The sequence below is a fragment of the Natator depressus genome, chromosome 3 (assembly GCF_965152275.1).
Source record: "Natator depressus isolate rNatDep1 chromosome 3, rNatDep2.hap1, whole genome shotgun sequence".
NCBI lineage: Eukaryota > Metazoa > Chordata > Testudines > Cheloniidae > Natator > Natator depressus.
The window spans coordinates 117,268,511-117,556,868 of NC_134236.1; the positions used below are offsets into that span (position 1 = coordinate 117,268,511).

At 42.7% G+C, this 288,358-nt stretch overlaps 2 protein-coding genes across 5 annotated transcripts; both read right to left on the minus strand.

Annotated features, from left to right (window-relative positions):
* Window positions 1-596: 596 nt before the first annotated feature.
* On the minus strand, window positions 597-124,343 carry IPCEF1 (interaction protein for cytohesin exchange factors 1). 4 transcript variants are annotated; one of them, XM_074948650.1, is made up of 11 exons: window positions 123,983-124,343; window positions 61,019-61,070; window positions 56,056-56,092; window positions 55,286-55,455; window positions 45,250-45,323; window positions 40,756-40,827; window positions 38,343-38,404; window positions 34,188-34,279; window positions 25,224-25,596; window positions 9,435-9,625; window positions 597-5,698 (listed from the first exon to the last, which is right to left on the minus strand). In XM_074948650.1, exons 2-11 carry the CDS (start codon window positions 61,040-61,042, stop codon window positions 5,534-5,536), a joined length of 1,260 nt encoding a protein of 419 aa, XP_074804751.1. In that variant the 5' UTR covers window positions 61,043-61,070; window positions 123,983-124,343; the 3' UTR covers window positions 597-5,533. The 4 variants fall into 4 exon arrangements, with proteins under 4 accessions (XP_074804751.1, XP_074804750.1, XP_074804753.1 ...); XM_074948649.1 differs by lacking the exon at window positions 123,983-124,343 and adding an exon at window positions 67,655-67,691; XM_074948652.1 differs by lacking the exons at window positions 61,019-61,070; window positions 123,983-124,343 and having other exon boundaries at window positions 55,286-55,500; window positions 56,056-56,324.
* A 19,445-nt stretch (window positions 124,344-143,788) lies between these two features.
* On the minus strand, window positions 143,789-240,066 carry CNKSR3 (CNKSR family member 3). Its single transcript, XM_074948648.1, has 13 exons — window positions 239,871-240,066; window positions 195,086-195,249; window positions 182,008-182,210; window positions 180,548-180,635; window positions 172,173-172,214; window positions 170,147-170,266; window positions 168,377-168,436; window positions 161,361-161,429; window positions 160,413-160,559; window positions 151,468-151,592; window positions 148,808-149,016; window positions 148,251-148,340; window positions 143,789-145,351 (listed from the first exon to the last, which is right to left on the minus strand). Exons 1-13 carry the CDS (start codon window positions 239,920-239,922, stop codon window positions 145,053-145,055), a joined length of 1,668 nt encoding a protein of 555 aa, XP_074804749.1. The 5' UTR covers window positions 239,923-240,066; the 3' UTR covers window positions 143,789-145,052.
* Window positions 240,067-288,358: the final 48,292 nt, after the last annotated feature.

Here is a 288,358-nt window from a genome sequence, read left to right on the forward strand (position 1 = left end):
CTGCACTTATAGGTACAGTAAATTTACTTTTTCAGACAGGAGTTTTTTGCCTGAGATATTAGCTACTTTAAAGTTACCCTGTGCTGAGAATTCTCTGTTCTATTTTAAGTAAAATGATGTGACCCACTCTCTGCTAGTTGCGGAAACGTCAATAGTTCAAAAATTTATTGGCCAGCTAACAGGGCAGTATTCCAAAACTATTTCAGGCTACGTGACCCTGTTACAACCAATTGTACTGCGTTTTCAATCCAAGGACATTGTTACATCGCTATATATTATACAGACATACACACATCTACAAATACACACGTGCGTACGCATGCATTCACACTGAGAGTAAGAGAATATGAATCACTGGGCCAAACTCTGCTCTCATTTGCACAGTGTAAATCTATTTCAACCAGTGGAGTTACTCCAGGTTTGCAAGGGTCTGAGGGCTCATCACTGCTGCTGCTGATCACTCTGGCCCTGGTTCAGAAAAGCTCTGGAGCATGTGGCAGTGGAGGTGTTTAAAGTTAAGCACATAGGAAAGCAAACAGCAGCTTGCAAGACCAAGCCCCAAATGACTGAAATTTGGCCTTCATTTATTTGTTGATTGTTTAGCACTAACAACAGGTTTAAATTTGAGATGGACCCCAGAGATTAATCCCCAAGTTGGTACCTCTGAACATGAGGATACCACAAATGGGTTAAGTAATTATTTGATCTAATGCCAAATACATGGGCAGAGATCCCTCTTCATTTCCACATCTCTTCATTTTCACATCTAATCATGTAGTTCTCATTTCGGGAGGCATCTCATCCAGGCATCAGACAATTGGATTTTCCCACCTTCTAGAGGTTTTGCTGGAAATGATGCAAGATAACAAAAAAACACTCCATTTGCTGTTATTAGAGTTTAGTTTTTCTCATAAATGACACATACTGCCATTGCAATTGATCACTCTTGAGCCACACAAAAAATCTTCCCATACAGTGCAGGGAGACTCCTCCTGTGGAAATGCCTTACATTTCAAGAGATGGATTTTATCAAAAAATAAGTTGGTATACCAAATATACAGTATTATATTCACACCCATGCCCATATATGTAGACATGATACCCAGGCAACAAACTGCATTTATCTTCCACATTTGACTGATTTACCTGACTCTGCCCATTAACTTCTCCAGTCAGCATTAATTCCAAAACTCTGAGTAGATTTAAATCAGCTCCATTACCACACACACATATACGCACTTCAACAATCTGCCAAAAAAATGTTTCCTTTCCCCCCAAATGGTAGGATTCCCCCCTACCCCCCAATGACATTTGTCTGTGGCACAAGGCTGTCATCATTCAGTCTGGACCAATGACAACTTTTCAGTCCACTCTCTGGTGGAATCATTACAGCTAGTAAAAAAAAAAAAAGAAAAAAAATGTTACAGGTGAAAAAATATATACACAGATAAGTCAGCCATGAGACGCTAATTAGTAGATAAATGTCTTTCTTCACTGGAGTCTGTACTGCTATAAAGCCAACAATTTAATTCTCACTCTCAGATGTATGCTAATCATTTACATTATTTGTTTTACTTCCGAATACACACACACGGGTTCTCCATAGGTAAAATCCACTCCTATGCAGAGGGCCCATACAAGGCCTAGCCACAACTTATATCCCACTTAACATTATTTCGAGGGCTTGCATGGGATTGATGTGGTGGATAGGCCTTGCAGCTCACCCTATGTTGGTATTATCCAGCTGATTTAATTTCAAGTTCATCACATGCACTTTGGGAGGTAATTTTGTCTGTCAAGCCAAAAACGTACTGACAATAAAATCTCACATCATCGGTAGACTTTAAGGCTAGAAGGGCTCAGTCTGAATAACTAATTATATGACCAAAGCATGTATCAGAGGGTTGGGGTGGAATGAATTTATTCCATACTGAGTGAACACTGTAACAAAACAGAACTGAAAAAGTTAGGCAAATACAAATACACGCACACACACACATATATATATAAAATGTGCAACAAATTTCTGCATTGTCTTTATATTTTTCCAAGGCTTTGGCCAAGTTACTAGACTGAGGTCCAGCTGTTTGGTGTCACTTTCCCAGTGGAAAGCAGCCCTAAACTCAGCAGATCAAGCCCCTAAAGTGACTCTCCTGGATAGATATATCCTTGAGTGGTGCAGAGCTCCTGTATGACTCCCACACCAACTACTCTGGCTGTCAGTGTAGACGGTGTGGCTAGGGACAAGGTCTACTATTTTGAGCTTCCATAAACCTGGCTGCCATATGGGGCCATTGGCAGCTGATGAAGGTGAAAGGATCTTGGGACTGTGGCCTGGTACAGAGCAGCCCCAGAATCAGGAAGTCCAAAGGGCACTGCACCAGGCACTCTATGCCTACAGGTGAAGATCTGTCCCTTCAAACTTTAGTTTATTTTAAGGCTTTTTTTTAAATGTACTTATTGTCTAAAATCTTGACAATTGATTTTTTTAAGAAACGAGGAAATATTCTAAGTGTGAGTGAAAATATTGGTTTAGCATAATTTGTTTGTTGGGTAGTGGGTGCACACTTTACAAAATGACAGATGATTAGCTTTAAGGAAAGAATTTTTACCAGAATAATAAATGTCGCTAAAAAAAATCTGAATTTTGTTGTTCACTAGGAACAACTGAAAAAAATATGCACAAAGTCTAAAAACATAATGAGGAATTCCTTAATTTCATAAGTCAATATTTTCTTGATTTATCTTAAACAGAATTTTCTTTAAGTTCCTGAAGTATTTTACAGCTTTGGCTGCATAATGTCAGTGTGCAACTGTCAAAAAAAACCAAAAAACCTTCAGTATTGTTGCTTAACACAAGATAATCTATATATCTATACACACACACACACACACACTTAGACATAAAACAAACAAACCTTCATCATGTTACAGTTAAGGTTGCTAAGTGCAATTCAAGAGAATGGTCTGGATGGGAAAGGCTGATGTTAGATCTATTTACATCACTTAGCTTGTGGTTTCCATAGTTTAGGAGGTTTAGTTAAAAGATTTTGTGGTTTTATTTTTAACAGATGTGCCCAGTGATTGTTTCAGTTTCCTTCTCTGCTTCCTATACTAGTTCTTACCACCCAGTTCCAGTCCCCAGCTAGTCCTTGTTCTCTAGCTACAGCTCTCCATAGTCCAACACTAACGCGGACTCAACAACCAGTCCCACTCCCTAGTTCCAGTCCTGAGGCAGTGCTGGTATCCCAAATACAACCCTACTTCCGAGTCACAGCATCCAACCACCTCCTGTTTTTGCCTCCTGTGTCTCTCCATCCCTCAGTCCACTCTTCTCCTCCCGCTAATATCTGCAGAAGGGAAAACCTGCTTCACGGGAACTTATACAGTCCACCTACGCATGGCTCCCTTCAATCAAATTTTAGTAGATTTACCAGCTGCCAAAAGTGCCCAAACATCAGAGCCTCCCTGCTTCCTGGGGCATTCAATTCCCAAGTCCAACCCATCTCTAATGATCCAACATTTCCTGGATGTTCTGGGATACAGCTAAGTGTTTAGATCTTAAAACATTAATTGCTTAGTAATGAAACATTTCCAAGCAATTAAAACTAATTGCTAAGCAAGTGGAGGAGATCCAATCTGTTCCAGTGAAGATGGTTAATTTTTTTTCATAATCAAAATTTTAATAATCTACACTATGCATACACATGGGTCAATATCTGAACATGTATGATTTTTTGATATTTATAGCGTATTCTGCTTTAAAGCTAGATGAGTCCAAAAACTCTTGAGAACATCTTTACACACTGGAGTGCATCTCCTTCACATCAGAGTATTTGGGTGTATATCTTTAAATGCTAGTTCCTGTGCTGGGGATCCATTTAATAAGGAGGAATATTTCTTAAAACTCAGTGATTTTACAAAGTCACATATGCTGAAATGTGCAAATCAAACTATACTGCACATGTATAGACAATTCAACACCCAATTGGGAGTTCAAATGTGTATCCTGTGCTGAGAAACTTAAGGCTGAAAATTATGACCCATTGCAGCAAAACAATGTGTTAATTTTTGATTTGATTAACATACTAGTTAAACTATGCCACCTGGGGTTATGAAATTTTATAGAAAAATATTTTCCTACCCTAGAATATACAGTGAAATTTTCAACCAAATCTCACACTGAGGTCAAAAAGTAGAAGCAAGGTACTCAAAAAAGAGCTTACAATGCAACTCCCAATGTGTCCGTAACTTTGGAATGGTATGAATAATATAAATGTATATTAATTATATTTGGGTATGAAGACTGTGCAGGCATTTCTCTTGAAATCAACAGATAAACAATCTCATCTATAACATGTGGTCCTTTTTACAGTAGAAAATGTACAGTACATAAATATATAAATAAAAATATATACAGTACATGGTCACACATTCACATAAGCCATAACGTGACACATATTAAAAAAAAATATAATCAACTATGTTTTATATGTTTGGATCTGCCCAGCTCCACCACTGCGTGCTGAGTATCATCGGGCAAGTCACTGTCGTTCTGTGCCTCAGTTTCCCCTGTAAAACAGGGATAATAAACTGACTTCCTTTGTAAAGCATTTTGTGTTCTACTGATTAAAAGCACTCATAAGGTCTATTATTATGACTATGAATTCAAGATGAACTTGTACTTTACATATTCACTACTATCAAAAATATGTAAGCAGAAAATTGTCCTTTACTGAGTCCTATATTCCATAAGAAAAGTTGAAACTTGATGAGACAGAGTTTCCGCATTGCAGAACAAATTTATTTGTCACCAACACACATTAAGGGACCCTCTCCAGATGATGTAGGAAAACAGCATCTTGATCTTGTCCGTACACAATTAGGAAATGTTTATGGTGTCCATTGACTGGGTGCCTTGAAAATTATTTAAAATTCAGATTTATGCATAATCATTATCCTTGTTGCCACCGTTTACATAGTAATGCAGTCAAAACAAGTGTAAGTAGAGATAAAAGTTCTTATTTGTAGTTGTCTTGAAGAGACAAGTGGTAGGAGAGAAGATTGTATCCTGTTAGCATTATCATAGCTTTAAAAAAGTTCCTTCCATCAATAGGTTACATGAATAAAATAACCCCGAAGGTCTAGTATCTACAATATGTACATTCCTCTGAGACTTTCAGGTCTGTGTGTGCTCAGTTTACCTCTGATGAAAGATCAGCCATTCCTGAATGTCAATCCATTTCCTCTCTGCTTTGCCTCAGACATGTACCCAGAGGGGACATCTTTTTCTAATTTTGGGGTTCCATTTTATTGGCATGAAATGAATTTGGAGAGAGGAAATAATGCTTTGGAGAATGGGTTGTTTTTCTTTTAAAGGGGAAGAGATAAGCACTTGGAAAAAACAAAACCTGAAACTGTAGTAGCTTATAGCATCAGGAGGTAAAGAGGGACAGGGAGGAATCCTGTCATGTACTGCAGGTTCCACTGTCCTCAGATAGCATTTTCAATTAAAGAAAGGTGGTGGATTCATCTATGGTTCCTTGCTATTCCCTTCCACAACAGCTAGGGCATCGTGCTGCTGATAGATCTCTTGGACCAACATGGTGTTTGTATTCTTCCATTCTCTATACTTCTTTGCCGTCAGCTCAGGATCTTCCAGCAACTGGTTAATCATGGCCAGGTCATGCTCTTTACACTAGTAGGAAATCAAGAGGGTTAATAAATATATATTTTCCCATACGAACTGTACACCGTATTTTCCTTAATAAAAATAGTATGAACCTAAATTGCCCATCTTGGCAATGTGATTCCCTTTTTGAGTATGGGAATTTTAAAACAAGCCCATGGCAAAAGTTTCTTCCAATTGAAGTTACAGTTCTGTTTATACCTGAGTGTTTAAAATATCCCATATTTTTCACAGGATCTTTGCACAAAAGCCCAAGAGAAGAATTACATGAAGAACTGATCACTTTTCATAAAATGCGAAATTTAAAAAAAACTGGTAACAGCAGCAGCAATTACTGCAATTTGGACACAGCTTTTGACCTTCAAGAAAAACACTCCCTTCCCACATTGTAAATACCCCTACTTTCAGTCCTAGACATTTAGATGTAATCCACACTCACATAGGGTGGCTATCTGTCCCACTCTAGTGGCTAGACCATATAGGGAGGTTTACAAGGCTGCTGCTACTTGTAAGTTAATGAACCCCGTTCCTTTAGCTCAGTATGTAGAGCTCACATTTTTAGACCCAGAGATCTCAGCTTCAGTCCTCACAGAGGATGTGAGCAGAGACATCAGTACATGGAGAATAAACACCTTAAGATGGACAGGGATGGTGTCCCTCGCCTCTGTTTGCCAGAAGCTGGGAATGGGCAATAGGGGATGGATCACTTGATGATTATCTGTTCTGTTCATTCCCTCTGGGGCACCTGGCATTGGCCACTGTCAGAAGACAGGATACTGGGCGAGATGGACCTTTGGTCTGACCCAATATGGCCATTCTTATGTTCTCTATTGCAGAGCTCCATTTTCCTTTTCCAGGTCTACAGTATCTTACTATTCTTTTAGTGTGTCCCAGGCATACAGGGCTTCTCCAAGCAGTGATACTGGATTTCAACTATGGAGACATAGACTTCAACAAAATGTTCTTAGTAATTCTAGGATGAGGACAAACGGATCTGAACTTAAATGGTTCTCCACCAACCATCATTTAGCTATGCCAGCTCCAGACAGAAGCCTCTGTTGAGACAAATTAACTGCAAAAGTGCCAATTCTCTCTGGTGTATGCTTGGAGTAGGCCTCTGCTGTTAAACAGCCCCATGAGATGGAATTCTAGTGTTATAATAAGAAGGGATAAGCAAACACCCAATCTGGATAGAAAAAAATAATAAAAACAATGTATGTAGTTTGTCCGTTGCTCGTCTCCCTCCAGTGGATGTGAGGCAGCGGACCCCTCCATTGGCCTATGTCAAGCACCTCTAGTCAGCCTCAGGCAAGGGTCATTACAGAAGAGAGGCAAAAGTAAGACAGAGAAGGTTTCAAGGTCAGAGCTAGGAGGATGAGACAGAGAGTAAGTGGGGAAATAAAGGCAGGTAAGAGGACCTAGAGCTTTCTTGACCCCAAGAATTATGCACAAAAGTGGTCCTGACCCATAGCCTCAACAACTTTCCCAGAAGGCCTAATCTCTGTGATCTGTGATTCTTGAACCAACTGGAATTGGACAGCTTGTTAGAAAGGCAGATTACTCAGGTTCAACCCTATGTCTAGCTGGCAACCTTTGTAACAGGACAGCAAAAGGCACAGGACAGAGAAACAGACAGGTGCTGCTAACATAGAAGCGGGGATTTTTTTTCCCAATGGAGAAATTTTCTGACAGGGTGGATCTATCTTCCATATCTCTGGAAAAAAGACTAATTTCCTCCAATCATTTAGCATGCGAAACACTCTGCAAACAGCTTCCCTCTCTTCCTAGCCATCCGAAATATGTTTTGCTATTGATATACTGTGGCAGCAGCAATGATTCATTGCTAGAGATGTGGAGTAGCAAGTCCAAACTAATAATCCCAGTCAGCCTCGGTATGTTCATAAATCACTCTGCTTTAAGCTGATAAAGGTTTAGTCAAAGCACAGCAAATATGGATCAGATGTAAGACTTCCCGGAGTTCTGCATTTCCAATAGATCATGCAGGGTTAATTATGTCCTGCTTCATATAATATTAAGAAGAAATTACTTTAAAAGCATACTTTTCTACTGATTCACAGTTTGGCATTTTCCTTACTATGAGAATGTGCCTTTCACACTAACTAATGTAAACACCATTGCTTAAAGAATTCTATTTGTCTCTGTATGAAATTCTCTAATGCCATATTTATCTTGTCGACACTCCAACTTCTCGGTTTGAATAAAGCAAAACCCATATTTTCTGCATTAAGAAAAGCATCCAAGAAAATGATCTTTCCATACTCAATTACTGTTAGACCAAAAAAAAAAAAAAAAAGTCTGGTTATAAAAGAGTGCTAACCACAGTCAGATCCATAATTTACTCATTTATTTACCCAGAGGAATGTGAATCCCCTTAGGAAATAAACAAAAACTCTAATAGCACTAAAGTTTTTATCCCCAACTCACCATTATTCTAATCTGAAGATTTAACACTAAAATGTGAGCTACCAATCCACTTGGCACTAAGCGGTTCTGTTCTTTCCTTTACTGGTGACACACATTACACTGGAAAAGCCATGTAACGCTTTTCTGTCTCTCAGTTTCCTCACCTGTAAAACGTGGATACTATTTATCTATCTTACAAGTATGTGGTGGGGCTTAGTTCATTAATGATGAGATCCTCAGACAGCAGATGCTACAGAAGAATGGATTATTATGAGTCTCAGAACAGCTGATTTGGCATTAGTACCAGTGAGAAAGTTCTTTATAAATTTCTCCAAAGTAGACATGACTTAAAGCTAAGTAAAAACAATTGAGGTAACATACTCATTTCTTACTTCTGATAAAAAAAGCAAGAGGATGGGGAAGGCAATTGTTTTAATGTTCATTCATAGAATATCAGGTTTGGAAGGGACCTCAGGAGGTCATCTAGTCCAACTCCCTGCTCAAAGCAGGAACAATCCCCAATTTTTGCCCAGGATCCCTAAATGGCCCCCTAAAGGACTGAACTCACAACCCTGGATTTAGCAGGCCAATGCTCAAATGACTGAGCTATCTCTCCATCTCTCTATTTACAATTTAATTTTATATTAATAAGTTTTCTCTCTCTCTCCTCTAGTAGTACCCAGAAACAGGACTAGAAATTCCATGAGACACAAATGAGGCTCCAAGTGATTCCTATCTATCAGAGTATTGCACAGTCTATCTATCTCTCAGACCCTCCAGGGAATGTGCTGAGAAACCCTCTCATCCTCTACCCATGGTAAGATTCCAACATGAAAGCAGGATGCTTGTGTTATTGAAACTATTTTAGTTCCAGGAGGCCCTTAAAATAGCTTTAGCACATCCTGTGCATTCTGCAGTAATCCCTTAAGGAAAACTTTCTTGGCTAAGGGTCATTTGTTTGTCCACTACCATCCGTGTACTTTTTCTGCTCTCCCTCCTTTGACGCTGTCCCATTCAGTGAACTCACCAAACACCCACTGAGTGTGTGAATTTGACAACTGACTACCATGTGATCTCTTATAAATTCCTCACACCTTCTCCAGTCAGGTTGGAACTACAGCAAGAACTGAACTATTGCTTCTGATTCCACTTTCAAATATAGCCACAAAACACAGAGGCAGGAGAAAGTGAAACATTATTTGAAAGACTTAACTGAACAACATTCACTTTGAGATTGGGTGAAGCTTGGGATTGTTTCTTTTTCAATACAATCTGTTTTTCCTCTTTTCAGGCTGGAACTTTACCCCTTGTGACACCTCACCTTTAATGTGCTATTCAGCATTCGGATTTGGTGGAGTTTCTCATTCATGGAGGGGTTTTTGCTCCGTTTGGCGAAGGACTTTCTGAGCTCTTTTTTGGTTGAAGGTCGACGGTCCCCGATGGGAGACAAACTTGCTTGTTCTAATGACTTGTAAAGTCGCTCCATTTCGTCTTCGGAGCATTTTGCCTGTTCTATAAAGAAAAGAATAATAATAAATAAGATAAGAATGTGACTCTGACAGCAAGTTGCAGTGATGCTGGATTCAATTGATAGGATTTTTACAAAGTTAAAGGGACTATATTTTCAAAATAAAAACAGATGGCAGTAACATACATATGACCAAAAAAAAAAAAAAAGTAAATGCTGGTATTGATACTTCCAGCTGCTGTCTCAACAGTGACATGTCTATTTCTTGAAGTGAAGGGTTATTTTGTGTTCTGAGTGTCTTTATTATTTAACTCTGAACAACTGTTAACAACATGCACTTTGAGCAAAAAGAAGCTTTGATAGAATCTACTCTCATTCAGCTTTTCCCTTCACTCCAAACACCGTTCATCACCTTGAACACTTGTTCCACTGATCTCTCTCTGTTCCTAGAAAACACAGAGCAAATTCTGCTTGGTACAGCAGCATATCTTAAACTAACATTTTGTAGTTTTTAAACACACAACCAAAAATATTTTGATTGAGGGAATAAAAAAAAAAGGGACATTTCAGGAGTCACGTAAGAAGTTTCCAAGACACTGGGACAATGTATGAACAAGTAAGACATATGGTCACGTTACATATAGTTGCCAAATTTCATACACTGTGGCACACAATTCCTCATGGAACTTTCACAATGAATCCTTGTTTAAGACTGTTTCAGTTATTCCTTTCAGTCTGACAGCTTTCTAGTTGCAGCACCATCTCCTCTAGATGGGGACACTTGGGAAAAGGAGAGAACAGCTGGGAATTAAGCAGAAAGATAGGACAAAAGCAGCCTGGGATAAAAGGTAAATTTTTAAAGACACTATTTAATATGAAGGTGCAACAATTAATATGTGCCAGGTTTAGATGAGTGAAGATTAGTAAAAAGTAGGGCTGTCACTTAATCACAGTTAACTTATGCGATTAACTCAAAAAAATTAATCGCTATTAATCACAGTTTTAATCGTACTGTTAAACAATAGAATACCAATTGAAATTTATTAAATATTTTGGATGTTTTTCTACATTTTCAAATGTATTCATTTCAATTACAACACAGAATACAAAGTGTACAGTGCTCACTTCATATTTTTATTACAAATATTTGCACTGTAAAAATGATAAAAGAAACAGTATTTTTCAGTTCACCTCATACAAGTATTGTAGTGCAATCTTTTTATCATGAAAGCACAATTTACAAATTTTGTTACATAACTGAACTCAAAACCAAAGCAATGTAAAACTTTAACGCCTACAAGTCCACTCAGTCCTACTTCTTGTGCAGCCAATCGCTAAGAGAAACAAGTTTGTTTACATTTATGGGAGATAATGCTGCCTCATTCTTATTTACAATGTCACTTGAAAGTGAGAACATAGCTGGCATTGCAAGGTATTTATGTGCCAGATATGCTAAACATTCATATGCACCTTCATGCTTTGGCCACCATTCCAGAGGACATGCTTCCATTCTGATGATGCTTGTTAAAAAAATAGTGTTAATAAAATTTGTGACTGAACTCCTTGGGGGAGAATTGTATGTTTCCTGCTCTGTGTTTTACCCACATTCTGAAATATATTTCATGTTATAGCAGTCTCGGATGATGACCCAGCACGTTGTTCGTTTTAAGAACACTTTCACTGCAGATTTGACAAAATGCAAAGAAGGTACCAATGTGAGATTTCTAAAGATAGCTAAAGCACTTGACCCAAGATTTAAGAATCTGAAGTGCCTTCCAAAATCTGAGAGGGATGGGCTGTGCAGCATGCTTTCAGAAGTCTTAAAAGAGCAATGCTCCAATGCAGAAACTACAGAACCCAAACCACCAAATAAGAAAATCAACCTTCTGTTGGTGTCATCTGACTCAGATGATGAAAATGAACATGTGTTGGTCTGCACTGCTTTGGATCGTTGTAGAGAAGAACCCATCATCAGCATGAATACATGTCCTCTGGAATGCTGGTTCAAGCATGAAGGAACATATTCATGAACATATGTCTATGCGGTGCATAGACAATCCAGGAAGTTTTTGGAAAGCGTAGGGGACAATTTCCTGGCGCAAGTGCTAGGGGAGCCAACTAGGGGGGGCGCTTTTCTTGACCTGCTGCTCACAAACCGGGTAGAATTAGTGGGGGAAGCAAAAGTGGATGGGAATCTGGGAGGCAGTGACCATGAGTTGGTTGAGTTCAGGATCCTGACGCAGGGAAGAAAGGTAAGCAGCAGGATACGGACCCTGGACTTAGCGGATCTTAAACATAAAAAAGAAGCTTACAAGAAGTGGAAGGTTGGACATATGACCAGGGAAGAGTATAAAAATATTGCTCGGGCATGTAGGAAAGATATCAGGAGGGCCAAATCGCACCTGGAGCTGCAGCTAGCAAGAGATGTCAAGAGTAACAAGAAGGGTTTCTTCAGGTATGTTGGCAACAAGAAGAAAGCCAAGGAAAGTGTGGGCCCCTTACTGAATGAGGGAGGCAACCTAGTGACAGAGGATGTGGAAAAAGCTAATGTACTCAATGCTTTTTTTGCCTCTGTTTTCACTAACAAGGTCAGCTCCCAGACTGCTGCGCTGGGCATCACAGAATGGGGAAGAGATGGCCAGCCCTCTGTGGAGATAGAGGTGGTTAGGGACTATTTAGAAAAGCTGGACGTGCACAAGTCCATGGGGCCGGACGAGTTACATCCGAGAGTGCTGAAGGAATTGGCGGCTGTGATTGCAGAGCCCTTGGCCATTATCTTTGAAAACTCGTGGCGAACGGGGGAAGTCCCGGATGACTGGAAAAAGGCTAATGTAGTGCCAATCTTTAAAAAAGGGAAGAAGGAGGATCCTGGGAACTACAGGCCAGTCAGCCTCACCTCAGTCCCTGGAAAAATCATGGAGCAGGTCCTCAAAGAATCAATCCTGAAGCACTTACATGAGAGGAAAGTGATCAGGAACAGTCAGCATGGATTCACCAAGGGAAGGTCATGCCTGACTAATCTAATCGCCTTTTATGATGAGATTACTGGTTCTGTGGATGAAGGGAAAGCAGTGGATGTATTGTTTCTTGACTTTAGCAAAGCTTTTGACACGGTCTCCCACAGTATTCTTGTCAGCAAGTTAAGGAAGTATGGGCTAGATGAATGCACTATAAGGTGGGTAGAAAGCTGGCTAGATTGTCGGGCTCAACGGGTAGTGATCAATGGCTCCATGTCTAGTTGGCAGCCGGTGTCAAGTGGAGTGCCCCAGGGGTCGGTCCTGGGGCCGGTTTTGTTCAATATCTTCATAAATGATCTGGAGGATGGTGTGGATTGCACTCTCAGCAAATTTGCAGATGATACTAAACTGGGAGGAGTGGTAGATACGCTGGAGGGGAGGGATAGGATACAGAAGGACCTAGACAAATTGGAGGATTGGGCCAAAAGAAATCTGATGAGGTTCAATAAGGATAAGTGCAGAGTCCTGCACTTAGGATGGAAGAATCCAATGCACCGCTACAGACTAGGGACCGAATGGCTAGGCAGCAGTTCTGCGGAAAAGGACCTAGGGGTGACAGTGGACGAGAAGCTGGATATGAGTCAACAGTGTGCCCTTGTTGCCAAGAAGGCCAATGGCATTTTGGGATGTATAAGTAGGGGCATAGCGAGCAGATCGAGGGATGTGATCGTTCCCCTCTATTCGACACTGGTGAGGCCTCATCTGGAGTACTGTGTCCAGTTTTGGGCCCCACACTACAAGAAGGATGTGGATAAATTGGAGAGAGTCCAGCGAAGGGCAACAAAAATGATTAGGGGTCTAGAGCACATGACTTATGAGGAGAGGCTGAGGGAGCTGGGATTGTTTAGTCTGCAGAAGAGAAGAATGAGGGGGGATTTGATAGCTGCTTTCAACTACCTGAAAGGGGGTTCCAAAGAGGATGGCTCTAGACTGTTCTCAATGGTAGCAGATGACAGAACGAGGAGTAATGGTCTCAAGTTGCAATGGGGGAGGTTTAGATTGGATATTAGGAAAAACTTTTTCACTAAGAGGGTGGTGAAACACTGGAATGCGTTACCTAGGGAGGTGGTAGAATCTCCTTCCTTAGAGGTTTTTAAGGTCAGGCTTGACAAAGCCCTGGCTGGGATGATTTAGTTGGGGATTGGTCCTGCTTCGAGCAGGGGGTTGGACTAGATGACCTTCTGGGGTCCCTTCCAACCCTGATATTCTATGATTCTATGATATGAATCTTTAGCACATTTGGCACATAAATATCTTGCAATGCTGGCTACAACAGTGCCATGCGAATGCCTGTTCTCACTTTCAGGTGACATTGTAAACAAGAAGTGGGCAACATTATTTCCTTCAAATGTAAACAAATCTGTTTGTTTGAGTGATTGTCTGAACAAGAAGTAGGACTGAGTGGACTTGTAGGCTCTAAAATTTTACATTGTTTTATTTTTGAATGCAGTTTTTTTTGTATATAACTACATTTGTAAGTTCAATTTTCATTATAAAGAGATTGCACTACAGTACTTGTATTAAGTGAATTAAAAAAACAATTTCTTTTATTTTTACAGTGCAAATATTTATGATAAAAAATAAATATAAAGTGAGCACTGTATATTTTGTATTCTGTGTTGTAATTGAAATCAATACATTTGAAATGTGGAAAACATCCAAAAATATTTATATAAATGGTATTCTATTATTGTTTAACAGCACGGTTAATCACCATTAATTTTTAAAGCACTTGACAGCTCTAGTAAAAAGGCATTTTCAATATGGGAATTTTGACTGTAGGACTCATTTTTCTGCTGGTCCGACAAGGGCAGAGATTTTTGGTCATCAGAGATTTTAGCTCATACTACAAGCTACACATTTTAGGCTCATCTAGTCCACATAATCTCTCAGGAAAATGGCCTGAGTTTATTGTTTCTTTCTGTGATTTTGTGTCCTTTAGCTGGCAGGGGTATAACACTCAACTTTATTTCACTGATTTTTTTTTTAAATGGGCACCAACTGACTTTTTTTTTATCAGAATATTTTATAAACTGAAGTAAATTAAAAAGTGAAATTAATCCTTTCCTTTCATCCTACCAAACTGTCTTTTCTTGTCTGAAGTAACAGGTGCCACCCACCTTCCCCCGCCCCCCCTCCCCCCCCCACACACACACTCTGTCTGTCTCTCTCTCTTCTATACAAAAGACCCTTCAGATTATGACTCCCCTAACCTCTCCAAGGAAAGGATTAATTAATACTGCCCACAGTGAGCCCTCTTCTTGGATCTCCACAGTAAATGTCTTAAGGAAAAGGCAAATGGAAGCCACCACTGTGTCACAAGCTACTTTTATAAGCCTATGCCGTACAGGTTCTTGAGTGACTCTTGCAATTAGAGAGCAGCACTAGGGGAGATCAAAGAGTAGGCTAAGAGCCAAGATCCTAAGAATATCTCTGTAAGGTTTTCTTATAGCACCCATGACCATAATGTCTAAAGGCCTCATCCTATATCCACTGAAGTGAATGGGAATCTTTCCATTGACTTCAGTGGGCAGTGGCTCAGGCACAAAATGCTGAAGTAGTATAAAAGATCTTTCCCATGTTCTAGAAAATGTTGCTCTCTTTCCCCCTCCCCACAATGCTTTTTAAAACCCTTTGGCTATAGTGAGAAAACTTTAGTTTTATGGTACATTACATATATTTGTGTTTCCAGTGCTCAAGGCGTATGTGGGTTATCTGGCATTTTTACATTACTCTGCAAATATAAACAGACTGACTGTACCTTGACTGGAACTAAATATAGCTTATGGCTTTGATACAATATTTGAGGGAGGGGGGATATTTAACAAGCTACAGGAAACCGAAAAAATTGCACGTGCTAGGCATAATACACGGCAGTAATATTTCCTGAAAATTGCTGGCTCACACTGTTTACCTTGGAAGAAGCAGCTGCGTTTGGTTCAAAAGTGGATTTCTGCTCATGGCACGGTTGGTTTTGCTGTTAACATCACACACTGGGATCGTAAATTTGACACTCAATTTCAGAGTGAAGGTAACAATTACCAGGTGTATAAGCAGGCTATTAGCCAGGATGGGTTGGGATGCAACACCATGCTCTGAGTGTCCCTAAACCTCTGACTGCTAGAAGCTGGGAATGGGCGACAGGGAATGGATCACTTGATGATTGTCTGTTCTGCTCATTCCCTCTGAAGCACCTAGCACTGGCCACTGTCCGAAGACAGGATATTGGGCTAGATGGACCATTGGTCTGACCCAGTATGGCCATTCTTATGTTCTTACACAAGACTTTCTTTTGGAGCTACTCAATGATGATCACTGATGCACTGCAGGGGCCACTGAGGAGCATGAGACATGCCACCCATGAACACACCTCTTCTGATTTCTGCATACTGACATCTCACAGAGCAAAATTAATATTCTTAATAATAAATAATAATAATAATAATCAGGGTATTTTATGTGGCAACACAGAGTAGTAATTCCTAGGCCAACCAGCCAATTTTCAAACTCTTTTTGATCAACTCCCCTTTCCATCGCCTCCACAAAACAATCCAATTGGAAAGATTCTCAACTTGCTACTAAAACACTCACATAGTCAAAGGCGAAAACCAGCTATCTATCTCAAAGCCTATATGACAATGAGCTGATGTAAATTCACATTTAATTAAATCACTTCATCAATTCGGAGAGGTTAAGGCCAGAAAGGACCATTATATCATCTAGTCTAACCTCCTAAATCTCACAGGCCATTAAATGTCACTCATTTACCACTCCACTGAGCCCAGTAACTTGTGTTCTCATCCTACCTGCCTATTTTCTCAATGTACATCTTATGATACAAGAAGGGAGGATTTCCTTATGGCCAAAAAATCCACACAGCAGCTCCCAAGAAACTCCATATGGTAGCTCCCAAGTGACTAGCACTTCAAAGGACAGACAGAATAGGGTGACCAGATGTCCCAATTTTATAGGGACAATCCCGATATTCAGGGCTTTGTCTTACATACATGCCTATTACCATCCCCCATCCCAATTCTTCACACTTGCTATCTGGTCGCCCTAGACCTGAACTTTGAATTCCACTTGCAAAGCCTTTCAAAACTGCAGAATTAAAGATTTTTTTCCAAAAAAGGTGGGTCAGAGTCAGTAGATTTTACATGGAATGTTAAAATACAAAGCTGTTTTGCTCAGGTGAATAAAAGTAGCAACAGTGTAGAATCTAAATGGAATTTTAGGAAATGGTTTAAAACAGGGTTCTGTTGACCATGGTATGTGGAGCACTGATGGAGTGGTCACATGATGTTCCCTGTTTCCCCAGTTGCTCATCAACCAGGAGCTGTAACCAAGGAGAAGAGTTGCCACCAGAAAAGTTAAAAATAACTAAGTAAATATTTTCCTAATATTTCTCTTTCGTAAACAAATCCTGTAGTTATCAATAGGTAACATGTCTGTCTATAGATCAGAAGATTTCAGATTTGACTCCTGCCTGGCTTGTAGCTCTGACCTCAGCAGCCTGGCTTTTGAGCTCCCCTTCCCCAGAAGCAAAGCCCAATGCTTTGTGGCATTGAAGGTTTCGCTCAATATTTCATATTCAATGCTGTGTGGTTGCAAATGTGAGAGGTGATCCAGATGACTATAAATGGCAAAGGAGTTGTCCACAAGACACTCATTTTTCAGATGTGGTCCATGCCTTTGAAATGCCTCATTTTAATATGTCAATTAGGTGTTTTAACAAGTCCAATAAACAATTTGTGATAATAAAAAATACTTTGCACTTGGACAGTGCTTATCAACTTTGAAGTGTTTCACAAGCCTTTTGTCATGTCAGAAAACAAGACACTAATTGTAGTTTTGTTCCCATAAAAATATTAGGGAAAAAATTAAGGTTGGATGGTTGTGATAAAGTAAACACTGACCCAAACCTTGACCTGGAACTGAACTTTTTCTGAGCTTCAAATCATAGGCGCTGATCAGCTGTTCAGTAGCGGTCAGGAGGTGCTGGGGGGAGTGGAGTGAGGGTGGGACATTGGGGGAAAGGGTGGAGTGAGAGTCGAGCACCCCCAGGGAAATCTGAAAGTTGGTGACTCTGGTTCAAATAATGTGATGTACTCACAAGTACTCAGCTTAGTGCTTCTGGTTCCATCCATGACTGGAAACAGAGTACTGATACAGTATATCACAAGGGTGACTCAGTATTTCTATTCCAAACAGAATCAGGAAGCATAAGAAATCTCACAAGGAAGCGAATTCTCATGAGCTTTGCAAACAGATGTTTTGGGGTCCAGTGAATTCAATAGTTCATATAAAACTTGAGCAACCTTAGGGTGTATTATTGTATCATTGCAATATGTTTACTTTGTGTCAGATAGTGAAAGGATATGCAGAGAGTACACATCACTCAGTCTCACATGTCTGCGTGAAAAAACAATAGGTCGTCTATATTGTGACACCCATGTAAAAGTTTATCCTTTCAGGGCCTTCCCCCAGGGTTGGCTGATCAGCCAAATGGGGTTTGTTCTGATGATGTACAGTAGAACCTCAGAATTATGAACACCTTGGGAATGGAGGGGGGGGGTAAAGGGGACAATTGCCCAGAAGCCCGCAGCAGGGCGAAGGCAGGCTTCCTGCCCTCCCTCGCTCCACACCGCTCCCGGAAGCGGCCGGCATGCTCCTGAGGCCCCTGGGGGAGGGTCTCTACCCACTGCCCCTGCCACAAGCACCGATTCCACAGCTCCCATTGGCTGGGAACTGCGGCCAATGGGAGCTATGGGGGCAGTGCCTGAGGGCAGCGGCACTCTGCGGAGACCCCCTGAGCCCCCCCCAGGAGCTGCTGCCAGAAGGGTGTGCCGATCACTTTCGGGAGCCTCCTAAGGTAAGGGGCGACACTCTGGCCCCCTCCTGAACCCCCACCCTCTGCCCCAGCCTAGAGCCCACACCCCCTCCTGCACCCAAACTCCCTCCCAGAGCCCACATCCCCTCGGACAGGGGCCCCACAAAATCTAATAGCCTCAGGCCCATAAAAGAGTTAATCTGGCCCTGTTTGTGGCTATCACAATGCCCCAACTTCTGACTGTACCAAATATGTTGGTGTCAAGGTTCACAGAAGAGAAAAGAGATCGGAGGGAAAAATCTAAAAACAAAAACAAAAAAAAGAGAGTGAACTCTGCACTTCCATCTTATGGCTCCCTTTCTCTCTCTCTCTCTCATCTCGTCTCCTTTCCCAGTTATGACTGTGGAATTCCACTGTCTGTTTTCTATGGTAATGGAAGAACATAGAACCTGTGGTTAAGAGGAAACCAGGGAGACTTAAAATCTTATTGTTCATTTTTTTTAAAAAAAGTTCTGTTTCAAGATTTTGATGATGTCCCTGGGAAGTTAATTACAGCTCCCTCAAAGCCTCAGACAAAAGAAACTGGGAAATAATTGACTTAAGAGAGCATAGGTTAAACATACTAGTCCCAGTGAATGCAGAGCTGCAAAACTCAATTCTGTAAAAGGGAGAGACAGAAGAATCAGGAAGGACATGTCATTACAAACATTAAATACCAGGCCATTAACCCAACTTGTACTTTGGGTTCAGAACTGAATCAATTTTTAAAGAACTGAGACCTGACTAGGAGCTGCACAGTTAAAAGCTCATTTGCAAGGTTCTGAAAAATGTATAGGTAAATTTTCACTTTAAAACTTTGATCCTTTTCTACATCAATCAGAATTATCATCAAAATAAAGCTCAGGTTAGCCACATCCACTTACAGGACTACCTTCCACATGCAGGGCCAGATTCTCTCCTGAAGCAGAACTGCACCAAGAGAACTCTACAGCCAGAATCTGACCCCTTTATACTGTCAGAGCAGGAAATGGGGGTCAAGGCATACTATTGACTCTGGTCCATGGCATTATTAGCAGAGCTGGGTTAAACCAAGGGAAGAGAATGTCAACTCTGAAAACCAGGAATTGTTCAGATCCAGATCTCATTAACAAATTCCTTCCCACAGAGCCACCCCTGCCAAAGTTCAAGGAGTTTGGAGAACAGGCTCCAGTTTTGCACCATCTCTAATTATAAGCATGTGACAGATCATCAAATGTTACTGTCTAAAATGAAACAACAGAAGAACCATCATGAGAATCATTCGCTGGACGAATTTCTTGCCTTAAGCTTTAGGCCATTAACCTCAGCTGGTCGTAAATCCTCAGGAAGAAGGATGTTATTGCTGTTGTAGAAGAAACCTATATAAATATAAATAAAATGTTCCCATTCTCTTGTAGTAATATTTCAATATCTTCTGCTTCCTTTCTTTCTTTGTTGTTATTATTTGTGGTGGTGGTCATAATCAGGCAATTTGTTCCAACAGTTGCCAAAATAAATAAAAATTATAGGGATTGGCTATTGAGCATAGCTTGCTGCCAGGGAGGAGGTAAGAGAAATTCCTGGATACAGAGCACGTAGTCAGATACTTGTTTATATTCTTAACTGACTGGTGTTTACTTCTCTGTTTCTTTATGCCAGATGGAGTTTTGATTCCTTTGTCTTATGTGCAGCAGGCAACAATCCTGCAATATTAATTTCTATAAAAAGCAGATAATGGAATCAACTTCCTATTTCAGAGTGAGAAACCTGTTACTTCTCTCTACAGAAAATAGTCCCCTCTGTCTTCTCTCTTATCTAGGGTTTTGTATCACACTCATTTCTACAATATATGAACCTTCCTCAAAATACAGGGCAGTGGATTTAATACTACTACTGCTATTTAAAAGTGCTGTGCAAGTCTCAAAGCGTTCAGCATTTCAGTCTGAATAATAACTCGAGTCTGAACATTTAACGGAATCCTTTGCTTCTCGTAAGGACATAGCCATTTTAAAAAGTGAGAATGGGTTTGTTTCATTTCCGCCTTCCTGTGTCCATACAATGTTACTTCTTAAACATGATATTTCCCTATGACCCACTGCATGGTTTTGGGTCTACTGAATTCTGTCTCCGAAGGTGCATCACATAGTAGGGACTCTGCTGGTGTAGCTGGGATTGTATTTCATAAATTTACTGTTGCTTGTTCCTATTCTTATCAGCTCATTATTATACAGTTGGTTTTCTTTGCAGCAGAACATTTTTTTGAAAACTGGGGTTGCTGCGTTTCATTTGGTCTTGCCAGTATATCAGTAAAACAAAATTCCTTGTTTAGTGTTGAACATTCTCCGAGGTTTAAAATAACTGTTTAAATCTATTTTTGTCCCAGTTTTTTTTTCTTCCCATATATAGTCATCAATGGTGCACATAATCCTCATAGCAAATGGCAAAACATCAGGCTAAACTCAGCTGAAGACAAACAAGCTGTGCATATACAACTAACCTGATGTTGGGCTTGGAAAGTCTCATTTTGGGTTATGGAACCCTTTACCCACCAGGCCTCCTCCTTTCCTGCACAGCCCCTTCCTACAAAGTCAGAGATACTCCTCCCTCCCCGTAGGTCAGGATTTTCCCTATGTAGATCCTTTTTCCCCAGTTGTTGATAACCAAAGAATTCATCAGTTCTGGCAACCTTTCACCTAGGTCCTACATGCCACCATGTTAGAAATTCCATTCTGGTACTTCCCTTTGCCAAAGGGCCTCAAAGCAGATTGTGTGACAGGTTATTTCTCTCCCCTCAAGAGTGAAGAGGGAGGCATGTGCATGGAGCTGAATGTGTCAAAGCCAGAGTATTAATCAACTGTGTAATTGTTCTGGTTACAATGGTTCAGGCCATTAGGCAATAGAAATATTGGGCCTTCAAGGAGCTGCAATATAAGCTGGGACCTTGCCCCTTACATCCTATCTCGGAGGCAGAGGGGTATGTAGGGGCATGTCTACACTTACCTCCGGAGCGATTGATCAGGCAGAGGTCGATTTATCACATCTAGCGAAGACGCGATAAATCGACCGGCGAGCGCTCTCCCTTCCACTGGAGCAAGAGGCACAGGCGGAATCGACGGGGGAGCGTCAGCAGTCGACTTACCACAGTGAAGACACCGTGTTAAGTAGATCTAAGTACATTGACTTCAGCTACATTATTCACGTAGCTGAAGTTGAGTAACTTAGATAGATCCCGCCCCCCGAGTGTAGACCAGGCCTAAGAGAGTGCAGGAGTGCAGTACAAGTACAGGGAAGAACCAATACTGGTTGCATTAACAAATCTTCAAGCCATGGTATATTTGTTTCACTGATTAAAACAGTCCTTTTGTTCTGTTGTTGCTTGCTCTGAATAGAGTATTTTTACATCTGGCTTGCCTGGGCTTTGCTAATGTACTTCACAGGGTTCAGACACATCACTATTAGCTAACTGGAGTGGGAATGTCCTGCTTGATGAGCCTCAGAACCAGCATTATATTCTTTCCAATACGCTCATCTCAAGCTGAATCCCTGATTTTCTCAAATCTCACAGCTGAAACACCATGAAATTTATCTGCCACCGAGACTTCACCCCCCCATCTGCTACAATAAAAAGCTTTCACTCTCCACCCTCACCCTCCCCTCCACCCCCACTCCCAACCAAATAAAGGAGAGAAAGACGTGTACAGTATGTAATTGGATTACTCGGTAGTGGGTTATGATGCACACAAGCAAACATGGTTATTCAGTTTCCATAGTGACTATGCTGTTGAAGTTATCTATTTCTGGAGTTCCATCACAGACCTTCAATAGCCAGGGATCAGTTTGCAAGCACTCTGCCTTTTTGACAGCTGCCAGCTAGACAATGGGGGAGGAGGAAACATTACTTTTCTCCAAAATATGTTCAGCCGTTTTAAACCAGTGTACCAATGGGACCTTTATAACTTCACAAGACAATTATACCAAAACGTTCACAGATTTTCTTCATCGTTTTTAATGGTTGGTATTGTGTTATCTTAGTAAGATTTGATTCTGAAAAATTGTATTCCTAGTTTATTATATATTCTTGTGCCTATTCATTATCATGCTAAATCTTAGAGACAAGGTGGGTGAGGTAATTTCTTTTATTGGACCAACTTCTGTTGGTGAAAGAGACAAGCTGGTCCAATAAAAGATATTATCTCACCCACTTTGTCTCTCTAATACCTTGGAACCGACATGGCTACAATTATACTGTATATGCTAAATCTTAGTAATACAAGTAATTGTCAAAACAACTGATTATATCACAGTAGTATATACTAAGCAAAAAAGGTACAGCTACAAAGATTTGAATAGCAACCTCTGAGCGATTGGGGCAGTCCTCTCCCAGAGGCATGGAACCAAGCAAATATTGCACCCCATCACCTACTATTTAAGGAAGTTTACCCCACCTGAGCGAAACTATGGGATCTTGAACATAGAGCTCTTGCCATTAACACTGCCTTTGAACAGTGGTGTCACTACTTGGAAGGGATCCATCATCCAGTCCATGTATTTACTGAGCTCAAGAACCTCGAATACAGCGCAGGGCCAAGGCTATAAACCAACGACAACTCCAGTGGGCCCTATTCTTTTCCCATTTCAACTTTACCTTGACCTACCTCCCTGGAACTAGAAACAGCAAGGCTGACACCTTGTCCCAAAAGATATAGCTTTAACCCACAGGGCCCTAGTCCAGAACCAGCTCACATTCACGTGACCCACTGCCAGGACCTGCTATGCTCATCCGCTCTTCCTCTATCTCTGGAGTTCCACCAGACGAGATGGCCATTACTGACCGAGAAACACATGACACCCAGGAGGGGATCACATTTGTCAGGGACCACATCTATGTTCCCCCTGGACTTTCAAGAGTGGCTGTTCTTCAACTGTGCCAAGACTCCACCCAGAAAGGACACTTGGGGTGACATAAAACAATTAACATCCGGTACTTCTGGTGGCCCTGTATGCACGCCGCAATAGGGACCTTTATTGCTTACTGCCAGACACGTGCCTGCACCATGATCCCATGCCAGAAAGCCTATGGTCTCCTCCGACCTCTGGACACCCCATCTCAGCCCTGGAAGGCCATTTCCTTGGACTTTGTGGTAGAACTATCAGAATTCAGTGGTTTCATGGCCATTCTGACAATGGTGGATTGCTTTTCCAAAATGTCCCACTTCAATTCCTGCTTTGATTTACCCTTTGCAGGGTTAAACCACCCAGCTCTGGCTAAACAATGCAGTCTATCTTCATGGCCTCCTAGATCATGTCACCTCTGACCAGGGGCCCCAGTTCACTGCCTGCTTCTGGCACTAGGCCCTACATCTATTAGGGGTCAATGTACACCTGTCCTCTGTCTACCATCCTCAGTCAAATGGCCAAATGGAAAGAATCAACCAGATCCTAGAACAACACCTATGATGCTACACCAACCATCACCCGGATGACTGGTCTACATGATCACCATATGCTGAGTTCTTGTATAATAATGCAGACCATGCAACCATAGGCCACAGCCCCTTCTTTCTCAACTGTGGGTCCCACCCCTGATTTCACCCACAACTATCAACATCCTCATTCCCTTTCATTGGCCTCGGACCTAGTACAACACATCCATCACACCCAAGAAGAGGAGAAGTAGGACTACAAAAGGCATATAGACCAGCATAAGCAAGAAGGCTCTACCTACTCTGTAGGACAGAAGATATGAATTTCTATAGACAGACAAACAGACCCTCTCAGAAACTAGACCACAGGTTCCTTGGCCCATACCAGATTTGGTGGCAAATCAAACAGGTCATCTTTGAGCTCCAACTCCCTCAGTCCCTTGAGTCCACCTTGTATTCCATGTCTCACGCATAAAACCCTACACTGAGAACGCATTTCCCCATAGACTCCCGTCACCACTCCTACCAGTACAAGTACAAGATCAGGAGGAATACATTGTTCACAAAGTCCTTGATTACAAAGTCAAGCAGTGTAAATTGTGGTACCTGATTGACTGGGAAGGTTACGGCCCAGAGGAGTGCACTTGAGAGCCAGCTGAGAACATTCACATTCCTGCCCTGGTTCAGGTCTTTCATAGGAGCCACTCTGAGAAACTTGGACCCATGTCACCCAGAGGGCACCCCTAGGAGAGGGGATGATGTCATAACCCACAGGCCTTGAACGTTGGCCCACAGGGTTCACAGGAGCAACCACGCTCCAACCCACCCCTTGGCAGCCTGCTGACAACTGTTTACCCAGGACTCATGAAGCCCAGCCCCTGTTTGAGGTTCCACCCTTGAGGTCCTATTGGTGGAGTCCCACTGGCCTAACTTAAGCCAGCAGCAGGAACAGAAAGCTGTCTGAACAACTGAGATCCACCCTGCTCTGGGCTGTGTGCTTCCCACTCCCACTCTTCCAGCTTGACTTTCTGGCATCCCAACTCAGCTTGACTCCTGGCATTGACTTGTGGTTCTGATCTCAGGTTTGTCTCCTGCTTCTGATCTCCCAGTATCCTGACCTGGCCTGACTCTTGACTCCTGTCTCGTGATGGTGGACTCTAGCTCTGACCACTAGATCTGGCTGCTCACTACCCAGCCGTGACAGCAGTTTATATACTCAATGCACTGTACAGACATTCTCTCATCAATCACACTCCACTGGCAAGTTATTCAGAGAAAAATTAAAAAGAAGAGAGGAAAATGCAGATTTCATGTTGTATAGTCCTGCAGAGAGATGCCTCTCCGACATGCTCACCTTTGGATAGTGTCCTCGCTCCTATCATATCTTCTGGCACAGTTAGGCGATCCCTGCTGCTGTCTGATGAAGTTGTGTCTTCACTTAATAAAGAGTTCTGAGATCCATTATTAGATCTGAGAAGCTGGCTTTCTGCCATTTCACTACAGTCTGCCGTTGGATGATCATCAGCATGAATCTGGACACAGAAGGATAAAGGCTGATCAACCTCTTCCGTGTTAACTATGTCAAGCCAAGACTGTCTCTCTGGATGAGCCATTTTGGCTAGCAAGGAAGATGAGGAACCTTGTGACTTCATGGTGCTTTCCAGGGAGGAGAGAGAACAGGATGCTTCACTTGATAGAGGCGAGATCAACAAGGGCTGCTGCTGAGCCTGTTTTCCGGAACAAATTGAGCGGGGGAGGGAAATAGTTATCTTATTATAATGGCCCATGAAATAGGAGATAGCTATATATATATAGTTTTGCTCAAAGTTTCCCACATTTTCAAAGTATGAAAAGAAGTGCATGGTCACAAATCAACAACTTCTCCCCATACACACTTTCACACACCATCGAGTGCACATTCTCTTTTGAAACTGTGAGCATATGGCTTTCAAATATCAGCTAAGGCCTTGTCTATACCAGGGACCCGCTCTGCTTACAGCCATTGGTTGCCAGTCATTAGGAGTGCAGCAATGGTGCAAACTCCAGTGTAGACATGCACATCCACTATTTGCACTAGTGAGACTTACCCCAGTTTCAAACAGGGGAAACCTCCATCAGTGGAATGTTTATGTTTTGGATTTGGTCTTCTTGGTACCTCAAACTTCAATAGATTTTAGTTCTCCCAGCTTTAATGATCTGTGTTCTGGTGACTACAGGTGTCTGTCCTACACGTGTCTCAGACCTTGTCTACACTAGGCAGTTGCACTAGTGCAGCTACACTCATAGCTGGCCACCAATGGCTAAAATCAGATCAAAACCCCATTGTATACTAGGCCTGAGGTACAACAGGCAAGGTCCTTCACAAGATGCTATTTAAGAAAGTAAGAAGTCATGGGTGAAATGCAAAATATTGTTATGACAAAAACTGTCAAAGACAGAAAACAAGGAGCAAGAATAAATGGTCAATTTCCATCATGAGAAAAGGACAACAGCAGGGTGCCTTCAGATTCTGTATTAGGTATGGTGATGTTTAATATATTTATTAATGAACTAAAAAAGGCAAGGGGGGAAAAAGGAGTGAGGTAGCAAAATTTGCAGAGGACAAAGTTATTTAGGTTAGCCACACCCAGAGAAGACAGAGGAATTTCAAAGGCACTTCACTATGATAGGTGAATGGGCAACATGATAGAGGATGAAAGTGAATGTTGATAAATGCAAAGTAATGTACATTGGAAGGAAAAACTTGTACTACTCATACACCTAACAGGGCTTTAATTTTACTTAATCAACTCAGGAAAGGAACGTGAGCATCACCATGGACAGATCAATGAAAACATCTTTCATCAACATGAAGCTACAGTCATCAAATCAAACAATGTTAGAATGTACGAAAAAAGGGATGGAGAAAGCTTACAGAAAATATTATGTAAGTCAGTAGTGTGGTCTCATCTAGGACACTGTATGCCGTACTGGTCACCCCATCTCAAAAAGGATATTGCAGAACTAGCTGGGGTTCAGAGAAGAGCGACCAGAATAATTAGGAACATGAAAAAAGTCTAATATGAAGTGAGATTGTAAAGACTGTGAATAAGAAGGGAGTAATGAATGTAATATATGGAGTAATGAAAGGTATAGAGAAGGTAAATTGGAAGCTTTTTGTTCTCCCTCTCTCTTGACACATGAGCAAAGGGGCAGTTAATGAAAGTAAAAAGATGGCAAATTCAAAACTGATAAAAGGAAATATTTTTCTACAGACAACACAGTTAGACTGTGGCATTGCCACAGAATGTTGGTGGCACTAAGAGATTAGCAAGACTCAAAGAGGGACTGAACATTTATATAGATAACAACAGCATCTTGCATTCAAACAGTTGATGTGAAAAATAAAAAGAATATGGGAAGGGAGGCAAAACCACGTTTCAGGGTTTAAATCAATCTCAAACTATTCAGGATTAGGATGAGACCTTTACGGAAGCATATTATCCCACATCTTCCAACTGTGGAGTTCTTACACCTTTCTCTGAAGCATTTGGTACTGACCACTGTCAGAGACTCCATGGGTCACAGCACTGAGCCAGTATGGCAATTCTTATGTGGGAAGGGGGTGTTCACCCCACACCAGAAAGGATGGGGTTAAACGCAGCCTAGGGAGGCTGCACAGGGAGCAGCCAATCAGAGCCCAGCGGGCTTACATAAAGGGAGATGCAGGGCCTGAGACATGCAGTTGCCACAGGGAGCCTAAGGAGAGAGGACTGTGTTCTTAGTGGACTGCAGGAAGGTAGCACTTTGAGCAGAAAAGCTGCTGTCAGGGACCGGGGGAGCCAGAGGGAGCTCCTGGCTGGCTGTCGGGTCATGCTAGCTGTAGGCCCTGAGAAGAGGTGAAGAAGGTGCTGGGACTGTGGGGAAGTGGCTCAGGGAATTGAAGCAATATTGCCGGAGCAGTTAAGGTGAGGCAGCAGGAATAGGGTCCCTGTCTATAGGGTCCCTGGGCCAGGACCCAGAATAGTGGGTGGGCCTAGATCCTCCCCACTCATCACTGGGGAAGTGGCTGGACTATAGAACTGGGAGATACTTCCCCTCCCAGAAGGGGAAAAACACGGATAGTGATGCAGCCGGAGGGCTAAGTCATATAAAGGATGCTGCAGTTCCTGGACTGCGGTGGGTCTACAAGTGGAGACAAGGCCAGGAGAGGAACTACCAGGAGAGGGTGCGCCCGATGAGGGAGCTAATCTATGCGATGGCGAGCAGGAGGCGCTCCTCTGGGGAGCAAACTATGTCCCACTGTGTTCCTAAAATAGGCGAGATATCTGCAATGATCAGAAGAGAGAACATCAAAACTGGGAGCACGGAAAAATGTTGAAGGTGGGTTGCTAGGGAAACCTCCTGGCTAGGCATGACAAACATAATACATACTCCTATCCTTAGATAAAGGGCCAGTCTATTATACCTATTAACAATACACTAATGATCCATAGATTAACAGCGTATCTAAAAGCCAAATACAACATTTTATATTATGCTGTACCAGCTTTTGCGATTCACGATTTCCTTTTAAAGTTGGTGGGAGGGAAATGAAGCATAGTTTCTTCCTGGGGTGTAATCACTAATCTTTTGCAGCAGACAAGGAGAGTTGATTAAAAAAAAAAATCCTGGCTAGAGCTATGTGAGTAACTGATTTTTCAGTCACTGGCTGGTCTGAAAAATTGAAAAAAAAATCTCAGTTTGGGTGGAATAGAAACTGAAATTTTTCAGAGTTCTCAGTGAATCAAAAAAGGTGAAAAAAATTATTTCATGTCAAACAAAATGTTTTGTTTGGGTATTTTTAATAAAAGAAAATGAAGGACTAGATTCACAAAACTGGAGGTGGGGGGGGCCAGAGGTGATGCATGGGGGGCTACGTGCCCCCTCATTTGCACCTTGGGTTGTACTGAGCATGCTCAGTAACTCTGCTGACACTGCCTGCCCTTCCTCTGTCCCCCCACAATTGGCAGGCACAGGTCGTCCCTGGCAGTGCCCTTATATCCAGTAGCCTGGTAGCTAGGGCACTTCCCAGGGATGGGGGAGATCCAGGTTGAAATCCCCTCTCTGGAGCAGATATTTGAAACTCAGACCTTCCCTCTCCCAGGTGAGCAACTTAACCACTAGGCTATTCTGGAGTGGGTCCCTCCCATCTCTACTGTTCCACTTTGAATAAAATATTCATTGGGCCAGAGAAAGAGAATAGGAATGACACTAGTGGTTCAGAAATACTCATCTGGGAAGATTGATGCCCAGGGTCCAGTGCCAGCTCCTCTTCCCTATAATTTAAGTCAAGGAGAGACACTGGCCAAGTATTTGTACCCCAAAGTAGTACAAGTAAAACATAAAAATGAATGCCAATGTGATGTTAATGTTCTGATTTTAAATGCTCAAAAATCAGGAAAGAAAAAATTGGAATTTACATATGTAAAAGAAAAGCCTTAATGATATGTAAACTTTGCATCTGTGTGAAGGACTTTTTTTCTTTTCATTTTGTATTACAGAGAAAAAGGATGAGGGGGAGATAGAGGAAAAACTCTTCTAGCTCTCTCTCTCTCTCTATTTATTTATTTTAAAGATATCCAGTATTTACCTAACTTACCATAATGGTTGCTTTGGAGCTATTGCAATCTTCCATATACTAGTAAATCTTCATTTTAGAGACATTTTTAAAAGCAGATGTTTGACCAAGGCAATCCTAAGGATCCCACTAGAGATCAATGAGTCTTTAGGGCCTCTTTTAGAGAGAAATTACTGACATGAAACCCCTTAACTGTCCTCTTGGGACCTCTGCAGTCTATTATCTCAAGGTAGCTGCTGTTTGGGAGCAATAAATACACTCACATGCGGGAAAACCTAACACACATGGGCAGCAACAGTTTTTGTCGTACAAATGTCCAAAAGGACTTGTTTTTAATATTTTTTTTTCACAAATACCCAGGGACACTACTCCACATAGTAGACTTATGACCATTCATGTTTTGTTTTTAAACTATCAAACTGATTTTGGGTTAGGGGACTACAAAGAAGCAGCTGAAACTTTACATTGGGAGTACAGCTCAATCCTCACTACCCTAACAGATACCATGAACTGAACTGGCTGCCTATTGGTGTCTGGAGACATACCCTCAGAAGCATAAGTCCCATTTTCAAAAGTGACATAGACACTTAGGGGCCTAAGTGTCATTGAAAGTCAGAAAGATTTAGGCTCCCGAGTGTATCACTTTTGACATGGGTTTGTGTTCCTAAGATAAATGTTACTTCTAACAAAAATTAGAAAGTATGCAACTAGGGTATGGATTCCAACCTTGGGTGTGTCCCAAAGAGCAGATTTTTCATACAAAAGCATCCAAAGTCTGGCAAACTTCAGGGATTTATAGCACAAAAATTCTATATTGAAGACACACGTCAAAACCATCACTTCACATACCTTCCCAAAACCAACTGCTCCATTTCAAACATTACCCCAGTATGAGACATGCTGTTCATTTGTCCAGTGGCTCTGCTGCTCCAACAGCTGCCTCTGGCGATTTATGAAATTTTGGCCAAGGAGGACTTTGGTATGACATTAAATCAGGTCTGCTGGTGTCTGAGTGCGCTCTGCTAGCTGTGACTAGCAGTTGAAGAAAGCTGTGGGTAGGACCGACCAATGCCAATCAGTGCACTGCCTACTGACCAGTTCTAAAAAATGACTCGGTTGCTTAGTGGATAATAGGCTTGTTTCCATCAGAAAGGTGATGTGGGGGTATGAAAGCTAAAGGGGGAAGTGGGTGGAAGAAAGGAAAGAGGAGCTTGATGAGGGGAGAGATCAAGGAAATGTGAGTCCTCACAACGTCCATCTTGCTTGCACCCCTCCCACTCCTCTGCCTTGCTGAAATCCTAAAGCCAGCCTTACTCCTGATGCAGTGGATTTTACATACAACAGAAGAACATATGGGAAGGAGATACCCAGTGATGGCCTTTGCAGTAATGGAGTGGCAAGCTTCTGGCATGCCAGAAAGAGAATATTAAAAATAGTACATGATTAAACCCACTTATGGAGAAATGCAGAGATATTCAATTAAAAACTCAAGATCAACATAAGGGAAGGGCAGCTACAAAGTATTGTAACAACCCATTTGCTTTTATGCTGGCACTCTTAAGACAATCATTCACTGCAGTATAAAATTCAAGATACTTTATTCATTACTAGCCTTTGACCCAGAATAAATCTTTGAGCAGAGTCTTTAAGGTTTTCATTCTCTCTGCTATTTATAGCCTCTCGACCACATTTAACTTTCAGTTAGTGCAGGAAATAAAGAATCTTGAATTTTATATGCCAGTGAACAATACATGTTCCAGGAGTGCCAGGTGGGTTGTTTTACAGTGTTTAACATTAGACAACAGTTTTAGGAGAGGAAGTGCAGATTAATTTATCTGACTGAAACAGAAGGGGAAATAAGTGAGCGTGTGACACATAATCCTAACTTTATAAACGCAAATTTAGCTCTGGTGCAGGGTGCCAGATGGACATTCCTGCAGACAGATTCTCTTTTTATCCACAGAACAGTACTCACAACTACAGTGCAAGCTTCACTGACTAACCCATGTGCCTCAACGTATTCAGGAAGAACCACCTCTATAGGTGAGGGGGTATTTAGTATTTTACTTTTTGCTTAGGAAAAATCAATATGGGAGCCTCTTAGTACCAACCACGCTCATGTTTCTTGTGATGTGGACACCTGTTTACTAGGAACTGGAAATAAGACCAGTTTATTTCACGTCACTGCACTCCTTTTTGATGTTAACAACTTTCATTTATTCCTGGCCTGGGGTGGATTATTTAGATTGCACTAGTGCCCAAAACACGCTAAGCACTTTCCAAACATAAATTAAGACATAATGTAAGACACACACACACACATTCACTTCAGCTGCAAAGGTTGTAGGTCCCTCTCCATCTGAACCCCCTCCTTACACATGAGATAAGTAGATAAAAATGTATAGCTAGACCTACTGTCTAGAATATTCCCTTCTGCCTGGCTTCTGTTATAGATTAAAGTAAATGGCTCCTGGGTGAGGGGAAGGGAACACAAAAACAAAAAATCAGACAAATCAACACCTGCTATGAGTTGCAGTGTCAACGTCCAGCCCGAGCCCAAACGTTGACACTGGCCATTAAACAGCCCCTGAGCCTGAGCCCTGCAAGCCCAAGTCAGCTGGCCTGGGCCAGCCACAAGTTTTCCACTGCAGTGTAGAGATACCTTAAAGAGTCGAAAGAGAAAGAGAAAGGAGGGGGTGGGGCAATGTGCTGCAACATGCAAGGAAGGTGATAAGTAACTCACGGCAGGTGTTGATTTGTCTGATTTTTGTTTTTATGTTCTGGTCCCCTCACCCAGGAGCTGTTTACTTTAATCTATATCAGAATCCAGGCAGAAGGGAACTGGGGAATATTCTAGACAGAAGCTCTATGGGGAAACAGAAAGAAAGAGACAACCAGCCTAGGTTTAGTAATAGCACTTTTTCCCTTTTTCTTATCGTTTCCCTGTTCAATGTTAGAAGAAAGTGATTTTTTATCGTCACATGACATCCTCCTCCCTCCATTCACCTCTCTCACACACACACACACACACACACACACACACTGAATTAAAGTAATAATTAATACATTTATGTTATGGAAAAATGTAAAAATGAATAATTCCAGAACAGACCCCAAATTTTGCCTGACCCCATTAGAAAGAAATAGGTCTCTCAGTCTGCTGAGTTTGTGCTAATTGAAACATGCCTTTCAGTTTACAAGGTCTGTGTTAATTGTAGGAGAACATCCTGAAACAGAAATCTGTTCTAAAGTAATAAAATAACCATTAAGGACAGCTGTTGTTACAACTCTGTTTTCCGAAATTCAGAAATAAAATTTGTTAACCCCCACTCTTGCATTCTTATCTTGATTGTTCTCTTTTCATATGTAACAAGTGGTATGAATGGGCTTATTAAAGTCTGTCATGCCCAATGATTTTAAGATAGTCATGGTAAAAAATAAATAGGCAATAAAATGTAAATGTAATAAAAAATATGTTAAGTAAAATAAAATGTAATTGCGAATGCATGTTTAAACAAACAATAAAAGGTTAAGGTGCCAGCCTTAAAATAAAAAAAACAACTACCCAGGACCGTTTGGCTGAAAAATGCACAGGGTGAAATAGCCTGATAACCCTGAGGGCACACCGGAATCCACCCACAACCACTCCAAGGATAGAGGGGGGCCAAAGAATCGAAAAACAAGATAACAAGTCATCATTGCTGTGCCATCTGCGTGATTGATTTTCACTTCAAATGTGAGAACAGCATGATGAAGAAAACTCCATAGACTTGTATGAGGATGAATCCCTATAAAAACAGATCCTAAAGACTGTGGTCTTTGGGTCTGGTTCTGCAACCAACTTCCAGGGGCATTGGATGCGCATCTGACAAGGCCCTGGCTCCATCCTCGTGTCCAGGCTGCCTGGCCAGTGACTTGGCACAAGCAGCTTCTAGGCTGGTAACTATAACAACAACCTTGCATCCGATGAAGTGAGCTGTAGCTCACGAAAGCTCATGCTCAAATAAATTGGTTAGTCTCTAAGGTGCCACAAGTACTCCTTTTCTTTTTGCGAATACAGACTAACACGGCTGTTACTCTGAAACTTGCAGAACTTGTATTCACAATAAACATGGCATATTGCCTTATCCCCTGAATAAGATCCTGCTGGTTTTTATTTTCTAAGTATCACACACACATACACACACTCACTCACTCACAAACACACACACTCGAGTTCCAACGGTTTTGGGTCCCTCTCTCAACACCAAACCCCCTCATTCCATGCTAATGAGAAGCTTACTCATGAGATAAGTAGATAAAAATCGATATGCTGGGTGACTATGAGCTAGATTCTTTTCAGTATCACAGAAGAGACTCTTTGGGAGGGATTTAAATGAGGGCAGGGTAGTGCCCTCCAACTTTCATTCTAAAATAACAACTTTTGGTTTAGCTCTTCCCGCAGATTAATCATTTCGTCCATGTGTTCAATTCTCAGTGCACTATCATGGAGAAGGATGACATATTAGTGTGAACTGTCACCAGGAAGGAGGGAAGGAAAGGAGGGAGGGAAAGAGTGCAGCAAAATAAGAGCGTCCATATTTCACAGGCAGATTAAATAAATGCTTACAGCCCTTATTGTAAAATATTAGTCAGATGTGCACCTTTTGAAGAGGATGTGATGACATTTGTACCAGCGGTTTAGCAACTGGAAACAAGCTTAATTACTGTAATACATACCAAATGAGGAGGAGGTGGCTGTTCTGTGTAAGGAGGGAGTGGAGTCTCTCCTGCTATTTCTGGATCTTCATGTTCACTCTCACTATAGCATTCTAGGAAAAAAGAGTAAAATGAAACAAAAAATAAATAGACACCCATTTATTCCTTCTAGCTGCTCAGCAGCTGAAGATCATTATATGATTATATTCAATTGTATGATGGAGTTGCCTCCGATTGCAGGGAACTGCACTCAGTGAACCAGGAGGTCCCTTCCAGTCCTATGTATTTTGGTCTGAAGGCCAAAACCCATGGTTTTAATGTCTCCTACAGCAGTGTCTCTTCATTGCTATTTTATGGCAACTTGTTTTGAAATGTATTTTTATTCCAATGTTATCGTTATGGCAGGAGTCATCAGATGGCACTGCCATAGACAATTTTACAAGTTCCTTTTCTTGGCACATGAGCAGTTTTCAGTCTGCAGAAATGCTGTGTTGTTGGTTTTGCAATTTTGGGGAAGCTGTGGCAAGCAGCAGGAAAGTTTGTTCCCTTCCTTAGTCTCTCTATCTCGTGTCAATTCCTGGGGCAGAGTTGCTCCCGGGGAAGGAGGCATTGGTGTTTTGGCCAAGATTCCTGGAAGAGGGTGATTGCCTGCATACTGTTTGTGACCATCTTCATTCTAGGATTGATGTACATAGGGTCAAACAAACAAGTTGCACTAAAAATACACTCAGATTCCACCTCACTATTTTTAACTCCAGTGAGAAAGACCTGAAAGGCCCCAACATCTGCTACTGCTCAGCAGAGGGACAACAATATGAATAAAAAGGAAAATAGTAGGGGAGTTAGTGGAAGTATTCACTGCTGCCACTTGGGAGGGGTTTTTTTAAAACTAGATTAAACAAACAAAGCATTCACAAACATGGTATACGGTCTAATCCAGTTATACTCTTTTCCAGACCAAGAAATTGAGACACAGAGCTTAAAATGGCAAAGAAGGTGACAAAGGAAATCAGCATGCTGTTGGTCCTAACTCCCAGGGCCCTGCTGTAGTCACTGGAAAACACTGCTTCCACTGGATTAAATCCCTCAGCGGCAGCCACCAGCACTGCAGATTCAAACTCGGAGCAAGTGTTTATCTGAGAGACTTCAGTCTGTTTAAATGCTTTCCCGTACCACATACCATGTGCGACAGAGTACACACATACCCTGTACCTGGACATCTGATCTGAACTGAGACATTGTGTGGTCAGCAAGAATCAGTTAAGCAAAGTGTAATGACGACAACATCAGTGGGTGTTGGCAGACTGAGGTACTGACTGTCCCTGTGGTTTCAATTGGAACCAGTATTCTTCACTTCCTCTTCTAAGCTGTTGCACAATATTACTATGCGCTGCTAAACAGCAGTAGCAATACCACCTTACTATCTTTGACATCGCTTACAGGGAGTCTGTGAGGTTTCTATTTTTATGTTCATGAAGCATTTTGTGGTTCTTGGATTTCATGGCACCATACAAGTGTGCAGCATCACCATTTGGTCACAATCAATTATCATATCTTTCAGATAAATTATTGGCTGTACTTTTTTCCCCCTTCTTTTATATATGGAAAACTGTGTGGGTCACTTTTTTGGTTCTAATAATTCACCTGTCAGCAAAAAGCTCTGACGTGAAGATTTTAAGCAAAAGAAAGATGTCACAAAGATGTTGATGAAATGACATCCAGGGGATTTGCCAGGTTTTGTGTAGTTTTGCACATGTTCTCATTTTATTATTGGCAGAACTAGAGGATTATTTTATAACATAGCTACAGTTTTGTTTACTGCAAACTTTGGCCAGCTACATATTTTAAAATCATATTTAGAATAACAGATTGAAATTTTATGCCAGTAGAAACATTTAAGAAATCAAAGGAACTATTGATTTATAAATAAAATATTCTTTCTGCGGTTTTTCTTTTATTCACACACATGACACCAGAAAAGTAAAATCTATATCTGGTTTCTGATATTGGAAACTGATTGAAGGAGGGACTAAATACACAGGAACCATTCCCCTCAGTCTCCCCCCAAAAAAGCAGGAATCCAAGAGTGGGGATCTAAGAGCTCCTTGAATAGTTATGATGTGTGACACTCAGGAAAGACTTACAATACTGGAAACTGTAGCATGTCCTTAGGCTATGTCAGCATTTTCCCAGAATGTGAGGTGTGCACACCTAGCTAATGGCAGGAAGATGGATAAGCCTTTAACAACACACACACACACATCAGGAGTACAGAGCAGGAGATGGGGAGGGGTGCATTTTCCTGAAAACAGCAGTGCGGGGTGTCAACTTTAAAAAGTTTGGGCAATACTTGACGATGTTAAGTTTGTTCTGATGATGAAGTGCTGGTAACTTGGTCACCTGCTGCAGAGGTTAGCTGGGTAGAGTTTCTCAGGACAGGAGCTCTCTCGTCTGCTTACATAGTTCCCATTAAGATCAGTTGACTTTCCTAATTTTAATTGCTTCTTATTTTCCTAACTCTTCTCTTGCTTCAGCTATTTCTCCAAACACAACCAGCATACTGTACTTCCTGGAACTTTCATTTTTAAGCTCCTGTTTGTTTCCATAATACTGAGAGGTTGCCAGTCAAATTATTGTCATCATCTTTCAATCAGCCATTTTGCTGCTTGTCTAAACAGCTCAAGCCAAAGCTGGACCCCTTTCCTCCTCTGGTAAAATTATCAGACTGGGTTCCCTGCTACCTAAGATTCAGTATAGCAACGTGCCCTCCACTTGCCCCAAACCACTCTGCTCTAACACCTGGGTGAGGGGATGAAGAGGCACTAGGGAACGTATCCACAAATGGCAAGTTTCTGGAAAAAGCCAGTGGACCAGTGAATAGAGGTTTCTCTTAAAGAGAAGGAAGGGGAAATGCACTGTATCCCAGTCAAAACAAAGGAGACAGTGAGGCATCCTGATTCTCCAGGCACCTCAAGTTATCATCACCAGTGATTTCTATCAGCACAAACAGCTTGTAATACCACTCCATATGGCACTGAACAAGCTCAGCAAAGTTAACACTAGCACTGTATGAATGAGTCCTATGTATGAGCTATGTCCCCATTCACAAAGGTGGCAGAGGGCCTAAAGCAGGGGGGGTTAACCTTTTTTCTATCATGGGCCCATAGGCACCAACTCCTGGGTGTTCCGGTGCTGGAGCACCCACGGGAAAAAAAATGGTGGGTGCGGAGCCTCCCCCTCCCCCAGCGCCTTTTGCCCGCTGGTGGGACCCACTGATCAGCACCACCCCCTCCTTCCCAGTGCCTACCGCCTTCTGCTGATCAGCTTTTTCATGGCATCAGGAGGCTCTGGGAGGGAGGAGAGGAGCAAAGGCAGAGCGCTTGGGGGAAGGGGCGGAACTGGGCAGGGAAGGGGTGGGAAGAGGTGGAGCGGGGGTGGGAAGAAGCAGGGCAGGAGTGGCGTCTTGGGGGAAGGGGTGGAGTGGGAACAGGGCCTGGGCAGAGCTGGGGGGAGCACCCCCAACAAATCAGAAACTCAATGCCTATGCACGGGCCATTGACCCACATAAAAAAATCAATCACGGGCCACACACATCCCCACAGGGGGGCACGGAGCCTCAGGGCTTCCCACCCGCAGCAGGGAAAGCCAGTGCTCACAGCTCCAGCCCCACAGGGTGGGGCGCTGAGGCTTGGGGCTTCAAGCAAGACTAGCCACGAGCCAGATGAAATCAAGCAACGGCCAGATCTGGCCCGCAGCCTGTAGGTTCCCCACCCCGGCCTAAAGAGAAGATTGTATCACAATTCTCTGATGCTCATAAACACAAATAGAGTGAACCATTTGGGCTGTAAACTCCTTGGGCACAGGGACCTGCTATTTTATATCTCTAAAGCACCATCAACACATATAGTACTGGATTAATGAATAAATAATGGGAACTCTTTTAAATCATAAATTCCACGGTTGTCAGACAGTTAATTGTTGTGCCTTGGTTGATATGGAAATCAGACATTTCAGGGCACAACTGGCTTTTTGGGGCTAGTGAAACATGCACCAGCTGATGAGCCACAAACTGAAAGTTTACAAAGAACAGCGTTGGTATGAAATTAATTGTAGTAAAAATCTCACTGTGTAAAAAGAATGAAATCGTTCCATGCAAAAATTGTGATGTGAACATACCTTCTTCATTCTTTCCATTGGATGCCAGAGGAATTACAGCTAGCCCCAGTTTATTTAGCCACCTATGTTATAAACAAAAAGCAAGCACATTTTAAGGGATATTTGTATTCTACCCTGCAACACCTCTGACAGTCTTCAGATACAGTGATCTTCCTATCTTTTATTATCACCACCAGTATTTTTTTCTTTCATCCTCAGTTTAAACTTCCTGTGGGATTCAGAGCGGGTCTACACTAAAAAGTTAGGTTGAAAAATTTCTTGCCCTCTGCAATGTAGTTAAGCTGACATAAGATCCAGTGTAAACACCACTAGGTTGATGGAAGAATTCTTCTATCAACCTACCCACTGCCTCTTGCAGAGGTGGATTTACTACAGCAATGAAATAACCCCTTCCGCAGTGCTACAGCAGCGCAGCTCAAGGTGAGCCCCCCTGTAGCGCAGACTCTCCTTAAAGGGTGCTGAATACCTGCTACTCCCTTTGATTTCAAAGAAAGTTGAGGAGCATTCAAGCACCTCCCAAGGAGATATGTACTCCTCACATCACAGGTTAAGGAACAGTTTATAAGGCTATTTAGAAATCCCTCTGTTTTTAAACTGCTTCCATACATGGGTATCTGAACCAGTGACTTAATTATTTAAGATACTGTAACAAATTATTTATTCCTCACAGTTACACAATCTTATGCTCTTATCAGACCATGGCATACTTTGTAAGAGTAGGTCCTTTAACTCAGGCTTCCTGACCAAATTTAAAATTATGTAAGTTATGCTCTACGTCCCCTTACACCCCCAGTTTTATATAGCATTCTTCACTTCCTGTTCTAAACAGTTAGGTAGCATTGCTGCATGCTATTAACAGCTGCTGCGTTTCCCACCTTCCCTAGAGGGCTGTGTTTTCTTAGTGCATGAAGTGACACCTGGTTATAGTTTGTGTATCTTTTCAATTTATAAACCGTTTGGATCCTTTGAACTGTAAGGTGCTATAGTATGTAAGATATTACCTGCTCAAAAATTCATTCACCCTCCTCTTCAGACCAATCTCTAGGTCTAGTGGGCCTCTGGAAACTAGTTATACAACAATTAGATGACATAGTGTCTGATCTTGCTCCCATTGAGGTCACTGGGAAATTTGCCAATAACTTCAGTAGGAGTAGCACTGGGTCCACCTCCTCCTGATCACTGTATGAAGTATCAATGTGCATAACAACTAAAGATTACGGATTGTCATTCCTGTAAAAGTGGAGAATGAATTTTGGCTCCAGTTTATTAAGGACCTTAACCTTACTCAATGAAGATTAATAGAAATGAAAGTAAAAAAGAATTCTTAGTATTTCAAACAGAATGGATAGGTCAAAAAAAAAGTCCAGATTTAAAAGATTACCATCATGTAGGAGTGTAAAGTGCACCGTGGTAAATGCATGCGGCTATCTGCTATTTTCTAGCACATGTACTAAATAAATGAAGCAAACTACTTCCTGAATAAACCCATTAGTGGTTTAATGGATGGATGCCTGTAAGAGTTACAAACAAATGTCCTGCTCCTATTAACATTTATGTACATGAGTAACTTTACACACATGAATAGTCCCAACGAGTTCAGTGGGACTACTCACAAGTGTAAACAGTTTCAGGATTGGGACCAAGAAGGCAGATACCACTCACTCTAGTTTTATGCATGTGTGATTTTTATATATAATAATTTCTGAGTGTGGTATTAGTACTGATGTTTTCCATGGAAATGTAAGTTCTCATAAATCAGCAAATCCACAAAAATTAACTCTGACCCTCTGCAGGGGTGTCTCACTCCATCCTCAAGAAAGATTTTCTGCAAACTGCAGTTGTTAAGTAAATTTCATTATGGCTTTAAAAATCAAGGCCAATATTAAATTAGTGTATGCCTTGTTGTACCGTAACTTAGTCTGTAAGGTTGTATAAGAAATTTCAGTTTGTATTATATAATATATATTAAAATTTGTCAGACAATTCATAATTCACAATACACATCATATTTTAAAGGCCTAAATTCAAGGGTCAGAGTTAATCTTTGTGGATTTGCTGATTTATGAGAACTTCAGGAACATTGATTTATTTTTATGAAACATTGGTAGGCTTATTGAAAATTGGCCTTATAATGGGATCCTAACTTAACCTTAACTATGGAGCAAATATTGCCACTCCATAATATCTTAATTAAATTGACATGTTTTTAAATAGCCACCACTAGAGCAGGGTGTTTTATCTTACATTTACCTGGAAGATAACCACTCCATCAGCATGAAAAAACAAAAAGAGCAGTCCAAGAATACTCTTGAATCACAAACTACTACTTGACAACTAAAGAACCAACATGCAAACAAAGCAATGGTTCTAAGATGGTAGGCAAGGATAGATATGTTCAGCTGCTGTAACTTACCTATTCATTTCCTCCACATTCTCTGCAGCAAAATAAAATGTCTTGATCTGTGGGTGACTGACCTTAATAGCACTTCAAGAAAAAACAACAAAAACAATGCGCACACACACACACACACACACACACACACACACACACAGAGAGAGAGAGAGAGGAAGGAAAAGTTAATTTAGGTAGGAAAAAACAATGAAATTGTGAGAGCAAATTATCCAAAGCATAACACCTTTGTACATCCCATTCTATTAATGCAGACCAAGTTATCCATTAAGAAATGTATTTCTTTCCTCAAAATTCTGTGCTATTTTTAGTGGAATTTTATAGGTCTGTCATTTTAGCAAAGATACAAAGAACATTGGGTCAAGATAGATAAGAGGTGTTCTAGTACTGAAAGGACATTTTCAGAAGAAAAAAAAATAGACGTATTTCTAGTCTATTAGCATCATTTTATGTCCTCCTGATTTGTACACCTTTCTGGTGAAGAGACGGGAGTAAAAAAGATTCTTGTGAAAATAAACGTTATAATGATATTAGCTGCCCTCTAACAAACCAACAATGGTACACGCTTGGGAATCAGCGCTAAAGTATAACAAGAAAGATGTGCCGGCTAAAGAAAAAAGTTTCTAATTCTGGATGTTCACATGCCAAGAATCCATCTCAATTCACCTCTGTTCAGTTGCCCCCCCCCCCAAAAGAAAGTCAGCCTGTTTCAGAAAAGCAATACAGTTGCCTTCTAGTGAAGGACTGGAGGGCCAATGGAACTGGAATCTGCCCATGGGACTGAATTGAAAGTTGATTCCATTTGATGGTTGTCTGGTGGCTTATATAAAATGAATTGAACTCAGTCAAATACTGCAGGCAAGTAGCTACATAAAGACCATCATCAACTCTGTCAATAAGTGGCAGCTACAATGAAGAACTGTAGAGCAACGGAGACTGAACTAGCTAGTTGAAACACACTGATAAGTTAAAACAGAAGAAATTTACACTTCTACAGCCAATTTTATCTCTGTTCTGTGGATAACTAGAGGATTTCAGGCAGCCTACGCAGATCATGGGGCACCTTGTCTCAAAATACCTATGATTTTTTCATTTAAGACATCTCACCATTTTTGAAAGGGCACAACTTTATATGCCCTTCTTCCTACATGTTATTAGGTAGCTTTCTAATTATATGCACCAAACTCTAGAAAGAAAAAAGAAAAGGAGTACTTGTGGCACCTTAGAGACTAACCAGTTTATTTGAGCATGAGCTTTCGTGAGCTACAGCTCACTTCATCGGATGCATAGCATATCGTGGAAACTGCAGAAGACATTATATACACACAGAGACCATGAAACAAAACTTCCTCCCACCCCACTGTCCTGCTGCTAACAGCTTATCTAAAGTGATCATCAAGGAGGGCCAGGCTAAGTCATTATGCAAGGTAGCCTATCTCCCCTTGTTTTTTTCCTACAAACCCCCCCCCCCCCCAAGACGTTCTGGTTAAACTTGGATTATTGCTGTGCACATTGTAAGATGAGCTATTGCCAGCAGGAGAGTGAGTTTGTGTGTGTGGTTTTTGGAGGGGGGGGGGGTGTGTGGGGGGGGGTGAGAAAACCTGGATTAGTGCTGGAAATGACCCACCTTGATTATCATGCGCATTATAAAGAGAGGTTTCAAAGAGGGATGGGCTATTACCAGCAGGAGAGTGAGTTTGTATGTGTGTCTGTGGGGGGGGAAGGGTGAGAAAACCTGGATTTGTGCTGGAAATGGCCCTCCTTGATGATCACTTTAGATAAGCTGTTAGCAGCAGGACAGTGGGGTGGGAGGAAGTTTTGTTTCATGGTCTCTGTGTGTATATAATGTCTTCTGCAGTTTCCACGATATGCTATGCATCCGATGAAGTGAGCTGTAGCTCACGAAAGCTCATGCTCAAATAAACTGGTTAGTCTCTAAGGTGCCACAAGTACTCCTTTTCTTTTTTCTTTTTACGAATACAGACTAACACGGCTGTTACTCTGAAACTCTAGAAAGGAGATTATTGTTATCACATAATTTAAATAATAAAGCAAATTATGCTAATTTCTGCATTTTGAAAATAAGATCATAGGAGGTCTCCCATATGTGGTAATTAGTACTGGGAGAAAACTTCAAAAGTTTCTGGTAACATTCATTCCAATTTTTAGATGAATTCATTGACTGTTTGCAGCCTTTTTATGTTGTTTTATTGCAAATATTCTACCAAACCAGTTTCTGTCAGAAATTATCACTGAAACAACCAGTTGGAAATTAATTGGAGAATATCCACAGAAAGCAAACACTGAATTTGCAAATAAGAGTATTCGCAGAGGAATCCTCATTCTAAGAGTTTCACTCATCCAGTCAGGGAATGTAAACACACCCCGTGACTTACAATTGAACATTTCATACTTGAGCCCCTAACTTTAGGCACCTGCACCCCTCATTTGCAAACACTATCTATCAGACTTAGCATTGCAAATGGTCCATTGAAGCCAAAGGCAACAGTCAACACTTGCTGTGTGTTATGTGGCTCAGCAAACAAGGGCTCTGAGAAACCAACAGGGAACTCTGGAGCCACAGACTCTCATACTCAGAACATTTTGCCTCTGTTCCTCAAGAATTCAAGTAACAGGCCTGCCAGCAAGCATGTCTTAAGAAAAATGTGGGGATAGAGCACTGGGAGGAAGGCATTCTCTTAAAAGCCAGGATAAAACCATGTAGTGTTTTATAGATGAAAAACCAAATCCTTGAACTGCATTTAGAAGCATCTGGAAGCAGTGCAGTGCAGTGCAGTGTATGGAGCATGGTGGTTGGGGCCAACCCTAGATAAAATGGTGCCCCAGGCAAGGAGCATCTCCAGCACCCCCACCCCCTTCCATTTGTTAAAATTTTGAATACCTTATTTTTTATTGCATTTGTAGCCCTTTTCATGATTTTGATGCATGACTTGCATACATGACTTATCCCTGTCATATAAGATGATAAATTTTCACGCTAGGATCTGTAAATCTGTATTTATTCATGCCATATGTAAGCAAATAAGAAAAAAATTGTTTCCTCAAATCTTATAGAAATATTTTAATTTTTAAGAATAACTGAAATATACTAATATAAAGAAATTGAACTGTGCACCAACAGGGTGGCCCAGTATTAAATAGTGTTACAGTAGGTGACAGTCTTAGAAGGTTACCCTAGTGCTGGGCTCTCATTTCACTTCACTTTGTTCTTATATCTCACTGACTGACTGCTGATGCCCCTCCCCTTATATAGCATGGCTGACAACATTCTAGGAGGTTCAAGGAAAATGTAGTTCTCGGAAAGTCTGGAAGATCCCACAAGATTCTGCAAAGAACATTCCAGCAGGTTAATGAAAAGTGATTTCACATACGGAATACCTGAAACATTTTACTTCAGACATTCTATTTTCCCTTTTGTTGCTAACAACAAAAACAGCATCCTGAGCCTGGTGTCCCCCAAGCCTGGCACTCTAGGCAGTCACCTAGGTCGCCTGCCCCAACTGTAGTAATATATTAAACAGTTTATGTTGCTAAGTAAGTAAGCTGTCATGTCCTGAACAAGCAGAGATTCTGTGTGATCGTCAAGCATATCCCAAAGAATTCATTGCAGTAATCTAATCTAAGGAATAATCCCTGTTAATACACAGCAGTATTATTTATATCATTATTAACCCTCCCAGTTAAGAAAAGGTAGCTAATCAAGAGTATTCTCATTTGGACACCAGTTGGAAGAAAGCCTTTGGCATAAAGTCATATTTGTTGTTAAATAGAGTATTATGACTCTGCATACCAGAGATTTTATCTTTACACGGGTGCACCAAATTCACTTTCCACAACTCCTAAAACTGCATAAATCCCATGCCAGGGTTCTCCGTGGAAGGCTAGCTGCTCAGTCCAGATAGGGCGGCAATACACAGGAGGCATAGTGAGCAAAAGGCATAGCAGGAAAATAAAACAAAACAAAATAAAGTAATAATAATAATTTTCCAGGCAATGTCAAACACACAAAACTAGCTATTCTTTGCACAAAAGTTAAGCCCAGTCATGGTGAAAGTAAGAAACTCAAAAAGAAAAGGAGTACTAGTGGCACCTTAGAGACTAACCAATTTATTTGAGCATAAGGTTTCGTGAGCTACAGCTCACTTCATCGGATGCATTCAGGTATTTTCCATTGAATGCATCCGACTGGTATTTTGCACTGAATGCATCCAATGAAGTGAGCTGTAGCTCACGAAAGCTTATGCTCAAATAAATTGGTTAGTCTCTAAGGTGCCACTAGTACTCCTTTTCTTTTTGCGAATACAGACTAACACGGCTGCTACTCTGAAACCTGTAAGAAACTCAGAAGTTCTTCAGATAGTCTATTCATGCCATTTCTGACCTCCATCCCTTTTCATTGACCTGCACCAAATTCAAATGTAGCTTTTGGCATGTAAAATCTATTCAGCTAAGCATGGGGCTGAGTGACAAACTTACTACTTTTTCTTGCATTCACTCGCTCGGTCCACAGTGAAGTCTGGCAGGTTGATGAATCCTTCAGCTTTCTCTGCCTGCAACAAAATACGTCACCAGAATTAACCCAGGCTCCAGTGGTGGACACTGCTGACCAAGATTACATTAATTCCCGACAACCTTTTATTCCATGCATATACATTCCTACCGCAAGGAGCGAGATAGGACCCACTTTTATGTGACTGTGTGTAGGGGAATCAGAAACCCTGCATGGGTTGCCCATCTCATTGTGATGGTGGTGCCACTCCACCTCCTGTGCAAGTGGGCAGGGTGTGGGCATAGCTTTTGCTCCACACCCCCAAGAATCAAGCCGCACAGGTGAACTGGCACAGCAGGGGATGGAATCTGCACCTCGTATAGGGTTAGGAAAGATTACTCCCCCTTCTGGAGCAACCATGCACTGACTCATATTCAGGATTTGTCACACAAAGTCACACTCTGGTTCGTAGGGTCAGCTATGGATACAAGCTCCAAAAGCAAAATTTAGCCTCGGGTCTGAACAGGACTAAAATAGAGGAGGCGCTAGGGGAAAGCAGCTCCCTTTGTAACGATCAGTGATCACATGCCGATACTGCTGTACATGAGCAAAGTCATCAGCCAAACCTCATACATGCAGCATGGGAAACTGAACCCTTAACCTTCAGCTCCAAAAAACAGAAGTTTCTTCTCATTTGAGGTGAAGGATAATGTCAATATAGGTCAATAGGAGTGAGAACCATATCCTCTTTTCAGGCGTGGCCATTAGAGACAGTCTCAGAGGGGTAAGCACTTGAGTTGACATTCAGTACAACAGTGCTTCATACACCTTGCTAAAATAAAAGGCCCGATTTCCCAGGCTTTCTTTATTCACCCACAACATAGCCAGTGCAATTTAGACATCTAAATCTCTGATTTGCAGGTATAATTAGTTAATTAAGCATTTGCAGGTGGGATTTTCAGAAGTGCTCATCCTGGACCCGGTTAAATGCCTGGTAAGTGAAACACAGAGGTGCTGAGGAAGGACGGACAAAGCGCACTTCCCCAGATTTGAATTAATAAAGTTGCAGCCTGCTGCTGAAATCCATCCCCATGTCTGTCTTCATTCACCTGTGCATCCTGCTCAATCACTGTAGACCTGAACCCTTCCCCTCCTATGAATGGCGGTGATGCAGACAAATAAGAACCTGCATCTGTATGTGTGGGGGAAATATGGATTTGTTCTTTCAAAAAAAGATTAGAAATATTAATTCCTGAACTATGCATTTCTTGTGCCTCCCCCTCAACCCTACCGCATTATAATTCTGAAAACGTATACTGTGAAAAGCAGCTGAGCTATCTAAAGATATTTCAAAGAGCAGGGATAATTCAGATGGAGCAGAGATGCAGAAGACTGACAGCATCTCAAACTACATTGTTTGTGTGTGAATCTGAAGTGACTATAAAAAAGGAGGATATTAGCCAAGAATAGTCTCACATTTTTATACGTCAAATATTTAAACTAGAGCAACCGAAGACATTGATTGAGAAAGTAAGTGCAAAGGAAGCAATGAGGTTAATCATAGGAGGTGAGGAAATTGCAGTTTGGTAGACTGGCTTCTTCTGCAGTGAGAAATGTTGGTTTGCTACTGTTGTTTTTTGTCTTCTCTGGATTATAATTTTAATTATCTGTCCAGGGTGCTGAGAGAGTGGGTTAGGTTTCTTTTATGTTTCACATGTTGAAATGTAATGAAGTTAAATTAACAGCAAGCAGGAGATCAGAAGTTTGGTTTTTTTTAAAAAGGAAAAATAATGTGTAGGAGAGAATTTTACCAAAATTGTATCATATTTAAAATGGGATAAACAATACCCTGAACAAATGCTTTCAACCTAGCAGCCACAGTAAATGAATGGAAAAAATGGAAAAATATGAAATAATGGAAAAATATGAAAAATGGAAAAATGGAAAAATAAATGAAAGCCAGTAAGAGAAAGAGGAATTCTGGGAAAGTGCCTTCCAAGGTTTGGCTACTGACAGTACTAAGGGAAGAGAACAAGTTATGCAGGGTTAGAGTACCGAAATCTTGGTTACCTCCTGAGCTAAGTACAGTAAACAGACTACGTCTACATTTCTCTTCCCAGTATAAGCTTACAAAAACAAATGCCAACACAGATGAGTGCTCCATGTGGTGCCTAGCATAGCATTGAAACAGCGGTTATTAAATGCACCATTGGACTGGAAAGGTACATCCACAATGCTGGTTTCTCCACTCCATCCACCGCCAATCTAGCTATACAATTTTAGAAATCGAGATTAAGATGATCTTTCTAAAAAGGAACATCCCTCACACCCTCACCCCCAGCCCTAGCCACACACCAACTAACCGAAATTTAAAGCAAGAACGAATAAACTTTGCAACACCAGCAGGCTCTTTGGCAGCACATAATATGTATCTCCATTTATAGAAGAAAGAAGAAGAAGAATGCACACTACCATACTATATGTTTTTATATCTTCCTTGAGGGATCAACAAGATACTACTTGTTGGTAAATTTTGCCATTACTGAAAACGGATGCAAATTCAAGGCATTCAGAGTGTTAATACACTTTTTACCATTTTAAAAGGATGTTCAAAAATTGGAGCAGGTTCAGAGAATAGCTAAAAAATGGATTGAAGGTTGGACAAAATGCCTGACAGTGAGAGATTTAAAAAGCTCAATCTGTTTAGCTTATTAAAAAGACGTTTTAGAGATGATTTGATTACAGTGTATAAGTACCTTCATGGGGATGAAATACCAGGTATTAGACTCTTTAATCTAGCAGAGAAAGGTATAACAAAAACCAATGACTGGAAGTTGAAGCCAGCTAAATACAAATTAGAAATAAGGCACTAATTTTTTTTTAACAGTAAGGGTGATAACCATTGTAACCAGCTCCCAAGGGAAGTGACACTTTTTCTATTGCTTGATATCTTCAAATCCAGATGGATAGCCAAACACTTGTTATGCTTCAGTCAGACAAGTTACTGGGCTCAACATGGGGAGAACTAGGTGAAATTCTATGGCCTGTGGTATACAGGAGTTCAGACAAGATGATCTAATGGACCACCCCCACCGCCCAACCTTAAAAATCTATGAATTTATAAATCCAGGGAATCCTAGCCCTTTCCATTCATCTACAGAGAGTGTATCTCTATAAACAAGTGTAGGATATAGCTGTAAGTCTCATTTGGGGATTTTTCAGACTACAGTTGACCTTTTTGTTCCACTGTGGGCCACTCAGTTTTAAAAGGGAATCTTTCCCCTCAGTCACTTAGGAAGATGGATACTTACAGCCTCAGTACAACAGTGCACTTAAAAAAAGGTGCTTCAGCTAAGCATGGGATTCAGTCCAGCTGAAGCCACATGACTATTCACGTTCTTAACATTAAGTAGGTGCTAAAATACTTTGCTGGAGCGGAACAATGGTGCTTAGCACTTTGCAGGATCAAAGTGTAAGTGCATTTTAGGGTTCCATGTTCATTGTGACTTCATAATTTCCACAACACATTTGATTCATTTGCAAGTTGGACATGCCTTTGTTGTTTTGGGTTGTGTGTTTTTTTATTAATTATTATTCTTATTGCTTTGTTTTGTTTCTGTTTTAAACTGACAACTCTATAAACTAGACCTGGTATCTTCCCTGAAATCCCAAGACATGCAGCAGGTATAACTGGGAACAAAGTTGAGATAGCTGTGTTTGTTCCCCAATATTAGCACATGTAAAAACCAGTCAAATCTTATTGTCACAGAAATCAGCAAATGGGATGGATTCTAAATAAGCACAGGGAGCAGAATAATGTGCCATTTTGACAGTCACTTTTTGGAGTGGAATGGCATTTTAAAAGCTGAAAATTCTGTGAAAGTCATAAGCCATTATCATTTGTCTCAAGAATTATTTTCTAACATGATTTTAAATGTACCATTATTAATTTCATAAGGATATGGTCAAGCTTTTCTATGATCCTGTTGTAATATCTCAAGATGGCCATGAAGGATTCAAATTAAAAGAACCCTGATCTACCTTTACAGCAGGATGTTCAAAAAGAAAGAACAAACTGTTACATTGTGATTTTAAGATGGGTTACCCTACATAGAAAGGAAAACTGCCCAATCGTTTGAAAGTTCACAAATCAAGATACAGTATATCATCATGAATAAACTGGGATGTGCATTTAAAAATATATATATATATTTATCAATGGTATGTTAGAGCCTAGTATTAGAAGCAGCCCTCTTGCTGAAAAGTCAGTGACTATAGCTGGTTTGTGAAAAATTTCAAAATTTTTAAGCTGTCAAATGATTTTAAAAATCATAATTAATTGCGAGATTACAAAAATTGTTGCAATTAATCGCACTGTTAAACAGTAATAGAATACCAATTTAAATGTATAATATTCATTTCAATGGGTTTGAAATAAACCCATTTGTTTTTTAGTTTTAATGTTTTGCGATATTAAAGCAATTTATAAAATATAAATCATTTCCATTTTAGGAAAACAAAAAATATCTATAAAAATCTTGAGAAGTATTTTGATTAAAAATGTCACCAGATTTGTTGCAAAACACAAACTGGTTCATTAATGCCAACTTTTTTGAAAACTTTTTTAAAAAACAGATCAATTTTTGACCAAAAAAACCCTTTTCATTCAAAAGATTTCAACCAACTATATTTGTGATAGACACAAAACACAGGATGGCAGTGAAAGATACTAAGCCACTTTCCCTTTTACTTTAATAGGTTGAATACCCTTGGCTATGGTTTTGGATTCTTATCTTTACTTTTTACGTGTTATTTATGTGATGCTGTATGGAATCTGGGGGACACTTGAGGATATTCTGAATATCAATATTGTCAAATTGTAATGAGTTGTGCCAGATATGCCCTGTAAGGTATCTGAAAAAAATGTTATAATTTGCCAGATATGATGATCTTGTTTATATGTTTGTACCACCTTCGTATTATGGGTTATAGATACGTATGTTTGTCTGTATTTCAAAACTTGTGCTATGTTTCTGGGTGACACCCCCAGAGAGTTTCAGCAGTGCCTAGCCTGCTTGATGGCCCATTAAGGATCATCAGCTATACAACTGACTCATTGAGAGAAGGCAGATACACCTTGTGACTCAGCAAGTCATGCAGGGACATGCCTAAGGACAGAACTCTAAGGTTTCCAAGCCATGTGCTGGGCAGCTTGCGTTTGGGACAAAGGAAGCACAGGCCACATGGCAAAAGACTATAAGAGGCAGCTGCATCTTCTCCATTTTGTCTTCAGTCCTGCTTCTTGTCTTCAATCCTGCTTCTTACCTCTGGAAGGACTTTGCTACAAACTGAAGCTCTGAACAAAGGACTGAATGATCTATCCAAGCTGTGGATGTGTTCCAGAGGGACTTTCAAGCCAGCAAACACACCAATACTGCTAAGAACTTGATATATGGACTTTGAAGTCTTTGTACGTATGTGATTGTTTTACCATTTAACATCTCTCTTCTTGTTTTTTCTTTATAATAAACCTTTAGTTTTAGACACTAACGGATTGGCTGGCAGTGTGGTATTTTGGGTAAGATCCAAACCTATATTGACCTGGTAATGTGGCTGACCCTTTGGGGTCAGAAGAACATTTTGTATATGTGAGCAGAGTTTTTTTAAAATAACTTCTCATTGTACTGGACTTAGGTGCTGGCTGGGAGCCAGAGAACTGGAATGCAATAAAGAGGGCTGTGTAATTTTTTTTCTTCTTCTTCTTGATAATTGGTGTGGGGAATCAGAAGCATAGTTTGTCACTGGTTGGGGAGTTTAACTTCAGTGTTATCCACCAGTCTTGGGAGTATCTGCTCTCCCTTTTGCAACCTGCCCTGACCTTGGCATTTCCAGTGAGGGCTATCCCAGGCACCATGCTTCTGTTCTCTTAAAAGTTAAGAGAACATAAGCAATAGGGGGAAAGGTGAGAAATTGATAGCGCTGGAGATTGAAGTTGTCACTTCATCCACAGAACAGCAGAGCACTGACAGCACAAACTGGTTTCTGTGGCCTCATCAGCATGCTTCAGTTGTGGCTGGGGGGACCATTTGTAGGCATGAGTGAGAAGTTCAACCTCCATGTCTACTCAATGCTCTGCTTCTCCGATAAATCCTAAGATTGCCAGTTGTGGATAATTTTTATAATGTTTATCCAGGCCTGTGAGGAACCAGAATGAAAATGAACTGACCTCATAGTCCAACAAACAGTCAGCAGAAGGCAATGACTTTTCGTCAATGCCAAGGGGTCTGATGAGCACAGTTTAAACACAATTAGTTAGAGCAAAACTTAAGGATAAATGTTGAGTCCATCATCACCTGAACCCCCTTTTATTGTATTCATCAGATGATTTTTCTAAGCTGATTCCTCATGAAACGGTGTTAGAGATCAAGACTTTGAACAATGTGTACAGCTATAGAAGGAAACTTGGAATTTTTGTCTATCCACTGAAAGTCACACAAGTAATCCTACAGATACACAACAAACAGTTGATTAGTCTCCCACTTTCCAATGAAACACAGGTGCACGTGAGACAGATGTGAGATGAAACAGGAGTCTAGCACCAGAATTATTTGTGTTCATTTTTTCCCTTCCATGCAGAAGTAATGCCCCACTCACAAGGTTTCAGTATGAATGCTCCAGACTAGAACTAAAACTGCTTGGGGGAGGCAGAACCTGATGATGTCCTTTCTAAATGTTCCATTTAGAAGCATCCATCCGTACAGAACAGCAACAAAAAGAGGGAACTAAAGACTAGCAGTGACTCTCAAAGATGTCCGGAGTTCAGTCTGGATATGCATTCAGACATTTTGGAGCTTATCAGACTAACTTATTAAGATTGCCCCACTTACTCCCAAATCAATTCTCATTCACACCTTTCAACCCAATCAGATCCTTCTCCGTTTCCTTCTCCCAAGGTACTCCCTGAGTACCTTAACTGCCTCTCCTCATCCTTTTTTATTAAGGTCACAAATCTGACACTGTTCCTGTTGAGATTGCCCAGCTGCTGTCTTCTGATACACTGCTGGTGAGACGTGAATGCATTTGTTCCCCATTCCCTCTTCTGTGGAAGACCCAATATTTGAGCACAATAGCCAGATCAACAAAGTTACAGAGCTTCTGAGGCCTTAGGACAGATTTAATCAAGAGCGTGCAATGCACTGGGGATTGTGGAGAATACCTCACCCTAACCTGAGAAAATAGAAATGTGGATTCAGTTAGAGATTCCACACAAATTCTGATATTTCTCCAGCCTTACTAGAAAAGGGCCATCAACAGCACACTGCTGTTGCTATGCTAACGTCGTCAGTATGTGGTTGACTGTAGCATCTACAGAAAGCGAAAAAACCTCTTGCTTCTTAAAATAAAGAAAGGGATCATACAGAACCACAGATAGCCTAGGTCACTGACTTCATTCATTCATTTGACCTCAGCTTGATTCCGCCCTCACCACTCTTCACCAGTGTGTCAGTGTCGAAGGATCTATGTTTAAAGGCCCTTTTCAACAGTAATCTGAGTTGAGTGTTTAGATGCTAAAGTGGAAAGTTACTCTGCTGCATCCTCCCAGCCTGACATACAGCAGCTGATCCCCACATTGCTGAAACTACAGAATATTCTAATGTTCTTTAAAACATATAGGGCCCAATTCTTAGGTCAGTTGTGCTGGTGTAAGTCAGGATTAACTCTACTAATGGTAATATAATTGCACCAGTATAAAAATTGGTGTCATGCAAGTGAATTGGGTCCATAATATCTTTCAGCAAGTCAATAAGAAACCAGCAGAATCTTATTATATGCTGGTCCACAAACACTGCATCTTTATTCTGCTTCAGGCACTTGCATTTAGGAGCAGGAGTGATTAAGTGACCAAGGCATTAACGAGCATTTCTAAACATCAGCGAAGAGGTGGAAATATTCGCTAAGCTATAAAATACAATGGGCAAAATACAGCCCCAGGAGAATTCCACTGAAATTAATCAAACTGCACCTGGGATGGCTTTGGCCTAATAAAGGGTAAGCGAGAAAGGTTTCCTCTTCCTTTGACACCTTTTCGTTGGTGTGATGCTGCTGAGCACTGTCTAGAGCTACGCTGGGGGGAGGCCTGTTCTTTAAGTTGTCCAAGGTAACAATAGACCAGCTCAGCCTGTTACATAAAATTGTTTATAAAATCAAGGAAAGGTGGAGACAAATGGGCCAGTACAAACTGGACTGCTTACATTAAAACAACATGATGAGGTGATGAGGGGTCTTCCAGGCATAAAGTTGCAGATTGATAGGACATTGAACTGAAAGAGTCTCAAAATGGGAGGAAATGTTTAGGGTTGAAATCACTGAAATGTTTTTTGAATGGTTAACGAAATAAAGTAGCCACCCCTTTTTGGACATGGTCCATCTGGGGGTCACTCAGTGACAGTCAGGGCTGTGGGACATGGACTATAAGGAGACAACTTTATCACCATGGCTTCCATCTCCATCATCTCCTCGGACCCCAGAATCTACCATTGGGCCTTCATCATCCTGATCCTAAGAGAGAGACCTGAACAGAGCAAGCCAGGGAGAGGAAACTGATGATATCGCCACCTCCACCTCGGATGTAAGATTTGCATTTCACTCCCTCATGTCAATTTCCTTCCCACTCTTAGTTTTCCTCTTTCCGATCTCTCTCTTTCCTTTTACTTTTGGTCCAAAAAAATTCTGTTTAGCAGGCCAAGTCTGACATGTCTCAGAGTGGCTGATAAACCTGTGCTATGCCCGTGCCTCTCCAGTATCAAGGCTGAAAGTCAGATTCAACAGCAGAGTCAGGAGCTGCATTTTCTAGCCTTGTTATTCTTCTCTCCTCGTGTGTCTGTCTTCTTTTTATCTTAAAGAAGGAAGGATTGGACTCAACAACAACGGCAGCAACAAGAACTGCTGCAAACCACCTCAATGGTCTTCTCTTTTCCTCTAAAAGAACAGTTAATAGCATCTAAAAAGAGCCCCGGAAAGGGGTTTTTCTCTATAAAAGAACTCTCTCCAGCTAAAGGGATGTTAAAATGAAAACCTTTCTTCATATTTTACGTTTAAATGTTTCAGCAGCTTTCTTTGACAAAAGGTTTTTAAAAATTTTAGCGGTAATTGCTACAATGTAACTAAGCCAGTGAAGATGTGACAAGAAATCCCAGACCACACTTAACTGTTCACTGTTGTAACTGTAAACAAAGCTTTCAGTGACATCTTACCCCTTGTTGGGCCCAGGACATCTCTTTTTCAGCAGGACAGCTATTTGCATTTTTAAAAGTTAATCATTCACTATTCAGCAATTTAAACTCCATGGTTCCAATCCACTGTGCTGTCCTAGTCGCCTAATCCCCTGACCCCTCCCAATTCAGTGCAGGTGTCCACAGAAAAAACACAGTAGGAGCTTTTGTGCCAGATCCATGGGACACATGAGTGAAACAGAGCAGTGGATGTGATGACAACAAGACAACAGATAACACCACAATGAGCTGGCCAAGCTGTAATTCTGACACCAGCTTTACTATCAGGCAACAAAAATATCAAAAGAAGAGTAAAAGACAGGTCAAGCAAGGTTCAAACTGGAGGTGGGAGAAATAAGCAAGTCCCCTTATTAAAATTATGCAATTAGTTCCACTGAGAACATGAGGAGAGTGCTGCCCCTTCCTTGACGGTAAGTGCCTGTAAGCTTCTTCAATTTGCAAGTTCCTTCCAGCATTTAAATGACAGTGGAGCCTGTGAAGAACATGCAGGCTTAAAGGAACAGACTGTCTGACAAATCCATTTCACAAGTGCTTGCAGAAGCAAAAAATGTAGAAAGTTTCTAATATTTGCTCATTTTGCAAGAAATCTCAGGGCTGAGCAAAAACTAAATAAACCCGATCATTTATATATCTCCAGATTATACTTCAGATCTCCCCCAACCCTTTCCTTCCCAGTGCCAGTAGTCCCTGCTTAGTCACTCACACACAGTTAGGAGTTTATTGTACTCACCAATTGGCTGCTGTACCAGTATAATGATGACCCCTTCAGCACAAACCAGAACTTTTTCCATTTGTTACCAATGAAAGGTCCTTTTTCCTTTTTCTTGTAGAGCCACCCCTGGTAATCAGCTCGTCCCAGGTCCTTACACGATATCCTCCGTCGACTCATAACAACAATCTCTGTGCCATTAAAATAAATGGTTCTGCTTGTTTAAATCTACAAAGCTAAATAAATTAAATATATCAGACCATCTACATTTGCTATATTAACAGTCCTTCAAGTGTCTCTTAAAATGCACATCAAAGTCAGATGGTCAGTCAGTTTTATGATGTCTGTTAGACACATTCATTTAAAAGGCATTCTAAATGTACAAAGATAAAATGAGAAGATGTTCTCAGAAAATAAAGTACATGTACTGATTACTCTAAAGATAATTGCACACAAATAAGACATGAATTATTGTAAAATAAAACAAAACTAGATAAAAATGTGTTTCGTCCTTCTTACAGCTGCATTAGAAAACAATAGATCTACTTAAGTCACAGCTAGAGAGGACTAGCTTTCAACTAAATGAAAAGCTGCATGTCTCTCTCTAGAATCTCCAGCTCTGTGTCTATTGACATACCACAAAGGCTTAGTCCAAAAGAACAGCATGCTGTCATTTTTTCAGAATCGATGCAAAAATAAGCAGAGTTTAACCAGCGGTACGCAAACCTCGACCTCCCCCCAACAAGACACACTTTTAAAAAAAAGAAAAGAAGAGGGGAAAGATCCGTTACCTTGACTTTTCTGTTTGGTCTTCTGACGCAAGGGAACCTGCAAGAAATGCAGGAAGGAAAGAAAGGAAATTTCAGATTGTGTTACAACATTTGTAAAGAAAGACTGGGGCAACTGGAGAAGGGGGTGTTTATACGGAGGATGGAATCTAAAAATGCACTTGCAGCTAAAGGGAAGCTACTAGCTGAAGCATAAAATGTGTTAATTAAAACTGATGTATGTGCAGTTGAACAAGAACAAATGTAGCACTATTATACATATGAATCTATCCACTAGTGCTTCCTGTTTCACACCCACAGGAGCCTCTCTCGGATTGCTTTTTAGCTGAATCGTATAATGTTCTCTGAAGCAAAAAAAAGAAAAGTTAAGCCTGCAACATTTCAAGCCTCATTGCCTTTATTAGGGATAATTACTAATATGTAAGGGTGAAAAAAACATGGCAGTTATTTTATCATCACTGATATAGCACATTGTGGGCATTACTGTAAACAAATAATAAAAACAAAAATATCACTGCTTTTCCCCCCTCTTTGTCTTTCTAGTACACATCGCCCCCTACATGAGTAAGATGTTGACAGAATACGTTACAGATAGGAGGATAGTGGAGGATAGTGTCTCAATATTAAAAAAATATGGTCCACATTTGGCGGATTTTCCTCATTATAATGTATAATATATATGCTTAGTTGATTATGTTATCCCATATATATTTATGTATTTTAATTATAGGCACTCATTTTCATATTTTACATATAGTATATTTTATCCAACATTATAATATGGAAAATACATTTGCCTTACTGAAAAATAAAGACATGAAACTAAGGGTTATCAGCTTGAGTTAAAACCTATAGAGGAGCCTGAGGTTGAACTTGAGCTGCCAACTCAAATTAAAAGCTGAGTTGCTGTGTTTTCACTGCTATTTTAACCTGAGTTAGTTCATGTGGGTTAGCTAACCCAAGTTAAGAACACACCATTTTTTGCAGTGTACACATAACCTAAACTGAATGAAGTGGGGTCCAGAGAATAGGGAATTAGGAATCAAAAGTCCTGGGTTCTATTCTTAGCTCTCCCCTGACCTGTTGTGTTACCTCAGACATGGCAACTCACTGCTCTTTGCCTCAGTTTTCCCATCTATAAAATGGGGAAAATAATAGATATTCTTTTTAAAACATTCAGACCTCTCACTGAAAAATGATGCATACAAGCTTAGTATTTTGATATTTGTTTACACACACAATCCAGCTATGCAGAGGTGATATTCATCTGATGAATTGCAGAACTGTGTAACAAAGGACTATAATGTATCTTTGAACACTTAACTTGCCAAGATATTCGTCCTTTAAGTTAGCTTTTCTTTCCCTAAAGATAATATATTTTATGCTCTTTGGGGAGGTTTTCATGGCTCCACGTACCGGTGAACTCATGGTAACTAAGACGCTTGGCTTTAGAGTGGCCAGGGACACACACACACAAATATCAAAATCATGTTTTTTTAAACCTCAAACATTTTCTCAATATTTTGCTCTGTAACATAGGTAACACATACATAACTGTGCACCAGAAAGTTTTTATTGGTGCTTATTTGGGATGACCTACCTAACTCACTTGTGGATGGCTTTGCCAAGAGTGAACGATCCCAGACTCATCATTTTTTATTTATGCTGTGGTCCATTGGATGTTTCTCTCAGGACAATGTTTTCCTTGATCTATTCCCATGGAGCAATGAGCAAATAGACCAGTTACATGGGGGCCACTAATGTTCCCCCACTCCCATATGGGATGACCTTGAAGTCGTCTTTCCAAAGGAAGTTGTCCCTGACTCAGGCCTGAGCCCATAGGAAAATAGTAAGAGCTGCCAGGACTACCTCCTTGGACCCAGTACCTCCTACCTAGCAATTAGGCTGGGATGACGAAAGAGGGAGATGAAATAACACCTCTTATGCAGAAACCAGGTAGTGGGAATGATTCCATGATGCTGTAAATCTCATCGTGTAAATCCAGATTAACGAAATGTCATGATGGTAAGATTGCAACACAGTGACAGGATGTGGCTCTCTGTAACTACTTGATGAAGAAGTAGCTCTCCTGCTAATGCACGACCTTTATCACTGAGCTAAAGCAAAATAGCTTAGACCATAGACTGGTTTGAACGGAAGAGACAGAATCCTCATTGCATGAATCATTTATAACTGAACTGGACGAATCACTGGTAAATACATTGGAGGCAGCAATCCCGGGATCTGGGCATGGATTGCAGTCACCATGAATTAATATACACTTCTGGTACCAGTTTCTATGGTTCTAGTAGCAGTAAGCCATGAACTTTTCTGTTAGATGACAAACATGAAACCTATGACTAGTGTGCTCTGTTTTCACAAGCCCAACAGCCTTTATTACTTGTTAATAAAATCATATAAAAATAAGAACAGGAGCATTTTTTCTCCTTTAAAAAAATATTCCATTTATTCCTAACAGGTCATGGGCACAGTCAAGGGTCCCTGTAGTCCAGGGCTCTTCAGCAGTGGAATTTGTCATGGAATCTCCCCACTCTCACAGAATTGTGCTCCAGAATTTCAGCTCTGATATCCCTCCTGGTCCCAAAGCTAATAAATTTAATATGGGGAAAAAACAGCTGTACTCACTGAACTCGTGTTCATATTTAATATTGTTGAAACCTCCATTTTTTTTAATTTAATCTACCACTACACTTGCAGTCTGCAGTTTGACAAAGAATCCAGAGACTTGCAAAATTTAGGTCCAGCTTGTCACAAAACACACAGGATGTTGGGTTGTACTAGCAAATGGTTCTCCAAAAACCAGATTGAAGTTTCCCATCTGCAAGATATCCAGATATGGCCACCATATATAGGGAATCTTTCAATTCAGGATACTCAGGTGGGTAGCACAAGGAATCAATAAAGAGCCACTTGAGATTTTCCAGTTTGCAAGTTTAATTTCAGATCAAGAGACAAATCCTTTTAACAAGGAAGAGTTTTTCAAGACAATGAGAAGCAGCTGAAAATCACTATAAAAACACACCCAACCATAACCAATAGAACCGATGGTCCAAACCAGTGGTATAGCAGCCATGTCAGAAGAGACTATATGGATTACATAAGGTGCACTCACTGGAACAATATATGACTATTTGGTATGCTTCTTAAAGCCCCAGCTCCTGGAGTCATCCAATTTATGTGAGAATCTCAGCTTTCATTATCCTTCAAAGAGGAAAGATGAAAACATGAATCCCCTAATGGCCCCAAAACAGAAAGGCAAATAAACCGAATTTAATTTTTAAAAATTTCATTATTTTTAAGCCACTCCTGATTTTGTGCAGCCTGACTCCTGATTTTTGCTTGCAGTTGACAATACTGCAATTTTTTTCATTGTAGTTTTACACATCAGGAATGTGGTGGACAGTGGTGGGACTGTGGCCTACTGGAACCTCTGTGCCTAAATGTAGACCGCAAACCTATGGCTTACTATCCAGAGCTCCTTCTGCAGAGTGCAAATACATACATGCCCTAGCTGTAGCTTGATGAAACTGCAGAGCTCAAACTAGGTCACATTCACTTACCTCACTGGCTGACCCAATCAATAGGCAGGAATTATAGAGGTGTGACAGTTTGGGGGATACGTCTGTGTCAGCTGACGAATTCCATTTTGGTTTTGTGAACATCATGTTGTATTTTCAACCTCCCTCTAAAAGGTAGCCTTTGGTGTGGCTTTGAACATTCATTTGGTAGCAGGAACTGACATCTGGAGGACAGATTAGGAGTATGCTCCATAGTGTAGCATAGCTCCATAGTGTAGACTCAGCCTATGCCAATGGAAGGGGTTCTTCTGTTGCTATAGGAACACCACTTCCCTGAACAACGTTAGCCACGTCAACAGAAGCACTCTTCCAGCAATACAGAGGAGTCTACACTGGGGGTACTCTTGGAATAGCTGCGACACTAACGGATGTGGATTTTTCACACCCCTAAGCACGAACCTAAATTTTAAATGTAGACCAGGCTTTAAGGCATCCTGTAAATCTCTTGTGTTTTAATGGTAGAGTGTTAGAGATTAAGGCCAAAAGGGACCACCAGATCATCTAGTCTGACCTTCTGTATAGCACAGGCCATCAACACCACCCAGCAATTGCACACTAACCCAACAACCGAAATGAGGCCAAAGTATTAGGCCGTAGGAGACTAGACTATTGCACTGCAAGTAGAGAATAGGAGAGCCCAATGTGCACCAATGCCCGAAGGACCCATAATGGTAGGGAAATGATTAAGTGAGAAATACCCAGATCATCCTGGCAAGTGACCCGCATGCAGATGCTGCGGAGGAAAGCAAATAATCCCCAAGGTCACTGCCTATCTGACCTGGGGAAAATTCCTTCCCAAGCCCACATATAGCAAAGTGAGAGTATGAGAGTGAATATAGAAGCAAATATATTTGCTAAGCCTGTGTTCCTTGCTTTACTGCCATGCTATCCCTGAAGGGTGTAAGTAGAAAACCAGAGCTCCCACACCAGGTGATCTCTGGGGAAAAATGTGTCTAAGCAACAGGAGGTTTGGGAGGGCTGACACACTGATTCTGGGGTCTAGGCTAACAGATTGTGGGATACCACTGCCCAAGAAGGGTCAGACATGGGATCTGCACCTGAGAGAGTGCCAGAGAGACCCAGAATCAGGAACAGTGATCAGAGTCACTACCAAGACCCAATGGGCTTAAAAGCACATGGGACTCAACTGTTGGATCCAAGCAAAACAGACTGACGCTCCTCCAGAGAGCAGGACTGGACCAGGTTGTGACAATCTCATTGGCTGTCCCAATCAATAATCAAGAACTTATTTAAAGATTGAACATGACCTCAACCTTTTGGAGAGCAAAACTACACACACAAGTAGGGCACTTCCCTCAACCCATCCTGCAACTAATGTCTGTAGCCAAAATTGTAGATATACTTACAAGAGCATTCCCATCAGCAGCCATGTAGGATTCCAAAACCCAAAGGGAAAAGCTGCAACAAAGAAAAAATATATGTTTATTTAAGATCTAAGCCATAAATCTCAGTGAACCGAGAAAATAGTTTTCAAAAATGTTCTAAATTGCCTAAGTTTACAAAAGTTATGTTCTTCAAACTTAAGGCTGCTGTATATGATGTAACTTTACTAGCAGAGAAGTAAAATAATGATCTGGACCGGAGGTCTAGCTTCATCAAGTCTTTTTTCAAGATGCGCAATATAAAAGCTCAAGGATAAAATTTGTTTTAGGCAATGGGTAGAGCTGGTCTAAAAATAATTTTCCCTATAGAAATTTTTGATTAATATGAAGAACTGATTAAAAAAAACCCTAAAATTTTCATCAGAAATGTAGAGTTTTCCGACTAAAGGCTTTGGCCAAAAATGGGAGTAGTGTATCAAAGGAGTTTAGTTTGTTCCTCATGTCCCCATTATCCTCTCTGGGCTAGGATCCCCAGCTGGACTACATCTCCCATAAGCCATCCTGGTGTCCACTTTTGGCGGGGAGAAGCAGTGCAACATTAAGTCCTTGGCCAGGGTGTGTTATAGGAGATATAGTCCAGCAGGGGATCTCTCCCAAAGAGAGAATCTCTCTCCAGGTTTTAGGCCACGAGTCTAGATAATATCAACTGAAGACTCAGTATGATTTTGGAGAGCAATATTCTTTTGGACCCTGAAATATTTGTGTCAGGGAAAAAATCAAAGCAACTTACCAGACAGAAGAAAGCCACAATAACTTTACTAGGACCAGATAACTAACTGGAAAACCAATCCCTCAAAAATAATGGATATCAAAGAGTCTTTCAATAAACCGGAGAGTTTAGAGAATATAGTATTTTGTTTAAATGAGCAGCAGCAGGAATGTAAGGAAATATAGTCACTCTTCAGTGAACTATAATTAGTACTTTTTTTCTGTGCTGTCTAAAACTGTGAATTTAAGAGATATGTCATTCTTAACACGTAATATTTGTTTTATTTTGAAAATAAAAACAGTAAACAGAAAAATACATATATACAGAATCTGGCCTCCAACAGTTTCAAACCAAAAATAAAGAGATGAAAGTACCTAAATCTGAAGAAATAGATTAATAAGGAGAGATGCTATAGAAAAGAATGTCAAGGTTTAGAAGTCATATCCAAGTAAAAACAGGAAGAGAGGAAACATCTTAGTTATACAAGCAAATTAAAGCAGAAGCATCAAATGCTGAACCAGAAAACAAGGGAGTAACTGAACGAACAATTGACAATGGTGATTACTGTGACGTGACAGGTCTTTCCATAATTTTTCATTAATTTTTTTGTAATTATGAGAATTTACACAGATTCAGATCACTCTGAGCCTGTGAGCGAAAGATAAGAGATTTAGGTAACTGTCAAGGAAAAAGTTTCTGTATGGCTAATAGGAATCATAGAATATCAGGGTTGGAAGGGACCTCAGGAGGTCACCTAGTCCAACCCCCTGCTCAAAGCAGGACCAATCCCCAACTAAATCGTCCCAGCCAGGGCTTTGTCAGCTGACCTTAAAAACCTCAAAGGAAGGAGATTCCACAACCTCCCTAGGTAACGCATTCCAGTGCTTCACCACCCTCCTTGTGAAAAAGTTTTTCCTAATATCCAACTGTCACAGGGTCCCCGCAGGCTTTCTCCCTCTTGAGCCTGTGCCCTGTGTTTAAGCTGGTATAATAAAGAATCCTCCATGCCTTCTTTTGCTGGATCACCCAAGTGTCTTTATTTACAGTTTCAGAGGGGTAGCCATGTTAGTCTGGATCTGTAAAAGCGGCAAAGAGTCCTGTGGCACCTTATAAACTAACAGACGTATTGGAGTATGAGCTTTCGTGGGTGAATACCCACTTCGTCGGATGCATGCAGTGGAAATTTCCAGAGGCAGGTATAAATATGCAAGCAAGAATCAGGCTAGGGATAACTAGGTTAGTTCAATCAGGGAGGGTGAGGCCCTCTTTTAGCAGTTGAGGTGTGAACACCAAGGTAGGAGAAACTGCCACACACAGATGGAATACAAGCGGTCAGGAACAGTATCCCTGATGATGCCACAGCACAACTGGTTTCTGAGCTCTGTAACTTTATCCTCACACACAATTATTTCAAATTTGGTGACAATATATACCTCCAGACCAGTGGCACCGCTATGGGCACCCACATGGCCCCACAATATGCCAACATTTTTATGGCTGACCGGGAACAACGCTTCCTCAGCTCTCGTCCACTCACACCCCTTCTCTACCTACGTTACATTGATGACATCTTCATCATCTAGACCCACGGGAAGGAAACCCTGGAAGAATTCCACCACAAATTCAACAGCTTCCACCCCACCATCAACCTCAGCCTGGACCAATCTACACGGGAGGTCCACTTCCTAGACTCCACGGTGCAAATAAGTGATGGTCACGTTAACACCACCCTATACCGAAAACCCACTGACCGCTACGCCTACCTTCATGCCTCCAGCTTCCACCCTGGACACACCACACGATCCATTGTCTACAGCCAAACGCTGAGGTACAACCACATTTGCTCCAACCCCTCAGACAGAGACCAACACCTACAAGATCTGCACCAAGCATTCTCAAAACTACGATACCCACATGAGGAAATAAGGAAACAGATCAACAGAGCCAGACGTGTACCCAGAAGCCTCCTGCTGCAAGACAAGCCCAAGAAAGAAACCAACAGAACTCCACTGGCCATCACATACAGTCCTCAGCTAAAACCTCTCCAACGCATCATCACTGATCTACAACCCATCCTGGACAACAATCCCTCACTGTCACAGGCCAGTCCTCGCCCACAGACAGCCCCCCAACCTGAAGCATATTCTCACCAGCAACTACACACCGCACCATAGTAACTCTAACTCAGGAACCAATCCATGCAACAAACCTCGATGCCAACTCTGCCCACATATCTACACCAGCGACACCATCACAGGACCTAACCAGATCAGCCACACCATCACCGGTTCATTCACCTGCACGTCCACCAATGTGATATATGCCATCATGTGCCAGCAATGCTCCTCTGCTATGTCCATCGGCCAACCTGGACAGTCCCTACGTAAAAGGATAAATGGACACAAATCAGATATTAGGAATGGCAATATACAAAAACCTGTAGGAGAACAGTTCAATCTCGCTGGACACACAATAGCAGATTTAAAGGTAGCCATCCTGCAGCAAAAAAACTTCAGGACCAGACTTCAAAGACAAACTGTTGAGCTTCAGTTCATTTGCAAATTTGACACCATCAGCTGAGGATTAAACAGAGACTGTGACTGGCTAGCCAACTACAAAAGCAGTTTCTCCTCCCTTGGTGTTCACAGCTCAACTGCTAGAAGAGGGCCTCATCCTCCCTGATTGAACTAACCTCGTTATCCCTAGCCTGATTCTTGCTTGCATATTTATACCTGCCTCTGGAAATTTCCACTACATGCATCCGACGAAGTGGGTATTCACCCATGAAAGCTCATGCTCCAATACGTCTGTTAGTCTATAAGGTGCCACAGGACTCTTTGCCCCTTTATTTACAGCGTTAGTGCAGTTCCCAGATCCCCCCAAAGCTAGTGCCCCACAAATACTCCCAGGGTCTCCTGGCTTTTGAGGCTTCCTTCTTTGGTAAGGAGACAGTGATACCACCCTCCTGTCTTCTCCCAGGCTAGCCTCCCCACTGAGGTTTGCCCAGGGCTTTTATAGCTCTCTCTTGCCTTGGCCCAGTTGTCAGCACTTAGCTCAGCATGTTCCTCTGAGCCAGCCCTCATTAGGGCTTGCAGCTGGGCTCCCTGCTAATACCTGAGTCTCTACCCCTGACCTCCTGGCCGGAGTGAAGCCTGCAGCCAGCATTTTGGCAGGGCCTTAAAGGGGTTTACCCCTGCCCTGCCACACAACTCCCCCCTTCAAGGAGCCGCCAGGCTCACCCTGTCCCTGCCCCTCCTCGGGCAGACAAATCCGCCCCTCAGTGGGAGTGCCTGCATCCCCTCCAGGGGCTCCTGTGGGCCCTCCCCGGGACTTCCAGGCCCCCCTCCACATTTACGGGAGGGACAGGACTCCCCGGTATGCCCATTGGCCCGGCAGAGACTGCAGACCTGGTCCGGTGGTGTCTGGTGGCCCGGGTACCCCACCTCTGGGTTCGGGTCCCCGGCCTCCTGGTCCTTGTCTCCCTCGGGCTCCCGAGAGCCACACTCTCGGCATTCTTGCCCAGAGGGTCCTTTGTTGCCACTCCTTAAGGTGCTCGGCTTGTTGTCTAGGAGTTTTCTTTCCCATCTCTCCCCCTTCCCCCAACACTGTGGGGTGGGGGGGCGTTCTTTCACTAGTTGGGGTTTGACCCTCTCCTCACCCCCTTCTGCTCTCTCTATTGGGTACCCCCGGCCCCTTCCTCCAGCTCCCCATCCCAGGATCCACTTACCCGGCATGTCACCTCTTTGAAGTTTGGTCATTAAAGCTGCTCATGTTCCACATATTTATTAAGTGCTCTAAAATCTGTGCGCAGTCAAATGTCAGCATTCTTCTTGTATACAATCACTGTGGGTGAGCTCCTTTCCATATCCTGAATAATACCATTATATTTCATGCACTGCAGTTCTGCTTGTATTTTGTCCACAAGTGCCGGGGATACAGAACATGCAGGCAGTGCAAAGGGCTTGGCATTCCAATCCAGCTGCAGAGAATACACACATCCCATGGACAGAACACCATCACTGTTAAATAAATCATGGTGAACAATACATTGGGTATCCCTTTCTAATCTAGCCGACACAAATGCACCTGAGGTGTCCTGTGCAAGTTCATGCATAGCACAGGTCATATGACAATAATGGGACTATATCCACAACAGCGCCTTTAACAACGTAAAGCTTTGAAGTCAACGCTTTGCATTTGTAGAGCACAGAGTATACAGCTTTACCCAGTGTCTGCAAAGCATACCAATTCCAAGCTTTTATGTCCACTGTAGTCAGAGAAATATCCAGATTATGAACTAACCCAGAGGTGAGTATGTTAAACTTAAGTACCGGTATCCACCATGCACTTCATCAGTGTACCATTAATTTCTACAATACAGGATACCAACCCCAATGCCTTGTCACGTGCGAAAACCAGATTAAAAGGTGACATCAGGGTCCCTGGTAAAGGTAGTCTCATGCAGCTTCATATTTACAGTATGCACTTCAGGCCTACCCTTGTCATAGTGTACCACGGCACACTAACTTAAAGTGTACTTCCTTCCCACGAGCCCAACACTTAGCAGTTCTAGCTGAGTACGCAGGGAAATTGGCTATGTGACCATACTGCCACAATGGTAACAGTGAGGAGCTGGTCCCTTTTGCTGATGAGGTCGTGAAGCTTCTCATGTGGCAAGGCATTGGGGTTGTAGAAATTAATGGTAGCATTAGGTAGCATGACTCCGGGCAACTGAAGTAGAAGGGGGAGCTGATGGTTTAAGAGTAGACACAAAGGTAGTAGCAGCCTGACACACAGAACCCCTTTCAGCCTAGACCATCTCAACTGCCTCATTCTTAGCAACTATATCATCAGGGGTCAGCATTCTAGCATCTTTCACCTGTAACCAGTCGCCCAGGCAGTCATCGGCTACACCGGTGACAAAAATGTCCCTAACTATGACTATCATAACATCCCTACATTCACAGTCCTGGGCCAACCACTGCAAACAATATGCAAACTCATGAATGGTTTCATTGGGCTGCTGACGAGTTTCAAAAAATGTCTTCCTTGAACAGAACAGAATCTCCAGTGCAAAAATGCTCATTGAGGCACTGTCCAGCCACACCAAAGGAGTTGGGCTCTGGAAGTCCATCCTAAATATCTATGTTACCATGTCATAAGCAGTCCTGCAGCAAGGGTAACCTAGCAGCAGCAGAGAGTTGCATGATCTGCACATATATCCTGCCATCAACACTTTACTGTTCTTTCCCATACTAATCTCTCAGCCTCCAATCTTCAAATAAAGTAGCACCAGTCAACAGCAGAAATGATGTGCAGGCAGCATGGGTTGCACAATAGAAGCGCTTGTGTCAAGGTTCCTTCCCGAATCTGAACTCTAGGGTACAGATGTGGGGACCTGCATGAAAGACCCCCTAAGCTTATTCTTACCAGCTTAGTTAAAAGCTGCCATCACCAAAGTGTTACACAAAGAACAGAGGAAGTGCCCACTTGGGAACGTCTCCCCCCAAAAAATATCCCCCCAAGCCCTACATCCCCTTTCCTGGGGAAGGCTTGAAAAAAATCCTCACCAATTTGCATAGGTGAACACAGACCCAAACCCTTGGATCTTAAGAACAATGAAAAAGCAATCAGGTTCTTAAAAGAAGAATTTTAATTGAAGAAAAAGTAAAAGAATCACCTCTGTAAAATCAGGATGGTAAATACCTTACAGGGTAATTAGATTCAAAACATAGAGAATCCCTCTAGGCAAAACCTTAAATTACAAAAAGACACAAAAACAGGAATATACATTCCATTCAGCACAGCTTATTTTATCAGCCATTTAAACAAAACAGAATCTAATGCATATCTAACTAGATTGCTTATTAACCCTTTACAGGAGTTCTGACCTGCATTCCTGCTCTGTCCCCAGCAAAAGCATCACACAGACAGACAGAACCCTTTCTCCCCCCACCCCTCCAGCTTTGAAAGTATCTTGTCTCCTCATTGGTCATTTGGGTCAGATGCCAGTGAGGTTGTCTTAGCTTCTTAACCCTTTACAGGTGAAAGGGTTTTTCCTCTGGCCAGGAGGGATTTAAAGGTGCTTACCCTCCCCTTTATATTTATGACAGCTTGTTACCATAATGTCACAATCAAATGCACCCCAGAACACCCACACCAAAAAAAATAAAATAAAAAGCAGCAGCAGCAAAACACACAGGTAAGTTGTCAATCAAAACATGTAATAACCATGAACCAGGGAAGACAGCAACAGTCTGAACAAAACATAACAGTCTAAAATAGGATTCCCAACCCTCCAGGATTGTCCTGGAGTCTCCAGGAATTAAAGATTAATCTTAATTAAAAGTAATGTCTTGTGATGAAACCTCCAGGAATTCATGCAACCCTAGTCTAAAATGCTGATGGCAAAGTTGGCAACCCTAGTCTAAAATGCCGATATGCAGCAGCAGACCCTGAGTAGCTGCACACAACCAATTTGTCACAGTGGGATTTCTTCAAAGATGAATGTTTTCATTTTCAGAAATCCCTGATATTGAAAAACCATTGAAATTACTGCACATTGGAGTCAGGGGGTAGCTTGCAGAGTTTAGACCAGCACAAATTATTAGTAGTCTTTACTCCTGTTCTTACAAGATCTGCATTAACCAAGTGGCATGTGAGTAACAGATGATGCAATGAGCATGAGAACACAAGCAAGTGACTTATAAGAAATATCTTGCAATCATTTCCACCTGGCTACCACCTCCATTCTGAAAAATAGCGATATCACTGTCAAAGAGCAAAAACACAGAGAGGAAATAAACAGGTACCCAAAGTCCTCATGTCAAAGGGAAGCCCTAATCTGCTAATCACATTTTTCTTGCAGAATTTAAAAGCTACAGTGTCTGAGTTTGTATCTCACAGGTTGTAAAATACAGTGCATGTGCTGATTTCCAGTGCTTTTGGCACAAGTCTGGCTTTTGGCACATCCCTCAGATGACATCCAGAAAGAGGGAATATGCCTTGTAGCTTGTGAACAAACACTTTAGATATGTAACATGACTCTATTTGTATTGTGGTAGCATCCAAAATGAGCATGGCTCCGTTCCTGCTCAGAAAAGTGTACAGTATAAAACAGAAAGAAAAGGAGTACTTGTGGCACCTTAGAGACTAACCAATTTATTTGAGCATAAGCTTTCGTGAGCTACAGCTCACTTCATCGGATGCATACTGTGGAAACAGACTGGCCAAAAGAATTCCATTTTTCACTCAAGCTAGAATCAGGGCTCTGAAACAACCTGAAAGTAGGCAAATGATTTGGAGTTCTCTCATTTTTGTTTTCTTTTCTTACGTTTCTCACTAACTTTAGCCCCACTGTTTTTTTGTTGCTGGAAAGACCATGCTCCAGTAGATAATGAATTGACAGATGACATTAAACTAGCCACAGCTTTATTTAAAAAAAAGACTTCACCATAGATTTCACTTAATCACCATTAACAATTTCATCACAACAAACTATAATGATGCTTGAGGCGTGTCTGCAGTTGACTTGCATCAAGGTCATAGTCTTACATAACAGTCCTTGAGTCATCTCTCATTCTCTGGGGAAGGTCCTTTCAGCCACACGGGGTAAAGCCACATGAGCTTTAACCCCAGGTTGACTCATCTGGACTGAAAACAGATGACTCATCTGGACCCAGGAAGCAACACCTTTTGTGTCGTCCTTTTGGCAACTAGAGATGTTCTCGGTTAGCGTGGACTTCCCTATTCCCAAATTACTATCTCACTTGTATCTCAAGGAGATGGAGGATCATCTGTAGATTTTCTCTGACGTACCTGTATCCAGGAAGGTCAGAAACTAGACTGATCAGTTGTTCCACCAGGCCAGCTTCAGACCCAAACGGTGAACACTTTTTGAATTCCCCATGTACTGTACCCCATGTTGATGCAGCTGCAATCTGCCCTATGTTGGCTGCAATTAAATAACATTTCAAAATGTAAATGCATTAAAGCAGCTGCAAAACTACAGATTCCCCATTTGATTTTTAAAGGACAAGAACTCTACACTGAAGCATCATCAACAATTAATGTTTTTCTAAAGAGTTCCTGCACCCTGGACTAGAATTATATATTCAGGGGTTGACAGGGCCCCCTCTGGATAAATGGCCCTTTACAAGGTGATGATAGGTATAAAATCAAGGCCAGTCCTGGAAGCAAGAAATGCATTTAACAGATTTCTACACAGCTTGGTTAGAGGATTTCATATATTTCCAAATAGGTTGAAGGGGATTCAATCCCCTCACATGGATGTCCCCCAAAAAGAAGATTTCTGACTCCTCTTGAGAGAGGCCCAAGAAAAACTAGGGCAAGGTTCACTGATCCTACTGTAAATGGAAACATAGATATAATCCTGACTGGATCGCAGGCAGTTACTGAGCTGTCAATCCAGCAGGGAGATGTGCAGACAGACTGAATGTGCAAGCACTTCTGAGGAAGTCTGAAGGAAGCAGTTCCAAGAGTAGCTGGCTCCCAGAAGAGAAGGGGAGGACGAAAAAGTAGATTAAAGGGAATAAGGATGCTGGTGCTAAAGCCACTCCTGAAGCACTCAGGACAAAACCAAATTGTTATGGTGACCGACTGTACTGGGGGTATATTTCTACCCTTTATCTGCACTAGCCAGTGTAACCAACTGGTGAGTATGTGGTATAGGATACCTTTTGTGCTGATCTACAGAGGGTCTGAGCTGTTACAGCCCCTAACTGTAGCACTTTGGCTCCAGCTCTAGCAGCTCATGCTGTTAGGTCTGGAGATCCCTGGTTCAATCCCCGGCATATCAACCATGTGAGCAGCCCTCACACTTGCAGGCTTGTAACATGCGGCAAGTTCAGGTGGGTGAGCTGACTGGTAGCCTGGCTCTGAAATTTACTCTGCTACTAGCCCCAAGATAATCCCAAATGGGTTGCCAGAAAAGCAGAGACCTGCTGAGAGACAGGTCTGTGATTCTGAAGGTGCTAAAGCCCTCTTACTGAACCCCTTGTAGTGTCCTCAAACAGTCATACAGCAAAGCTAAGCCAGAGGCTGATGAAATGGGTGAGAACAGCTCCTGAACGCCCATTGCTGGTGGGTGTAGGTGCTCGGGGGAAGCGTTAGTGCTAAGGGAATCCTTCCCACAAGCTGCTCTCCATTCCAAAACACAAAATTCCCTTGGTAGTCCAGAAGATGAAAGAAAGGAGCAGTGAGGCAGCAAAAAGGCCTTGCCTGGAATCCTTCCTGAGATACTGAGGCCCAGGAAAGACTGACAACAAAGGCAATGCAGGGGTCCTAAGCTGTAGTGTTTTTCCTTCCCTCTGTGGAAAAGTAAAAGTAAACTTTTTCCCCCCAGAAACAAATCCCCAGCAAATAACACACATATGGAACAGACAAGAAACATCTACTCCCCCTGTGGAAGCCAACTGCAGAGAGCCCTGTCCATTCAGCAAGCATGTCAGCAGGGGAGATTTCAAATATCACCTTCCAAAAAGAGAAAAAGCAAAACTCTGCCTCCATTCACCAGAAATGGACAAGCATACCCAGAGCAGTCGCTCTAACACAAGGTAAAGAAAAATCTCTCATACTCCAACTCCTGTTGCTCTCATTCATAATAACTGAGTTCTTGGGTAGCTGAGTAGAAAGAGGTCTCAGAGTGAATCCCAACAATAGAGAGCTCCAGATTTATTCTTAGAAGCCACATTCATCTGAGTCTAAATATAGCGAGTGCGTCACTGTTCCCTCTAAGCTGTGCATGTGTGCACGTGCATGCAGATCCTAAACCCCGCGCACAAGGCGAAACACCGTGTGCACAAAAATTTGCACAGAAGAAAATTTTTGAGCACACAGCCTGTCAAAAATTAGAAGGAACATTGGAGTGCGCTTAAAAATTTCTCCCAGTTGTTGAAATAGAAGGTATAGGGAATATTTCTGGAACATGGGAAATAGGAGGTAGAGCTAGAACTAGTAGAATTTTTTAAGGGCACCCACTAAAATAAAATATTTGTTTCCAAAACATTCCCTGAGGTTTTAGCTGCACAACTCACATTAGTCAAGTGAAGGAATCCTGGGAATAAACCACTGACAAACATTTAGAAAATGTAGGGGGTAAGGTTCATTGTAGAGCTGGTCAGAAAAATGCTGACAAAGCATTTTTTCCAGTCAGAATTTGGTTAGAATTTGTGGATTTGTCAAAAATCAAAATCTCTTGTAAAGACAGGTTGGTTTTGATATAGTTCAAATGTAACCCCACCTGTCAGGCAGGTTTCCAGAATAAACCTACCAGGTTTGTTGTCAGCTCACCTGCCCAGCTCCTCAGTAGCCCACCTGAAGAGGAGCTAAAAGCCTGGAAATCCCAGCTCCCAGGCTCACAGCCGCCTGGTGTGCTAGGGTCCCTTGCTCTGGGGCAGTGCACCTACCAGGCTGACAAGGAGCGGAGATTCTGGAGACCCTGGTTCCCAAGCTCCTCGGCTCCCAGCTCCTCTTCAGCCTACCAGGCAGAATTTCATTTTGAAATTATCAGCGTGTTATGATTTTTTTAATGTAAACGTATTTTTAATTTCTGTTTCATGTAGAATTTCAACTGGGGGGGGGGGGTTGTTCCAAATTGGAAGGAAAATGCATTTTAAAATCCTCTGAAATTGATTTTACCAATTCTCCTCCCAGCTCTAGTTCATTGCTATGTCATCCGCATCAAGGTCTTAATAAGGAATTTACCCTATAACTGTATATATGCAAAAAGAAAAGGAGTACTTGTGGCACCTTAGAGACTAACCAATAAATTGGTTCGTCTCTAAGGTGCCACAAGTACTCCTAACACGGCTGCTACTCTGAAACCTGTATATATGCACAGAGCCATCTAGTGGCCAGAAATAATTTAATTTAAGACAGTGAACTCATTAATACTTCAGAAACTAATCAACCCACCAACCCATGTCTAAAATGCCCTCTGATTTCATTAGAATACTTCATGTTCCAAACTGAACATAGAACAATCTAATATCTGAATCTAATATAACTGACTGGCAGGCAATTGTGGCAAGAGCAACCAGTCCTTTTAAGAAGTGATACTAAACATGTCACGACTGTCAGTGGAACAAGATAATAGTAGCATGTTTCAGAGTGGTAGCTGTGTTAGTCTTTATGAGCAAAAATAATTAGGAGTCTTTGTGGCACCTTAGAGACTAACAAATTTATTTGGGCATAAGCTTTCATGGGTTAGAACCCACTTCATCAGATGCATGGAGTGAAAACACAGGAGCAGGTATAAATACATGAAAGGATGGGGGTTGCTTTACCAAGTGTGAGGTCAGTCTAACAAGATAAATCAATTAACAGCAGGATACCAAGGGAGGAAAAAAAACTTTTGAAGTGGTAACAGAGTGGCCCCTTACAGACAGTTTACAAGGTGTGAGCAACAGTAGGGAGAAATTAGTATTAGGGAAATTAAGTTTAGGTTTTGTAATGACCCAACCACTCCCAGTCTCTATTCAAGCCTAATCTGATGGTGTCCAGTTTGCAAATTAATTCCAGTTCTGCAGCTTCATGTTGGAGTCTGTTTTTGAAGTTTTTTGTTCAAGAATTGCCACTTTTAGGTCTGTTATTGAGTGACCAGAGAGATTGAAGTTCTCCTACTGGTTTTTGAATGTTATGATTCCTGATGTCAGATTTGTGTCCATTTATTCTTTTGCATAGAGACTGTCCGGTTTGGCCAATGCACATGGCAGAGGGGCATTGCTGGCACATGATGGTAGATCTCACACTGGTAGATGTGCAGGTGAACGAGCCCTTGATGGTAAAGCTGCTGTAGGATTGCTCAGTCACTAGTACTCAGCCTTTCCCTTTGATGCATACATTTAAGAGTCAAAGAAAACAGAATGTCCCTACAATTTTTGCTCTTTCTGGTTTGTGAGTGGATATTCTCCCTGATCTGGCCACCTTTATAAATTCATTGTATGTATAAAGATCTGGCACTGAGAATCAAAGAGAAATGTCATAGAAAGTGAACAATTATAAAACAAAGCAAAACAAAATCCATAATGCTGGTCAGAAAGGGGAAAGCTGTGGAGAAACAGCTTGGCCACAGCTGTCCTCTTCCATCAAAAGCCTCCATCCTATATTCATGACAGTGAATTTCTTAGAGGGCTAAAAGGATGCTAGACTGTCATGACAGGATGTAATGGTAATGGAAAATACCACCATTCTAGAATGAAATCCATTCAGATAAGGACCATTTTGTGCATGTCCTGTGTATAGAATGGTGAAGGGCACTTCCAGAACAACAGGGTGCTAGGGGAACCAGAGTGCCAGCATCGGAGTTTTTGTTGTAACAGTTGAATTGGCAATGGCTCCAGAACTTAATATCCAAGCCTAAACATCAATACGGTGCAGAGCCAGATTCACCAAATCATGCTGTTTCAGGTATTTATGAATCAGAGCAGGTATTGCTCCACTGAAGGAAAAAATTCTATTTTAAGATATTAAACTCAAAGAGCAACTGTACTGTAGACACTGTTTGCACTGAAAAATATTTTTGCTACTTACTGGACAGTCTCCCCACTAACTGTATTATTGATTTTAGCAACACGTTTCATTTCCTTTTATTCCCCTATTTGATTGACCTTCACTTTTTTGACCATCATTTTAGAAATGAAGGTTTGACTAGAAAGGAAGAGGTTTGTAATTGTACTAAGCACTTATGTAGCACTCTATAGCTCCAAACTGCTATATGAACATTAAGGGTGCAGAGTTGCACCTGTAGGAGGAGGGTTCAGAGAGAGGTGGGTAAGCAGAGGAGTATGAACATACAAGAACAATCAGTATTAATTGCATTCAGTCCCCACAGAATGGGAACCTTTCTCCTTCCTCGGTCTTTTAGGGCTTCCTTGTCTCACTGACTCCTGCCCAAGGAAAACCGGCAATATGATTAGCCTCTATCGCCATGTGATGGGCGAGGATATTAGACTGAACTGGTCTGGGTAAAAGGACTCTGGGAATGACACATGATACTTGTCAAGAAGAGAAAAGAAAAAACTGACCCTGAGCACCCTCACAGTGTCATCTAGGGAGGGGTGCACTGGAAGTTTTCCCACAAGTGTGAGTTCTGCACTTTTAGTATTTATACAGTATTTTGAGTCAATCTAGTACTTTGAAGATTCTGGCACAGATTTTCAGAAGCAACTAATGGCTGAGACATTTTCAGGAAAAGCTGAGCACTTGCCCAATGAAAATCAGGCCTTTCCAAGGTGTCTCAAATGGTGCACCCACAACCACTAGTCGCTTTTGAAGAAAATTTGACCATAGCTTTAGTATTGCTGAAGTTAATATGATGTAGAAAAAAGGGGATTTCCCCCCCTACATTCAGTGTTGCTAACTCACAATTTTATCATGAGTGTCGCGATGGGCATGGATTTTTTGAAAGCCTCAGCTCTTGGGGTCACATAAGTATGTAAGAATCTCAGCTTCCATTTAGAAAAGTCTTCACAGTTGGAGAGAAAAGCTTAAAAAATGTGAATTCCAAAGATTCTGGAAGCAAATAAAAAACCACACAAAGTTGATTGCTTTTTACAATCACGATTTTATTGGGGCCTGACTAATTTTAAAAGCTGGAAGTTGGCAATAGAATCCACAAATGGTGACACACGGACAGGCAAAAGATGGAAGTTGTAATAAGCTGCATGGCGTAGTTCAAGAATTTCCTCTGTACATACCCAGAAAATGTAGCAATAAGTCATAGTCTGACACCATTTGCGCAGAAGGAAAGAGAGAAAATGGTGTTCAATGAAAGGATAATTAGTACTAGTGTGTTTATATTATTAAATCGTTGGGAATTCAAACCCCCAAGTAAAGGAGGCAGGAAGGAGAGAAACATGATGTGCGAGGAGTGAAGCTCCAAGCACTGGGAGCTGCAAGTAGAGAATGTTAGGTGTTTCTCCTGTAACTGAACCACAGATAGTATTCTAGTTAAGCGGCTGTTTCACAATACAAATCTTTTATCTTCAGCTAGCACTCAAATGCTACACACCACAACCAGGGAGAAGTGGCAGAGGTTAACTGTCCTCTTTACCACCTTCAAAGCTTCTAGAAAAGTGTGACAATTTCAGTTTGGACATAGGAATTGTCTGCATGGAAACTGCCTCCTTTGGATCATTAGAGAGACAAGCGGTGAGATAATATATTTTATTGGATCAACTTCTGTTGGTGAAAGAGACAAGCTTTTGAGCTACACAGAGCTCTTCCTCAGGTTCTGGGAAAGGTACAAGATGGGAGACATTAAGCACAAGGAGTTAACACACATGTTGCAAGAGACCATTCAAGTTGAAGTGGGTAGTTAGCACCTCTGCAGTGATAGCACAGAGAGTTAATGAGTTACGGATTGTTGTAATGAGCCATAAATTTAGTGTCTTTACCAAGTCCATGATTTTTAGTGTCTAGCAAAATTATGAATTTAAGCTCCCAAGGTCATCTTTTCAAGGTGTAGTGCAGGTTTCCTTTGAGGACAAGGACTGAGAGGTCAGTTGTGGAGTGATTATTCTGTGAAAAGTATTCACCCCACAGGCGATATGGTATATTTGTCTTATTTTTCTGTGAGAGTTCATTTGGGAGCGTAGGGATTGTTTCATTTCACCTACATGGTTGTTACTGGAGTGCTTAGTGCACTGGATGAAGTATACCATACGTTGTGATGGGAATGTATAGGACCCATGGATCTTGAAAGGGATATGGGGGGGGGGGTGGTTATTGATCATTGTAGCAGTGAAAATGTCTGCAGGTTTTGCATCTGTTGTTCTGACGGGGCTGATGCCGCTTTGAGTTGGTGTGTCTTAATCTGTGGGAAGCTTGCCTTTGATGAGTTTCGTGAGGTTCAGGGGTTGTTTGAAGGCCAGACGAGTGGGGTTTGGGAAAGAGTTATTTCAGGATGTGGTCCCCATCAAGTATGGGTTGTAATTGGTTAAATGATGTTCTATAAGGAGTCCAGTGTGGGGTGGTAGGTGACAACTAGGGGTGTGCAGTCAGCGGTTTTGGTTTTTTCCCCCCCGTACTGAAGTAGGTTCTTTTAGGATATTTGGGTGGCCCATTCCATGAGATGATCTATTTCTCTGGTGGAGTGTCCTGGTTTGGTGAAAGCAGTTTTAAGTGTGTCAAGGTGTCATGATGACCACAAAGAAACTCAGAAGCAAGACAAAAAGAAAAGGAAGCAAGACAGTCACTCGGAAGAGGCACCTCTCTGTAGGGATGGAAATATCTCCAAAGGAATCTTACTGCTGCTCTGCTAAACTTGAGCTAACCAAGCTGTTCCTCTGTCTCTGAGTTAAAGTCCAAGAATTTATGTAAGGCAGCAAATAGCCAGATTCAGATTTTAAATATACAAGAGTAAATCCAGAATAAATTCTTTTAAATCCATGGCTTTATTTGAGTTATATCAGTGGGTATAAGGCAGCAGATTCAGGCCGAAAATTACCAGATGTTTGTGCACTTGTACCCTTCACAGATCTTAGACATGCCCCGTGCCTTTTTTGGTTAGGGTAGTGATGATGGAGAGGAGACAGAAGAGAGGAAAACCTGCTGTGTTTATAGATCACACAAAGAGCCTATGTTTGGAAAAATTCCTATACCTATGGTCAGTCTGGAAAAGGGATGGCATATGTACCAGTTATTTAAAAAAAAAAAAAAAAAAAAAAACACACCAGAGAGGCCTAGGAGCAAGAATAAAACATTAGCAAAGCTCACTGATAATGGCAAGGGTAGCTGTAGATATTTTACTATTGTAATCGGCCAGACTGAACAGACTGGATCTATTGTAGCTATAGTTTCCTGTTTAAGCCTAAAATGCACAGCAATGGATCCCCAATAGAAGATTGTTAATTACCACTCGTAGGGGGGTAGCCCGAGCTCAGACAACTGCTTTTTGAACTTTTTACTGTTGAATAGCTGATAAACACACTCAACCCATAGATTAAGAATTGCCATCATTGCACCTCAAATTGGTATCTGATTGTAACAACGTTGGTCCAAAATAGTGATCAAAACTTGTCTCTTACAAAAAATGGCCTTTTTTCTAAATGAATTTTTTTTAACAAAATTAAAATAGTGGTGGAAAAATTTTCATCATTTTTTCCCATAAAAAAAATTGAAAATTTCTGTGAAAAGCCTGGAAATTTTTCAAAAATTTTAATAAAAAATACTTACTATTTTGTGACCAGATCTGAATTACACTTTTTGCTCTCATGGGCTTTAGAGTGTGGAACTCATTGCCCTCTAAAATCTATCCTATTACATCTCTCGCCACATAAACACAACTTGAGGGCTCCTTTTTTAAAATGGGGAAAAATGTATTTTTGAATGACCACAGGTGACCCTCTATCATCTTCCCTCTCTCCCACACCCCCTTTTTCTCTAAATCGGACGCAATTTGTTTGTATGTGTTTATATTTTAAGAAGATATTTTATTTGAATTTACACTGTTGTACAGCACCTCAAATACTTCACCAATAATTTTGATGCAATTATTATTTTTACAGTTCTGATGGGAAAAGAAAGCATACTTTCAAAATTTTAGAGTGATAAATGCATGGACTACTCTGTTGAATACAAAAAGTACAAAATAAAAACATTGTAACAAACTGTTTAGGGTTTTTGTGTAATTTAAGTCTAACAATATAGCTTGCATATACTGTATTTCAATGGCACGTGGGGGTGGATATGGATCAGCTTTCACATCGCACTCCCTATCAGTACCCGGACCAAGCCAGGGAAGCTAATGATCCAAACAGCAGACCAAATTTGGTGATCGGTCCTGGTCACGTGTCACCTGAGGCGTGTTGTGCATACGCTAAGAAGAATGACACATGGTAAATAGAATTAGGAACAAAGACTGAAGAGATTCATTTAGACACATCACTTCTTGAACATGGCACATATATGTTATCAAAAAGCAGTAAGTGCCTGGAAGGTAGCTAACCCACACTCAGTACATCCAACAGTCATGTACGTTGATTTCAGCTGCAGTAATTTAAATCAGCTAGAGATTTTTTTAAAAGATTAATATCGGTAGTTTAAATACCAGTGATTTAAGTTGCCTTGACTTAAACCAATCCACCTGGCAGGACAGTGCTTTTGGCCTGAACTCTTGCCTAACATATGGAATGGCACTTTTGTCCCTCCCACCTAGTATTAATGGCCTGTCCAAGTACATGCTGCTATCCATCCTGTTTTTGTTGGCTGCTACATGACTCTTCTCACCTTCTGACCAGATATTCTAATCTAGCGCATACGTTTCAAAAGTGTTATCATGCATAAGATAATAAACAAATAGTAATGTCTTACAGAAGTACTGTAATGGCAAGTTACCTGGGCAAGTCACACAGGCTACGTCTACACTGCAATGAAAAAACCCAGGGCTGGCTCGTGCCAGCACACTTGGGCTCGCGGGGTTTGGGCTGTGGGCTGTTTCACTGCAGTGTAAATTTCCAGGTTCAGGCTGGAGCCCGGGCTCTAGGACCCTGCAAGCTGGGAAGGTGCCAGCCCAAGCCAAGAAGTCTACACTGCAGCGAAACAACCCTGCAGCCCAAGCCCTGCAAGCCTGAATCAGCTGGCCCATACCAGCCATGGGTGTCTAATTGCTATGTAGACTTGCTATGTAGGAAACTGAGGCACAGAAAAACTATCTGCAAAATGGAGTTAACAGCTCTCACAGGGACGTTGTGAAGATAAATACATTACAAGTTGTGAAGTGCTTTGTGACCTACTTATGAAAAGCACTATATAGGAGCTAGGTATTATTATTACTATTATTTAATGTTTTGGATGTAGCTCATCTAAGACCAGTCTTTGGCTGGCACTAGTACTCTACCATAACTGAATTAGTGCCTTGTGACCAGTGATGATGCCTTTCTGACACCCGGGTCTGACTGAAGACAGATAAAAGATCTCAGAAAGCTGTGAGTGCACTTGCAGAAAACCAGGTTCCTATTCAATAAGGGCAAAAAGCCAGTCTTCCTGAGATAGGGTTTCTATACCGCATGCTCAAACCTGCTTTTAAATAGTGAAGAAATATTTGGGAAAATTAAAAGGTACATAACAAACACCACAACTGAGGGACAAATTTGTCCTTGCATATGCAAATCTCACAAATCTAAATCATATCTGTTGAAGTAAGTGCTGGCCAAACCAAAAGAATCAATTATTCACCCAGCTCTAGTTAGAGCAGAATGTATGTAGAGGAGTGTGCTACATAAGGTCTTGTTTAGACAGGGAAAAGTCCCAAAACAGCTCATGCGGAATTGCTCTTGCTGAATAGCTATTCACATTAGCTCACTAGCTCCCTACGTGGATACTCTTATTCTACACTAAGGGCTTACCTACACAGGGACAGGCAGGGAAGTTAAGGTGACTCAGCTGTAGGTGTGATGTGAATGTGCATGAGTTAAAGCATGCTACCACCAGCTCTCACTCAGGAGTAAAATTATCTTAATTTGCTGTAACTTAATCCAGCAGCAAACAGAGGCTACGCCTATACTACAGAGCCTATGCCAGCACAGCCCCCTACTGTAATGACAACCCATACCAACACAAGGAGTTTTTCTGACAGTGCAGGAACACCTCCCCAAACAACATTAGCTACGTAAACACATGCACTCTATTGGCATAGCAGCGTTTCCACTGGGGGAGGTTGCTGGCATAGTTACATTGGCTGGGGGGGCAGGGGAGTGTTTTTTTTTCACAGCCCCAACTGACATAGCTATGGTGACATAACTTGTAATTGTGGACCAAGCCTAAGAGTGCCTTTGTGAGCTTTAGCTTAATCCACTTCCGAAGTGGACTAATCTAAACAGCACAAAGGCACTCTTGGGGCATGTCTATATGGTGACACTTAGAAAAAATAAAGTGAATCAAGTAAAGGCGTGAAATCACTGTGCATGAGTTAAAGCACATTTAACACCCCCTGGCTCCTCACATGACCCTGTGGATGCTCTCACTCAGGAGTAAAGTGTAGTCTTATGCTTGGACTACACTTAAAAGTTATATCAGCATAGCTATAGCAATCAAGGGTTGAAAAAACCAAACAGATGCCAACCAGCATAACTATGCTGACAAAAATCCTAGTGTAGATGCAGCTGTGTTGACAGAAAAGCGCTTCCATGGATGTAACTATTGTCATTCAGGGAGGTGGTGTTCCGACAATGACAGAGAAACTGTCAGCATAGGCGGCACCGACACAAGGGGTCTATGACGGCACATGGTCTGTAGTGTAGATGTAGCTTTAGTGCAGCATAAGAGTGCTTACATGAGGAGTTAGTGCAGAATAGCTTTGCACTTTAAATTCACACCTTAACTATTTCTCATTAACTTTCCTGCAACTTACCTGTGTAGACAAGCCCCAAACCGTAACTGATCTATTGAAACCTTATTCCAAAATAGGTGTAACAGCAACAAAGTGGGGAAGTCTGTTTAAGGAACACCAACAGGTTTATTGCCTGACAGATGTTTTTAAGAAGCTATTCAAAAGTATTCCTGCAGATTTCAGAGTAGCAGCCGTGTTAAGTCTATATTCGTAAAAAGAAAAGGAGGACTTGTGGCACCTTAGAGACTAACACATTTATTTGAGCATAAGCTTTCATGAGCTACAGCTCACTTCAAAAGTATTCCTGATACTGTTTGCAAATGCGTGTGTTTGTATTACTTGTTTGTCAGTAAGAACTCACATGGTACTCTCTCTTTGAGGCTGTGAGACAGCTATTATTAACACTTACATTTAGAGTTTTGCATTTCATAGCTCTGAGGTTTAACTCTGTTTAACACTTCTCTGAAAAAATTGTGAAAAGACAGAACTCTGACCTGTGCTCCCTCAAGAGGTAAGCTGCAGTGCAGAAAATGGGGACAGTAAAAAAAGTGAGTGGATTTCCTGCTATCAAGTCAAACACTGGCAGGTACCTTACATGGAAACTGGATCTGACCAGGCCACAAATCCAAAGTGCAACTCCAACGTCCTCATGGTGCAAGCCAGGTACTTAGTTACATAAACCAAAAACCCAACAAAATGAGTAAGATGGAATCTGCTCATAACCTCGATCCTACCTCAACCTTGGCATTGGAAAAAAAGAGATGATAATGATGAGAGTTATACGTAATATTATCTCATCACCCATTGCACATGCAAGCAGCACTGCTAAATCATCATGGAACCACATTCAGCCTGGTTTCACTAGCAATAAGTGATGCAGCAGCCAGGCCTCTTTCTCCAGTTCCACTAATCATATTACATGCACTATCAGAAGTCTGAGTGGCCTTCAAGCCCAGCCCTGTGCACAGCATAATAAAATAATTAAACCTGACAGTGACAAAGGCCTGGACAACTGCAGCAATTTGCATGTCAGAAAAAAAGGGGTGCACCCACCCAGCCAAATCTCAAAGGTACAGTGTTCATGGCTTCTCCTGTATGCTGGAATCCAGTAGCAGTTGAAGATCCAACAGGATCTCCATTCTGCAAACCTGCTCACAAAAGTCTGCATATTCCCCATCCTTTAATCAAGGGAGCAAACCATATCTCCCTCCCTGGATAGTTCCCTCCAGCATATTCCCCATCCTTTAATCAAGGGAGCAAACCATATCTCCCTCCCTGGATAGTTCCCTCCAGCCACTATTACTACCTCTTTCATCCTGATTGAAGCCCAGCCAATTCATTCCCATCCATGGCCCTATTATTTTAGCTGGGCACTGAAACCATAAAAACAGCGACTTTACCAGAAGCCTGTATTGTCTCACTGTCTCCCCTAGCTGCCTCAGAGTACCTTGAACAGGATGGGGAACAGTATAAAACTCAGCAGTGTAACACACAAGCAAGCACACCATGCTGAACTGTAACATCAAAACACTGCACCCATCCTGAAAGACATTTAACACCACCTTAAAATCCTTTGCAGTGTAGTTGTAGCCAAGTTGGTCTCAGAATATTAGAGAAACAAGGTGAGTAAGGGAAACTTCTGTTGGAGAAAGAAACCACCTTCATGCCCTGTAAGCCCTGCTTGCTGGATGCAAGAGAGCTCCATAAAAATCAGAAGTGTGCCACAATTATCAAGGCAATTGGTGAGCAGCTTGTGCATGAAGAACTAACAGTTACTCCACTAACGTGTGCAATTTCACCTCTCTCTCTCTCTCCAGTGAAAAAGTCAGTGCCATATTCATAAAGACCACAGAAGCTGCAAACAGAATGTGCACACCCCACTCCTTCTATTAGGAGTAAGAGATTTGCCATTTCCAAAAGGAAAAGAGAGAGAGAGAGCGAACAAAGTCACAATGAAAACACATTTAAAAGAGGAATGTCCACACATCTCTGAATTCAGAAATATGGAAATAGATTTTCTTGTACTGTAGGACTTCTACCTGATCAAGGTACATGCAGGAATGTGGCTAGAACGCCTATGTAATAATGGCATAGCAGGAATATTTACTACTCCCAGAGTGCACTAAATGTCTCTAGGAAGCTACAGAACTTGAAAGACTAGGAAAAGAACAGAAGTGATAGCACCCAATGGAAGTTACCAAAACATTTCTCACTATAGTAAGAGATGCCTAAAAGAAGCTTGCTCTAAATGCTGAATTGTAAAACACTGGCATAACTGAAAGACTACCAAATCCTGAGAGAGACAAGGTGGGTGAAATCATATCTTTCATTGAATCAATTTCATAAACAAACTAGGGAAATACAGCATAGATGGAGCTACTATAAGGTGGATGCATAACTGGTTGGAAAATCATTCCTAGAGAGCAGTTATCAGTGGTTCACAGCCATGCTGGAAGGGCATAACGAGTGGGGTCCCACAGGGATAGGTTCTGAGTCTGAATATCTTCATCAATGATTTAGATAATTACATAGAGAGTACACTTATAAAGTTTGTTGACGATACCAAGCTGGAAGGGGTTGCAAGTGCTTTGGAGGATAGGATTAAAATTCAAAATCATCTGGACAAACTGGAGAAATGGTCTGAAGTAAATAAGATGAAATTCAATAAGGACAAATGCAAAGTACTCCACTTAGAAAGAAACAATCAGTTGCACAAATACAAAATGGGAACCGACTTCCTAGGAAGGAGTACTGCGGAAAGGGATCTGGGGGTCATACTCGATCACAAGCTAAATATGAGTCAACAGTGTAATGCTGTTGCAAAAAAAGCAAACATCATTCTGGGATGTATTAGCAGGAGTGTTGTAAGCAAGAAAAAGCTGTGGAAAAAGCTAATGTGCTCAATGCTTTTTTTGCCTCTGTCTTCACTAACAAGGACAGCTCCCAGACTGCTGCGCTGGGCATCGCAACATGGGGAGTAGATGGCCAGCCCTCTGTGGAGAAAGAGGTGATTAGGGACTATTTAGAAAAGCTGGACATGCACAAGTCCATGGGGCCGGACGAGTTGCATCCGAGAGTGCTAAAGGAATTGGCGGATGTGATTGCAGAGCCATTGGCCATTATCTTTGAAAACTCGTGGCGAACGGGGGAAGTCCCAGATGACTGGAAAAAGGCTAATGTAGTGCCAATCTTTAAAAAAGGGAAGAAGGAGGATCCTGGGAACTACAGGCCAGTCAGCCTCACCTCAGTCCCCGGAAAAATCATGGAGCAGGTCCTCAAGGAATCAATCCTGAAGCACTTAGAAGAGAGGAAAGTGATCAGGAACAGTCAGCATGGATTCACCAACGGAAGGTCATGCCTGACTAATGGAATCGCCTTCTATGATGAGATTACTGATTCTGTGGATGAAGGGAAAGCAGTGGATGTATTGTTTCTTGACTTTAGCAAAGCTTTTGACACGGTCTCCCACAGTATTCTTGTCAGCAAGTTAAAGAAGTATGGGCTGGATGAATGTACTATAAGGTGGGTAGAAAGTTGGCTAGATTGTCGGGCTCAACGGGTAGTGATCAATGGCTCCATGTCTAGTTGGCAGCCGGTGTCCAGTGGAGTGCCCCAGGGGTCGGTCCTGGGGCTGGTTTTGTTCAATATCTTCATAAATGATCTGGAGGATGGTGTGGATTGCACTCTCAGCAAATTTGCGGATGATACTAAACTGGGAGGAGTGGTAGATACGTTGGAGGGCAGAGATAGGATACAGAGGGACCTAGACAAATTGGAGGATTGGGCCAAAAGAAACCTGATGAGGTTCAATAAGGATAAGTGCAGGGTCCTGCACTTAGGACGGAAGAACCCAATGCACAGCTACAGACTAGGGACCGAATGGCTAGGCAGCAGTTCTGCGGAAAAGGACCTAGGGGTTACAGTGGACGAGAAGCTGGATATGAGTCAGCAGTGTGCCCTTGTTGCCAAGAAGGCCAATGGCATTTTGGGATGTATAAGTAGGGGCATAGCGAGCAGATCGAGGGACGTGATCGTTCCCCTCTATTCGACATTGGTGAGGCCTCATCTGGAGTAACTGTGTCCAGTTTTGGGCCCCACACTATAAGAAGGATGTGGATAAATTGGAGAGAGTCCAGCGAAGGGCAACAAAAATGATTAGGGGTCTGGAACACATGACTTATGAGGAGAGGCTGAGGGAACTGGGATTGTTTAGTCTTCAGAAGAGAAGAATGAGGGGGGATTTGATAGCTGCTTTCAACTACCTGAAAGGTGGTTCCAAAGAGGATGGTTCTAGACTATTCTCAGTGGTAGAAGATGACAGGACAAGGAGTAATGGTCTCAAGTTGCAGTGGGGGAGGTTTAGGTTGGATATTAGGAAAAACTTTTTCACTAGGAGGGTGGTGAAACACTGGAATGCGTTACCTAGGGAGGTGGTGGAATCTCCTTCCTTAGAGGTTTTTAAGGTCAGGCTTGACAAAGCCCTGGCTGGGATGATTTAATTGGGGATTGGTCCTGCTTTGAGCAGGGGGTTGGACTAGATGACCTCCTGAGGTCCCTTCCAACCCTGATATTCTATGATTCTAAGACACGAGAAGTAATTCTTCCACTCTACTCATGCTGATTAGGCCTCAGCTGGAGTATTGTGTCCAGTTCCGGGTGTCATATTTCAGGAAAGAGGTGGACAAATTGGAGGAAGTCCAGAGAAGATCAACAAAAATGATTAAAGGTCTAGAAAACATGACCTATGAGGGAAGATTGAAAAAATGGGGTTTGTTTAGTCTGGAGAAGAGAAGACTGAGAGGGGACATGATAACAGTTTTCAAGTACAGAAAAGATTGTTACAAGGAGGAGGGAGAAAATTGTTCTTCTTAACCTCTGAGGATAGGACAAGAATCAATGGGCTTAAATTGGAGCAAGGGCGGTTTAGGTTGAACGTTAGGAAAAACTTCCTAACTGTCAGGGTGGTTAAGGACTGGAATAAATTGCCTAGGGAGGTTGTGGAAACTCCATCATTGGGGATTTTTAAGAGCAGGTTGGACAAACACCTGTCAGGGTTGGTCTAGATAATACTTAGTCCTGCCTTGAGTGCAGGGGACTGGACTAGATGACCTCTCAAGGTCCCTTTCAGTTCTATGATTCTATGATTCTATCAGAGACAAGTTTTCAAGCTACACAGAGCTCTTCTTCAGGTCTGGGAAAGGTCAACAACAGATATTACCTCACTCACCTCATCTCACTAATATCCTGGGACCAACACAGATGCAACACTGAAAATAACAAATACTCAATAACTGAAGACACTGTATTCAGATTTCTTAGCTGAAATAAAATAATATATTAGCAAGGGCTATATTAGGATTTAAATTCAACCAAGCACAGAGAGACTATCATACTTCCCAAAGGGCACCTCTTGGGAGTCAGAGATGCTTGGAGAGGTTACTTATCTGAACCTTAAATAGGTCTGAGTTCAGTTTAGGGGAATTGGTATTAGGTTTGGATCCAGTGTTTTGTAATCTGGAATAACCTATTCACAGAGAAACCCAGGATTTGAACAATACGAGAGTGACAGTTAAAGCCTTAGCTGAGTGAGAAAGCTGACATAATACATGCCTGTCAATTTGGATACCACCACCCCCCCCCCGCTTCCCCACCGCCACACACATTTTTATGAGCAAAAAAGATGAAAGATTCACATATTCATTTCTTCTTTAAAAAAAAAGATTCACATATTCATTTCTTCTTTTAAAAAAAAATTTACTTACTACAGCAGATTAAATCCCATTGTTTATATAGCACCATAAATCCATATACCTTTATGAGACTGGCACATTTTTCTCTGAGAAACTGAAATTGGTTTAGCAGTTTCTGTTTACTTCACTATCAAATACTCATCTTCACATACATCAACCATATTTCAGTGAAGTAACCAAAACGAGGCTCTCACACTCACTTCTGATGCAGCTGAGAGATAAATCAGTGGGATCTTTTACAAAGTAGAAATACATTCATTTTAAAAAAAATATTTCAGAATAATCCATTTCCTTTGTTTAACCAAAGGAAAAAAGGAAGTAGCACATCTCTTTTAAGCAGACCTTTATAGAACAGAGCAGTTACATGCCAACGTGAACAGTTTCCTTTATAAGTGTAATTACTGATCATTTGAAAGGAAGTGAAAATTCAATACCATAATAGTCATTCAGCAAAGACAAGAAAGCATCCAATTTAGGAGGAAAGGATTAAAAGTTACATACCCACCAGCTAGGAATTCCTGTGACCAGCCACACACTTGCCCTGCCAACTCCTATACATCTCAAAATGGAGAGGAAATTCTTACTCAAATTAGTTGCAATGCTGAAGTTGCCCAAGAGGAAACTGCTGCGTCTCTGAAAAGTCATGACTATGCAAACTAAAGGTGGTAAATTGGTTGACATAGCAACTGCTGAACGCCATGCCAACCAGGATCATGCTAGTTGGGCCTGCAAAATTGGGGTGGCTATTTCATGAACAAGTTCTCTCATGGTATTCCTGCATATCTAGTCCTGTAATCCAAAAGTGTAGAATGAAACAACGGGGCAAAAATTAAATGAAACTTTACAATCGTCTTAGTTTAGATTTGGGGCTTTCAGTCCTAGTGGTTCCATATTACTGTGGTTAGCTTCTTCTTGGGTTTGTTTTACAGCACAGCACATTTATTGTTTTGACTACTGGTGTCATTGACACTATTGATGTCATTTGTAGACCATTCAAAAGACAAATTAAATCTGGGTTTGCTTTGATCTGGCCAGAAAGACCGTATTACAGATTATTGCGCTTATTGGCAATGGAGCAGAGGCCCAGGATTTAATGACCGCAGAAAATGAATGACTCATTTCACACTCTAGTGGCAGTCATTCTAAAGCCTCAACCATACTGGGGAGATTGTACCACTTTAAATATATTGGCATTGTTAAAGCAGTACAGCTACTCACCTCCATGTGGACACTGTTATATTGGCATAAAGGTGCTAGGATAATTAATCCTGTATGGGAAGGGGAATAACTACAGCAGTGTAAGGTACCTTTACACCATTACAATTCATCTGTACTAGGGTTTGTACTGGTATAACAACTTTATCGGTAGAAAGTCACACTCCTAACCAACGTGGATATATGGTATAACTTCCAAGTGCAGACTAGGCCTATGCCAGACCTATGTTAAGACTAGGCTTATGCCAAGGTTGAGACAGGTTAATAAGGCAAAAGTTTACACTGCTGCTACCCATGTCAGATTTTCTTTAAATAGAGGACTTCTGCTATTAGCAAATATCTCCAACAGCCAGAGATGGGACAGTAGACATGGAGGGCTCTGAGTTACTACAGAGAATTCTTTCCCAGGTTTCTGGCTGGTGGATCTTGCCCACATGCTCAGGGTCTAACTGATCACCACATTTGGGGTCAGGAAGGAATTATCCGCCAGGTCAGATTAGCAGAGACATTAGGGTTTTTTCACCTTCCTCTGCAGTGTGGGCATCTTCACTTGCTGGTTTGACCTAGAGCAAATGGTACAACTTGAAGACTTTAAATTAAGATCTGTGGATGTCAATAACTCAGCCAGAGATTATGGGTCTATTATAAGAGTGACTGGGGAGGTTCTGTGGCCTGCGATGCGCAGGAGGTCAGACTAAGTGAGCATGATTGTCCATTCTGGCCTTAAAGTCTACACGCCTGTATGTAAATTAAGCACCAAGGTTACTTTTTTTAAACAGAGTAAAAATATGTTTTATTATTAAATATTTAGTTGTTCTTGTGCCACATCTCCATGATGGATGAAGTCATCTGTGTTTGGAAGTTTGTACCGTTTATAAAGCACCACTGGAATTTTCTGAATGGGAATGTGCTAGTTAAGCATTATTAGGTACTAATATTTTTTAATCAGAAGCAGTTGTACAGTACAGACCCGTTTACATGCGAATCTGCTTAACGTGCAGTAGTGCCATGCCTCCTAGTGCTACCTATTTAACACGCGAGGCTCGTTAACATGTGGTACAGGAACTTGCTATGTAGCGCTACAGATTTGCTCACTAACTCACTGACATAGAAATCGACAGGAAGTGCGGAGCGGAAACGTGTTGTACATCTTTACCGATATTGGTAAAGACGTATCATGCACGCTTAGTCATAGTCACGCTAGAGAGAGAGATAATATATAGTAGTTATATAGTAATATATATACACACACACACGCACACACACACATTATATTAGAAAAGCTAGCTGCAATAGATCGAGTAAATAGCGGAGAAACCCAGGCCAAAGTTTCAAAAGATATGGGGACTGCCGAATCTACTCTCCGAGGCTGGCTAAAAAACGACTCTAAACTGAACGGCTTTGTACAAAATATCGATTCTGCCATGGGGCTGAAGCGAAAACGCGTGCGCTATTCAGCAAAGCCCACACCAGACAAAGCCATGCCCGCAGGGTTTGCTCAGGAAAGGCTGAAAGGAATGCCGCTAAGTGGGCCAAGCCTTCAAGCCCAATCAACAAAATTTGGAAATTTAATGGGGGGATGAATCATTCCAAGCCAGCAAGGGGTTTATAAGTCGTTTTAAAAAGCATCATGGCATAGCGCAGGTATCAATTTCTGGAGAAAGCCAATTAGCCGATGTATCAGCCGAGAACGCGTTTCATCTGCGGCGAATGACAGACTTCATAAGAAAGAAAAAAAAATGCGAGCCAGAAAGAGCAGAAAATAACAGCTTTTTTTCTAAGTGAATCAGAGACACTTTTTTCAGCATGGCCCTTTTAACACGTGGTCGTGATGGGTTCACTCCCGACATCCGCACGTAAACGGGTCTGTACTGTATTTATTAGTCTATTTGCTATATTTTTATTCTATATTGACAAAGGTTCCACTCCCTCCATGACTAGTCAGTTTGAGTCCCCTACCTGACTCCAGGGAGAAATAAAACTGGAAACAGGTGGACATTAAAATCAGAAGCTTTTCAGTTTCTCCAGTCCCTAGCTATCTAAGGTACTAGTGACTTGCCAGAGAGAAAAGTCTATTTACGTCTTCTTTCCACTGTATAATTTGAGGGTACATAGGGAAGACAAGGGTAAGTGTGTGCATATTTGGCTCTGCATTACCATTTTAAATATTTGAAGGGTATTCAGCAGAGTAATCTGTACCAACTGAGCCACAAAAGTATCAATTCAAAAGAGGAACCTGGGTGTCATATTAGACCGCTCAGTGAAGGCCTCTCTGCACAATATGCAGCTGCAATTAATAGTCTGAATAGGATGTTAGGATGCCCAAGAAATGGCATGGGGAATAATACAAGTAATATTACAATGCCCTTACAGAAATTTAAGGTGTGACCTCCTATGGACTACTGTGAGCAGTACTGGTCACCCTGTTTCTAAAAGGATACTGCAGAACTAGAGAGAGTTCAAGAGAAGAGTCACAAGAATGATCCAGAGCCTGGAAAAAACTCTCATATGAAAAGAGATTGAAAAGATTAGGATTTTTTACCTTACAAAGGCGATGAATAAGAGGGGACATGGTAAAATAGCGACTGGTCTAGGGAAGGTAGATTGGGAAATTCTGTTTTCCCTGCCTTGTAACACAAGAACACGGGCTGTTCAATTAAATTAAAAGGTGGCAAAATCAAAACTGAAAAAAGAAATACTGTTTCACACATTGTGTAGCCTGTGGAACTCACTGCCACAGAAGTCATTGAGGCCAAACACATCACATGTTTTAAAGAGACTGGGTATCTAGAGGGATATCAAGAATATCCAGGCTTATGACAAAAAGTGGAAGAAATATTAAACCTTATGCTTCAGGGTTTAAATCAAACTATCAGAGATCAGGGTGAGACCTGACCTAGGAGGCAGTTTATCTGATATTGCCCTTCTGGAAGGTTCTGACACCTTCCTCCAGAGGTGCTGGAACAATGTTTATAGTGTGGGTACTGATGATGGAAACTATGTATTTGGGCTGTTATTACTACTTCAAGCCAGGGGTGCAGAGCACCCCCAGTACCCCTAGTTCTAGCACCACTGTCTTCCTATGAAGCATCTCGTGCTGGCCATAGTCAGAGATAGCATTCTGGACTAGATGGACCTTGGGTCTGCTCCAGTCTGGCAATTCCTATGTTCCTAAAGGTATGAGGGACATAATAAAGAAAGTGGACCCCTAAGGTCTGGCAATCAGGCAGCAGACCAAGTGTTTTTATAGATAGTTCCTTAGAGATTTGCATTGCAGTTTGTGTAAGTAAAGATAACATGTGAAGGGGATTCCTTGCAAACACAGAAGCTAGAATGGAAGATTGAACCCATGGGGTTTACCAGGTGCATGAAGGCACCAGCAACTGTATGCTACACCTAGAGCTCTGGAAGCTGGCATGGAAGCAGAATTATTATACCTGTGAAGCATAACAAATGGTGGATCACTGCGTATGGGACAGCCAGGAAGAAAGTACTTCCCAGTAGAAATATTACATCCCACATGTCTAACAGGCAATAACTCAAATATAAGAAGTTAGCTATAGGCATAGTTTTCCAGACTCAAATGGTTATGCAAAATAAAAGGCCATTTCTGGGCCAGAGGATAGATTCTGTGCACTGAATATGTGTGGTTTTGATTCTGCTGAATGATGCAAACCCCCAGAAGAATCAAAACTATTTTCTCTCAGCAAAAAATAAATCCTACTAACATTACCATGTATTACACATATCTCAAGGGAAAAAAAAATTGACCCCCCACATCCCCCGCACGCGTGCACACACACACTCTATTTAAATGTTTTGTCAGAAAAGCTCAATAAATACGTTTTTAGCACAAAAATCTGGTAATCTCTGTATCTCCCATCAGAAAGGAAAATCAAGCTGTCCATCTATTCTTCCCATCCACTCCTGATTGTCTATCCAATTTAATAACTGGTGGCTATGCATAAAGAAACAAAAAAGCCACTGAAGGCAAATTGCTCAGCACACTTCCCAAATTCTGCACTCCGTGTGATTTCTGCCGAATATTACATACCACAAATGAGAAGATGCAACTGTTTTCAACCAATATGATTCAGATTTGCCACACCCACTTGCTACAGGGAAACAGTCACAGCACATATCTAAGATTTATATTTAAAAACCATACACCATCCTCACCTCACCTCACCCTTCCCTCCCCCCCCGCCCCGCCCCCCCCCCCCCCCACTCCACATACACTATGTTCAGATAACTCTAAAGGATTTTACTTTAACTCATCAAAGCCAGGAAGCTCTGAGTCATGCACAAAGTCGTTGTTTGGGTTCGTTTCTATGTGCATGCATAAGAGCGTGAAGTGGTTTCGCAGCTCATAAAAATCAACTCGTGTCTGAAAACTGTAGCAACGCTTCAATACAAAGAGGCTGGTGGGACTTAAACACATTTGTAGCCTGAATTTTACTTTTCCTTATGTTCTGGGTTCAAGTCAAGCCCTCAGGAGTATTATTTCAAATCAATTGGGAGGGATTTGGCTGTGCAACTCCCATTAAGGCCAGTTCTTGTCTTTGAAAACAATCTCAACAGATTTTGAGGGATTCATTTTCTTTTGGTTAGAACAGGGAATCAGAACTCCTAGGTTCTAGTCCCAACTCTGCCACTGACTCACCATGTGATTTAGGGCAAACAACTGACCGTCTCTGCACCTTAGTTTCTCCATTTGTAAAATGGGTGTAAATAGTAATTACCTACTTCAGAAGAATGTTGGATGGTTTCATTAATACATACTTGTGATGAAGTGTTGGATGCTGCTTAGATTAAATGTTTCATATGCGGGCAATATATTGCAGTTGTTAAAAAGACAACAACAGAACGAGAGGAAGGAGAAAGAGACTCTCACCAGAGTGAACAGAGGGTTGATTAAATGACTTGAAAACAAAGAGCAGCCAGTGAATCTAGCAGAGAACAAAATACTGGGTCAACAGCAGCACTAGCCAGGGCAAGGCGTTGTTAACATTTTGTGAACAGAATCGTAAATCTCAATGCATCTTTTCAAATTACGCATGTAAGCAGAGTCAGGTTGAGCTCCACCCTGACATCTGGTGGTGAGGTGTGGCAAGTTGTGGAAAAGAACTTCAGGGGCTGATCTCATTTGCATAGGCACACCCACCTCAACTAGAATGAGGCCAGAGCTGCCCAAATGGTCACTTTGGCTGCTGTGGGATCCCCAGTGTGTCCATTATTGGGGCAGGAAGAATAAATTGTTATTACCCTGATTATGGGAATCAAGGACAGTGGAACTGTACTTGGCCTTTTGTTATGATGGAGGGACTCCCCATCAACTAAGTACCACTCGTTAGGCAAGGGACATGGATTCCAAAACTCTGTGAATTGAGAGAGGCTTGGGACAGGTATTAATACTTGGTGGCATAGGTGAGGGCCTTACATGCTAATTGCACTTTCTCCTCTCTCCACTGTGGAATATCAGAGCTAACTTTGATTCCATTAGGAGTCTAGTTACAGGCTGCTGAGCTGAATGCACTTTGGGCTAATGGTGCACCAGCACTGAGGCTCCCCTACTACAAGCTGCCATCACAAAAGAGCTAAACTTACTAAGAGCTGAAATCACTGAGTGTTGTGTTAAGTAGTGGGGGAGCCTGAAGATATATGGTGGAGCAGTTCATGGGGCAGCTGGCAGAGCGGAGCCCCATGGAGAGGTGGGGCCATCAGCTTTGGACCACGTAAGGTGCCCCTTAACCACCACCCCCCCATCTCCACCCAGGTTGGGAGGTAAAACTCTGCAAATAAGTTTTTGAACTCTGGGGCTGCCCTGACCAGGGACAGAGACTTTTGGGTTGTTGGACTTTTGGGACTTCGGGTGATTTCGGGTTGCTGGACTCAAGAACCAAAGGGAAAGGACATGCCTCAGTTTGCTTGGGGTGGGTTTTTGCTCATGGGTTGTGTTGTGAATCCTGTTGGTGGTGTTTCCCCAACATAATCCCACATTGTTTCTCTCTGTTATTAAAAGGCTTTTTGCTACACTCAGACTATGTGCTTGCGAGAGGGGAAGTATTGCCTCTTGGAGGCGCCCAGCGGGGGTGGTATACATTTGTCCCAGGTCACTGGGTGGGGGCTCAAGCCAATTTTGCATTGTGTTATTGGAATGGAACCCCTAGATACTGAACCCGGCCCTTGTAGCTGCCAACTCCGACAGGCAGAAGGGTTACACTCATTTCATAAACATACATCGCTGCTTTTTCCCCTCCCACCACCTTTGACTGAGTAGACTCCAGCAGCTCCAGTCACAAGTTAACACAAATACTGTCTATTGTATGTACATAATTGCAATGTGTTTGTGTAATTAGTAGCATGCAGTAGTTTATCTTCATATGAGTACTCATGTAGACAGTTTTCCTTGACATCTGTCAGGAACTCGTCTGGCTCCAGGTGCAGTCACCTACCAACCCAATGAGCTCAGCTGGACCCAATAAACCCCTGCTAAGTGACTGTGTTCCCTGATTAGACAGAAGGGCCAATCGATCACCATTTAAGCCTTGTAGCAACAGTAGGACAGTGGCTACTCCATGCATTCCACAGCCCGCAGCGGTGCCAGACATGCTTCCTGTACTGGCCCTGGCTCCAACCCATGCCTGCTCCCACTCCAGCCCTAGTCCCTTTCTTCCTTAGAACTCCTGGCTCTGACTCCTGGCTTTCCCCTGACCACGCCTCTGGCTCTGCACTTTGATTCTTCTCCAGCTACTCAGCCAGACTCCAGTTCTGACCACAAGGTCACAGTGCTTACACTCCAGTGTGACACCACCTTTGTATAAACCCCCATAACCCTTGATTGATACTGAATGTTCCAGATACAGTAGGTACCTGCTGTGCTTGCTGGTGTTACCAATTCCATACGAATGTTCCACTAAGGCAGGGTGGCCAACCTGAGTCTGAGAAGGAGCCAGAATTTACCAATATACATTGCCAAAGAGCCACACTAATATGTCAGCAGCCCCCATCAGCTCCCCCAACTCCAACCTGCAGCGCCTCCTGCCTGGCGGCAGCTCCACCAATCAGTACCTCCCACTCCCTCCCCCCACCTCCCGCGATCAGTTGTTCAGCGGTGCGCAGGAGTCTCTGGTGGGGAGGGGGAAGAGTGAGGGCATGGCAGAGCAGGGGGTTGAGCACTCCCCAGCACGTTGGAAAGTTGGCATCTACAGAGCTCCAGCCCCAGACTCGGTGCCTATGCAAGGAGTCGCATATTAACCTCTGAAGAGCCACATGCGGCTCCGGAGCCACAGGTTGGCCACCCCTGCACTATGGACAGGTCAATACTAGATACTTCTGCTAATATAGTAATGTTGGTTAAGGGTGCGATTATTTTTAAGGACATTTCTATACGGACAATAGCCCTAGTATAGATGAAGTTATACCATCCAAAAAAAGCATTCTTTTGCTGCTCTAAGCTGTGCCTGCACTCATGAGGATAGTTATACTGGCAAATGCTGCTTAAAGTGCTCTGAAAAAAGGGGGAGCCTATCACAATCTGGGCGCTCAGCTTTGGGAAGGCAATGCTTAAAGTGGCCCCTTCCCTGACGTGGCTCGATTAAATATATTTGCCGGGTTGTGACCCATCCCCCCACGGCACCTCCACTTTAAGCACAGCCAGCAATGTTTTCTAGTGTACTGTAGGCCTAAAAGAATGATGGCAGCACAGCAGGTTCAGCTGAAGGCCTGCTATAAAGGAGTTGAAGAGACTTTAAAGGTAAGGAAGGCTGGGGGAGGGGGGAGCAGGTGGGCAGGAGTGCAAACTTATAGAATCATAGGACTGGAAGGGACCTCGAGAGGCCATCTAATCCAGTCCCCTGCACTCATGGCAGGACTAAGTATTATCTAGACCATCCCTGACAGGTGTTTGCCCAACCTGCTCTTAAAAATACCCAGTGATAGAGATTCCACAACCTTCCGAGGCAATTTATTCTTCATACCAGTAGGGCCTGATCCAACAAGACTTTTGCACATCGAAAAACAATGAAAATCACTCTGCACACAAACTGCTTGGCCGATTAGTCCCACCGACTACAATACAGTTATAGCAACTTATTTTTGACATGGCAGGTTGTAACAGCCCCTTGCAGGACCAGCCAAAGTAACACAGTATGGACGTAATGGCTAGACAGATGGCGAACTGAGACTGTTTATTATAAAAAAATGGGTGCATTGTAGCATATACCTCTCCCTCCCAAAGTACAAGAAAAAAAATGTAAGTGTTCCATTTTCAAAAACTGGAAATGGAAAAAAAAATGCATTTCCTAGTGAACATTTGCATTTAGAAACTTTTCTGCCAAACAAATTGAAAAAATCTTCCAACAAAAATTGTCAAATGAAAACTTTTTGGTCAGAATTTTTTAAAAAACAAATAATTACATATAATTTTTTTCAACCAGCTCTACTTGACTGTGAACTTTCTGGGGTAGGGAGCAGTTTTTTTTTATTTGTAGAACACCTAGCACAATGGGATTCCAGCCCAATGGTAATACAAAGGACAAGAACCACTACATTGATATGGATATGCAATTAAACCATTAACAATTGTTACTCTATATAGGCCTGACCTGGAGTCTATTGACTACAGTGGTCTTTGGTAGAGGCCCCATGTGCAGCAGTCACCTCTCAATGTTAATATGATGTGAATGTTTTAACATGCAAGACCTCATCTTCATTATGGACGATTTTAAATTTACAAAAAGGCCATTTTTATATTAGTAACAAAACAGGAAAGTAACATTGTGTAAGTTTTATGTTTGCATCCCAAGTTCTAAAATAGTGGCTTTAAAATATATATAATGCAAGAAGTATGGGGAATAAGCAGGAAGAACTTGAAATGCTAGTAAATAAACACAACTATGACATAGTTGGTATCACAGAGACTTGGTGGGATAATACACATGACTGGAACATTGGTATAGAAAGGTACAGCTTGCTCAGGAAGGACTGGCAGGGAAAAAAGGAAGGAGGTGTTGCCTTTTATATTAAAAAATGTATACACTTGGACTGAGGTTGAGCTAGAAATAGCAGGCAGACTTGTTTAAAGTCTCTGGGTAAGGATAAAAGGAGTAAAATACAAGGGTGATGACATGGTAGGGGGTCTACTACAGACCATCTAACCAGGAAGAAGAGGTGGATGAGGCTTTTTTAAACAACTAACAAAATCATCCAAAGCACAGGAGTGAAGTTCTGGAACAGCCTTCCAAGGGAAGCAGCGGTGGCAAAAGACATATCTGGCTTCAAGACTAAGCTTGATAAGTTTATGGAAGGGATGATATGATGGGATAGCCTAATTTTGGCAATTAATTGATCTTCAGCTATTCACGGTAGATATGCCCAATGGCTTGTGATGGGATGTTAGATGGGGTGGGATCTGAGTTACTACAGAGAATTCGTTCCTGGGTGTCTGGCTGATGAGTCTTGCCCACATGCTCAGGGTTTAGCTGATCACCATATTTGGGGTCGGGAAGGAATTTTCCCCCAGGGCAGATTGGCAGAGGCCCTGGGGGTTTTTCGCCTTCTTCTGCAGCGTGGGATAGGGTCACTTGCTGGAGGATTCTCTGCACCTTGAAGTCTTTAAAGCACGATTTGAGGACTTCAATAGCTCAGACATAGGTGAGAGGTTTGTTACAGGAGTGGGTGGGTGAGATTCTGTGGCCTGTGTTGTGCAGGAGGTCAGACTAGACGATCATAATGGTCCCCTCTGACCTTAAAGTCTATGATTCTATGACTTGGTGGTGAAGGGGGACATGAACTACTCAGGCATCTATTGGGAAAATAACACAGCAGGACACAAATTATTCAACAAGTTCTTGGAATGTATTGGAGAATTTTTTATTTCAGAAGGTGGAGAAAGCCAGTAGGAGAGAGGCTGTTCTAGAGTTGATTTTGACTAATAGGAAGGAACTGGTTGAGTTTCAAACTGGTTTGAAAGTGGAAGGCAGCTTGAGTGAAAGTGATCATGAAATGGTAAAGTTCATGATTCTAAGGAATGGTAGGTGGGAGAACAGCAAAATAAAGACAATGGATTTCAAGAAAGCAGACTTTAGCAAACTCAGAGAATTGGTAGGTAAGATCCCATGGGAAGCAAGTCTAAGGGGAAAAACAATTGAATACAGTTGGCAGTTTTTCAAAGAGACGTTATTAAAGGCACAAGAGCAAAACTATCCCACTGCGCAGGAAAGATAGGAAGTATGGCTAGAGACCACCCTGGCTTAACCGGGAGATCGTCAATGATCTAAAAATCAAAAAAGAGTCCTAGAAAAAGTGGAAACTAGGTCAAATTGCAATGGTTGAATATAAACAAATAACACAAGTATGTAGGGACAAAATTAGAAAGGCCAAGGCACAAAACGAGCTCAAACTAGCTAGAGACATAAAGGGAAACAGGAAAATATTCTACAAATACATTAGAAGCAAGAAGAATACCAAGGACAGTGTAGGCCCATTACTCAATGTGAGAGGTGGGGAAGAGAAGAGACAATAACAGAAAATGTGGAAATGGTAGAGGTGCTTAATGACTTCTTTGTTTTCACCAAGAAGGTTGGTGGTGATTGGACGTCTAACATAATGAATGCCAGTGAAAATGAGGTAGGAGCAGAGGCTAAAATAGGGAAAGAACAAGCTAAAAATTACTTAGACAAGTTAGATGACCTGATGAAATGCATCATAGAATACTCAAGGAGCTGACTGAGGAGATATCTGAGCCATTTGCGATTATCTTTGAAAAATCATCAAAGACGGGAGAGATTCCAGAAGACTGGAAAAGGGCAAATATAGTGCCCATCTATAAAAAGGGAAATAAGGACAACCCGGGGAATTACAGACCAGTCACTTAACTTCTGTACCCAGAAAGAACAAATACTTAAGCAGTCAATTTGCAAACATCTAGAAAATAAGAAGGTGAAAAGTAATAACACGGATTTGTCAAGAACAAATTGTGTCAAACCAACCTGATAGCTTTCTTTGACAGGGTAACAAGATTTGTGGATGGGGAGGAAGTGGTAGACGTGGTATAGCTTGACTTTAGTAAAGCTTTGGTACTGTCTTGAAAGATCTTCTCATAACAAACTAGGGAAATGCAACCTATATTGAGCTACTATAAGGTGGGTGCAAAACTGGTTGGAAAACCATTCCTAGAGAGTAGTTATCAGTGGTTCAGTGTCATGCTGGAAGGGCATAACAAGTGGGGTCCCACACGGATCAGTCCCAGGTCCGGTTCTGTTCTATATCTTCATCAATGATTTAGATCAGGGGTTCTCAAACTTCATTGCATAGAGACCCCCTTCTGACAACAAAAATTACTATATGACCCCAGGAGGGGGGACCAAGCCTGAACCCGTCCAAGCCCTGCTGCCCGAGTCAAGGGGGCCAAAGCTCAAGGGCTTCAGCCCCTCATGGGGTGCCTGTAACCTGAGACCTTCCACCCCAGCCTGAAGCCCTTGGGCTTCAGCCCCAGGCGGGGGTTCGGGCTTCAACTTTGCCCCTGGGTCCCAGCAAGTCTAAGCCAGCCCTAGCAACCCCATTAAAATGGGATGGCGACCCACTTTGGGGTCCCAATCCACAGTTTGAGAACCACTAATTTAGATAATGGCACAGAGACCACACTTACAAAGTGTGCAGACGATACCAAGCTAGGAGGGGTTGCAAGTGCTTTGGAGGATAGGATTAAAATTCAAAATAAACTGGAGAAATGGTCTGAAGAAAATAGGATGAAATTCAATCAGGACAAATGCAAAGTAATCCACTGAGGAGGGAACAATCAGTTGCACACATACAAAATGGGAAATGACTGCCTAGGAAGGAGTACTGCAGAAAGGGATCTGGGGGTCATAGTGGATCACAAGCTAAATATGAGTCAACAGTGTTATGCTGTTGCAAAAAAAGCAAACATCATTCTGGGATGTATTAGCAGGAGTGTTGTAAGCAAGACACAAGAAGTAATTCTTCCACTCTACTCCATGCTGATTAAGCCTCAACTGGAGTATTGCTGTGTCCAGTTCTGGGTGCCACATTTCAGGAAAGATCTGGACAAATTGGAGAAAGTCCAGAGAGCGCAACAGAAATGATTAAAGGTCTAGAAAACATGACCTTTGCAGGAAGGTTGAAAAAATTGGGTTTGTTTAGTCTGGAAAAGAAAAACTGAGAGGGGGACATGATAACAGTTTTCAAGTACATAAAAGGTTGTTACAAGGAACGGGAGAAGAATTGTTCTTCTTAACTTTTGAGGATAGGACAAGAAGCAATGGGCTTAAATTGCAGCAAGGGAGGTTTAGGTTGGACATTAGGAAAAACTTCCTACCTGTCAGGGTGGTTAAGCACTGGAATAAATTGCCTAAGGAGGTTGTGGAATCTCCACCATTGAAGATTTTTAAGAGCAAGTTAGACACCCGGTCTAAATAATTCTTAGTCCTGCCATGAGTGCAGGGGACTGGACTAGATGACTTCTCAAGGCCCCTTCCAGTCCTATGATTCTATGATATACACGGGGGGGGAGGGCTGCCAAAGCCAAATTAACACCCAAGTTGCAGCCCTTTGTGAAAATGTACAGATCAAAATGCAGTAATGCCCAAAATGAAAGCTTTACAATGGAAATGCTGATAAATTCTTGGTTAGAGCAGGATTAGCAGGTGCCACCCTCCAAAACTGTTCACTTGTCATTTCTCATCAGCACTTTCTGCTGAGACTGCAGACAGCAATGTTTTTCAGTTCCTCTTTTTATACTTTGCTCCTCCACTTTATTGCTCTCTTGAGCTTTGCAAATGCTGTTCTAGCATGCAAAGAATGACACAAGTTCCTTCTCTTTGGGTTATTTTTCTTTTTTCTGTGCTTCCTCCACCCCCAGTTTATTTGCATTCTCCATTATTAAAGATCAGTTCACTAGGCCAAGGAAGGGACTAATTACTCAGATACATCAAGAAATACTCTGCTAATGTTAGACTCGTGGTCTAGTGGTTAGACTCCAGCCTTATTTATTTTTAATGTGCCCCTTACTATAGTATCTAGGCACCAAGAATCAAGACATCTGGGTTCTCTCTATTTTGCCATTGATTCACTTGTTTACATTAGCACTTTTCTCACCATTGATTTACCACTGGTGCAAACTCCACTAGAGGTTGCAACAGCAGGAGTGACAGAGTTGAGAAGGAGCAAACTTTTTCACTCGTGTGCTGCCTACCACTTGTGTGTTAAAACTGGAGACTTCAAAGCAACATTAAAGTATGGTCCAGTATTGTATTATTCCCTCTTTGCATATGAGGAAATTGAAGTGCTAGTGTTAGATGACATCCTGCTTAAAAATAAAAACCTCTGCCATTTCTACACTGGCACTTTCACCATTGCTACTGGTAATGAAGATGCACTCATACTAGACTAATAGCAGAAGCACTGGAAATGCCTAGTATAGTTGTTCTCACTCCATGAACTTGGGCAGGTCACATGATATCTTGGTGCTCAGTTTCCTCATATATAAGATGTGAATAATCCTTAACCATCTTTTATTTAAAAAAAAAAAAATCAGATTCCCATAACTATTATCCAGCCGTAGTGGCTCGCAGAATGGACTTTTGTCTTGAATGACCCCTTGCAAGTCTTCTTCCTTTGGCAAGAGTCCATATAGAAGGGTTTAGTTCTTCTTAAAGCCTTCAAAATTGTATCTTCCAAGATCATTGGCCTATGCACTACATCCTTCAACTTCAGTTCTATGAACCTTCTGTAAAAGCATACCTTCTTCTGCATGTCGGACATGACCCCACCATGGCGGTTATCTTGTTCTCAGCTGGCACAAGATTCCAACTTGTTGGGATCATCCAAATATCTTGTTTGTGACAAAAAAATATCAAACCATCGGATGTTAAGAACACACCATAACTCTTCACATTGAATATTTCTTTTAGTTTCCTCTCTGCTTTCAATGACCATGTCTCTCTGCTCCATATAAGACAGCTATCATATCTGCTGTGTTGAACACTTGTATCTTAGCTGTCACACAGGCATCCCATCACCCAGACAGATGGCTTGGAGGACACTCAAATGCCATTGGCGCAAGACCAATCCAAAGTGCAACTTCTTCGGATGTAAAACCTTCTGCTGTCAACTGAATAGCCACGTGGATAAAAACTATACGCCCATTCAATGTCACTGCCATCTATGTTCAGCATTGACAGGCCATTCATTTCTGTTTTATAGGTGGCATGCATAGCTTTAGTTTAATCACTGTTGACCTTAAGTCCCATAGATTCTGCCGTTTTCCCACCGCTCCTCCAGCATTAGCTGTAATCTCGTCAAATAAGGCAATATCATTTGCATACTCAAGATCATCTCATCAATATGACATCAGAGCAAAGTTAGCTATTGTGTTTTTAATTCATGAACCCCTTAGATTCTAAAGGAGAAATCTGCTTTCCTTTTAGATCCTGGTTTAATTTCAAAAAACATTTTTAGTCATTTTTACTGAAGAGAAGGAATATAAATTAAACCCATGAATGGCAATGTAGGAAAATTGCACTCATTTTTCTCAGTGCACAAGTCTAAAAAAAATCCTGAAAATTGTATTATTTTTATAAAAAGGTCTTTGAAGTTGGCACTGCTGACCCAATTGGTGGAGGTGGCCATCTTGGTTAAAGTGAGCTCATTTGAGAGGCTGACAGCACATGAGAAGAACTGACAAGAAACAAGTTTCCAATAATCAGAATACATTTCACAAACACACAATCTACAGTTTATAAACGGTGACCACTGCTGCTTATATTGTGCACTTTCCTACTGCTGGGCTGAGTAAAAGGGATGCACATTTTCTAGACTGTTCTCAGTGGTAGCAGATGACAGAATGAGGAGTAATGGTCTCAAGTTGCAGTGGGGGAGGTTTAGGTTGGATATTAGGAAAAACTTTTTCACTAGGAGGGTGGTGAAACACTGGAATGCGTTACCTAGGGAGGTGGTGGAATCTCCTTCCTTAGAGGTTTTTAAGGTCAGGCTTGATAAAGCCCTGGCTGGGATGATTTAATTGGGGATTGGTCCTGCTTTGAGCAGGGGGTTGGACTAGATGACCTCCTGAGGTCCCTTCCAACCCTGATATTCTATATTCTATTCTAATGGTGTTAAATTTGCAAATGAATTTTAGTTCTGCTGTTTCTCTTTGAAGTCTATTTCTGAAGTTTTTTTGTTCAAGTATAGCTACTTTCAAATCTGTTAGAGAACGTCCAGGAAGATTGAAGTCTTCTCCTACTGGCTTTTGAATGTTACCATTCCTTATGTCCAATTTGTCCCCATTTATTCTTTTACATAGGGACTGTTCGATTTGGCCAATGTACATGGCAGAGGGGCATTGCTGGCACATGATGGCATATATAACATTAGTACACGTGCAAGTGAATGAGCCTCTGATGGTGTGGCTGATGTGGTTGGGTCCTCTGATGGTGTCGCTAGAGTAGATATGGGGACAGAGTAGGCAACAAGGTTTGCTACAGGGATTGGTTCCTGGGTTAGTGTTTCTGTGGTGTGGTGTGTAGTTGCTGGTGAGTATTTGCTTCAGCTTGGGGGGCTGTCTGTAAGCAAGGACTGGCCTGCCTCCCAAGGTCTGAGAGTGAGGGATCATTTTCCAGGATAGGTTGTAGATCGCTGATGATGTGCTGGAGAGGTTTTAGCTGGGGGCTGTACGCGATGGCCTGTGGTGTTCTGTTATTTTCCTTGTTGGGCCTATCCTGTAGTAGGTGATTTCTGGGTACCCATCTCACTCTGTCAATCTGTTTCCTCACTTCCCCAGGTGGGTATTGTAGTTTTAAGCATGCTTGATAAAGAACTTGTAGGTGTTTGTCTCTATCTGAAGGATTGGAGCATATTCGGTTGTATCTTAGGGGTTGGCTGTAGACAATGGATTGTGTGATGTGTCCTGGATGGAAGCTGGAGGCACGTAGGCAAGTATAGCGGTCAGTAGGTTTCCGGTATAGGGTGTTTATGTGACCATCACTTATTTGCACTGTAGTGTCCAGGAAGTGGATCTCTTGTGTGGACTGGTCCAGGCTGAGGTTGATGGTAGGATGGAAATTGTTGAAATCCAGGTGGAATTCTTCAAGGGCCTCCTTCTAGTGGGTCCATATGATGAAGATGTCATCAATGTAGCGCAAGTAGAGGAGGGGTGCTAGGGGACGAGAGCTGAGGAAGCGTTGTTCTAAGTCAGCCATAAAAATGTTGGCCTACTGTGGGGCCATGCAGGTACCCCTAGCAGTGCCGCTGGCTTGAAGATATAAGTTGTCCCCAAATCTGAAGTGGTTGTGGGTGAGGACAAAGTCACAAAGCTTAGCCACCAGGTGTGCTATGGCCTCATCAGGGATACTGTTCTTGACAGCTTGTAGTCCATCCTCATGTGGAATATTGGTATAAAGAGCTTCTACATCCATGGTGGCCAGGACAGTGTTTTCAGGAAGATCACCAATGCACTGTAGTTTCCTCAGAAAGTCGGTGGTGTCTCAAAGGTAGCTAGGAGTGCTGGTAGCGTAGGGTCTGAGGAGAGAGTCCAAATAGCCAGATAATCCTGCTCTAAGAGTGCCGATGCCTGAGATGATGGGGCGTCCAGGGTTTCCAGGTTTATGGATCTTGGGTAGCAGATAGAATACCCCTGGTCGGGGCTCTGGCGGTATATCCTTACAAGATGCTCCCTCCAGGTGACTCACCTACCCTCAAATCAAGCAGGGGTCAAACCCATTCACCCACTCAACACTCCTAAGAAATTGTTTCTTCAGTGCAATCAAGTGCTGAGCCCCCACCCACTCATGACACAGTGCTCTGGGTGTGGTACTATTTTCAGCAGCTTTCAACTCCTGTTTTCCATGATTAAAACAGTTCCTTGTTTAACTACCCAAAATGGTGAAGCTATTAAGAGAATGAAATAGAGTGTAAAAGGAAATAGATTTTGAGGGTGGTGGAGGAAAGGCAAGAGACAATTAAGGCTCTAACTGGACTGGCATTGTATTGCTCATTCCTGCTTTACTGAATTTGCTTCCATGATGTCCTGCTTCTCTGCTACACACTGCATGTGTTCCATCCCCCGGCTCAACATTTACAGACCCTTCAGGGAGGGATGGAGATCCTGGACATTTAGCCAGAGAGGTAACAACATATTTTGGGAGCTCAGCACAGCACTGGATAGTTTCTAGCTCCAGTCACTCCCTGCTTTCCAAACCCAACCCTCTTAGGTGGGCTCAATTTTTTTTAAATGTCACCATTTCAAGGGCACTGCCTGTCCTGAATGCTGCCTGCTAAAACCTTTTCTAGCCCCAGTTCCTATCCATTTGGGATTAAATAATGTAGCTTCAGCTCCAGAATTTCACAGTCAAAACTAACAAGGCGTTATGATGGAAATTCTCTCTTGCCCCAGTAGATAGCCCCCAGGAGACCCCCTCTCCTTACCAGGTGTTTCACACTAAACCATGGCCACCTGAGTCCCTAGTCTTCAGTTAGAGTTACCTCCCAACTCAGACTGTCCCTGCAATCTTGCTCCTGAATCAGTACTCATCTGAGGCCGACATGACCCAGGGTGTGGAGGAACAGCAAAAGGCCCTTTGCACTCTTTGGCCCCACAGCAGGACCAGGCAATGAAACCGTGAGCAGAGCAGTCATGCAGAAATGCCCTTATATCTCCTGGGTCTTTGAACCAGCCTTAAATAAACTAGAGCAAAAAGCTGACCTGAGGGTCCATAAAATCCACATTTGTGCAGATCCAGTGGCTTCCAGGTCCATGCGACTGGTATGTGGGGCCAGATTTTCAAGAGTGCTCAGCACCCAATATGCACCCAATGCACTTTTGAAAATCTGGCTGCAGCACCTATTCTTCTTATACGAGGGAAAAGCGGCTTCAAGAGGATAGCATTGCAGCTCTGTACCTTGGATTGGGAAAGTCGCTTTGACTTCTTCAGTCTCTGCACAGAACTGCAGCAAGTTGCTCTAGCTTTACACAAGTGAAGTGGATTTCAACTGCTGCACTGGCCTCAATACATGGATCACACCTATAATGCTATTCTCTACATGCAGAAGGCAGTTTGGATTTGTCTGATGATGCATTTGTAAGATGATGCAGACCTAAAGCTCATACTTTTTAGAGGACAGAGTTGTGGTAGATGGTTTCCATGGGCGGGGGAGGTGAGAAAACCTGGATTTGTGCTGGAAATGGCCCAACTTGATTATCATACACATTGTAAGGAGAGTGATCACTTTAGATAAGCTATTACCAGCAGGAGAGTGGGGTGGGAGGAGGTATTTTTTCATGCTTTGTGTGTATATAAAAAGATCTTCTATACTTTCCACAGTATGCATCCGATGAAGTGAGCTGTAGCTCATGAAAGCTTATGCTCAAATAAATTGGTTAGTCTCTAAGGTGCCACAAGTACTCCTTTTCTTTTTGAGAATACAGACTAACACGGCTGTTACTCTGAAACATGTTTTTCTGAGTTAGTTCACACCGTCCTAATGGAAAGGAAACAAGTGTTGAATAAGTAGATCTATATCTGTTCAAGTCTAGTGAAGGTGAGATATGTGGGACTGATTGTAGCATGTAACCTTTCCCCGCACCCTCCCAAAATCTGTTTCTCAGGGCTACCTCATGTCCAGAACAAAAGTTTTGCCTATAACATTTTTCCCACTCAATAAAATTCTGAGCCAAGTTCATCCTAGATATGCCTTATTTATAAGGCTTCCCTAGCCTGAAGGCTTTTTCAATCCTCAGAAAGAGCATCTCAGGGTGAGTAAGAGTCCATACCACCTTGAAAAGAAATTCTATGACATCGCATGTCACTCATAAAGATCGTGAACTGCACTAAGATTCACAACAAAAGCTGATTTTTCACTGGCAGCCCTGGCCTCTCCTTGAGAGCAGCTGGAGTTTGTCTGTCATGGTTTTGCCCAAGAACTTCCACAAGGTGGCAGCACCTCAGACCACAACTCCCGGGTAATTTTTACATTGTGGCATTCATAGGAGTTTTAAAAGTCACTGGCAATGTTGTGCTGGGAAGCGGCTGCACACACCAAACAAACAGAAAAATGGAAACAGTTACATGCCAGCACTGCTATGCAAGACTGCTTGATTAATAGACATTATACAGTCTGTATGCATTGCATGCACACTCTAAGCAGCTATTGCTTATTTTTTAAATATTAAGTATTATATTTAAATCATCAGGCCTTCAACTCCAAATCTTTGGGCTGTCTGCCATAAGCACTGAAGTGGAGTAACTCCCAAGATTTTTCTAGATCCTGACCCCATATAACAAAGGTAAAGCATTCTGCAACCCTATCTCCTCCAGCCATAATGTCTTTAACTATTAACTACTTGCTGGACTGTGAAGGATTTCTAACAGGTACAGAATAAGTTCGGTTTTACTCAGTGTGTTAGGGCTGGAGCAAGCAGTGTTATAAAAAGAAAGTATTTTTGTGATGTGACCCACCTGAACAACCAGAAAGACCGTGGGGACCCACTCTTCTCCGACGAGGCTCAAGCTACAGAGAATTCAAATTTCAATCATGTGCTCCTTTGTACAGATCTCAGTTCAAAATGCCAGAGAATCAGGGCAACAAGTGAGGCTATTAGTCCCTACAGGAGGCTACAAAATAATTTTTTAACATGATGATCCCATCCACTGTAGCTGGCCAAACCATGGTGAAAGCTGGTCAAGCTAGAACAGTGTTGACTTGTGTTATATTTTAGAGCTTATGATCAGCACTATGCAAGATTTTCCAGAGAGTGCAAGTTACAACCGGCTCTAAATTCCCTGAACAATACTCAGATTAAGCACTTAAGAGCCTTACACAGTCCTGCCCTACAACACATATGGGCGCACAACTTTCTCTGAACCCAGCCAAATGACCCTGGGAGAAGAAATGGGCAGCAAAGAGAGACTTTGAAAGAAAGGGCACAAGAAGGTTATTAAGATCCTCGCAAAACTATGTACAGATCTTACTTCAATGCCATTTGAACAATTATAACCCAGTACAAAGCTCCCCTCTATTCGACATTGGTGAGGCCTCATCTGGAGTACTGTGTCCAGTTTTGGGCCCCACACGACAAGAAGGATGTGGAAAAATTGGAAAACGTCCAGCAGAGATCAACAAAAATGATTAGGGGACTGGAACACATGACTTATGAGGAGAGACTGAGGGAACTGGGATTGTTTAGTCTGCGGAAGAGAAGAATGAGGGGGGATTTGATAGCTGCTTTCAACTACCTGAAAGGGGGTTCCAAAGAGGATGGATCTAGACTGTTCTCAGTGGTAGCAGATGACAGAACAAGGAGTAATGGTCTCAAGTTGCAGTGGGGGAGGTTTAGGTTGGATATTAGGAAAAACTTTTTCACTAGGAGGGTGGTGAAACACTGGAATGCATTACCTAGGGAGGTGGTGGAATTTCCTTCCTTAGAAGTTTTTAAGGTCAGGCTTGACAAAGCCCTGGCTGGGATGATTTAGTTGGGTATTGGTCCTGCTTTGAGCAGGGGGTTGGACTAGATGACCTCCTGAGGTCCCTTCCAGCCCTGATATTCTATGATTCCAATTTCTGTGGACCCCTACATTCCACCACTACAGAAGGACAATCTAGGAACTTAAATAGAACTCACACTATATGTATAACAGATATAGCAAACTACAAATCTCAAGCCTCTCTTACACATAACTTTCCAGTAACTTGTGAATATCATCTCTCTCTCTCTCACACACACACACACACACACACACAATTTGGTGGTGTGTGTGTGTCCATTCTCAAAAATGGGAAAAAATACAGGCACTCTATATTATTAAGAAAAATAAAACTGAAAACTAGCAAAAAACAAATGACAAAAGGCCACAAGGCTGTCTGAGATGCGTCTAAAACTACGATTTGTTAAGGACAAACATCTTACACTGACTTAGCTCCAGTAGAACTTCAAACGATTTAGACATTGATCATTGTTGTCTCTGCCAAATAAATAAAGTGGGGGTGGGGAGGGGGAATACAAACACAAGTTATGGAATTGCCCTGACAAAGCAGAACAGTAACTGGAAAATCAAAATCCTTCTAGATAGAGCGAAATCCTACCCTACACCTTTCTCCGTGATATCATATAGATTCTTAGTCTCATGTGTTCTCAATAAACTAGGCTTCTGACCATGCACTGAATGCTCTGCAGGCATAGGGGTCTGTCCAGCCAGAGGTCATTGCAGGACCACAGAATCCTAGAAGATTAGGGTTGGAAGAGTTCTCAGGAGGTCATCTAGTCAAACCCCCTACTCAAAGCAGGACCAACCTCAAATAAATCATTCCAGTCAGGGCTTTGTCAAGCCGGGCCTTAAAAACCTCTAAGGATGGAGATTCCACCACCTCCCTAGGTAACCCGTTCCAGTGCTTCAGCACCCTCCGAGTGAAACAGTGTTTCCTAATGTCCAACCTAGACCTCCCGCACTCCAACTTGAGACCATTGCTTCTTGTTCTGCCATCTGCCACCACTGAGAACAGCCTAGCTCCATCCTCTTTGGAACCCCCCTTCAGGTAGTTGTAGGCTGCTATCAAATCCCACCTCGCTCTTCTTTTCTGTAGAATAAATAAGCCCAGATCCCTCAGCCTGTCCTCATAAGTCATATGCCCCAGACCCCTAACTGTTTTCGTTGCCCTCCACTGGATTCTCTCCAATTTGTTCACATCCTTTCTGTAGCAGGGAGGCCCAAAATTGGATGCAATACTCCAGATGTGGCCTCTCCAGTGCCAAATAGAGGGGAATAATCACTTCCCTCGATCTGCTGGCAATGATCATACTAATGCAGCCCAAAATGCCGTTAGCCTTCTTGGCAACAAGGGCACACTGTTGACTCATATCCAGCTTCTCGTTTACTGTAATCCCCACGTCCTTTTCTGCAGAACTGCCCCTTAGCCAGTCAGTCACCAGCCTGTAGCAGTGCATGGATTCTTCCGTCCTAAGTACAGGACTCTGCACTTGTCCTTGTTGAACCTCATCAGATTTCTTTTGGCCCAATCCTCCAATTTGTCTAGGTCATTCTGGACCCTGTCCCTACCCTCCGGCATATTTACCTCTCCCCCACCTTAGTGTCATCCACAAACTTGCTGAGGGTGCAATCCATCCAGATCATTAATGAAGATATTGAACAAAACCGGCTCCAGGACCGACCCCTGGCTCACTCCACTTGATACCGGCTGCCAACTAGATACTGAGCCATTGATCACTACCCTTTGAGCCCAATGATCTTGCCAGCTTTCTATCCACCTTATAGTCCATTCATCCAATCCATACTTTTTTAACTTGCTGGCAAGAATACTGTGGGAGACCATATCAAAAGCTTTGCTAAAGTCAAGGTATATCACGTCCAGTGCCTTCCCCATAACCACAGAGCCAGTTATCTCATCATAGAAGGCAATCAGGTTGGTCAGGCATGACTTGCCCTTGGTGAATCCATGCTGACTGTTCCTGATCACCTTTCTCTCCTCCAAGTGCTTCAAATTGGATTCCTTGAGGACCTGCTCCATGATTTTTCTGGAGGTGAGGCTGACTCATCTATAGTTCCCCAGATTTTCCTTCTTCCTTTTTTTTTTTTTTTTTTTTTTTTTTTAAAGATGGGCACTACATTTGCCTTTTCCCCATTGTCCAGGCCCTCCCCCAATCGCCACGAGTTTTCAAAGATAATGGCCAACGGCTCTGCAATCATATCCGCCAGCTCCCTCAGCACCCTTAGATGCATTGCATCTGGCCCCATGGACTTTTGCATGTCCAGCTTTTCTAAATAGTCCTTAACCTGTTCTTTCACCACTGAGGGCTGCTCACCTCCTCCCCATCTGATTGCTCAGTGCAGCAATCTGGGAGCTGACCTTGCCTGTGAAGACCGAGGCAAAAAAAAAAAAAAGCATTGAGTACTTCAGCTTCTTCCACATCATCTGTCACTAGGTAGCCAGAGGTCATTGCAGGATCAGGGGCTAGGTGACTGATGGTGCCTACCATCATAGTTTAATGAATAGTCTGCCAACACTAAATTGAGGGACCTTTGAGAGGCAGGAAGGATGGCACAGTTGTTTGAGCACTAATGTAAGACTTAGGAGACCCAGGTTTAATTTCCTGATCTGCTACGGGCTTCTTGTGTGATCTTGAGCAAACACCATGAAGCCTTGTGCTATTCCCATTAAAGTCAATGGCAAAACTCCCATTGACTTCAGTGGTGTAAGAGCAGTAGTGAGAATAAATACATTAAAGACTGTGAGGTACTCAGACACTATGGTTACAGGGACGATATAAATATCTTAAATACTAGATAGATAGCCATTCTGCATGAAGACCCAGCCATCCATAGCAGTGTCCACCATAGAAATTAGACAAATTCAAAGAAATACAAGAGCATATTAAACTGCTCAGCCAAAGTGTGATTAATAAAGGTTAGGCACTGTAAACAATAACTGCAGTTGTACAGAAAGACTTCCAACTAGGTCTGACTACAACAGAATGCAACAGAGCTGACCCCGCTGCTAAAGAAGTCCTTGCCCTCAGCACCAGGGACGTAAACCCTGACGCTGCAATGGGCTCCATGCAGGCCAATTCTGATATCTGCACAGAGCCCTATTGAACACAGGGGCTGCAAGCGTCCACCCGTGAGGATCCAATCGCAGAAGTAGGGCCTAAATACCGAGCAAGCCTCCCTTTGTCTGAAATCAATGAAATAGAACAATTTTCATGGACCCAGCTGAAGACACGATGTTTCCCTCTTCCCAGATACCAAAGGTAACAGGGCAGAGATGCCAACTCTTCCTATTTTCCACCATATTTAATCTAGTATTTTGTCACTTTTCCTCCACAAGCATCTCCCAGGTCAGTTAATCTCAGTACAGTGAAAATTATGGGGGGTTGTTTTAATTCCCTACTTTAAACATTTTCAAATGTTGTCAGATATGATATGGGTATTCACCCCTCCATACAATAGATTTCCCTCTCCATTTTGCTCTTTAAGATGGTCAGGCAGGGGCAGGGAAGGGCTTCAGGGAACGTAAGTTAGAAAAGGAGGCTTTCTTGCCACTAGCTTGTTTGTTTGAAGTACAGAAGTTAGAGAGCAGAACTCCTGAGAAAGCGGGTAGCAGCCTCCTTTCTTCCATTTTTAAAATCCAGCGATGTTCCCCTTTCATTTAATCTTCTCTGCTCAAAGAATCTTTTCTCCAGGGGAGGGAGAAAGAAATACAAAAACCATGAATGATACCAAACCTTCTTTCAAAATGATGTAGTATCTGTCTCCCGAAGCCTGCCACAGAGAAAACACTTTTTCCTTCCTTCCCCTTGCCCTTTAAGGAATTTATTTCGCCTGCTGTCCTCTCTCCAGCATGATCCAGAGTCTAGATCTCTGAAGCATCCAGATGTTCCTGGCAGTTACTATTGTTAGGGCTGCACTAATCCAGCTGAAGCTAATGTAAAGACTCAGGTGTGACAACAACAGGAATGGAGGCAATAACAGCCCCACTGTTCAATAGGCTACAAACAGATGGGCAGACCAAGACAGCTAAGCAACAAAGCACTGTGAGAAGCCATTGGTTGGAATACTTTGAGCTATCATTGGCTGTATACGCCAGGGATCGGCAACCTTTGGCAAGCGGCATGCTAGGGTAAGCCCCCAGGCGGGGCAGGCCGGTTTGTTTACTTGCCGCATCCACATGATCAGCTGATCGCAGCTCCCACGGGCCACGGTTCGCCGCTCCAGGCCAATGGGGGCTATGGAAAGCAGTGTGGGCTGAGGGATGTGCTGGCCGCTGCTTTCCGCAGCCCCCATTGGCCTGGAGCGGCGAACCGTGGCCAGTGGGAGCAGCAAACCGTGGCCAGTGGGAGCTGCGATCAGCCGATCCTGTGGATGCGGCAGGTAAACAAACCGGCCCGGCCCGCCAGGGGGCTTACCCTGGTGGGCCACGTGCCAAAGGTTGCCAATCCCTGGTATACGCACTTTTGATAACCAATAGCTGTCTCAGAGACTTTCCAGGTATTGATAGTAACCACTAGTGTTTGGCTGAACTGGTGCCAGCTAAAATAAGGAACAAGAAGTAAGGCCTCCTAACGTTGTTTCCTAATTCAGCATTAAACATTGATATTTCATTATTATCCAAAACCCACAGATAGGATCAGGGCCCCGTTGTGCTAGTTGCTGCCCAAACACATAGGAAGATGCCATCCTGCCCCAAAGATCTTACAAAGATGAGCTTGCAAGAACAAGTGAGATAGCCATCAACTGATGTCTTTGCAATGGTTAGAAGCAAAGCCTGCCCCCACCTAACTAGCCCACTTTTGGCCTCTGCCAAAATAATAATGAAATTAACAGGAATATTTAGAAATCTGAACGTGTTTGCATATCTATCAGGAATCAAACTCAGAACTGGGGATGCTGTTTATGTTCTTGCATACGCCTTCTGATCAGAGCCAAGAAAACAGTTTAAAAAAACAAAGTGTCCTCGCTCTGAAATGCCACCATTTGTGAACTTTTTTCAGTTGCTCCAATTGGTTTTATTTATGTAGAGACACAAGCATGGAAAATTTCAGAGCTATAATTTGTGGCTTCCTGACTCCAGGATCATTTTGATGGAGTTCTCCTGTGGCCATTCTGCTAGCTAAATATTTACACACATATACTGTGCATAACATTTACTTATGTGTATAGGCAAGAGCTCAGCATATTTCACATAATTTTTCAGGGTCTACATGTGTTTCAGATCATGACAACATGTTGAAAATATGTGCCTACAAAACACATCTTAAACGTATTTATACAAAACATTACGTGCTTGTCCTTGAGGTGTTTTCTATATATAGAAAAACTGAAGATTAGATTTCCTGTTCTCACTCACGATCTTTTCTTATTATTAATCACTTCCTGGCCTTCATTAGGGATCAATCATGCGTTATTTTTATGAGTGTTTTATAAACTCAAAACTTAAGTGAGATAACACACAGAACATCCAAAAACCACCCAACCTGGAAAAAAAAAATCCTGACAAAACAAGTGACATTTGATAATTTTACAGCAATTATGGTGGAACAGTACAGTGACTTGCTTTATAGCCAGTAAGGTCATGTCTGTTAAGAAGCTACTTCTGACAGCTCCTGAATGCACAGCCAAAACAACTGTGATTAAGAACGGTTGCTAAGCTTGGCTGTGGCTGGACTTAAATCATATTTTTTTAAAACCTGTTTATAAAATAGTTTGGCTTTGTCCACACATAGTGAAACAAATGGTGTCCAAACCTGATCCAGTCACAGTTCAGCTCCACAACGTTTTAAAATGTGATTGCTTAGGTTGTGGTTTTTACTGTATGGACAGGGCCATAAATGCGCTGAGATCGCCTCCTCACTGTAAGATCCAAGGGTCTTTGTTCTCAATAATTCTTAGGCCCTACTCCTGCAATAAGTTACACACATGCTGAGTAGTCCCATTGATTTCAAATGGGAATACTCATCCAGCTAAGATCTATCTATGGCCCCATTACCGTAGTCTCTGAGCACCTTAGAATCCTTAATGGTATTTATCCGCACAACACCCCTATGAAGGAGGGCAGTACCAAAATCCCCATTTTACTGATGGGGAACTGAGATACAGAGAGCCAGATCCACAAAAGGACTTCAGTGCACAGCAGAGCCTAGTGCTAGCCCACTGGGGGCCCTAAACAGGAATATTTTTGCTGTCCTCATCCCCCTTCCCCCCCACACACAAGTAAAACAGGCAAGTTCTTATAATAAAAAGCAAACAGAAGGTCCCCTTGAGCTGCTCATGGCCCGAAGCAATTGCTTAGTCTGCTTATAACTAGCTCCAGCTCTGATGAATAAACCCCAGATTTAAGCTCCTAAGTCCCAATGTTAGGCATATCTGTGATCCACATAACCCTTGCTTGGCTGCTGCCTAACCCTGTAGGTGCCTACACTCACTGGGCACCTACATTTCTGCTATAAATGTTCCCTAGGCACTTAACTTTCTGCCTGTTTGCATGCACATGGCTGCCTCACTCGAGACATCTGGATGCCTCTCTTCTGTCTAAACCCTGTTCCAATCTCCTCACTCAGAGAGGGAGAGGGAATGGAACTGGGGTTCTCCCAGTTCCCAGATGAGTGCTCTAACCACTGGGTTAATGGTTATTACAAACAAACATTCACCACCTCCTCCTCCTCCTCCTCCTCCTCCTATGTGTGGTGTTAGACCTCTCAGAAAATGCCTACTGGATCAGGCCCTGCAGGCAAGACACGTGCTCTTCTGGATGAACCATCAGAGACACTCAAGTATTTATTTCACCCTCTAGTGCCTGATGTGTAAAGAGGATAAAAGCCTTTATACTGTGGACAGTTAGCCCAGCTGATAATATTCTATGTTACACACTTTCAGTGAGAATATAGTCATTTCTTGGCAATTTCATGAAAAACAATGTTTCAGCAAATAGCACAGAACAAAAATGACAAAACATGCTGCCCCAAATGGGTGAAAAAGTAACCCCCTTTTGCACAGCTCTGCTTAAATGATAGCATAAAGAAAGGTTTGAGAAGGCGTGTTCAAACAATTATTTATTATTTGTTAACCACCATCAGTACTGCTCACATGATAGCCACCATCTTGGCCAACACTCCAGTCATAGATCTGGGGAACCACCAGAGCTAAAAGTAAAAGCTGCTGCCAATAAAGCTAAAATTCTGTAGCTGGGGTTATAACAAATTCATAGCCCCTACAGATCGGGCACAGATGAGCACTTATAACAATATTCATCAGCGGGTTACACTCTCTATTGTTAAAATATAGAGGCAGACTTGGTCCTTGTCCATAGAAGTGGACATTCTAAATGAGATAGTGAATATAGTTCAGACACCCCATGCCCGACGGCCCCAGATGCTGGTCATCCTAAAAGCAATGCTGATGCCCTTGCCCTAGGCATTTCATTGGGCTGTTGAAGCCCCCTTTATACCTCTGAAACATGTAAAGGAACCATAGCCTGTGCCAGAATCTGGCCCACTGTGTTCCCTCCTCCTGAGAAGATGCCACACCTTCTGCTGGGGTTACTGGACAGTAGAAGTAGATTCTGAAAAGAAGAGGAGCTGCTCCTGGAGGTGAGAGGGTGGGAGGAGCAAGTAGTGGAGAGATACTCACCTGCCAGGGCAGTGCTTGAGCACGTTTTGAAGGCATGCTCCTTTCTGCTGGGTCTCCTAGCACTAATGCCCCCACCTTTGTTCAGTCTCCTACTGTTAACCAAGTGGTAGTGGCAGAGGTTGGAGCTAAAAATGCAGCACCAGGCAACATGAGCTCACCAGCCAGGAAGGACAGAAACATGGGGATTTTCTTTCCAAAATACTTATCATGCTTTTCTGACTCTCATACCAAGTTTCAGGTTTGGGGTAGAAGTTCAGGCCACTTCTTGTTTTATCCAAATAGGTTTGCCCATCCCTACCTGAGACGTGAATTCATTCAAAAATATAGGACCAAATCTCGGTTGATAAAAATGAGCACAGCTCCACGGAACTTCAGTCATTTTCACCAGGAAAAAGTCTCTGTAACATTAGAGTAAATCCAGAATGCCTTACCTTATCCACATGCACAAAGAGGGGGGTTGAGCCAGAGGATAAATGTGTCTATACAACCAAAGGAGGCAAAATAAAGCATATTTTAAGAAGTGCAAGTGGCGCCTTGTAGTCTACAATCTGTCAAGTTAAGCCAACAAAAAGAAAAGGAAAAAAACCACTTTGTAAATAAAGTGATTACAAATTTAGTTTCTAAATTCTGGCATGAGGCCAGCATCTAAGTGTGAAGGACTGAAAGGAAAACCTGCTGTAAATTCTTTCACGTAAAAGGCTGTGTTTAAAAGGCACAGGATACCAGTTTCAGAAAGGTCATGAAGTCACACCAGTATTTCCAAAGCAGAACTCAAAACAAAGGGTAAAGCTGCAGACTTGAGCAAGGTCAGCATTCAACCTGACTCACTTTTAAAGACAGACAGCTGCCACAGAGGAGCAAATCCTTTGCGTAGGAATGCCGAATAGTGATTGATGAGAAAATCTTGCACTGAACCTTGTATATACTATTTGGCAGCCATGACCACAAATTAAAACACTTTCAGAACATTGCATAATCATCAGCATCTGAACAATTATAAAGAATAGTTGTTGCATATTCCAAAACAAAGAAGTCCACCCTCCCTCACACATGTTTAAAATAGTAATTGAAGTATGTCACAAGGTGAGCTGGGGCTGGTTTAACCTGCTTCCTAGGTAATGGGATTGAGTCCAAGGGTCAGCTGACAGTCATGTGACTTAGCTACAGTATATAAGGAGAAGCAGTAGCCTGCAAGGAGGGGATGTAATAAAGGTGAAAAAGTGGAAGCAGGGAATTTAGTTCTCTTCTGAAGGAAGCAAGAGAAATATCTAGGAAGTCTGGTCTATTCTTTGGTCTATTTGACCAGGCTAAAGGCAGTGTTTGAACCTGGGCTATAAAGTATGGTAAAGTGCTAATAAGAGCTAGTGAGCCTGGGGATGAGGGTTGGGAGATCTGCTTTATGGTAAGCTGATAGTTTATATTAATAAACTAGACCCCAATATGGTGAACTAATTCAAAAGCCCCACTTGTAGGCCCTTTGACTGGAAGAGGTAAACGGAGGCATTGGATGGGCCTGACATCAGATCAAGTAAGATACGGCTGCTACAGGTCTCTAAGTGGACATTTGGCTGCACTCAAGCAAGCTTCAGTGTTATCAAGAGCTGGCACCTAACATCAAATAGCAAAGAAGTTTTTTGGTGCATACATTCCTGGACAGTGCGGGGGGTATGGTAGTCTGTTCAAATGCGTATTCAATCACACTTCTGCATCCAATGAAGTGAGCTGTAGCTCACGAAAGCTTATGCTCAAATAAATTGGTTAGTCTCTAAGGTGCCACTAGTACTCCTACACTTCTACTGTAACTACTCACATAATTGTGCCTCTAACCTTGCTGAGCTTGCATGGATCAGTAATTATTACAAAGAATTCATTTGTAAAGTTCTGTTATCTGTTCCCTAGATGGAAGTACCTGATCCTCGTTCCCTAATGAAGTCAATGGGAGCATTGTCATAGACTTCATTGGTCACAGGATGGAGATGTGCTCAAGGAAGGGAGAAAGTGGGGGTACTAGCTCTCTACTCCTTGTCCCAGTTTTACACTGGTGTACCATTCCACCCACCTTCTGGTGTCTTGTATGCTTCTATAAAGTGAATGGAAAATGCTACCATTATGCTTTGACAGCATTTTGCACAAGGTGTATGGGGCCAGATTCTCTTCTTTGGTCTGGCGCTTCTGTGCTGCTTTGGGTCAGAAAGTTTGCAGATTGTCCCAGCTAAGGATTCTACTGGCATAGAACTGACATAGCACCAGCTTCCCTATAGCCCCCAGTGCAGAATACCTGAAGAGCGGCAAGGGTGTGTAGTCACAGCACTATCATGCTCCAATAATCTCCAGCCGGCAGGAGCTGAGAATCACAGTTGCTATTGTACTGTAGAACACCCCAGGGATTGTACTAAACTATGCTGGAGCTTGCATAGATCAGGGAGCCCCAACCAGCTTCTTTGCAGCTCCCTGCCCCCTTCTGAACCTAGCTGACACTGAGAATTTGGGCCTTAATTTTTAAATCCTTTAAAAATGTTGTTTGCATTGCATCTTGGCTTTGTGTGTACTTACAAAGTTTAATACAAGCCCCTGATCACAAGCCGCTGTGACAAAGAACAAATTAATACGTTTAATATGATCTCCTTCCTCCTGTACAAGTCAGTTTTAAATTGCTGTAATGAATCTTCCACTTCTTTGCATGCGTAACCAGTCCTTGGCATGAACATAGCTTTTTCATCATCAAAGCACTTTACAAGCTAATTGCACTTAAAATGCCCTATTTGAAAAGCTAACCAAAAACATATCTTCATTTTGAAAGAAATTGTTCTTATAGGTGAATGTGCATTAACAGAGCCACCTAACTATTGCCTCCCAAATGAAATAGCCCCTTTATCAGCGCATTGCACTAGGCTTACGACCTGCCTAGTGAGTGATGGTGACAGGCCTGAAGAGGCATATGTGTTACTTTGTGGAAAGAGTGTAGGAGTGGAAGACACTGCTGGATGTTGCTCAGTAATTTCACTGGTTTCAGAGTAGCAGCCGTGTTAGTCTGTATCCACAAAAAGAAAAGGAGGACTTGTGACACCTTAGAGACTAACAAATTTATTTGAGCATAAGCTTTCGTGAGCTACAGCTCACTTCATAGGATGCATTTCACTGATTCTCAAAGGAAGGCTGGCCTAGTCTACTAATTAGTAGAGTCCAAATATGATAGATCCTAGGTTCCAGGCATGTCTCAACCCACTCCTGCTGCAAAGAACCTTGAAATACACCTGTTTTGCTAAAGTGGAAAAAATAGTTCCAGGCCTCTGATGCCGGTGGGGTGCTTTTGCCACCGATAAAAGGGTTCTTCCATCTGCTTCTCTTGTATTACTTTTGAGCGAAGGCCTGCTTTGCCAGTGTACTTGGGTTTCTCTGTGCTGCTCCATCTGAACAAAGCGGCCCTAAATTTAGTGACTCTAGTCACCGAGGAATGGATTCATCCTGCATAGAACCACCATAGCAGCACCCCTACAACCCACTCCCCTTTGGGCCACTGGCAGCCAACTAGGACAAGGTAGCCCAAAGATGATTTTTAAAGCCACCTTTGAATGCACACTCATGAGATGAACTGATGGTTCCTCGGCTGCTTGTCAGGATCTTGGGCCACATGTTTTCTCCTGTTGGGACACCAAATGGGATAGTTCTATGCCTTTTGATTATTGAGGGGAAGAGAATCTTAATTCCTTTTAAATGACAGTTTACAATCTGTAAAAACTGAAAAGACATCTAGAGAAATGCAAGGCTAGCATTCTAGCTGCCTTCAAACTCTGTGTTATTTTCCCCCTTTTACAAGAATGAGAATCAAAATGGGGGTGGGCAAAAGAAATGTTCTCTTACCTGATCATTTCTGTATCAAGAATGATCCTTCCTGGTATCTACAGTATATGAAGAGAAGATTTAAAAGGCCAGTGTAATAAATATATGTGGTGAGAGAGATTGGGTGGTTTTTTAGCAAAGCAACATGTTTTGGCACTGTCAATCTTTCTCCACTAAAGGACCCATCTAATCCCAAACCCTCCCCTTTCTGTGCAAAAAACTGAAATAGCTCTTAAGAAAAAATACCATTCAATTTCCTCAGCTACACTTACTTCTGGCACAACTTTTCTGCCCGTAGGAAATGAGGGTTTTAGTTTAACAAGCTGTCAAATTACAAAAATGGGTAGTTTGCAGATGACTGTTGTTTTTCAAAGTAAACCGGTGCTCTGACAATACCTCTCGCAAGATTGCTTTATCCCAATGCATTCTCCTTTATTGCAAATCTAATAAGCTATAGAGAGTTGAAGATTTTTATCGCATCCTTCATCCATGTGGAGCCCAAAGTGCTTTATTAACTTCACTAAAAGCTTGTGCAGATGATAGGCCTACTCATCCTCATCATTTGTGAATAACTCAGTGAGGAGCAGAAAGTCCTCACTTATCAGTTCACACAGGATGTTATTTGTTCCCCCTCCCCAGATCCCCTTCTACGGGTTTTGGTCCTGCAAACCTGTGTGTGGAAATACAGTAAATCTGCTGGAAATGCAGGCGGCTACTCCCGGGGGCTCCCATTCTACTGTCCTGTTTCAACAGGAGACAGTTCAGTGCTGGAATAGGAGTCATCCGGACTGTTTGACCCCTTGTACCATTCGAGTGGCACAACGTGCAGCCATATCTCATTATGTGGAGATTCCCCCAGCCTGGTGCAATGTCTAGTTGATACAGAGCCAGCACAGACAGTGTTTATGTCATCCCTTCCCCCTGCACCTCTTAACACAGGGGGCATGTTGGAGGTGGGGCATAGAATCATAGAATATCAGGGTTGGAAGGGACCTCAGGAGGTCATCTAGTCCAACCCCCTGCTCAAAGCAGGACCAATCCCTAATTAAATCATCCCAGCCAGGGCTTTGTCAAGCCTGACCTTAAAAACTTCTAAGGAAGGAGATTCTACCACCTCCCTAGGTAACGCATTCCAGTGTTTCACCACCCTCCTAGTGAAAAAGTTTTTCCTAATATCCAACCTAAACCTCCCCCACTGCAACTTGAGACCATTACTCCTTGTCCTGTCATCTTCTACCACTGAGAATAGTCTAGAACCATCCTCTTTGGAACCACCTCTCAGGTAGTTGAAAGCAGCTATCAAATCCCCCCTCACTCTTCTCTTCTGCAGACTAAACAGTCCCAGTTCCCTCAGCCTCTCCTCATAAGTCATGTGTTCCAGACCCCTAATCATTTTTGTTGCCCTTCGCTGGACTCTCTCCAATTTATCCACATCCCTCCTGTAGTGTGGGGCCCAAAACTGGACACAGTACTCCAAATGAGGCCTCACCAATGTCGAATAGAGGGGAACGATCACGTCCCTCGATCTGCTCGCTATGCCCCTACTTATACATCCCAAAATGCCATTGGCCTTCTTGGCAACAAGGGCACACTGCTGACTCATATCCAGCTTCTCGTCCACTGTAACCCCTAGGTCCTTTTCCGCAGAACTGCTGCCTAGCCATTCGGTCCCTAGTCTGTAGCTGTGCATTGGGTTCTTCCGTCCTAAGTGCAGGACCCTGCATTTATCCTTATTGAACCTCATCAGGTTTCTTTTGGCCCAAACCTCCAATTTGTCCAGGTCCCTCTGTATCCTATCTCTGCCCTCCAACGTATCTACCACTCCTCCCAGTTTAGTATCATCCGCAAATTTGCTGAGAGTGCAATCCACACCATCCTCTAGATCATTTATGAAGATATTGAACAAAACCGGCCCCAGGACCGACCCCTGGGGCACTCCACTTGACACCGGCTGCCAACTAGACATGGAGCCATTGATCACTACCCGTTGAGCCCGACAATCTAGCCAACTTTCTACCCACCTTATAGTACATTCATCCAGCCCATACTTCTTTAACTTGCTGACAAGAATACTGTGGGAGACCGTGTCAAAAGCTTTGCTAAAGTCAAGAAACAATACATCCACTGCTTTCCCTTCATCCACAGAATCAGTAATCTCATCATAGAAGGCGATTAGATTAGTCAGGCATGACCTTCCGTTGGTGAATCCATGCTGACTGTTCCTGATCACTTTCCTCTCTTCTAAGTGCTTCAGGATTGATTCCTTGAGGACCTGCTCCATGATTTTTCCGGGGACTGAGGTGAGGCTGACTGGCCTGTAGTTCCCAGGATCCTCCTCCTTCCCTTTTTTAAAGATTGGCACTACATTAGCCTTTTTCCAGTCATCTGGGACTTCCCCCGTTCGCCACGAGTTTTCAAAGATAATGGCCAATGGCTCTGCAATCACATCCGCCAATTCCTTTAGCACTCTCGGATGCAACTCGTCCGGCCCCATGGACTTGTGCACGTCCAGCTTTTCTAAATAGTCCCTAACCACCTCTTTCTCCACAGAGGGCTGGCCATCTACTCCCCATGTTGTGATGCCCAGCGCAGCAGTCTGGGAGCTGTCCTTGTTAGTGAAGACAGAGGCAAAAAAAGCATTGAGCACATTAGCTTTTTCCACATCCTCTGTCACTAGGTTGCCTCCCTCATTCAGTAAGGGGCCCACACTTGCATGCTGCACTCCCACACTTTCTGGTTAGTGGATGACACCCCCATACCCTCTTAGGGGCTGCTATCTTCTGGCTGACTTTAGAGCAGTGGTTCTCAAATTTTTTGAATGGGAGACTCCTTTCACACAGCAAGCCTCTGAGTGCGAAACACCCTCCCCCCACACACCTTTATAAATTAAAAATGGGGATTTCAATTTAATTTTAAACTACATTTTAATTTAATTTAATTGAGACTGTCAGCCCCGCACCTGGCAGGGCTGACAGCTCGTGACCCCACCCCCCCGGGGCAATAACCTCGCCACCCCCAGTTTGAGAACCGCTGCTTTAGAGCGACCTCTGTGCTACTCTAAAGTAGCCCAGGCTCAGCACAGAACATGCCCTATGTTCAAGGAGGCACAGCCTGAGTGAAGCTGAGGCTGTAGGCCAAGGAAGGCTACTAGAAGGACACCCTAGTTTAACAAAAACAAGGCTGAGAAATACTTCTTAACTATAAATGAAGGCTTCCCTGGGGTAGCTCGGAACCATACCACACACATCTCCACTCCACTGGATATCTTTTACTTTAGCAGGACCAGAGAACCCCCACTGATTCTAGCTAGTCTGCATTTGAAGCTGGAGCGTGGCACTTTTTCCTTTGACTCTCTGCCCTCTTTTGATTCTCTCCGGGGTGACTAAAGGAGGGGAGGCATCTCCAGCTGCATGCAGAACAAAATAGCAGTCCAATAGAGCGTGCCTTATTCAGACCGCTCCGCTTATGCATTTTTTCCACGCAAACTTTGCAGAAAATGCACAAATGGTACATTGTGCTTTTCTGAATCAAGTCCATAGTTAATAGTCCAAGTAGTACACATCAAAACAATCTCTATTTGAGAAACAGAGGAAGGGCATGTTTAACTATCCGGAGAGTAGCACATTCAGCTCAGTGGCAGACAACAGCTACAGTTCTTGCTGTTCAATGTTTTTAATAACCTTTTCCCTGCGTTACTCCCTCATTGAAGTGTATATGTACGGTAGTGTACTTATTTAATAGAAATCTATTTTAAAGCATGCATAATAAAATAAAAATGTATAAAAAGATCTAGTCGAGGGATCACCAATTTTAAAGCTACCTGACCGTGACATGTGTTGGTTTTAGGGAAAAAAACAAAACAAAACACACCAGGCTGTTTCTCAGAGGACAGTGAAGACTCGTACTTACCAGGCAGCAAGCTGAGAAGCAGCGCTGTTTTGAAAGCTCTCTCTCCCCCTCTCTGTGGCAGCATTTTGAAAGCTTGTGATGCTTGAAGTCAGAAAGTGTTAATATAGTAGCCTATTAGAACAGCATTAAGACTGAAGCTTTCTGGGCAGTGGGGAACTGCTAGCCAATACAAACTTGCATGCAGTAAGCTCTCAGTAAACACAAGGAAGTGCCTCTTTTACTTCTCTAGGTGCAGTGCCTTTTTGTTGAAACCTTCAATTTAATACACTGCACCCTATTCTCCTCTCGCTCGTGCCAGTGTAAATCAGGAGCGACTCCATTGGTGTTGGTGTAAAAGCAGTGTGAAAGAAGAATCAGGCCCAGTGCATTCTGGGAAAGCACTCAGTGCCAGACTAACTGCTCACTCCCAGTATTGTTTTTCAAGACAAACATTCAAAATATAAACTCAGCTGGAGGGCTGAACACTCTGTTTACAGAAATCTAAGTCCTTCTTATAGAAATCATGTCAGTTGGTCAGTGAATAAAGATAAACTATTGCTAAAGCTGTCTAGAGCAGTGGTTCTCAAACTGTGGTCCGCGAGCTCCATTCAGGCGTCCGCGGATAGTTCCCTCAAAGGTGAGTGCCTGGGCGGCTGCACACGAGAGAATGAAGGGCCACCCACCTAATTAGTGGAGCCGCGCAGGCGTGGCTCCACTAATTAGGTGCCTGGACCCTGGAGAAGATGCACATGTAAGGTGAGGTGGTGGCCTTGGTGGAATAGGAGGTAGGTGGGAGGGGGCAGTGGGGTGAGAAGAGGGGGTGGGGGGAATTTGGGATGTGCAGGGCTGCGGTGGCCAGAGAAAGAGGCAACTTTCCCTAGCTCCAGGGCTGCAGCTGCTGGGGAGAGACGGCCCTCCTTCCCAGCCCCAGCTCTGCAGCAGAGGCAAGATCCTAGCCCCTGTTCGGGGGCTGCTGCAATGGGGGAGAGAGGGAGAGACCCCACACCCCTTCCTTCCCAACCCCACCACGGGGCCTGCCGCGGCAGGGGAGAGAGGGCACATCCATCGCATTAGAAAGGTAAGACTACTGATATTAAAATATGAGTTGTGTGTTTTTATTTGTAGAACAAAAAAAACCCATTAATTATTATTAAGGCTTTTTTAATATAGCACTTTTCTCCAAAGCGCTTTACAATATCAAGCTAACAGTACAAACAACATTTGGAAAGATCATTAAGTGGTCCGCTGAGACCCTCAGCAATTTTCAAGTGGTCTGCAAAAAAAAAAAGTTTGAGAACCACTGATCTAGAGGAACACATTGCAGCCCAAGTGCATGGTAGGAATCTGCACCAGTCCTGGCAATCTCCTTAGAGCTGGGGTAGGGGAAGGTGACGCTGTGAATGTATTGTTCATTGTTGCAAATAGTTTAACATCTCTGAGAATGATGAAAATCATGGTACATGCTGGTGCTTTAATTGATAGTGCTGCCACTGGATTGTGGAAAATGTTCATTTGCATTGGTTAAGTGGCTGGGATTTTTGGCCACTGGTGAGCACAGGTCCTATCGTCATTGGGTGGAAGGCACCTGAGGAGCGTGCTGCAGTGGTGCCTCTGTTCCTCAAACAGCCAGTGGCTTTTTCTTCTTTCATAATGATCTTCATTGTCCCAATTCATAGACCTAAACATCTTAAAGCCAGAAGGCATTACGATGATCAGCCACGCTGGCCCACATAACGCAGGCCATAGAATTTCACCCAGCAATTCCTGCATCAAGCCCATATTTTGACACCCTCCCTGTATAGCAGCAGGTGTCTCAGACCAACACCCAACCATTCAAGCAATCCTACGTATGTACAGCAGCCGGGAGCGTACCTCCAAACACAGGTAGACAGACACACACTAGCTCTGCTGGAGCTACCACATTAAACATAGCAATGTGGCCGCAGCTACATGGTTGGCAGCTCTAGCTACCCACTTGAGTTCATACCTTGGGGGGGGGGGGGGATGGGCGGTTGGGTAGCCTTGTACTTGGACAGCTAGACTGAGCCACTGCCTGTACCACCATGGCCCTATCATTTTTAATGGGCTAGCTCCAGCACACGTGCATCTACTTTTGCTGAGAGTCTATGCGTACTAGAACAGTGGTTCTCAACCAGGGATCCGGGGCCCCCCTGGGGGGCCACGAGCAAGTTTCAGGGGGTCTATCAAGCAGGGCCAGCATCAGACTTACTGGGGCCCATGGCAGAAAGCCAAAGCCCCTCTGCATGGGGCTGAAGCCTGAGCCCTGAGCCCCACCACCTGGGGCTGACACTGAAGCCTGAGCAGCTTAGCTTCATGGGGCTCCCTGAGCCCTGGAGCCCTGGGCAACTGCCCTGTTTGCTACCCCCAAAGCCGGCCCTGGCTTTTATATGCAGAAAATCAATTATTGTGGCACAGGTGGGCCGTGGAGGTTTTATTGCATGCTACTGGGGGCCTCAGAAAGAAAAAGATTGAGAACCCCTGTCCTTGAATACACTCCCTTCTAGAACCTGGAACGGAGTGCAGTGTGAAAATAGCCTTAGAGAACTACATACAACTAAAAGTGACCAAAATCCTCTACATTTTTAATTTTCATCAAAATTAAGAAGAGATATTTAACAAAAAATGATTTTTTTTCAATTGGTTATAGAACTGGTTGAAGTTTGAAATTTAACTTTCTAAAGTTAGAAATGTGACTGAAATTTCAGTGTGGGGGGAGAAGAAACTTTTCACACACAAAAATCCTATTTTTTCTTAATTTTTCCCAAAATTAACTTTTTCAATAAAATAATTACATATTTATTTTCCTTCACCAGATGGGGGGGGGGGGCTGTGTGCACATGCACACGCATGTACACTCTTTAAATTATATATTTTAAATGGTGTCCTATGATGGCTTCCTAGGCATGTTTATCAGTACTTGAAGAAACAAAATTTAAGAGAATAACGTGCAACAAATGTTTTATATTGCTTACAAATTTTCCATGCACAGTAGTTGCAATATTGCCAAATTATCTGTGATTCAAATATATTCACAAATTTCTTCAGCAAATTATTCTTGGTCTATAGTTCATCAAAACTGTGACTATTACAATTAAATACATGAGGGATTCTCAAGATGGGATTTTGCAATTCCTGGACAGTTAGAAGGGGGTCACAAAAAAGTGATGGGGTTGTGACAGCCCAGTCTTTTCCATATTGCTAATGGGGAATAGGTACCACCTATCTCCCAATTAACAAGAGAAGTATTGGTGGGAATCCCAGTATGGAAGAATCTGAGAACCACCTCAAGAATTGCAAATGGAGTAACTTTTATGACTAACAAAAGGATCCGTTTTAGGCAGATCACTGACTAGGACCCCAAAGCCCTTTCCCACTCCACAATGACCCCGCTGAAGTAGTTGATGGCCTACAGTTTTGGGTGTTCATTCCCAGCCAGGTTTCAGAAGCAGTCCCGCAAGGCCTTCCAAGTCAGGAGCTAATTAGGTCCACCTGAGCCTATGTTTTGTACATTCTGTTTTATGAGTTTATTTCTTAAAACCACCTGCAAAAGGCTTTTGTCTCCTCTGCAGCTAGAGGCTCCAAGTTGGTGGCTCTGCAATAAGACCCAGCCCAGTGGGTGTAATTTTATGTTCAAACCTGAACTTCTGGCTAATTTTCCTCTTTTGTTGCACCCCTTGTCCTGGTATGTTGCACCTATTGTTCTGAAGTAGACCATCACATAAATTTAACACAAACTGATTCTGGTAGTTTTTCTGCTTACACAATAGCATTTGTCAATGTACCTACCATAAGCAATTTGTGTTCCCTCTAGGACTTCTTGGTAGTGATGGCTGCCATTTTAGTTAGGCTGTGAAACAAAAGTGAATACGCTTGGTGGAGGATGGAAATTCCCAAGGCCTGACCATTCTGTGTATCTCTTCTTTCATGTATGCAAATCTGGAGGTCAGGAGGAGGTATTTCTGAGAATACCACAGGTCAGCAGCGCCTGAAAAGACCAGACAGAGCCTCTTGCCCCCCTAGTGGGATATCACATTTTAAGTTGTGGGGTAAGGGAAGGGTACTGGGCTCAGTGTTCTCAATACATTAGTTTCCCCCAATCACTCTGTTCATCACAGACTGGAGATAATATTGGTTTAAGAGCTTGTGCCCACTCTGGAAGGGTATGCTAGGAAACCAGATTAAAAATTACTTCAGGGAGCCTGATTATACTGCCCCCCGCCCCATCCCCGTTTGGACACTACTTGATAAAAATGATTTTTTAGGATTGTTCAGGTCTAGTCATTCAAACTGTCTTAACCAACTTCTGCCCTTGCTACATGCAGTCAGGGGAGCACTAGCTGAAACAGATCTTAATAGGTTTTCTGCTACTTCTAAGGGTATGTCTTCACTACCTGCCGGATCGGCGGGCAGCGATCAATCCAGTGGGAATCGATTTATCGTGTCTAGTCTAGATGTGATAAATCAATCCCCAAGAGCTCTCCCATCAACTCCTGTACTCCAGCACCACGAGAGGCATAGGCAGAGGTCGATGGGGGAGCAGCAGCAGTCGACTCACCACAGTGGAGACACCTTGTTAAGTCGATCTAAGTACATTGACTTCAGCTACGTTATTCATGTAGCTGAAGTTGTATAACTTAGATTGATTTCCTCCCCCGCCCCCCGCAGTGTAGACCAGGGCTAAGACTCCTAACATTTCCTGCCAGTTGGTGGAGCAGTATTAGCAGTTGATGGGGAAGAGTTGTCCCATCTGGGACATGCCTATTTCACTCCCTCTTCTGGACAAAAACTGTGTGTATCTTCTCTTCCCTGCTACTAGCTCTTCCTCCATAGGGAATAGTCAGCTCAGCAGAAAGAGGGAAGGATAGAAAAGGGAAAGAAAGGAGGAGATCAGGATTATAGCTCCACCTCCTTTCACTAACAGGGTCTGCAATTGGGATTTACAGTTCAGCAACCAGGAAAAAAAAGCAGATTTTCCTTTGGTTCAAGTCGTAGAGACCTGTGTGTTTGAAGATGAAGGGCCAAGCTTCCAGACACAACTGCTGCTCAGGGTGGTCCAAGCAATTCTTAAGCAGAGTCAAAACTGACTGCTTACTAAGTATCAGAGGAATTTTCAGAAAAATCAAAGGCCTGGAAATGAGGATCGCTCCTGGACACACTGTCTTCCAGTCAATGCTATTATTACTGAAAAGAACAGTAAAGCTCTGGCTGACGTTATCTTAGGCAGTAAACCAAACGGCTGGATAAACACTATAAATTAAAATAGCATTTATAGTTAACTGTTTGTGTAATAAATTCCTGGAAAGAGACCACTTGGAATTAATGTAATACAATTCTAGTTTGCAGGAAGTTCTGATCAACATCAGAGTCTCTTGTACTCCACTTCCACTTTAAAAAAGAAAAGAAAAGATGGCTCCTTATGTGAAGCAGTTAATCAAGAACTTTGATGTCAAACTATTATAAATAGTCAATATATTGAGGGGACTGTACTGCTGCAGAAGATTTTGGATTGTGAAAAAGTTCAGCTGTACCTGTGGGCTTGTTTGTTTGTTTAAAAAAAGAAGCTTCATTTGTACACCTATAAACTGAACGTCTCATTCTTACAACGTACCATGAGAGGGAGGAGTAGTATTGGAGTTTTAAGTACCGACCTTGAAGCCAGAAGACCTCATTTCTAATGCATGCTGTGGCAAGCTTTCCTCTGATCAAGGGTGAGTTAATTACACGTACACCACACGAGACACTGATCTAGGAGGCGGGGGGACTTTTGCAGAACTAGGCCAGTAGACAGATCTAAGAGCCGCTAGATGTTGGCAAATTGGGGAAACTGAGACAGAAGAAGATAAATGACCACCCCCCATCTGTAAGAATATAAGATTTCTTACTAGCCACTCGATAACACTCTCAGAGTTACATAATGAGGCTGGTTGATAAGTCTCCATCCCCCCTTACAGTCTAGTCTAATAAGAGATGAGCTATGTCCTCTCTCCTCCAGAAATTAACTTATAAGAGAGCATAGGCTTGTGCTGTATTCAGAGCCATTGCACAGATAATTAGCATCAATTTAAACTCTGGAAGGAACCAGTATACTATAGTTATAATTGCCATAAATACTTGTTTCCCATGATCATCCAATAATTGAACCCAAATACATGTTTTGATAAACAGCTATTAGAATTCACTTTGCCAGGTGTGTATATCCTTGGACAATAGTGTCTCTATGGCACCTCAAAAAATTTTCCAGCTTCTGGACTCCTTTAAAACCTAAGTTTATGCATACTGGTTGGCATGAACCTTTTCAACATGATCATTGGGCCAGCAATATCCAGAAAAGTTTGCTTATGAATAGTGATGGGATGCACCTTCAAATTCTTGATGTTCCTGTGAAAGGTCATAGTGTAGGGATAGACGGCTGAATTTCTATTCAGAGCTATAGAACATACCTCAGTCCAAATAAATAGTCCTCTGCAATAAAAACTTCTTGAAGCTGTAGAGGAATGGTTTGACGCTTATTAGCCATTTAAAAAATAAAAAACCCTTCCTGACCAGTCCCAAAGCCACAGCAGCTCTGTCTTCAGCTGGAAAATAGCCCAGTGGGTTCCACTAGACTCTCCGAGTGTGTTCTAGTTAGACCTTTTCTCAACTACATTTTCCCTTACAGACCAGCCTAGAAGGGTTACCTTACTCACAGGTGAAATGTTATTGCTCATTTACATTAAAAGAGGGATTGGTAACCAACCAATTTACCAGTTCAGACCCAGCCTAAACTCTCAGTGAATTTAAGTGATTGACTTCAATCCAGTTCCCAAGGGTCAGATTTTCTCATTCCAAACCACCACTATTTGGCAAACTTGTGGCCTCATCAGAGGACAAGCACTGAACTACAGTCAGACACTAGAGGGGGGTCCTTCCAGGTCAGGAATGAGAGATGTTTGTTTTGCTGCTGCCTCTTCTGTGAATAAATACAGCCTCAGGCTCCAGAATTAACAACTCACACACACACACACACCTAAGAATAGACAAAGAGATCAGTTTTACTGCATAAACTCCACATGGGAATGAGGTGCTTGCATTCTTTCAAGGGATGATTGAGGTAATCATGCAGGGAGCTGTAAAAAAGTATATTTACATCTGTTCTAGGTCATGCTACAATGTTTCTCTCCCCCACTGGGAATAGAGCTGGAGAATACTCAGGTCTGATTTCTTCTCTAGTAAACATATAATCCTCATTCTTCCCATCAGAGAACTAGCCTTGGCAGCCATCTCATGTCTAGTGCCTAACTAGACTAAAATATACATATCCAGCTTGGCTTGTGGGGTACATTGAGGACTTGGCCACCATCTTCTGGCCCCACCTCCTATGGCCAAGAAAACCTACACCCATATTTACAAACTCCAGGGGCTGCCTCAGGACCTGGAAAGCCCTTCACCCCTGCTCTTGCCATTCAAAACTGTCCTCAGTACACCACAGCTCTGAAGAATGTTAGGTAAGTGATATTGTTAATGGGATTCAATCTTTCAGCTCTAGACTAAGTCCATAGTGACCAAAAAGTAGCCATCACCTTCCAGACTGCTGTTTGGTGCTCTAAAACAAATTAACTGATTTCCACTACTTCTCAGGTGACAGGTGTTCACAATCACCCAATGTTTTGAGTGTGCAAACAAGTCAACTACCCTGTTCTATCTAATCTAACGGTCCCTTATTCCCTCCCTCAAAAAAAGTGAATGTGCTGATGACATGATGGACAAAGTGCAGAGTTCTCATAGTGCAGCTTGCTGCGAGTTTTCTATTTAAAACTGATGCCGCAATGTAGGCAGTTGAGTTCCGTGAGATTACACATAAAAGCAAGCACTCTGCTGCTCTTGTCATATATTTTACAGCTCAAGTCCTGTGCACAGAGCTATATATAACCACTTTGAATGACTGTCCTTGTTTCATATATTTCAACACCACACAAATCAGCCAATTGGGAAAGTAATAACTTTCGAACTTGTGTGGGTTTTCTTTCTAGATTTGGCACGATGTTACTAAAACTGTGGTAGGGAGAATATGGAGATATTTACTCTTCACAGGCTAGAGCAAATCTTGTTCCAAAAAGTGTAAATAATTATTTTTGAGAACTCTTCCTACACTTAATGTTTTTAATGAATTCCCTGGCTTTTTAAAGCACTGTAGCACATTATAAAACTCAAAGGCTATGAGAAGAAAAGAGCACATCCATACAATTGCCCAGCTCTTTTATTAGGTTCTGCACTGGCACAGCAAGTCTGATGCAGGATCAGGGCCAAAAAGAGGAAGGTAAAGTAGAAAGCCTTGTTTATTGTATAGTATCAAATAATCCAGCCAACACTTCACTTCTATATCGGAGTATCTGATGTTGAAGTCATGCTCTGAGGCTGTGTAAGTTGTTAGTTATGGAGAAAGTTAGATAAGTACAAAAAAAATAATCTAGAAACCATGTGCAATGAGGCTGTTTAGAAGGTGCATTTTGATGACTGATAGATCCAGGTGTCGTTACCCTACTCAGATAAAAGGGAGGCAGGAGAACTCAAAGAGGACCTAGGACGTAAGTTGAACAGTTCTTAGGAAGGAATCCTAGAAGCAGCAAAACCCAGAAAATAGGTGAGAGCTGAACTTATTGTTGAATTCTTGGTTAAAACCGAAGCCCAGAATTGGGTTTAAATTGGACTTTCTATGCTGTGGATGTGTGTGTAGGACAGTAGAGGAAGACACCTGCTCACCGCATGCAACAAAAACCCATCACTTTACAACTTGTACTTGAAAAACAAGTCACTTAAATCATATTCCTGCAAAGAGAAGTCCAGTCATTCCTCCAAATGTAAAGCTGTCGAATTTTTACCATCTGCTTCCTGATTTGGCTGAGTTTTAGGTTTCATGTTGTATTCAATGAACACACAAGTCTACACAGAATATTGTTTTAAAGCAAGTTTTGTTTAGTAAGAGAAAGCATCTTGTTAATTTCCTTTAATCTTTGGTTTAAAGAAACCACACATATAAAATTTACCCTGTATGTGTGTCACTGTTGGGCAGCCCATTTCCAAACAGCAGTTGTCCAGAACACTTATAAATTTAGTCATCCCAAATACTAGAAAACCAAAACTGCTTTATAGTTGTCCTGAATATATCGTTACAGACTGTCCTCATTCTACCAGTTAATTTATTTCACTTTAACTCTGAAGACTTCTATTGGCCTGGCTATCCCCCTCCACTGCTTTTGATGTAAACAATCCTGCAACTTCAATGTACAATGCACACACACCACTCACTAATGCTAAAAATTCAGTACACCAACCTTTTTTGCAGAATGCAAAATGATTTCTCTAATGTTGTTCCCTCAGAATGTGTTGTTCCACCTCCCAGAACGATATTCCTGGACAGACGTCAGGATATGCTTCTACAGACACAACGTTCTGAAGATTCAGAGCAGGCTGCACTGCGGGGACAGGAGGACGGTGAAGAAATTTGGCAGCATGTGACCTCCAGAAGAAGAAAGGGGAGCGTCCATGTACCAGCAACGCAGATACAGGTAAGTAACCGTTTTCATGTTCTCTCCACAGGTACTAATGCGGAGAGTGGACTTGATGATACATCTGAGGAAAGGGAACAGAAGGCGACTCCGCCGATTGGAAGGCATGACATGCCCTGTCCTAGGGTTGGGGGTTCCACGACCACCGCTCCCAAGAGAAGGAGGCGGGTGGTGGTGGTCGGGGACTCTCTCCTCAGGGGGACTGAGTCATCTATCTGCCGCCCTGACCAGGAAAACTGAGAAGTCTGCTGCTTGCCAGGAGCTAGGATTCACGATGTGACGGAGAGATTGCCGAGACTCATCAAGCCCTTGGATCGCTACCCCTTCCTGCTTCTCCACGTGGGCACCAATGATACTGCCAAGAATGACCTTGAGTGGATCACTGCAGACTACGTGGTTCTGGAAAGAAGGATAAAGGAGTTTGAGGTGCAAGTGGTCTTCTCATCCATCCTCCCCATGGAAGGAAAAGGCCTGGGTAGAGACCGTCAAATTGTGGAAGTCAACGAATGGCTACGCAGGTGGTGTCAGAGAGAAGGCTTTGGATTCTTTGACCATGGGATGGTGATCCAAGAAGGATGAGTGCTAGGCGGAGACGGGCTCCACCTAACAAAGAGAGGGAAGAGCATCTTCGCAAGCAGGCTGGCTAACCTAACGAGGAGGGCTTTAAACTAGGTTCACCGGGAGAAGGAGACCAAAGCACTGAGGTAAGTGGGATACTGGGAGGAAGCACGAGCAGGAGCGCGCGAGAGGGAGGGCTCCTGCCTCATACTGAGAAAGAGGGGCGATCAGCGAGTTATCTCAAGTGCCTATACACAAATGCAAGAAGCCTGGGAAACAAGCAGGGAGAACTGGAAGTCCTGGCACAGTCAAGGAATTATGATGTGATCAGAATAACAGAGACTTGGTGGGATAACTCACATGACTGGAGTACTGTCATGGATGGATATAAACTGTTCAGGAAGGACAGGCAGGGCAGAAAAAGTGGGGGAGTTGCATTGTATGTAAGGGAGCAGTATGACTGCTCAGAGCTCAAGTATGAGACTGCAGAAAAACCTGAGAGTCTCTGGATTAAGTTTAGAAGTGTGAGCAACAAGGGTGATGTCGTGGTGGGAGTCTGTTATAGCCCACCGGATCAGGGGGATGAGATGAACGAGGCTTTCTTCCGGCAACTCACGGAAGTTACTAGATCGCAGGCCCTGGTTCTCATGGGCGACTTTAATCATCCTGATATCTGCTGGGTGAGCACTACAGCGGTGCACAGACAATCCAGGAAGTTTTTGGAAAGTGTAGGGGACAATTTCCTGGTGCAAGTGCTAGAGGAACCGACTAGGGGCAGAGCTCTTCTTGACCTGCTGCTCACAAACCGGGAAGAATTAGTAGGGGAAGCAAAAGTGGATGGGAACGTGGGAGGCAGTGACCATGAGTTGGTCGAGTTCAGGATCCTGACACAGGGAAGAAAGGAAAGCAGCAGAATACGGACCCTGGACTTCAGAAAAGCAGACTTTGACTCCCTCAGGGAATTGATGGGTAGGATCCCCTGGGGGAATAACATGAGGGGGAAAGGAGTCCAGGAGAGCTGGCTGATTTTAAAGAATCCTTATTGAGGTTACAGGGACAAACCATCCCGATGTGTAGAAAGAATAGTAGGCGACCAGCTTGGCTTAACAGTGAAATCCTTGCTGATCTTAAACACAGAAAAGAAGCTTACAAGAAGTGGAAGACTGGACAAATGACCAGGGAAGAGTATAAAAATATTGCTCGGGGATGCAGGAGTGAAATCAGGAAGGCCAAATCACACCTTGAGTTGCTGCTAGCAAGAGATGTTAAGAGTAACAAGAAGGGTTTCTTCAGGTATGTTAGCAACAAGAAGAAAGTCAAGGAAAGTGTGGGCCCCTTACTGAATGAGGGAGGCAACCTAGTGACAGAGAATGTGGAAAAAGCTGAAGAACTCAATGCTTTTTTTGCCTCTGTCTTCACGAACAAGGTCAGCTCCTAGACTGCTGCACTGGGCAGCACAGCATGGGGAGGAGGTGACCAGCCCTCTGTGGAGAAAGAAGTGGTTCGGGACTATTTAGAAAAGCTGGACGATCACAAGTCCATGGGGCCGGATGCGCTGCATCCGAGAGTGCTAAAGGAGTTGGCGGATGTGATTGCAGAACCATTAGCCATTATCTTTGAAAACTCATGGTGATCCGGGGAAGTCCCGGACGACTGGAAAAAGGCTAATGTAGTCCCCATCTTTAAAAAAGGGAAGGAGGAGGATCCTAGGAACTACAGGCCAGTCAGCCTCACCTCAGTCCCTGGAAAAATCATGGAGCAGGTCCTCAAGGAATCAATTCTGAAGCACTTAGAGGAGAGGAAAATGATCAGGAACAGTCAGCATGGATTCACCATGGGCAAGTCATGCCTGACTAATCTAATTGCCATCTATGACGAGATAACTGGCTCTGTGGATCAGGGGAAAGCAGTGGACATGTTGTTCCTTGACTTTACAAAGCTTTTGACATGGTCTCCCACAGGATTCTTGCCAGCAAGTTAAAGAAGTATGGGCTGGATGAATGGACTATAAGGTGGTTAGAAAGTTGGCTAGATTGTCGGGCTCAACGGGTAGTGATCAATGGCTCCATGTCTAGTTGGCAGCCGGTATCAAGTGGAGTGCCCCAAGGGTCGGTCCTCGGGCCAGTTTTGTTCAATATCTTCATAAATGATCTAGAGGATGGTGTGGATTGCACCCTCAACAAGTTTGCAGATGACACTAAACTGGGAGGAGAGGTAGATATGCTGGAGGGTAGGGATAGGATACAGAGGGACCTAGACAAATTAAAAGGATTGGGCCAAAAGAAATCTGTTCAGGTTCAACAAGGACAAGTGCAGAGTCCTGCACTTAGAATGGAAGAATCCCATGCTCTGCTACAGACTAGGGACCGAATGGCTAGGCAGCAGTTCTGCAGAAAAGGACCTAGGGGTTACAGTGGACGAGAAGCTGGATATGAGTCAACAGTGTGCCCTTGTTGCCAAGAAGGCCAATGGCATTTTGGGATGTATAAATAGGGGCATTGCCAGCAGATCTAGGGACGTGATTGTTCCCCTCTATTCGACATTGGTGAGGCCTCATCTGAAGTACTGTATCCAGTTTCGGGCCCCACATGACAAGAAGGATGTGGAAAAATTGGAAAGCGTCCAGCGGAGGGCAACAAAAATGATTAGGGGACTGGAACACATGACTTATGAGGAGAGGCTGAGGGAACTGGGATTGTTTAGTCTGCGGAAGAGAAGAGTGAGGGGGGATTTGATAGCTGCTTTCAACTACCTGAAAGGGGGTTCCAAAGAGGATGGCTCTAGACTGTTCTCAGTGATAGCAGATGACAGAACAAGGAGTAACGGTCTCAAGTTGCAGTGGGGGAGGTTTAGGTTGGATATTAGGAAAAACTTTTTCACTAGGAGGGTGGTGAAACACTGGAATGCGTTACCTAGGGAGGTGGTAGAATCTCCTTCCTTAGAAGTTTTGAAGGTCAGGCTTGACAAAGCCCTGGCTGGGATGATTTAGTTGGGGATTGGTCCTGCTTTGAGCAGGGGGTTGGACTAGATGACCTCCTGAGGTCCCTTCCAACCCTGATATTCTATGATTCTATATTGCAAACGGATGCAGTGATTCTGCATTGTTGTACCACAGCAGGCTAATAAATACTACCAGCTTCCTGTAAATTTACTATTGCATACACAAAGGTCAACTGTTGCTGTGTTCTTTAGTAAAATTAGTCTAGGTATTGCTCATTAGCATACACACAGCCTACATACCCAATAGTCAAACCCACGGCAGCCAAGTTTGTACTAACAGGCAATCTTGAACTTGTATGTTTCCCACGTTTCGTCCAGATCCCAAAAGCCGCAAAGCACCCACAGTACTTGTTGCCTTCAATGGCGGTTACATGTGCTCAGCACCTCTCAGGAGCAGGCCCTCTGACACAAATGTAGGTCAGGAAATATAGTTAAGCTTGCAGCACGTGTGCATGAAACCCAGGAGAAATAAGAACATTCAGAAGTTTCCCCTTCTGAGTCAGAAACAGCTATTTGAATAAGGTGGGTGGTGTCAGAGATAACAGGAAGCTAAGAGAAAAACATTACTCACACAGACACATGTACACACCAGATGTGAAGCTCCCTTCTACAGCTGAGAACTAAGAAGGGACAGGAATGTTTTGGATAAGTCACATTTTTAATACTTTTCTGTGCTACAAACAATGTTAAAAACAGGTAGAACTTTTAACAAAGGCCGTTATGGTACAGAATAAACACAATCCAGACTCTGCCATAATCTGACCTTCATTGCTGCCAGTTCTTCTCTGATTTTAAATCCTTCTAGCTAAACCAGTAGCTGCACTTGTTCTGTATCGTCTTGCTATCTGCTAAACATCAGCTAATTCTGAAGCTTGGGGTGAAGGTAGAGAGCTGTTCAAGTAAGACTTATCTTAAGTCTATTCTTCTCCCATATACTTCATTTTCTCATTGCCAGCAAAGGAACATCAGATAGGGAAGTGACCACTATCTGCAGATATACCTTGCTTGTGGCAATGACGACACACTATGCTATCTTCAAGTTCCTGCTCTTTTTATTCGGTGCATTTCCCCGTGAGTTGGTTTTTGGATTTCTCATTCATTTAATGCTCATGAAAAGCGAGAGGCTTGATATTGGCTTGAAAAAGGATGTAGGGCTTGATTGTCATGTACACTAAGGCCCCTGGTACACCACTCTACCAGTGTCAATAATACTGGCCACCAGTGTGTACATTTCCCCTTCACAGCTCTGACAAGGCTCCTCCCACCCCCCAATTATAGCCTGAACCACCCCCTCTGCCATTCTAGTCCTCCTTCAGTACAGGGTTCCAGCTGTATGGCCATTTTTTAGGTATAACAAGGTATTAAGGGCTAAATGCTCCCTGCCTTGGTGTGAGGGAGATCACTTATTCATGAATCATGGGACAGGAAACACATGGAATGCTCTGAGAGCCAACTGCAGCCTCTCCACATAGAACGTGGGCTCACGGAACTGAGAGATGACCATGGGGCAACATGCCGTGCTTTCCTAGCAAAGCAGGTGGGAGCCAGAAATTAACAATGTTCCTTGCACAGACTTCTTCCCAGCTGCTTCCCCCCATCCTTCCCCAAGGAAGCAAGAGCACAGCTACCACAGGGAGCAAACACCTGGCCATGCTGCTCAAGAGACGGAAGAGCCTTAATCAGAGCGCGCAAAAAAAAAGGAAAGGCATTCAAAGGTTGAGCCTGGGATTTTCTCTAGATTCTTGGACTGAAAATGTTTTAATAGCTATACCCCTTTCCAGGGTTTTCCTAGCTTCCTCTCTCTCACCCTGCCCACCACCGTGATGGGAAGGTTGTTCCCTCTCCTGTAACCCAACCCAGTCTGAAGCATTGTTCCCCTTGTTCTCCCTATTCATCCTCTTCCCCATGCTGAAGAGGGACAAAATAGCTCTAGGAGAAGACACTTGCACCCTGAACCCAGGGCTCCAGAGGTAAAAAGTCTGTGCAGAACCCCAGCTCCCAGAAACAGTTTAATGATATACACTAATAATTTAAATGTTTTCATTGGATTAGAAACTTTCAGTGGTTGCTTTAATTGTTAATCGTGTTCCTGTGCAGCAAATTAAGATTGGGTCCTCAGGAAGGTAACACACTTGCAAAAGGGTAGGCCAGGTGCACCAAAGAGGGCCATGGTGGCAGACTGCCAGGATCTTGAGTGTTGTCAAATAGACAACACTATCAAATATATAAACATACACAACCATTATATATGGTGATATTTCTAGCTTCTTTGATGGGCTGTGTTCCTTATTAATTGGATTTACCAGCAATGAAAACAAAGAGCCAGGGTAGGCTGTTCACAAGGATGTCAGAGAGTAGCAATAGGTTTAGTGTGTTCTAAGATACAGAAAACCAAAAGCAGGGCTGCACGTTAGGTACCTCTGTGCCGGGCAGTTTATGCCTAGAAACAAACCACTGGGCTGGTAAGATGTTAGTGTCTCTTTCCTTCTCCAACATCCTCTGCCAGCCCTACCTCAAAGGAAAACTTCCCAGATGCTCCCATAGAAAGAAAGACAGTGTCGCCTCCCCATTTGGCAATCCAGTACTTTTTAATTAAAGTCACCTCCTATCAGGCCTGCAAAATGCCAGCTTCACAAAGAAAGCAATATTACAAAAGGAGCTTGCAATCTGCGCTGAAACAAAGCAAGCAAAGCCTGGGGCTAAGAGACTTGTTCCCCCCTGGGAGGGGTGAGCTCAGGCAGCTTGCTCAAACACACATTAAAGCATGGTTGATAAGCACGTGCCTTTTGCAGCATCTGGAGCCAGTCCATCGTGCTCTGCTACCAGTGTATGCCTGTTGGTGCTCGTTAACCTTGGCAGACCCGATATGGGGTGATCTATTATTTCACAGCCATTATGTTTAGGAAGAAGGGATTGCAGACTTGCTCTCAGGAAAGTGGTTTTCTTTGTGGTGGAATTGGCAGAGGCAGCTTCCGCCAACTCAGTTTCTTGCAGAACTGGGGTTTTTTTGATTGCATTCATTCTTTCCCCCCTTGTGCAGCCTTAGTGCTGCTAAAAAGGTACAAGGTGGGTGAAGTAGTATCTTTTATTGGACCAACTTCTGTTGGTGAGAGACAAGCTTTCGAGCTACACAGAGCTCATCCTCAGGTCTGCGAAAGGTATTAAGGGCAGGTCTACCCTTAAAACCCTATATTGGCACAGATGCACCACTATAGTGCTTTAATGAAGATGCTCCTATGCCGACAAGAGAGCTCTTATGTCAGCCTAGTTAATCCACCACCTAGAGAGGGAGCATTTGTGTCGATGAGAGAAGCCCTCCCTTTGACATAGCATTCTCTACACCAGGGGTGAGGTGGGTATAACAGTTGCTCATGGATGTGGATTTTTCACACCCCTCGGGGATGTAGTTATACCGATGTAAGTCTGTGGTGTACACCAGACCTAAAAAAGTGTCTCCGCTAAATACAAGGTTGAACAAATAGTTCAGCATAAGTAGTTAGCATGTTTTAATGGGACCATTCAAGGTGAAGCGGCCCATTAACACCTCTGTGGTCATAGGACAGAAAAAGGGGGGTTAGTGGGTTATAGGTTGTTGTAATATGCCATAAATTCAGTGTCTTTAGTAGGACCATGATATTAGCTGTTAAAAGTATCTGTCTCAGACACAGCTTAGAGCAGGGGTAGTCAAAGGGCCAAACCTGGACCGCCAGACACTTTTGAACAAACCCTCAAATCTTTTTATTGGCTTATTATTACTACTGTTGGTTTTTTAAATTATTTTCTCTGGAGCGTGGACCTTGACTATACCTTGACCAAAAAATAATGGACTACCTCTGGTTTAGATGTTGTTGAGCCTCCTCGCACTACTGTTTTGATTGCATTTCTTGGGTACCATGTACATTATTTCACATTTGAAAATTTGTTGGGGTGGGTTTGGGCAGAGGGGCATGCACTGTGTCTACAATGGCCAACTAAATTATTAGTGATGGGCAAGCCTCCAGGGTGTGGGGACCTATTATGTACTTTGGGCTAGAAATCTTGCGAGATCAGGCTCTCGTAGTATTTTGGTTTCCAATGGAAGCAGCAATACAAAGAGTGACTACTTCTCACAGTAGTTTCCAACCCAGCCAAAAATCAGGAATTGCCAAAGTACAAAAAATATCAACCTGCGCTCCAAAATCACAGTAATTGATGGCAGGACTTTGAAAGAAGCCAGAGATTTCTCCAAGGTGAACTGTAAATCAAAAATAAATTTGCTTGTACCCTTCACTGTTCAATGACATTCAAGATCGTCGCTCCAAGACGTTTCAAATAATCCTCTCAGGCGGTTGGCTGGGGTAGGGTTTTTCACCTTCCTCTGCAGCATAGGTCCTGCTAGGATTGTCTGGATATATCCCACCTAATCTCATCTCTCTGCCATTGCAGAGGCTTCTGCCATTAGTGGCACTTCAGTCACACCTGTCCTCTGCCTCTCCCGAGGACTGATATGCATTGATCTAATGTCACTGGAGTCAACAAAGGGGCATCTGGGTGAAGTTTAGGGTATGTCTACACTGCAATTACACACTCACAGCAAGGTTCGAGCTAAGGGGCTGTTTAATTGCGGTGTCGGCATTTGGCCTCAGGCTGCAGCCCAAGCTCTGGGACTCTTCCACATTGCAAGATCCTAGAGCCCGGCCTCCAGCCCAAGCTTGAACACGCTGCAATTAACAGCCCCTTAGCCTGAAACCATAAGCCTGAGCCCTGGTCTACACTGGGCGGGGGGAAATCTATCTAAGTACATTGACTTCAGCTATGCGATTCACGTAGCTGAAGTTGACGGACTTAGATCGACTAACCATGGTGTCTTCACCGCGGTGAGTCGACTGCTGCCGCTCCCCTGTCGACTCCGCCTGCGCCTCTTGCAGCGGTGGAGTACAGGAGTCAACGGGAGAGCGCTCGGGGATCAATTTATCGCTTCCAGACTAGAAGTGATAAATTGACCCCTGCTGGATCGATCGCTGCCTGCGGATCCAGCGGGTAGTGTAGACATACTCGGAGTCAGCTGGCACAAGCCAACCGCAGGTTTTTAATTGTAGTGTACACATACACACAATGGCCTGTGATAATACAGGTAGTCAGACTAGATGATCTAATGGTCCCTTCTGGCCTTACATTTCATGATGTTTATGAAAAAAATTTAAGAGCAAGGGCCATATTTTAAGGTAGTTAGGTGCTGACATATGTAGATGGGGCTAGTGGGATTTTCAGAAATGCCTAGGCACTAAACTCCCATTGAAGTAAAGGGAGGTCAAAATTGAAATAAATGGGAATTAGGGCACCTAGGCACTTGTGAAAACCTATTAAATGTCTATCTGCATCTGCAGACACCTAAATAGCTTTAAAAATCTGTCCCCTAGAATCAGCGTCACAGCACCTCTCAACTGGGGGGAATGAGCAATGCCACTACAGAGGTGAGAGACATCACTCTTGGGTTCCTCCAACAAAGAGAAAAGTAAGAGCCTTGCAATATCATTTGATTTTATTAAAAAGTCTGAAGCTATGTTTTATATGTAGTAAAGGGCAAGATCAAAAGTTTAGTTTTGCTTTGCAGCCTAACTTTAAAGAAAAGGCAGAGAGGAGGAAGAGGGAATAGCTGGGAGACAGATTTTTAGATTTCTAACATGGTTTGTCGGACAGGTGTGGAAGTGACCAAAGACTTGTTATAATAGTGTTCAAAATATAGGGATGCTAACTGGCCATATCAGATCAGCACAAAAGCTGCAACAGAGTAAACTAAACTTAAGATCCAAACTAGGGTTAAGAACCATTCTCAAGCACAATTTAAAGCCAGTGTAGATTAAGCTGTAATGACTACCGAAGTTTTAAACTACTTTGGCTAAATTAGAGCAAGCTTTTCTCACTATTCTTGTTAGACCGAGTGTGGCTTCCAGAGAATCAGACTGGATGAGCTACCACTACTAGACCCAGGAGGGGTCAAGTGTTCTCGGGAGGCAAAAAGCAGTACATATCTCCGATTCCACTCGTCTGAACACATGTACAACCCTGTCCACAAATGTGTGCTTCTACAAACACCTTTAAGCCTATCAAAGGCAAGCAGAACTTGTATACTATGAATTACACTGAATTTAACAGCAGTTGTTGAATTGGACCACAGTTCAACAGCAGCCAGCCTAGCCTGTGTGCACAGGGCTGGACTATGTTGTAAGTGGCTTCTGACACACAGTGTTCATTGCCTAGATCTATTTATACCAGAGCAGTTTCTGCACTCGGCTCCGCCCCATCCACACAGATGGAACTCAGTTGGCCTTGTCTGCATTACTAATTCTGTCATGCTGGAGGAGAGTAGTGCCGTAGTGCCCTCATTATTATAATGTAGTACAGTCATGTCTATGAAGATGGGGCCAAACTGTGTTATAACCGTGTTATAGAATGGGGTTACAGCTCTAGGGACAAATTCCACCCTCGTACAAATCACCATTGAAGTCAGAGTTGCACTAGCTTACCAGAGAGCTAAATTTAACCACCTGGTCTCTAGAGGGCCATAACAGAGTTCCATAACATTTTCGTAACATCAGCTTGGTCACATCTACATAGGCAAAACCATGCTATGTCATAACATAGTCAGGGCAGTGCCCCAACATGCTAAAATCCACAGTACAGACAAAGACTTTAAAAACTGTTAAACTGTTTTTCTTTTCTTTTCTTTAATGTAGATGGAACACAGGAGACTGTCATTACTGCAAGATCACCCAATGCAGCATTTGGCAGTTGATGGAATGGAGAACATGACAGTATTTGTTTTTTGGCACTGGTTAATAAGTGCACAGTGCTGTAGATAGGAATGTACAAACTACATCTGGTTAAGAATAAAAAAAATATACAGCTATATTTAACACTTAAATTAAACACTTTTTTGCATACTAACAACCTCTTGTACATTCAGTTTTAAACAAAGATTCTTTAATAACCATAATTTTACAAGCTTTTTCCCCCTTCCCAAAAACCAGCTGCTGCTTGAGACTTTTAAAGGTGAAAAACTGGAGCTACATTTAAAAATAGCCAGGTGTCTTACTACTGTAATATATCACAGCATATTTTTCTTTCTGAAAACACAGATCTATCCGTTCAAAAATTGAACCACTGTAGAGGTTCCATAAAACCAGCAGGGTTTGTTTTTATATGGATACTTTGGTTAACAGCAAATCATTCTTAAACAATGAAGGAAAGAAATCATTTCTTTTACCACCTCTAGAGATGCACTTCCTTGGCATGTTGTAGCAATCCGCATCTTTATGGATGAGCACTGCAGCAAGTCAGAGAACACTAGTTTGCCTGTACTGAGATCTCAATAACTGGATTATAAACCAGGTTTAATATATTCCTAACACAGTTCTCTGGTTATCACAGAGAAGAAGCTACCTTTATTCCTTACACAGTTAAAGCTGCAGCAGTACTTGCCACAACCCCACATTATTATACAAAATAGATGTTTCCCCTCTTGCCTTTCTGGTCAGGAGAACAGCTCTGGATTTTCGCTGAGCCCTACGTTTTCGGCAACCCAGTAGGTTGCGCAGCATCAGAGCATTTTAGCAAATGAAGTGCCACTGGACCTCATTGTAATGCAACGATTGCTTCTGCACAGGTCATACGGATTTCAGATCAGACGCGACCTCTGATTCATTGGAGCCTTACTTGTTTCCAGAGGAATGAATTCCCTCAACTTTGGGGCAGGAAAAAGAAACTAGACCTTTATCCCACTTCCATCTCACGTTATCCAATCCTCTCTGTTCCAGTACATTAGAGCCATCAAAAAATCACACACAAAAAAGGGCAGGTGTGTACAACTCTCCAGGAATAGATCAACACACCAGTCACTATGTAATACTGTAGCTGAAAAGCAAGAAGTCTGACTGAGAAACAAAGGCACTTGGTAACAGAAGATGAGAACACATTCCATTAAACGATCAGTGAGTCAACAGTTTAAGTCTTGTGATCCAACTGACTAGTAGTGAGGGCTCTGTGGAGGAAGATTTTGTGGGTGATGTAACAGAGAGTTTTTTAGCTCCTTCCTCCTGGAAAGGGATGGTTGCACTGTTATGAAGATCTGTATTCACAAAGCACCTGCTGCCTCTAATGTAGTCTGCGCCCCTCACTAACTGCCTGTCAGCCACTGGCCTTGCAAAATGCTGCTGCGAGGAGGAACTTTCTTCAATGATTGGGGGTATCCTCTCATTACTGAAGTACCTGCAGAGGACATCTTCACCTGCAGTAAAACAGAAGGTGAAAATCATGTAGTTTTTGCCTCTACAATTCATTATTAAGTAACCATCTTGCTTTTTTATACCTATTGAGAGGATCTCAAGGCATGATACAAATACCAATTAAGGCACAAAGTGTGCTTATGAGGTGAATAATTATTATTTGCATTTTACAGATGGGTAAATTGCGGTCCATAGAGGTTTCAAGTGACTTTCCCATGTTTAGACATGAAGTCAGTGACAGAACCTAAGAGTGCTGGCATCCAACCACCTGCCCTATCTGCGCACACTTAGCCAATAAAAGTGTGGCAAGGTTATTCAATACCCAAAACAAAATAAAATTGATAAGCACGGAACAGTGTTTGAAGGTTAAGTGGAAGACTCAAACACGACAAACCTGCTGTAAAGCAAGATTTCACATGAGTTAAAACCATGACGATGCATGTTCGGTGAATGAAAACAACAAGTTGAACATGCACCTACTCCTGTCTTGCTGTAACCCTCTTAAAGCCACAATATTCTGTCTGGACACTGGAAGTCAAGTATTTTGAAAATATAAATTTAAAGCTCTTTATTTCTGATTGCACATTTATATTGTACTAACAGTTCAGGTACATTTAAAAACCTCCTAAAATCTAAACAAAAAGCAGCCCTGCCACCTGCTGATCATTCTGTTGGATTGGCTAATTAGTCAGTTTTCAGCATTTTGCAAACCTCAAAGGAGCTTCTCTATATTGCAATGACCTTTCTTGGAAATGCACATAGTCTTCTGTAACTGACTTCAAGAACACGCAACAATAGTCATCCTGTCTGCTTTCCTATTCCGCACAGGTTCTTATACAACCCCATCACTATAGTACCTGAACTTCAGAGAAACAATATGAACCAGAAGCTAGTATCCAACACCATCATACTAAGTTTCTCTGCCATTCTGTGCATGCTGCTTTAGGATCCCTCACCTCCTAATTGACCTCCAAATTGCCAAGCAGGTCAAGCGCTCATGCATAATCGCTAATCAGTTTTGCCAGCATGAGTACATGTTAAAAGAAATTTGATTTTCTCCTGGCTTCATTTAAAAAAAAAAAAATTGTTCAAATGGGACCACGTCCCATTAGCAACAAAAAACCTGGGTCCAAAATTTTAGAAGAGTCCTGATGACCCAATTTCATTTTGAATTTCTTACCTTGACGTTTGCTGAAGCTTAAATTGGCACTTCTGGAGGAAGTGCTTCTTGTCTGTCTGACAATGATGCACTGTCTCTCGTGAGATAAGCATTGTCTATAGCATTCCTGGTTTTCTCTCCCTTTCCTTTCACCTGGTCTCCTCTCCCTGCAATCACTTGGCTAAATCGTGCCCCTCATCCCAACCACTTTCTAAGAGCGTCAAGCTTCTAGTGCTGGACACTAGCAGTAGTGATAAATGGCTCCATGTCTAGTTGGCAGCCGGTGTCAAGTGGAGTGCCCCAGGGGTCGGTCCTGGGGCCGGTTTTGTTCAATATCTTCATAAATGATCTGGAGGATGGTGTGGATTGCACTCTCAGCAAATTTGCAGATGATACTAAACTGGGAGGAGTGGTAGATACGCTGGAGGGGAGGGATAGGATACAGAAGGACCTAGACAAATTGGAGGATTGGGCCAAAAGAAATCTGATGAGGTTCAATAAGGATAAGTGCAGGGTCCTGCACTTAGGATGGAAGAATCCAATGCACCGCTACAGACTAGGGACCGAATGGCTAGGCAGCAGTTCTGCGGAAAAGGACCTAGGGGTGACAGTGGACGAGAAGCTGGATATGAGTCAACAGTGTGCCCTTGTTGCCAAGAAGGTCAATGGCATTTTGGGATGTATAAGTAGGGGCATAGCCAGCAGATCGAGGGATGTGATCGTTCCCCTCTATTCGACACTGGTGAGGCCTCATCTGGAGTACTGTGTCCAGTTTTGGGCCCCACACTACAAGAAGGATGTGGATAAATTGGAGAGAGTCCAGCGAAGGGCAACAAAAATGATTAGGGGTCTAGAGCACATGACTTATGAGGAGAGGCTGAGGGAGCTGGGATTGTTTAGTCTGCAGAAGAGAAGAATGAGGGGGGATTTGATAGCTGCTTTCAACTACCTGAAAGGGGGTTCCAAAGAGGATGGCTCTAGACTGTTCTCAATGGTAGCAGATGACAGAACGAGGAGTAATGGTCTCAAGTTGCAATGGGGGAGGTTTAGATTGGATATTAGGAAAATCTTTTTCACTAAGAGGGTGGTGAAACACTGGAATGCGTTACCTAGGGAGGTGGTAGAATCTCCTTCCTTAGAGGTTTTTAAGGTCAGGCTTGACAAAGCCCTGGCTGGGATGATTTAACTGGGAATTGGTCCTGCTTCGAGCAGGGGGTTGGACTAGATGACCTTCTGGGGTCCCTTCCAACCCTGATATTCTATGATTCTATGATTCTAGTTGTAGTGGGGATAATTCCTGGAAAGCTCTGCTTCTAGCTTGCTTCAAAACCAGCCCCTACTTCAGATTGAACAAACATAAAAGCTCTGATCAAGAAACAGCTTAGTCCTCAACATTCACAGGACAGATGTGGGAGGGACGCGAAGGGTTTGTGGGAAATGGAACAGCCGTTAGTAGAAAGCAGAAACAAATACAAGTACAGATCTGCCCTAATCAGTCCAACCCATCTCAGATGCTTAAGTCAACTGCAAGACAGAACAACAAAGGTTTTGGTCTCAGTGCAAACTAAGCCTGAGTTGTCCAACCACTGCCTCGTGTTATTAATACTTAAAGCATAAAACAGTGACATCAGCGCTGAACATCTGATCTGCAAACAGCAATCCTTTATTCCTAAATTTAAGATTTTTTTCTCCCAATTCATCTCCTGATTGAAGGAAGTTTTTGTTTGTTTTAATAGTCTTGCCTTTTCTTCCTTGTGCTCGGGGCCTCAAGAAAGGATCTGCAGCTCCCAGCCAGCTCCCATCTGCAGGCATTGACAGAGGGCGAGGTTTTCCTAAGGGCAACATGGAGAAGGTTATAAGAGGAATGTACTGTTAAGTTTAGGAGAACATTATCTCATCTCCATTTATCTCATCACAGTGTTGTGGGAACAAATTATTTCAAGATAATTTTTGCTTTTAAAACAAGGAAGCATTATGAGGAGATCTGACAGCCACACAAAATGCTTCTCTCCAACTCTACTAAAACTGACCACCAAAAGTTACAACCAATGCACAAACGGTAAACCAAAATCTGATCTCATCCAGCTGGGCTTTGATGCCAGTCATTAAAGTAATGAACAACAGGGTTTAATTTTTAGTGAAATGAATAAGTGGATTCAAACTTAGAATTTTGTTGTTTATGTTTTCCTCAGATTACCTTTAAAATTCAGCGAGCAGTTCTCACACTCTCACAAAAAATCCACACCCACCCAAGCATTTAAATCTTGAATAGCAACAATAAAAAGAGGCATGAACTCACCATAAGACTGTGTTTTTTCTCTCATCTTTGTTGGCAGTATATTTGCTTCCATGGGATATCCAGGCAACTGATCAGAATCAGCAATAGTAAACCTTCGCCTTCGGCTTTCCTGATCGAGGAAAGAATTAGGAGACTCTGCGCCCTTGGAGCCAGGTAATGGCTGCTTAGGTTTATTACCTCCTCCATAAACGAGACACTCCTTCTCATCCCTGAAAGGAGATTTGCCTCAATTAGCAATGTGAAAGGTATTTTATACTGCAGTCATGAGCCCAGAATGATCATTCTAGCTCAAAGGTGGGCAAACTATGGCCCGCGTGCCACATCCGGCCCGAGGGACCATCCTGCCCAGCCCCTGAGCTCCTGGCCGGGGAGGCTAGTCCCCGGCCCCTCCGCCAGTGTCCCCCCTCCCCCGCAGCCTGAGCATGCTGTGCCACGCCGCCAGCACAGCAGTGTGGCTGGCTCAGGCATGGTAAGGGGGCGGGGAGTCCCAGGGCGGCAGTCAGGGGCCAGGGAGCGGCGGGGTTGGATAGGCATAGGAGTCCCAGGGGGCCTCTCAGGGGTGTGGATAGGGGTTGGGGCAGTCAGGGGACAGGGAGAAGGGGGGGTTGGAAAGAGGTTGGGGTCCCGGGGGGCAGTCAGGGGGCAGGGGTCCCAGGAGGGGGCAGTCAGGGGACAAGGAGCGGGGGCTTGGATGGGTCAGGGATTCTGAGGGGGGCAGTCAGGGGGCGGGAAGTGGGAGGGGGCAGATAGGGTGTGGGGGCCAGGCTGTTTGGGGAAGCACAGCCTTCCCTACCTGGCCCTCCGTATAGTTTTGCAACCCCGATGTGGCCCTCGGGGTTGCAAAGTACTTTGGATACTGTGGTTCTCTAGTGAATGTGTTAAAAATTCTTTGAAGGGAAAAGTGCAGGTTAAAATAATGATGTTCTTAATTTTTTTTCAGTTTTGGGTGCATATCCCTATTTGGGAGGTTTGGCATTTCAGTCATTACAAATGATATTAGCCAATGGGAGTATATCACCTTCCCTGCCCACTTACCAAAGTATGATTCTCTTAGAGTTTTTAATTATAAAAAAAAAAAAATACTCCAATTAGATTTTCACATGTTCTAGGGTGGTTTCTGCATGAACTTCCCTTCCTAGAGTGACCATATGTTCATGAAAACCAGAAGCACCTGTTTAATTCTAAAAAAAACACACACACACCACCCCACAACCGTGATCTGACCCACTTTTTACACCCACTATAATATGATTATTTGAAGGAGCTGGCAACCAGCTGAGCCATGAAACGGACAGCAGGCTCTGAGTATATATGCACCTTAGCCCCCCCCCCCTCCTCACTCATATAATTCCAGGCCTATCCAGGCCTCCATGAGGCCCAAGAGACACATGTACAGTCATATCTATGGAAATTCAGAGACAGAGCCACACAGAACTGAAGCGAGTTCTAGCCTACAGAGAGCTCAGCTTTGTCACCACCATATGCAAGAGGCAACTGAGACAGGCTGGGCAAATGCCCATGGTTCTCTTCACACTAAGGGGTGGGAGGAGAGAAATGACAACAGCATACAAAATATAAAAGGAAGTGGGCACCCTCTCTCCTGCTTCCAGCTGCCAAAAGCTTCCCACGTTTACTTCCTTAAGGGAACAAAACCAACATACAACTATCTACTGCCTTTCCCTGCCCTGTCCAGGAGGGATGTCCAAGTTTTATAAACCCCCACCCCCTAACTCCAACTCTATCCCTACACACACTTATTCAAGGTGCACACAGTTGGGCTTAGATTTGCTATTCTGGTCCTAAAAAACCTTAAAAGGGCTTTTTAAAAGCACTGCAGAGCCTCATAGTAAAAACTGTTTAAAAATGCTAGTCAAAGCATATCTAGTCTGACAAATTTTAGCACTGAAGACCAAAGTTTTAAAAACCTGAGTATCTCAGTTAGGTTGCTAAATACATATTTATTTACATTTATGTTTCATATTTATGGACAAGTCACCTGACTTTCAGAAGTGCTCAGCACCCAGCACCTTCTCAGGAGTATTACCATGGGAGGGGAGACTAGGTAGGTCAGATCACCAATGATTTGGGAACAGCCTAAAGCTAGCATGATCTCAACCACCTGATATCTCTCTCTCTCTCCCCTCATGTGACTAAGTCTGAATTTTATTATGGATTGAGATCCTCAAAGACAAAAATACAGCCTGCCAACTGATTCTTTTACTCTGCCTAGAGTACTCCTGAGTTTTAGGGTTCTTTGTGTCTAACAAATTTAAAACCGGTTGTGTTCAATCATAAAATTCTTCCAAGTAGTTATCGAAGCTGATCAGAACAGAACATCGGAAAAAAGTATGTCATGAAAAGGATTAAGTATGGCTATTTTTGCTACTCAGTGGTTTTTCACATGCCAGAATAACACCCATTAAAGTTTTTTGGGCAACTCTGCTCTATGTAGCACACAGTGATTTTCTAAAACTGTACACAACTGTTTTCTCCAACAATAAGAAGTACTTAGTGGCTTATGCATTTACTAAGCCCAGAGAAAATCTGCAAGATCTGCAATTTCCTCAAGATAATTTGCACTGAGTTTTGCAGGCAAGCCAGCATAGAGAAGTCTGATAAAAAGGAACTTTTTGTTCAGTAGTGCATGCTTATCTGCATACCGAGGAGAATATGGAACAGCTGGTGGTGGAGGTATATAGAGGTCCAGGATGGCTGGCTTCTCTTTCTTCATCGAGGTATCCATGGTGCTTTCTGGTGACTGAGTTGTAGTTGGTGGAGGACTGGTCTGAAATTAAAGCAATATAATACCTGTAAGATATTTTTGAAATGATCTTCTCCAGCATCTCCTACCACCCACCAGAAGAAGCCAATCCTATAATCAGAGAGTTACCATATTTTACACTGTGGAACTCACTGTCAAAAGAGACTATTCAATGTGTATATGAGACTATAGAAGTTATTGCTGATGTAGGGACCGTGACGGATGTCTTCAGTATGCTGAAGAAATATAATTTCATTCAACCCATTGGCATGGTTGAACAATTTACTTTATGTCTAAAGGGCATGGATGAGAACAAGATATCAGACAATGTAGGTAACACTGTTAGGGTAGAGGAAGAAAAGCATGGAATATTTTTGCCCCACTATTTGGAAGGTTTGCCCTGCCACCTCTTACTCAGTTTCACAACCTCCTAGTGCAGCAGAGATTATAAGGAGTGTTTTAATCTTTCCTTAGCAAGGAGATTGTGTCCTTTACTTTCGAATGAAGATCTTTCCACAGCTATCCATTATTTTGTCACCTTGTGGGTAGATCACTAGTACTCAGTTTACATAAAGCTACACCTTGAAACCCATTTGGAAGTTGCTCGTGCACCAAGCGCTTGCTCATTTATCAGGTTGTATTTCCCAAAGGGATAAATATAAAAGCTGCACCAGTCGATTTCTCTGAAGTTTCAGATTGATCTAGAAAGCCAACAAATGGTTTGACTTCTGACTACCACAGAGATCACCTCTCCTTCTTTGTGATACCACAGCAAGAAAAGGTTACTTACTGTAACTGAGTTTTTGAGATGTGATGCAGACATCTATTCCATGTAGGCAAGTGCGCACCCAGCATGCTGGAGACAGACACTCTTGCCTAGCAGTACCCATAAAGGGGTGGGACTTGAGCCTCATGACTGTGGCCCCAAGCCTGGCTTTGTGAGGCAGCACCACCCCAACCCCCCTCAGTTCCTTCATACCAAAAGCCCATGAGGAGATGCAGATTGGACAGAGGGAGGGTTGTGGAATACATATCTGCATCATGAAAAAATCAGTTACCATAAGTAACCGTTTCTTCTTCTTCGAGTAGGTGCCAACATGTAATCTACATAGGCAGCTCACAAGCAGTACCCAATCTGGAGGCGGGCTCGAAGTCTACTGAAATAGGGATCGCAGGACTGCCCTTCTGAGGTGTGCATCCGCTCCGGAAGATGTGATAATAGCATAATGGTCTGTAAACATACCTATGAGTGACCACTAGGCTGCCCTACAAGTGTCCAGTCTGGAAAATGGTCACTGAGGAACGCTATCGATGTCACTTGCGCTCTCGTGGAGAGAGCCCGTACCTGCTGAGATGGCATCGGCTTTGCTTCGTCAGACAGTCTTGATACAGGATATTATCAATCTAGAGATGATCTGTGCAGAACTAATTTCCCCTTCATGCGGTGCGCATATGACATAAAATGGTTTAGTCCTGTCTAGATAAAAGGCTAGACATCACCCGATGTCCAGACTATGGAGGCGCTGTTCCTCGGGGGAAGAGTGCAGTTTAGGGAAAAAAACACAGGTAAATACCATCGGCTGATTCAGATGAAAGAGACCACCTTGGATAAAAAAAACTTTGGGTGTGGTCACAGCGTTACCTTGCCCTTCAAGAACTGAGCATAAGGCAACTCTGCTATTAGGGCCTGAGACTCTCACATCCTTCTTGCGAAGCGAAGGCTAACGGGAACACAGTTTTCTGAGACAGGAGGGGAAGTGGGTATGGTGCAAGGGGCTCAAATGGAGAGCCCATAAGAGCCGAATGAACCATGTTTAGGTCCAACAAGGGAATTGGCTCTTGGACCAAAGGACGCAAGTGGAGAAGCCCCTCAGAAATCTCATTACCATGGCATTAGAAGAAAAAAAAAATTCCCTTGAATAGGGGGGATGAAACACTAATATTGCTGCCAAATGCATTCTCAGTGAACTGAGCAGAGGGATGATTTCTGAAGATGTAACGGGTACTCTAAGAAGTCCTGGATGAAAGCCCCTGTTGTTCGAGTTCCATGGGCCAAGGACCACACCAAGAACCTCTTCCATTTCACTAAGTAGGCTGTCCGAGTGCAGGACTTCCTCCTACTTTTGAGTAGATTTGTTGGACAGCCTCCGAACACTGCTCTTCCTCTTCGTTCATCCATGCCACAGCCATTGCATAATATGCAGGAAGCTGATCACAGGATGCAGGGTCTAGCTGTGGTTCTGAGTGACAAGGGTCAGGATGGAGACAGTGTGGAAGTTGAACAACAGAGCAAGGAGATCTGAGAACCAGCACGGTCTCAGCTGTGCTGGAGCAATGAGGATGAACTTGGCCCAATCCACCTTAAGCTTGAGGATGGACCTGAGGAATGACCAGAATAGGTGTAATGGCGTACAGAAGAGTTGACCACCAGCTGCAGTGGAAGATATTTGTGAGACTGCCTCTGCTGAGGACCCGTCAAGAGCAGAATAGTAGACACTTTCTGTTTTCCCTTCTCACAAACAGGTAGATCACGGGGATGCCCCATGTTGCAAAGACGACCTGGAAGACACTCTCCTTCAGAGATCACTCATGACTCAGGGAAAAAAACCCTGCTGAGGTGGTCCACAAGACAACAACTTTGCACCCCCAACAAGTGGACTGCTACCGTAGTGATGTCTTCAATACAAAATTGTCACAAGTTGATCCCTAGAGGAAGAGTAACACGGAATGCACTTCCCCTTGTTTGTTCACATATTACATCGCGATGGTTTCGTCGGTGAGTATGTGAACCACTGAGTTTCTGATGTGGTCCTGGAAGTCACAACATGTATTGTAGATGGCCCAAAATTTCCAACATGTTATGGAGTGAGACTTCCTATCCTGACCACAGACCCTGCACCCTCAATGAGTCCAGATGTCCATCCCTTCCTCCCCAAATCCAGAAGTGAACCACTGACTTGGTTGGCAATGGCCGAGTGAAGGAGACTCCTTAGCACACATGGTGTGGGGACTCCCACCAGCACAAGGAATCTAGGAGTACTGAAAGACAGCGAACCAACCTATCCAGAGTATGCAAAGCAGGGCAGTAAACCATCCTGAGCCACATCTGAAGAGGGCGAAGGCACAGCCTGACAAACTGGACCACTTGCATGCAAGCGGACACATGACCCAACAGGCTCAGACACAAGCGGACTGTCATGGAGGGCTGAGATTTTAGACTGAGTCAGAGCCGTTGAAATGCCTGGAAGTAGTTGGCTGGCAGGAACATCCTCGACCTCATAAAATCTAACTTGATTTCTTGAGTAGAACCAAGGTTGACTTTGTGGTGTTTAAAATGAGTCCCAGACGGTCAAGCAAACACTATGTGGTGTCGATGTGGGCTAGAACCTCCTCTCTGGAGCCACCCATCAGTAACCAGTCATCGAGGTACAGGAAATTGTGGATTCCCTTTCTCCTGAGATATGCTATGATCACCACCATGCATTTGGTGAAGACTCGAGGGGAAGAAGAGACCCCAAACAGGAAAACCATATACAGAAAGTAACATTCTCCTACCACAAAACAGAGAAACCTCCTGTAGCTCCATAGAATTACCACATGAACATAAGCGTCCTGAAGATCCAAAGCAGCGTACCAGTTGTTTTGAGACAGCACAGGAAGGATAGCCAATAGAATGGCCATGTGGAATCTCATGTACTTGATTAATTTGTTGAGGCCGCGAAGGTCAAAAATAGGTCTCTCATCCTGCCCTTCGGTTTCAGCATCAGGAAATACTGGGAGAAAGAGCTGTGGCCCAGTGTTTCTGCAGAACTTCCTCTATTGCTCCTAATGTCAACAGAGAGCTGACCTACTTGATGAGCAGTGTCTTGAGAGGGGTCCCTGAAGAGGGATGGAGGGTTTGGGGATGAAGGTGGGGGTGGAAAGAGAGCAAGGAGAGGAACAGGATTGTAGTCCGATCTGACCGTGTCTAGGACCCTGCTGTCGGAGGTAATTGAGTCCCAAGAGAGGGCAGAGTAATGACTGGGCCATTGCTCTGGACTAAGGAGTCAAAATAGGTGTTTAGCCAGCACCAAGGGAGTGTGTGTGGACTGTCCAAAGCCTGAGACCAACTGCTTCCTCTGCGTCCCACTGTTTCAGAGGAAAAGGCTGCAAAAAGGATTGCTGCAGGCGATAATGTTGTTGCTGCTGCACCCTATAGTGGTGTTTTTGTGCAAACAGCATGTAAACTCCCAAGGACCGCAAGGTAGCCCTGGAAACCTTAAAGGAGTGTAGAGTGTCATTGTCTTATCCAAGAACAAAACAAGACTCGGCTGTCAAAAAGCAAGTCCTCAATGGTCTGCTGGACTTCCAAACCAATCCCAGAGTTCTGCAACCAGGAAGCCCATCTCATAGTTACTGCCGAGGCCATGACCAGGTGTCCATAATGTCAAAGGCAGACTGCAAAGACATTTTGGCCACCAAGCAGCCTTCCACAACAAACGCACGAACTTCCTCATGCAATACATTGGGCAACTGGTCTTTGACTTTAGATATGGCTGTTCAACTGAGGAATCATACTTGGACAGCAAAGCTTGTTGATTAGCAATCCTCATCTGTAGGGTTGAGGAGGTATAGATCTTACTGCCCAAAAGATCCAACCGCTCCGAGTCTCTGCCATTGAGTGTTGTGACAAAGATCCTGCTCTACCTTGGTGGGTCTTGCACTTACTGGCAGATTTGCTCACCTTGGAGCTTCACAGCAGCCCTCAGCTTGGCCGTTTTTCTGAACCCACAGTCCAGGTCAAGTCCTCCTATGTCTGACCAGGAGTTGGGAGGTTTGGGGGGAACCCGGGCCCGCCGTCTACTCTGGGTTCCAGCCCAGGGCCCTGTGGAATGCAGATGTCTAGAGTGCCTCCTGGAACAGCTGTGTGACAGCTACAACTCCCTGGGCTACTTCCCCATAGCCTCCTCCCAACACCTTCTTTATCCTCACCATAGGACCTTCCTCCTGGTGTCTGATAATGCTTGTACACCTCAGTCCTCCAACAGTCTGCGTTCTCACTCTCAGCTCCTAGTGCCTCTTGCTCCCAGCTCCTCACACGCACACCACAAACTGAAGTAAGCTCCTTTTTAAAACCCAGATGCCCTGATTAGCCTGCCTTAATTGAGTCTAGCAGCTTCTTGATTGGCTACAGGTGTTCTAATCAGCCTGTCTTAATAGTCTCCAGAAGGTTCCTGATTGTTCTGGAACTTTCCCTGTTACCTTACCCAGGGAAAAGGGACCTACTTAGCCTGGGGCTAATATATCTGCCTTCTATTACTCTCCTATAGCCATCTGGCCCGACCCTGTCACAGTGTAGACTTAAACCTACCCTGCCTGGCCCAGTTGTTTACTGCCATTATGATCAGGGAATTCAGGGCCAGGCAGAAACAGAACCCCTCAAATCATGGGAACCAAATAGCACTTTTCCATATACTAAGCCACCAGCAGTACCAAGGCTGGTGTACTCCAGAGGTCGCTGGCTCGAGGAGTGCATCATTAATTGGGAGGGCCACTCTCACAGGGACATTGGGCTATAGAATATCTACTAGTTTGTGTGTGTTCTCTTTGAGAAACTCTGCTTGTATGTCAAGGGATTCGGCTACACAGCATAAAAGGTCCCAATGCACATTAAAGTCCTCCAGAACCAAACAGCACAGCATAGTCCAGCAATGAGAATGAGGGTCTTGGCTGAGTGCAAACCAGCTCTTACTCCCAGGAAGGCATACCTGAGAGGGAGGACTTTGGAGATTCTACTGGGAGGAAGACTGCCAATGCCTAGGCTTGCAGCTGATCCGCCGTCACCATTGTTGACCTGGCAGGGGATTTCGGCTTTGAACAGGACAAGGAATGGGATCACTGGGAATGAGGAGCATCCCGCTGAGTCCAAGGAGGTCACTGATATGGATAGGGCATTGGTGGCCAGTAGGAGCACGGACAGGGAAATTCTTCCCAGCCTGGGAACATGCCAACTCTGAGAACCATACTGGTCCACTGGCGGACCTCATCACATGATGCAGAACAAGAAGATGACGACGCTTCCTCAGAATCAGAAAAGCCGCAAGATCTCAGAGACATGGGAGAAGCGATGCTCAAGGAAGCCAACAGGCAGTCCGATTCATCCATCACCCAGAACGAGATGCAATTTGTGCCCCCGATGAAGGCCGAGCATGTTGGTGCTGCAGGCAGTGTTGGTCCCAGTGCAAACACTGGTACCGGAGCACCCAAGCGTGTCAACGTCGAGGGTGATGAGAGCCACTATGGGAACATCTGTAGTGTTGAATGTAGCAGGGCCGAAGATGGTCCCAGTGCCAAGGTCCCCCGTACCGATTCTGATCGGGGTGCTGGAACAATTTGCGTAATGAAAGTGCTGAGAGCCATTGAACCAAACTGCAAACTCTCGAAATAATGGAAACCTTCAAGCCGAGGTGTGTGGCAGCACCCCTCGTTCCAGCACCAGCTCTCTCCCCATCATGGGGAGGGGAAGGTCTGGATGTGGTTCTGACAGACATGAGGATTCAGAGGGGATATAGGTGATGCAGCCCTGGGAGGTCCTGGACCAAAAGGCAGAGTAGGTCCACAGCTGCCTGGTATGCCTACGAAATGGACACTGTGGGTACCAGCACTCCCTCGTCAGTACTGGCCTCAATGGACACCCAGAGGCCAGACACACCAGACCAGATGGTACAGGGTTTCTGCCCTTCCCTCTTGGTACCAGAGAAGGGTCAGAGGCACCAATGCCATCCCACATGACAGAAATGATGCCGGGCCAGACTGCTCTTTTCTGGGGGAGGCAGAAGAGTCGCCCCGCAACCTAGAGCTGTCCCAATTGGTCTTATGAGATCTCTTCGTTGGCACTGATGATGGAGAAAGGCTCCTCCGCCTCTTCGGAGAGGCACTTGCCCTGTAACAAGAGGTGGCAGCGCTTTCCACGCCCAAGAATGATCTTCAGCCCAAGGAGGGCCTCAGTACCGGAACAGGCTACATGGCCTGTTCGTGGAGGTGCTGCTTGATGTGAAAGTCCCACGCCACTTGAGTCCACTTCTTGAATGATCTACAGATTGCACAATGCTCTTTTGCCGAGACAAAGCAAAGCGCTTCATGTAGGGGGCATTGCTGGGGATCACCCCTCCACACAAAGGACAGTGTTCAAACCTCGGTAAGGGCTTCACCAGGGACACAATCAAGCAATTAACACTATCTACTGACTAACTAAAATAAACTAGGCTAAGACTTAATGTGAGGTTTAGAGTCTACAACCACACAGAGCTCTGACTCCAGCCAATGGTAATGAGAAGGAACTGAGCAGGGAGGGGAGGAGGTCAGAGGGGCAGCACCTCATATAGCCAGGGAGGGACCACAGACATGACCACCACCCCTCTACAGGTACTTCTAGGCAAAAGTCTCCAACTCCAGCGTGCTGGGCACAGACACACCTAAATGGAATAAATGTCTGCATCTATACAAGAAGAACTGTGATCAGCTGACGCACGCAAGCTAACAAGCCCTGGTTTAACAAGACAGGCTGCGGGAGGGGCCAGACAGTCTCAGAATCTCCCAAGCTTTGAAGAAAACTTCTCTCCCTGTGGTCTGCCAGACCCTGGATTTGATGTCCTTCAGGGGAAGCTTCAAATTCTTTTTTTTCTCTTGCAGGGGAGAGGGAGTATGAGGAGGAAGACTATCTTCTTATAACCTGTCATCATAGCACTCATGTTCCTGGAATGGAGGGTGTGTCCAAGAGAAAATGGTGTGTGTGGATGCAGGAGGGTTAGTTTTGGACACTGGGGCAGAGTTTTTATATTGGATAGATTTATTAGTATTTTGTATATGCACCCAGATCTTTGGATGGTCACATTTTAAATGACTCTGTACTATAAATAGTGTCCACATTGTAAACCATGTAAAATAATGATGCTCAAAGAGCACAGGTGTAAGATGATAGTCTCATTCATAAGTAGCAAGGAATTCAGATTTACAGCTTTCTGGAGCATGCATGCACATACACACACCCCTCAAGCACTCCAGATTGCCATCTGTACACTTTGCTGAGAAAAAAGTACCCCATAGCTATAGAGATCTTGTGCCAGAACAGAGGCTGGAACAAAGGAAAAAATGGTACCTGTAGTCATAGGTAATTTATTAGATTAGAATGTAATTAATTGTATCTTCCTGTAGCTGTTAAACAAATTGCTTTCTGCTATAACATGCTGTCTTCCAAAACTAGTCTTTGAAGTTATTAGAACCCCTGTTCCTCCCCTACCCGTTACCCCTCCTCTGGCTTTCCCAACGTCCAAATTATGCTTACATACGTCATTTGACCACGTACACAAAACAAACAAGAAGCTCACACCCTTTTCTTTCAGTGCTTGAACTACTTTTCCCTCTCCAGACTAAAACGGAAGCATACATTGGATAACATTGGTTTGGAGAACTTATACGAGATTATCTTTGCTGAATAAACTAATCTCGGTATTTATTGTTTATTTACAAAATTCATCAGTGCAGATTATCAGCCTTTCAGCCTCAAATGGCTTTTTTCTAAAATCAGTGCCTTGAAAACTTGGATTATGAAAGCCAACATTAAATACTCTTATTCTTTTGGAATGTTAGATGAGATTTGGCTAAAGAAAGGACCCCTTCTCATTTTAATTTTGATCCAAAAGGGACAGCCACTGCACAACGTACACCCCCAAAACTCCACAGATATATGGTCACATTGGCTGTTGATGTCAGATATTAAAAGAATAAATTATCTTGGGGGGGATTGCGAAGTAATTCATATCCAATTATTAACGTATGAACACAACTCTTCCAACAGCGTATCACCTGTACAAGCGGTGGTTTCCAGCGTAGGTTCTTCAGTGGGGCCGGAGTAAAATTAAAAGAGCCTGTAGGACGTTTCTTAAGTAGCAGTTTAACTCCAGCAGGATTCTCTCGCAACTTTCCCACAAGGTTTTTTAGTTGCCATCCCACCTTAAAAAGAAGAAAAGGTACCTCTTGCATGCATTCAGAATGAATGGAATATAACTAGGTCAGACTGTTTCTCTCAAACAACACAAACAATAGAAGAAACCCACTGAAGCAGCTGTAAAGGGTACAAAACTTGAAACGCTAATTTTTTTTCTTTTTTAGTAGGTCTCTCAAAAATGTATCACAATTATTTCAAGTGCATGTCCATTTGTGATAGGTCAGGCTCCAGAGTTCAGCATGGGCTTATGCATTTGCTCAACTCTGAACACATGAGTAGTCACACTGAATTACTCCAATATAATTATACCTGATATTTAATACCACTGAGTTCTATGGGTCTGCTCTTGTGTGTGAAGTTAAAAGCAAACGTGACTGTTTATGGGACAGGGAACTAAAATGAGGGGGGAGAGGGAGAATCCCTCAACTCTCCGAGGGGCAAAAAGGTATTTGCCAAAAACATTTCTTTAAAAAATACCAACTTTTTATTAACATAACATACACAAATTCAACATTTCACTTTGAACATAGGCCCTAAGTAAGAAATCATTTTATCCAAAAATATTGCAAGGATTTATTGAAAAACAATGTGTGATAAAAATCAAATCTTTCAAGTATTTCAGTAGAAGAAATTACTTCTACATTAAAGTGAAACCATTTTTACACACATTGCAATAAGGACACACAAACCCCCCCCCCCCCCCCTAAATACAACAAAGCTTGTTACCCAATCATCATCTTGGAGGGAAAAGTCTTGCAGAACAAGCAAGGCTTAGGAAAAGGTTGGTAGGGTTTTTGATTACTTACTACAGTCTGATGATTAACCTGGATCACCTCATCACCAGCATGAATCTTTTGAGATCGATCAGCGGGGGACTACAGAGAAATAAATAAAAGGTATGTGTTTCAATAGGCTTTCCCTTTTTCTAAAAAGAAAAAAAAAAAACCACAGAAAACCAAAAACAACCCTGCTCTTTTATGCCAAAACTCAGATTGTGAAAGTAATATTTAAAGCAGCAGCAGAGCTAATATGTGTATATATAAACTATATTTATACACAGAACTGTCAAGTGTGTATTATGTCCCCAGTACCCACGTGGTTTGAAAACTCATAGCGATCAGGGGAGGTCCCGGAAGACTGGGAAAAGGCTAATGTAGTGCCCATCTTTAAAAAAGGAAACGAGGAGGATCTGGGGAACTACAGACCAGTCAGCCTCACCTTGGAAAAATCATGGAGCAGGTCCTCAAGGAATCAATTCTGAAGCACTTAGAGGAGAGGAAAGTGATCAGGAACAGTCAGCATGGATTCACCAAGGGCAAGTCATGCCTGACTAACCTAATTGCCTTCTATGATGAGATAACTGGCTTTGTGCATGAAGGGAAAGCAGTGGATGTATTATTCCTTGACTTTAGCAAAGCTTTTGATACAGTCTTCCACAGTATTCTTGCTAGCAAGTTAACGAAGTATGGGCTAGATGAATGGACTATAAGGTGGATAGAAAGCTGGCTAGATCAGGGGTCAGCAACCGGCGGCATGCGAGCTGATTTTTAGTGGCACTCTGCTGTCAGCCAGGGTCCTGGCCGCCAGCCCCGCTCAGCCCGCTGCTGGCCTGGATGGACGGAACCCCGGGCCGGCAGCGGGCTGAGTGGTGCCAGTGGCCGGCACCCTGGTTGGCAGGGGCCGGAGGAGGGAACCCCAGACTGGCAGCGGGCTGAATGGCTCAGCACGCTGCCGGTCTGGGGTTCCATCTGCCACCTGTGCTGCCAGTCTGGGGTTCTGTCAGCCAGCCCCGCTCAGCCTGCTGCCGGCCCAGGGTTCCCTCCATCCAAGCTGGCAGCGGGACCCCAGACTGGCAGTGCAGGCAGCAGACAGAACCGCAGACCAGCAGGGAACTGAGCCCTGGCCGGCCGGGGTCCCGTCTGCCGCCGGCCCCGGCCGGCCAGAATCCCGTCTGCCGCCTGGAAGGAATTTTCTGACAAAATGGTTTTTCATTGGAAAATATCAATTAATCAAAATGGAACTCTTTTGCAGGACTTCATCAGTTTTGTCAGAACTGTCACCGGGAACAGTTTCTCAGGTCTAGGATGTAATTCCTGGTCTAAATCAGAACTTCAAGTCCCTGCTCTGCCTGATTCGGACCAGACACTTGAAGTAAATCAGTCTCCCACATCTCAGCATATGGCTGTTTTGTGATCTCAGTCTCTCCTGTTGGATCTGTTCAGCTTTGTATAAATAAATACTCAGCTTCAACAATTTAGCAATTGAGACATTCCCCCTCCCCACCTCCCAGACTCCAGAATAGCCCATGGGTTAGGGCACTCAGCTGGGATGTGGCAGACTGACGTTCAAGTGTCAGGTCCAAATTGGGCAGAGCAGGGACTTGAATTTGTTTGTCCCATGTTCCAAGTGAGTGCCCTAACCAGTGGGCTATTCAAGGAGAAGCACACAGACACGCTCTCTCTTTTTGGGAAAATCCTTGAAAAAAAGATCTCAGTTTGGTCCCAATGTGGATCAGGAACACATCTGAAACCTCTAAATTTTTCACGAGACAGGAAAACACCAAGCTTTAGTTAATATACACCCATCTGTGCCAGTTCCTTATCCTAGCCTCACACCCAGAACACCCCCAAGACACACCAGTCATCTCAGATACTTCAATTTGGATGTTCTAGAGTCTCTGTTAGCTAACAGCAGATCAGATAGTTATCATCAATAGCAACATAAACCTAAGTAAAGAAAAAGTGGCAATTAATAAGTGTTAAGAAAATCCAGGAACAGGAGCTAAAATGAGCATCACAAATTGTTTGGTTCTACAGGGATGGAATAGTCAGCTGCATTGCAAAGAGTTTTTAACTTTGTGCCATTTTAAATTTGGTTTAAAAACAAAATGTCTACACAAACTACACTGAATAAAAGGTTTTAGAAAAGAAAACAGCTTTGAAGTGGATAATAAAAGATTAAACATATCCTATTAAGAAACAATATGGGCACTGTTAGTTATTTATGTTGCTACTTGTTACAACTGAATCTAAACACAATAACGTGGTTTCATTTAGTGTGTTCACTAAAAGCCTTAAGTCTCAAATACTGAAGATATATGACAGAAAAGTAACGAGTACAGCTGGGGCCATTTCATTTTTCCCCTCACTGCTTACTAATCTAAATGAAAGCTGCAAGTTTTAATTTAAGTCCCTAATTTAGTCATTTAATCCAAATGTCTGCATCAAGAAAATAAGAAAATTATATTTAAGTAACAGGACAACATTATGTGTGTGCATGATGTGTACTGAGAGATATAGGTGTTAAAAAACAACAACATTTAAAAATTAATTTCCTCCCAAAACAGACAACATGCTCAGCTAGACATTAACAAGCAGCTGTTAAACATGTAAATATTTACTCTGAGTTATCTAAAGCTGGTGCCATGCACAGGTTACTGCTACAGTTATTTAAAAAATATTCCTGCTACCATAACAACATATCAACTCTGATGAAGCCTTGGCAACACTGGCAGAACAGAGATACACTAACAGACGTGTCCACAGTGCAATTCACACAGGGAGGGCTACTCACCATAGCAAAAGCCTCACTCTCTCCCCACAAACAACAATATGGATAGGAGGACAATATCCCTGAGCTACTGAAGAACTGAAAGCCTGGATGGAAGTTTCTCTATCACCACCACCAGACCTTCAAAACTCAAGTAATATCTTGTAATAGTGGGACACTATAGGAGTAAATTGTGCAATGAGGAAGATGCTGTACATGTGACAGAGGCTCCAGCTACTATGAGTAACCACATTTCTTTGCAAAAAGAAAAGGAGTACTTGTGGCACCTTAAGGTGCCACAAGTACTCCTTTTCTTTTTGCGAATACAGACTAACACGGCTGCTACTCTGACACATTTCTTTGCTATCCTCTTGCTTCTTCATCAAGGAAATGCCTGTTTGGAGGGGTGAATACTGTCCAAACCAAGGCTAACGGCATCTTTTGGGCTGTGATTATGCTTGCAGAAAACATTCTAGGGGGGTCCCACACAGGTCAGTTCTGGGTCTGACACTATTCAATATCTTCATTCATGACTTGGATAATGGAGTGGAGAGCAGACTTACAAAACCTGTGGAAGATATTAAGGGGTTGCAAGCACTTTGGAAAACAGGATTATATTTCAAAACTACCTTGACAAATTAGAGAATTGGTCTGACACTGAATTCAATTAGATGAAATTCAAAAAAAATTGCAAAGTACTATATTTAGGAAGGAAAGAAATCAAATGAACACCTACAAAATGGGGAATAACTGGCTAGGTGCTGTACTGCTGAAAAGGATCCGGAGGTTATAGTGGATCACAAATGGAATGAGTGTCAATAATGAGATGCAGTAGGGAAAAAGAACATCTCAGAATATTAGCCTAACAGGAGCATCACATGTAAGAGTCAGGCGGTAATTATCTCACTCTACTCAGCACTGGAGAGGCCTCAGCTGGAGTACTGTGTCCAGTTCTGGGTGCCACACTTCAGGAAAGATGTGGATAAACGGGAGGGAGTCCAGACAAGAGCAACAAAAATAAGAGATTTAGAAAACCTGACCAGTAAGGAAAGGTTAAAAAACTATGCCTGCTTAGTCTTGAGAAAAGAATACTGACGGGAGACCGGATAACAGTCTCCAATATGTTACGGGCTATTATAAAAAGGATGGGGATCAATTGTTCTCCAAATCCACTGCAGGTAGGACAAGTAATGGGCTTAATCTGCAGCCAGGAAGATTTCATTTTTTTTTTCTAATAGCTAATCTAACTGTAAGGGAAATTAAGCTCTGGAACAGACTTCCAAGGGAGGTTGTGGAATCCCCATCATTGGAGATTTTTAAGAACAGGTTAGACAAAAGAGGTGTCAGGTATGGTCTAGGTTTTTGCTTGGTTCTGCCTCAGTGCAGGGGGCTGGACTTGATGATCTCTCAAAGTCCCTTCCAGCCCTATATTTCTGTGATTCCTGATTCATTAAACAGTGAGCACTGAATTCAGAGTATCCTACAGGATGATCAACAGACTGCTTGAGAGATCTCAGATAGTACATATATAGCCAGTTTCAGCTCACAAGGCAGCTATTCCACTCCTATGGAGAGCATGGAAGAAAGTGGAAAGTTTTGTTTTGGCCAGTGTGTTCTCATGCAACACAGGAAATCACGAACAGGCAGGAAGATCTTGGAAATCCTGTCAACTGACTGAAATTAGACAGTGTATTGCTTTCCTGGAACCATTCAGTGTGGTTGGTGCAGTACTAGAGTTCTGATAACAGCCACCTGGCAAAGGTTTCATTCATATATGTTAAAAGAAATATTTTGAGAGCTAAATAAAATGCAGATACTACTTTTGTCAGAAAGGTAGTTTGTAGCTGAATATAAACTAGATCTTTTGTCATCAGAAAGAAGGGGGAAAAAAAGAGTCTAATTATTGCTAGTAGATCTCTCACTTTCATCTCCTAGTTGATGTTATTTCTCCAAGGAGAATGCAGTTTCCCTGAGAGAACTGATACTTACAGATTCACCTGGGTTCAGAGTTTTGGTTTATGGTTGCAGCAGAGTCTCACTCAGAGCTTTCAGCCTGTGTTTCAACTACCTATACAACTTAATGGTGACCAAAGTTACAATCTTTCACATCTATCAAATGTTGACATTGCTGCACAGTAGACTCAGTCTTTCAGCCTATGGTGAACAAGTTATGCCAAATAACCCAGTAAGATTAAGAGTTGGCAGATATAAAAGATTACAGTTTTCATGATAAATGGTAAGTACAGATTTCCACCCACTCCTCCCTAATCACTATAACTTAGCAAGGGTTCAGAAGGAATCACCAGTCCTTTTTCTAACTAGAAAAGATCACATAAGCTGCACTTCACAGGTTCTTCCTTTCAGCAACCACACCATCCACGTAGATATAGTCCTACTATTATTATCTATTTGGATTATAGTAGCACCTAGGAGCCACAGTCATTGACCAAAACCCAACTGTGTTAGGCACTGTACAAGCACACAATAAATAGGCAGCAGTCTCAGCACACCAGAGGACTAGTATCTAGACGGCAATATCCTAAACCCGAGGGGGGGGGGGAAAGAAAAAAAAAAAACTTTTTGTGATCTTAGCTGCTGTTACTTTGCCACTGAGAAGCACATAGTTTATTCCTGGTCTAAACTACCCTCCCTGATCTCCTTTGGTAAAGAGGAGTTGTCCTAATAAGAGCAAAGTATGGAAGAGCATATTTGCTCAGCAAGCATTTGTTTACACAAGACACCATAAAAACTTTGTAACTGAACAATAATTTCTAGTAATTCCGTAAGGCAAATAGTCTAAAGCCAATGGTATTTTGAACATCGACCTCAACTCCTGTTTTCCGACAGTGGCCAATGCCATGTGCCCCAGAGGGAATGAACAGAACAGGTAATCACCAAGTGATCCATCCCCTGTCGCCCATTCCCAGCTTCTGGCTTTCCTGCTTGAGCGAGTGGAATCTAGGTTCTGCTAGATGAGAGTGATGGGCAAAAGCTACGTGGAGTTCAGTGACTCCAGGAGTTGAAGCAGCAGGGTCACCTGTTATCCAGTACTCCTTTACGAATGCCTCACTGTCTGTCAACCAACAAGAACTGTGGCTTTCCCGTAGCTGGGGGGGGAAGAAGAGTGATGTTCCATTTTGTGCCCTCTTTAAGAAGGCTGATGAACCTGATGTTTGCAGGTATCCTGTGAACCACTTTTCCTGTGGTTTCTGAGTAGCTGTTCCCATAGGCCTTCCTCAAGTTCCAACACAGCCTTGGTAGCAATGTGATTAGGGGGACTTGGAGAGCAACGTCTCTGACAACAGGAGGGTGCTCGCTATGCATAAAATTGTCAAGGACAGTTCGTTCCACAACTAGAGGCCATGTGTTCTGGCCACAGAACACAAACCACATGTCCAGCAAGTAGACTTGCCTCCGTCCGGCAAAACAGAAGGTTTCTTGCTACTTGGAATTGAACAGTAGATGCCTGTCTTGATTCGAAGCCCATTCAAAAAGTTGTTCATCTTAAGTATCATTGTCTTGTAACCCCAGGATTTATGATGGCTCTTGAGGTCTCCAACCCATATTAAAGAGTGGTGGTGATTCAGTAAAACCTGCGTGGTACAGGAGACATTTGGTGGCTTATAGATGTTGGGGATCGCAAACTCACTGACTCTCGTTGTGACGACATATGGTGAAGAGTTCAAGACCATGCAGCAGATTTTCCAGAGCTTGTCTCACAAACGTTGCCAGTTCGTGTTTGGGAGGGGGTTGGCTCCCCACTAAATGTTATTCTGTAATGTTACATGTTTTGATGCTTTTTCATTATACAATAAGTCTCTCTCTTGTTAAGTGCTTTGGCATAACCAACACTATCAACATGGCAACCGAACAGCAGTCCATGGCCTCACAGTCTAAAAAGCAACTCAAGTGATAATCCAGTGAAATGGCCCTTCTTAGGACCATCACCGAAAGAGAAACATAGGATCATACCTAGATGTATGCCACCACAATGTAGAAGGCTGTCTCCTACAAAATGTGACTATTTGACCAAGCTATTATATCAACAGAAGATCGATACCCTTGTGTTATTCTATTAAAACATACATATATGCATAATCTTTATAAATCCAGGATAAACCAATGGTGTATCACACAAAGTTGCTCGCAATAGGATTTTGCGATCCATACATGGCAGAAACAAAAAGCCTCAGGAATCTGCCTAAACATACTTTCATCCAGAATAGTTTAAATTAAAAATACATCTACTTCAAATTGAATTAGACGTACTCACATTTTCTGTAGTTCCAGTAATTACATGCAATCCATCATAAGTTGATTTGATATACATTCCCTAATGTGGGGGGAGGGAAGAGGAGAAGAAATTGAAAATAGGTCAAATTTAAGAAAGGCAGTGCCAAGAATAAAAACTTGCATACTAATTATGTAACAGGTTAAGCAACATCTTACAACAAACTTAAAACTCATTCTGTGTAAAAAACATCAAATATATGAAAATTCATGGACTCACATTTGTAACTAGTGTGATCTAGTATCAAAGTACTAAATGTTCCTCTTTTCCTGAATTCTTGGGCACTCAGTACATATAAGTTAAAGAGATTGGAATTTTATACTTGACCCTTTGCAGATGATCTTTAAAATATTTTTAAATCATGTAACTTAACTTCTTTATAGCCTTGACTATCCTGGAGAATTTTAGATAAGTCATTTAGAGTCCCTTGCATGCCAAGCACCTCCTCACAAGTTTGCTACAAATATTCTACAGACAAGCAAGCTCAAATAATCCCTGTTCTTAATGCTAGCCATCTTGTAACAGTACAGTGTTGGCATAAACCAGGAGCACAGGCAAACCATGCGCTAGCACCACTTTACTATACTACTGGGTGGGGATGTAAGGATAAATGCTAATGAAATAGGTCTGAGCGTGTGGATTCTTAACATACCATCTACAAATGGGCTAACACTCACATTTTAATTACACATAGTAGACTTCTGTATCAATTTCCATATAGATAACATAGGTAGTTTTCCTTCCTGATACGCTGTTTTGAAGATTACTTACCATGCTGTGCTTTTTAGCTATGCAGTGCCATTCAAGTGCAAAGTGCAATTTATGTGCCAGAAATTACTATCCACCACTTAGAAGCGTGAACACAAGATTTTTCTTTCTTGATTTTCTTCTCCATTTGCAAAGATTTATCCTCCCTGCCCTCCTCCTCCTTCGCTGTCCCCCCATTTCTTGCAGAGCACAAGGTATCATGCTGCTATTCAGCGAATACCCTTATTTGATACCCAAACCGCACTGAAGAAGTTGCCATAGTTCTGGAACATGGTTAGTTCATTTGTGTCCCTTCCATTAGCCCTGCAATAATGTAGCTCAAAACACTGTAGGTTCTCCATAACAGCACCCATGTTTTTTAAAAACTGATCAACAAAAGATATTTCTCACTTCTTCATAGTTTTAAGAGTAAGTTAAATAATTTCAGATAAATATTTCAGTTTCCTTTAAGGCATTTAAATGTGAACCACCTCCACTCCACCCAGAAAGGTCCCATCTCCAATTTTTTGTAAACACCATTCAATGGAACATCCAACCCGACCAACCATATTCAGCACATGGTCAAAGGTTTACCACAGACCCCTGCTAAAAACAAACGCCAAATACGCCCCACATCCAACCAAAACTACAGATCAAAAAAAAAATCTCACAAAACAGTATAGATAAAAAAAATCCTTCAGAAAGTCTCTATGTACAGTTGATTTAGGTGACCAGCGAAGGTAAGGGACCACTTTGTTCACCTCCATCGATGAATCCCACCAATAGCCAGGTGTACTCAGCATACTACCACCTCAAAAATGCCTTAAACACAGACAAGGGACTGATCCTGCAGACAGTTTTGCCCATGAGTCTAGTTAGTCCCACGCTGAATCCTTACTGATTTTAATGGGAGTAAACAATGCACGTAGGCGTAATGGCCTGCAGGGCCAGGCACTAACAATGCAGACATAGTAACCACAGAAGCAGACACAGCTGAATTCTTACCAGGCCTTCCCCAGGTTTAATGTTGGTTAAATGAACCTCCTCCAGACATGCACTCTGGCTCATCAACGGATCTGTAGTTGATCTGATCATCTTATCACAAATTCCGTTTAAAATCTTGGACTGAAAATGAACAAAAATTCATTAGGAAAGCCACATTCTAGAATTCCTCCCCACACTAATTTCTCAATAAAGCAGAAGTTATTTAATTATAAAATCTGGCCCACTAAGAAAGCTTGATAGAACTGGTAGCAGAATATGAGACCATTCAGACAATTCTCCTTTATGGCCTTGTCTACCCTAGGCTTCTGGGGTAAAAATCTGCCACTTCTGCTACCACCAGTGACAAGGCATGTTGGGACAAGGTGCCGCTACAGTTGCCTGGAAAAAAAGGCAACAATGACACCACCACACTCTTGCAAAAATTTAGTCTATATTTTTTTGGAATTTTTATTTTTAAATCCCAAACATTTGACTACCTTTAGTGCCAACAGCTGCCAACAGTTATTTAGATCTGCTTTAAGAAGGGTTAGGCAGGATGGTGCTAAAGAAGCCAATGGCAACTGGTGAGTACTCTACACCAAGCTTTTGAGTAGGTAGGCATTTAACAATTAAGTATTTTAGCAGTTATCTCCTTTGTGCCAGTTGCTGGAATCCTTACAAACTTATATTTCCTTGTTACAAAAATATATCCAATCCCAACCCAATACCATTTCTAAGGACACATTCTGACCTTAAACACATGTAACTCGGACTAAGGAAGCCAGTGAAAGTCAGGCTTATGTATCAGAAGGGAGTAATTTGTCTTTTACATTCTAAAAGTTTCAAACAGGCAAAATGACTGTTTAATCAGAGAAAACGTGATGGTCAAAACATCTATTTTCTTCCCACACACTCAAATTTACATTACACACCTCATTGTTTAAATTCATATCAAGACACAAAATACAATGTATTTAACTTAAAGTTGTTTTCAACAGTTAAGAAAAAAAAAAGAGGCCCTAAAATCTTCAGGATAGCATTTATTTGTAATTGGCTGAGAAACTGGAAGGTAGCTCACCTGAGAAAGTAAATATCTCCAAGTGCCCTTGGGACTTCTCACTCAGCGGAGACATATGTAATTAAGGGGCCGCATAAAATGCAGCCTTGTATAAAGATACCTCTATCTAATTTACCGTGGGCACACGGTAAATTATTCTCAAGGTTTTTTATTCTAAACCAGATTTATAGAACTGAAGTAATGTAATTTAAATAAATCGAAACAATGCCCAAGTATGAATACGAGGAACTGCTAAAACAAGGGAATTCCAAACAACAGTACGTATATGGAATGGGGTGTGGAAAAATGAGAAACTGAAAACTCCTATTTGCTTGGTTTCCTTATTTATGGACACAATTATTTTTAGCTATTGTGCTACTGAATGCCTAAGCATCTATCAGCAAACGGAAGGCCTTATCAAAGAACACAGCCTGGCTCATGTCAAAAGCAGGAAGCGATGATTAACTGTTACAAAATATTAAAAGTATTTCATTACATCCCACTGTTGGTCACAAGGTTGCTTCAAAATGATTTTGAAAACTTAGAGCTTTCAGAATGAAGTATAATTAGACATAGATCTTTCTAGTTCCATAGGCAGGACAGTGTCTTTACAGGCACCACAGCAAAGTACATTATCTATTAAATAAAGTGCTATATCCCACGCTGCGGATCATGGACATTTTGCTTTACTTGGTGGAACATCCTTTTACATTCCTTCCCCTCCCCTAAAAACTGAGCCAGACATTGGACTTGAAGAAATACCTATGGAATAAAACCTTAAGGATCATCTACTGTATATAGCAGTGCTGACTTATACATCATTAAAAATTCACCATTATCCCTTCTGAAAGAATAATGAATGATAAAAACAGCCTGCAATGGGGTTTTGCTTACATGGTATATTTCAACTTTGTCAGTCTGAGTAATCAAGAAGTCATTGAAATAAATGGGAATACAAATAACTAGGTCGTAACTGAAATGCATACTTACTACATGTAGAACTTTATCTTCCATTTCAGCCACAGTGCAATCCTAAAAAGAGAAAACAAGCACTAAATTAACAGAACTGTGTAAACAGACTAGGTTGCAAAATACTGAAATACAGCTACCTCTGACCTCAAGCAAAAAGGGTAGTATCTTTGGAGCAGGGATTAATCAGACATCTGCTTCGCCTTCTAGGCATGAAATGTACCATTGAACAACAATTTTCTGACACCTGATCTAAAAGGCAATACAGACCTTCAAAATGTTAAAAGAATACAACCCTTCAGTTACTGCAGAAGAATTTTCCAGGAAAAATGAGTTATGCGCAAATAAAGATGGACTTTGTTAAGGTAAACCATACAAGCTTGTTTTAGATATTACAAATACTGAGCCAGCTATTACTGTATTCATCATTTCAAAATGGATAAAAAAAAACCACGGGTTAAAAATAGCTTCAGAAGTGCTTTTAAAATATGCTATTGATGGCATTCACAAAGGCCAGGGAATGGCACACAAAGCATTATTTACACAGCTCAGGTACAAAAGACTTTGAACTGAAAAGAGTTCATTTAGTAGATTACAGAAGAAACGATTGTTCTCTGAAAAAAACAGCAAAACTGGAACACACCAATACATTCCCAGGTAAAAAGAAGGAGGTGGGGAAGGGAGGGTAAACTACAGGTACGGTTGTAAATATTTAATAATTACTTAAGAAACCCCCACTAAGACTTTTCTCAAAAATAACAAAACGTTAGAAAATACAAAGTTAAGGTTATATTTGGGGGAAAAAACCCAAACATTACAAAGATCACTTTAACAATCTTAACTCTGACCCATATCGCACCAGAGTTCCAAGCTGCACAACTGTCACACCTCATCGTAAAAGATTGAGACATTTTAACGAAGAGATTTCATGAAGAAGGATTTGCTGAAGACTAAGTATTCACAGTCTGCATAAATCTTTAAGTCTACTTACTTTATATAGTTTGCCAAAGAACTTAGCACACAACTTGGGTTTTGTACATAAACGTACATGTTATGGAAGCGTGAGCTCAATATCCTGAGTCCTTAGCATTGAGTTTATTTTTGGCCTGGTTCTTACGGGAGTTAGAGCCACTGCATATGTATCTATACCAAGTCTGACCACACTTTTACATTTGATGCTCCATATGCTTTTGAGACTTGTCCTGAAAATTGCTCCAAAGGCAGTCACTTTTAGCGAACAGACAGTAACCTCACTTTTTCTGGTGACAGTGTAGTCGTATGAGGAAAAAAAGAAGAGTAGCTTGCTTTACTAATGTAAAGAGAGATGTACTTTGCTTTAAGTGCTCCAATAGAAAATAATATATCAACAAGAGTAAGGTACTAGAAGACCTTTTAGATCACTTCTCAATTTTCAGTCACTGAAGTAATGACAACGTTTCCACGTAGGATTGTCTTTTTGTTGTTCTCTGGACAGCCATACAAGGACAGAATAGTGTGGTGACTAAAGCCATGTCTACACTACAAAACTTATGTTGACTCAAGTTATGTTAGCATACAGATGCCACGGTTGGTACATCGCTTGTGCCCATGCATACTTGGCTCCTTGTGTCAGCAGTTTACGTGCTCACCAGGAGCGCTTGTATTGATGCAGAGTGCGGTGCGCCACGGGTAGGTATCTCACTGCGCAACTCGCCACCATCCAGCACACTCTCTTTTGGGAAGTTTTGGCAATGCATGATGGGGCTGAAATGAGTCACGCAGGGGTGACTGGAAGCATGGGGTGAATGTCCCATTTTGCAACTGTCTCCATCCCATGATGTTATCTGTATCCCATAATATTCATGCTTTTTTAAAAAAAAAAAAAAAATCCCACAAACACACACGGCCTCCTCTGTCCACCATTCCCGAAAGAAGCATGGAGCCTGCACTATTATCACAAGCATTGCAAGTACAGCTTGCACGATCCTGAAACATTTCCAGAGCTACAAGAACCACCAAATAAAGTGGGGAAACACGACAATTCCTTAGAGGACAGACTGCTGTGGGACATAGTAAGAATCAATTCAAGGTTGTTAGTAGCATTCAGGGACCACCTGCAGATGGTGGAGTGTTGCTTCTGGGCCCGAGAAACAAGCACTGACTTGTGGAATCGCATCATAATGCAGGTTTGGTATGATGAACAATGGCTGCAGAACTTTCAGATGAGCAAGGCCACATTGCCTACAGACAGCCCCCCAACCTGGAGCAAATACTCACCAGCAACCACATACCACACAACAGAACCACTAACCCAGGAACCTATCCTTGCAACAAAGCCCGTTGCCAACTGTGCCCACATATCTATTCAGGGGACACCATCACAGGGCCTAATCACATCAGCCACACTATCAGAGGCTCGTTCACCTGCACATCTACCAATGTGATATATGCCATCATGTGCCAGCAATGTCCCTCTGCCATGTACATTGGTCAAACTGGACAGTCTCTACGTAAAAGAATAAATGGACCCAAATCAGATGTCAAGAATTATAACATTCGTAAACCAGTCGGAGAACACTTCAATCTCTCTGGTCACGCAATCACAGACATGAAGGTCGCTATCTTACAACAAAAAAACTTCAAATCCAGACTCCAGCGAGAAACTGCTGAATTGGAATTCATTTGCAAATTGGATACTATTAATTTAGGCTTAAATAGAGACTGGGAGTGGCTAAGTCATTATGCAAGGTAGCCTATTTCCCCTTGTTTTTTCCTACCCCCCCCCCCCCAAGACATTCTGGTTAAACTTGCATTTATGCTGGAAATGGCCCACCTTGATTGTCATGCACATTGTGGGGAGAGTGGTCAGTTTGGATGAGCTATTGCCAGCAGGAGAGTGAGTTTGTGTGTGTATGGGGGTGGGGGGATGAGAAAACCTGGATTTGTGCTGGAAATGGCCCACCTTGATTATCATGCACATTGTAGGGAGAGTGGTCACTTTGGATAGGCTATTACCAGCAGGAGAGTGAGTTTGTGTGGGGGGGGGGTGGAGGGTGAGAAAACCTGGATTTGTGCTGGAAATGGCCCAACTTGATGATCACTTTAGATAAGCTATTACCAGCAGGAGAGTGGGGTGGGAGGAGGTATTGTTTCATGGTCTCTGTGTGTATATAATGTCTTCTGCAGTTTCCACAGTATGCATCCGATGAAGTGAGCTGTAGCTCATGAAAGCTCATGCTCAAATAAATTGGTTAGTCTCTAAGGTGCCACAAGTACTCCTTTTCTTTTTGCGAATACAGACTAACACGGCTGTTACTCTGATTCCTGGATCTGTGCAGTGATCTTTATCCAGCCCTCCTGCACAGGGATACCAAAATGAGAGCTGCACAGACAGTGCAGAAGTGAGTGGCAATTGCACTGTGGAAACTTGCAATGCCAGATTGCTACTGGTCAGTCAGCAATCAATTTGGAGTAAGGAAATTCACCATGAGGGCTGTTGTGAGGCAAGTATGCAGGGCCAGTGCGCAGGACTGTGACGACTCTCAGCAACGTGCAGGACATAGCAGATAGATTTGCAGCAGTGCTGCTCCTGAACTGCAGTGCGATAGATGGCTTGCATCTCTCTGTTTTGGCATCAGACCACTTTGCCATTCAGTACACCGAACAGGAAGGGCTACTTTTCTGTGGTTATGCAAGCACAGGTGAATCACCGGGGACGCTTCACTGACATCAGTGTGAGCTCGTCAGGGAAGATGCATGACACTCACATCTTTAAGAACACAGGACTGTTGTGAAAGCTACAAGACTTTCTTTCCTGATCAGCAGTTTACCATTGGAAATGTTGAAATGCCAAAACATGATCCTGGGGGACCCAGCCTACCCTTTGCTCCCCTGGCTCATGAAGGCATATACGTCCACCTTGACAGCACCAAGGAACAATTCAACTACTGGCTCAGCAGATGCAGAATGACAGTTGAATTAACTTTTGGTGGTTTGAAGGGTCGCTGGCATTATTTACTTACAAGATTGGACCTCAGTGAGAAAAACATCTCAATGATTATAGCTGCCTGCTGTGTGCTGCATAATACACGTGAAGCAAAGGGGGGAAGTTTCCATCAGGCTGCAGGGCAGAGGTGGAGGAGCTGTCATCTGAATTTGAACAGTCAGACACAAGGGCTATTAGAAGAGCTCAGTGCAGAGCTATATTGCTCTGGGAGGCTTTGAAAGACCATTTTAACACTGAGCAAGAACAGGGTGTGTTGTTGTAGTGTGTTTTACCTGGCTCTGCAGGAGTCGTGTGGTGATCACTGTACATGTAGGAATACAACATTGTCAATGCACCTATTAATTTTGTTTTTGAATCATCTCATGAGTTATGTGGCACTTAGCAATAATAGGTAACTGGTTGCTTTCAGAACTGCTGATCACTTGGCAGCATATGTTGTGAACTAATAAAGATGAATTGTGTTCCAAAAATCACAATCAGTGCAAAAAAAACCCCACAATTTTAAAACAATACATTAAAAAACTTAAAATTTAATAAACAGAATGTATGAAGGGGAAAGAACACTGATGCCCATTTCAGCTACACATACACCAACCGTGGCTGTCACAGGAATGTTTAGCTATGATTGTCTTTAATGTCCCTTGGGTGGCATGGCAGGGGTAGTGCAGTGGCCCCTGATGCCACACGGAATGTTGGGGGAATGGGAGGGGTATAGGGAGGTCCGGATATTGAGTTCTCAGTGGGCTGCAGAGGGAGGTGAGCCCAGGACTGTTGAACCTGCAGGTCCACCACAGTCTGCAGCCTCTGTGTTTGCTGCCTGAGAAGCCTCATTATGTCTTTGTGCATCTCCCTCTCCTTTTCCCGCTGGAGCTCTCTCTTCTCCACTCTTTCCTTCTCCAGGCTGGCCACAATATTCATCCTCCAGGCCTTGTGCTCGCAGTCTGATGCGGCAGTGGCTTGCAGGATCTCACTGAACATGTCATCCTGAGTCCTCTTCTTTCTCCGCTTTATCTGGCTCAGGCATTCTGCACGTGTGGAAGGCAGTGTGAAGGCCACAATGGCAACAGCTGAAGATAAAAACACTGAGGTACCTTTGTCAGCGTATTCACAACAGAAAGGGAAACTTGCTCCCTTGCAGTTGTAAACACAACATTCTCACTTCTGCTTGGGATAGTTTGTGCACGGCGCTAGTCACAGCACCAGCCATGGTGAGTATGGCCCGCCAGGGGTTGGGGGAAATGGAGCGAATTGCTTGGTTGCATGATTCCAGTCGTGTAGAGCAATGGCACTGAATATTCGCACCATTTTCCACAGGCAGTGGTGATTTTAGCTGATATCTCACTCCTGAGGGTTACAAAGGCAGAGACCCCACAGTTGCTGTGGTGTCCTAAAGCTGCCCGAGCCCATACGCTGCTAGCCTGTGCTGCTATTGCAATGGTGCCTACTGAAGTTATCGCTCAGCATCATAGGAAAGTGCCCTACCACAGAGGACGAAATAAGGCTGCCAACCCTAAAAACCTTCAGGAGGGGATTGCCGAGTACCTCAATGAAAGTTTCATGGAGATCTCTCAGGAGGATTCAAGGGACACCCCTGTATACATAAACAAAACTACTCTGTGTGGCCCCTGCCTAACTCCAGAGAGGAATGAAAAGCAAATAGCAACTCTACGTCTCATGGTTGTACCACTACCTCTTCTAGCATGAGTAAATTAATGAAAAAAGTCAAAAGATGTGTTCTGCCATCCCTGTAATTGAAAATTTATCTAAACACTTACCTGAGGTTCCTTTCCCTGCACTGGGCTTGCCAGTGATCCATTGGTGAGACTGTGGCATCACCAAAAAGAGGTCTGACTTGCTGCGCAACTGGATCCCAGGTTGTCTGACCCAATACTCCTCCCCCTCATCCACCTCCTTGCTGTTCACAGCAGGGGCCTGTGACTTGGTGGGCTCCTCAGAGGTATCCACAGTGCTGTGGGGAGCTGGGGGTCCTCCACCGAGTATGGCTTGCAGCTCTTTGTAAAAGTGGCATATCTGCAGGTCAGCACCAGATCGATTGTTGGCCTCCCTGGTCTTCTGGTACACCTGCTGCAGTTCCTGGACTTTCACACTGCATGGCTGCTGGTCCCCATCGTACCGGTTCTTCTGCATCCCCTGAGCCATCTGCTCATAGACGTCAACATTTCTAGGCTGGTTCAGAGCTGTGCCTGCACAGCCTCTTCTTCCCACAGGCCCAGGAGATCCAGTATCTCCTGTCTACTCCAAGCCAGAGTGCTTCTGGAGCATGTAGCCTGCACGGGCAGCTGCACTCAACAGTGGAGAGCTGCTAGGTGTGCTCATCAAGCTGGACAATCGAGAAAAGGAATTTCAAAAATGCACTGGGCTTTAAAGGGAAGGGGGCTTCCAGTCTCGGTCTCTGTGATGCCTGCAAAGTAGAGTTCATAATGGTGACCTGAGAGGTCAGCGTGGGGCATTGCAGATAGCTGCTGGAGGACACTTAGGCTCAACGTAAGTAATTCAGTGTCTACACTTGCTCTGTGTCACTCAGGGAGGTGGTGTTACTATGTTGGCATAACAGGGTGCTTATGTAAGTGGGAAACCAATTTAAAGTGAAGACACATGCACAACTAGGTTGATGTAAACTGTCTTGTGTCAACCTAACTTTCTAATGTAGACCAGGCCTAACTAAGCCCTTCCTTATTTGGTTTTGTTTTAAGTGTAACTTAAGTTAGAAAGTTTGGAAAAACTTAGTGGTGAGAGGTTTTTTGAGAAAACTACCAGGTGCTCCGAAGGGCTGTCTCTTAAGTAATTGATAGAAATATACAACTTTGACTCCTGTATAAAGTTGCTTGTTTTTTTAATAAGAATTTCCTTTGGGTATTTGAACAACATATAATAACGAATCAGTGAGTCCCTGTGAACCATGCAAGATGTGTAGGAATTAAGTCTTGTCAGTGACTAATCTTGCTTTAACCATGTTACTAAAATTCATGTTCTAAACATGACCCTCAAACTGCAGATTTGATAGGGCAGATGGACCCATGTCTCCATCCCCTCCTCCCCCACCAAACACAACCACAATCCCAATTCCCAATTATTTCAATTTGAGTTGGCCTGCTTAGTACACATGATCCAACACTGATTGCTCCCATGGTTAGAAACAATTCTAAAAGCAGCAGCATCTCATTAATTTCCATACACTGGTTAAAAAGGGAGGCTTGTGAACATGTTGGGGAGCAGATTGCAGGGGGAAGGGGAGGGAAGGAAGCAGAGGTAGATTGAGAAGCCTTGAATGGTCATCTGCAAATGCACTGTTAAAAGTTAGCTAGCTACAGGGTTATGTGCAGAATGCCCCACAGCAAGGATAAGAAGGGCGTGGAGCAATTAAGCAATAAATCCTGTTTGGGTCCCTGTTTCCTGCTTTTAATAGGACACGCCAGCACGAATCATTTGAGGTCACCTGCAAGAGCACGGAGTTACCCCAAAAGGGGAGAAGCAATTAACTCATTTTCTTTCAATATACTGTATATATGGTTTTGAGAAGTTTCTGAAAATGACATAGCTTTTTCCTCACACACGAAGTGCACAAGTTCATGCCACAGATTTCATTCCACCTACAAAAAAACCCCCACAATAAAATCCCCAACACACACCACTTACCTGACCACCTTCTACAAGGGAGTTCCATGCTCCAGCAGGCATCAGTGGGAGCTGCATATCACAGTATGGTACGTACTGAGGCATCGAAGGAGAGTGGGAGCCAGCCACTCTGACCCCAGCTATACCCAAAGCATGAAATGAGTTGGTCTGCTGAAAGTCACTTACATGCCAAATGACCCTCTAGCCATTACGATTTTGGCCAATCACAGCTAATAGTTAATTTTTAATAAAACATTGTGGAAGTCAGCCTGGTGGAAACAGAAATGTGAGGGAAAGGCAGCTCTTCCAGTCACCTGTTGCAGTCCACACCCAGCGGCTACTGCTCTCTTCCAGGGTATAAATTTGAGTTGCTATTGTATTTATTAAAACAAGTTACCAACGTTGATTCTAACTGGAGTTAAAAAAACAGCTTTCAGGTTTTCAAATTCAAAGCAGCTATTCCAGGGCCAAACCCAACTCTTAAAGTTAATGAAAACACTAATGGACTTTAAAATGGGAGACACCTAGCTCAACACTGCTGAAAAGTTTTGAAATTAACTAAACAAAAATCTCAACTGCAGGAGAACAGAGTGACCAAAGTTGGTAGCAGACAGCATGCACCTGCTCATTATCACGTGTATGATACTCCAGCATATGTTTTCCTCATTAACAAGTTGCACATAACTAGCACACAGTTACTTCCCCAGCCACCCACCTTCCTTCCTTTTTGGAGAGGTGAGAAGAAAAGTGGGGAGGAGGGAAAAAGTCAACTGACCTTCTGAACTGTGGTAGTGAGATCCAAGCAGAGCTGAATGATTCTGTTCTTTGTCGCTGAGAAGTCAGCAATCCCTGTAAATGGGGCCCTGTAACAAGACAAAATCCCCTTAGAATGAAAAGCCCTCTCGGCTTCCAACTCTGGCTGTTAATGGGCACAGCACAGATTTACACAGTTGCAGGTCAGATAGCAAACCTGAGACGTGCTGGAACTATCACGTTAACACAGTAAAAATGTAATCTGAATAACCATAGCTGCAGTAAATAGACTAAAGTGCCTTTTAACACAAGTGCACCAATATGGTGAGCAACAAACTACCCTTATAACAAGTGTATTCTTTATCATGAAAAATATCTCAGCCAAGATCAGCCTCTGTAATGGCTTGCTTTCCTCTAAGAGGTAAATCTGAACAGCTGCTAACATTTCAGCACTGTTTACAAAGGACTCAAGTCTAGCTCAGTGATTATACCCTCCCTTAAAGGAGACCGCTTTAGAGAGCTGTTGAGGGGGCACCTCAGCCCCACCTGCTACTTTATGAGGGGCAGGGAGAGAAGGGAAAGAGTTCCAAAACACTGACTGGGCTCAAAGTTGGATAAGTCAGCCATCTTGCTGCTGGGGCTAGCAGACAGGAAAGTTGGTGGGGGCTGGCAGTGACCGGAGGAAAGGACCAAGGGAGAAGAGCAAGCTACTGCCAGGGAACACCACCTGACAGTGACAGGAGGGCCATTCATGGGATAACAGCTCTTCCTCCCCATGATCTCCTTCTGACTTCCCTCCCCACAAGCTGGGTCCCTAGGAAAGCTGGCAACATGCGAGAGAATTTACAATCATCTCTTATCCTGTCCCAGCATCACTGCTTGGACACTATCTGCTCAGCTGCCTATCTGTTTCCGCAGCAGCTGTCACAGAGCAACTCTAGTCCGTGTAAGGAAAAGCAAAGGAGTCTTTCTTGCTGCCTGTGTTTTTCCAGGCCCCTGAAGCACACATTTGGGAAAGGAGCAAATTCAGTCAAAAATTAAAGCCACGTTAACAAATGCCTGTTTTTTAGACAATCATTTTGTGTGAGGGGGTGGAGCAGAAAGTTGCATCTGTATAAGGGGGCGGGGAAAATGGGGAATTTTCTTTAAAGCCCTGTCTGAACTAGGGAAATTTGAGGGAGGGTGGTGGGGGGGAGGAGGAGAGAGAGTTTCCCATCACTGTAAACACTGGTCAAATCCATTGGATTTTAGCAGTATCATCACCCCATGCCCTGCAGCCACCAACAGCCTGGCAATTCAACTTGCTAATTACCGACATCCTAAGATTTAAATAAAGTGGTGGTCTGGGTGGGAACAGAGACATTTACATCCAGACATCACTCTAGAAGCTGCCTTTGGAAGCCGAAAACATTCATTTCACTAACACAAGTGACCATATGGATTTTTTTTTTTTTTTTTTAAATGAGAGTACCAATCTCATACCTGTCCAGCCATGCTAGCAAGGCCTTAGCAGCACCAATGAGCTCCACCACTGAGGTGAGGAATTCATTGGGGGGTTTGTGTGAGGTTTTTCCATCATAATTCGAATTTTTCCTCCGGCTGCTGATGTAATTCTGCAGGTTATTGGAAGAAGCTCGCAATTTGAGAACCAAGTTCTTCATATTGTCTGTTTCAAGGCCATAATTCTGAAAAAAAAGAAAAAAAAAAGATTTTTTTAAAATAGTTTTGTAAGTCAATATAGAGATCCCATCTAAGTCTGTTTTGTGGTGCAATTAGCTATTTGGGATGGAAGATCCAGAGTACTGCTTATAATTACTCTCTCAACAAAAGAGAAATTGTTTGGGAAAAAAAGCAACTTGATTGAACCAGACACCATTGGACAACCTGCTCTGTGAAATGCAGTCTCTGATCTATATTAGGCATTTGAAAGTATGCTATTAATCCCAGTTATCCTCAGTGCTCTTAACTCCTAGACAATGCAGAAAGTCCCCAAATCCTGTTGTGGGTGTGTAGGTAACTGGTTTGGAAAGCAGGTGTAGGTGCTGTCCCAGATGCAAGGACTTGAAAAGCAGTCCATAGATTTCTGAACATTCAGATGCAGCAGGGTTCCACTTCCAGCTGCAGAATGCCACGGAGACAAAAGCTACCTGACTGAAGGCCTGACTTTACTATGTGACAAACCTCATCAATTTCCACTGAAGTCACTGGGAGTTGAGGGAACTCAGAATCTCAGAATATTAGGGCCCAAAATCCCATCACATCACTTGATTCTTAATGGAACACAGCAGCGTTGATTTCACTTTTCTCCCATTAAAGGTAATGGAAGTCTGGCTGCTCCCAGTTCTATGGTGGAAAACCAGAAGCAGCATAGCTATGTTCCACTCACAACAAAAAAGAGGGGGAAGTTTAAATCTGCTGAGGGACAAAAGCTGAACTACCAGGCAACAGATAGGATTAAATATTTACACTAGGGTTTTGACTGTGAAATTATAACACTTCTGAGGTAAGTGTTCCCCTACTAGGAAAGGGCATTTATTTGCAAGTGTATGGACAGCATCAACACTATGCATAGCAGTGAAAATTGCCTTTGAAGTCCCTTCCCCCCCATCCCAAAAGGTAAAACCTATGGAATACTAGATCACTCAGGAGAGTGATAATACAGAGAACCTGTAACATCTAGGTCGCGAGTTCAAATGCACCCAAGTCACTAGTAACAAAAATTAGAATCCAGTTGGCTTATGCAAAATCAGTTTGTCTCAGTCCAAATGTCAGTCACAAAACCCATGCTGTATCTGTTCTGTAGACAACAGAGGTTAAGGCCAACATTTTCAAATGTGATTAATAATTTGGGATGCCTCACTGGAGACATCTTAAAGAAGCTTGATTTTCAGAGGGCAGATAGGTCCCTCAGCACTTTCTGAAAAATAAAGTCCCTTTTTCAGATTGAGCACCGAAAAACAGGGGTACCCAAAATCACTAGTCATATTTGAAAAAGCTTGGCCCTAGTCTTTAGAGTTTAATCTGTACTTGAGATCTTTGTGAAATTCTCCCATCACTGCTATTGCCCAGATGAATTTCCACCATCCCTAGCAATGGCAGAAGCCCTAGCACAGACTAGCTATGCTCGGAGTTGGAGCTACACTAATGCCAGGGCAACAAAGGAATTTACAAAAACCTCTGTTTAGACACAGCCCAAGGGCACCACTCTAGCACAAAGATCACTTAGAAAGAAAAACAAAACAAAAAAAACTACACTGCAACTCAAGAAATTATTACAGAGACATGATGGGCTAGAACACGTGCTAGGAATGGGGAAAGCCTTCTGATGATTTTCAACTGCACTTTGTATCTATACTGATTTGTAAGAGATGAGAGACAACAAACCACTTGTCCCCGTACAAATCTCATGCTGCCGCCGCCTCCTTCCCCTCCCCTCAATCACAGCATTTCTCCCAGAAGCCCCCTTATGGCCTTCAAAAACACCTCTTCCCACTCCATTAAGCTTACATGATCCGTGACCCAGCTTTACTGGCAATATTCCTGATGTAGGATCTCTTATGCAGATTGTTGTGCTCCACTCTACTCAAGTTTCATGTACTCCCTGGCTTTCCCGGTCAAATGTGCATAATGAAGTCTGGGATACCTTGGACTGAAAAAGCTGTAGCACAAGTGACAGGGAACTTTTTATTTATTTATTTTATTTTAAAAGAAAACACCCCCCCCCAAAAAAAAAGCCTATAGAACTCCCCCCAAGAATCCACAAAGCTAAAACATAGTGGCATTTTTCAGCCACCAAATTGCCTTTAAAACTACCTCCCAGTTCTGGCCACAGTCCAGCGGGTATACACTGCAAAAGTCTACTAGAGCCCTTGACGAGTGAGCACATGGTATCTAGAGTACAGCTAGAGAGGTGTTGCTGAGATGAGAGAGGATGTGGTCTAAGAAACAACACCCTTCCAACAGCAGAGGATATCCTTAAGTTTTCCGTCATCCTAGAGCAGGAAAATTTCTGGCTTTAATAATAAAAGTCTGAGCATTACATTCTGTAGCCATATAAAAACTTGCCACCTTTCGATTTAAAGTAAAACAAAAACAAGAGACGATCATTTTGATGAGTTTCTTGCAGCCAAGTTTTTTCATCCTCTTACACGATGCTGCAATATTGTTTGTTTTTGGTGTGCTGCTTCCTTACCACCAGCTCTGAGTGCCAAGCCAGTTCCTGCAGCCACAAGAACGTGAAAATAGCAGCATGCTAGAAGAGTATAAAAGCCTAATTACTCTGGCAAGGGGAGAGGGCAAACAGAATATCCCTTCACTCGGGACTGAAAACATTATAGGCCCTTTTAACCCACAAGGAGAGCAACTTACTCAAACAAGTTATTAGATGGTTAGAACCACTCAATAAAGAGCTGTGATCCTTTCAGATGAGGCAGGGTGAGGGACAACTGCAGAATTCCCAAGGCCTGAGTTTCAAGCACTCAGGCATGCACTCATATGCATAAAAATGAGAACGCAACTGCATGCCTAATTAGTGCAAGCAATTATCACCATTGCACGCGAAGAAGTTACTCACTTTGTGCAGCAACAATGGTTCTTTGAGATGTGCAACCCTACGAGTGCCCCATTGTAGGTGTGTCTGCTTCCCTGCGCTGCTTATCGGAGAACTTTGGTATCAGTGTCTGTTGGGCCTATGCTGCGCCATGAGACTAGTCAGTGCGTGTGGGCTAACTGTCCTCACTTCCTTCTCTACCACAGTTAAAGAAGTACTCCAAAGTAGAGGGGAGGAGGGCGGGTTGTGGAACACTCACAGGGACACACATCTCGAACCACCATCATTACTGAACAAGGTGAGTAATAACTTCTTAGGGACACTCCTCGATGGATGCTCCATTGTAGGTGACTACCAAGCTGCACCCCTTTTGGAGGGTTGGGACTTCGGAGTTGAGTCAGTCACAGATGACAGTACTGTGAAGCCAAAGATGGCATCAGAGGTGGAGTCCCCAGTGACCTGTGAAAGTGTGAGCGGACACCCACATCACCACTCTGCAGATCTCTGCAATAGGGACATCCTTAAAGAAGGTGACAGATGAGGAGATCAATCTTGTGGAATGTGTATGAATAGAGTCTGGAGGGGGTCATGTTACGAATTTGGTAGCACTGTCTGATGCAATTCGAGACCCCCTTAGAGTGTCTTTGGGCTGATATTGCTGAACCCTTTGATCTTTCTGCCATGGAGAGGAATAGTTTAGGGGACTTCCTGAAGCTGTGTGTCCTATTGAGGTAGAATGCAAGGGCTCTCCTAACATCTAAGGTATGCAGTATGGCTTCCCTATTGTCTCGGTGAGGCTTGGAGTAGAAGATGGAAAGGTGGATAGACTGATTCATATGAAATGAGGATGTTATCTTAGGAATGAACTTTGGATGCGACCTGAGTGTAACCTTGCCTGGGAAGAATACCGTGTAAGGACGATGCACCATCAAAGCTGCTATCTCCCCTATTCTTCTAGCCGAGGTGATTGCTATCAGAAAGGCCGTTTTCACCGATAGGTATGTCTGTGAACCGGTAGCCATAGGCTCAAAGGGGGCCCTGGTCAGCCTTTTCAGTACCAGGTCTAGGTTCCATGAGGGGTAGAAAGTCAAAGTTGAGGGAAGAGGTTAGTTATACCCTTAAGGAACCTTTTGGTCATTGGATGCGATAGTACTGAGTATCCCTCTATTGGTCGGAGAAACATTGTGATGGCTGCTAAGTGGACCCTGAGAGAGCTCAGGGATAACCCCAATTTTTAACGGTCAGAGCATATTCCAGAATATGTGGAAGAGCTGCTGACACTGGAAAGATTTGTTAAGACATGCACCAAATCTGAAACCACCTCCGCAGGTAACTGCTTTGCGTGAAGGACTTTCTACTGTGTTACAGAACTTCTTGCACTTCCCTTCAGCATGACCTTTCTAGGTGCTGGAACCATGTAGGAGCCATGCTTTGAGGCAGAGAATCCCCAAGTTGGGATGTATGCTTTGTCCTGTGAGAGGAGGTGCAGAGAGTTCAGAAGGGAGATCAGCAAGCACATCACGAGCTGCATCAGGTAAGGGTACTGGGTCTGTCTTGGCCAAGTAGGAGCAAATCAGGATTATGTGAGCTCCATCCCTCTACCTTTAGCAGGATCTTCAGCAGAAGGGGAAATGGAAAGAAAGCGTAAAGAAGGTCCTTGTCCCAGGGGAGAAGGAGAGGATCTCACAGAGAGTGCTGTCCCATCTCCACCCTGGAGTAGTATCATGGATACTTCTTGTTCTGGTAAGTGGCAAACAGGTCTGTGAACTGTGTTCCCCACTGTGAGAACAACTCGTGAAGAACTGACAGATGCATCTCTAATTTGTGATCATGCAGAAATTTGCCAGTGAGTTTGTCTGCTATCGAGTTCTGCGAGCCCGGGAGGTAAGCTGCGGACAAGGTGACGTGAGAGCTACACCAGTTCCATAGCCTCATCGTGTCCGTGCATAGAGGGGGTGACCTCGCCCCTTCCTGGCAGTTCACGTAGTACATGCAGGCTATGTTGTCCATTAGGATCTTCGTATGTGATCCTGCTCTCAGCGGGAGGAAATGGGTGCAGGCGTTCCTGACAACTCTCAATTCAAGGAGATTGATATGTAAGAATATCTCCACAGGTGACCATTTGCTTTGCATTGCATGGCTGTTTAGATCCGCGCTCCATCCTCTGAGCAATACGTCGGTGATAAGGAGCGACGATGGTGACACCTGTAAGAAGGGAATCCCTTTGCATGCATGCATGGGTTCTTCCACCAGGCCAGGCAGTTTTTGATCCTGGTAGGTAGTGACAGGGTTTGTTCATACTGTCTCTATTCAGCCTGTAAACTGAACTGAACCATAGCTGTAGGCATCGCATGTGGAGTCGGGCATCCGGTATCACAGCTGTGCTCGCACCATATGCCCCGGGAGTTGGAGGCAGAGTCTGGCTGGTATTTGAGGTCTGTACTGAGCTGGATCTATGAGTAACACCAGGGATAGGAACCTGTCTTGAGGTAGGAAGGCTTTGGTGTTGAGCTGAAGGCCCAGACCTGTGAACAAGCATATCATGAAGTCGGTGGCTTGACAAGCCTCCTGGAGCAACTAGGCTCTGAGGAGACAATCATCCAGATAAGTGTAGATCATTATCTCTTGTAAGTGTAGATGAGTGGCTACCACTGAGAGAACTGCAAAAAATACTCTCAGGGCTAATCAAAGTCTGAAGGGGAGGACTCTGTATTAGTAATGGTCATGTTCCAGAATAAATCTGAGAAATCGTCGGTAAGCCAGTAATATTGAAATATGAAAGTAGGCGTCCTGCAAGCTGAAAACCAGTCTCCCTGTTCCAATGATGGATTAATAATTGATAAATTGACCATCTTGAACTTCTGATCCTCAAAAAACTTGTTGAGAGCTCTGATGCCCAGGATAGGTCTCCAACCTCCCTTCCTTTTGTGTATTGGGAAGCAAAAGACAGCAGAACTCCTTGCCTCGTAGATGCTGAGGTACCTGTTCTATAGCTCCTAACTGTAGGAGTTGACCTACCTCCTGACATAGTAGACTCTTATGAAAAGGGTTCCGAAGAGGCAGGGGAAGGGTGTTGTGGGGGTGTAGAAAGGTGAACTGGATGGAGTACCTGGAACTGATAATCTCTAGGACCTATCTGTCCCACATTATTTACTGTGGAACGCTGCCAAACAGTGGTCAAACGGGTGCATGGTCAGAGACAGTAGTAGAGAGTGGTCTTGTGATGCCTCGACCCGCCTGTCAAAAGTGGTGTTTAGGGCAGGTGGTTGGACGAACATTGAAGAGCAGAAGGTTTAAGGCAGCCTAGGAATACAATTTCCTATCAAGGACATCAAGGCACTTCCAGTCTCTGTCATAGGGTGCTCCCCTAGAACAATGTTGTTGTTGTCACAGCATCCACCACGATGGAACTGGGTGGTGGGTAGGAGAAAAAACTGATTCCTTTGTGGGGACATAATATTTCTTGTCTACCCACTTGCACATTGGGGCTATCGATGCCAGGGTTTGGCACACCGTTTTAGCCAGTTCTAAGATCGCCTTATTGATGGGGAGGCTGATTTTTTAAGAGGACAAAAAGTGGAGGATGACAATGAGCTGGTGGTGCGTGTCGGATCTCCTCCAATGGTACATGGAGGGTATCTGCTACTCTTTTCCCCTGCTCCTGAAACAGGAGGAAGTCATCTGCCATGGATGGTGATGCAGGCATGACCACTTCATCCAGCAAAGAGGAAGATATGGCTTTAGGTGTTATCTCCTCCTCCTCCTCCATATCCCCTTCTTGCTCCTCTGTCTCTTGAGGCTCTGAAACCTTCGATGCTGTGGCTGAGGGAGCGTGGCTGGAGGGTTGTAGGTGATGCTTGAAGCTCATGAGGCAGGCTGTCAGTGTGCCACCCAGCAGTCCCAGTATGGCCACTGTGGTGCCATAGGGCCTGATGGACTTGCCCACTGGTGGCTGTACCAAGATGGTGGTGGTGCCATCTGCTGGTACATTCCCAGACCCTACTGATAGTAGGTCCATATGGCACTCGAGAGGAGTACTGCAATACGCCGTCCGGTTCACTATCCAATCCCTCACTTGATAGTGGGGGAGGGCATAGCATGATTGAAAGGACATACCCGTGCCCAGCAATGGCTTGGTGCCATGAACTCAGTATCGAGGGGCAGAGAGTTGGGTGCCTCCATCATGCCTAGATCACCAGCTTGATGGAATTCTACTGGTACCGAGTGTCCCAGTATTGGGCGAGATGGAGACCTTGCCTGTACTGGTCTCTCCAGTGCCAGGTAGGCTATTATCGCTGGCATTACCAATGTCAGCACACATACCAGGAACATTTTAGGGCATTTGCCCTTATTTCTCAGTATCGAAGATTCGGTGTCCATGCCCAGAGAGTCCATGGGCCTACAGCAGTACCAGATACCGATGGTCACTGTGAGGCATGGGTGCTGAATTGTAGTCTCGGTGTTGGCAGTGCCGAGGATACCAAGTGAGATGGCAATCACTTTCAGCTATCCCGGTTCTCGCTGAGGGAACTCCTCTTAGAGGTTTAAAAAAAAGTAGGGAGTCCCTGGACCATTTCTTAGACCCCCTATCCTTCAAAGTCTAAGATTGAGGGGAAGACTCATGCTCATCGGAGAGCTGCTTCCATAAAGATGATTTTTGGAGGTGCTCTCTGTCCTAGTGGGATCTCAGGTGGAGCTGATGGCAGAGGGAACACTTCTGCTGGATGTGGCCCTCGCCGAGGCAGTAGATGCACTGGGATTGCTTGTCCGTGACTGGGATTGCCTTGTTGCAAGTGCGGCACTTCTCGAAGCCCAGAGAGCCAGGCATACCCTTGTGTGGGAAATGTCTTCCCCCTCCCCCTTTCAACAGAGGTTGACAAAAGAACAGAGTCCTTTCTTCTTTTCAGTTTGGTTTGTTGTTTTTTAAAAGGCATGGCCAAATAAAATGGAACAAGGAAAGAAACAAAAGAGGCTTCAAGGGAAGCTAAATTTTAGCAAAATAAGAACATTAACGATCCACAAACATACAGCAACAGCTCCATCTCTAGCTAGGGGTGGAGCTAGCTTGAAAAGCAACTGAGTACGATGACAGTGCATGTGTGAGCCCAACGGACACTGCTACCGAAGTTCTCTGATCAGCAGCGCAGGGACACAGCCATACCTACAGTGCAGCACCCATAGAGACTCAACTCGAAGAACCACCAGCTACTGCACAACTGTTTGAAAGAAAATCACCCTCTCATACAGGTTTTATGGGAAAATGAGTGTTTCCAAATTGGATTTAATTCTGTCCCATGCTATCCGAGTTCCCATTCTGCACCTAATACCATGGTATCTGAACACCTACGTTATTTTGATGCTTGATCTCCCTCCAATTACTTCTTTGATTTAATCAGAACTTCTTTCATGTGAATTAATGTTTTTAATCTTCAAAATGTTTTACAAATATCAGTCAGTCAATCTTCAACACCGCCAGGAGCTGGCTAAATATAATCCACTTCATTTTAGTTTCTCCATCTTTAAGAACAGATTAAGTGACTCAAGCAAAGGAGTTAGAGTCAGGATTAGAATCCAGGAATTGCTGGTTCCCAGTCCCATGCTCCAATCATGCCTCCCCTCCCTATTTATACCAAGTATCAGTCGCTGATGTTTGGCAGGTAGCTGAAGCCCCAAAAATTTAACTTTTTGCTTTAAAAAAAAAAGTTTAATACAACCCGACATTAATGTTTTAACTGTTTATTATTTCAAGAAAAAAGTTGTGTTGCTTATGTATATGGAAACTGTTTTCTAGTTCAATACATCAACAAACTTCATTTTTCATCAACACACACAAAGAAATGGGCCCTTGGGAGCACATTACGTCAAACATTCCTATCTGATTATTCATTAATTTGGGAAGACACATGTAAGGGTACAGTTCAAATAACACACCTCAAAGTGCGTCTACTTCCCCCACTCCACCACCAAACCACATTATAGTTTACAGAGACAATAGTCTGCTAAACACTACACTGATCTGACAACTACTTGAGTTAAGGTAACTGATATAGAAGTAGATGACATTTAAAAAAATATTTTCAACTGGAGACTTCTTAATAAAGTGGGGGGGGGGGGGAGGAGGGAAAGAGGGCAAAAGATCCAAAAAAGTATAAATTCTGAATATACATTGATTCCAATTTCCTTCAGCCTCAAAATGGTAAAGTGAATATAGTGCTGGGGTAAGTTGCGGGCTTGAAACCTCCACAAACTTAAGTTATAAATTTATATACATGGACAGTTACAGCACAAGCACAGCAGCATACACTTAACCTAAAACAAAGATTGCTATCCATCCTGGTATTTTTGGTTCATAGAATATCAGGGTTGGAAGGGACCTCAGGAGGTCATCTAGTCCAACCCCCTGCTCAACGCAGGACCAATCCCCAACTAAATCTTCCCAGCCAGGGCTTTGTCAAGCCTGACCTTCATCTTTAATTTTTCAGGTCAATTCTGCAAGAACTACTTAATGTTGTCACTTTGCATTGGAATCCTCTAAAATGCCATCGTGATACAACTTGATCTGGTGGTCTTGTGAAAAACTGATCAGATCATGCATGTCACATGATGCTGAAGACGACGACACGCCAAATATAGTTACATTGTACTGCACCACACTGAACAACATCACAAGCATTGCTACAGCATGAGGGAGGAGTTTGCCCTATCAGGCAAAACTAACAAAGGCAGATCCACCACACCAAGATCCCTCAACTCTAAGGTAGAGAAAAAAAAACAGCTGCATCTGTCTACCATGGTTGAAGATCTAGTCTGCACTGTAACATATATAGGAGTATTATAAGCTACAGGAGAATTTGGGACCCTAATCCCAAGAGCAAACTAAAGATGAAGCTATTATTTCCCATTAATGCCTGCACTGTTCTTCATTCACTGAACCTATGCCAAAGTCTAGCCATATCCTCGGCAAGATGTTCCACAAGTTTACCACCTTTCCAGGTGATTTTTGCACAATTCTCCTTCATGGTGACATCTTAACTTTTAAATTTGTGCCACCGTTTCTGTGGCTTAACTGGAATTTAAAAAGCAAGTGTATGTCCCTTTAAAATTTCAGTCAACTAAAGTGTCTGCTCCCCACTTTAATGTATGGAAAGCCAGAGATACTCAATTTGATTTTTTTAAAAAGTTCATTTTCTGACAGAACACCCTTTTAATCCAAGGTTTTAAAAAAAAAAAAAAAGTTTTTTCTGCCCCATCTACCTGTTGAGAAGGGTATTTTAGGCAGGCTCAAGAGCAACAAACATACATGCTCAGAGGGGAGCCCCTCGCCCTTTTCCTCAGAGCACACACTTGCCTGTTGTCTCTTCAGTTACAGTACTGCTGCAGGTGTTCTTGATAAACACCCTTCTGAAAAGGCTAGGGGGAGGATATACAATCAAAACACAAAACTGATTTTGCACAATGAACTGTCAAATGAACAACGTAAACAAACAGAAAAAATAGATCTACTCTAATTTTCACGTATACTATCTTAGGGGTGGTTTACTACAGCAACAGACAACATTTACAGATGGAAGTTATTTTCAAGTTGACAGTGTCCTTTTAATATCATCATTAGCTCTCATCCTTCAATGTGGTCCTCCTTTAGATTTTCTTTGATGTCCTTTCCAAAATGACATCTTAGCCTCAGACTCTCCTGTATTCAGTGGCTGGATGGGCCTAGAAAAATCTCAGCGATTGACAATCTGGCGACCATTTAAGGAGAAAGATGCTTCAAAGGCAACTTTCCTTTCTTTCTTTCGGGGTCACAGGAGTTCTTGTGGTATGCAGTGGAACCAGAGGACACTCTTGAAAGAGGTCGAGAAAAAAAACCATGCTAGGCAGGACTGGGGGAAAAGAGCAATCTTTTATAAAGGCTCAGAGTGGGAAAAAAAGCACCAAGATCCTGACAAGGCCATGTTGTGGGGTATAAGCCCAGTTGCATTTACTATGTGCCAAGTCACGTAGGAGTAGATTGTGGGAGGTGGAAGAAGTCTTCATAAAAGTATGCTTCTAACAGTAATTATGGATTGTTTTTTGGCTTTTTAATTCGGGGGTTAGGGGGGAAAAAAGTCACTTCAGCACAAAATACCAGAATGCATTAATGCATAAAACTGTATCTGAAGGACCTTGGGATGGTAAGATGGGGAGGGAAGGAGGAGGAAGAGGAGGAGACCTTCTCCCTCACATGAAAAGTGAAAGCGCTAGCAAAGCCATGAAAAGCTGACTTACATCCAAACATGAAGCAGAAACATTGGAGCACAAAATTAAGGCTGATTTGATACAATAATGCCTTTCCTAAAACTCAAAAAAGAAATTAAGGTGATGACAAAAGACACAGCTAAAACACAGGAACACCTCCCCCCAAAACTCCCTCTACCCAAAAAAAGAACAAGGACATTTTAGTTACAGCATATGAACTCTGTCTAATGCATTAACTTGAACTGTACTACGCAAAAGTATTTCCAGAAATGGGTCTGAGGTCAAAACTTTTGTCTACAAAGGAAATTAGGAGGAAATTGTAGGAGATAAAACAGCTTTAGGTTCTGGCAGTCATCCAGCTTTGTTTTATTCTCATATTATAATAGTAAGGAAAAAATGCCTTAGGGTGGCTGCCACATCCATTATTTCACTCAGGCCAATATACCGTACATTTGTTAATTCACCAGACTCTCTCCCTTGCCTGACACACTATACCCTACCCCCACAGCATGAGTTATGTTTCAGTTCTTCCGTTAAGTGAAGATTAACGTTAAAAAATATTGATATACAAAAATATTTAGGAAAAAAGCCTTTGCTATTGTACAAATGTTTTGGCTGAAGTATTTGAACAAAATATTTATAAATTCTGTTGATGAAACACAGTTGCTTTGTTATAGGATATCCCGTTTGTCGTTGGTTTAATCGAGTACAAATGATCTCTGTACCATCTTTCTGAAACAAGAATAGCACATTTCACATGGAGTAAAAGCTCTGTCCATTTTAAGAAGAATACACTCAGTGCAGCAAACATTACATAATGAATGGAATGTAGGCCAGTAATGGCAAAAGAATTGCTGAGCATTCTTTCCCACCATTCTCAGTGATGTAATTGTATATATTTCTGGCTCTAGCTCATAGCATTACATCAAACACCTACTCAAAGTGTGTCCAAATCATGGCTTTTAAATAAACTGTATCTGTAATACTGTACCACCAATACAGACAGCAATTTATCCATTCATTCCAGAGCAGGTCTACATTTAAAACCCATACATACCATTATACAAAGGGAAGGAGGGAAACAGCTGAAATTTCAGATACAATGATTTTTTTTTTTTAATAGTCCTACCATCAAAATATTCCTTAAATCATTTTTAAAAGGTCTTTTTATAAATTATCTACAAGAGTACAGAGTTCTATAGTTTTGCTAGTTTATGGAGAAGAGATGTGGCTAGCCTAATCCAGTTTGTATCAACAATTATTAACAACTGCCATTTCCACAATGTCATTTTTTATGACCAATGCACTGTACTTGGCAGTTATTTTCTCGGTAATGTGTACAGTGACAGGAACCATGTGATTTTACCTTAGTGCCACTCAAATAACTTCATTCTTCAAATGTAACCCATAATTTAGTACAGGGGTTCTCAAACTGGGAGTTGGGACCCCTTAGCGGGTCGTGAAGTTATTACATGGGGGAGGTCGCGAGCTGTCAGCCTCCACCCCAAACCTCACTTGGCATCCAGCATTTATAATGGTGTTAAATATGTAAAAAAAAAAAAAATTAGTTTATAATGGGGTTCGCACTCAGGCTTGCTGTGTGAAAGGGATTACCAGTAAAAAAGTTTGAGAACCAGGGATTTAGTATGTTAACAGACGGGAAAAATATGCAAACACTTCTGAGATGGCACTGATTTGAATTAAAGAATCTGCTACTGTTTCATTTTCAACACAGTAAGTTTCTTAGACCACCTGTATGTTCACTGAATAACTGACCAGTGCACAGAGAAGATCCACCGCCTCCAGAACCAGTTCCTGGTGTCCAATTCGTGAGATACCCAACTCTTCAAGATCTTGATGTGAAATCTGTAACAGCTGTTCACCATTTATCTTCTCCCGTTCAAATTTGGGGACATACTGCTGCAGGCAATCATCCAAGCCTACCAAGAGCGTGAAAGACAAGCCAATTAGATTTTTTGTTTTATTGTAAACAGCACAAAGAAATGCTGTCACCAATATATGTAGCATTAGATTATCAAGCAAACACCACCTGACATCAGGTTGCATATTGGCAAAAAAGGGAACAGGTGCACCAAACAGTCTGGTCTGCAAAACAGATACATGTCTAACTTGGAACATACTCTCAATTGAGTGCACGCTCCAGGAGTGTGCCCAAGTAGATATACTCCCCTTCATTTCAGATTAGTGGAGGACTGCACTCCTTATTGGGGTATTTTCAACTGGGGAACAAGGCCTGTTGCAACTGGTGTTCCGTCCACCCTGAATCGGTTATTAGAATTGACCCAAGACCCTTACAGAAGAACACAGCAAGTAACAATCTATACTATTTAGCAGCCAAGATAAGCTATGTGCTTTATAGGAAGCAAGAAAAATCAAGGCCCGTCATACTTTGAAAAAAGTTCAGTTTAAAAAACAGAAACACCATGCTGAAAGGAAGGGAAGCAATATAAAGTCAAAGTAATCAAGATGTTTGACATGTCTCAATATTTCCATGATTTATAGGAGACAAATTGCATTTACTATCATTCCCTGAATTATCCATTCCCCATTACAAAAGTTGAAGGCCCAAAGTCAACACGAAATCTAGTTAGCTTTGTTTTTATATTTAAAAAGAAAATATTTAAAAGTAGTTCCAGGTACAACACCTGCTATCTGAGTTCCCCTGTTGATTTTTACAATTATAATTTTCCTAGTTTTACAAAAATAAATAAATTCCATCTCTTGTTGCTACATGCAAGATCTTTAAAAACAGAGGAAACTGACTATGACAAGGAACTAATGAAAATCAACTATACATCGTGGAATCAAATGAAGAAAAAAAATCTCCTCCCTAATGCCTTACAATTATAACAATCTTAAATGCTAGTTGTAAGAATAGAAGGTAAAAAAAATATTCGAACAGAAGTGTTTTTAAAGTTGATGGGGTCCTCTTAATGTCCTTCTCCAATTTGTAGACATAATTAAACAGAATAAAGGAAAACAAATCACCCTGATTCAGTCAGCTTTATATAGATGCATCGGTGTGACTGACAAAATACACGGCTAGACACATGAGAACTACATATTTGAAATATAGCCCATATATATGACAATTGTATAACATATACTGTAACTGTTGACAAGAATGTATCAATATGTTTTCAAGAGTTTAGTGTTAATATTTATTTTTCCTTCTTCATGGAGATTGGCGTGGGGGTTCCACACATCACCAATGGAAACAGTAATAATGAACTAAAAGGAACGAGGAAAGATGAGAGTACGGAGTACACTCATCAACTTGCAACAGGTGACAAAAAACCAAGTGTTCCAGACACATTGGCTTGCCACACCCATATCTGTGAGAAAATGAAAGATGACTTTGCAAATCAAATGCAATGTGTTCATACAACAGCAGCAAAGTGTAAAGTGACTACTGCCGTACAATTTCTAGCCACAGGATCCTTGCAGATTGCAAGCTTGGAACTTGTTTAATGCACTCAACGTGCTCTGATGGCACCCTACCAGAAATGAACAGCAGCAATGGGCACCACTGAGATTAGGCAGTCTGTCCCCTTCCAAGAACTGTGCATGCTTAGTTGTTGTGATATGTCAAACCCTGAGTGGATGTACTCACACACGACTATTGACATACATGTGCTTAAAAAAAAAAAAAAAATCAAGCTGTTTTGTGCTGCCAACACCTGCATTAGTGCCCAGATGCAAGTTGGCTGAGCACAAATTGCCCAGTGCTCTGTCTCCTATTAAAATTGCCGTCTATTTTGGCGAGTTCTTGAGGGTTCTGAAAATTGAGTCCAGTGTTTGCTTTCTCCTGTGTGTGCCAAATTCCCCTTTGGGGTATGCAAACTATTTTCCCAGAAAATCTGGCTTTCATTGTTTAAAATATTCAAATCTAGATTTAAACAAATCTAAACCAAGGCTAATATACAGTACACATATTTGGCATTCCCCATTTTTAATGCTTGTCCTGTAGACCACTGTTTCCCATCACTTCCCATTGGAAGCCCATAGTTTCCATTACAAATTGTACAGACACCTCAAGCAACTAAATTTTACTTGGACTGCTAAAAAATTTTCTTCAAAATTTCTTGGACACAATATTTGTGTTCCTAGTATCTGTCCTGGGTGCTGACCCAGTTTTCTTGACGGATTCTTTGGCTTTATATATATATAAAAATAAATGAACTCTACACAAAGACACCAGACACATTAATGTGCACAACCCCATGAGAAATAGAATTGTGCCTTTCAGTTTCCTTAGGGCTTTTCCTTATTCACATTTTCCTCCTCTTGAATATATATCATCACTCAACATCTATTTCTGAAAATATGTATTTAAAAGAAAGATCCTGTGCTTTTCACAATAACCCTTAAGAACAATACTTTCATGGTCACTACATGAGAATATTTGTAAACTGAAATAATGCTACCAAATTATATGGCTATTAATCCAAAACAGTCAACCCCAAGGCAAAAGGATTGTTCATGGAGGGAAACACGCTTAAGACCAAAGTCATGAAAAGGTAATAATTTTTATGAAAAAAATCAGAAAACGAAGACCTTGAAACCCAAACTCTTTTATAGCAAGTATTCACACTGATTTTTTTTTCTTTTTTGCACTAAGGAACATGTGTGAGATTTTTTATATTTTAATTGAGATTGCAAGCAGATTTATAGTCTATTGTTTAATTTTCCATAGTGTGAATGAAATATTTATGTATGGTATGTAAGCCAAAAGAGCTCATGTTCCCATAATAGGGCAAAAGAAATTTCAGACAAACTCATGTAAAGCTGGTTAACAAAAGAATTTGGAAAACATCTTCAAAAACAGCACTCAAATGCATCATGTGATGGGAATCTTGCTATATCAGCAACATTCCATCTCCTCCAACCATCTGAAATGTTCCAGATTCTATCAGCTTTATATACTTAGTTTGTGCAATGCAGAGATTCTCTTATACACTTCAGGTTTTCTCCATCTGCAGAACCTGGATGCTTCAGAGAACTTGGATTTTTCAGAAAGCTTAGTTCTTCAGATACTTTTTAGATGCAGGGCACTTCAAAAGGAATACAATATTCTATCTCCTGCTTTCCAGTTCAGTTTCAGCAGATTTACACAATGGACAGTAGCATCAAAGCTACACAGAATACACGTGGTTCTAGAAGGAAGGGCAAAACATTACCTGTACGGTATGTGGCAAGGCAACTTTATAAAAAAAAAAGGTAGACTAGCTTATGGCAAATTAATGAATCATTCAGTATCACATCCAGGGCCAGATTCTGATCTCAGTCACACTAAATAGTTAACTCCATTGATTTCAATGAGTTACTCTAAATGTATACCCCTGTAATCTAGAAAAAATGTAGCCCATTTGGAAAAGAAAGCTAGTTTTCTTCAGTGTAACTAGAACTCCTCTTGCGTCTCATAAAATCCAATTCAGAATATGAAGTTGGAAAGAGTCTATATTCAATGTTATAAACCCACTTCAAATATGTCTCTAGAACAGTGGTCCCTAAACTGTGGGGCGCACCACTAAGGGGGGGGCGGGGAAATGGAGAAACATTCAGGGGGCACGCAGTAGGGTCTGGTTCAGCTACCATGGGGGACAAGGGGGCACGTGATGGGGTGTCAGCCTCCATAGGAAGTGGGGCGCATGCAACAGGGCCCAGGTTAGCCCCAGCCCAACTCTGGGCCAGGGCACAACTCCACCCCCAGCTACAGTTCCACTCTACCCACTGCTCCAACAGCTGGCCAGTTCTGTCGTCATCCCCAGTTCAGCCCCCAGCTCTACCTTCAGCCCAAGCTCCTCTGCTGAGCCAGCTGTGCATTAATGGAGAGGGGCAGACAGCTTCCATTATTGGGCAGGGGGGGGAATGAGACAGGAAAAGTGTGGGCACCACTGCTCTAGAACCTCAAGTAGCACTCAGCGAGGTATGGGATATGGAAAAAGGGATTATAATAGATAATGATTATATGTGGTATAGCTTTATAATGTGTACGAAAAACCAAAGAGGCTACACATAAGAGCTAACCTCTTTTCCAGTTATTTTAAAAAAAAAAAAAATCCTAGTCAGGTTCATGTTACTAATATCCTGAAAACCCTCCAAGGAATCCTAAAGTATCTATTTAAAATGTACAAATCTTTCCCCTTACTTTTGGGAGGTGTGGGGATGTGCAACAGATGCTCAGAACAGTCTAGACTCTCTTGTCTACAATAGCCCTTCATCACCACTCAAAACATCCCAGGAGTTACTTGATATTCTGTATCCATGCAAGAAAATTAGGACAATATTTGAGTCTACGGATTCATACTGATACCAGTCATTAGACGATTATAGCTAGTTTCCAGTCTCAATTTGTCATGATTAAGGAGATCATTCTGAATCATAAAAAGAAATCTAGAGAACTATTAAAAGGAAAATATAAAGTTGTGTGACAGCCTTAGTCAACAGTTCACTGTGCACAGGGAATTAAAATTTCCACTATTTAAAAGACCAGACACTCAGCAATGAAATGATAAATTTGATTCTAGGAATATTGGAGGACAAAAAGGTTTATCAACACAACATAAACACATATATATGCAACAGTGATTTGTTTTGCTTAATCTGTATGCTGGGCCGATATCAGACAATTTAATTAGGACATAGCATGGAAACGGACTGAAAACTTAGAAACTTGTACCTAGTTTCCCTTCTGTAAAACAAATTATCTGATATGCTAAAGCTGTTAACATTAATATAGCATCTGGCTGTAAAAGAATAGCTGAACTCTAGTGCTAACTGGAGAAACCAATTAAGCGGACACCTAACACTTTGGATAGCATTTTAGGTCTCATGTTGACTGCCAAAGCCTTATCTGTTTCCTTGTCACTTTCAAGCAAACATTCTGAGGTTGTAAAAATCTGACCTTCATAACTGAGGATATTACGGTCTTACTCTGCTCCATTACTTCAGCATTTACTGCAGCACTGACACCTACCATTGGGAAACTACCCCTGGAGGGGGAAGAATCTCTCTCAATCCAATCCTCTACTGGTTTTAAAGAAGGTCACTCCTTGGCTAAGAGCCTCACTTATCCCATGTTTTGGTGATACCGTAGTGTTGGTTTCTTATATTTGATATTATGTTTTCATTAATCATCATCATTTAGCCCCATTAATTCATTTTAACAACTCCAGGACTGAAAGGAATGGAAGTTGTAGAGGTTATAGGGACCATATGGCATCATTAAGATAGGTGAGGGTGACAGAGTAGGGAAGCAGCAAGTAGGCTTAGGGGCACCATAGCAGGTAGATGGAAAAGGGAACAGGACCTAGAAAAGCTGCAAGCCAGCTCTGTGAAGCTACAGAAGCAGCTCAAACTGAAGTAGCTAAGTGCCATAGGGTTGAAGAGATATATTAGAGGGAGGTACGACAGAGCCAGCTCAGAAGAGAGTCAGCTGGCTCTAACAGAGGCAGGCTGCAGCACAGTGGAAGTGCTATGTTACAGATAGGGCCCTACCAAATTCATGGTTGGATTTTAGTCAATTTCATGGCCATAGGATTTTAAAAAAACATAAATTTCATGGATTCCAACTATTTACATCTGAAATTTCACAGTGTTGTAATTGTAGTGGTCCTGACCCAAAAGGGAGTTGTGGGGGAGGGGTGGGGGTGTCCCTCAAGGTTATTGTGGGGGGGAGGGGGGTGCGATACTGCTACCCTTACTTCTGCCTTGCTGTTGGTGGCAGGGCTGCCTTCAGAGATGAGCAGCTGGAGAGCGGTGGCTGCTGGCCGGAAGCCCAGCTCTGAAGGCGGCGCTGCCAGCAGCAGCAGCACAGAAGAAAGGATGACACGGTATGGTATTGCCACCCCTACCTCTGTGCTGGTGCAGGCAATGCACTGCCTTCAGAGCTGGGCGCCTGGCCACTAACCGCTGCTTTCTGGCCAGTCAGCTCTGAAGTCAGTGAAGAAGTAAGGGTGGCAGTACTGTGAACCCCGCCCCTCCCTTTTGGGTCAGGACTCCCAATTTGAGAAATGCTGGTCTTCCCTGTGAAATCTGTATAGTATAGGGTAAAAGCACAAAAAAGACCAGATTTCATGGTCCATGATGCATTTTTCATGGTCATGAATTTGGTAGGACCCTAGTTATGGAGTGATATCACTGATACCATTAGCCCCATGCAACCCATGGAATGATGCAGCCACAGAGGTCTTCAGCAAACCAAAGAGTTCCTTTGACAGGTTTTTTGTTTTGTTTTTAAAAGGAGCAAGTTAAAATTAATTTCAGTGTTAATTCATGTTCCCTCCCCACCCTACCCGCAAATCACAGTTAGCAATAGGTATTCAGCACCTGCTTCTGGGTATTTCTTAATTGTTATGTTTGATTTTCCATTCATCTTGAATTATCTAAAATATTCTCTCTCACTTTGAGTATCATCAGATTATACCATTTCTTAGAGGGCTTCTTGGATTTGCTAAAAGAAGATACAAGCTTCCAGGAGATCTTTGAAAAAATTTCTAGCACAGGGGTCAGCAACCTTCGGCATGTGGCCGCTCAGGGTAATCCGCTGGCGGGCCGCGACACATTTTGTTTACATTGTCCGTCCGCAGGCACAGCCCCCCCGCAGCTCCCAGTAGCCGCGGTTCGCTGTTCCCGGCTAATGGAGGCTGTGGGAAGCAGCGACCAGCACAGCCCTGCAGCCCGCGCCGCTTCTTGCAGCTCCCATTGGCTGCGAACGGTGAATTGCAGCCACTGGGAGCTGCAACGGGCTATGCCTGTAGAAGGTCAACATAAACAAAATGTCTCACGGCCCGCCAGCGGATTACCCTGATGGGCCGCATGCTGAAGGTTGCCGACCCTTGTTCTAGCATATCAGGCAGAATAAACAAACCTCTTTCAATGTGTGCTTTTGGCCGTACATGTAAATTGCCCCACTGTCAGTCATGGCACAGTCATTATCTCATCCTAAGTATCACATTACAAAAAAGCCAGGAAAAAAAGAATCCATAATAGACTCTCTGCTGCATAAAAATAACTTTTATAAAACTCCTACACCTTACATGGTCAAGTTTACTTATGGGCATATTAGCTCCTCCAAATTTTTGTCAAATCATTTAAGTAGGTCTTGGTGATGCAAACAAAGGTCTGGTGCTGTATGATTAAGTCTGGGTTTACTGGCTGCTGACGTTGCAGAGAACAGCATGACCTGGTGTATGGGTTCTTTCTTCTCTCTCCTTGTTATTCAGAGATGGGATTGGAAGGATTGCCAGTGTTTGCCTGCCAGCTTGGCCACACCTAGGAGAATGCCTCCCTTCTCATTTCCTCAAGCAGATCACAACAGGGATAGGAGAGGTATCCAATCTTCAGCTTTGCTAATGGACACCTACTGTCTCACTAGATCCCAGTGCACACCTTGTGCAACGATCGTTTTCCTTGTATATGATGGATATTGTATTGTACATAAAAATATTTGACCTGAAAATACACCAGACCCTCGCTAGAACTCGGGATTTGGGATCCATGCATGGTACCGCGTTATAGCGGGGACCGCGTTAAAATGAATTGCAATTAAAGTAATTAAATTTGGGATCCATGGCCGCTGCTGCATTATTTGCGACTTTCCGCTGTATAGACGCGTGTTCTAGCGAGGGTCTGGTGTACTATTTTATTAAAGTTTGCCCAGAAATTAAATCCATATAGTTCACATTCACCCATAACTCTATTACAAGTTAAAACCAAAAGCTTTATATTTTTTATATATATATATGTGTGTAACAGGGTGGCCAAATTTACCGACCCTCTGAGCCGCATGTGACAATCTTCAGAAATTCAAGAGCCAGAGCACGCCTGCCGGGGGTCCAGCCCCATTGCAGTTGGAGCCCCGAGACAGCCCCCATCCCCACTGGCAAAAGCCAGAAGCGACGTGGGGGGGGGGGGGGTGAGCAGGGGGTCACATGCCTCCCCCAGATTTTTGTCAGGGTTTGCTGGCCCCCCTTAGTTAAAGGATGCCACCGGGCCCCCTCCTTGCATGGCAGCTCCTGCAGCCGGCAAGCTGGGAGCTGCGGCAGTAGGGAGAGGTACTGCTTTTGCTGCTGCATCTCCCCATGGAGCTAAAGCAGTGGCCCCTCCTTACAGCTGCCAGCTGTTAGCTCTGCGTGGAGAGACAGCGGCAAACACCTGGGAGCTGCAGGGAGGGGCCACTGAGGGGGGGGAGGGGCTCAAGCTGTTGGGGGGGGGTGAGCCTTTAAATTGTGCCCCCCACCCCCACCACACACACACACTCAGCAGGCACACTCATCTCTGGCAGAAGCCCCTAGCCCCACCACCCTGCTGCAGGGTAGAAGCCCTGAGTCTCCCCCTCCCCGCAGTCTGGTAAGCGAAGAATTGGGGGGGGGGGGGCAACACGGTATGTGGGGCTCCGCAAGCCGCACTTTAACTGTAAAGAGCTGCAAGCAGCTTGCGGTTTGGCCACCCCGGATAAAACTTACCACCTTGACCAGCACTGGCATACTTGTCATTTTGAATTAACTGAATGGCTATCCAGACTGAATTACCTCTCACCCCTTAGACTGCATCTATACCAAGCAGGTTTAGCCACCACAGTAAAAAGAATGCATGGGCCCGTCTACACTGGTGCTCCAACCACTGCTACAACTGGTGGAGCAGCATCTGTGATAGCGAAACAGTTAGAGGCAGTCTTTCTGGATAGTATGCATTAGCAGGGCAATAGAGGGAAACTGCCATTCCTATGTCCCATGCTGTACCTATAGGGCTGATTTACAGGTTTGACGATGCAGAGCCTTAGGCAAATATCAACTTTTTTGTTGTCGTAAAAAAGAAACTATTTACCCTTGTCATAGCTTTGTTATTTAAAAGAACTAAATACGTGAATATTTACCACCACAGAGGCATAAGATCCTTCCATAATCTCAAATAATTTATTAAAAAAATGAAAAGGGCTAAAGGTTTAATATTGAACTGTAGCATGACAATTTAAATGAGAAAAATACAGCTACAGTTTCACACTCCAGTGAAAAAGGCTAGCTAACATCAGGCCCTGTAAATAATGCTACGAAAAACAGACAGGGGTGAACTGCACAGCTGTTCATGCAGGTTTTAATCCAGGTTGCGATATAGACAGCAAGCAGTAATGCACTCTGGGATTTATAGGTCTAGATTGAAGCAGGATTTCTAAATGCAGAGTTTTCACCAGCAAGACAAACATGTAATCAATAGAGGCAGACAGTATCAGAGCACAACATTGTACTGAGTGAAAGACATCCCATGGGAGAAATGATGATTTAAAGACCTGCGGCCCATTCCCAGGGAAATCTTGGCTAAAGCTCAACCAAAATTCATTTTTAAAATTGCTCACTTTCAGAGAAATCTTAGACATAACAAAAGAAAGATCCAGGGCTCCAATAACGTTATCTTCAGCTAGAGTTATAAGTCATTGCCATTATTTTCCATAGGGATTTTTCTGTTATTTATGGCCTAGGTTTAAGATTTAGAATTACAAGCAAAATAGAAAAACCACCAAAACCTGGAAAGCTATATAAATAGAAAAATGAACTGTACTGTCACATCAGTGTTTTTTTTTAAAAAAAAAAAAAAGGTAATGATGTAACTTAATTTGGCTTTAACCAGAATGACTTAATAAAAACATTTGGCACGAAGATACGGATTAAGAGCCAACCATGAACCTTCGTCACACCCGACACTGAAAAATAGGTTATAACACCTCCACAAATGTAATAGTACGAGATCTAAAGTGCAGCTGTGTACGTTTGCAAGAAACCATTGGCTATACACTGAAAATATAGACATTGCTAGCAGAGAGAGATTCATTGTAGTACACACCCATATATCTCAAAGGCTTCAGAAGCCAAAAAACCTGTCAATTGCATGCATCCTGCATAAAGATCATCCCCAATCATTATATCTGCACATGCTGGCTTGTTTTGGTTTTATTTAGCATGTGCATACACAGAGAAAGAGACATACATGCTTCCCAGTATGAGAAAGCAAGGACTTCTAAAAGCAATGCTATGCTATTCATCTTATTCCTCAGCCCAATCAATTTCACACATACTGTGGGTAACATTTGGACTTGATCCAGGAATTATTGGGTGAAATGGCCTGTATTATGCAGAAGATCAGACTAGATTATAATAATGAACCCTTCTGGCCTTAAAAATCTATTAATCTGTATTACACACATTTATAAGACTGTATTTACCTGTTTACAAGTTGTACACAGTGACACTGAAAGATGGCCAGAGTTACCTACATTAAATGGTCATTTTTCATGCGACAGGTCATTTGTTCACAATTCAACTTAGTCACATAAAAGCAAACAAAGCGGCACTACATATCATTGCGGTAGGAACATCAAGAGCATCAGACTTGTGCATTATGCAGGACGAGAACCAAAGAAAGCTCTACAAGTTGCTCAGTTCCTTCCCACCTCTCTCTCTCTCTCTCTCTCTCCCCCTCCTTTTGAGGTTTGAAGGCAGCTAGCAAGGACAGCATAATCTTGGGGATATGCATGATTTCCTTCATTACAGTAATTAGTTTAACACAAGTACAGACAAAATTGTCAAGGTTAGTTGAATAATATTAAGCACCTGAATGCACCATACTTTAGGTACCTATTATGTGGCCTGATTTTCAAAGCATCTGGTCACCCACCCATAGCCTTTGTCTCAGGAAAAGTGGATGCATTAGGTTGGGCTTAGTTAATACATGCTAACTAAAGCTGACCTAACTTCAACCTTTTTCCTAGTGCAGTTGTAGGAAAGTTTAGGTCAGGATTACCTAGCACATATTAATTGACTTAAAGTTAGCCACTTTTCCTAGTCAAGACAAAACCACTGACTTCACCTTTGAATAGCAGGTCACTTCAATAGCTTTAGGCACCATGGTCGAAACTGGCTCAATGAGGTAGAAAAGATGAGCACACCCCTCTAAGGATTTACCACTCAAACTTTAGTACCCAGACTCTTCCCTGAGATACTGAATACTCAACTTGTAACAGGCAGAAGCACAGGAATTACAAACAAGGCCCACATCCAGGTCTCAGACTGCTGGCAGCAGGATTTGCTGCTGGCAGCTCTTCAATGCTAACTCCTCACTAATTCCAACCTCCACCAAAACCGGGGTAATTGACTAGAGCAGTGGTGCCCAAACTTTTCCTGTCGCACCCCTCCACCCCACCCTCCATTATTGCACGGCAGGGGAGCTTGGGCTGATGGCGGAGCTAGGAACTGAACTGGGATGGGGGAGGAGCCGGGGTTAAAAGGTGGAGCTGTACTAGATGGCACTTCATTCCCACCAACCCAGGCCCCACCACACGCCTCCCGTCCCCCCCAGTTTGGGGACCACTGGACTAGATAGAGTCAGAAGCAATATCTAAGCATGTAGTAACACACACGTACACAAACACGTGCACATGACATGAGGAAACAAAATGCAAGTGTTTGCATCAAGATTTAAATTTCACTGGACGAGGAGGAGGCGGCTTTATGAATATACATTCTTGGGCTGAGTCACCTAACAGCCAGCTCTGGCATTTGTCTAATCTGTTACATATGGCTAAATCTTAACCTTTCCACACATTAACAAGTTTAGTTTAGCAAACTTAATAAATCAGATGAAAGCAAAGTGTGTCCACATGTTCACAGCAGACACCTGGCATTTTTATTTTCAACAAAAACCACTTACAAAAGCCAACTTTCACCAAATACATTCAATATACATTAAAATAAAGTATACCTGCACTGCATAGACTGCCTGGGCTTGCCTCATAACCAACACCACAAAGCGGCATTGCTGACAGCATTATACATGGCTCTGTAGATTAAAAAACAAAAATAAAAAACCACCATATTTGTGGCAAGATACAATTCACCTGCATCCCTAACTTGTGTACAGAGTGAATGAGACAAAAATCAAATGAATGGGCACATATCCTAGCCCTAATAACGCATTTCCAGACTTTTTATTTAACTGACATACAATACTGTTTAGATAGCCGTGGGTGATGTAAACCCAACTGCAGCACTGTTGGTAATACCCAAACATTTCTCCACAGAAAAGGCGGACGGTGGGGGGAGGCAGAGCTCAAGGGAAAGGGGAGACTATATCTTCTAAAGAAAGAAACATCCCTTTACATTTTTTTTAAACATAATTAAATGTAGTGTTTAAATAAGTCGTCATAACCAGTGCCACTGACATGGATATACTGCCATCAAGTCAAAAATGTGACCCAGATCTGGTTACATTCTGTATCTTTCCCCAGTTCATTATCACTGTATTTAACAACAATCCACTCATTTCCCTAGAAAAACAAAAACAAGAACTATCCATACACACATTCATTACACCCTACAAAATTTTCTGTATGCTGAATACCAGGTTTAGGAGAAGAACTTGTTAACAGTTTCAGCCAAGCTCTTCCAACAGTAATCTGAAGTAATTGTTGTGATGTAGCCTACTGTTTATCACAGCCTATTAGTGAAATCATCTGGCTGAACGAAAATACATGGCTGGGAAACTGTCCGCAAATAAATCGCTTTTAACATGGTGACAGAACAATTATCAAAAGCAATTTTATGCATGTGTGTTTTAAAAAGGGGAGGCAAAACAGAAATCTTCTATTAAAAGATATGCCAGAAGTAATATAGATAACCATCTTATAGATATATCTAACAAGACCTTACAGATTGTGCCATGACCAGCAACACCCAGTCAGAACAATTACCAAAATCCTGCTTCAAGACTGGTAACAGATCTCTTAAGAAAAGTTGCATTGATTTAACTATGGCCTTGTCTACACAGAAAAATTATACAAGTTTAACTAAAGAAAATTTTAGTTAACTCAGTGCAACTTGTGCATTTAGACTAAACCACACAGGAGTTCTCTCCAAACCCACATACCTCCTCAGTTTAATGTGGTATACAGACTGATTTTAACCTCAAAGGACCCTTCTAGTTTACCTTAAATACAAGGCACAATCAACAAGGCTACAAGTCCTAGTGCACTACTTTCAACATGGCTGAACATCAGCATGATCTTCTCTATTGGCTTCAGCAACATAATGCATGATCTTGATTAACTACATTTGAGTTTTAGCTTTTTTACTCAATGAACCATTCAGTAACAGAGATCCCTTTTCGTAGATCTCCTCCTATATCAGGACCGCAACCCTATTCTCCACGTTTTTTTTTATTTTAGAAACTGCCAGGAAGAACTCTGCTCCACAGAGGGCTTGAAAACTCAGTTATCCAGGAAGAAGAGAAGTTTTCCCCAACTGAGTGGGGTCAAAGAGCCACTGGATCCTCCCCTAGCAGCTGGATGCAAAAAACAGAAGCTTGTGCACAGGAATAGAGTGGCATGAGCATCACTTCTGAGTTAAGGCTGAGTCTAGACTAGAAAAAGCGCTTGCATTTTAAGACATGTTAGTTAACACATTTTAACTAAGTTTTAAACTGACAATTACCCCTAGTCTACAGAGATGACAATCTCACTCTGAGAATTTTAAGGAAGTTTATGAAAAAAATAGGGAGGAATTAGGGAGGTTGCTTGGAAATTGACCCTGCCCACTCCTGACTGTAGAGTGACTATCTGAAAGGAGGCAAGCCACGGGCTATGTTCTTAGTGCCCATGTGGACCCTGCTGGTGCACTCTAAGTACCTATAGCGCATTAACATAGTCCAAGTAGGCTAGGCTGGTGAATCCAGAAGCACCTCAACCCATTCATAATTACCACAGCTTGCCTCTTACATCTCCTCACTGCACAGTCTGCACATGTGCAAAAAGGGCAGTGGGGAAAGAATGCCCCCCCCACCAGCTGTGGCGCCACTTGCTATATTCATCGGATACAAGCAGTAGTGAGCGACACCCATTTTTATACATATAAAAATGTGTGCATGCTTGCAAAATTTGTAGATTTAAGCCTTAACTAGTCATATCATAATTACACGTAAAAATTGGGAGGATTATGTAAAGTTAGGGAGGGCTGACATTTGAGTGCAGTGTAAAAAGGGTGAGCAGTGTTTAAAAAGTGTTAATTAGTCATAGGCAACCCTAGACTCTTCCCCGTGAAACAGGGATCATTTCCAATAGTGCAAATGGCAGCTCTGCCTAGCTACACTAGGGCTTTTACAGGCGCTACTATAGCGGAGGCTGGCCATTGATGGCTGTAACTGGGGATAGCCCCTGGTATACACAAGGCCTTTGTTTCCCTTTTCATACCATTTAGGACTTTGTGGAGAGTGCATAGCATGCTTAACCACATGCATTCTTCTGTGTATAATATCTAGTAACAATTAGCTGAGGCAGAGACCACCAGTGGGAAAATCATTCATTTCTTTTGCAGGTAGGTGGCAGCAACATGAGGTCACACCAAGTTGTTGCTTCCAATTTCAGGTTGAGCATTCTGGTCAGTCAACTCACCCAAGACCTTCAAGCACATATGAGCAGCTCATCCAGTTTCCCTCATCTGAACCAGGGTTTTTGGATCTCCTGGGCTGCTGAAGGTTCCAGGAAACTTACGAGGAATTTTCCTAGGCTATTCAGTGGTGCTGACTACCCCGACATCAGCTTAGAGCTCCATGGACAAATAGTTAGTGCAGTAACATTCACAATTTTTCTGAACTCTATAACCAAATTTCAAGTCCATCCCATATATATCCCTATATGTCAGAGTCCATTATACATAGCCCACGTTGTACAATATGAAGCCTAGCACCTTGTCACCGAGTGAACATTTCCCAGAATTCTAAGCAGTGGATCCACAACAACTGGGGACCATAGCAGCCACCAGTGCCAAGCAAGCAAGATCCAACAACACTGGAAGACATTCCCTCAGCCACCAGCAGTCACTATGTCACAAAGAAATCTGTAAGAAGATGTCACTGCAACTACCAGATACAGAAGTTTTGGCTAAACTAAAACAACACACAGAGAATTCAGTTTTCCTCAAATTTTGCCAGCTCACAACCATACTGAATTCAACCTTTTCACACCACTCAGTTTTATCATATGCACAAGGCTCAAAAGAGAACTCTCCCCCCTCAAGAGTGGTCTTTAAATATTTCATCATTTCACTTTCAAAAATGAGCTCAAAACACTGTCCCTACTTAGAAAGGTTTCAGAGGGGTAGCCGTGTTAGTCTGTATCAGCAAAAACAACGAAGAGTACTTGCGGCACACTAGAGATTAACAAATTTATTTGGGCATAAGCTTTCGTGGGCTAGAACCCACTTCATCAGATGCATGGAGTGAAAAATACAGTAAGCAGGTTTGTTCCAACTTAGAAAATTACTCCCATGGTTATGAAAACCAGAGCATTTTTTTTTAAATGGAAAACAAAGATTTCTACAAAACAAACAATAGGCTTTGGTTTCCTGTAGTGACTATCATATTGAAGCCTTATCCGCAGTAAGAACGGTAGGCCCTGTAATTCAAGTGGTGGAAAGTGCACACAGAGCTCAGGCCTTTTTAATCTCTGTGTTACCACCACCATAAGTGCTGTTGACAGAATAGTGCCTAATTCAAGTCTACACTGTGGACTACATCATTGTCGCCATCACCTGAGGTGAATGCTAAGTCATACAACAGTGTCACATTCTTCAATATAAAACAATTGGCTAGATATCAGATGCATGTTATGCACTATATACAATCATGCAGCCTCACACCTTAGATTCCCAAGTTACTGGGAGAATAGGTCAGTCAGGACACTGAAATGGCATTCAGCCTGCCTTGAGCTTGCACTAAAGAGAGGTGGAACATCATTTTTATGCCTCATCAGAGAGAAGTTCTTCAAAAGAGCCCATCTCTCTCCCTGCTCCAAGTGCTCTGATTTTACACTGAAAAGGCAAAAAGATCAAGTGACATTTTAAACAAAACCTGCTAAGAGAGGCAATGAAAACACATTTAGCACCACCCTGCCCTATTTTAATTCTCCTAGCTCATCTTATTGTGAAAGTAAAGCTCTTGAGTAAATCACTATGGGCTTGGCTACACTTGCGAGTTACAGTGCAATAAAGGAGCCCCAGGCGCACTAGCTCACTACCCGTCCACACTGGCAAGGCACGGAGAGCGCTCTGACTCCGTGGCTACAACGCTGCTGGTACTCCACCTCAGGGAGTAGAATAACGTTTGCTGCGCCCCCGCTGGAGTGCCGCAGTGCCAGTGTGAACAAGGTGTTGCATTACTGCCCTCTGATCTCCGGAAACATCCCATAATCCCCTTAAGTCAAGTGGCCACTCCTGTCATTGTTTTGGAATTGCTCCAGGAATGCGGATATGCCCTTCGAAAGCTCCGTTTCTGACAGCCCGCTGCTGATCTGCTCCAAGACAAAGCAAGTCATTAGTGCGGAATGCTGTGAGAGACAGAGAGGCGGGAGTCTCCTGCTGTCTGAACTTACAACACAGCATGTTGACATGTTCTCAGTCCCCCAAAAACCACTCCCTCTCTCCCCACGTACACACACACTCCCTGCCACACTCCACCCCACCTCCCGCATTTGAAAACCAAGTTGCAGCCACTTGCATGCTGGGATAGCTGCCCACAATGCACCGCTCCCAATGCCGCTGCAAGTGCCACAGATGTGGCCACACCAGTGCGCTTGAAGCGGTCAGTGTGGACAGACTGCAGCGCTTTCCCTACTGCGCTCTACGAAGGCTGGTTTAACTCAAAGCGCTCTACATCTGCAAGTGTAGCCATACCCTACAAATACAGCCACAGACTGAAACACTAGGAGCAGGAGAGGGGTGAATCTTCCTATACAGCTTAATGGTATGTTCTCATCAAAACACACAGTTTTAACAATGTAAGTGTTAATACTACCTTTTAAAACAACCTTGTAACACCTAGTTTGAGTCGTCACCATACTATTAATGCAAGGGAAGGCTTGCCACAGTTTTCAATCAATGCATGCATATCTATATCTCTCTCACACACACACACAGAGTTGGTGTTTAGTCAATTCCTTTGTCTCTCTGTACAGTCAGTCTGTTTTTCATCTGCTGAAGAGACCTTTATGCAAACAGGATTTTTTTAATCTTTACTTTAAAGGGGTGCTTTTTTAGAAACTGGAATTTTTTGTATAGTGATTTTAACATTTTAATTGGCAGTGTCTCTAAGATTTTGTGCAAACACAGAATTCTCAATTACACACATGTTCGAGGGGATACAGTATCCTATAAATGGTTGCTAGGATAATCCCGGGGATGGAGGAGCGGGGGGCATGGCAGGCGTTGTGTATTTTTGTGGTATACAATACCAAGTACAATGGGGCCCTGATCCTGACTGTAGCCACTTGCCACTACTGCAACCTCAACATTAGGTACGAATAATAATAGTTGTTCTGCTTATTCTAATGTTGCAGCAGTCACCAAAAGATCATCTATTAACTTAACAGAGACAAGGTGGGTGAGGTAGTATCTTTTATTGGACCAACTTCTGTGGGTGGAAGAGAAGCTTTCTATTAACTTAATCACTGCAGCAACAGGCAGCGTTTTCGTCGCTTTTCTCAAATCTAACTGCTCTCCTCAGTCTGCTTGACTTGTAATTTAATACAGAACCATCTTTTAAGGACCAGTTATTGCTGGAAGCCCCTCCAGCTATTTAACTTTGAGGACATGGATAACTACCAATCAGAATATGGCTTAAGCACACAGAAGTTTTTACATAGTCATGTTTACACATCTGTTAATAACATTAACAGAATTCTACATTTTCATATCTTAGCGCTATAATGTTAGAGAAAGAGTAAGGAGGAAGAGGAGGGGCAGCACTGCACAGAAGTAGTTCATCCCAAAGGTAAGAACGAGACAGAGCTAGCATAGACCAATCAGCACTGAAAACAAGAAAGGGGTCTGGTACTTGGCCTAGTTTTCTATCCAATCCTCCATCCTCTACCTATTTCTAGAGTCACTTAAAAGAAAAAACTTGTTTCTCTTTCGGTTTCTTATAAAATTGTTCTTCTAGGTGTTTAATGACTAGGGGTTTTTAGTGTCATTCATAATTTTCTATTTGATTTAGCCTTCTATTGGTGCTTAGAGGTCCTACATTGTCCATTAAGAGGTATCCCAAAATACTGAGTTGCATGTACAGTCCTAAGCAGAAGTGTGACTTGAGGGGAGCAGTACCCCAGCACAATGTTATACAACCTGCAGTAGTTCTTACAACGTTCTTTTATATAAAAAAAGAGATACACAATCCATAAGAAATCCAATGCAGAGTGATCCTGGATCAAAAATAGCAAGACACAGGGAGAATGGAAGGTAGACAGGTGGGAAAAGGAGAACTATGTTGCATGTTTACTATTCTAAAACACTTATAGCTTTGTTAGTTCTCTTTTTTGTAACAAACCTAGCTGCCTTTAACTCTCCCTAACAAAACAGTATTGTACCTCTAACACATTTTCTAGGTTGAAAACCATGTTGCTAGAATGATATATTAAGCTCTCTCCTTCCCCCAATCTTTTATAGGAGTAATATTCACGTCTATCACACAGTGGTTTTATTAGTGCTACTAACTCAAAACAAGTAAAAGGCTATAAAATCCCTAGCAAAATTAGAGTGTCGGTTTTGGTGGGGGTTTAACCTTGCAAACTACACATCACTTTTTAAAAGGTTGCATCTGTTCTGGATAAAGTCTGTATAAAACTAAAAGGCATGGAAACTTATGGTGACTGATGTATCCGCTAATCAAAAGATATTAAGTTTGATCCAGAAATGTTGTGAGCTTTGTGAATTCAAACAATATGGAAAGATTTAATTTTGACAACAAACTCACAGACTGGACGGTTTCCTCATTACCCATTTGTCTAAGCTAAGCATTGGAGGGCCTTATATTTTCAATCTACCCAAAAAGATGAAGAACCCAACATAACTAAAATCTAGGATTTATTTTTGGATGGTCACCTGTACGTAGGTGTGATCTATTAAAATTTCCAGCCTATGTTCACATTTTCAGTGTTCCAAATCATGCAAAATTGCTCATCATGCCAAATGGTACGCATGTACCAATATAAACTCAAAGAAGTACTTTGGTGCAAGCATACGTGTTATTTTGGGAGAGGAGAATTTAAAACCAAATAGAACTTCAAGGTTAGAGGACTAAAGTCACTTTGACATTTAACAGGTTTCAAGACTCTGTTACCTCATATTTAGCACATGAATTACAAGATTATTGATTTTTATGTAATGATTTCTGGACACTGATCACTGAACAGCTTTGTTCTCCCATGCACTTACATGCCCTATAGTGGCCTTCTTTATATCAAGCTAATCTTTACCTTTATTTGTGAGAGGTCAGGATTTCTAGGGATTTTTAGTGGCAGTTTAAAAAAGACAGGAATATTTTTGCGAGATGCCAAACCGACAGCTCTGGAAAATGAAGCCTCTACCCACAGAACAGCAACAAAGCAGCAGTAACATATGCATCCCCAAGCTAGAGAGAGTGCCACTAGGAGCATCATTCAGTCGCCACTCCCACTTGGCCTCTCTTGGCCTCCTTCTGGCAGGTTCAGTAAGGGTATCAGTTGCGATGCTGGTTTCTGCAAAGTGGATCCCATTCATTAGAAAGGTGACATAGTACTAACTGGTTTAATAGTTGTCATCATAACAGCTACACATAATAATGAATTTGGGCACTCCCGACTGGGGGATGATGAAAAACTCAGTCCATACCAGGAGTTCCCAAACCAGGTTCACTCCATGAACCACTGCTGCTCCACAGAGCACTTGCTGGCCACGTGGCATTCATCCTCCCTTGTTCTTTCTACACTGTCTGGGTTCTTCACTGCGAAGAGCTTTGAAAACAACCAGGATGCAGCCAAGCTGGCTCCTAACTATGTAAGAGCAAAGAAGAGAGGGAACAGGAACTACTGCTTCAATGACAAGAATGCCAGTAGACAAGGAAATAAGATAACTGGGCAGTTTATTCAATAGAACAGGGGGAAAAGATGAAAGCTAGATATCTAGAGGGAAGCATAGGGAAGAGGGTGAGGAGAAGGACAAAAGGGACGCACGTGAGGAAAAAGAGGATTAGTAGACAGATGTATGCAGGAACAAGGTGGAACGACATTAAGAGCAGAAGTAGGCTGTGTAAGACTTTCAAAATCATATTGCATTGAAGTTTGATAAAATGCATTACTTCCCGCATCTTATTTTTCCTCATTAGCAATTGATTTGATTGCCAGACATAGCATGATCAGGAATGGAAAAAGAAGCTGCCCACAAGATAAAATGAAAATTTGTATAGCATATTGCCAGATCACTCTATCCATGTACAATCCCTTTAACTCATTGTTTTCTCCCTCAATGGAAATCCTACCTCTCCCACATCAAACAAGTATGAAATTTTCCCCCCATCCCAGAAGTTTACAATTCTAAGTTTAATGGCATTAGAATCAACCAGTACTTGTGAGTATGCAGGAATTAAATCTCTCCAATTACCATTTTTCCTCTCTCAACTTCCATCCTGCACCTTCTTTGCAGTGCTTGTAAAAGACACTGGACTGACAGCCCAAGCAAACCAAAGTCTTCCATTTACTCACGTACAGTGATGGCAGTGCACGCTTCACTATACTCTAACCCGAAGGGACCGATTCTAGGATGGAGAAGATAGGTCAGCTTCCAACCCATTCAAATCCTTCACTGCTTACTCCTGGGGGAATTCTGTGTCAAAAAGTTAAAAATTCTGTGCACAGTATTTTAAAATTCTGCATATTTTATTTGACAAAACAACACAATATAATCACTCTGGTTTCAAGTATTTCGGTAATTTATTTAAACTACAATACAATGGATGGAGAAAGGGAGTGGGGATCAAACCCCTTGCCTAACGGTAATGTAGCTAGGTTTGACCCTTTATTTCTAGTTATTAGTCAACAAATATATGCAGCCCTATGCTCAGTGTAACAATATAGGCAACTGAAGAGCAAATGAGGGCTGGGGAATCAAACTCACAATTTATACTGGCTACTAACCATCTCCAGAAAGGTCAGTAGCAAACAGTTCAGAGAGTACATTTTAAGGGGAAATTTTTTCAGTCCAAAAATCTAGACCAGTTCTAATCACTAAAGCACTATAAGCATTTATAAGCCCATACTTTCTTTTACACCTGTTTTATACTCCTGGGGGAATTCACAAAAATAATGGGAATAATTCACTAAGCAGGCAGGCTGCTACATTCTGCTCTACCTGAGGGGACAGAGCCTGCCCCCCACTTAACTCCTCAGAAACACCCTGAAGCCCTGCCCCTTCACACCAAGTGTGCTGCCATAGCAAGCGAGAGGGACTGAGTGTCTGTCTCTCTCTCTCTCTCTCTCTCTCACACACACCTGCCCAGCCCTCCCCACCCCAGCGGTGATTTATGTCTCTACTAGCTACTCCAGGTGCTCAAACCAACATGCCTGCACTGCCAGGGAGGGGCGCGTGACCGCTCCTGTAGCTTTCCTTTGCTTCTCTGTCAAAAGTCATTTTTCTGTGGGGAAGCAAAAAAAATCTGCAGGGGACATGAATTTTGCACATGAACAGTGATGCAAAATTCCCCCAGGAGTAACCGCTTTGCTGAGACGCCCAACAAGTGAGCAATTAATGCCAACTGTGGCAATGGCTTTTGTGATATGAATACCCGGTCACGGACAAATGGACTGAAACCAACCAACCAATTCCACTTAGGTCAGTCAGAAAGACGTCTGTGACAGGTTCTAGTCATAGATTATGCATCCTATTTACACAACCTCTAGCCATCTAGTTGTCCTTTCTTACCATTGCTAATAGGAGAACTTTTACTCAAGACAGAGTCATTAATTTCCTTTAAGAAAGGGGGAAAAAAAAAAAAAAAAAAAAAGAGATGAAGCGTGCAATTCAGTCGCTTACAGTGTCAGTACTCTTTGGTATAAAAACATATGGGTTATTGAAAAACAAACAAACAAAAGTTCCCTTTGAAGCACGCTTCTGAGGGATTTACCTTCATGGCTGGTCAACAAATACTTTAATATTTTAGGCTCCAGTTACACGGCCCAGAGAAATTAGGTCAACCCCTTTCTTCCAGAGAGAGACATGTTTATTGATACACATTGGCAAACGTAGCTAGGGACCTTGCTGACCTTTAAAAAAATAAATAAATAGTAAGTTTATACAGGTCAAGCCCAAATTTATTTTGTTTTAAAACTGTGTTAGTATACTGTGCGTTACTTGTTTGTATTTCTCATACATCAGGTTTGTGTGCTCGGTAACTTAATGTGGTTACTGCGGTGCAGCAAACCCTGCTCTAAGGCCTTCACCTAAAACATGCAATTAAGAGCTCACTCTGTTCAAAAGGGTATGGATTTTTGTGGTTTAAGGAGTAGTTCATTAGTCACAACAGCTCCTTTTCCGAACTCCAGTAATTAAGGCTCTGATGTCTTGTTCCCACAGTGGAAGCAGGAGGCAGTTTTGCAACATTTACTCTTGGCTCCCAAGAAGAAATGGGGCAATCTCCTCTCATGCTACCATGTGGAACTGATCTAGTTGATGCAACAAGGTCTATTACTTTGTGTATGCACAGATGAATAACGTACATATGTGGGAATCCGCCACAACTATTGTTACATCCATGAGCTAGTCAAAGAATAATACGCAGTAAGCCAAAAGCCGCTAAAGTTGACAGATAACCAGCCTTTGAGATAGTAATCTAGGAGATTACTACAAAACGTCATGAAACATTTATGAGTAGCAAGCCTAGAATCTAGTTGTCACCAGATGTTTTGTTTATGCCGCTCCTATAAGGATCACTAGCTATCAACAGTTGCTAATCACTTAAATATGGCAGAGCAAGACTTATGAAAACAAAATTAAAATACTGTTTGAACTCCCAAATTAAAAACAATTTGTGGATACATTCCTTACGACAAACAGACAAAGGTTTTCACTTACTAAGACCAGCATTCTGACTCCAGTGGAGGGTTATTATTTGTATTACCGTAACGTCTAGGAATCCCACTCATGGACCAAGACCCATTGTGCAAGGTTCTGTACGGACACAGAACAAGAAGATGGTACCTGCTGTCCCAAAGAGGTTACTATCTAAGGCTACGTCTACACTAGAAACTTCAAAGCACTGCCGCAGGAGCGCTCCTGCAGCAGCGCTTTGAAGTATGAGTGTGGTCATGCGCGAGAGCACTCTCCCAGCTCTCCTGGTAATCCACCTCAACAAGGGGAATAGCTCCAAGCCCTGGGACAGGGCTCCCAGCGCTCGGAGCCTGTCCACGCTAGCGCTTTAAAGCGCTCAAAATTGCTGCGCTCAGTGGGGTGATATTTCACACCCCTGAGCCAGAAAGTTAGAGCGCTACAAAATGTAAGCATAGACAAGACCAAAGCAGAAGACAAGAGACAACAGGTGGAGATAGACTGAGGAGTATAAGGAAACAAAGGCAACATTGGTCAGCAACAAAGGCAGTGGTCTCAACCCACCAGCGGCCTAACCATTGTCAAGTTATTTGTAGGCATCACAGCAGGAGAGTTTTAAGGAGATTTTTGGAGAACGAGTTAGTTTTGCAGCTATTTATGGAGGCACTTCTCCTAAGCATGAGGGGCAGCGCGCGGCAGAAAGCACCAAGGACTTCTTAAATTTTTTCTTTGTTTGTTTTTTTAAAAACAAGCGAGCAACAGTGGCTGGCATCACTGGCTGATCAGACAAAGGAGTCAACATCTCAATAATGAAAGACATAAGGAGGGAGGGAATAGGCTGTAAAGGGCCTTGAAAAATGGAGAAGTAGCTCCTGTTTGATGTGATAGAGAAGGGGAGCCAGGGATGCACGAAAGGGGTGACATGGTCAAAGCGATGGGCTAGGAAATGATCTTTGCAGCAAAGCACGTTTTTCCTGCACAGGTGATATCACAAACCTTATCCTAATTAACACAGAAACTAGTCTTCAGTCATCCCACTACTACAGACTCTCTCGTTTTGCAAAACCTGGTTAAAACATTGTTCACAGTTTTCAGTTTAGTCTTGTGGCACAGATTGAACCAAACTGTGTTCCCAGATCATGCTAGAAACTTAAATCTCAGCAGGGAAGTAAGAGGAACTGAAGTGTTTGAGTATCAGAGAGGTAGCCATGTTAGTCTGGATCTGTAAAAGTGGCAAAGAGTCCTGTGGCACCTTCTAGACTAACAGACGTATTGGAGCATAAGCTTTCGTGGGTGAAGTGTTTGAGTATTTTGCTTTGAAGTGTATTTGCAGTTTTAAGTCTACAGAGACACAATATGATTTTGGATATTGAAGTGTACTTTTATTTTAAGCATTTTAGCTTATTTTTAAAAACTGTACTTAAAAAGAAATAATGTCAAAGGGAAGCCATGAGTCTCTGTGCTGTGGAGTTTTGACAACTACCATCCCTCTGTAGAATCCAGGTCTGCACTCCAAAGCTATTTCTTCACAAACTTCCCTTTGGGACAGATTATGTAGATGCTCAATGCATGGAACAGCTATAGAACTGGACCTTTACAAATCATAAATAAATTATAGCCACAAGCAACTCCTTCCTTAGGGGCCCTGTGAGGCACAGAGCCCCCACTCTGCCCTCAACACAGAACAGGTTATTATTCCAAAGTTCATCTCTTTTCTGGGGGTTGCCTTTAGTGTTAACTTGAACAACAAAACAATCATGAGCCTAAATTTCCTCCTGAGTCAGGCTTGTTCCTAGGATTTCTCCCTGCAGGACCCCTCTGTCAAGCTCCCTAAATCCTCTGCAGCAGAGACAGACCTCAACCTCAGCCAAATATGAGATTTAACAAGAGCCACCTGCCACTGGGTCAACAAAAATTGCTCTGTAGCTGACTCCAAGCCCTCCATCAATATACAAGGTTCTAGAACCTGCCATGCTGTTACCGGTCTATTTACATTTTACCATGCTGAAAAAGCATATTAAACCACACCACAACACTGCAATAGTTTATGTCGACAAAAGCAAAATGGCATGGTGCAATATACTATATTGATAAGTTTGAGATGCTAAAACATGTAGTATGTGATATTACACCCCATATTCTTAATAGAAATATGGTTATGATATGAATATGGCATAACTAAGATATACTTTATGCAAGATGGCTCATGTAAGGTATCACTGGAAAGGTTATGATTTACTGAATGTGATTATCCAATTCGTATGCATGTATCATTTCTGTATCTAAAAAGTTAGGAATATTGACTATGTAACAACTACAACTGTGTGTGTACTTGCAGAAACACCCATCAGACAGTAGGACAATAGAACTCTGAAGATACTAATCTCCCACCTTCTCAAGGTGCTTCCTGGGATGCTGCATTGACACTACAAGGTCAGGTGATAACGTCATCTGATGAAAAATACTCCCTTGGATTCTGTTGGTATTTTCCCACTCTACGGGGGATGGGGATCAAACAAAGGATTTCCGCCTTTTCCTTTTTAAGGGCTGGGGAGGGGGCTGATCTGGACTCTTATCCATTGCCTATCCAAGAAGGAGGACTGCTGAAAGCACCTGAAAGGAAAGGTAGGGGTGAGTCCAGACTGAGACAGGGGTCCAGTCTGTTTGAAGAAATAACTGGAATATTAAGCTACTGAAACTCTGAAACTTACCTAAAGTAATATTTAGGGTGAGAAAATACATTTTGTAACCTGTTTCTTTGGTGAATCAAGCTTAGTTTGCGTGTTTTGTTTTATTTGCTTGGTAATCTGCTTTGCTCTGTTTGCTATCCCTTATAATCACTTAAAATCTGTCTTTTGTAGTTAAACAAATTTATTTCTTGTTTATAACATAACCCAGTTTGTGCAATCCATATCAGATAGCGGGGGGGGGGGGGGGGGAAGAAGCTGTGCATCTCTCTCTTCACATCGAGGGAGAGGGTGAATTTTTATGCGTTTGCGCTGTGCAGATCTTTCTAAACAGCGCAATACAATATACCTTTGGGTCTGCACTCCAAGGGAGGTGGGCACCTGAGTGCTGGAGCAAGTCCCTTAAGTGGAGTCTTCCCAGAGCTGATCTCAGTGTCGGTGTCTTTCTGCAGCTGGGTGTAGCCCTGCCTGTGTGTGTGTGCTGGAGAAGGCTTAAGAGCCTGGCTCATCAACATAGGGTAAAAGCGGCCCAGGATGGCAGAACAGGTGAGCTCAATGGTATCCCAGTACATCAGGAGGCACCTTAAAGGGGGACAACCCCTAACAGTATGATTTAGCATCTACAGCATTAGAAATTTGATTTACTAGAATACCGTGTTTGATTCTGAGATCAAACAAGATCTGTACAAATTTTTCCTCATTCCCATATTTTTATAGTTGCTGTAAAGAATTACCTACCTATCCTTTAATTATTCCATGTCATAAAGCCAAGGCGAGGCGCACACTGATTGTTACTTCCCACTATGGCCAAAGAACTTGCCTGCATACAAGCACATGTGCAATGCTGTTAACTGTAAGAAAGTTGACTAGTAGCATTGTGACTTTTATATGTTTAAAACACCAATTCATATCAAATATTTGGAAGCCTGGTCAATTTTACTTATGTGATCTGTACTTACTGTTGTACTCAAACATTCTGTAGCACCAGTTCATGCTTAAACATGTTATTTTGGCAACATTTATCATAAGAGTATTTGTCTTTAGTGGTGTGTGTTCTAGAGTCAGTGGGAGGCCAAAGTTTGCAGAAAATAGTCACTCAAACACACACAAGGCAATCTCAAAAGGGCCAATCCTGCAAGATGCTGAGCACCTCTTGGGAATGCTCTCAAGGTAAGTGGAGGTTTCAGAAGTTAGCAATTTTGTATGAGAGCACAGCGGTTTTAAGCAATTTATACTGAAAAGCAGAATTAATTTTGGTAAAGCTGCAGCAGGTGTTTAGCAGAATTTACCAACTGTTAATATGCCGTAATTTCAACACATTTAATCCTTGGAAACCTGACAGTGATACTGACCAATAAGAATTTAGTTGAATGTACAACATATACAGATAGGTCTGAGACACATGGACAGTCCATTCATCATCCAGCATTTCCTGCAGTAACCAAGTTCTATTAACTGAAGTATAACTAAGTTATCAGAAAAGTTCAGGATCTGGAAAGTAAATATTTATGTGAATGACTACTGAACAAAAGGCCCCGAGCATGTCAGGCATGTGACTTGTCTACCGAGAGCTGGAATTCCTCTCCAATTAGACTGCCTTGGGATTTGTGTCAGTACAATTCTTACTGAGCTAAAACCTCTGCCATTTAAAGAAGAGTGGCCAATGTTACTACAATCACTATCTGATGCTTAGATACCAAGTTGAGAAGAGCCTTAGAAATTAGAAATACAAGATTTGCATCACTTTTAAAACAGGTGGATTAAGAATATAAGAGTGTTCTCTAACAGGATACATTTTAAAACTACTTTTTAAAGCATACAACTGAAGGTATTTCACTGACTATATGTTTTTATCATGTCCAGGGATAACCATGTTGCAACTGGTTCCACTTCTATGGCCAATTCTGTAGAACAGGCATGATTTTAGATATATCAGGGATTAAAATTAAACTCTGAAGGGGGTCCAAAGAATACCATCAAGGTGAAATGGAAAGCATTCAGAAAGTATACCAATACACTTTAGAATTAACAGAAACTTGATAGCACAAGATACCTGACATCATCTCTGTATAGTAGGTCACCCTTGAATCTATTCAGCAGCTGCTTTCCTGCCTTCTTACAGGCCAACTTGAGGTCTATCAATTAGTAATATTTCATCAGTCCTACGTGCAGTCAGGCTAAGTTCTTTCCACTCAACATTACCTGGTTGGCTTGGACAAAATGTCACTCCTTATATACAGTATTATGGCAGCACCTAGAGGTCTAACACAAAGAAGGAGGGTCCAGTGGTTAGGATGGTAGCCAGAGACTTAGGAGAGCCAGGTTCCACTTCCTCCTTTGCCAAAGCTGCTATAGGCACCAACTCCGTGGGTGCTCCAGGGCAGGAGCACCCACGGGGAAAAATTGGTGGGTGCTCTGCACCCACCAGCAGCTCCCCGCCCCGCCCGAGCTCACCTCCACTTCTCCTCCTCCCCTGAGCACTTGCAGCTCCGCTTCTCCCCCTAGCTCCCAGCACTTGCTGCGCGAAACAGTTGTTTCGCAGCAGCAAGCACTGGGAGGGAGTGGGGAGGAGGGGGAACGCAGCGCACCGGGAAGAGGCGGGGCCAGGGCAGGAATTTGGGGGAAGGGGTCAGGATGGGGGGCAGGGGCAAGCACCCACTGGCGCCTGGAAAAGTTGGCGCCTGTGCCTAGAGCAAGTTGCTTAGTTTCTCTGTCCCTCAGTTCCCAGCTCTAAAATGAGGGCAATAGTCTTTCCCCAACTCACAGGGATATTGTCAGGATAAATACATTAAAGATTGTGAGGTGCTCACATGCTACAGTAATGGGGGACCATATAAATACCTACAATAGGATCTGGGCACTGTGCAAACACATAGATGACAGACACTGGCCCTGCCCCCAAGGAGTTTGTTTGCAGAGAGTCTTTTTAAATCGTTACCTACTTTTTGGTGGGTTTACACACACACACACACACACACACACACACACACACACACTAAACAATATGCCTCATATGCCAGCATCTCACCATTCACAGACAGCTCATGCACATGCATATGCTCTGGTGGGTTACCACTGATGTCTGGGAAAGTGATTAGGACATCGCAGAAAAGACAGTAACAAGTATGAAAACCTCTCTCAAATATGACTAACAACAGGTCCTCACATCTTAGTGGCCTTAAGGTCAAAGGGCATACGCTATGCCACCACAGGCACCACCCACCACCCCCCTCTCCCTGCCAGGCTATTATCTGTGCCATACTCAGAGCAGGGGCCTTTTATGTACTTGGCATTACTGTGGCCCTCCTCTTCCCCCCCCCCCACCCGCACTTATTTGCTTCCCCCACCCCCAACAATGGATGAGCCTCATCACCCAGGACAGAATGACATCATATGCGCTCTTAAATACAATCAGATTACAGTTGATCATTAATCAGTGCCAGAAAGGAGAGGGGGGAAATTAAAAATATTTTTTTAGCTTTATTCATGTGTAGGTACCACCGAGGGAAGCTGCACTTCAGTGAGTCACACAAAATACCTTCCAAAGGTTAATCTGTGGACTTGGTTTTCAAAATTATTATATTTTGATTATATACGGCGTTTGTTAATTTTTTATATATATTTACATATACTTAATTCATTATTTCATCCAATGTTAATTAGATCTCATTAAAAGATACCCAATTGCTATTAAACACAAATATTTTAAGTCAGTCTTTTTACATCTAGCTGAGCATTCATCACAGGTGAAAGTATGCATCTGAGGGGGAGAGAGAGGAGAGAATATATGCATGTGAGTGTGTGTGTACACACACACACAGACTACAACAGTACATCATGTCTTATTTCTTCTTTCCTCCAAAGTCCCTCTCTTATTTTCTTTAGGAATTTTTAAAAGTTCTGTTTGTGGTTTGTTATTATCACTTTAAAATTGACTTTTAACTACTACTATCTAGAGATTGAGCAACAGGAATTTTGTACTGGGGGTTTGGGAGGGGAAAGAGGGAAGTTAAGCAGTCAACAGATACAGTTCCTTAAAATCATTCTGAAAAAAGTTACCAGGTGAGCAAACTAATGGGTCAGTAGCACTGGTGAGCTCTTAAGTCACCTTTGAAAATTCCATCTTTCATGTGTTTCATATTGTTGGTAAATGTATTAGCAATGCAGTTTTTTGATCTTTATGTTGTTAGCTTGGGGCAGACAATTCTTTCAAATTTTATATCTTAACATTTTATAGTTAAGGTAATGGTTTGGGGAAAGCATAACTCCTTTTTCTCCTGAATATTTTTGGTAACAATCTCACATCAGAATTCAGATTTGTGCTTTTCACTGCGCTCTCGCTTGCTCTCCCCAGTTCATAAGCTGCCTCAGCCAAGCACCATCCTCTCATCTTCCAAAAGGGATCTCCCTGTATTGTTCCCACATTCTTAAGGCATGTCTGAACTTGTTCCTTCTTGCCTTCTGGAGTTTCTCGGGGGTGGGGAGGGAGTCCTACACAGAAATCTTATAGTTCCATGTGCCAAAGTAAATACTTTAAATGAGGATATTATTGAGCAGACATTGTCAAGTTATCCATTCAGATACCCACTCCACCACAGTACCTCTTTTTGGGCAACGTGACAGTAGCCAACTTTCAAACTAACTTTTCAAGATGCTGGCTGAAGCTGCAATACTACCTCTCTCCAGAAACAGACTAATTTAACAAAAGGTCCATACCAGCCATTCAAGAGTGGTGATTAGCAAACGAGGAGAGAGAATGCTAATCTGATAAGTTTAAAATGGGAGTAAAATGTTATGTCTGTGAGTCACAACATATGCACACTCTGAACAACAATGGCAGCAACAGGAGTATCTTGGACAAGTGTTTAGCAGTGGAGGGCAGAGACCCTTTTGGGCTCCATAACCAACTGCCCTGTGCCCCAACTAACAGTGCCCCCAGACTGCTAATGCAACTTCAATCATCTAATGAGAGCCCTCTCTTGAAAGAGCCGCCTCCCTGGCCTACTGTTGTCACAAGACAGTAGGGATGGGATGGGGGGACAGCCACACTCTTAGGCCTGCCCCTGCAGTCCCAAGCTGGCTGGGAAAGCGGAGCTGACATGTCCTTTAAACAAGCACAAGCTTCTGTCCTCGCAGGGCAAGATTTACCCTCATGCAAGAAGGGGAGGGGATGCATTGTGGAGCTGTTATATAAGAGGCTGATTGAAGTGAAGAAAATTTCACTCCTGTAGCATGGAGGTGCGTTTTCTGGGTGGCACAGCAGGAGGAGAATACAGGAACAAAATCCTATCCATTAATATTAGTGGTATGACAACCCAATCGTTACCCATTTTGTGCATGAAAGAGACAGAGGAATCAGGATCACGCTAGCATGGGTGCATGTTCTGCAATCTAATTCAATGGGAGGTTCTGCCCCGTACCCTTGATGTACACCAAATTAAGAGTTTTTAATGGGATTCTTTCCATTGATCAAGCAGCAACTGTAACGATGCTCGTTCTGGTGGGACCCAACTGAGGGGGCCAATTCAGGACAAATTGCTTAAAGCAGGGCAGTTACAGCCCAAGGCTGGGGTTTCTATGCACACCAAGGCAAACCAAACCAGCCAAACAGAGAAGACTTTGGTTTTACCCCACTGGCTAACCACAAGTCACACAACCAATTCCCTTAGACACTCCAGTTTCCCAGTATCACCACCAGTGCCACCCGTTATGGGGACAAATGGTTGTGAAAACCAATACCCCAGTAAAAGAAAAAATGGTTCTCTTGATCCCAAAGGACCAAGCCCCAGACCCAGGTCAATATACAAGTTAGATCTTACCCATAAATCACGCTGTTGCCAATCCTTTAGAATCTAAAGGTTTAGTCATAAAAGGAAAAAGATATAGATGAGAGCTAGAATTGGTTAAATGGAATCAATTACGTACAGTAATGGCAAAGTTCTTGGCTCAGGCTTGCAGCAGTGACAGAATAAACTGCAGGTTCAAATTAAGTCTCTGGAGTACATCCACAGCTGGGATGGGTCCTTCAGTCCTTGGTTCAAAGCTTCAGTGTAGCAAAGTTCCTCCAGAGGTATGAAGCAGGATTGAAGACAAGATGGAGGAGCCGCAGCAGCTTTTTAATAGTCTCTTGCCATGTGGTCTCTGCTTTCTTTGTTCCAAAAACAAGCTGTCCATCACATGGCATGGAAAAACCTCAGAGTTCTGTCCATAGGCATGTCCCTGCATACCTTGCTGAGTCACAAGGCGTGTCCGCCTTCTCTCAATGGGTCAGTTGTATAGCTGATGGTCCTTAATGGGCCATCAAGCTGAGAGCTGACGTCAACTTGTCTGGGGTGTCACCCAGAAGCATAGCATAAGTTTGAAATACAGGCAGTATAGAGCCAATATTCATAACTTCAACTACAAAAATGATACACACATATAGCATAATCATAATCAGCAAACCATAACATTGTCTCAGACACCTCATTTGATCCCCTTTATATAAGATTTGGTGGCACTACAGGACCTTGGTTGCAACAATGATCTATACGGTCCCAGGTTATGTCAATAACGTCGCACCCCCAATGCAAAATTGATGCAGGAAGGGATGACACAAACATCGCTGACTGCATCCCAAGAGCTCCCCATCCTTGTTTCTGTCTTACTACAGCTAGTATTGGGTTAGGAGCCGTATCAGCGTATAACAGAAATGGTTTATCAAAGTCATGTTCAATAACATGAGTGAATCTCTTTACAAACTCAAGGTAAAACTTGGTTAGAACAATAGTGGATTGGATCTGCTTTTGCAGCATGGTTCCTGTATGTCTCATGTGATCTTGCCAAGAGCTAAAGAACTTAGCTACTTTATTCATACAAGCTCTGGCAAATGTGTGGAACCTAAGTAACATCAAGTCAATGTAGATATTAATGTTGTCAATAGTATAGGAATCTTGGCAGTTAGCCATAAAAGCAATATGGCAGTCTGCCTCAGTTTCCCTTTTCATACAGCACATCAGGTCTGGAGTGTCTTTTCCCTTTGAAGATGCACTGACAGCAACTGTGCTTTCAGGCACCAGTTTAGGTCCAGCTAACTGCAAGTATAAACAAAGCACTAAGAAGGATCAATCACTGATGTGCCAATGGGACAAAATCATCTTCATGTAAAGGGATTTATGAGTAATTACACTGACACATACCCTGCTGTTTGGTGCAGTAGGATAGTACACATTACTCCACAGCCTGATTCAGTACACAGTTAAGTGAACCATACAAGTGTAGTTTTAGCCATTGTCAAATCACTGACTCATAGCTTCCAAGTTTTGTCCAGCATTGTGCGTGACATTTAATGCAAGTTAGTTCATTTACGTGTGTGCAAATAGCTTGCCTATAATCATAAACATCAGTTTTGAAAACATTGTTGATTTAGTGCCAGGGCAAGGAGTCAAGATGACACTAGATTTCCCTTGCAACGCTCCTCCACCTGGGCAGGGAGCACATGTGGGCACCCCACTTAAGAGATGGGCAGGGGAAGGTCTATGGGAAGCCTCAGCTAATCAGAGGATTGGATGGAGAACAGTTGCTGGGTGGGAGGGAAGCGTGGCCCAGCATTAAGAGTGCTAACCTGGGAATCAGGAGACTCATTCAATTCTCTGCTTTTTCAAAGACTTCCTCTGTCACCTCAGGCAGGTTACTTAGGCTACGTCTACACTAGCTCTTTTGTCAGTATAACTTATGTCACTAAGGGGTGTGAAGAAGAAGAAGAAAAAAAACACACTCCTGAGCAATGTAAGTTACACAGAAAGAAGCACTGGTGTGAACAGTGCTATGTCTGTGGAAGACACTCTCTCATTGACATCTCTCATCACTCATTGGGGGTGGTATAATTATGTCGATGGGAGAGCTTTCTCCCATCAGCATAAAGCGGCTACAGTTGCATCAGTACAGCTGTGCCACACTATAAGCTCTCTAGTGTGGACATGGCCTTAGTCTCTCTATGAGCCTCAATTCCCCATTTGTAAAATGGGGATAACACCATTGCCCTATTTCACAGGGATGATGAGAATAACTACATTAGAAAAATCATGTAGTCCAACTGCAGAGGAATGGTTCAAAAAGTATGGGAGGTGGTGGTTATGGAAAAATGGAACCCACCAATTACATACCCAGCAAAGCAAACAGAACAAATAGATACTTGGTTACCTTTTATTCAATACTCAAGGTACATTCACCTGAAAAGAAAAAAAAAAAAAAACACCAGCACGCTGTCCCATTATTTTGACTAGTATGTTAAAAGATCTATCAGCGATTTCACTCAATTTAATAAAAATCATAGGCATAGTTTGACTTCTATATTTGGGAAGGCAAGGGGCTTAATACTATTAATAATAGGCATCGGTCTAACTTCTGGATTTACTGATTGTTAGTGGTACTTAAGTTACAGTGTACTTGAAATCACAAATACAGTTTACGTTCATTATTTAATCACCCTTTTTTTGTTCTAACTTAATTATTTGCCATGTCTACCAGCTGCCACTTAAAAATCAACATTAGCATAAAAACAAATTCTTGAATAAACAGAACCGAGCACTGTCATGTAACTATGAATAATGTCTCCCTGGTTTTAGAGATACGTAAACATGCAATGCGCACAAACAAATCCATCGCTAAAGTCTGTCCCCTTTGCCCATCTGCCTAAGCACACTGCATTCACATTTAACCTTCTCTGTCACTGTTAGTCTCTAAGGTGCCACAAGTACTCCTTTTCTTTTTGCGGATACAGACTAACACGGCTGCTACTCTGAAATCTGTTCACTCTGTCACTCTCCTGGGCTTGACGCAGTCAATGCTGTACACTATTCAGATGCTTGGGAGCAGCTCAGATCTATGTTCACTTTCTTACAATGTTACCGGTGCTGATTAGAATGTCTAGATGCCTGTGTTTCTGGGGCAAGTCTCTTACTTTATAGGCTAGTAAAACTGAAACGGCCCCAAGCTGGAGCTCTGCTGTGAGCATCAGGTGCTGCTCTCCTGCCTTCCCCTTAGCAACCCAGGTGGGGAAACTGACCTGGACACACAGAGCACCTGGCAACATCACTGCTCACAACCCACCCCCTGAATATTCCTCTGCAGGGAGAAAACAGGGCCAAATAGAAGGGAGAAATCTGCCTCCACCCCCATGCGTCGTATCCATTTGGGGGAGGGGGCGATGCCCCTGCATAAGCCTCACAATCTCTGCCTGTGATAAAAATCACTAGAGATGACATCACAGGTGTTGAAAGGATGCACACTCTGTAACAGGGTAATGCCTGTTCTATGGAAAGAACTGATGAGTTACTATATAATGGCTCTAAACAAAAGCTCACTGTTGTAATTACTGTTTTGTTTCTCAAAAAGAAAAGGAGTACTTGTGGCACCTTAGAGACTAACCAATTTATTTGAGCATGAGCTTTCGTGAGCTACAGCTCACTTCATCGGATGCATACATATTCCACAGTATGCATCCGATGAAGTGAGCTGTAGCTCACGAAAGCTCATGCTCAAATAAATTGGTTCGTCTAAGGTGCCACAAGTACTCCTTTTCTTTTTGCGAATACAGACTAACACGGCTGTTACTCTGAAACCTGTTTTGTTTCCGATATTTACATACCAAGGATTTGTGAATCTCAGTACTTCCTAAACAAACAGTTTAAAAAAGAAAATCATGAGGAGTTCAGATACTATGACAATTGGGGCCATGTAAGTACTTTAGATGGATAATGGGTTGCTTCAAGGCAGCCTATTTTAGCCCCTGGTCCCATAACTGCTTCCCATTTCTCCTGCCTAAGCCAACTCCTTGCCACCCCACTGCTCCATGTAGCTGGGATCAGCTGGGGGAGAACAGTCAGAGAAGGAGACGGAGAAGCTGACTTCTCAGCAAGAAGAATAGTACCCTTAGTGGCGAGCAAGCTGACCTGCAACCCATATTCTCCTGCTTGCCTACAGCCCAGGAAAGCATAACATCTAAGATGTGGGAAATAGTGAAGGGTGGCCTGGAGGACAGGCCTTCAAATCAGGTCAGATAACACCATTATGAATATTAAATACAAGAATTATTGATTTATTAAGTCAGTGAACAGGGCCATTATTTGGATTAATTCATTAATACTTGTAACCTGTGATGTTTCCTTATCTATGTAAGTTCTGTTGCAACAAGAAAATGCAACAGACAAAGAAAACTGAGTGGCTGCCTGATATTTTGGGAGAGGAATTGAGGTCAAGTCACTTCTTTTGAAGTTCGCTGAAGTTTAGGATTATTGGTTACTAGTAGTCGTCTGTTTTTGTTTCCTGGGGGCAGCACACCTGCAAGTAAATAGCTCACTCCAGACAGGTCCAGGGACTGTGATATTTTAAAAAAAAAAAAAAAAAAAAAACTTAAAACATGATTACAAAACTGTAGGAATTCTCTATATACATGTACACACACCCCTCCCATAAATGCAGTTCAAAAGGGTGTCATCTGTTGCAGTAAAAGAGCTAAAAGTAGAGACTCTTGTTTTCAGCCAAGATTGTGACAACATTGACAGCATGTTATCCAGTACACACTATGGGTTTTCAGTAGCCCATGCAATGTGCCAGGCACTGTACAAGCATAAGGAAGTATGGTCCTTGCCCTAGAAAGATTTACATTCTAATAGTGACCAGCTTTCTTCTACTCTGACAAAAACATCAGGTAAAAACATAAAGCAAGACCCCATCACTAACTAGCAAGCACCCGTTTTTAAAACAGGAACAAGGCTTCCCCTACGTCAACTCCAGATAAAATAATAGATACAGAAGATTTCCTGTCACTGAAAAGCTTTTCAGAGGGAAAAGCTATGACTTGGGTTTATTTACCTATCTCTGCTTTTGGGCAATTTACAGGGGTCTCTCTCAACTAAGACACTTGACATCTCCAGTAAGCTAAAATTGAGCACACATCTTTGGATCCCAAAACACTTAAACACACTGTCATCACTCCGCATATTTCCATCCACAAGTAGTATTTACATTGTTTCTTTTTAAAAGTTTATAATCAACTTTCTAATAAGTCACTGTTGCTTTAAAGTTTAACAGGTTTTTAAAGTAACCTGATGGAATATTGTCTGTAGGCTTCTGATCCTTGGTTAAAATAGTTTGATCAGCCATGTAATGTAAAAGTAAACAGACAGAACTGACTGTGTACACTCACATAAAAAAAAAAAACACCTCATTCATGGAACTCCTGAGCAGTTCAAGAAATTGGAACACAGCAAAATCTGAAAATATGAGCTAAACATACTAACATTTACTTCATACTTCAGTTGTTTTTTGGTATACATTCACTGATCTCGATGGATGTAAATGAATAAAACTTTAAAAAAAAAAACAGTAATAGAAACTGGTTGTGCAACTTTAAAAAAAAAAAAACAACTCAGTTTCAATCCAGATAAGTGATTGTCATAAATATAAAGGAAAGGGAAACCACCTTTCTGTATACAGTGCTATAAAATCCCTCCTGGCCAGAGGCAAAATCCTTTCACCTGTAAAGGGTTAAGAAGTTAAGGTAACCCCGCTGGCACCTGACCCAAAATGGCCAATGAGGGGACAAGATTCTTTCAAATCTGGAGGGGGAGGAACAAAGGGTTTGGTCTGTCTGTGTGATGCTTTTGCCGGGAACAGATCAGGAATGCAAGCCTTACAGCTCCTGTAAAGTTAGTAAAAGTAATCTAGCTAGAAAATGCATTAGATTTTCTTTTGTTTAATGGCTTGCAAAATAAACTGTGCCGGAGGGAATGTGTATTCCTGTTTTTGTGTCTTTCTGTAACTTAAGGTTTTGCCTAGGGGGATTCTCTAGGTTTTGAATCTGATTACCCTGTAAGGTATTTACCATCCTGATTTTACAGGGGGTGATTCTTTTACCTTTTCTTTAATTAAGATTCTTTTTTTAAGAACCTGATTGATTTTTCATTGTTCTTAAGATCCAAGGGTTTGGGTCTGTGTTCACCTGTACCAATTGGTGAGGATCATCATCAAGCCTTCCCCAGGAAAGAGGGTGTAGGGCTGGGGAGTGGGGGGGAAGGTCTCCAAGTGGGCTCTTTCCCTATTCTTTGTTTAAAACGCTTAGTGGTGGCAGCATACTGTTCAAGGACAAGACAAAGCTTGTACCTTGGGGAAGTTTTTAACCTATGCTGGTAAGAATAAGCTTAGGGGGGTCTTTCATGCAAGTCCCCACATCTGTACCCTAGAGTTCAGAGTGGGAAGGAACCTTGACAGTGATCCGTTAAATATTTTCAACTGTCGCTAACAGAGCATTTACTGGCTGGCTCTATTCATAATTTCAATAGACAGAAAAAGCATCCATTCAAAGCCATTTCCTGGTCTATTATGCAAAACATCTTTACAATTATTTCTAAACATGAAAAACAAAAATTCTTCTGCAGCCCAATTAGAGGTAACTTTCAAGTCAGAAGAATAGAGATGCACGTTCTTATCTATAATCCCCACAATATTGGGCTTAAAATTATTTGGTGCCTTACAACATTATTCAGTTTTCCCAAAAGAGCATTACAAAAAGTGAGGACTTAGAGCAGTTGGGTGCCCATGTGCCATTCATAGTTGTTCCAGCTATGGTTTTCAACTGAATAGCATAAACAATTGTGATACAATTGACCTTTTCCAAGTTGTATAAGTTAAGCAACATAAAACACAAAGAGCTTTAAATAGTCAAGAAGAGCCTCCCAAGATGAATTGCTGCTAACTAGTAAGAAAATAGGGAAAAAAAAAATGGGGAAATGCATTAAGACATATTTAGCACAACTGTATTTACAGGCACCATGAACAAAAATCAGAGTAGTTTATGACATACCAGAGGGCAGAAGCCAATGATACCCATGAGTAGATGCACAGAGTAACTAAAAGAAAGGGAGTACTTGTGGCACCTTAGAGACTAACCAATTTATTTGAGCATGAGCTTTCGTGAGCTACAGCTCACTGCATCCGATGAAGTGAGCTGTAGCTCACGAAAGCTCATGCTCAAATAAATTGGTTAGTCTCTAAGGTGCCACAAGTACTCCTTTTCTTTTTGCGAATACAGACTAACACGGCTGTTACTCTGAAACCTGTCAGAGTAACTAAACCTGAAGCGGCAGTAAAAGAATGGCTACCTGAGTCCAGAATTGTAACATAGAATCCATTTTGTAATATAACAGAGATACACAATGAAAGTGTGAAATTATACTGGAGTGTAGACCCTATCTTTGCTGTATGCAGTTTGGTTTGAAGTCACAACTAATATAGACATGTCAACAGCTAGACAAGAACATGGCTATAGAGAACAAAAGAAATATAGATGATATTCCTTTCTGTTTCAGGAAGAAGTAATGGCAACTATGCTGCTTTTACACAAAAGAGAATCACACCATTAAAAAAAAAAAGTCAGAAAAGAACAAAGCTACATTCTTCCCTATCAACATTTTTTCTGAAGAATGAACACAAAATGGCTAAGGTCGGATCAGAGGCCTCCGGGAACTTGTCTACAGAGGGAAATTTACTAGAATAAAATCATACTGCTATAGTTGTACCGTATAACTGCCCACATGAACAGTCTTATTCCAGAATAAGTGTCCACACAAGCGCCATTCTAGTGTAACTATAGTGGTATGATTATGCCAGTGAACTCTCCTGGTAACTAGGTGGAATCTATCCCAGACTGGCAGAGACTAAAAGGTATGCCTTCACTGCACAGCTACCTCAGTCATCAGTACCCAGGTTGACCTACCTTGAGTGACAGCAACCATACTGCAAAGCTATAGCCACGTGCTTCCACGCAGGTGCTGCACTCACTCACCTGAGGGCGCTAGGACTCCTGGCATCATTTCCCACAGTTTTTAGGGCTGCAATTGAATCACGCTAGGATTCTTTCACAGTGAATAGTGGTAGAACTTGGCTGTCCTTCTGAGCACACGGGGAAATTGCGGGAAGGCACTGGAGGACTATCGGCACTTGAGTGGTTCAGCCTGTGCCCACATTGCAAAGTGAGCAGGTTACAGTTGGAGCATAAGCAGTACTTTGAATACCCTATGACAGACCAACTACTCTTGGTATAAAAGCAACAACACACTTGGGTGAGAGGATGTGTTTACCAACAGGACTCAGGTTAAGGACAATACCTAAGAGCATGAAATGGATTCTGCAGTGAAGCCCTGAGAGTGAAATCCTCAGTTCCTTGAAGTCAATGGTTAAACTCCCATCAACTTCAGTGGAACCAGAATTCACTCTTATCTAATGGCTGGTCAGACATCATATCTAAGATAGGTTGACGACCTCAGTACAATCAGTCAGTTTCCAGTAAACAGGTGACCACACAACTGGCATGACTCTTCCTAGCGGTTTCTATAGTGATTCAAAGGGCCTAGTGACCTAGACAATGAAGTATGCTCTCACTGCTAAAGGTGGGCCCCAGAATGGGGTTGAGGTAAATTTGTGGGTCAGTGCAGAAAAGCTTGCCAGCCACTCTGGACTTTTTCCTGTAAGCAGAGGAGAGCAGTCCGAAGTACTGTTCTCACTGGGGCCAGTAAGCATGCTCCGAACAGTTTTCAGACACTATAAGAAAACACAAAAGTAACATGGTTTTCACCTCTTGTTACAAATACTCAGAAACAGCACTACAGACTTGTCAGAGGGTAGTCTGGAGCACAGCTCAGAGAAAAATTCTGTGCACATGAACAATGAAAACATGACAAAGACATGTATCAAACATTGTTATTTTCAAACAAATTCAGCTAGCTAGCATGGTTCTGCTTTTACTGCATGCAGTGTCCAGTAATGTCAATTCAGCCCACTTTAATCACAAAAACGTATTTATATTAATACAGTTGTCCAGGAAAATCATGGAGTACTAGTCTGAATCAACAAGAGGCAGCAAGTGACAGTAACTAGTCTATATCAGTTGTTAGACTTTGATGACCAACAATAAGGCCCTACACAAAAACTGTGTATGCCTAAAGCCCATATTCAAATTAAATTTAAATCCTGTAATATAAGCTTCTATATCATTATCTCTTAGGCCAACAGTTAGCTTGTCAATAAATCCAAGTACAAAAGCCAGAAAACATACGCTAGCCACACTTCCTGCCCCCCCAAAAAAAGAAAGTCAAATTTGCTTAAACTAAGTGCCTCTACTGATACTTCTGCTAAAAGCTTTGTTTGGTTGTTTTGTTGAATTTCTTTTAAAAGGAGAAAGGAACTCCAGAAGTTCTGCTCTAGAAGAATTGGAAGCTGATGAGGCTTTAGTAGTAAAGAAAACCTCTTTTACAATCTCCTGTTGAGCTTCCAAATGGGGTTAGCCAGATCCAAATGGTTATTCCCCACATTTTCTAAAAAGTCTATTAATCCTTGTCTAACAGGAATGCATCAGTATCTGCAAGCCTGAATCCTCCACTCAGAACTGTCATCCCCCATTGCATCTATTTATACCATTTTGTCAGGATTCATCTCAATGCCATCACAGTTCTGAGTACAGGTAGAACAGAGCACCAACACACAGGCAGTTTTTCCTCAGAAAGTGCGGTCTGTTCAGCTATGTTGAAGATTATCTTAGCTATTGCTCAGCGCACACATATACGCAAACAAATGCTACAGGGTATTCCGTTTATAGTTTCGATGGGTATCATTGCTGTTTATTTGTAAGCATTTTTTATTTTTATCAATTTTAATTTCCCACAACTGTGAAAGTTTTGGCAAGTCAGACAATTATTTAATGAGAACAGACACGGTGATTCAAAACGTTTAACCTTTATAACCATTAACACACAAACTGTCAACATCACATGTCAAAATATATAAAGTATACTTAAATCAAATGCTAATAAGTTCTCAAGCAACATTTTTCTTACTTTTCCTATCTATACATTTTGATTGACAGAAATATTTTTCATCAGTTTGAGCGTACAGTGAAGTTGATGTTTACTGACATTTACTGATAAAAATCTAATCCTTCCAAACCTAGTTATAGGCTTGGAGGGTTTTTTTTGTGTGCATGCTGTAATTACAAAACAGTCCTAGAAAACTAAGCTTTTTTAGCTATAGTAGTCACAGGATAAAACTTAAAATATTGATCTTTGGTCAGAAATAAAATCTGACAGTGGTGGGCTGAAAGGCAGACACATTGTGCCAACATGGCTATTACCCAGTTATTTACAGGCTTTTAAGTTACAATTCTGACATTCAGATGCAATGACAGAAGTTAACGTGTACCCATAAAGAAATACTTTTTCCCTGCCTATTTCCTTATTACAAAATTGTCATGCATGGAGTGGTACCAGAAGGAGATTTCTGTTGTGAAGCTAAGAGGTCAAATTCACACTGTGAAATTGGAAATCAACGACAGAGTCTTTAATTTATTCACTCCTATGAGCCTCTTCGTTTCAAAGCACACGTGTCTTAGTGTCAATCAGATGATTAAACTGCAACCAGGCCTTGATTATTCTGTGTCATACTAATTAAGTGAGAGCCCAAGTAAAGAGTGACCTGTTAAAAGGAATAGACAAGCTAAAATAAATTATGCAAGAAAACAAACCAAGTTTACAAAAGGCATACAATAAAACCTTTTCAAATGATTAGCAGATTTATCCCTTTATCAAGTAAGGCAATAAATTTGAACGCTAAGATAAAATGCAGGAGAGACAGACTAGTAAGAGGAAAGAATGTGTTAGGTAAATATTCCATGTGACAAAGCAAGATATATTTCCTTTTAAATCAACACCACTGAAAGAAACAGATCTTTCTATGGAAGTTATTTGTGTTGTGAAGTTATGCATTACATCACATTTCTACAGCATTCTCTTTCGTAGAGGCTGCTTGCATGCCCTGTCATCATAAGTGCTCTAGCATTCTTACATGAGTTCAGACTTACAAATGCTGAAATTACCCATGTCATCCTATAACAAAACAGTAGCATGGCTTCCAAATCTGCCTGCTCTTCAGACAAAGTTGCCAAGAACTGACCACAGCTATGCAGCTCAATCAGCATTAAGATGCTTAAGTGAGGGCTTCTGATCAATGGGAAACTTTCTCTTCACAAGGACAGTAATCATAGCTTCAAGTCAGCATGATGCCAACAGAACATTTTGATCCATCTTACTATATCCAATTCCATCTAACAAGTGAACCCTGCAATAAAATGTATAAACTCTCAAAAAGATGCAAATGATAGGATGCAGGAAATGAAGCTCTCACCCAATTCTTAATCATTTTCCTCTCTGTGTAGCATATTGCAACGTACAACAGCAGCTTGTAAAATACTCTATGGTGTGACAAAATTTCTGTCTTTAATAAATGGATCATAAAGTAAGTCAAACTAGAGCTGCCAGGATTTGACTATTTAAAAAAAAAAAAAAAAAAAAAAGATATTAATACTCTAAAGCTGCCTTTCCAAAACAGTGCTGCCAGGAGGTTAGAGATGATCACACATAAAAATCCAGAGTGATCACAAAGTTATGGCATCCTGCATCTGCAAACACATATTGCAACCGGACAGCCCTGACCTGTCCAGGTGCCTGCCTCCCCATCCTCCAGAAAAAAAAACTTGCCCATTTGTTCAGCTTTGAAGATGCTCTGCACTCTTTTCAGATGCAACAGCTACACTGAAGCTTCCCACAGCTATGTCAACACGCTGATGAAGCCTCAAAATGGGGTGGGAAACTTTGGTGGATAAATGAAAGAGATGGGTGCTATAGTCACAGAATCTGGAGCTCAGTGTTCCAATCCCAGCTCTAACACTAACTCTGTTAGTTTCTCCATCTGTAAAATGGGGTTAATAATTCTTGCTTACTAAGCTGGTTGCAGTTTTCCAACAAAATTATACAAATGCCATGCCTTTTTTGAGAGTAATTGGCTTTGTTTAGAACTCTGCAGAATGAGTCACATAATACTTGTAATATTCTTTGAAAATAACTGCATTACTGATTATGCAAATAGACTGGGCAATATGACCACAAGTGAAATGGACAAAGGGACTGAGCATTGGACAGAATTCAATTAAAGAAGAACACACACACACACAAAGTACCATGGAGCTCTCAATCCCAACCCAAAGCAAAGTTATCCAGGTCAAAAATGTACTCCTCTCCAAAAGGTAATACTATAACTTTGCTGGTTTCTGAACTATGGAGCTAGGAGACCAAAGTCACCAAAGTGGATGGGAAATCTCCCAACAAACTGCCAGGTTTCCAGCAGGATTCTGGAAATCCTAAACAAGCAATGCCAAGCTTACACGCGCTCATGGAAAATAACTTTTCTTGCCCAGGAGACTGACTGACTTGGAATCAACATCAAATACATCCTTCAAGTTGTAACGTTGGGACATTTTATCAGCTCCTCTCCTCCCTTGGGGGGTTGAATGGCTCAAAGCAGGACTGCTACTGTTTAGCCAGGCATTCAGGAGCCCTACGATTCCAGAGTGTGTTATTTAATGAGCATTTCAGGGATCTTCAAAAGGATCACACGAGAGTCACGGTACGCCCCTGACAGCCAAGCACCAACAACGGGCGCGTTGCACAGAGACCAGCAGGAGGCCAGAGCTGTGCAGCACGAGCACTTGTATATACAAAAGCAGGAGGCGGCGAGAACTACTAACATTAACTCCACAGCCGCGGCTCCCCCCGCAAGCCGCAGAACAACATGTCCGGAGGCGCGGTGTTCGCTCGCGGCGAGTCCCGGGAAGGGGACGGCACAGAGCTGGGGAGTCAGCAGGCGGCCGAGCTTCGCAAAGCGCGTGGAAGAGGAAGAATGGGAGCTTGTTCGGCAGCGCCCCACGTTCCCGGCAGAAACAGGGGGGTGGCGGGACACGGCGAGTCCCCTCCAGGCAGCTGTTCCCTGACACAGAAAGTTTGTGCCCACCACAGGGGGCGCGCGGGGGACCCCCAGCTGCGAGCCCCGGCGGCTCCCCTGAGCGGGACGAGCCCGGCTGAGTCGCCCTCTTACCTTTGGTCCAGTCCACGACTTGTTTTGGGCTCCACTTGGTAACGGGCTCCATGCTGGCCGCTCTCCCGCCGGGCTGAGCCGCGCCACAAAGGTCCCTGCCGGGAAGCCTGCGCCAGCGGGGCACGCTCACCCCAGCCACTTGTCCCGCTCTCCCTCCTCCAGCCACAGGCTCCCCTTTCAAGCGCCCATCCCCGCTCCCCGGCTGGGCGGGCTGCCCCAGCTCTAGCAGCTCCGCCCGCCTCCTGCGGGCTCCTCCCCCACGTGCTTCCCCCGTCTCTGCCGCGCGTCCCGGCCCCGCCCTCTGCCTGGCCGCGCAGCACCCCCCGGCGCTCGGCTCTGCCCCTTCTCCTCTCCCGGCTTCGCAGGCTGCGCCCAGCGGAGGCGGGCCGGGAGCGGCTCAGCGGATCAGGTTGCGTGTGCAGCTGTTTCCAGCCCAAGCGGGGGCTGAAGCGAAACTCTTGAGCAGGGCCGGGCCGGCGCTGTCTGCTCCCCGCCCGCCGGCGCCCACGCGCACTCCGCAGCCGCTTTGGGCCTCTGCCCGGATGGGCTTTCAGAGCGGGGGTTATGGCCTCCCCCGGGGAGCGGGCGCAGGGGCTGTGGCATGGACCCGTCCGCGGGAATGGCTTCGTTCCATTTGTACAGTGGCGGCGCTGAGAGCCAACTGTAAACCCTGCATATAATGGAAACCACTTCAAGCGGGGGGGCTGCAGCACCCCTAGTTCCAGCACCTATGCCAGCATGGACATTTTCTTCTTTAACCATTCTCCCCTGGGGTTTTTCTTTCCTTTTCCTGGGTCTCATTTTCCCTTAGAGGGCCTGAGTGGGGCTTAATTGTTTGGCAGGGCTGCGTGGCTGAGCCCTGCTGGCACTTCTAGGGTTGGCCCCAGTAACCTCAGGGCTTATTGCCTCAGTTATGAAAATAAAACAATTGCTTGAGCACCTCTTCCATTACGAATTAAGCACTGGCCAGGATCCTGCAAGGAGTTGGGGGAGGACCCCCACATGGAACTCAAATACCCAACCCGAGAGCCAGGGCTTAAATTCAGTCAGAGCTATCTGGAGCAGAGTTCCAGTAAATATTTTCGAACTCATAGGAGCCCCAGCATGCCCTGTGGGGCAAAAGTCCCAAGCTCCAGGAAATAATCTGTGAGAATTTAAGTGCCACCTAGGCCCCAGACAGGCAAAGACCTAACCCACGTGCCTAACTGTATGCGTTGGGAGTAGCACTATCAAAGTGGGACTGCCCAAAGTGAAGCACATTAAGTCTTTGCCAAAGCAAGGCCATAGAATGCACATCTCTCTCACGAATGGGCTCAGATGTGCTTCCAGGGGAGAAGAGACTCTTTAGTAAAATAAGATTTATGGTCTTGATTCTCAAAAAGAAAAGGAGAACTTGTGGCACCTTAGAGACTAACCAATTTATCTGAGCATAAGCTTTCGTGAGCTACAGCTCACTTCGTCGGATGCATAAAGTGGAAAATACAGTGAGGAGATTTATATACACACAGACCATGAAAAAATGGGTGTTTATCATACACATTGTAAGGAGAGTGATCACTTAAGATGAGCTATTACTAGCAGGAGAGTGGTGTGGGGGGGGGAGAGAAAACCTTTTGAAGTGATAATCAAGGTGGGCCATTTCCAGCACATTTCCAGGAGTTAACAAGAACGTCTGAGGAACAGTTGCGGGGGGAGGAATAAACAAGGGGAAATAGTTTTACTTTGTATAATGACTCAACCACTCCCAGTCTCTATTCAAGCCTAAGTTAATTGTATCCAATTTGCAAATTAATTCCAATTCAGCAGTCTCTCGTTGGAGACTGTTTCTGAAGTTTTTTTGTTGAAGAACAGTCACTTTTAGGTCAGAAATCGAGTGACCAGAGAGATTGAAGTGTTCTCCGACTGGTTTATGAATGTTATAATTCTTGACATCTGATTTGGGTCCATTTATTCTTTTACGTAGAGACTGTCCAGTTTGACCAATGTACATGGCAGAGGGGCATTGCTGGCACATGATGGCATATATCACATTGGTGGATGTGCAGGTGAACGAGCCTCTGATAGTGTGGCTGATGTTATTAGGCCCTGTGATGGTGTTCCCTGAATAGATATGTGGGCACAGTTGGCAACGGGCTTTGTTGCAAGGATAGGTTCCTGGGTTAGTGGTTCTGTTGTGTGGTGTGTGGTTGTTGGTGAGTATTTGCTTCAGGTTGGGGGGCTGTCTGTAGGCAAGGACTGGCCTGTCTCCCAAGATCTGTGAGAGTGATGGGTCGTCCTTCAGGATAGGTTGTAGATCCTTGATAATGCTTTGGAGAGGTTTTAGTTGGGGCTGAAGGTGATGGCTAGTGGCGTTCTGTTATTTTCTTTGTTGGGCCTGTCCTGTAGTAGGTGACTTCTGGGTACTCTTCTGGCTCTGTCAATCTGTTTCTTCACTTCAGCAGGTGGGTATTGTAGTTGTAAGAATGCTTGATAGAGATCTTGTAGGTGTTTGTCTTTGTCTGAGGGGTTGGAGCAAATGCGGTTGTATCGTAGAGCTTGGCTGTAGACAATGGATCGTGTGGTGTGGTCTGGTTGCGAATACAGACTAACACGGCTGCTCCTCTGAAACCGGTCTTGATTCTGCGAACACTTATGCACATGCTCAACTTGAACAGAGTAGAGCTGTCTGGAACATTTTCCAATCAGTCACAGTTTCAACAACAACAAAAAGGAGGAAAAATAATTCTATGGGTTTTTTCACAGATTTCAAACCTCCTTCCCTCACCCCCTCATTTTCCCCCCTAGGTCTACTAACAAAAGTTATGCACCCATGTTCAACATTCTGGGGTAATCTACACTTACACCACTGTAAGTGCTACTTAGTGAAGACGCTACCTACACCAATGGGAGAGCTTCTCCCATTGGCGTAGGTACTCTACCTCCACAAGATGTGGTAGCTATGTTGATAGGAGAAGCCCTACCTTCAACATAGCGCTGTCTATGCCAGGAGTTAAGTCAGTAAAACTACATCACTCAGGGGTGTGGACGTTCCAAAACGATAGCATAAAAAGTGTCCCTTTTTCTGAAGGTTAGCATTTACAGAAGGAAGAGCCCTATTTTATGGCCCATTGAATAAGAATTATACAGTAGAACTTCAGAACGACAAACACCAGAATTACGAACTGACCAGTCAACCAGACACCTTATTTGGAACTGGAAGTACACAATCAGGCAGCAGCAGAGACCAAAAAAGAAAAAGAAAAGCAAATACAGTACAGTACTGTGTTAAATGTAAGCTTCTACAAAATAAAGGGAAAGTTTAAAAAAAATATTTCACAAGGTAAGGAAACTGTTTCTGTGCTTGTTTCATTTAAATTACAATGGTTAAAAGTAGCATTTTTCTTCTGCATAGCAAAGTGTCAAAGCTGTATTAAGGCAATGTTCAGCTGTAAATTTTTGAAAGAACAACCATAATGTTTTGTTCAGAGTTAAGAACATTTCAGAGTTACGAACAACCTCTATTCCCTAGGTCTTCATAACTCTGAGGTTCTACTGTATTACAGCTGGTCAGAAACTGGAATTCCCATTCCATGGAAAATTCTGAAATTTCAAAAAACTTCCATTCCAAAATGGAATGAAAAATTAAATTTTCCCATGGAACAGGAATTCCAAATATTTTTTTTAGAAAAAAATCAAAAGGGCATTTCATTTTGTATTTCTCTAAACACTTCTGAGGTTCCCCAAGCTGCTCAGAGTTCCAGGATCCTGCTTTATTGGGAAGCCAGACAGCTTGAGAGCTAAGGTTTTTAGGCTGCCAAGGAGCCAGGACCCTGAAAGACCTAAAACCCCTGACAGGCTGCCCAGAGCCAGATGGCCTCAGAGGTGAGAATGATTTTCCAGTGGAAAATCTAAATTGTCTAGCAAAATTGAAATTTTTTTGTGGAAAATTTTGATTAGTGAGAAAGTGATTTTTCCTTTGGAAAATAATTCTAACAGAAGATTGCCCCAACCAGCTCTACATTGTGTACTGCCACAGAACGTGGAGACCTGGACAAATCTAAACAGTCAGTTTCTCCAGCAAGGAGAAAATGTACAGGTAATGATTTTAGGCTCGAGAGAGAGTGCAGCTGCAGCACACTTTTGCACTTTCCCAGCCCTGGTCTACACTGGGGGTGGGAAGGAGACACACACACCGATCTAAGTTACGCAATTTCAGCTATGTGAATATCGTAGCTGAAGTCGACGTACTTAGATCGACTTACCATGGTATCTTCACCACGGTGAGTCAACTGCTGCCTCTCCCCCGTCGACTCCGCCTGCACCTCTCGCGGCGGTGGAGTACAGGAGTCGACAGGCGAGCGCTCGGGGGTTGATTTATCGCGTCTAGACCCCTGCTGGATCGATCTCTGCCCACCGATCCGGCGGGTAGTGTACACATACCCTCAGAAGCTGATTATGGGGTGGGGCTGCAATACAGGAAAAGTCTGACTGCTGCAGAACGCTCGTATTAGAAAAAAGGTCACCCAGTATTAAACCATAAAAACTTTTAGGAACCCACTCAATAATTTGGGAAATGAACCCTTGGCATAGGAAATTACGGCCCATTCCTAAAAGAAAAATAAATGGTTGACTATGTCAATAAGAGGGAGTATGGTCTAATGGTTAAAGCTGGAGATCTAAATTCTGCTTCTGGTCCTGTCATAGGCTAACTTAGTTCCTGATGTTGCGTGAGTTACTTCATCATCTTTGCTTCAGTTCTCCCATCAATGATAACATCAAAACAGCTTTACTGGGGCATTGTGTGGTTTAATTCATTCACATTTTAAAGCATTTTGAATCCTTGTATGGAAGGAATTGTAGAGATGCAAAAAACTATTATAATCTAACATGTTCTGTCAGGTAGTTCCTTTAAATGCTTTAGACTGAGACTATTCCAGCAAAACAGTTAATCTTTAAAATTTAATCCTTTACATTAAGTGGAATAGCAATCCTCTGATGCAATGGGATCAGAGAACATAGAATGGGACTAGAGATGGAAATGGTTGATTCCTTTTCCATCCGCATAGTATTTGGATATTGTGTTTTAAACTGAAATTTCTTGCACAGGGCTTCCAAAATGGGTACAACATAGATCATCAAGCAAGGATTTGCTCCATAGGGATTTTTACAGGGGCATAATTTGAGGAAATGGAGGGATTAAATTCCAAGCCATGCAAGATCAGTAGCTGCAGTTGCAGTAAACATTTTAAGGAATGCCATACACTCCACCCACACTGTAACTGGGGAACTCACATGGGTTAGCAATTGGGGGGAGATTATTTTTCATTTCTGGAAAAAATTATTTCTTTTTATGTTTGCTGTCTCTCTCTACCCCTACCTCTACTTCTTGGTTGATGGCAGAAATTGAGGACATTGATGGTATGTGGGGAAGAGCATCCCTAACCACTTGGCAGTATTATTAATTAATTATTATTATTTATTATTTAACTAACATTTATATTGCAGTAGTGCCTAAGCCACAACCTGGTTGGGCCCAGTCATGCAAGGCAATTACTGTGGTGGCTGATGTCCACGCTACCCTCCTTCTGTTGGTGGTGTGTGTTCTGAGCAGGAGCACTTCCACTGAATGAAGAGGGGCAGTGTGGGGATCTCTCAGTGGGGGCCAGGGCTCTAAGCTCCATAGAGCTCTCTGCCCGGAGCCAAGCTGCAACCCAGGCTTCTTGCTCCCCCCATTCTCAGCTGGGAATGGGGGGAAGCTGCCCAGGGCGTCTTGCCTCCAGCAGGGAGATCCACACCTGGAGTCCAGCCGGCTGCTGTGCTCCCGGCGAGGAGCCAGGACCTGGGGGGGGGAGGGGGGAGACAGTAGGGCTCCCAGTGGGGAGCCCAGACGGCAGCCCTGCTTGGAGCAGAGACCCGGCAGCAACCCGGCTGGGAGCCCGGAGCTGGCTTTCTTGTCAATTTCACGGATCCAGCAGAGCCATGAAATTGACAAGACAGCCAGCAGCCAATGTAGGGAAGACAGTATCTACACAGACACTGCGCCACCCTAACTACACCGGCATAAGCCCTACGCGTCTCACGGAGATGGAGTTATTATGTCGGTGTAGTAGGAGCACTTACATCAGCGGGAACAAGGCTGTAGCGTAGACAGTACGCCATATTGACATAGGTCAGGTCAACATACACTGCCTTATGTCGACCTAACTCTCTAGTGTAGACCAAGCCTGAGACCATGCTAGGATATTGTCTATGTGTTAGGGCTTGTCTACATTACCCGCTGGATCGACGGGCAGCGATCGATCCAACGGTAAATCGACCACCGAGCGCTCTCCCATCAACTTTGGTGTTCCACCAGGGCGAGAGGCACAGGCGGAGTCGACGGAAGAGCATCAGCTGTCGACTTACCGCAGCGAAGACACCATGGTAAGTAGATCTAAGTACGTTGACTTCAGCTACGTTATTCACATAGCTGAAGTTGCGTAACTTAGATTGACACCCTCCCACCCCCACCCGCCCCACGCCCAGTGTACACCAGGCCTTAGAGAAATGCTTTCCCTCTCCATTCTCACTTTAATTCTGGTTTTGGGTGGCCAGAGTCCTACTACTGAGTGGGAGCCACTGACTGCATGGAGGAGCACCACAAAGACCAGGATTGGAGCAAGAAACACTCCACAGTGTTGCCAACTCATAAGATTTTATCACAACTCTTATGGTGTTTTTCTTAAAGTCCTGGCTCTTAGAGTCATGTGATTACATGAAATCTCAGATTTCATAAAAACAAAGCAATCACTCTGTATCTAACCTATCAGACCTGATCCTCAAAGGAAACCTGCAAAACACTTGCAAAAGACAAGCCTAGGAGCTTAAATTTATAACTTTGCTAGACGCTAAACCATGGACTGAATAGAGACACTGGATTTATGGCCTATTACAACAATCTACAACCCCTCTCCCGCAGCTGCTTTCCCACCCGCTTTCCCACCCACTCACCCCCTTTATTTCCTCCCTATGATAGGAGGGATGTTAACGGGCCACTTCACCTTGAATGGTCCCTTGAAATATTTGTTAACTACTTATGCTGAACAATCTGTTCCACCTTGTGACACTCTGGGTAAGGGCATGTCTACACCACAAAATTAAGTCGACATAATTTATGTCAGTTTTCAGACACTGCAGTAATTACATCACTTGTACGTGTCTACACTTTGCTCCTTTTGTCAACGGTGCACGTCCTCATCAGGAGCGCTTGCACCAACTGAACAGTCGACGTAGGCAACACAGTGTCTACACTGAGACAGCATTGACTTAACTACCTCACCGTTGACTCTACATCTCTCATGGAGGTGGAGTTAAGTTGATGTAGTGGATGAATTACATAGGTGGGAGCGAAATTTTAGTGTAGACACTTACGGAGTTAGGTCGACATAAGGTGCCTTGCGTCGACCTAACTCTGTAGTGTAGAACAGGCCTAAGTTTCCCAGACCCGAAGAAGAGCTCTGTGTATCTCAAAAGCTTGTCAGTCTCAAGAAGTTGGTCCAGTAAAAGATATTACCTCACCCACTTTGTCTTCACAATGGTTAGGCAGCTGACATGCTGGGCCCACTGTCTATCATGCTGTCCAATAATGTCTTGTTGTTTCCTTGTGCTCCCCCCTCCCCCACATCTATCTTACTGTATCCATCTCTTGTCTCTTGTCAGCTACTTACCCTGTAAGCTGCTTGGGACAGGGACTGTCTCTTTGTTCTGTGTTTATGTAGCACCGAGTATATAGGGTTGTGGTCCATGACTGCGGCTTTCAGACACTGCTGCAACAGCATGCAAGTGAACAGATACATATACATACACCCTGAGGCAGAGTCTGTTGAGGCTTATAGCTGGATAAAGCATTTTAGAAATATAGTTTTAAAAAACAGAAACAACATGAAGTTAAGACTTTTGAGTGAGAGGAAGAAAAAAAAATATATATATATATACACACAGACACATACACAAACAAACACATGAAAACCTTCTCAATATTAATTATTTTTCACTTATCGGAGAACCATCATTTTGCTCAGTTTTTTGGTTAGGTTCTGGTTCATTTATTTGCTATTCAGTTTGTGAACCATGTGCCTGTCAGTTAGTCTCCAAACACTTTGGAAAGACTACAATGCAATTAGTTAAAATCCACATTGTACACATTTAACTGGTACAAAAGCCAGAAGTTTACAGATTTCCCATAGTACCTATGTCATTCAAATTTAAACAACACCTAAAAAAGCAACTCCCTCCTAACCAGCCCACCTCAGGCAAATGACTGAATAAACAGATGAGGCTTGCAGTGCCCATTTAGCAGTTTAACAATGGTTAACGTAACAATGATTTTGTATTGTCTACACAGGTGCTGAGCTCCCCAGATTGTAAGAAGAAAAGCAAATGATTCTCCCTCTTGGCTTTAGAGCATTCATCTGGTGAGCAGCATCTCCTTTGTCATCAATGTTGGGCCCAATCCCACTTGGATAATCCCCCTCCCCGGTTTAAGGCATACAAATCAGGTCCTTTGTCAGCAGACTAGCAAGGTGGTACATTCCTGTGTGGTTCTTAATTATTCCTCACTGGTATATCTGACAGTTTTTTTAAATGGCTGATTTAGCGTTCTTAGACAAGATGGGATTGTGTTGACTCTGTCTGTATGACGTACTGTACCCACTTACCCTCAGGTTACTGAAGGAGGTCTTTAGGACCTCATTTGGGGCAGAGGCAGAGAGTCAATGGATCCATTTCTGAGTTGCTTACCTGTGTTTCTTCAGTTTAAACCCAGACAGGAACTGTGTATTAAACTGCTTTTTCTCCAGCTGCATCATCTCACTCTCTTCTCCCCTTAAAACAAGGTTCACTGTAAGTGACTGTCATGATGTAATTAGCTGGCATGATTAGATGAACTGCTATTTGTTTAATCATGGCTCTGTTTAAAATACTTGCTGCAACAGGAGAAGGGAAAAATCAGTTTTACCAGCTTTCTTCATTTCCATCAATGCCTACTTGAAAAACAGCATTGCCCCTTGGCATGACTTCAGATGCTACATATTTTACTGGACATCTTTAATGCCAATATGTTGTCTGACATGACTGTGGTGTCAGTAAACATGGTAGTGCTCTTTCTTTGCTTACATCTGGTGTATTCATGGAGGATGGAGTTCAATCCTCTGCTGATGGCCAGAACAAGGGCCGTCCAATTATATGAATTTCACTCAAAATGCATCGCCCTGATTTCATTCAGACAAACATGACGATCAATAGTTTGCTGTCTCCCTCCAGTCCTCATTCGTAAACGTTTTTCCACAATGACAGATGAGTATCTGAAGGCCACGTTTCCCAGGGGCGTCAACCCAGTGACTATATTGAAAATTTGGTCTTGCAAGAATTAGCATGTATAAGTGTGGGTACAGATCAGATAACCATAGAGAACTAATTACCCAATTTGTATGCTCTGCTATTGTGCATGAAAATATGGGGATTTTGAACATGCAGTAAATCACACTTGCAAATTTACACCATTTACAATTTACAATTTTTTGAAAATGTGCCCTCCTTGTTTATATAATTAATTTAAAAGTTATGTTTAATCTCAGTCCAGTAAGGTTTAATTTTAACTGTATTCTCTCAACAGGTACATTATTTGCTTAATTATAATCATTAGTATTTATAGCACTTTTAGGGCTAGACTGACTCTAGCCCTAAGGTGAGCATGAGGGAATAAGTACTTCCTTATAGCCATGCAGCTGCATTATGGCTTCTGGACTGGAGCTCCAGGTGTAGGAGGGAGTCATATGGGAGTGACACCATTGTAGACTGTGTGCCCAAAGAGTTTTTGAATGCCTGTTGTAACTCAGGCTGCTGTGATACACAGCAGTCTCACAAGTCCTGAGGGGTCCCCTTACCGTGAATGGGTCTGGAATCTTGACTCCCAGCCATCGAATGCCTAACACTCCCACCCACAAACACGTGCGCAGGAAGGGTCTCAGGAGTACAGAGCCATGGCTCCATTCCCTCCTCCACACAGCCAGCAAACTGATCAAGTGCACCCTGAAAAGGGGTGAAATAATGTCATACACCCCCAGTCACAGTGAGGGAGGAGCAGGGGAGGAATTGTGTGAATGTCTGAATCACGATCCTTCACAGTGCTGTTCTGGAGGTGATACAGCTATGTCTGCCCTATACTCAGGGCTGAGACTGAATCTAGTCCTAATCTGCAAATCCCTGATGCTGGAAATCAGATCCCTGCAGGTGGATCCCAACAAAATCAGTGAGGTTCTACATGGGCGTAAGATTTTGTCTGCACAGATCCAATTGCAGGATCGGGGCTTAGATCTCAAAATCCTTTTTCAAAGGTAGGTAAGCATTATTATCCCTATTTAGAGGTGTGGGAAACGGTTTTATTGCAGTGTGGACACACTTAACCTTAAGGGTTAAGTGACGAGCCAAGCATCACACACCAAATTAAAAAAGCGTAAATGGTTTCAGTTCAGGGCACAGGAAAGTTATTCTTACTGGACATTTTTTTTTAAAGGTCAGCATATTACAATGTATATCTTTGCACGTAGGAGTTGTTTGACTTTATCCTGTTTGTTCCTTCAGCAAATCTTTGGCTTAGAGAGCTTCATTGTATTTTACTGCGTGTGTCTAAAGGGTTTACGTATTTATTAATGTGGGATTCGCAGTGTACCAGAAATAGTGGCAAACTTCAAATAGTAGAAAAATAGAAATCCTGTGCCTCCCCTTGTCATCAGTGATTATCATCAGGGAATGATTTTCCTGACCATGTGCCATTCATACTGTAGCATGTCATTTATTACTCCTCCTCCCCATAACAACAGCAACAAAACAAGAGTTTAGCATTTATTTAGAGCTTTTCAAGCATTGCCATACTCATTCAGATAATCCCAGTGAAATCATGGGACCACTCACAGAATAAGAAAAGGATTTAACCCTAATTAACTAGCATTCACAAAGACTCTTTGAGGTAGGTAAGTATTTGAAACCTCACTTTACTGATTGGGAAAACTGAGAGAGAGAGAGATTAAGTGACTCACAGTGAATCAGTCTCAGAACTGGGATTGGTCCTTATGGAAAAACTAGCATGTGATCATGTCATTAATGACTGAATCATAATACATGCGCACAAGGGGGACAAATCAAGATTGCATGGGCATTTATATCCCACTCCCTACCTTGATATCTGAAATTGTCACATGCTCTGTATATGTGAAGAGTTTTGTATATGTGTTACAACATGAAGATGTTAACGTTCTACACTGTATACAATGCGTCTGTTTTGTCTGCACTTTGAATATGGAGTATTCCATTGGAATGATTTTCCTTTTGAGAGGTTCAGAAGAATATCCTGGACTGCTCTGAGGCTGGTTTGTGCTGTACCATGGGCTCCAGTAAAGGGAGTATGGCCATGTTTTCCCTATGCCCCAGAGATCCCAACCTACCGTTTCAGCCCTTTGGGGCTGTTGGGAGCAGGCATAATTTAGAGCAATTTGAGGGTTGTTAATCTAAACTGTACTGGGGGACTGGCCCATCCCACAGCCAGCCCCGCATTGAGGAGTGCAAAAGTCACCTTTGTGTCCTTTCTTCCCATGATGCAATTTCTATTACATGGCCACAACTGAGGATTTCAACTCATGGTGTTATGGGTGGGATGTTAACGGTGAAATGAAATTGACCAAAATGTATGCAGTCATTTCACTTTAAGTCCTGAATCTAAAATTATTTAGTTATAAAGCTATGAAATTTCTTTCTGTAAGACCAAAATATACATGTTAAATCAGAATGTTAATATAACGGGTTTTTCCATAAGCAAAATATTGAATGCAATGAAGAGAAAGGAGGGGAGTCTATTAAACTGACCCTTTGGCTGGAAGCATCAGGATCTCTTGAGCTCTAATCCCAATTTTGACACTGATTCCATTGACAGACTGGTATAAATCACTTACCCTGTGCACTTCAATTTCCCTATGTCTGAAATGGGGTTAATAATACTGACCTCGGCTCACCTGCTTGATGTGAAATTAATTAGTTGATGTTTGTAAAATGCTCTGAAGAGGACTAGGTGCTAAGTGTTGTTATGATTTTAAAGTAGAGACGGGCCAGACTTTTTCTTGCCTTTGTTAAATTAGTTTCATTTTCTATGGGTTTACAGTTGATCATAAAATTATATTTATTACCATCAAGAGGAGAGTAATTATGAGTGTGCCAACAATAACCACAGCAATCTAGTGTGATGGTTATCAAAAGCTCTTGATGGAACTACCAGGCTCTTCAGTGAAAGGATTGTTTTTCATCAGCCTGTTTCATGCTACTTGTTTCCTATAGATTTCATTGCAGTCTGGATAAGGTAGGTCTTATACCTGGATCCCCTTTAATAGAGGTTTCAGTCAGCAGGTTCACAACTAAATCTCCCATTTGTGAATTTTGGGACTTGCTTGCTGCTGTGCCTATTTGTAGGTACATTGGCTGCTGATACTTTGCAAAACACAGCTAAAAAATATGGAGGGGCTCCTCCTGCAGTTCTTACTCAAGGTGAAATCCCCTTGACTGTAATGGCAAATTGCCTCAGTAAAAAGTGCAGAAATGGGCTCTGTCTTATAATCTATTTACATTGCTTAACTCCTTGAGTTATTTTAGAAAGTCAGTCTCAAATCACTGAGCAGAAAACATGTTCTTTCATAAGTTTTGTACTTACATAGCATTGTTCATGCAAGGATCTCAACATTGTTTACAACTAACTAAGCCTCCCAGCATCCCCCAGGGGTGGTTAAATACAAAGTATATTTTACAGCTTGGTAAGTGGCAGTACAGAATTTGCCAGCCTGTCAGTATCAGCCTTAAATAGAAGCCTAGGGTGAAATTCTGGCCGTACTGAAGTTAGTGAGAGTGTTGCCGTTGATTTGAGTGGAGCCAGGATTTCACCCTGAAGTCTTCACCCTCAGTCACTTGACCTAGCTCTTGGACCACATGTAAGAAGACAGACACCTAGAGCAGACACTCCCATCATGGCCAGTTTCCTCAGCTCCAGAAGAATTATGCCCCTGGATGAAAAAGAGCTGGCAGAGACTTAAAACACAAGTGAAGTGATGGTTATGCTGGTAGAGAGGGAGAAACACCTTGAGAACATAGCAGAAGCCATGCCTACTCCCATCTGTCAGGGATGTCTGTCCAGCGATCATTTATCAGAGTAGTGCAGAAACATCGACTCACACTCAACTCTGTCCTCCGCTTAGACCCAGTGCCTCCAGGAGGTGAAGCAGAGATGGCACAACACTGCGGGCGGAGAGGGAGGAATATCTTTAGGCCACTTTTGCACCTATCGGCTATTTCAGGGGCTGAAACAGCCTCCAGCGTAATTTAGGCAGCCCGGGGGGCTACTCAAGCCATCTCTTGTTGTTGCCTGTAGCATGCCACACAAGCCAGAAGGGCAACAGCAGCACGTGCTACATCCTAACCCTTACTATTGAACACCAGGGCTCCCACGTATTACAGCAGTGGCCAGAAATGCCTTCTGCCATCTCTGGCTGGTCTGTTTTCTTTCTTCACTCAGAGGAAGACCTCAGGAATAGGTCTCACTAATGGGAGAGCAGAGAAGACAATCTAACAGAGAGAGTGCTGACAGTTCTTTAATTCTGGTATTTGTGCCTAGATGGTCTGGTGATGGCAGCACTAGAAATAGATAGATTTTTAAAGTTATATAGGAGATCGCTTTCAAAAATACTGCAGAATTTTTCTCTTCATCCCTTCTTCCCCCACACTCCTCCGAGTATATATATTTCTTTTTCCTCTTCTTCTGGAGGGGATAAACAAGCTAGGCAAGCAAACATTTTACTTCAGATGCCCGTCATTCTTACTATTATACATTTGTTTCCAGACTGTAGTCTCTTGGAATACAAGATAGTTGTGAGGAAACTCTTAATTATTTCCACTGGGGCTTTACATGGAAATATAAAAGTTAGTTATGAGGATGTGGGGATTCAAACATAAGGGAAAGACAGGAAATATTTCTATTGCATATTTAAAACAAACCCCAAATAATCTGAGCAGATGTTTTGATGTTTTCCTGCACTGACTCACACCGTTTAATGCGTGTTTTAAGTGTAATCAAGATCGCAAGACACACATATTACAAACTGATTACTGCAGCCAAACAATGCAGTATCACCAAGAATAGAAGCCCCCACTAGTTTATAAACAGTTTACCTAGACGTCAGTAAACATACTACAATGAAAGGCAAATCCACAGCTCTTATAATAATACTTTGTACTTCTACAGCGTCTCTCAACCATGTTGCAAACATTAATGAATTGTCTCACTAATTACATGTGGCCCTGTGTGGGTAAGACATTGAACTGGGATTCAGTTCCTTGCCCTGTCAGTTATCCTCCAAGTCACTGGGCACGTTGCTAAGAACCTGATTCTAAACCAACTTCCACACCTACTTAACTTTAGGTCTGAAAGTAGGTCCATTAATTTCAATGGGAAGCATGTGTCCAAGGGTATGTCTACATTGCAATTAGACACCCATGCCTGACCCATGCCAGCTGAGTCAAGCTAAAGGGCTCAGGCTAAGGGGCAGTTTATTTGAGGCATAGATATTCTCTCTGGGACCCTCCCACCTCGTAGGGTCTTACAGCACCGAAGCCAAAACATCTAGATTGCAATGGAACAGCCCCTTGGCTGGAGCCCTTCCAGCCTAAGTTAGCTGGCACAGACCAGCTGCAGGTTTTTAATTTCAGTGTAGACATACCCTAAGGGCAGGTCTACACTACAGCCTAAGTCAATATAACTTACGTCTCAGGGGTGTGAAGAATCCCCCCCTCCAAGCGATGCAAGTTTTGCACTGTCCACACCACTTCTCACCAAAGTGGAGTACTTATTGGCACAGCTGCACCGATGTAGTGCTGTCATGAAGACTTGCCCTAAGAGTTTCCAGAGTAAGGGCCTTAATCTCTCTATGCAGTTCCTCATCTATAATGAAGGGATATCACCAGGGGGTTGCAAGTTTAAATCTGATCACGCTTGTGAGGCGCTCTGATACTACAGCAATGGGGCCCTACAAGTATGTAGACATATAGGAAAATATTGTCCTCATTTTACAGATGAGAGAAAACTTGCAAAACTTAGAGGTTAAATGACTTGTTCAGGTCCCATATGAAGTCTTTAGCAAACCCTGGAGCTGCACTCCCTAGTCATGAGACTTGCATACCAGTCTTCACCAGCAATGCTGTTTGTGCTGTGAAAGTATCACTACCATAACACATTTGTCTTTTGCTTCAAATAGGAATTTTAAATTAAACTCATGTGTTTGTTTTGACTTTTATATATTAGTTCTTTTTTACTTATCATTGAGATGTTTAAACTTCTCTTTTGTTTAAATAAAATAATCAGAAGGGCAATAGTGAAATACAGTAATTTTACTGTATGTTTTACACAGATTTTTCCAGATTTTTCTTGCTTTTGCATAAGAGCCAATTCTTTCCTTATTTCAAACCTAAAACTCAAAGTGAAACTCTGGCTGAGGAACTCCATGCAGACAGACAGGAAAAAAAGGTCTCACAATCTATCTGTGAACTGGAACTGGCTTGCACAGCTCTATGGATTTGGACCAAAGAGTAAAACTGTCAGTTGAATCAATGACTACCTTGAGGGCAATAAAAGTCACAAACAATTGTTGGTTCATTCTTTGGGAGTCCTTATTAATCATATAAGAAAGGGTAAAGCAATTATCTGAAGTACAATAGTCCCTCTTGAAATCTATCTACTCTTCAAAAATAGGTTTACTGTCTCCCCTCAGGACAGTAATTTTCATAACAGAAATCTGGCAAAAAAAAACTTTGGAAACTACTTCCAGTAAATATATATGTCTACAAGTCTTCCCTGTCTCCTATACAGCGATAATTATATTTCCTTTCCAGCTTAGAGGAATTGTTTCAAATATGATAATGTAATTAAAAAGTTGAACAACAGGCAAGGAGTCCACCAGACAAGGAAAGAATTATACACTTGTGCAGGAATCGAATTCATGCCAGGAGCTTTTCTCTTCCTTTGTGTAAAAACCACAGCAGTGACCTCCTTTTCAGTAACAGAATCCTCAGACCCAAACTGCATACAAGAAAGATGTAAAGGAAAACTCACAGGACGTGAACACCAAAAACAACTTAATGATGGGAGATCCAATGGGCAGAAATTTCAGCATCAGCATCAGCTGTGTGTGCATTGTTTATGCCTGAGGCCATAAGGAGACCAAGTTGTTTGAAGTCCTTGGCTTCTTGTGTGTGTAATATGTCTGTAGTATGTATTATCGCAGCACAAGCCAGACAACACACATTTATTCTTTCCAAAAGTCACCAGAGATTGGCAGAATTGTTTTAATATTTAAAACATTGGATGTCTGGCATCTCTAGTGTATCACTCCTTACACAAGTACTGCTGTGGTCAGCATTAGGCATGAGTCAAAGTTGCGGTTCCAACATATGAGTTTCTGGCTCTTCCACAATTAACAGAAGCACACAGACATTTATTAGTTGGGGGCTATTTTTGTTTGTGTGATGTATTTTGTCACTTTTAAAAAAAAGTGAATTTCATGTTCAGAAAATGGACAGAGTTCAAGACTTAAAAGCCTCTTTATATCCACAAAACTGGTACAGCATGGAGGTGAAGTCAACTGCAATGGGCTTTGGAACAGGCCCCAAAGTTTTTCCCATGCTTCATTGCCAATGTGCCTCAACCACATTCTGGAGGGACCACCTATTTGTGAGAGTATAGTGTTCCCTAATGTAGAGAGCACTGTAAAACAGAGAGGGTATTTTGTATTCGTTTTTGCATTCATTCCATCTGTGGCAGTTTCAGGAGATCAGCCAGCTCAGCCGGAGGATTCCTGATGGACATTTATCCACAGCACAACTCTATGAGAACAAATCAGCACAATTTTCCCTCTGCTTTGGATAGACACTTGTCTTTTGTAAAAGATGTTACATTAGCAGAGCTATTGGGGAATGGGTATCTTGTGCAGCTATTATATATCTTCTCTTTCATTAATACCTAATTGACTACATTATTTAATTATATATCTTACACACATGCGCGCGGGCACACACACACACACACTTTTAATACTGGGACAGCCCTAGAGTGAGATTTTCAATAAGTGAGTGCAGAGCATCAGTTCTATTGAACATCAGCACGACTTGAGCTCCTAAATTCTTTAGGGGCTCTTGAACATCATCCCCTTAATGTGGCATTGACTGTTTTGCTTTCTAATGCTGATATTACATGAGAAATGGCTAAGAAATGCAACAACTCTGCTGAGGCTCCTTAAGTGTTTTCCACATAACTTTACAGGAAGTCTAAGTTGGTTTTCTTTAGTTTTTCTATGTTTCTTTAAGATCTTTTCTGGAGCTTGCTCCCAAAAGACATATCAATAGTACATAAACAAGGGTCCCATTTTCAAAAGGTGCCATGACGTGAATTAGAGCTGTGGATGCTCAGGAACTCTGCAAACCATGCCTCAAGGTTTTAATGTCAGATGTACGAAAACTATGTGAACACAAGACCCCTTGCACGTGCAGATTTCTGGGGGTGACATCCCAGCACTATTGAAGTCCGTGAAAGTCAGGGTGGTCAGGATTTCACTGTTGGCCTCAAAAGGCCTGCCCCAAAGCCCACTGAAGTCAATGGGAGTCGACATTGACTTCAATGGGCTTTGGATCAAGCCCCAACTCACCTTCACTCCTGGCAATTCTGCCGGCATTTTTGTGTCAAAACATAAACCTCTTCTCATTGAGAGCTTTGGTCAAATAGTTCAAATTAAAATGGTGGCCAACGATTTCAGTACCTTTTGCCTTGAAAAAGCAGAGGGCTACCCAGACAATATTGTTAGTCCTTTGTTTATTTTCTGAAAGGAGAAAAACTCAATAGAAAAAAATACATATCCCGAAGGCTTCACAAGTCCCTGTTTCATTCAGTGTTATTGTACTGGAAAATCCTTTTCTATAGTAATATTTTCCTGTCTTTTGATAACGTTCTAGCTTTATGGTGCTCAATGTAATTTTTTTTCCACCTTTCTTTGTGATAGCATGTGCGTGGTAGAGAAGGCCATAGTTAAGGCTGCCAGTATAGTATCTGAACAAAACAAGTTTAAAAATGCATTACTTGCTTGGTGAGGCATGAGATGGTTTGGCACATCAAATCTTTGTGTCTTCTAAAATAATTACTTTCTAACAATGAGGACCCCATCATGCCTTATTTTACAATTCTCATCACAGTCACCTGTTCTTTTTCTCATCGACTTTATTTTGAACAAATGTACATTCAAAAATGTAAAGCAACCAGCCATGCTGTCGATTAAGGCCATGTCTACACTACCACTTATGTTGGCAAAATTCATGTAGCTCAGGGGTGTGAAAAAAACACCAACATAGCTATGGCCACTCTTTGAGGTGGTTTTATTATGTCAACAGGAGAGCTCTCTCCTGTCGGCATAGAGTGGCTACACGCAAGATCTTACAGCAGCGCAGCTGCAGCGGTATAGCTGTGCAACTGTAAACCCACTAGTGTAGACACAGCATAAGAAAGTTTGGGGATTTTGTTCAAGCAGGTGCTGATACAGCAAGGTATTTCAGCACATGAGCAGTCCCCATGAAACGGAACTACTCCTATGTTTAAAGTTACGCATGTGCTTGAATACCTTGCTGAACCAAACCTTAATTTTGAGGAATTGCTCTCAACTGGAATATCTTATTTAGGGGAAAGTAATCATACATTTCCACTCACTGAGTCATTAAATGGTTGCTTTTGTTAAAAACCTAAGGTGAGCTGCTTTCAATTCACTGTATGCTGTAAATCTGCAAGAATGAACCTCCATAATATAATATTAAATGATGTAAGAGAACATAATCCCATAAAGCACTGAAACCAGTGGCATGAGAGACCTTTTGTTAGGTTCTTAATGCAAAATACAGCATAACAATCCATTTAGCCAGGCAAAGTGAAAACCAAATCTGAACATTTAAGCCCATGGTGTTAAGCAATACTAAAAGGTGAACCAATAACTGCTGGTGCTAGTGTGCCCATTTCCCGGCAAGTCGTGTGACAATGGCGTAGCATTGTGGTTAAGTGTTAAACATCCTATAGCCTTCATCAGCAGTTTATCTGAAGGCAAGTTTTCCAGATGGTCCTTTAAATGATCAGTTATGTTGTTTGGAATACCAAGCTCTTCTCCTACATGTCTGCTTCCCTGCTGTTTCTGCGTGAAGAAAGGTAATGTCTTTAACCGGTGAACAGTTGGTATGGTTTATGTAAACAGTTACTAGTGCAGTATTTGAGAATCATTACACGATCAGACAGACCTGAAAATGCATTTTCCTTTCATATTTTAGTAATTTTCATATAGGAGAAAGTACAGTTTTCACATACAGAGCTATTGCCATGTAATAGATATATTTTTTTCTTTCTGTGTGGAAAAAAACTAAATTAAAAATAGAAAAAATGCATTCTCAAGCCTTATTGATCATATATATTCATATACAATAGCTAGCTTTTCCAATGACAATATATATACACACACAAACACAGAGACATACGCCAAAAATATAGATGAACACAAAAATAAGAGATATGTTTGAGTAATGCCTGTCTTCCTTTGCCAAATAAACCAAAGCCTCTTATGGCTGTAGTCTGTCTTAAAGATATAGAACGTGATCTTGCTCCCATTGAAGTCGACAAGAGTCCTACCATTGAATACAAAGGGAGCAGTATCCACCCCACACATAATCAGCGGGGCAAATTAATCTTTGGTGTAATCTACTGAAGTTATTGAATTGCACTAACCGTCTGTGTGGCCCTATATCTGTAGCAATGCCTGCTTGTATCACTACAGTGCAGCGACTGTCAGATTTTTGAAATACAAACTGTTACTTTTATGAGGTTAGAAATTGGCCATGAAAAGTTAGAACTGTATTTAGGTATTTTTAAAAAAGCAAAACACACCCACTTAGCATTTTTAATTAAAGATGTATATTCTCTCTGGCACTGGGGAATCTTTAAAACGATTTTACCATTTAACACTATAATTTTTCAGGCCATTTATCCATAATAAGGAGTAACGCTTTTGAGGTATGCCATAGGGCATGCCCACCCTGTAGTGCCCTCCGCTGACCAAGCAAGTCTCTGCAGGCACACGCCCCTCACTTGCCTCAGGCAGGGGTTCTTGCAACACATTGTTTGGTGGCCTCACTGACACTTTTTTCCTAAAATACTTAATTAACTTTAGGAAAAACAATTAAATATGCACAGATTCACATCCAAATCCTTGTAATGTGTATTTGTAGGGTTTCCTGACAGACTCAATAACAAAAATAATGCTGCCTCCCTCTTCGGCCCCCCTCCATCCAGGGCTGAGTGGGTCCATGGGGCTTGCTGTGAAAAGTGATCTTTGTATCTTTGTTAATATCAGAGCACACTTTGTAGCCACCTGGGAGGCTATGAAAAGTGATAAGTGATATTAACAAACATACAAGTATCACTTTTCACAGATAGCGAGTAAGTCTGATGTGAAAAGTGATACTCTACTTGCCTGTTTGTTAATATCAGCAAGCCCCAGGACCCGTTAAGCCCTGGATAGGGGGTGGGGGGAAAGAGGGAGGCAGCAGGGGTCAGAGGCAATGGAGGGATGGATGCAGGCCGGAGAAGGTAGCAGGGGGGTCCAGAGTAATGGGCGGGGGGGGGGGTGGATGCGAGGCCAGGAAGGCAGCAGGGTCTGGAGGGGGAGGGGCATGGATACTGGGCCACGGGGGACAAGGATGCGATGGAGGTGAATGATGAGTACCACTGTTCCATGTCCAAAGCCAGGGCACGGTGTCTACTGCCATGTGGCCAGGGTCGGCTCAGTGCCCACGGCCAGAGCCCACAGCTAGGGACAGGAATGGTGTGGCTGGAACCAGGGATCGGAGCTCACTGCCAGAGCTGTGGGTCAGCGCCCAAGGCTCGTGCCGGAGCCTGGGAACAGAGTGTGGGTTGGCGCCTGTTGCCATGCAGCTGGGGCAAGGGATCAGCACATGGAGCTGGGGCTACGTGGCTGGAGCCAGGGGCCAGCGCCTGCCACCGCACGGCCAGAACTGGGGGCCAGAGGCCAACTGAAACTCCGCGGCAGAGCCGGGGTCAGCGCCAGTGGCTGGAGCCTGAGACTGAAGCCGGGGGGCAGCGCCTGCTGCCATGCAGCTGGAACCAGAGGCTGGAGGCTGAAGCCCCGCAGCTGGAGGCCACGGCCACATGGCCATAGGCGGGGGGGTCAATACCCACTGCCCCGCAGTTGGAGCCCGGGGCCACACGGCCAGGCTCCTGAAGTCCCACCACTGGAGCCTGCCGCCAAAACCCCCTCCCCCCAAGGTGGGTCAAGAACTCACCTTGCTCCTGCAACATCGTGCCCCACCTCTCTCCAGAGGTGGTTCAGGAGATCCAGGAGCAGCCTAGGAGGCTGTTATGGCTGCACGAAACGCCCCTGGTGGCCGCATGCGGCCACGGTGGTCACATTTGAGAAATGTTGCTCCAGAGTCTTTAAACAATCTTCCCCTTCTTCAGGGTCTAATGTATTTAGTTCCTACACCTTCCTCAATACAGCTCCCTTTAAATTCCGGGGTGTTAATGGCCCTTCCTTCCGTGGGGGTTTTAGTACTGGCCTTCCTGGCCCATAATGTTTTCCCCTCAGGTTTGGGAATTTTCCCAGGCCCTTAAAGAAACAGTGACAGGATTTCCTCCCAAACACTACTTATTCCCTGGACAGCTTCCTCTCTATCAGTATCTCCTAGGTCCTTGTATATACATCAGCCCATTTCAAAATCTTAAAGGGCCACACCACATGAGGGAGGAGGGCTAACCCCTAGGTACCACTACCCATAAGGGAAAGACTATCCAATTACAGGGTGTTTTCAATAAATCATTAAAAGGGCCCAGTTCTGCTCCCCATGAAGTGAATGGGAATAAGATCATGCCCAAAATGATTAATGTTTTTGAATCTAACAAGTGGACTACTGCCTATATGCATTCATTATTGGAGCATTGTGAACTTTTCACACTGGACTGCAAAACATGTGGAGTTCATACATATACCTGAAACCCACTGGGTATTGTGTAAACCTGTTCTTGGCATGTGGCCCTTTGCTGAAATTCAAAGCAAAATTATTTGCTCTCACTGAAAACTGAAAGTCATGGTTTAATTGTGGTTCATGAAGCTTCTGATACTTGGTGATGTGGTATGTTCTTCTTTGTTCAACCCCTGCAAACCCTTCTGAAACCTTTGTTGCTAACAATATAGCCAATTGATTGACTACACTTGGGCTTTGTTATGAAAAATGTTCAAGAGACAGAATAACAAAATTTAGTCTTTGTCTAAGACAAAATAGTACAATGTGAAAGGCAGACAGACACCTCATCTTTTGGGAAGCAATTCTTATCTCACAGCATGTTCACCTTACACAGTAGGTGTGCTTCAAAATGCACCCTCAAAACCACTTATATTTATATGACAGTATCTTACAAGTTATAAAGCACTTTGTACAGCACTGAAGATCCAACTCACCAGTTTGTACCAGTTCCTTAACATGTTGTTTGGTACCTTTCCTTGTCTTTGTTTTGGATACTACATTTTAAACCGGTTGCCGTGAAAGTGCCTGTACACAATAAATGTATTTTGCCTGTGACAGGCTTTAGATTTGCTAATGCCAAAAGCTATATTTAGCATTGCGGAGTCTTGTGGGATATCTCTCTCTTGAAATAAGTGAGCAAAGTGCAGGGCTGTCCCTAGCTATTCTGGGGCCCTACCCAGCCCCCCACCCCCGCAGGCCTCCATGGGGGAGGGGGTCTGGCTTGGGGGACAGGGGGGAACCACCCCCCAGCAGTCAACAGCCGTGTGGCTAGGGCCAGGCCGCTGCTCTTCCTGCCACCGGTGAGTGCAGGCCCAGCCCTGCTGCAGTCCTCAGGGGAGTGGGGGTGGGGCTGGGGCAGAGCAGGGACAGAAAGAGGCGGGGCTGGGGCACGGAAGGGGTGGGGCTGGGGCAGAGCAGGGGTGGGAAGAGGTGGGGCTGGGGCAGAGCAGGGATGGGGGCCATGGGGAAGAGGCAGAGCAGGGGCTGGAGCAGCATGCAGCTATTCAGAGAACCTGTGTACTTTGCGTATGGGTAAGGACGGCCCTGGCAAAGTGGATAGAATTATGGGAAAAACACAATATAATTTGGTTAACATATCTGCCCACATGCTGGGTATAATACAGTATTAACATGATATGCTCTATACCTATGTATTCGCGACCACCCCAATAACCAATATGCAACATAAAGAACTTCTGTTCTGGGTCTTGTCTTTACCAAAGTGGATTCAAACCAAACCAACAAACCCCTATTGTGGCATTTGCCATACTGCTCCATTTTTTAGATAGAAGGGGTGGCATTTTCAACAGCACTTAATGCTGGCATAACTCTGCTCCCACTGAAGTCAACAGAAATTTTGCCATTGACTGCAATGGGAGAAAAATTAGACCCAGTTTTTTAATATCCTACCCAAGAGATATAGATAATCATCCAAGTTTTTAAGAGTTTATCTGAACAGAGCCAAAAATCTGATTCTTTTGGAAAACTTCCATCATCTGTCATCAGTTAATTATGGTCCTGCATTGCCCATCCATTCATGTTGTCCATTCCTTTGTAATCACTTAGGACCAGATTTTTAAAGGTATTTAGGCATCTAGAGGTATTTTGCAAAAGCATTGGGTGTTAGGCACCCAGAAGCTTTGGAAAATCCCACTAGGAACCTAACAATCTTTACAAATCTAGTCCTTAGTCTACTCATGTTTGTTATTAAAATCTTCGGAGTCTGTTAAGTTTTCTGGTTTTGTTTCAACACGCTTGTATTGCCATCGTATTTTTACTTGCATTATACATTCACTTTTTATTTCCTGCAGAACAGGAAGAACTGACAATCTCCTCCAAATCTCCCTACTAGGCTGTATTTGAAACTTGGCAGTTCTTCTTTATGGAGGTTCAGATAGGAAACAGCATTTCTGAAGTTTTCTGTGGACAGATAATTCTTTGTACAATTCCATTATGTTCAGAATTATATCCAGATGCTTTAAAAGCATTGTTCTATTTTTATTTATCCAGCTAGCTGGTTATTTGCATACTTTGGGTGGGGGAGGAAGGAGGCCTAACCATTCAAGCTAATCAGAGGGCACCAACAGCATAAATTTTATCTGTATTCTGCTACGAGAAATTAGGTGATTATTTAAAAAAACACTTTTCTAAATAAATATTAATAAAGCTTTCATATGATTTCTTTATGTTGTTTCAATATGACTCACAATTGCTGAACTTGAGCATTGATTTTGAAAATATGTACCTTGAAGAGATCTTATCTTAAGAATGCCTGACTTTTGTGCCCATCCTTATTATTAGTTACATACTGACAGCGTGCTTAGCCTGGTACACAATATAGGGTAAGACATGAATTGTGCCTCAAGGAGCATACAGTCTAAGACAGCAATAGATACGAAACACAAAGCACTTACTTGAGCGGGACAGTGATGCAGTAGTCACTTTTTGTTGGGGAAAGAGGGGAGGGAAGTTTTATTTAGTTTTGGTGAACTGTAGATTTCAACCAGTAAAGATCTTGGGTCTTGCAGAACCAGTGTGTTTTAAAGAGGGAACTGAAAGAAAAAGGATGCAGCTTACTATACTAGGTTGGAGAAGATATCCAGGAACAAGGGACAGTGTAAAAGAAGGAATGGAGAATAGAGTAGGGGAAGCATATAAAGGGGCCAGTGAGGCATGATGTGGTGGAGGAGTGAAGGATCGTAGTAGGAAATAAGATTGGAGATGTATATCAGGGGTCAGGGCAGAGTTGTCCAAGGCTTAAAGGTGAGGAAAAACAGCTTTTATATAATGCAGGTACAGAAAGGCCAATTGATAAATGCAGGTACAGTAATATAAGATAATGGGACAGTTATTCTGCTACATGCAGTGCCTGCCTGCTGGTGGATAGCTGGAACTCTTGCACTATGCCTCCTCAATGGACACATCCCTGGTTGTAAGGAGTTCAATAACTACTGTATATTCATCTAAAAGTATATTTGTGGAACTCTGTGTCCACACCAAGGCAGGCATGATTCTCATTTACACTAAAAAGTAGAATAATAGTTCAGCCATCTTTAAGAATGAAAACTTTTCCCATTTTAATGTTTTGGTGACTTCTCTGCACCATCTCTAAACTCCATGCTGTTTCATGTTTCACCTTGTCCGTCAGGATTCCTAGTGGCCATGTGACATAGATTGTCCTTAGGTTTAGTTCTGGGTTTGCTCCAAGATTAAAATTTAAAAAGTACTGATTTTTATCAGTTATAGTACAGTATTAATTTTCTTCTCAAATGCTTCTGCAGCAGTGCAGATACAGGTCAAGGGTTATATTTTACAATTTGATGCCCGGAGCTTTTTACACTAATGGAAACTGAACAGCCAAAGCACTACACATCAAGTTGAGAGTATACCATGTACCACATATATAATGCATATGGCTAAAGCAACTGCATTGCTATAATGTTGAAAATAGGTGGAGTTTACATTGTGAAAATATATGTTCACTGGCAAAGTTATAGTACATTTCTAATTACTTTCAATTAGATGTGAGGAAATCATAACTGAAATCAGAACTTCTGCATAACTGCAAAACTAATTATGTCATAAAAAAAAGCTATAAAGCAAAAAGAAAAGGAGTACTTGTGGCACCTTAGAGACAAGGTACCACAAGTACTCCTTTTCTTTTTGCGAATACAGACTAACACAGCTGCTACTCTGAAACTATAAAGCAGACAATGTAAGATACAGAAACAAATTATCAAGCAAAGCACAAAGGGCATTTCCTTTTCACTGTCTCATGTCATGACATAGCATCTTTCATCCCAGGCTTTAATTAATTAAAACTCAAGTGAGACAGGTGTGGTCATAAATAGTAACTGACTTGTCCACAGTCAGACAGAAGTAGAGTAAGGAACAGAGCTGAGGTCTCCTGACTCCAACTCCTATGTTCAACCCACTCAACCGCAGCTGAGGCCCTGATTCAGCAAAGCATCTAAGCACTCGAGTAGTCCCACTGAGTTCACTGAGACTACACAGACACTTAAAGTTACGCATATGCCTAAGTACCTTCCTGAATGGGGGCCTGAATGTGGAGACTCAACCTGAAAGGATGGTCTGGTAGCCCAGGGAAGCACTGCAGCTGACTTCCGTATCTGTTCAGTGGGTAAGCAAAGAACTTCAACCTCTGGGCCTGCCTACTACAAACACAAAATTCGCTTTTGAAAACATTAGATCATGAGCCAGAGAAAATCATCCCACACACCAACAGATTGAGTGAAATGTATGACACCTCAGAGGTGCTGATTGTTGTCACGCCCAGGAGGGCCAGACTCCAGGCCATAGTGTACTCTGCAGGTATAACACCATTTTAAAAAAAGCTATAGAGTAAATCAGAGCAGATATCGTTTCACATTTTAAACAAAATGTTCCGAGACTTGCTGTCTTGAATGCAACACTCTAAAGTAACTACTGCTGCTCTATTTTTTTTACTAAAAGAGGGTTTTAACAATGATGTATATAATGTAACAATTCATTTTAAAAAAAAAAAGAAAAGGAGTACTTGTGGCACCTTAGAGACTGACCAATGTATTTGAGCATAAGCTTTCATGAGCTACAGCTCACTTCATCGGATGCATGCAGTGGAAAATACAGTGGGGAGATTTATATACATAGAGAACATGAAACAATGGGTGTTACCATACACACTGTAACAAGAGGTTCAGAGTAGCAGCCATGTTAGTCTGTATCCGCAAAAAGAAAAGGAGGACTTGTGGCACGTTAGAGACTAACAAATTTATTTGAGCATAAGCTTTCGTGAGTTGTGAGATGCATCCAAAGAAGTGAGCTGTAGCTCATGAAAGCTTATGCTCAAATACATTTGTTAGTCTCTAAGGTGCCACAAGTACTTCTTTTCTTTTTACTGTAACAAGAGTGATCAGGTAAGGTGAACTATTACCAGCAGGAGAGCCGGGGGGGGGGGGGGGGAGGAGGGAGGGAGGGAACCTTTTTTAGTGATAATCAAAGTGGGCCACTTCCAGCAGTTGACAAGAACGTGTGAGGAACAGTGGGGGGTGGGGAGGGAAATAAACAAGGGGAAATAGTTTTACTTTGTGTAATGACACATCCACTCTCAGTCTTTATTCAAGCCTAAGTTAATTGTATCCAGTTTGCAAATTAATTCCAATTCAGCAGTCTCTCGTTGGAGTCTGGAACTTAAGTGGATTTACTTGTAGAATTGTCCAGTGATACAGGATCTCCAATGTTCTTCACTTCTTCTACAATAGGTTTTTGCACTAGAGTAGTAAATTTATGTCATTTACAAAAGTTCTTTGCTGTCTTTGCCTATACTGCATTTTAAAACATCTGTCAGAAATCAGGATAACATAACCAGCATCTGGAGTGAATTCAGGCAGCTATCTGTTGCTCTGGCCCTAAATCATTGAATTGTAGTCATTAATAAAATATACATTCTTTTCACCATTTTGCCACGTTGTCCTAGGGACTGCCTATTAAAGGAGGCAAGGTCATTTTATAAAGACAAAGAGAGGTTTTGCATGTCATAGGAAACTGTTATCTTAGTACATACTTAGCTGAAAGGATCAGTTTCCCACTGTCTTTCATCAACAAAGATTCCTTCCTGGCTCAGATAATTACAAAAATATTCAGTCAGCAGATTTGTTCCAGATTTTTAACTCCTTTGGAAACAAAATTTCAAGGAAACAAAAGATTTAGAAATTAGTTAAGATAATGAACATCACTGAGCCAAGGATGCTTTTACTCTAGCCACAGATTTGGAAACTATGGGGAGGTGGGGGAAGGAAAAGACTCCTTCAATAGATTTCACAACTAATTCAATCTTAATTATTTTCAGGGGTCTATAAAAAAGAATAGCTCAAGCTCAAGCCACACATGGATCCAAGTGGCTACTTTTCTATAAGGTCACTAAAAACAGTGTGTGCATATCAAACTACCCCACTTAAACAGATACTGTACTCACCCACCAGAGACCTTTACCCCTCCCACAGCACAAATAGCACACAACATGCCACTCAACACACACAAGCACAAACACACGTTACAACGTGCACACACAGAAAAGGAGAAAGAGTAAAAAGATCCACGAATAAACTAATCCAAAGATGGACAGTAAAAATATGTAGTGATTTATCTTGAAGCCCACAACATTTACACAAAAGGTACCTACACCAGCCTGGCATAAGAAATGCAGAGAACAGCTCTCTGCATAACAATGGATAGAAAGGGAGAGCTGAATTGACATGGTAGTTTAGTGGATTAAAGCATTAGTCCGTTAGACCCTGATGCCACAGGTCAGGTCAGCTCTGTTTCTACTGTCAAGTCAAATCATGTCCATGTGATTTTTGTTTCTGGGAAGGAAGAAATACTTGCATTTAGATACTTTGTTTCCAGTGGAAAAAATAATCACTCCAAGCCCTGAATGACTTGCTGACTGTGTTTAGCCATGCAAATGCCTGGCTATGGAGTGGAGCTGATTGCATTACATAAACGAGTTTATTCTTCCAGGTTCACTTCCCATGTGTCATCACAAGTGGTGGACAAGACTCAAACATTTGGGAAGTGAATTTAGGCACAGTTAAGCACACACTAATTCTAGCATTGATCCAAATTTCATGGCATGGAAATCCCAACTGGTTTTAAACAGAGGTGGAAATAACTTAAGAACAGACTCCTCCATGGTTATCAGGTGTGTCTATTCTTGCTCCCAGTCAAAACCACCCGTAGGGATAAATGTTAAGACTCTATGCCCACATTCGGTGGTTGGCTTCTCTTCTGAGAAAGCTCTTGTGGAAATACTAATTGAAAATTTTCATCTGGTTCCAGTGCATACCTGGGTTTTGGAACCTAGCAATGTTTCTACTGGTCAGTTCATCTATTGGTCAGTTGGTCAGAATTCAGTTAAAACCAACAAAGAACAACAGAAACCAATACAGAGCAATGGAATTTCCACCAGGGTGCCAACAAAGATGTTACTAATGACAATTATGATGGAGATTTTTTTGATTTTCCAGTGGATATTTGTCCACTAGGGACAGAACTGACACCTCCAACTTATTTCACATAGACCACTGAAAAGGTATGAAATGCTAATGATTTGGGGTCACTATTGGTCTGGGCCAGATTCAAATTGCTGGGCACCAGGGTGAAAGGCCTCTTACCCCATTATCAATTCCTTCAGCCATCCCGTCTCCAGTCTTTATTTTTTTTATTAGTTACAATAAAAAACCCAAAGCATTTTAACTTGATGCCTTCCCTCCACCCCAAGATTTTTAAAGAACTAGTATCAAGTTTTGTATTTTTCTAAAAGTGCTTTGGATATAACCAGTATAAAATTAATTCAGAGTTGCAGACAGATTAAAGTAATTTCAGTTTTCAGCATGATTTGAATATGTCTTGAGAGAATGTTCACCGAGCGGCAACCATAACAGACACAAGCTACAGCATTATAATCCATTCAGATACATTGTGTCATGTGATTTGATTTTTGAAACCTTACATTTCTATCCAGTAAGCTTAGATTTTCTGAACATTCTTCATAACACGTATCAACACACCCTGCTTTCCCTCCAGCACTATACAATTCCTTGGATACTTAGGAGAAATTAGGAGCAAGAGTCGCCTGCTGTTGCTATGGGATGTTGAAAGAGAGTTACATGAATTAATATAGTCACCAAGTCACACCACCCATTCAGAAGACAAGCCACACTGGGTCTGTGTTGTAGAGAGGAATGGAAAGGAGACAGGCAGGGCAGGGGGGAGATTCCAACCCATCATTTTACCATATTTGAATCTTTTTTATTTTTTCCCTTGTGCAAGTTGAGGCTTTGCATCTGTGGGGGGCTATTCCCCTCAGACATGTTTAGCATTCTTCTGAAACAGCTGGATCTCCCCAGAGTGGCTTGCCTTAGCTGAGCTTTTGTGCTGGGCTGCAGGGATTCTTCACGAGCTCACCATGGAGTACATGCATCCCTAATGAGGGTTAGGCCAGGGTTTTACCTGACAGCTGTTGCCATGAGATGAGCTGTATTTCTTTTTGTGGGAAAGAAAGGTCTGGCACTCTTACTCAGGGCAGGGATCTTATCTGTTTGAGCTCTGATGGGGGGGGGGGGGGCAGAACAAGGCCAACCCTGCTTTTCGAGTGTTTTATGGAAGTTGAAACTAAATCAATTGATGCACATACGGGAGTCAACTGCTATTTAGAAGGGCTGGTTTTGAAGTTAGTTAATAGCAGTTAAGGAAACAACTTGCAGTGAGTGATAATAAAAATAAGAACCAGGAAAAAACAAATAACCAAACAAACCAGCACCTGCCTGAACTCAAGGGTGAAAAAGAAATTACCCATAAGGAGACATTACCTGCCCTCCCAATTATATGAAAATTGGTTGGGTGTTGGAACATAATTACCTGAAAATGACTAGGTGGTGAGGTTGAACCATATGTGGTCTAGTCAGTATTCAGTGCCACTGGTTTTTGTGGAAGCGTAGAAGAGGAAAAGGGGATACCACAGAAACACTGCGGAGAGAAAAAGGAAAGTATAGTTCAGCCCTGTTTATCTGAAGCAGCTGACTATGTAGCCACTGCTGAATCAAGCTCATAATGCTTAGAGGTCAAATGAGACATCTGCATGTAAAGAGTTTAAGCTTAGAGCAGGTTGGGAACATTTTGTAGGGATAATTTTTCAATGGAAAATGCAGTTTCTGAAAAATCAAATGTTTTGTGAAATGTTTCAGTATGCTGCGGGAAAAACCAAAAGGAAGTATTTCGTTTCAGGTGGGTTCAACCTGCATCAGAATATTTCAGATTGTTGAACTGACACCTGAAGTATTTCATTTCAGGTCAGTTCCACATTAAACTGCTTTTCCCTGTTGTGGTGCATTGGGAGTTGGAATTCAGGCCCCCATTCTGTCCTACTGGGGCCCATGGCTCCCCGGCAGGACTATTTCTCCTATGAAGCAATGCAGTCTTTGTTCTGACTGACCAGCCTGGTGCATCATGGGAGCCACATGATTGTAAGATGCATGACAGGAGATGTAGATTTATTCACCTAACCAGAAACATGCAAATACCAGCACACATGAGGACAGTGGTATTTATTCCTGATAAAAACACTGATAGAATTTTCGTGCGAGCTAGGTGCAGACCTCTGCCTCCTGGGAAATTGCCATGGCAAATCTCAGTGCCACAGATTTTGGACAATGAGGGATCTTAAAAATTACTTTATACATAAATTTGTGTGCCAGAGTGTTGTAAGTATCCAAGCATTGGATTTCAAGTATTTCAAACACAAAGTATGCTAAGATACAACTTTCAGTAAACATCTGATGATATGTGCCACTCAGTGTTAGGGCCTGATTCTGCCATCTGTATTCATGCCACCTAATACTTTCTCTCGCACATCGTACCATGTATAAAACTAGTTCATTCCTTGATGTACAGTATAATGCTTTAGCTGTTAAGGCAAGCAGTATCAATGCACAGCTTGAAAGAACAGCAAGCCTTTCGTTCACTGGTGACTATATTTTTAGAAGTGTCATTTATTTCAGTCAATGCTCTGGAAATGGGTCAATTTTTCTTTCCATTGTGGCCAGCAACAGCTTCCTGCATTTTCAAGATGCAACTACAACTTACTTGGGAGCGACCATAACTCTATATTCAGGAGTTTAATTACATAAGGAAAGGGTCACCCTTGCCCACCACATTTGTTTCCTCCTATGGAAAAAACTAAAATGTGAAGGCTGTGGCTGGAAAGGACTGGGTGAAACAGCTCCCCAAGATCCTGATTAGGGAAACAAGTTAAGTGTGTGCTTAAGTCCCATTGACTCCATTGCGTATGAATAAATGCTTTCCTTAACAAGAATGCTTTCAACTGCATACATCTCAGGCTAGTGGGATATCTGAAATTAACACACAGGACTGATTTGATCTGTAAGCCGAGAGTTTAACAACCACTCCATAATAATGGAGTTTTTCTAGGAAACCAATATCTTCAGCTATTACTGAGCAGTATTTGTAAAAATCCTATTGCTTCCGTTATGTCATGATACCATGCAAGGACACAGTTAGAGAAAAACAAACAAACTGATGTTGCCAACTACTGGGAAATAGCCAAACCAATCCCACGGTCTGCCAGTCCCACCCACTGATAAAATAAATTCCCTTCCTCCTGGCTACCTGCCCAAACCAGGGAATGTTAAATTATAGAAATATTCGGAGAGTCAAGGGACATGGCTTCTGATGGACTGTGAAAGAAAATGAACTATTGATTTAAGGACTTTCCACTGAGAACCTCCTGCCACCACCCCCAGTAGTTTAAACCCAGGGAGTGACTGTGAGATCATCTCAGCCAATTGTACTGGCCACTTCCGGTCAGATGGGGAGAGGAGACCTCAAAATCCCTGGCCTGACCCAGAAAGGGGTTGAGCACCTCCCAGAAGTTGCTAGTTGAAGTCCATTGCAGTTCAGAGGACTCAGCAACTTGTACAATTGGGTTCCCTGACATTAAGACAGATGTGTTGGCCCTGTAAGTTAACCTGAGACTTTCTGATGGACATTTAAAAGTCTATATCCTCCCTACCCAATCCCTTTTTCACTTGCAGATTCACCTGCTGCAGATACAAGGGATGCACACTGCACCAAGGGTGCTGGAACAATTTGTATAGTGGGGGTGCTGAGAGCCATTGAACCAAACTGTAAACCCCATATATAATCGAAACCACTTCAAGCCAGGGGGTGCGGCTAATTCCAGCTAGCTCCCCTAGTTCCAGCACCTATGCACTGCACCCACCTGCACTTACAGGTACAGCTGCGTCAGAGTGTACGTACATTGGAGGAGAGAAGTTTTAAATCCTATCTGCTGGGCCACAAGAGCCCTCCCAGATGACCCTCCCCCCACAAATCAAGGTTATTCTTATTAGTTCTCTAGGTTTCTCTACAACAGTTGTCACAATGGCATTTGTAGGTTGTGCTGTTGGCCCCTTCCGTGGGATAAAGGGTGTGAGTGGCCAGGCAGACTTCCCACAGCTGGACACTACCACTTAGGTTTCACTAGGGCAAAATCCGTCCCTATAGCTATATCACTTAATCTTATTGCCATTCAGGTAAAAATAAATCCTTTGACTTAGAAAAGGAAAATTTGCCCTTACTTCATCATACACATCATCATTCCTGATTTACACCCACGTGAGAGGAGAATCAAGTCCTACATTTGTATTTCTTGCATGAAAATGAACATTGAAAGATTCCAATCAATAACTAAAATCCTTAGCTATCAGCCTTAATTTTACTCAAAGCTGAGCAGCTCTAATTGTTACCAGGGATGTACGTCAAAGGGGAACATACCCAAAATACCAGTGGATACAAAAAAAGACCATTTGAAATAGTTCTCATTCTAACTACACACCATGGCTGTGTAGTAATAAGGATTTGACAGTGGCAAGGGGCGCATGTTTTAACCCATCATAAAATGAATGTGATTATGGGCCAAGTTCTTATCTCAGTTACACCAGTGTAAATCAGGAATAATGTTTTTGAAGTCATGGGAGTTACTCTGGACTTTTACAACTGTGAAATCAGAATCTGGCCCATTGTGTCTTTTGTGTTGAGATGAGATACACAATAAGAGGCAAGAAATTCAGAATTCAATGAATACAGCCAAATTTCCAGTGTAAGGCTGCATCTTTTTGTGTACAGAAAATGGAGTGAGTGCACATCACTGGTAGGTCTTGTGGGAGGATGACAATTCTGTTTTAAAACAACGTCTAAGATTTTCATTCTGCGCTGGAACAAAACCAAAACCTTCTGAATGTTTCACAAAAGGGAATGATATCAAAATGGGTATTTTCAGATCCAAAAGCCCAGGATTTCAGTTAGAGTCTCTCTCTCTCTCTCTCTCTCATCAAAAGTGACCAGAGAGCCCTGGACTTCACCTTCTAGATGAAAACTTTTGCAAAATCGAGACATCTCCATGAAACATTTTGCTTTGATGAAACAGCATATTTTCATTTAGTTAAAAATGTTCTATCCAGCTCTAATCATTGGGTCTATGTTTCACATTACTAGACACTGTGTGAAGATAGTGTGTATAATCATAATAATACCACCTCTCTCTTATATAGCACTTTTCATCAGTAGATTTCAAAGCGCTTCACAATCTTTAATGTAGTTTTCCTCACAACACCCCTGCAAGGTAGGGAAGTATTAGCATTGCTCTTTACAGAGGGTGGTCTGAGGCACTGAGAGGCAAAGGGTCAGTCTACACTGCAATTAGACACCTGCGGCTGGCCCATGCCAGCTAACTTGGGCTCACAGGGCTCAGGCTAAGGGGCTGCTTAACTGCAGTGGTGACATTCGGGCTCGGGCTGCAGCCCAAGCTCTGGGACCCTCCCACCTTGTTGCTGGGGGAATTACTATATACAAGTTGACTTCATTGATTTTCTGGAGCCAAGATGAGATAAATACATAAACTAAACAAAAGGCACAGATCATGACAAGTAATTTGGATTTTTGAGTTTTGTTCTGTAGTAATAATATACCTATTATTATACAGCAATAACACCCTAAAGACATGTGTTTACACCATATGCATTTTAAGTTGACGGTGTTCCTTGAAAAAAAATTTGGGGTCCGCTTTCCTGAACCGCTGCTTGGGCACCCACGCCACCATCTGAAGTCAATGGAACCTGGAGGTATGCGGTACCTCTAAAAGTCAGGCCCATTCTACCAAGGGTCGACAGAGCTACAGAATCAACTTTTCCACTCCGCAACTGTGCTTCACCCCAAGGCAACTATCGTCTCATTCAGCTTCCAGAGCAATAATTATAGAAATACAGTAGAAGAGACATTTTTACTTTTGCAACATTTTTACTGAATTACCACAAGAAGGATCTCTCAGCAACAGTATATAAAGGATCCTCCTCAGACACTTCCTTTCCCTCTTTTGCCTTTTGAAATCCCAGTGTATTTGGGTGGGCTTTTAAAAAAACCTTATTGTGGGTGCATGAAGACACATTTAAGTAATGGGAACATTTGCTCCAACAGCTGTCACATCCCCACATTCTGCCAGGAAGCTCTCTGCTTTTGGTGGAGACATTTGCTACTTTGGGGAAGCCATCCACAAAATGGTTATTGTTCTGAAAAGTTCTTATTTACGCTGTTCACATGGAACTGGCAACAACACTCACTGTTCATTAGGAAACATCTGTCTGCAGGTTTTCACTATGGCAAGCAATTTACTGTACGGTTTAATGCTTCTGGAGGTAAATAGGTTACTTTATAGCAGTTCTATACACAGACATTTTACAAACCAAAATAAAGTCATGTGGAAAATCCATGTCACTGATAAAAGGCCAACATGTGGATGTACAGGAAGACACGGGAACATTTAGTTCAGTAATTGCTGAACTATAATGCTTTGTATTTGTAGGGCACCTTTCATCCAAGGTTTTCCACTGCTCTAACCAAATCACCTATGCTTCATAAAATGCCATCATGGATGTACAAGGTGGTGTTTTTTAAAGCTGAGACCAGCTCTAATGATTGGTTCTATGCGTCACATTACCTAAACACTTCACAGACCTAAGCACTTCTTGGCCCACAACAATAAAGGCTATTAATAATATAACCAGACCATTTGCACATCATTTATATAACGTTTACATTTTCCTTCTGTAATGTACTGTTCAGTGGAAGCTTGTTTGTTGACAATACTGTGTCAGTCATGCTGAATAAGGACAATTAAACTCTGTGTTCCCAAGTCAGAGAGAGCTTATATCAGACACTCCAAAAGCAGCCAAAACACAAACTTTAAGGACAGCTGTTTCTAGGGCTTATATGCAAGTGGCTGCAAAACTTGGTAAAAGTGAATAAAGAGAAATTCTAATCTTTCGGTGCCTCCTCCACACACAGGACAGTTATTAGCCAACTAGTTATCTGCCAACTGCTATCCAGACACTGACATTAGATTTAACCCATTAGCAGAACCCCCCATTTGATAGCTGTACTCAGTGTTGAGACCTGCCACACTATCTTCTGCAGGCAACAGCCCTGCTACAAAGCAGGGCTCAATCCTGAAAGGTGCTGAACACTCCTGTGAGATCCTGTGACTCCATCTGAAGTCAGGCAGAGTTGAGGGCACTCAGTATCTCACCAGACTGAGCCTTGTCCTGACTGCCCTGGTCAGTAGAAATTGGCCTTATTATCATACTGCAAGACATTCTGATTAAAAAATTAGCTCTGCACAACATTAATAGAGCACATTAAGTGGATTAAGAACTGGCTACCTGACAGATCTCAAAAATTGGGAATCATAATCCCATGGGAGTGTTCCTACAGGGGTTCTGTAGATATTGGCACCAACCCCAGCATTAGTCAATATTTTTATCAGTGATCTGGAAGCAAATATGAAAGTCATGAAACTCAGAGATGATATAAAGATTGGTGGAGTGATAGATAATGATGAAGACAGGGCAGTCATACAGAGTGATCGGGACCATTTGGTAAGCTGGGCCCATTCAAACAAAATGTGTTTTAATGCAGCCAAATGCAAAGTCATTCATCTTGGTACAAGGAACGCAGGCCCTACCTACAGAATGGCTATCCTGGAAAGTACCAGTCATCGTGGACAAGCAACTGAACATAAGCTCCCAGTGCAAAGAAGATTGAGAAGTGATGCAATTATGGTATATGAGTACCTTCATGGAGAGAAAATACCAGACACTTAAGGGCTCTTTAATATAGCAGAGAAAGACATAACAAAAACCGATGGCTGGAAGCTGAAGCCAGACAAATTCGAATAGAAAAGAAGGCACATATTTTTAACAGCGAGGATGATCAACCACTGGAACAAACTACTGAGGGAAGTGGTGGATTCTCCATCTCTTGATGTCTTCAAATCCAGACTGGATGCCTTTCTAGAAGATATGCCTTAGCCAAACACAAACTATTTGGTTCAATACAGGGTAACTGGGTGAAATTTAATGTCCTGTGAGTTTCAGAGGTCAGACAAGATGATTCCTTCTGGCCTTAAATTCTATGGTTCTATGAATACTATAATTCTAGGAAGCACCGTACCTGGAACCAATCCTTATGGAAAAAAAGAGAATTATATCCCTGTTATAGAATTTTTAAAAATAAAGCCTATTATATTATTATTTGTATTAGGGTAACATCAAGAGGCCCAGCCAAGCTCTAGCCCCCTTGTGCTGGGCACTATACACACACATAGTAAGAGAAAGTCCCTGCCCTGATGGGCCTACATTTCTCTGTCAACAGAAAGTAAATTACAGCCCTGATCCTTCACTGGGCTCTATTACTGCGGATATTGGTTGCTCAGCACCAATGGTACACATCCTTCATCAGGTGCAAATCAGGTAATTCCACTGATAATGTCTCTTTCCTATCTGGTGATTGACACAGTCACAGAGGCTTATAATACAAACACTTAAATATTATCTTCAGTACGGAGTACTGATGTTATGAGTGAGATTGATGCATGCAGTAACATACAAGCTGTCATAAATATAAAGGGAAGGGTAAACACCTTTAAAATCTCTCCTGGCCAGAGGAAAAACCCTTTCACCTGTAAAGGGTTAAGAAGCTAGGATAACCTCGCTGGCACCTGACCAAAATGACCAATGAGGAGACAAGATATTTTCAAAGCTGGAGAGGAGGAGAATCAAAGGCTCTCTCTGTCTATGTGATGCTTTTGCCTGGAACAGAAAAGGAATGGAGTCTTAGAACTTAGTAAGTAATCTAGCTAGATATGTGTTAGATTCTGTTTTGTTTAAATGGCTGATAAAATAGCTGTGCTGAATGGAATGTATATTCCTGTTCTTGTGTCTTTTTGTTACTTACGGTTTTGCCTAGAAGGATTCTCTATGTTTTGAATCTGATTACCCTGTAAGGTATTTACCATCCTGATTTTACAGAGGTGATTCTTTTACTTTTTTTCTTCAATTAAAATTCTTCTTTTAAGAACCTGATTGCTTTTTCATTGTTTTTAAGATCCAAGGGTTTGGGTCTGTGTTCACCTATGCAAATTGGTGAGGATTTTTATCAAGCCTTCCCCAGGAAAGGGGATGTAGGGTTTGGGGGGGAAAGATGTTTCCAAGCGGGCTCTTTCCCTGTTATATATCTGTTAGATACTTGGTGGTGGCAGCAATAAAGTCCAGGGGCAAAAGGTAAAATAGTTTGTACCTTGGGGAAGTTTTAATCTAAGCTGGTAAAAATAAGCTTAGGGGTTTTTCATGCAGGTCCCCACATCTGTACCCTAGAGTTCAGAGTGGGGAAGGAACCTTGACACAAGCGTTTAATAAAGTCTAAACACTGACCACTTTTTATAATTCTAATACCTATTTTAACAATGCTAACACTCAGGTGAACCAGACTGATTCCAGCTGTGCATTTGTCAGTATGAGGCATGGAGACCTTGGCATAAGCTGGCACCTGGTTTGCCAGGGTCATAACATCTTTACAGAGAACTGATTTCTTGAAGAATTTTTAGACAAATGCACCACCAAAAAATGATATACCTGACGTACATCAATGATGTTTTCATCCTCTTGCCATTGATCCTGCCTTGATTTCCTGAGGTCCCTTCCATCCCTATATTTCTATGAGTCTATGGACAGATGACCTAAACTGCCTCATACACTTCCACCACAACTTCAACCACTATCATCCATCCATCAAACTCTATCTAGAACACTCCCACACTAGCCTCAACTTCCTGGACACCATGATCAGGTTCAACAATGGAATCCTACAGACAACCGTACACAAGAAACGGATCACCACTCTTACCTTTGCAGATCCAGTAACCACCCAAACACATCAAGAAATCTGTTATCTACAGCCAGGCACTCAGATACCACAAAATATGCTCCAAGAAGAAAGTCTGGGATACACACCTTAACACACAGGTGCCGACTTTCCAAAGTGCCAGGGGGGTGCTCGACCCTCGGCTCTGCCCTGGACCCCACCCCCACTCCATCCCTTCCTCCAAAGCCCCACCCCACCCTGCCTCTTCCTGCCCAGTTCTGCCCTCTCCCCCAAGCACGCCACATCCTCACTCCTCCCCTTCCCCCCAGAGCCTCCTGAACACCATGAAACAGCTGACTGGGACAGGTGGGAGGCACTGGGAGGGAGGGGGAGGTGCTGGTCTGTGGGAGGCACTGCAGGTGGTGGTGGGGAACTGATGGGGGGCTGCTGGTGGTTGCTCAGCACCCACCACTTTTTCCCCATGGGTGCTCCACCCCCAGAGCACCAACTGAGTCGGCACCTATGCCTTAACACACTTAAAACCACCTTCATCAAACAAGGACACTCCACCAGAGAAATAGATCGCATCATGGAACAGCCCACCCAAATACCCTAGAGAACCTTCTTCAATACAGGAAAAAAACAACCCTCTGACCACACACCTCTAATTGTCCCCTACTATCCCATACTGGAACCCATATAGGGTATCTGTGCTGCTGACAGACCAGATGCCAGCTCATGCCAAGGTGCCTAGCCCTCACTGAACACTGACAAATGCATAGCTGGAAACCAGTCTGGCGTACTTGTGTGTTAGTATTGTTAAAGTAAATATTAGAGTTATAAGAATGTGTTTAAACTTTATGACATGCTTGTAGGATGCTGCATGTATTAATCCTATTTCTAATATCTGTGTCCCATGTTATACAGTTATATTTAAGTGTTTGCTTTGTAATTATAAAAGTGTTTGCTAAAACTGTCAAACCCCACAGCCACTGGAGAAGCATTACCAAGGGTGAAATTCTAATTTACTTCAAGGGGTGTCATTTTCTCCCCAACAAAAGAAGGCCTGTAGACACCAGACAAGCCATTGTGGAACTTCCCTGAACAAAAGACTTTGTTGATTGTTTCCCCCACACCTATGAAGAGGATAGTTGCCAAGCCCTGGTCCCATCACAGCTTGAACGCTGGAGGAAGGGCATAAAAATCCCTGTCAAGGAGGAATTATCATCACTATTCTGTTTAGAATTCGGAGAGGGCAATATTTCTAGGCATAAGCAAGGGATCCCCAAGCTGCTTGGCTTGCGGTTTATTATAGCAGCTACTATCACCTTTTGGAACCTAAGATTGTATCTCGTTTGTGTGTATGTTTACCTGCTTTAACCTTGTAAATAACTCATTATTTCTTTTTCGTAGCTAATAAATCTTCTGTTAGTATTATAGGATTGGCTACAAGCATTGTGTTTCAGCTATGAGGTACACTTGACAACAACACACATTTCAAGATCCAGGGGTCCTACACATGCCTATCAGAACAAGTGGGGTACGTCATCCAGTGCACGAAATCCCCCAATAACCACTATGTGGGTGAAAACGGACACTCAACAGGCTCTCAGATGAACTCACACAGAAAAATAATAAAAGATAAAAACACCCTAACATCCATGGGCAAACACTTTTCACAAAACAATCACTCCATATCTGACCTCTTAGTCTTCATCCTCAAAGGAAACCTGCACAGCTCCTTCAAAAGATAAGCCTGGGGGCTTAATTTCATAACTTTCCTAGACAGCAAAAATCATGAACTCAGTAAAGACACTGGATTTATGACTCATTGCAACAATCTGTAAACCACTACCCCTCCTTTATCCTGTGACTGAAGAGGTATTAACTACCCACTTCACCTTGAATGGTCTCTTGCAACTTTTGTTAACTTTTGTTATTTAGCTGTGACATTCTGAGTACCTTTCTCAGACTGGTTTCCAGCTATGCATTTGTCAGTGTTCAGTGAGGGCTAGGCACCTTGGCATGAGCTGGCATCTGGTCTGTCAGCAGCACAGATACCCTATATGGGTTCCAGTATGGGATAGTAGGGGACAATTAGAGGTGTGTGGTCAGAGGGTTGTTTTTTTCCTGTATTGAAGAAGGTTCTCTAGGGTATTTGGGTGGGCTGTTCCATGATGCGATCTATTTCTCTGGTGGAGTGTCCTTGTTTGATGAAGGTGGTTTTAAGTGTGTTAAGGCATAGGTGCCGACTCAGTTGGTGCTCTGGGGGTGGAGCACCCATGGGGAAAAAGTGGTGGGTGCTGAGCAACCACCAGCAGCCCCCCATCAGTGTAGCTCAAAAGCTTGTCTCTTTCACCAACAGAAGTTGGTCCAGTAAAAGATATTACCTCACCCACCTTGTCTCTCTAGTAAGAGATGGCACATAAGTAAGATGGTTCCCACAATATCTCAGTACCAGAATGTGAATTAACAGCATTATAATTCAAACATTTTTTTAAAATGGAACAGATCAAACAGGTAAGCACCCTGAATTCATTCAGAAGTCAGTCACTTGCCAAGAAGAATCAATAACAATTTCCACTGTGATAGCATTTCTCATTCATTAACTCAAAAGGAAAAAAAAAACACATTTCCAAAATGGAAGTCAAATCATTGTTTTAGGGTCCACCTCTAACAGACATTTATTCACAAACATTGGCTGATAGAGCTAGGGTTGCCACCTTTCTAATGACTGGTAACCGGACCCCAAGGCCACGCCCCCTGCTCGGCCTCTTACCCCAAGGCCCCATCCCTGTTCCACCTCTTCCCCCACAAGACTCCGCCCCATTACTCGCTCCTCTCCCCCTCTTTCCCCATTGCTTGCTGGATTGTCTCCACCTCCCTCCCCCCACCAGCTGGGCTCCCTCTGCTCCTGGGCTAGGCTGGGAGCTGCTGCAGCCTGACAAGGAGCCTGCCTGCAGGTTGGAGGTAGCCCTGACTGAGCAGGGGCTGGCATGGGTTAATGACCCAGTGCCTCCCCCGCCCCGCAGTAACCAGACTTTTGGTGTCCCGGTCAGTACATCTGAACAGACGCTGCCTGGTCCCCTTTTCAACTGGACTTTCCGGCCAAAAACTGGGCACCTGGCAACCCTAAATGGCACCCAGACACACAAGCCAAAACCTGGACAGGTGGCAACCCTAGGTAGAGAAGCTTGTGCAGAAAAATAAATGCAGACCCACTACATCTAATTAAATCATATTTTAATTCTGTGTCATATCCTCAAGGAATATATTCGTATTCAATGTCCCTACTAATAGGCTGTGGAACTGATCTGAATCAACAGCAAATTGCTTCATGACACTAGAAAAGTCCAGGTTCAGACAACTAACTTCTGAATCTTCAGAAGAAATACATTGCAAGTTTAAACCACTATGGCCTAGTTCCTCCAGAATCTTAGTCTCAGTAGTTTCATCCTCCCCTGGTCCTTTTGCAGGAGGGAAGGGAATGTATAGTGGCTGTCACATGGGAAATTTGGGTGACTGTTAATTATTTGTATTGCAGTCGTACCTAGGAGCCCCAGTCATAGACCAGGATCCCATTTGTGCTTAGTGTTGTACACACAGAGAACAAAAAGCAGTCCTTGCCCCCGAAGAGCTGATATTCTAAGTAGATGAGTGTCTAAACTCTGAAAAATGGTGGGGAGAGGAATCTTCAAGACTTTTTTAAGGAAACTGAGGATCTACCTCAAGCGGGACCATGATGCAGAGATAAGTACAGTAATTTGCCAAATATGCACTGACTTGCTAGGAATATGCCCACTAAGCATAAACAAAAATTTCATGTCTCAGTGCCTCTGCTCACAAATAGCACTTCATCCACTACTACATGCTATGACTTCTTAGGAATTTTTCCATACCGTGTCCACCGCACAACCATAGACATTTGACCATTAATTCATTTACCATGGATTAAATTGACGTTGACCTTCCTCATCCTAGTACCCGACTGTTTTGTTAGCAAAGTAAAGCAAACTGAGAAGCCTTCACATTTTACATACTTATAGCACAGGGAGTCAGGAGAGTTGTGAGCTATACCTGGCACTGTCACATGACCTGGGGTAACTCACGTGATCTATGTGCCAGTTTCCTCCTCTGTAAAATGGAACACCACCACCGACCTACATTACAGAGGTTCTGTGAAATGCTGATTCTCACAGACAAGGCTCTAAAGAAGTGCACAGTACTGTATCATTATAGCAACAGAGTTGTGCTCCTTAACAGAACCTGTCTAATCAGTGGACAGACAAAACATCAGCTGACCCAAACTTATGCCAAAAATGGCTCCAAATGTTTACAGGCTACAAGGAGGGGTGAGAGAGGATTATGCAAACAAGTCATCTCATCTGGTCCTTGCCCTTTTCAATTATGATTCGAGTAACAACTTGACTTAATGAATGAGTCAAGGAGGGGAGTGGCTGTCTATGAAAGTACTATGATAAACAAGTCCAACAGGAGAGCAGTCAGTTGGGTCCCTAAATTTCTGATGTATAAGATTGCCTCTTTATTATCCTGTACTGATTGGTCAGTCCAAGCTCCGAGAAGACGACTTGAATAACTGAACTTAAAAATACAATAATTGTTTGTGACTTACTCTTCTCTTCCAACTCTGCAGCACTGACTGGAGTATATAGCCCACCATGGGAGGAACTGGTGTAGGAGAGCCTTGACTACTAATGAACTAAGGAAACAGTTTGCCAACTTTATTATGCTTCTAGAACATATGTAGCAACATGGCTCTCCATGATGACAAGTTCATGCATTCCTCTCATAATACTACTGTAGTCTGAGCCAAGTCCCATACATGAAAGTCTTTTATTATCTTTGAGCCAAACCTTGTTCCCTTGTTTTGTGGCTGCAGTGGGCCTTATCCATTAGAACCAAAGAGATACCTCTACCAAAAAGGGCACTAGGCAAGGTTTGGGAACCCCATGCAAGGGTCCACAAATCCTGTGCCCCACAGAGCTCTTCTTGGTACTTCCTGCACTCCAGCTACAAGTTTATTGGAGACGGGAAACTTGGAATGAGTAGACCGACAACTACCATTCTCTGCTGCAGGGCTAACACAGGCAGTTAGGCCTATAACAGCAGAATGTACTGCGGCCCTGAGGCTTCCTCTTTGTGGCTCAGGAATCAAATTCCATTTCCTTGGCTCCTCCAGAGATCCCCAGCATGTAGCTTGGATGCTGAGACTGACTACTAGCTCCAGGGCTTGTTCCTTTGAAAATTATCTAATTTTATTTTTGTTAAAATCTGGTGCTTTTTTTAAGGGCAGTAAGGAGGATGCCTAAAGAAAGGCACTTTTGTAAGCCTGTTCTACATGTAATTTCTCACTTTTTGGGAGGCTTGAGGGGATGATCCCAGCCCAGGCCACAAGCCATGGAGTGGCATTCAGGAGACCTGGATTCTATTCCAAGTTCTAACAACCTACTCTGTGACCTTTGGCGAGACTCTAACTCTCTGGTCCTTCTGCTTCCCATCTGTTTAGATTGTAAGTTCTTTGGGGGCCGGGACTGTTTTACTATATGTATGTACAGTGCTTAGCACAACAAAGTGTGATCTTGTTTGGGGTCTTTAGGAACTACTGTAATATAAACAATAAATCCTTTAATAGGAATTACCCCTAATCCCTATTTGAAGGCCTTGATAGTTGTTACATTAGCAGAAACAGAAGGAAGGTCAGAATGGAAAACTCTCCCCCAACAAAAATCCTCTACTGGGAACTTAATGAGGAGGACATTGATTGACCAGCTTTTGCTTTCCTTTTCTGGGAGGTCAGCAATAACTGCAGGGATCCTGCAGTATAGTCAGACTCAAGACGTGTGGTTTGTTTCCCTTGTAAAGGTGCAGTGTCAAGAGTAGTAATGCTGAGCTCTGTCACTTGTACACAGTTCTCACAGATGATATGATATCATTTAGATCCCCCATTCACTATAGCTCAGAGACAGACCTGGTGCTATATGGTTGTGCAGCAAGGTGGAGGCACCCAAAACTCAGCCTGTACTGTGAAAAGGGTTGACATCACCGCTCCTTTACTCCCTCCCCGCCTCACCTCCCACCCGTTTGGAAAGAGCACAGAGCCATTCAGGTTCAGTGAACTCTCAGAAGGTTGCAAACTATGTACTCTGTCAATTTCATCACTCTTGTTCCTCTGAAATAAATGAAGGTCTCTCCAAATAGCAGGATACTGCAAGTCCTTGTATAAGTGCAGACTTTAAGACCTACTATTCAAGTCTGTCTGGTGATATGTAGAAAGGAAGAAGTTGCAGGAGTTGAGGTAAGAAACAGTCATAGCCTGAATCAGGAGATTAGCTGTGAGAACAGATTTCAGAGATAGTATGAAGCTGCATGATTTGGCAAGATCCTGCAAGGAGCGGTGGAGGAAGAAAACTAGAAAAAATGTGAAGATGACACCAAGGAAAGCCTAGGTGACATGAAAGACATGGGAGAGGTCGGGGTAGATTTGTGAGTCATCATGACAAAGGTGGAAACTAAATCTACGGGAGCAGATAGAATAGCCTTCCTCGTTCTCCCCTCCCAACACACCCCTTTTTCTCGCTTCCTGGTTCTCACTGGGCCCAGTGGTGAACTACTGGAATACTTTGAGACGCTATTCTTGAGAGTCTGCTGACCCAGCTGGACTGATTCTCTTACCAAAAGTCTAGTGAGAAAGCCTCTTCCCATTTCCTTGCTGGATTTCTCTCTAGATCAAAGCAGATTGAGATTTTTAGATACGCATTCAAACCATACAGACAAATATTTGCCCATCACTAGTTGTGATTGCACATATTCGTACCTTGTCATGTAGAAAACTTTTTGAATAGCCGCTGATTCATGGCAGTTTAAAACAAAAAATTCTTACTAGGTTCGAAAGATCTAACATAATCCTGGGACTTTAAAATCCAAACCAGTTCACATCTGCCTTTTATAAGACAGTAATATACATGTCTTAAAATCTAAAATCTATTTGTTAATATTAATATCAAAAGGATATATGAAACTTCATTATTTCTTTTCATTATTGATCTCAGACATCACAGTAGAGCATAACAGCGATGACACTCTGACATCAGAATAGACTGCCAGGAGTTAACTCCATTCAACTTTTCCAGTGGTAGAGAAAAACAAATTTAATTTCATCTAGATTTGTTTTTTAACTAATACCATTAACAACCTGGGTACTAGTCTCTCCTAGGTGGGTATGGAACACTAAGTATGAGCATAGGAAATGCCATACTGGATCAGAACACTGGTGGTTCTTACACGATAACTTGCCTTTGCCTCTACCTGCTATTTTAAAAGAAAATAAACCCTCCCCACCTCTCCCTAATGTCAGTTATGCCTTGTTTTGCATTTGTGGTGGTGAATCCTTTCCTGACCTCCACAGACAATCAGCTTCTGATCCAAAGGCTTAGATCAAGCATTCTTTACTTGTTCTCTTACCCTTTTCTTCTCTATTTGGTCACTATCAGGCTGATGAAGACATCTAAATTGTGGCTGTCTATTTTTAAAAGCTTTCACATCCTCTCAGATACTATATTGAGATTACATTGTATCTTCATGGATTTACATATTTGGCAGTACTACTGTAGGTAAAAGCATTAAAAAAATACTACAGTTGATTCCATTTACTCAGGGTCTGGCTAATAGGGACATTTGCTTAATTGGGACATGGGGTTAGGAACTGATTTTATGTAATGTATTTAACTTGTAGGTTTTCACATTGTTTAACTGGGACACCTTTTGCTAGATAATTTCATTATTCACATCACATATTTAAAACGTGCCCATCAGAGTAATAGCCCAGTGCCAACAAGTACATTGGATGCCAGTTTTTTAAATTGCCATGTGCAGTGTGATAGAATTAAATTGCAATTTGTAAAGAAATCACTGTGATAAGAGCTATGAAATGCTTCTTCACATTAACTTCTCTAACATCTTTATGCAATCATTTGTTTTATGTTAACATTTTAAAATTATACCAGCAAAAATGAGTGCAATTAAGTGCATACCTGTAGATATACAATTTATCAGTCTGCCCTACATAATTCACTGTGTTTTTTATTTGTCCATTTATAAATACAATACTGCCTGTAGCATTTGCTATGAACATACTCTTTCTGGAAACAGAAGCTGAAGTTGTTTCTTCCCACATTTCACCATCCATGAACGGTTAATTTGTTTTATATACTGATCACAGTCAGCACCCCACTCCCTGTTGCCTTCCCTTTTCCCACAGACTCCCCAGTATCTGCCCATATAGAATGAACATGGAGTAAGACTAATAAATCAGGCTTTGCCCAATAAATTTGGCAGCTAGAGCTGCATTATTCATCGTGTATTCACATCTCTATTACGTTGACAAAAAGCAGAGGTACAATGGTCACAAATGTGCAGGCTCATATTTTTTGGTTTGTTTTTGTAAACTGTGCAGTTAAATATACATTCAAAAATAAATGCATCAAGTGGTGAATGTTGTCTGATATATGGGGTTACTGCAGCCTGGGCTGCGAGATTCTGATCTGATGATAACACTCTTGTTCTCAGATGTCCTGCAGCTGCTTTCATTAAAAACAAAATATTTACATTCTGAAAAGTGATTAAATGAACCCTGCTTAAAAGCAGCAGTTTAAACAGCATCACACCTCCTCTCAGAAGGAAGAATTTGCACACCTGTCTTTTTTGGAAATGTTTCAATTTGCTATTTTTTGTGTGTGTGAACACAGACATAGGTAAACAATTTTTTTGTGTGTGCACCAACTCCACCCTCTCTTTAATCCTAGCTTGCTCAAGGCAGGCACATAATAACAGACATGTTGGAAGACCTGGGGATATACTGAGTATTTGATATGCCCGACCTACTTCCGATATGGTTGCTGCTGCCATCTTAGACTTAATAATAAGTGTTAGGCATACGACATGACACATTTTCCCTTCAACGTCTTGCTCCCACAAAAATTAATATCTCCCGCAAGTGTGTAAAATACTCCTGAGAGCTGTGGGTCTGGCATCTGCCAGACAGCAGTGAGTGTAACAAAGGGGTTAAGTCCTACAGATACAGCATAAGTCCTCCATACTTTACTGGAACAGGAAGTGCATCTGCCTTGGGGATTTTCCAGTGCACTGCTGTCTGGATGGTCCCTCTGGTATCTCCTGGCATTGGATTAATGCTCCCCATAGCCATATTGCACCTTTGCAGTCATAATTGTTTCGTCTTTCCCTAAGATGTGAATACAAAACCTATAAGCTGGAAATAGGGGCAACTGAAAAAGTTGTAGCGGGGGAGGGGGGCAGTTCAGCATGCAAGGCACCAGCTGATCCATTCCATATACATTAATCTCTCCCTATGTCTGAAGTAGAGCTGTTAAATGCAAACAGGTATCCACATACTACAGAAAACCCTTTATGGAAAGTTGTTTTCAGCAACTGATCTCACATTAATTTCAGTAAAAATTTAGGAAGTGCCAGGGATTTCCCTACACCCCCCCTGAATTTCCCCCAACACCCCCTACCCCCCA

Coding starts and splice junctions, on each gene's coding strand:
- IPCEF1 (XM_074948649.1), bottom strand. CDS start 67,686: ATGCTTTTGCTGGGGACAGAGCAGGAATGCAG. Junction 61,071..67,654: donor GGGACAGAGCAGGAATGCAG/GTCAGAACTCCT, acceptor TCTTTGTTGCAG/CTTTTCCCTTTGGGTTTTGG. Junction 56,093..61,018: donor CTGCTGATGGGAATGCTCTT/GTAAGTATATCT, acceptor CATTTCTTGCAG/GTTCCCTTGCGTCAGAAGAC.
- CNKSR3 (XM_074948648.1), bottom strand. CDS start 239,922: ATGGAGCCCGTTACCAAGTGGAGCCCAAAACAAGTCGTGGACTGGACC. Junction 151,593..160,412: donor GGAAACCACCGCTTGTACAG/GTGATACGCTGT, acceptor CTTTAATTTCAG/ACCAGTCCTCCACCAACTAC. Junction 149,017..151,467: donor GCTGTTCCATATTCTCCTCG/GTATGCAGATAA, acceptor ATCTCCTTTCAG/GGATGAGAAGGAGTGTCTCG.